A 241,459-nucleotide genomic window follows, 5' to 3' on the forward strand; every position below is an offset into this window, starting at 1 on the left:
AATTTCATTCTCATTTTTATTTTAATATTGTACTATATGGCAAATATATCAAATAATCCAAATGTGCCCAATGATGTGCTTCTCTTGCGCATAATTACACTGTTTGGGAAGAGTACCTCGCCCATTTCTCTCCCCCAAATATATGATATGTATCATCCTAAAATGATAATTATCTAGATTAGCTAGCATATGTGCTGCCAAAGCGAATACAATTATCTAGATTAGCTAGTCTGTTCTTTTGTACTGTCTGTATATCATCTTAAAATAATGTGTTCCATTTTTAAGACAATGTTGGTAGAAAAAATACTGTCTACATTAAGTACCTATAATTCCTTTAGTTTGGTCTCCATTTTCTAATTTTTAGTTTTTATGGGAAACACTTTCCCATTAGACAAAGAACTTGTATAGACATTCCTTTGAGGGAGATATACAAAAGGCCAATAAACCTATGAGAAGACACTTAGCGTCTTTAGCCATGAGAGAAATGCACATCAAAACCAAAATGAGATACTCAGTGAAACCTCTTAGAAGGGCTATAATCAAAGAGATAGATAATAATAAAGGTTGGAGATACGTGAAGAAGTTGGAATCTTCATGCATTGCTAGTGGGAATGCAAAATGGTATACCACTTTGGAAATCTGTCTGCAAGTTCCTCAAAGGATTAAACGTAAAGTTACCATATAAACCAGCAATTCTACTAGATATACAACAAAGAGGAATGAAAACATAGGTCTCCACAAAATGGTACATGAATGAATGGTCATAGTGGCATTACTCATGGTAGTCAAAAATAGAAACAACCCAGGTGTGCCTGACTAGCTCAGTCTGAAGAGCATGCAAATCTTAATCTTGGGATCATTAGTTATAGCCCCACATTGAGGGTAGAGATCCTTAAATGAATGAATGGATGGATAGATGGATGGATGGATGGACAAAAAACTTTAAAAAAATAATTAGAAACAACCAAAATGTCTATTAACAAATGAATGGTTGAATAAAATATGGTATATCCATACAATGGATATTATTTATCAATAAAAAGGAGTAAAGAACTACAATGGGGATAAACCTTGAAAAACACTATGCCTCTTAAAAGAAGCCAGTCACAAAAGACTAATTCCATTTATATGAAATGTCCAGAAAAGCAAATCTATAGAGACAGAAAATAGAGTAGTGATTGTCTAATTACTGAAGTTTGAAGGAAGAAGTTAGGAGGAAATAGGTTCTGATGGCTAATGGGTACAAGTATTCTCTATTGGAGTGATAAAATATTCTAAAATTGGCTGTGGTTATGTTTGCACAACTCTGAATATACTAAAAAAACAGTGAGCTATATAGTTTAAATGGGTGAATTGCATGGTATGTGATGTAAAGCTCAATAAAGCTGTTTTATAGTGTGTGTGTGTATGTGTGTGTGTGTGTGTCTGTGTGTGTCTGTGTGTGTAGAGAGAGAGAGAGAACTCCATTAAGCCAAGGGATCTATGGACATCTAAACCCAGTTTAGCCCAAGTACCACCCTAATCCCTCAGGGTATAGAATCAATTGTAATATAACATTTCATTAATCAGGTTGTGCCTAAAATGCTAAGGCAGAGCTCTCTAGTAAACAGAGCCAAGATAGAAGATTTAAGGTGCATTTTTTCCTTACCCTAAGCCCAAACTTGAATCTTGCAATTTTATCTCCCTGTGCTGGGTGTGATGATAAGAGAGCAATCAAAGCATCTGGGAAAATCCAAAAGAAGCAGCTGCCTGAACTTCAGTGCATGAAAGGGAAATGCCCTCCTAATACTGAGGCCCCCTCAAAGAAGGAACAGAAGAAAAGAGAGGGAAGGGAAGAGGGAGGGGAGAGGAGGGAAAAGGCAGGGAGGGGAGGGGATAGGGAAGGAGACATCTAGTGACTCTACTCACTTGTAAATGCGGCTCTATGCCTACAGAGTACTGACGGTCTCCTTTTGTAGAATAGGAAGGAGAGGATGAGAAAATGTGAATGGATGTTCCTCTTCAAGATGATCTTTAGTGGGAAGATTTCTAGCAGAGATACAGAGAGATGCAACTAGTGGAGAAGACAGGGTCAAAGCAAATCTGAGCAGAATGCCTTGGTGAATAACAATGCCTCACCGTTCCTTGCAAACCAAAGACCCATTAGAGGAAGCTGCTCATGTCAAGATTTCCGAGTAAAATTTTAACCCGGAAGGAAATTGCGGAATTATTAAAGCAATTTGTGTTTTATAGCAAGGTTACAATTGTTGGTATAAATGAAGTGTTTTGCAGATGTTATCAGATATTCTGTGCAGAGGAAGCCATCCATTTACATTCCTAGGGCTTTACTTTATTAGTGCTTTGCGGTTTTTTTGTTTTGTTTTGTTTTATTTTGTTTTTTCCCAAGCCTTCCCTTCTCTTCTTCATGCACTTTTAGTTAAGGTACACTAAGTTCTATTCATAAAGAAGAATAAGGATGGCAATGAACTTCATGATAATCTGGAAGAAACACAACCAAGTGACATGTTTTCTGGTGCATCGATTTGTAAAAGGGAAATGAACTATGGGGTGCCTTTGATAAAAACAGTCCTTTACCTTTCTGTAGCTCCCAGAAATGAACCAGTCTGCCTTTCAGTGCAATTAAGCAGCCCAAACCCCCAAGGGAGGATATAGGCAGTAGTTGGGGAGCAGTTATGGCTGAGGCAATGATTCTCTATGCAGACTTCTTGCACTCTGGTTTGGGGTTGGCACGTTCTCTTCATCCCTTCAAACTTTCTTTCTGACACTTTCTTATACTTGGCATCTCTGCTAAACTTACATGATTATGACCACCAACTCTCATCCTGGCTCACCCATCTTCTTTTTTTTTTTAAGGCTGTATGTCAGTCCCCCCCCTTTTTTTTAAGAAGGCAAATTTGTTTATTTATTTATTTATTAAAGGATTTTATTTATTTATTTGACAGACAGAGATCACAAGTAGGCAGAGAGGCAAGCAGAGAGAGAGAGGAGGAAGCAGGCTCCCTGGTGAGCAGAGAGCCCGATGTGGGACTCGATCCCAGGACCCTGGGATCATGACCTGAGCCAAAGGTGGAGGCTTTAACCTGCTGAGCCACCCAGGCACCCCCACCCATCTTCTTACCTCCAGAAAGTGTGGGCTTCCAGAGAGCATCACCTCTGGGTAACTCACATTTCTAATTCAGAACTACAATCAGAGTTTGTTTTGTTGTACAGAGAAGTGATTTGTTCATGATCCCCTTCTCTTTTGCAAATTCTAGTACATACAGAAAAGGAATCAGAACAGTATAATGAACATCCATTATCTATAACCTAGATCAAACAGTTGCTAGAATTGTGTCATATATTCTTCATTTTCCTCTTGCCTTTTTTTTCTGAAGTAATTCAAAACAAGCTATAGAAATATGTATTTCACCCTTAAATACTTCAACATTCATCTTTAAATAATAAGCACAACTTTGCTTGGTAAACTCAATTCTATTACCACACTTAATAAGATTCAGATAATTTTTCAATAGCAGTGAATACTCATACTCCCTACCTGTCCCCAAAATATCTTTTTAAAAAATGTGTGGGAAAATGTACATAATTTGAAATTTACCATTTTTTAAAAAAATTATTTATTTATTTTTAAAGTTTTGTTTTGTTTTTTAATTTATTTGACACACAGAAAGAGAGCACAAGTAGGCAGAGAGGCAGGCAGAGAGAGAGGGGGAAGCAGGTTCCCAGCTGAACAGAGAGCCTGATGTGGGGCTTGATCCCAGGACCCTGAGATCATGACCTGAGCCAAAGACAGAGGCTTAACCCACTGAGCCACCTGGGTGCCCTATTTATTTATTTTTTTTAATAAACATATAATATATTTTTATCCCCAGGGGTACAGGTCTGTGAATCGCCAGGTTTACACATTTCACAGCACTGAAATTTACCATTTTTAAGTGCACAATTCAGTGGCATTAAGTACATTCACAATGTTGTACTACCGCCACCACTACTTCCAGAGCTTTTTCATTATCATAAACAGATACTACGCCCTTAAGAACAACTCCCTGTTTCTCCCTCCCCCAAATGTCTCTTAAAGATGATGAATTCAAACAGGATCCACATATTTCATTTGGTTGTTATGTTTCTTACAGATCTGAATTCTAGAGCTGGCTCTTTGCAACCCACCCACACACATTTTATTTTCAAGACATCGACTTCTTAACAACTTTGCATTAATTATTCTACAGAATGTTCCATCTTCTGGATTTGTCTGATTGTTTTCTCATGGTGTTGTTAAACTTGTGCTTCTGTTCTCTGTTTTTTTGGGTTTTGGGGGGTTTTGGTTGTTGGTTGTTGGTTTTTGGTTGTTGTTGTTGTTGTTTTGTTTTTGTTTTTGTTTTTTGTAAGCTCAGAGTTGAATCTAAAGGTTTGATAAGATTCAGGTTAAACATTTTGGTAAGAATTCATCTTGGGTAATGCTGAGTACTTCCTTCTACAGCACTATTAGGTTGTACATAATGTCTGGGTGTCCCACTATTGTTAACCCTGATACTGATCACTAGGTCAGAGTGATGACACCTTACTAAAAAATGGGTTTTTAAAAATGGGACTTGACCACTTACGCTGTTTTAAAATGATTATCCCTACTTTGGAGGTTCAGATAAAGGGGCTCTGAGTTGTTGCCCAGCACCTAGGAGACAGCCTTTATCCTGTGTAAAGGATAAGAGGATTAAGACTGAGGCTTTATCCTCTTTATGGAGTAGACACAGGAGTTCAAGTTTATCTCTGAGGGTGGTCAATCAGAGCAGAAATTTCTGGAATATGAAGTCTAACAGAGACTACGTTTTCTCTGGGCCCAGAAGTTACTCTGAAATTGTTCATTAGCCAGAATCTAACCATCAACAAATAGATCCTTTTGCTAACATTAAAGAGAATCTAAACATTGGGAATTCAAATACAGAAGAATCTTTTTTTTTTCCCCAGAAGAATCTTTTTTGGCACTTTAAAATAACTCCTCCTCCTTCAGCCACTCCTCCCCAACCCCCCAAAGCCACTTTAGACTCAAGAATAAAAAATTAAGGAAGAGCATTTTTCTTTGGATGCAGAATAGACAGATCTTTAGATGTTTCTTGAGTACCGTTAGGCATCTGTTATCTTTGTTTGATGTTTACCTCTTGTCTTTTAGCTACTATAAACTAAATAACTGATCCACCGAGAATATAAGCAACTATATGAAAGGATTTCATGATTAAAACTAAGACTTTGGGTTTCTAAGGAAAATGAGTTATTTTTATTTTTAAAATCAACACTTTTATTTTTATGGCAATTAAATACCAAGTCAGTTAAACTGTGCTCAGGGTTGCTGTGCATTTCTGGATACCCAGAGGAGGTAATTTGCTTGTTATTGCTCATTTGTCTTTTGTGTTTGTTGGGTTTTTTTTTTTTTTCTTTTTTGGCCAGCACAAAGATTAAACTGTTGTGAACTTTCTGCATCGCAAGACAGAACTTAACCTGAAGGTACTGGACTAACAATTTTCCTTTTACAACTGGAATTAACAATATTCTTTCTCTCCATTTATTCTGTAATTTTTTAAGATTCCGGCTTCAGAGTTACCACTTGGGGAAGGGAAGTGGCAAAGTTTCCTTTGCAGAAATAGTTCTTCAACAGTAGCTTTCCCAGTGAACCTAGCAACACGTGCAGATAGCCTCCACTGGGGTTACTACACTTGGTAACGAAGATCACACCAAGTTTACAAGACCAAACAGTGTAAAGGATCATCCATCCTTTTCCTTTTCTCTCCTATTTTTTCCCTCTTTATATATACCCACCTTTTTTCTTGGTTTTCTTCCTTCTTCTGCCTCTCTCTTTGTCCCTTTCACTCCTAGCTCATTCTTTTCCTCCCCTTCTTTGACCACTCATTATCCTAGGCTGGTAGGCGTCAATGACTCCCCCTATTTCCACCAACTTTTGTGGGATCCGAAGGATTTCCTACCTCACATCAGCTTATGGTACATCACCGAATACTTGATAGAATCAAAGGAGTGGGAGAATCCTAGGTAAAGAGAATCCTAGAGAAGGAGGTCTGTGCCTGGATCTGTGTTCTGAACTCCTTCTGTCCAGTTTCCATTTGTTTGAACTGTAAGTTCCAGTTTCCAGTCTGGGTTCTGCAGGATCTCACAATTCTACAAGGATAGTAATGGAATTACTTGAACCATGCCCAGTTCTTCAAAAAAGTCCAAAAGACATTGTATATTTACTCTCAGTAAAGCTTGAACACGTTGACTAAATAATGGAAAGTTTCTTTCCTTTGGCGGTGGAGAGTGGAAGATGGGGGAATTATGCCACACTAACTCACTATAAAGAATGTATCTTCAGGGGCGCCTGGGTGGCTCAGGGGGTTAAAGCCTCTCTCTTCAGCTCAGGTCATGATCTCAGGGCCCTGTGATCAAGCCCCAAATTGTGCTCTCTGCTCAGCAAGGAGCCTGCCTCCTCCTCTCTCTCTGCCTGCCTCTCTGCCTACTTGTGATCTCTGTCAAATAAATAAATAAAATCTTTAAAAAAAAAAAAGAATGTATCTTCATATTAAGAAGTTTTGGTTGACTGCATGTGCTGTCTATAGAGTAGACAGAGTATATACTGGAAAGAATGTAGGTATAGATGTGAGGCCAGAATTTAATTTCTAGCAATAAGACTTGGGCTATGTTCTTAAGATCTCTGAACCTCAGTTTACTTATCTGTAAAATCAAGGATTTTAGATAACGGGTATAGAGCACTCATTAATACAATACCTAGTACCTAGTAAATACTTAATCTGGTTTCTTTATAAATGTGATTTATTTGGTAGATAAAAATCTTTCAAAGCAAATGGCTCTTAGGAAAAAAATGAATCTGATCATTGAGAAAAGAGATTGGGAAGAACTCATATAACATAGCTCTACACAGTTATATAAATCACCCCTTAAGAACTCATGCCAAGTTTTTTTGTGTGTGTTTTTGTTTTTTTGTTTTAAAGAGAGGGCATGGGGAGAGGGCAGAGGGACAAGGAGAGAGAGAGAATCTTAAGCAGACTCCACACTCAGCACAGAGCCTGATGGCTTGACCTTACAACCCTAAGATCACCACCTGAACGAAAAAGAGTTAGACGCTTAATTGACTGAGCCACTCAAGCACCCCGCTCATGTCAGGTCTTAAGGGCTCTAGCTAGGGGATATACAAGGAGGTGGCACATCCTCTGTGTTGATGAATGGGTCCTCAGTGGGGGGAATACTCAGTTCCCTAATTATACCTTAGCAACATTTCCTTAAGCTCACTTGTTCCTCTGTGGATTCCTATGTGATTTTGACATAGCTCTGGTGTGAGCTTCAAGAAGTACCAGGTCTGCTCCTGGCTATCTAATTGTTTATGGAGACTTGGGATTTTGGATGTGAGGAAAAAGGAATGAAGTGTCTTGGGAAAGGAAACAAAAGATGAAATTTGTAAAAGAGATGAGGAAAGTCCGAGGACCATCAAAGCTTAGATTGCACCCCTTGAAAATGGGGCAGTAGAATTTATTTCTGAAAAATACTGTCTCAAGCCTGCTTCTTCCATCTCAACCTCACAGGGACTCTTCTAAACAATGAGACTTTCTCCTAACTCTCTTATTTCTTCCTCCCAATAGGCCCTGGCTGTTTCCCAGCTCATGCTTTTCTCTAGGCGCCCCCAAGATAGAGACATCAGTTGCCCCCTTTCCATTAATAAGATCAAGTCCTCAACTACCAGCCAGAAGCTATCTAACATTTTTGAGAGGCCTTGTCCCAGGTCCCTGCTAAATTTCATTTGGTGGAGCGTCTTTACAGAGATGACCTACAGGATCCAGCTTTTAAGCTTGGTATTTCTGCTGAGCGGGCCAAATGGGCACAGAATATTCTGTTTTAAGCTGAATTAATACCTTGTTATTTTAAAGGCTGTAACAAGTTGTTTTCTAAATGTTTTCAATCAGCACATCTTTATTTATTGTCCTTAACACCCAGAGGCTACTTGAAAAAGGGTTTAGCCTTCAGAGTCTGCTAAGTAAACAAAAGTTTCCCAATAACTTCTTCAGGCAAGCACCCAGAGACCTCATTTTTGCCACCGCATTTAGCTCCCTGATAATTGTCCATTAGTACTATGCTCAACCCAACCTTGTATAATCATTTTAAAAATATACCTCCAAACACAAAGTTCCTTACCAACTTAGTTTTCTTCTCCTTAATCACTACGTTCAGCAAAACACAAAAGCAGAAGCAAGACGAGTCTTAATGTGGTATTATCTGACTAGACCCTATGTACTTTAAATTGAATAGCCTGTTTTTAGGGTTCATATGAACTGGTTTGGAGACAGTTATTCACTGTTCTCCCAAGAGAATGAAAGTGTCTTGAGGGGACTGGTCAGATAAGCAGAGGTTACCATGCATGGCTTCAGCTCTGTGGGGATTTCTAAGCCTTTAAAATTAACTCTGGAATCCCCTTCAGTGCAATATTCTCTGATGTTGAGCGTGGCCTTTGATACCTTCTTTTATCTCAATCCTCTGACACTCCAGAAATTTATGCTAGTATCTCTTACTACTTGCAACCAGGGGAAATGTTGGGAAATAGGCTTGTATTAATCAAGATAGACTATTACAAATGAGTTCAAAATCTCAATGGCTCGACCAAATTAAAATATATTGTTCTTGGGGTGCCTGGGTGGCTCAGGGGCTTAAGCCTCTGCTTTCAGCTCAGGTCATGGTCTCAGGGTCCTGGGATCGAGCCCCTCATCAGGCTCTCTGCTCAGCAGGGAGCCTGCTTCCCCTTCTCTCTCTCTGCCTGCCACTCTGCCTACTCGTGATCTCTCTCTCTGTCAAATAACTAAATAAAATCTTTTAAAATATATATTTGAAGATTTTATTTATTTCTTCTTTATTGATTTATTATTTATTAATTTATATAATATATAAATATAAATCTAAAGAGTTTATTTATATATTTTTAATTTTTATTTATTTTTTATATATTTATTTTATATATTTATATTTTACCTATAAAATATAAATATATAATATAATATAATTTCATATATATTTCATATATATATATATATATATATATATATATATATATATATATATAGTTCTCATCACAGTCCAATATGAAACGGCAGGGTAGAAGTGTGTGAAATGTTGCGGACAGTCCCCTGTGCGGTAATTCAGGGATTTAGGCTTCTTCCAGCTTATGGCTCTTTCTTCCTTAGGTTCTCAGAATTCTTTCCATTCAGCCAGTGGGTGGGAGAAGAACCTTCCATCACTGCACATGGCTTTTTACGGCCCAGACCTGGAAATGGCACCCATTATTTCAACCCAATTTCAGCTAGCCAAAAATTAGTCACCGGGTTCAGCCCAATTTCAAGAGAGGCTAAGAAATGGAGCAGTTATACCCAGCTCACAGCAGTTTCTGCCACAAGGGGAGACAGATAGCTCCTTGACGCAGGCTGATTGTTCTGTTCTTGTGTATCCTCAAAGGTATGCAAAATAAATGTACTGCCCTATTTTCAGGTCGCTTACTGCCTAGACCTTGTATTAATGTCTTGGTCAGTTTCTGGAAAAAGTCCATCGATCAACATCAGCATCAACCTCATTACCACCACAAATCAGTCCGTACTGTGAACTTACTTGTTTGTATTTAGGACTTTCCAAAGTTTCAAGACACCTGGACCAAGCCTTGCAGAGGCTCTGTTCTGGAAGCTGCCCATGCAACTTGTACTTTGTTCTTCTTGTGAGATGGTGCCCATGACAAAGCAAGCAAGTAGAGCACCAGAAACCATATGTAATATCTAAACCACACTTTGTGCCATGGCACCTGCGAGAAGAAAACAAATGTGTTATAAACATCTAAAGAACTATCTCATACATCTTCAAAAACTATGAAAAACATGTTTTTGCCTCTCCTCAGTCAATGTATTTTTCAGCAGTCAGAACTCTGTAACTGTCTGCAGTTTCCTTCCTACTTCTCTCATTAACCAATTTACGAAGGCTGTTTCATACTGCAAGCATCTTAGAAACATCCATTTGTCCTCATTTACTCACAGTCTATTATTCCCATTGAGATTTTAGTTTCCTGCCATGATGTTCCTTCATCTTCTTGTGTAAAGAGGATGATGACACGGACTGGACAAGCTAATGAAGGTAAGGTCCTGATGTGCACACTGCTCTGTTTTTCTAATTGTGGTGGTAAGTCTTCACTGCCCATCTACACTTTCCTCTTACAATCCAAGCCATGCATTTATTATATAGCTCATGGGATTAAAGGATCAGTCATCATTCATGTATTTATTCACTTATTTATCTATTCATTCATTCATTCTGAAATACTTACTGAGTACCTGCTATGTTCCAGAGAGTGTGCTAGGTGCTAGAGTCAGAGCAAAGAACAAACATAGAAGGTTCTTACCCTCATGGAATTTATGTGAGAAACAGAGTGTACGTATGCATGTATTGTATGTATGTGTTTATGTTAAGTATGCTTTATACCCAATGTGGGGCTTGAACTCATGACCCCGAGGTCAGGAGTTGCACACTCAATTTATTGAGCCAGTTAGGTGCCCCTTAGAATATTTGTTTGTTTATTGTAAGCTCTGTGAAAAACAGATCCTAAATAAATAACAATGTAAAATATTAATTTAATTGTAATATTTGTATTGGAAGTTTACTTTGTTTTTAGTGTTTGGATAAACCTGAGTCATTAATAGTTACTGTGCTTTGTTTCATTTTTAACTGAGGTCTTTGTTCCTCTGTAAAAACCAGCTGCTCGGGTAGAGTATGAAATTCCTTTTCTTTTTCCCCCCAGTACAAAAAGGTGGTTTTATAGAAGCACAGGGACAGGATTTGCAGGCAAAAAGAGCTGCCAAGCCTGAGATTCTTAATCTCAAGGTCATGCGTTTGAACCCCACTTTGGGCATGCAGCCTACTTAAAACAATTTAAAAAAACAAAACAACATTTTTCTTTAGGGTAACCATTCATTCATTTGTCAATTCACTGATAATATTCATTAATTCATTAAATATCCTTGTAAAACTACTATTTACCAGGCACTATGCTAAAATTTCCAAATACAAAAATGAAAAGACAAGATTCCTGCCCTTAAGAGTCACACTCCAGTTGGGTAGATTGGCATGCAAACCATCCAGTTAACTATGATAACTGTCATCATGGAGAAATATGCAAAGTGTGGTGAGGCACTGGAAAAGGAGGACCTACATCTGCCTCCCTAAGTCAAGGAAGACATCACAAAAAAGGTAGCACTTGAAATGAGGTTTGAATGGTGAACAAGCCTTTGCTAAGTAGACTAATCAAAGAAGGGGATAAGATGGCTGGTTGGCCACCAAAGACTTATGTTCTTCTTCACAGTATGAAATTTTTCTGGCAAGCAGCCCAACTAATTGCCAGTCCCCCATACATCTAAGTGGGGCCAAGTAACCAGTTCTCATTAACGGGGTGTGAGCAGAAGTGATCTGCACCATTTCTGAATTAGGGTAAGAAATAAGTGTGACTTTTCTTCCTTCTCTTTCCTAGCTGTTAACTCTGGAAGTAAAGGACTCTCAAGTATAGAGGATGGCAGAGATAACAAAGCAGAAGGCCCCTGGGTGGAAGGCTGCTTGCCACACTGAACTGTTACATGACTGTTGTGTTAATCTACTGATACTAATACTATATCATATAGCTTGTTAGAGGAGCAAGCTGTACCTTAATTAATACAAGGCAGTCCAAGCAAAATGAACAGTATGTACAAAGGATTACCAAGGTGAGTGTCTAGCAGGGTACATGCTCAATAAATATTTGGTATTGCAGTAAGAGTATTATGGAGGAATAGAAATAGTCCAATACTGCCACAGTATAAAATACACAATTGGTGGGAGTGAAGGAAGGTTGCACTGATAGGCATGGGCTGATCACAAAAGGCCTTGAATGCCACGCTGAAGAATTAAGGTTTATTCTTATGGAAGAAGGAAAGCCAATGAAGAATACTGAAAAGGTGAAATCACTGGGATAACAAGATCTTTGAGAAACACAACACCCAAGAACCTACTTTAATTTTCTTTAGATGTAAGATGCTAATCCAAAGATGAAAGATAGGATTTCAGAATCAGAAGGCATCATCTTCTAGTCAAACCTCATTTAGCAAATGAGGGGTGTGAGGCTCAGATAAGTTAAATACTTTTGCCAAGGTCACCTAGCTAAAACGTGGGCAAGTTGGGGACTAGAAGGCTAGTCTCTCTTGTTGCCAGCCAGCTCTTTCCACCGTACCATGGTGCTTCAAAGCAGCTGAGACCAGCTGGTGTGCCTGTGTTTTCATTTCCCTAATGAAGACATTGGGGATTTGGAGGCAGGGTATTTTCCATGGAAGGCTGTCTTCTCTGTAATTCCTCATCTGGTTTGAACCACTATTTTGGAAAAGGTCCATTTTTCAGCATCAGATTTCCCTGGAGGATGACCGAGAATGTGCTTAGTGGCCTGTGGGGTGCCCTTGTACTTTCTGAGCTTTTCTTGGGAAGATGAGAAGAAACTAGTAGTGGAGTTTTAGCTCCTGGAAATGCTGCTTGGTTCCTTGGCATCTGGGGAGTTGTTGGCCCTCTTAGTGACTGTGGTTCAGCCCGCCAGCCGACTATCCTTCACAGTCAGATCACAACAATTTTAGCTTGTCTGTTTAAAGGGCTGGCCCCTATGGCTGGCATTTAAATGTCATTTTCGGTTCATAAGTTTACGACCTCTGTTTTCATATACTATTCACAGATTCATTATTCATTATGATTATTTTTACTCTATCCAAGGCAATGTGATATACATTTGTTTTTTTAACAGCAAGTACAAACAAAGCGACAACTGTGTTGATGCCAGTCTCAGAGAAGCATGACATGTGGTCTGACTTAAGGAAGACCAGGTATTACTGAATTATTTTACAATGAGGGAAGTCAGAGCACAAGTTGGGGCACACGTCCAAGAGTCTCCAAGAAATTTTGGAAAAAACAAATATCTTGATGTTTTTCCATCTAGAGTTTTGCGACCACCTTGTTCCTTGTCCTTTGGTAGTATCGTCTTGCCTCCCCTGCATGTTGCTTAATTGCTAGCTCGGTTGGTTAGGATGAAGCATTAATGAAGATGAGATTGCTGCCTCAGTCCCTGAAGAGTCTCTTGGTAGCACCCAAAGACAGTGGAAAGTGCTTGGGCTTTGAAGTCCGAGAGACAACTGCCACTCACACTCATTAGCTGTGAGATCTTGGGCAAGTTTCTTAACTTTTCTGAGCCTTAGTTTCCTTATTATGTGGAAAGGGAAAATAATGTAAACTATTGGGGGTAGTTGTAGGAATCAAATACACTAACATAGGTAAAACTCCTCTCTTCATGCTGAGCCCAGAGTTGGCTCTTAACAAGTATTATTTTCTTTTCAGTTTTCTGAGAACTTCCCATTAATAGCATTCTTTTCCCCAATCCCCATCCTGGGTTCTGGTCAAGATGAGAAATGAGACAAAAGAGTGAGCAGAGGGAGACCAAAATATCACCTTGATTGCTGGTAAATGCTGTTTCTTGTGAGCAATAATGGAATACTAAGTGAGATTCAGAATTAGGTAGACTTATTCACCTAGTCACAAGGAACATTTGATCAGGACAGGAGTTCTCATGCTGAGGGTGGAAAGGATGGTAGGAAGGGGAAGGGACCCTGCCCCCAGAGGAGCAGAGCACGGTGATATCCTCATTGAGAGCAGGCAGACACCTAAGAAAAAGAAAAAAGCAGCTAATTGAGCTTGCCCTGTATTTCACTAGATTAAGCTCCTCCCCTAAGGAGGAGGGACAAGAGAAGGAGCAGACAGAGACCAGGAGTGTCAAACCTCCACAGGGAAGGAAACCTCTGAAGCATACCCTGCCTCCTGCTCCCCAATATTTCTTTCCTCTGGACCGCCCCCCCCCATTTTGTGCTTGTTACTTTTCAGCCACTTTGCTCAGTTGTCAGCACGTCATCGTGGGCAGCCTCAGAACACAAAATGTTGTGAGAAAGTTGTGAGAAAGGGAAGGAGAAGTTGAGTAGAGTCTCATTGGTAGAGAAGGAGGGTAGGCACCTGAATCCAGAAAGAGAATCCTAAATTCAGAGTCAGGGGTTAGAGGTCTGAAGGGAGGAACAGTGTTCAGAGACTTGTTCTAGACAGGAGGGCACTACAGGATCCTAATCAGTATTTCTAGGCATAGGGCAACATCCTATGACCAAATCCCAAGAGGATAGGAGGGAATCTAGAGTTACAACAGCGCTCAGATCTGACCTCTGAGTCAAGGAACTATGTCTCCTGGAGACGACTCTTGATCCTAGTATGATCCTAGCATATACCCTCTGGCCTAGTATTTTTCTTTAAAATATAAATATTATTTGTGATCATGAAACTAACACTTGCTCACTACGTAAAATTCAGAAATACATAGGTATAAAGAAAAAAAAACCCATAATCTCTCCACAATGAAAAATTAATGTTAACTCTGACTGTATTTCTATTCAGTCATTCTCCTTTGCATATCATTACACAAATATGATTCTATCTCTACATGTTAAATTTGCATGCTGAATTTTTTACTGAGTATTATAATCATTTCCCATGTTATTAAAAGTTCTCAGTAATTAAACATCATTTTAAATGACATTTTCCCTGGTTTTAAGCACATCTGGATCAATCTCTACCAATTTATGAAAATCCCAAGGGTCTAAAGAGATCTTCTTCTCTAAGTATTTACCTTTTGGGTTGGTGAACACAGCATCCTCAAAGGCCAGGGCCCTACAAGGCTTGTGAATGATAACTATTGCATAGTACTTGATCTTCCAGGAAGTTCACAAATATTTAAGTTTTTTATTTAAATTCAAGTTAGTTAACAGTATAATATTAGTTTCCATACAATACCTGGTGCTCATCACAAGCGCATTCCTTAATCCCATTACCTATTTAACAGCCCCCCAACCTACCTATCTCCCTTCTGATAACCATCAGTTTGTTCTCTATACTGAAGAGTCTGTTTCTCGGTTTGCCTCTCTCTCTCTCTTTTCTTTTTTCCCTTTGCTTGTTTGTTTTGTTTCTTAAATTCCACATATAAGCAAAATCAAATTGTATTTGTCTTTTTCTAACTGACTTATTTCACTTAGCATAATACTCTCTAGATCTATCCATGTTGTTGCAAATGGGAAAGTTTTTATATTTCTAATAGTTGATGACACGAGTGATCAGAAGGTGCCACGCATAGACTTTTTTTTTTTAGATTTTTATTTATTTATTTGACAGAGATCACAAGCAGGCAGAGAGGCAGAGAGAGAGAGAGAAGGAAGCAGGCTCCCTGCCGAGCAGAGAGCCCGACGTGGGACTCGATCCCAGCACCCTTGGAATCATGACCTGAGCCAAAGGCAGAGGCTTTAACCCACCGAGCCACCCAGGCACCCCTAGACCTTTTTTATATACCACATCATTGGTACATACTCAAAGGACCACTTAGTTTGCCGTGGCTGGCATAACAGAACACCACAGGCTAAGTGCCTTAAACAAGAGAGATTTGTTTTCTCAAGTGTTGGAGGCTAGAAGTCCAAGGTCAAGTTGTCTGGCTTCTCCTGAGTCCTCTCTCCTTAGCTTGCACATGGCTGTCTTCTTGTTATGTCCTCACATGGTCTTTTCTCTATGTATGCCCACCCAGCTCTGGCATCTCTGTGTGCATCCAAATTTCCTCTTATAAGACCACCAGTTGTATTGGATTAGGGCCCACCCTAAAGACCTCATTTTAATTTACTTACCTCTTTAAAGACCTTTTTACTAAATGTGTTCTTTTGTGAACAGCTTCTTTCACTTAGCATGTTTTCAATGTTCATTCATGTTGTAGCATGTATCAGCGTCTTGCTCTTTTTAATGACCGAAAGTAGTCCATTGAATGGACATGCCACATTTTGTGTATCCATTCACTGGTTTATGGACATAGGTTGTCTATACTTCTTAGCCATTTACAAATATGGCTGCTATAAACATTCATGGATAACTTCCTGTGTGGAGCTATTTCCATTTCTCTTGAGTATATGCCTAGGAATAAAATTGCTAAGTAACCTGATGACTCAATGGTTAGCATTTTGAGAAACTGCCGCACTGTGTTTCAAAGTGGCTACATCATTTTACATGCCTACTAGCAATATGCAAGCAATGTGTAACCAATTTCTCTATAGCCTCACCAACACTTGTTATTGTCGTTTTTATGAAAGCCATCTCATTGTTGGTTTTGACTTGTATATTCCCCTAATGATTAATGATGTTGAATATAATTTCTTGTACATATTGTCAATTTGTAGATACTTTTTGGAGGAATATTTATTCAAATTCCCTGTCCATGTTTTAACTGGGTATTTGTTATTTTATTACAAAGTAAGAATATGTTTTTATACATTCTAGAAACAAGTGACTTCTTAAATATATGATTTTCAAAGGTTTCCTCTGTTTCTGTGGATTGTCTTTACTTTCTTGATGGTGCTCTGTGAAACACTGAGGTTTTTCATTTTAAAGTCTAATTTATCTATTGTTACTTCTGCTTTTGGTGACATAGCTCAGAAACCATTGTCAAATCTAAGGTCATAAAGATTTACTTGTATGTTTTCCTTTATGAGTTTTATAGTTTTAACTCTAAGATTTAACTAAGTTTTAACTCTATGAAGCATTTTGAGTTAATTTATTTATATGCTGTGAAGTATAATCCTATTTCATTCTTTTGCATGTGGATATCCAGTTATCCTAGCACCATTTATTAAAAAAATTTTTTTCTTTCCATATTGAATTGTTTTGGCACCCTTATCAAAAAATCAATTGACCATAAACATGAGGGTTTATTTCTGGACACTCAGTTCTATTTCATTGATCTCTATGTTTATCTTTTTGCCTTAGGGCTTGATTATTATAGTTTTGTTGAGATTTTGAAATTAGGAAATGAGCACCTTTCAGGGCACCTGGGCGGCTCAGTCCATTAAGTGTCTGACCTCTGCTCAGGTCATGGTCCTGGGATTAAACTCATAGGTTGGTCAGCCTCCCTGCTCAGCAGGGAGTCTGCTTCTCCCTCTTCTTCTGCCCTTTCCTCTGCTTGTGCTCTCTCTCTCAAATAAATAAATAAAATCTTTAAAAAAAAAAAAAAGAAATTAGCATCTTTCAACTTTGTTCTTTTTCTTCCTCTTCAGGAATGTTTTGGCTCTTCAGGTGGCATTTCCATATGAATTGTAGGATCAGCTTGTCAAACTCTTCCAAAAAAAAAAAGAAAAAAAAAAAAGCTGGAATTTGGATAGGGATTGCATTGCATTTCATTGTCCGGTTGTTTACTACTAGTGCATAGAAACACAACTGATTTTCATACATTGATCTTGTATCTTGCCACACTTCAAAACTCATTTTATCTTTTTATTTTTAAGATTTTATTTATTTTTTTGACAGAGAGATCACAAGTAGGCAGAGAGGCACGCAGCGGCGGGGGTGGGGGGGGAGCCCCTGCTGAGCAGAGAGCCCATTGCGGGGCTCAATCCCAGGACCCTGAGATCACGACGTGAGCTGAAGGCAGAGGCTTAACCCACTGAGCCACCCAGGTGCCCCTCATTTTATCTTATATTCTTAATCATGATGCTTTATTGCTTATTCTGTTCAAGGCACTGTGACCATAGAAAATACAAAGATAAACAAGATATGGTCTCTATCCTGAAGAATTTATAGCCTAATTCAGGAAGTAAAGACATAATCCTATTGAGTAAATAATAGCCCATTACAGCAATGTAAAGGGAAGTACAGAACTGCTAAAGGAACACTACAGATAATTAGAGCTCTAGCAAAGTTCAAGGGATGGAGAAATAATTCAAGGCTGGAGAGACCTGGAAAAAAGAGAGTAGGAGAGACTTGGAGGCTTACTCAGTGCCTCTCTTCCTCCCTCCTTTCTCCCCTTCCTCCTTTAATTTTCTTGCTTTTTAAAAATCCCATCTCTCTCCCTCCTCAGCTTCTTTAAAAACATTAATAGAAAGTGACTATGATTAGTTATCATCGTTTCTCAAACCTGGGTGATCATAAGAATCTCTTGACACCCCTACTAAAAACAGAGATTCCAGGGTCTCACCTCGGAATTACTGCATCACATCGTATGGAAAACTGCATTAAAAATTTTGTCAGGAGGGGCCCCCTGGATGGCTCAATGGGTTAAGTATCCAACTCTTGATTTTGGCTCAGGTCATGATCTCAGGGTCATGGGACTGAGCCCCACATTGGGCACCATGCTCAGCATGGAATCTGCTTGTCTTTCCCCCTCTGCTCCTCCTCGGGCTCACTCACTTGCTCTCTCTCTCTCTAAAATGAATAAATAAATAAATAAATAAAATCTTAAAAAAATATATAATCGCATGAGTCTGATTTTCAGCTAAGTTTGAGAATCTCTAGTTAAGATTAAAATAATGATATCTACATGTGTAGAATGACCCAATTCATGCTGTTGCACTTCTGTCGAAGATGTTCACAAATCCAGGGAGTCACTTACCTGAGTAAGAGAGTGTGTAGGAATCTATGGAACAACTCCTCCATTAATGAGAAACATCTCAAGGTGCATATATTACTAAGAGGATTCAGTAGTTTCATACATATTTACGGGGATGGCTCATTCCCATAAACAAACTTTTATTTTCAGTATTTGAGAATCCTAAAAATCTCAAAAGATCCTTCTGCTATGGATGACCTCAGAGTCACCCGTGGGATCTACATTCACTATCCAGATTTAATAAATTATAACAGCTTGCCATATTTGCTTAAGATTAAAAAAAAGATTTTATTTATGTACTTGAGATAGAGAAAGAGAGAGAGAACAAGCACATGCATGTGAACTCCCAAGAACTGGCAGAGGGAGAGGGAGAAGCAGACTCCTGGATGAGTGGGGAGCCTGACTTGGGCTCTATCCCAGGACCCTGAGATCATGATCTGAGCCAAAGTTGGACACTTACCCAACTGAACCACCTAGGTGCCCCTTGCTTAAGATTGTTTCTAAAAGAAAGAAAAAGTAGTTGCAAAAGAATACCCTTACATCCCATCTCTTTCCAGATATAACCAATCTCTAGAAGGTTGTGGGAATCCTTCTCCAGTGTTTTTATATTTTTAGTACACAACATATAAGTTTTGGGTATTTAGACATGTATATAAATAGTGTACATATTTTTCTGAAACTTTTAAAAAATTATTTTATTAACATATAACGTATTATTTTTTGAAACTTGTTTTCCCAACATCATGTTTTTGAGATTTATCCATGTGATTCTTGTAGAGCCAGTCCATTCTTTATAATATAGCAATATTATACCGTATAGTACTGCGATATAGTCCTGTTGTAGACATATTTTAGGATCTATTATGAATGAATATTTGTCGAGTGTTTTGCTATTTCAAATCATGATGGAATTAATGTCTTTGCATATGCTTCCTTGGGTTCACATGTGAGAATTCTTCTAGGGAATATATCTAGAATGGAAATTACTAGAGAATAGAATATGCACATTGTCAATTTCACCAGACTGCTCTCAAGATTACTCTCCACAGTGGCTGAACTAATTTTTATTCTCATCAGGGATATGCAAGAATTTCTCTTTCCCCTGTGCTAACCAACCTTGTCAAGCCTTTAAAAAAGACACATATCTGGCCCATATTTTCCGATTCTGGCAGGATAGCTCTGCAGCATAGTTTGAAACGGGCCACAGATGACACCAAACCATAAGTATCAGCGAGACCCTCTGATCCATGTATGTATGTCTGTATGCACAGTGTAATATACTGGTAAGTGAATTGGCACAGTGAGAGCACTTACTGTTGTGTTGGTAACACCCGTCCTGCTACATTTAGATCCTTGAGGAGAGAGTAGAGAAGTACCGCTCTCCAGCATACTTTACATTTTGAATCAAATCTGGTTATGTTATTTAGCAGTCCACGGGGTAGTATTTAATCTAAAGTCCCACCTCTGCTGGAGTGGCTTATGGTGGCGGTGGGGGTTGCTTCATAGACGTTGTTCTGCCTCTCCCTAGGTGTACGGCTGCGTGTCAGTTGTCAAGGCATGGACTGGTGCCATTGCTTCGGGCCGGGTGCGTGTCAGCAATGTCTGCCAGCTCGCTGGGTGGTGTCACTGTGAGGATCGTTTGTGGCTTTTTCAAAGCCCTGAGGAATCTGAGAAGCAAGTGAGGGAATGATGCATGAAAACAAAAGGCAGTGGAAAGAGTGACCAGTCAGTAGGCTCCAGCAGCTAGAACGCTCTGTCCTTGTTATTACTGCTTCGTGAAAATGCCACCAGCGTCCTGGCAAAGTCTGGAAGGTAGAGGCTTTTTGAGAAAACAAAGACAAAGGGATGTACCCTTTGAGGCTAGAATCTGGTTCCCCAGCTTCCCTACTTTCCAGTGGGAGCTGCAGGGGGAGGACGGGAAATCCTCTGTCCCTTGGTGGGTTTAGGCTGGTCTTTCCCTGTTTCTTGGCTGCTTTCCCTGAGTTGAAGCAGCCAACTTTGGTCTCAGAGGCCTAGCAAGGCTGGCCTGGGAGGGACTTTGGGCGGTGCCCCAGACTCAGCTATTCCTCAAGAAGTGATGTGAAGGTCACCACCCTAGGGGAAGGAAAAGGGCTTCCGCCATATTTCCCATTCAAAGAAGTGCCTCCTCATGTCGGGCAATGAGACCAGGGGATGCTCTCATTCCTTGCCTACTTTCTTTTGAGAGCTTCATGTGCTGGAACCACACACTCAAAGGATAGCCTGCCTTGGTTCTCAGAGGTGAAGTAGAAGCTGAGGAAAGGTAAGAGAGTTTGTTAAGTTCAAGGGACGGCTATTTGGACTAATCATTATTGGACTTGTCTGCAGTGAACCTCTGCTTTCCCTCTGGATCATCTCCTTTCTTTGTCATACAAAGTACCTAGATGCAAAATAGGGAAGTACTCCGCTTTCTCTTCCTTTCTTAAAAAGTAGCTATGGGGATAATGAATAAAAATAGGTCTTTGTGAATACAATAGGGCAGAGCTGAGGGTGTGGTTTGCTTGGCAACAGCTCAGGCAAAGTTATTTTTCTCCTGGTCCCTGAATGCGCCTGACTTTGCCTCTGCCTGATGAAGTCCTAAAAGACCAGCTTGGCTGTGACTTTTTTTTTTGGTGAAACTCCCATCAATAGAATTTCATCATTCCCTTCTTTCTGGTTCCACAGCATTTACTTCTTATAAAAAAACATTCATCAGGGGCGGCTGGGTGGCTCAGTGGGTTAAAGCCTCTGCCTTCGGCTCAGGTTGTGATCCCAGGGTCCTGGGATCCAGCCCCACATTGGTCTCTCTTCTCAGACGGGAGCCTGCTTCCCCCTCTCTCTGTCTTGTCTCGGCCTGCCTTTCTGCCTACTTGTGATCTGTCAAATAAATAAAATCTTTTAAAAAAATTCATCAAATTGTGTGATAATTACTCACTTGAGATCATGCCTTATTCTTTGTGTATGTGTGTGTGTTTTCCCAGCATTTATGGACCCTACTTTAACGTAACAGAACTTTGATAAATATTGACTGGATGAACCAAAGTTTCTGAGAAAACACTAATACCAAGCTCTTATATTTTCTTAATTATCCTTTGTCTTTTCCTCCTTAGGGTAAAACTGTGTAAGTTTCAGCTCCACATAGAATGGAGGGCATCCTAAAACTAGATGTAATTTTTCTTTTCTTTTTCTTTTTTTTTTTTTTTTGCCTGAAGAATTGCTTCAGCAGGAAAGGGTGTTTCAGATACATCATTCAGTTACAGGTGCAGAAATTGTTTCTGGGAAACACTGCCATTATTATCTCTGAAAGGCAAGTCAGTGGAAATTTTTATTTTCCATTTACAGATGGACAAATGGAGGCTTTCTTTCTCATTTACCAATTACAGAATGTCTGTTCAAAAGTACTGTGCTAGGATTTTCATGGGATACAAACATGTACAAGACACAGTTTTTGTTCTAAAGGAGGTCATAATCTAGTTAGGATGAAAATCTATTAGTATGCAAGAGTAACAATAAACTTGGGAACATTTAATTTAAATAATATGAGTGGTCCAAAAAGAAATATCAAAGGGAATAGAGAGAGGGAGGCAAAATAATTTCCAGCCAAGGTCATCAGGGATATCATTGTGGTCACCCAGTATTTGAGATGAATACATTTTTGTGCTGGTTATTCTCCATTTACTCTCTAATAGTCGCTGTGACTGCCATAACAGACCACCACAGACTGGGTGGCTTAAAACAACAGAATTTTCGTTTCTCGCAGTTCTGGAGGCTAGAAGACAAAAATCAAGGTTTTGGCAAGGCTCCGCTCCCTCCCTGGGCTCCAGGGCAGAGTCTGTCCTTCAACTCCTCCAGCTTCTGAGGGCTCCAGACTTTCCTTGGCTTGTGGCCACATCACACCAATTTCTGATCCCGTGGTCACATTGCTACCACCTCTTCTTTCTCAAAACTCCCGCAACTTTTCTTTTATTAGGTCATCCATGATTGCATTTAGGGCCCATGCAAGTAATTCAGGATAAGCTCCTCCTCTCAGGATCCTAAATTTAGTAACATCTTGTGCCATATAATATAATATTCTCGGGGTCTGGGATCAGCATGTGAATGTATTTTTTGAAGGGGCCACTAGTCAGCCCCTGACAGCCCCCATCCTTCTCTGTCCTACTCTGCGCCCCCATGAGACTGTTATGGTGATATGATCTGGACTCCGCATCATGGTGGCTTGATGTTGGGTTTGGCCAATGGAAGGCCTTAGCAAGTATCAGAGGGCAGGGAGGAAAAGCGGTTGAGGTATTTCTTCTCATTTCCTCCCTGCTTTAGCACCATGGTCTGACAGCTATGGCCCCTTCAGAGCTGTAACCTCTTTTGGACTCCTATAACATTATTTAGGCCTGAGGTTCCAATCTTGCTGTCCTTAGGTGCCTCAATAGTCCTCCTAAATGCCCCCAACCCCACCTACATCCCTGTAAGTAGTGTCTTCATCAAATTATTTTCAAAACTCCAGCTGAGTGTACCTTCAGTTTCCTGCCACGACCTTGCCGGATACAGATATGGAGAGGCAACAATTTAATTTCCAGAACAGACAGACTCAGGGTGCTTCAATCTAAGTTTAAGTAATGACCAGTGGGAACTGGAAGGTGATTCAGCACACAACACGGCCATTGCAGCTGGGCTATCTTGCGGGCTCTTCCGCAGTAAATATCTGTTGCTCTGCACTCTAATTATTTATGACTGGGACTCTGCTTCTGCTGCCCTTGCTGCTAAGTACTTTCTATTCTTTTCTCTATCTCCCAGCTCCGATTGCATCATGGTTTCTGAGGCCATGTGACTTCAGTTTTCTTCCTTTCCTCTGTGGATCTTTTAGCTTCTGCCCATCGCTAACTGCTGACTCCCTCCCTGTATTTCATATTCAACTCCCCCAAAGGACCTGACTGGGTTGGCGGCTCACCACCAAGTACAGACTGTTGGGCAGAACCTTTCTTGGCAAGCCACCACATCAGCATAGGCTTATTGCCCTAGGTTGGATACCTGCTCCTGGAACCAGTGGGTTTGTTTGGAATGGCAGAGTAAGTTGATAAATAATTTGGTTTCCTATTAGACACCCCAAGGGGGTTCTAGATGGGGCAGGTATTCGGATGATTTTAGGCAGTTATCAAAATCCAGAGGAAATTCTGTTTTCCAGTGTAGGATGAAGGCTAGTTTTGAGTTATTTGTTCAGAGTCTTTTTATGACCAAGGATCCTTTTAAATATTTTTATTTTCTTTCAGATAAACTGCACCTTTTTGGAGGTAATACACAAATTCTATCAGTTACAGTGATAAGACTGAAATTTATTATCAGCTATGATTATCTTCTAGAATACACTCTTGGACTCTTGGACTCCTGGCTTTGAGCCAGGAGAATTTAGGAAGTGGTGGTTCCACTTGGAGAAATGGAGCCTGAAAACCTTAGCCTCTGTTTTACAGAAGATAGAACTCAAACCCAGAATTAACACTCATGTTTTATTTAGGAGATGCAATACCAGGGCAGTAAGAGTGAGAGAAAAAGGGAAGGGAGACAGAGAAAGACAGGAAGCACTGCAAGATGATGTCTGAAATATCTAAACTAGGACCTGGGTGTCTGTGCAGCATCCCTCCAGATGCTATGTGGTGAAACCATGCTCAGGTAGGTTCTTGGGAGGGAGAAAGGAAAAGGAGTCCATCTTTGTGGTTCCCTCCCATTTAACCACTGATCAAGATTCACCACACCAGGAGTTACGTTCCTCACACTTTTAGGTTATATAATATAATCCCACTGTTGGTCTCTCAGCAAGCCACATGCTCTCTAGTATGGCCTTTAATCCTGGTTGGGGAGTAGAGAGGGAAACCAGAAATTCGTGGTGTGACACTGGTGAGGCTGGTCACTCGGTGGCAGTCAAGGTGAGGATGAGGCTGGGAAAGTGGCAGATAAGTCCAGCTTTAGGTTTGGGGCCTACATGGGCCCAAGGAAAGCAGGTCAGTTGCAGCAGAGGCAGAGACAGAGTAAGCAAGGAAATGATGACAAGAGAATCTGATGAGGCACATAAGATGTATCTGATATACTCAACGTTACAAGGAAGGATATGGCTGAAACTTGCAGGTATGTCCAAAAGGCAGTTGGAAATTGAGAACTGGACTACCCCCAGAAAGACCATGTTTTGAGAGTTACAGAAGGAATAACCATAGAGAATTATATTCCCAGAGAGCATAGAATAAAGGAAGAGGAAATAGGCAGAGCTGTGCTTAAATTGCAGCTGTGTATGATCTCGGGCAAATTTTTTTTTTTAATTATTTATTTATTTGAGAGAGAGAGAGCAAAAGTGGGGGAAAGGGGCAGAGGGAGAGCGAGGGAGAAGCAGACTCCCCACTGAGCCCAGAGCCCAATAAGTGGCTTGATCCTAGGACCTTGAGATCATGACCTAAGCTAAAAGCAGATGCTTACTTGACTAAGCCACCCAGGCACCCTAATATTGGGCAATTTAACTTCATCTTTTAAAGCCTTAGTTTCTTTATCCATAACATGGGGATGATGATACTTTACAGTTCATGCTTCTGAAGCAGTTGGCACAGTGCTAGGCATACAGTAAATGCTAGATAAACTAGCAATTATGATCATTAATATCATTCCTGGGTGACTGTAACCTTCCCAGGTTTCTCTTCTCCAGACTGACTCTGTCAGCACTGATCCTAGGTGCTCCTAGAGTAGGGTTGGTGACTCATGCCTCAGTCCTTTAATTCCTCTCAAAGACACTGCAACTCTTGAAGTCATGGAGCCCCAGGGAAGGTGGGTGGCCCCTTACAGGGTGCTAAAATATTAAGCCCCAAGAAAGCAGCACCACTAACCCATCATTTTTTGTAAGAAATAGGACATATCTTAAAGAGCCCATTTGCTTCTATACACTTTTTTTCTCCCTTTGAAGTAGGAAAACAAAGTTTTTTGGTCAAAACTTTGCCCTGGTACCCCCCAAGAAAGCACAGCCAAATACATAGGTGTTGCTAGGTGTTTACAGTAAAGAGTTATCGTAAAGCTTTAGAACAGAAGACATTCCTCATAAACTCAAAATGGATAAAAGACCTCAACATGAGACAGGAATCCATCAGAATCCTAGAGGAGAACATAGGTAGTAATCTCTTTGATATCAGCCACAGCAACTTCTTTCAAGGTATGTCTCCAAAGGCAAAGGAAACAAAAGCGAAAATAAACTTTTGGGACTTCATCAAAATCAAAAGCTTCTGCACAGCAAAGGAAACAGTCAAAAAAACAAAGAGGCAACCCACGGAATGGGAGAAGATATTTGCAAATGACAGTACAGACAAAAGGTTGATATCCAGGATCTATAATGAACTCCTCAAACTCAACACACACAAAACAGACAAGCATATCAAAAAATGGGCAGAGGATATGAACAGATACTTCTCCAATCAAGACATACAAATGGCTATCAGACACATGAAAAAATGTTCATCATCACTAGCCATCAGGGAGATTCAAATTAAAACCACATTGAGATATCACCTTACACCAGTTAGAATGGCCAAAATTAACAAGACAGGAAACAACATGTGTTGGAGGGGATGTGGAGAAAGGGGAACCCTCTTACACTGTTGGTGGGAATGCAAGTTGGTGCAGCCTCTTTGGAGAACAGTGTGGAGATTCCTCAAGAAATTAAAAATAGAACTTCCCTATGACCCTGCAATTGCACTCCTGGGTATTTACCCCAAAGATACAGATGTCGTGAAAAGAAGGGCCATATGTACCCCAATGATTATAGCAGCAATGGCCACGGTCGCCAAACTGTGGAAAGAACCAAGATGCCCTTCAACAGACGAATGGATAAGGAAGATGTGGTCCATATACACTATGGAATATTATGCCTCCATCAGAAAGGACGAATACCCAACTTTTGTAGCAACATGGACGGGACTGGAAGAGATTATGCTGAGTGAAATCAGTCAAGCAGAGAGAGTCAATTATCATATGGTTTCACTTATTTGTGGAGCATAACAAATGGCATGGAGGACATGGGGAGTTAGAGAGGAGAAGGGAGTTGGGGGAAGTTGGAGGGGGAGGTGAACCATGAGAGACTATGGACTCTGAAAAACAATCTGAGGGGTTTGAATTGACGGGTGGGGGCGGTTGGGGTACCAGGTGGTGGGTATTTTAGAGGGCACGGATTGCATTGAGCACTGGGTGTGGTGAAAAAATAATGAATACTGTTATGCCGAAAATAAATTAAAAAAAAAATCTTTAAAAAAAAAAAAAGAAGAAGACATTCCTCTTTACACAAATGGTATTTGATGGGCTATCATCTCTGGATTCCACATATCAAGTTTTCTTTCTTTCCTCCTTTCTTTCTTTCTATCTTTCTTTCTTCCTTTTTAAAGATTTTATTTATTTATTCGACAGACAGAGATCACAAGTTCGCAGAAAAGCAGGCAGAGAGAGAGGAAGGGAAGCAGGCTTCCTGCTGAGTGGAGAGCCCGATTCGGGGCTCGATCCCAGGACCCTGGGATCATGACCTGAGCCGAAGGCAGAGGCTTTAACCCGCTGAGCCACCCAGGTGCCCCTCAAGTTTTCTTTTTTCCCAGAAGTTGAAATTCTTTTGCATTTGCATCAGCATAGGAAATGTCAGATACTTTAAATACTTAAAGTATGTAAATGATTTGGAAATTTCTGGAACAACAACAGAAACAAACACATATCACTGTTCTGTTCAAAATTCCTATCGCTCAGTACAAAATCCCAAATCCTTATCAATGGCTTCTGATGAACTATGGGAACCCTTTCCCTGTTACAGGACCTCATCTCTTACTGCTAGGAGGCAGGATGGCACCCTTTGGTGCTGCAAAGCCCCCAAAACCTCTAGAGATGGACTACTGAGCCCTACCAATGGTTACATTATTTGGGGGTGGTTAACCTTGTGCTTCGGTTTTATCATCTGGGAAAAGAAAACAATATCCACTTCACATAGTTGTTGGGAGGATTAGTTAATATTTTTAAGTGCTTTAAAATACTGCTACTAGCAAGGACTAGTTAAGTGTTTGTTAGATAAATAGCACACTTCCCCTCCTTCATGCACTCAGCTACACTGACCTCCCTGCTGTGCCTGCAGCAGGCAAAGCGCACTCCTGCCCAAGGGCCTTTGTATTTGTTCTTCTCTCAGACGGGCACCTGACCACTTTCCTCACCTCCTTTAAGTCTTCCTTCAGAAGTATCACCTTTTGAATGATGATAAGCCCTATTTCAAACTGAAGTCCCCTCCTGTACACCCCTACTTTCTTTCTTTTTCTCATTAGCATGTATCTACTTCTAATGCTAAATAAAATTTGCAGATTTATCTGTTTTTCACCTATCTCCCCCAACAAAAAGGTAAATAAAGGTAAGGCTATTGGGATTTTTTGTTTGTTTATTTTTTGTTTCTTGAGAGCAAGAGAGAGCAAGGATGAACGGGGTGGGGGAGGAGTGCAGAAAGAGAGGAAATCTTTTTTTTTTTTTTAAGATTTTATTCATTTATTTGACAGACAGAGATCACAAGTAGGCAGAGAAGCAGGCAGAGAGAGAGAGAGAGAGAGAGAGGGGGGAAAGCAGGCTCCCTGCCAAGCAGAGAGCCCGATGTGGGGCTCGATCCCAGGACCCTCGGATCATGGACCGAGCCGAAGGCAGAGGCTTTAACCCACTGAGCCACCCAGGTGCCCCAAGAGAGGAAATCTTAAGCAGGCTCCATGCCCAGGACAGAGCCCGATGTGGGGCTTGATTTCATAACCCGAGTTAAAATCAAGAGCTGGATCCTTAAGTGACTGAGCCACCCAGGGGCCCCAGGAATATTTGTATTATTCTTTGATGTATCCTGAGTGCCCAGAACATTACATGGGACATAGTAGGTGCTCAATACCATTTGTGGGATGAATGACTACACTGTTTTCAGATGAACAAATTGAGTCTATTTTAAAGTTTGATTTGTAAATTCCCTTCTTAATATGCATGGAAAATGCAAAAGATCTCCCCAAAAGTTGTTCTCTTAAGTTGAATAGATATGACTTCCTTCTCACGATATGGTGTAAGAAATGGATTAGGAAACTTTTTTTTCCCCAAAGATACTTAAAGGTAAATTTTAGCTAACACTTGGGTTGAGCTATCTCTAATTCCTAGGGAGCATACTCTGAATTAATGAAATTGATCAATGCCTAATTAATTGCTAGTGGACTCTGTGGCACTGTCACTTATCCAGCATGACCCAGAAGTTAGCAGGATATGGAAAGGGAGAACTAATGGACACTCTCTCTAGGTCAGGTAAGCAGCGGGGCTCAGACCTGTTAGGCAAGTATCCTCATCCGTATTGTACAGATAAACAAACCTATGCCTACAGAGACTCTCGATCACATACCTGATAGGTGATACAAGCCAAGATTCAAACCACCAGCTTACAAAATCCATACTCTTTCCAGTATCTCACTTTAAACCTCTGATTTCTCATTTGTAATATATAGTAACATCACTTAGGCACAGACTTATTATGACATTTCAAATAACATATGTAAAACAGTATACTCAATAAATGACAGAGTGGTTGGTTTATTATTAATATTATTATTATTATTACTTTTTTTAATGGCTGTACGTTAGGAACGATGATGAGACTTTTCCCCTGGGGAACAATCACATGGCCTCCCCAAGAGAAAATTTAAGCCCTGACTTATGGGAACAGCAGAAGTAGGTCCTATGGGATAGATTAGTGGGAGTAGTCATGTTACATATTAATAAGAAGAATTTTAAATTCAATGAAAGCTTAAATACTTATGGTACATTTTTCAGTAAGAGTTGACTTTAGGGACTCTTGCTAGTCAAATTTGAGACAATCTGATCACCTCAATTTTGTTTGTATGGTTGTATGAAAGTGATGGTTGTATATAAAGAAAAAGCCACACATTCAAAGTGACTAAAAAGAGGGGAGGAGAGAAGAGATGGGGTACAAAATAGGAAAACAAAACTTTCTTCTTTTCAGAAGAATGCCAGCTAATAAATGCTGAAGAAATGGTGAGGTTTAAGAAAAACACTGCTATGCAACCCCCAATGTAATAAACTCATTCAGTCACAGACTATATGTGGATGGATAAAACCTCTGGGTGAAGGGTTGATGAGTATTGTGGGTTGAATTGTGTTTCCCAAGAAAGGTGTGTTGAAGTGCTACCCCAGGACCCTAGAATGTGATCTTATTTGGAAATAGGGTCATTGCAGATGTAATTTGTTAAGAGATGAGGTAATCCTGGAATAGGATGGAACTCTAATCCAGTATGACTGGTGCCCTTCCAAGAAGATGGTCATGTGAAGACAGAGAGAAACAGGGAGGATGCCATGTGAATACGGAGGCTGAATTGAAATGCTACAGTTGCAAGCCAAGGAATGTCTGGGGCTGCCAGAAGCTAGAAGGGGCAAGGGAGAATTCTATCCTAAAAGTTTCAGAGAGAGCTCTGCCAACACATTGTTTTTATACTTCTCATCTTCAGAACTATGAGACAATACATTTCTGTTGTTTTAGCCACTCAGTTTGTGGGTACTTTGGTATGACATCCCTAGGAAACTAAAACAATGGCACACAGGGTGGCAGTGCACCAAAGCATCATCCCACATATCCAAAGCATGGATACTTCATCAAGGTATCGCAACTTAACATCACTAATAGTGGGACAACCTGACATTGTATTCCTTCTGATATGATGCTGTAAGAGGTACATGATATCACTTTGATAGACTGATTGCAATAGGCCCAGATTCTTTCCCTCCTTATGCACATTCCTTGCAATGTGTCTCCCATTAAGAGGTAGAGTTCATTTCTCTATCACTTGAATATAGGCTGGCTTTGTTATCTTTATCTGCCAATATAATGCAGTTAAAGTGAAAGAGTGCCAGTTCAAGCCTAGGCCTTGACAGATGTTACATACTTCCACTTTCTTTTGGACTCTACCTCTCCCATGAGAATAGGCCTGGGCTAGCCTGCTAAGTGTGAGAGATGAATGAAGCTGAGCCCAATTACCCCAGTTGACCTGGGATCCTAGACCAGCCTGCCCCCAGCCAACCTGCCACATGACTACAGATCCATTAATGAATCCAGCCAAAATCAGCTGAGCCCAGCTCAGATCAGCAGAACCTACCTCGTCAATGGTAGAATGCCTCTGAATTTGGGGGGTGAGTTGGTATGGAGTAATAGCTTATCATTACAATCATCTGTGTACTATTCTTGCCAAATATGTTCAAATGAAACTAATCATGAAAAAAATCAGAAAATCCTGGAGTGTGGAACATTCTATATTACAACCAGCTTGGGCATTACAAGTCCGTGTCATGAAAAACAACAACAAAAAAGTAAGGAGACTGTTCCAGATAGACTAGAACAAGGTTTTTCAATCTCAACACTAATTGACACATTGGGTTAGCTAATTCTTTGTTGTGGGGGGTTGTCTATGTATTGTGGGACACTTAGCAGGCATCCGTGGTCTCTAACCACTACACCTCAGTCATGACAATGAAAAGCTGAATGTTCACCCTGGGGCCCTGGACTAGAGACAAAATCAAATGCAATGTATGAACCTTGTTAAGACCTTAGATCCAACAAAAAAAGATGGCCATAAAAGACACTGAGGACAATTAGAGAAATTTAAATGTGGAATTAAAGATATCAAATCATTAATTTTCCTAGGTCTGAACATGGCATTGCAGTTATGTAGGAGAATGCCTTTATTCTTAGGAGATGTATGCTAAATTATTTTAGTGAGGATCATAAAGTATTCAACTTACTTTCAAATGCTTCAATGCATAAAAATGTGTATTTATAGAAAGAGATAGAGCAGAGATGATAAAATGCTAACAACTGATGAATCTAGGTGAAGCATGTAAGGGCATTCATTGTATCGTTCTTTTGACCTTTGTGGATTTGAAAGTGTTCAAAATAAAGAGTTGGGAGTAAAAAAAGAGTTAACCTCATCTCCATTTCCCGACTTCTTAATTAATTTAATGGGATACAAAGAGTAGGCTTGTTCTAAATGAATCTGGGTGCTCATTCTTCATTGCTTGGACAATGAGCTAGCTCAGACCAGGTGTGGGGGATTTGAGGCTAAGGGGGCTTCTCCCAGCCTTAGGAACTGTCCCCAAGCTCCACTTCCCATGGGACTGCTGGCTTCACTTGTGTAACATCCCAGGGGCCCAAAAGTCTAGATGTGTTTACAAGCTCATGCTGGTAAGTAGTTGGCACTAAAGTCCAGGCTGCCTGATGCCAAGACAGTCTGATTATTCCCCTCACTGATAAGGCTTACTCTCACACTGACTTGCTCTATATTTAAAAAAAAAAAAAAAAAAAAAAAATCAAAAGAGAGGCAGAGTTCCCTTCCTTGGAACACAAACCATGCTGTGGGACCAGCAGTTCAGCCAGGGACAATAAGAGAATCCTCCCTTCTTTTAAGGACTCTGACTTTATCAGTTTCCTCTTTTCATAGTAAAACCCAATTGTTTAACCTGTACTGTATGACATAGTGGAATTCAAATCAAACCCTGGTGCATTAAAGTGGCAACTGTAGCCAATCTCAAGTAATAGGTTCCTAAATTATCCACAACTTCTGTCTGACTTGGCTACAAATCAGAGGTTCCCATGACTTCCTACTGGCCTTTAGATTCAATTATTTGCTAAACAGCTCATAGAATTCAGGGAAACAATTATGTTTACCAGTTTATTACGTAATAAGGGATAATGTAAAGGATATAGATGAACAGCCAGATGAAGAGATATACAGGGCAAGGTCTGGGGCGGGGGGGGGGAGGGGTCCAAGTGCAGAATCTTCTGTCCCTAATAAATTGGGTGCCACCCTTCCGTTAGCTGGATGTGTTCACCAATCTGGAAGCTCTCTGAACCCCATACTATTGGGATTTTTATGGAGGTTTCATCACATGGGCATCATCAATTATTAACTCCATTTCCAGCCCTTCTCCTCTCTTTGGCAAATGAGGGATGGGGCTGAAAATTCCAAGCTTATAATCATGGCTTGGTCTTTCTGGGCACCAGCCCCTATTCAGGAGCCATCCAGGACCCCACCTCAGTAGAACAAAGGACACTGCTGGGAAATTCAAAGGGATTTAAGAACTTGTGTCAGGAAGTGGGATCAAAGACCAAATATTAGGACAAAAGATGCTCCTAGTGCTCTCATCACTTAAAAATTTAACTGAGGGCTTTGGGAGCTCTGTGCCAGGAATTGGGGGTTAGAAACCAATATATATTTTTTTTCTTTCTTTTTTTTTTTTTTTAAAGATTTTATTTATTTATTTGAAAGACAGAGATCACAAGTAGGCAGAGAGACAGACAAAAGGAGAGGAAGGGAAGCAGGCTCCCTGCTGAGCAGAGAGCCCGATGTGGGCCTTCATCCCAGGACTCTGGTATCATGACCTGAGCTAAAGGCAGAGAGGCTTTAACCCACTGAGCAACCCAGGCACCCCTTTTTCTTTTTTTTTTTAGAGAGTGGGAGCAGCAGGGGAGAGGGAGAGAGAGTCTTAAGCAGTCTCCATGCCCAGCACAGAGCCTGACGCAGAGCTCAATCTCAAAACTCGGAGACCATGACCTGAGCCAAAATCAAGAGTTGGATGCTTAACCAACTGAGTCAACCAGGCACCCCCTATATATATATATATATATATATATATATATATATATATATATAAATTTTTTCCCTATTATCTCATAACAGGGCACTATTATATGGTCTGCTTTGTGTAAAAATGGTGTGTATATATATATATATGCTTATGGGGAAAGAATACATAAATAGTTCATAGAAATTATAATAGTTAACTTTTTTGAAGTTCTGACGTTTGAATTTATTCTTATATTGCTGTGGTGTTTTACAATGAAATGAAGTACAAAGATTGTGCCTTGAAACATCTTTCAAAATGTCAGTCAGTATCCCTTCTGATAATTTAGTAGAAAAAAATATTTTAATTATTGAAACAGGATAAGGCTGTGTGTGGGAAACTCGATTTTAGCTGGGGATGCAACTATTCAAATAATATTGATCCATTACAACTAGTTGTATGATTTTTAGAACCTGGGAAGGCTGAATCAGAGCAGTTACTAACCTTCTTAAGTATTGGTCACTCACCCTTCTTAAATTGCTCAGGCCAAGTGTTCAGCAAGACTCCCACTGGAACGCAACAGTAGCCCAGCAAGGAAAACACAATGTGACAGGAAGCTTTTTTTTTTCTCCTCCTTCCTTCTTCCCTCTCTCTGGAGTTTCTTCAGGGACGTGGAATTGAAGACATACATCTGATCCAAAAGTACCAAGATACGAGAAAAGTTGCAAAGATGCATGGATAATTCTTGTTCTTTGTAAATGCACCATATCTGCGTCTGGCAGCTCCTCTTTAAAACACCCAAGGTACTCGTCTGAGAGGACAGCCTCTATCAGGGGAACATTTTCTGTTCCCAGTGAAGTGGCACATTCAGTTCTTGGTGCAGGCTCACTTAATTCCTATTAGTCATTTCACAGCTGTATCTTGGGAAGAGAAAATCTCAAATACTTTTGGCTGATTTCACTAACGTAAAAACAAGACCTTCCCCCCTTTTCTCATAGTTTCTGTTTGTTTACAAATTTCAAGTCAGTATAACGTGTCTATTTTTGTGGTATTTCTTCTATACGTTTTAGTTGTCTGCTGATCTATCTACCCTGTTTCTACTCTACTTGAGTAACTAGATTTGTGTCCATAACATAACATGGGAATACTGGCCCACCACCCGTCATTGAATTGATGGTGCAATTTTGTGTTTGTTGGCTTCTGAGTCTAAGATTACTCAGGGACACTGCTTAAAAACACAAATCAGGGGGCGCCTGGGTGGCTCAGTGGGTTAAGCCTCTGCCTTCAGCTCAGGTCGTAATCTCAGGGTCCTGGAATCGAGCCCCGCATGGGGCTCTCTGCTCGGCAGGGAGTCTGCTTCCCCCTCTCTCTCTGCCTGCCTCTCTGCCTAGTTGTTATCTCTCTGTCAAATAAATAAATAAAATCTTAAAACAAAACAAACAAACAAACAAAAACACAAGTCAGGGGTGCCTGCATGGCTCAGCGGGTTAAGCCTCTGTCTTCAGCTCAGGTCGTGATCTCTGGGTCCTGGGATCAAGCCCCACATCTGGCTCTCTGCTCGGTGGGGAGCCTGCTTCCCCCATCTCTCTCTGCCTACTTGTGATCTCTGCCAAATAAATAAATAAAATCTTTTTAAAAAATAAAAAAAATAAAAATAAAAACACGGGTCAGTTACCAAGTGAGACAATGGATTTGATCAAGGTTTATTATTTTTTAGGTTGCTTAAGGAAATTAGATGAATGCACAAATTTGTTACTGTAGCATTGCTATGCATACTGAAAATGCACATACGGGATTATTATTGTAGGTTGGTTTGTGACAGCTGGCCCTGATTTCCTTATTTCCTCAAGAAGATACTTTGAACAATTATTTAAATGCCTCCTCTCTGCAATTACAATAATAATGATAATGATGATTTTGCAACTGAATATGCAATTCAGGGTGTATACACTCTACTGTTTTTAGCTTGTTTCTCTTTTTATAGGGATGACAGCTACTGTTGTTGGGGTTACTGAAGAACAAACAACCATTTTTGGGTTGAGGGTCATCGAACTACATGAATAAAGTAACCTAAGGCCAATAAAGGAAGCTATAAGAAAAATAAATCTTATAGTAGTATTAATTTATTTTTTAAACGATTTTTTAAAAAAGATTTTATTTATTTATTTGAGAGAGAATGAGTGAGAGAGAGCATGAGAGAGGAGAAGGTCAGAGGGAGAAGCAGACTCCCCAAAGAGCTGGGAGACCCATGCGGTACTCTATCCCGGAAGTCCAGGATCATGACCTGAGCTGAAGGCAGTGGCTTAACCAACTGAGCCACCCAGGTCCCTTATAGTAGTATTTAAAGAAAGCTAACTACAAGCAAGTTCCCACACCCATCCCCCTTCGGATAGACAAATAGAGGATTTGTTCTTGAAAATTTGTTCTTTGAAAATACAGGATTTTCAGAACTTCATTGCTTTTATATTTATTTATTTAAAGTAATCTCTATGCCCAACAGCCTAACGTGGGGCTTGAACTCATGCCAGCCAGCACCCCAGAACTTAACTGCTTTTAAAGTTAACAACAAATACTCTATTTCATAATTAAAAATATCTGACAATGTTTTTGTTCTATGGTATAGTTCATTAAGGAAAAGCCAAGTGGGAAAGATGAAGGAGAGGAGACCATGTGTTGTGGGTTAGAGGGAGATGATAGAGTGAAAGAAGTCAAGTCAGATGCAGAAGGAATAGGGAGATGCAAAGGGGAATGAGAGAGGAACAAGGGGAAAGAGGAACAGGGCAGAAGACTGATAGTGTGGGAAAACAGCTGAAGGAGAAAGGAAGAGAGGGAGAGAGAAAAATGGGTAAACAAGGAGAGGAAAAGGACATAGTGCAGGGGATTTCTCTTTCTTAAAAAAAATATTTATTTGAGGAGCACCTAGGTGGCTCAGTGGGTTAAAGCCTCTGCCTTCTGCTCAGGTCATGATCTCAGGGTCCTGCGATCGAGCCCCGCATCGGGCTCTTTGCTCTGCGGGGAGCCTGCTTCCCTTCTTCTCTCTCTGCCTGCCTCTCTGCCTACTTGTGATCTCTGTCAAATAAATAAATAAAATCTTTAAAAAAATTATTTGAGAAAGAGAGCATGGGGGAGGGGCAGAAAGAGGGAGAGAGAGAGAGAATATCTCAAACAGACACCCCCCCAACACACTGAGCATGGAACCCAATGTGGGGCTCAATCCCACAGCCCTGAGATCATGACCCAAGCCAAAACCAAGTGGACACTCAACTGACTGAGCCCCCCAGACACCCCCACAATGTGGGGGATTTAAAGAAGCATTAGGATGAATGTGGGGTCTCTAGAGTGTGGCATTTACACCAGCATCACCTGTTACCAATTCTCTTTAAAATACCGATTAACTGTTGTTCATAACTTTAAGTACCCAAGTCATTTTAACTGACAAAGTGGGAGAGTCAAAATGGAAATCTTGCAATTAAGTGGATGTCCAAGCTAGCAGCCATCGCAGCATCTGGTTTCTTAATGATTACTTCTCAGGAGAAATTCCAAACAGAGGAGAGCTTAGCTGTCAGGTAGCAACAGCTTCTTGCTAAGACATAAGGGGGAAAACTTCCCAACCTCGGTGGAACATATAAAATCTTTTGAGGAACTAAAGTCCTGGCTGATGGAACCAGTCCCAGGTCAGCACCTTTGGTAAATAAACCCGCATCCATGATTTTAAGGGAAAGGGGAAAATAAAAGAACCCTTTCGAGAAATTCAAAATTAATATATCAATGCTTAGGTCCCACCCCTAATATGTAACTGTTTTGGGATGTGATATGGGGATTTTTACAAGTTTCCCATGGGATTCCAATAGGCAGCCAAGAATGAGAGCCACTGCTTAGAGGCACTTTTCTGAATGTGCTCACGAGAAAATCCCAGTATAATGCTGGTTATTTTGGGGGCTCTGAGAGCAGTGACCTGAGCATTAAATTGCATAAAATTAGACCAAAGGCCAGAGGTTCTCACACTTTGTGCTATATGTTTAGTAACTGACATTGCTGGAAATTGGTTGTAGAGGTGGGGGTAAAGGAGATAATTTTGAGCTTATATAGAAATATACAGGAAGATTGGGGCACCTGGGTGGCTCAGTGGGTTGAGCCTCTGCCTTCGACTAGTGTCCTGATCTTGGGGTCCTGGAATCAAGCCCCACGTAGGGCTCTCTGCTCAGCAGGCAGTTTGCTTCGCCCTCTCTGCCTGCCTCTCTGCCTACTTGTGATCTCTCTCTCTCTCTCTCTGTCAGATAAATAAATACAATATTAAAAAAAAAAAGAAATATACAGGAAGAAAATAAAATGATCAATATAAGAAAGGTTTTTATAAAAATTTGCATTTGAGACATTATTTGGCCCAATTCCAACAGTATGAGGATAACTGGTGTCTCTTTGAAGACAAACTTCAGTTGACCTCCTCAGATTGATTTGAGATGTTGGGGAACCAGGAGAACTGGTTTGCTTCCTCTGTTTGTTTGTTGTACTAGATAGCTGAGTCCCCTGTCCCATGACATCTCTGTTGCCTTACTCTCTGACCTGCTCTGCATGCTGGATCTGGTTCTTTTTTCTAGTGCAGAGCCGTCCAGAATTTGCCATCACTAGGTCTTCTGTCATTGTCTTTCAGTTCCCTCTGTTTCAGTTGACACTGAACCTTACTTAACCTGACCACCCCCATATTCTAATGCAGGAAACATAGAGGGAGAAGCTGTCCCCAGTCAGTGATCCTTTCAGGTCAGTTAATATATACATATTTCCATTTAAAGTGGCTTTCTGGAGTGTACATTTCCTACTCCAGGAAGGGATTCACCTATGACGACTTTCATGTGAAATAGGAAAGAAGGGTTGCCTTGTCAGACGGCAGGGGCCAATACCTGCAGGCCTAGTCTAGATGATTCTACTATATTCTGGGTATAGCTTTAAAGATATTATCTATTAAAGATAGAAAAGATCTTTGGCCTGTGGAGATATTGGCTCCTTATGGAACCAATGCTTCTGCTACCACTATAGCCACTATTGTTACTTCATATTTTATATTTATATGCTAATCCTTTCTGGCTACTTAGTATATTTAACACATTTAATACCCAACTAGGTGATTGTGAACTCCTTAATAGCTAGCTATATTCCCAGTATGTAGCACATGGTAAGTGACCAGTAAATATTTACTGAATGAATGGATGAACATTGCAGTCATTCAGGCAATGATGGTGAGAGCCAGCAGGATGAAGCAGGGAGGAAATGAGAGGAGCTCGTTCCATTTTCTCCTTCACAAAATCCAGGTTGAGCCCCTGAATGTGACAGTGGGACAGAAGCACTGACAGGTCCTGACTTAAGAACTCCCTAAACCCATGGGGCGCCTGGGTGGCTCAGTGGGTTAAAGCCTCTACCTTCAGCTCAGGTCATGATCTCGGGGTCCTGGGATCAAGCCCCGCATTGGGCTCTCTGCTTGGCGGGGAGCTTGCTTCCCCCCCACCCTCTATCTCTGCCTGCCTCTCTGCCTACTTGTGATCTCTGTCCGTCCAATAAATAAAATAAAATCTTAAAAAAAAAAAAAAAAGAATCCCCTAAACCCTAAACATTTCTACCCAGAGGGGTGGGATCATTTTTTCTGAGCCAATTTCACTTTTCCCAAAAGGACTTCTGGCTTCCAAATATACTAGGAGTCAGTGTTAATTGCTTTTAGGAATATTGTTTTGTCAGCCTCATTTAGATGTGGTCATTTGCAAAGCAAATCCCAGCAGTTGACAGTTCATCCCTAGCTGTGTGGTGTTCAGACGTCTCCTGGGATTCCTGCCCACCTTCCAGGAAGCTGGCAGTTTTTGCTGAACCAGGCTATGTGCTCACCTGGGATTAACTTGGATCCCGTAGCACTGGTTGTGTCTGGGATTTTTCAAAATTCTGAAAGGGCGAAGGCCCAATTTTACTTAATCCTGAAAATAAAAGTACGGTAACTCATAATTTAAGAATTAGCAGGCACTTTACATTGGAGTCCACACTAGGTCGAGGAGGAAATTGCAGCTCTGAGAGATTCCGGAACAAGGTCAGCTGATTGGTAGCTGGGAAGCTGGGTGGAGAATCTGTGTTTTCGGTGTGGCACCAAACTGTGAGCTGGGGTCCTCTGCATTTATGCCTGTGTGGATGGCAGTGTTTAAGTTGACCCTGGAACAACGTGGCTTTTAACTGTATGGGTCCACTTCTATGTGGATTTTTTTTTTTTAAAGAAATATAGTACAGTCCTGGGGCACCTGGGTGGCTGGGTGAATTAAGCCTCTGCCTTCAGCTCAAGTCATGATCTCGGGGTCATGGGATCCTCAGGCTCTCTGCTCAGCGGGGAGCCTGCTTCCCCCACCCCCCATCTCTGCCTGACTCTCTCTGCCTACTTGTCATCTCTGTCAAATAAATAAAATCCTAAAAAAAAAAAAAAAAGAAATACAGTACAGTCCTGTAAAGGTATTTTTCTCTTCCTTATGGTTTTAATAATGTTTTCTTTTTCTAGCTTACTTTAGCATAATACAGTATATAATACACATACAAAATATGGGTTAATTCACTGTTTATGTTATCAGTAAGGCTTCCAGTCAACAATGGGATATATGTATTTTAGTTTTTTAGGGAGTCCAGTTATACGTGGATTTTTGACTGCACAAGGGTGAGGAGGGAAGTTGGTGCCCCTAACCCGGCTTCCAGTTTCAACTCTATTTGTTTCTTTCTGAAGCTCTTTTCCCTGGCCAGAGACTTCCTGGTCCTCCTTCACACACGCTTCAAGGTCACAGTTTGGACTAAAGTGTTTACCAAAAACCAGGCACTTATGAGATGACGAATCATTGCCAGTTCCTCCACGGCCTGTGTCTCAGCTCCAACCAAGCTCAGCAAACCGGGGATAAAGCGGTCTCTAATACCGGGAATTTCTAGGCTTGGATGCCAATAGGCAAAAGGAGGAATTCTGTTATCTCCCGCAGGCTGAAGCTGTGGTGGCTGCTGCTGCCATCTCCTGGGAGCAGAAAGACCTGAGCTTCACACCTGAAACCAGTCTCAGCGTTCACCTGGGAAGGCACAGAGGCCCCACTGGGCCTAGCTGAAGTTCCTTTGTCCTAAAAAATAAAGGGGATATCCCCTTACTTACAAACTGCTGGCATTTGCTTTTCATCCACTCCTTCTGGCAGCTTTGTGCTCAAAGAAAGGATTCCAAACAACAGCAAAGTTGAAATGAGTTAACACAGCAACCGTGAGGAAAGTTAAGATGAAGGCAGAACCAGTAGTCTTAGGAATACATTGAAAGACCCGCGGATCCCCTTACCCAAGAATCCAACACTGCCATTGGATGCAATCAGCAAGAGGTTCTTTATTGTCACGCAGGTACCGGCGGGTGGTCGGTAGCTCCAGCTAACCGAGCACCCCGACTGGAGAGAAGCAGGGTCTTATATAGGAAGGTACAAACAAGTTTTGGGTGGGGCGCAACTGATTGGTTGACAATTTGAACTTTGAAAAAGGCATACTTGGAGTTTGCTGATTGGTTCTGAGGACCCGCGCGCGAAGGGAGAGGCGGGAAGGGGGAACAAGCTGATTGGTTCTGAGGGCCCGTGCGCGGGAGGAGAGGCGGGAAAGGGGAACAAGAAGGGGAAAGGTAGGAATGCCATCATGGCGTCTCTATTATTTCTATAAGCCAAGCAGTTACAGAAAGGCAAAAGAGCAATTAATAAGCAATTAATAACCCAATTAATAACCTAATCTATGCCTAAAAGCCAGCGGTTCACAGAAAAGCAAACAAGCGGTTAGTTATCCTATCTATCTTCTAGGGGAGGGGTCTTTCATTCCCCCCTTTTTCTTTATCATGGATAGAATCTTATATCCATTCGTCTTGTTCCTGCTCTAAGCTTGTCCGGGACTCTGATTGTTTTAAAAGTTGATATTGTTGTGTTAGTACCATTGTCTGAATTACGGACAAGCGGTCTTTAGTGAATTGGACAAGCCTATTTATGATGCAAGGGCCAATTGACAGAATCAGTAATAAGATGATAAGGGGCCCCATGAGGGTGGATATTAAGGTTGTGAACCAAGGGGAACGGGTGAACCAATTTTCAAACCAGCCCTGTTGGGATTCAAAATCTCTTTTTCTCTGGGCTAATCTCTCTCTTAGCTTGTCCATTGTTTCTCTGACCACCCCGGTATGGTCGGCATAAAAACAGCATTCTTCTTTTAAAGCTGCACATAACCCTCCTTCTTTTAAAAATAAAAGGTCTAGTCCTCTCCTGTTCTGTAGTACAACCTCTGATAAGGAAGTCAAGGATTTTTCTAGGGCTGTGATTGATTTCTCTATGGCCTCAAGATCAGCATTCATAGCAACTTGTAAGTGCCTGAGCTGATTACCTTGGATTAAAGTGGAAGCTCCTGTTCCAATACCTGCTGTTATTCCCCCGATGCCCAACAGCAAAGCTATAGTCAGAGTTATGGGCTCCCTCCGGTATCGAGACCTTTGCTTTTGCTCGAAGAAGTCAAGGACAAATCTCGAACTGTGGTAAGTTACCTTGGGCCAAAGTTGAACTAATATGCAATAGTCTGCAGTAACATCTAAAGTTTGGGCAGCAACACAAGGGGTCAAGCCGGTGCTACAAGCCCAGTATGTCCCGTTGGGTGCTGCTAGATAATAATTACCAGGAGGGATATTCCGGATGGTGGTGTTACATAGTGCCTGATGGGAAGTGGGCACGGGGCCTAAGCATAGTCCCTGGCCAGATACTTCAGAAAGGGTGAGTTTATGTCCCTGGGAGTTGCAAGCGATTGGGGGATTTGTGTGGTTGGTATAATTGGCGACAATGGCTATCCCCTCGTAGTAGGGGGGGCTTGAAACCAAACAGAGCCAACAGTCTTCAGTAAATTCAGGATTGGAATAATTGAGGGCCGTATATGTTCCTAAAATTAAATTGAAAAGCCGGTCCCCAGTTCCGACAAGCGGAGTTTCTGATTTTAGAGGTTTTTGGCTTGGGCTAGCAGCAGGGGGTTTGGAAGTCCCTTTAGAAGTGCCTATTTTATGCTTCGAGGCGGGAGTTGGATGGGGATGTATGGGAGGTTGGCGGGCGGGACCTGGCGGAGCTGGACAGCGCTGGGGTTTTAGAGGGTTTTTGGTCTGGCAGAACAAAATTTGGCCCTACGGGGTAAGTTTGGGGATTTTCTATTTTAAGATGGATTTTGAAGATGACGCCTTTATCTTCTCCTGGAAGATACCATCTAAGGCCCCATGTATACCCCTGTTGCCACTCTGTGAGTGGTCGGTTTTTGCCCTTGTCTGTGAAGCTGATTTTCAGTGGTAGTGACAAGGCTGGTTTCCAGCGACTATTTCCAGACCCGTCTCCCCCTCGTGGATGGTAGCAGGTCCGCCCGTCGGGATGGGCCTTGGTATAATTCCTGCTAACGGTAATTGAGTCCCAGGAAGACGTTGGGCGCCAATAGGCAGCTCCAGTGGTCTCGCAACCCCATTCATAACAAAAGTATACTTGATACCCTCCACACCTGTAGCCTGTCTCCCTATTTCTATTATCCTTGGGGCATACATAGAAATCAGATTGAGCTAGCCTGCATCTGGCAGTGGGGCTACTACAACCATGAGCAGTCATTTGTTGGGCTCTGGCCCCCATGTAGGATTGAAGATTTTGATGATCATGGGATGGGATATCCCAAGTTTCTAGCCCTGCCGCCAGCTGACAAAAATCAGGAGTGAGATTAGGCCACCAATTACCAGGCGTATGTAGGCCCGTTATGGACCAGACAACTTCTCCCGTCTGAGAGGAGACCTGCCAAGTTAATTGTTTGGGGAAATGTGGACTGGGACCCCCAAAGGAAAGGAAGGTGTAAACAAGGAGAAGGATTAGCGGCGCATGAGTCTTCTCTTTAGCGGATTTGAAGATCGCCGGATGGTCCATTCTGAGTCCTGAAGGGGTTCGGTCTGTTCTTCTGGGTGCGCGGCTTTCACGTGGGAGGCGTGGATCCAGGCTGCAATCCCGTCAACTTTCAGTGCTGTGGGTGTCGTCAGGAGCACTGTGTGGGGTCCCTTCCAACGGGGTTCAAGGTTTGTGGCCCGATGTCTGCGAACCCAGACGGTGTCCCCTATTCTGTGGGGATGTGGCCGCAGTGGGAAGTCAAGTTTCTCCTTGTAGGCGGCTGCCAGGGGTTTCCAGATTTCCTGCTGCACCAGCTGCAGAGCTTGCAGATGGGCCTGTATAGAGGGGGAAGGGGCATGAGCAGAGATATCGGGGGCAAAGAATGTGACAGCGGGGGGTGGAGCACCATAGAGAATCTCAAAGGGAGTTAGGCCATGAGGTCCTGGGGTGTTTCTAGCCCGATAGAGTGCTAGAGGTAGGAGCGATACCCAATCTTTAGAGCCAGTTTCAAGCAGTAATTTAGTTAAAGCCTCCTTAATAGTTCTATTCATTCTTTCTACCTGCCCTGAACTCTGGGGTCTGTAAGCACAATGTAGTTTCCAATCGATCCCCAGTAGCTTGGCCACCGACTGACTTACCTGGGAGACAAAGGCAGGCCTGTTGTCGGACCCTAGCACCTCAGGCATCAAGCCAGGATTTTATGTCCCTCTGAGGTTGGGGGGGCTCCTCATGTAGTCTATATTCTTCTTCCAATTGTAAGGTAAGGACATGTAGAGGAGTCCCATTGGGGCCGGTTACGGTGGCCCCTTGTGGTTCTTGTTAGCATTTCCCTTAGGCCTTTTCGGGCAGTTTTTGGCCCAATGTCCTCTCTCCTTGCAATAGGCACATTGGTCCCGGTCTATCCGGAGCCTCCTTATGTCTCCCTCCCTGTCTGACTTCCCTATCTCTAAGCCCTGACTGCCTTGCACTACGGCGGACAAGATTTTACTAAGTTCCTTGTTTCGTTTACGCTCTCGCTTTTCTTCCTTTTCCTCAGCTTCCTTCTTTAGTTTTTCCTCCTGCAACTTCCTAAGTCGTTCCTCTTTCTCCTCCTGAGTTTCTCTTTTATTAAAAATCTTTTCTGCCTCTTTTAATAAATCCTGCAAAGTAAAATCTTGTAGATTCTCCAAACACTGTAGCTTATTTCTAATATCTGGAGCCAACTGCCAAATGAATGCCATGGAGACATTTCCTCTCTGTTCGTTACTATCTGGGTCAAAAGGCATATACCTGCGGTAAGCTTCCTTAAGCCTTTCTAGGAAGGCGGTTGGAGATTCCTCCTTACCTTGAGTCACCTGTCTTACCTGGGCCAAATTAGTGGGGCGGCGCCCCGCATTATGGAGGCCTGCTATGAGTAACTGGCGGTAAAGACGTAGGTGGGTCCTACCTGCAGCCGTATTGAAGTCCCAGTCAGGGCGAGTCAGAGGGAAAGTTGCATCTATCACGTTAGGAAGTTGTGTGGGCCTTCCGTCGTCTCCTAAGACATTCTTTCTGGCCTCTAGAAAGACCTTTTGTCTCTCCTCTGTGGTGAGGAGAGCCTGCAAGAGCTGCTGGCAATCGTCCCAGGTAGGCTGATGTGTAACTAAAATGGATTCAATTAAGGCGGTTAGGGCCACGGGGTCCTGTGAAAAGGAAGGGTTATGAGACTTCCAATTATATAAATCGGATGCAGAGAAGGGCCAGTATTGGAGGCTCCCTGGTTCCCTCCCTTGACGCAAGGGTAAGAGTCTGGAAGTTTCCTCCTGTTCTGGTCTTTGTTGGCCTCTAACTCTGCCTGCGATTGGAGATGGTGAAGGGTCATTTCTTCCAAGATGATCTGGATCCCCCATGGGGTTTGGTGCCAATCTAGGAGGATGATAAGGTGGGGGGTCCTCGGTCAGGAGGTCTATCAAAGGAGATTCCTCAGGAGGGAGGACCTGTAATTGCCTGGGGCGTCGCAGAGAGGAGGCGTTGTTAGAAGAGGGAGGGTCAATAGGGACTACAGGATATAGGTTGGAAGAGGTGGGGGGTTTTGAGGGGTCAGTAGGAGTTGGTGTGGGGTGTGGAGCCGGCGCCGGTGGAGCGGAGGGAACTGGGTGAGGGGTAGGGTTTAAGGGAGGGCAAGGGGGAACAAAAGGAGAGACCCACGGAGGGGGCTCTTTGACCAGGCTTTCCCAGACCACGATGTAAGGTGCTTGGTCCGGATGACCTTGAGGTCCCTGATTGAAGATTCGTTCCTTGACCTGCAAGATAACATTGATGTTAAAGGTTCCCTCTGCAGGCCATTCGACCTTGAGGGTGGGCCATTCAGAGGTGCAGAGAGTCTGCCATTTTCTTCTTTTGATTTCCACCAATAAGTTGTTGGCTCGGATCTGAACATCTCTCCAGTGACCTAGAGTGAGGCTTAAAGGGGTCGTTAGTGTTTGACCCATTTTAGAATCAAAGAAAACACCAAGGACAACGAGTAGAACACACAAAACAATTAACAAAAAGGTCGCTGCGCGGTTTCGGTATACCACCGAAAGTACGGTTTCCACCGGCCCAGAGGAGCCTCGAGATCTCCCTGCGGTGGACAGATTCCGTCCAGAGGCCGAGGGGCCCTCTGGAACGGACAGACGGATATATCCCTCGGATACCTGTGGGGCCCCAAAAAAGCGGGCCCCTCTGATCCCTGGGGCGTCCCTCAGGGTGGCAGGGGAGAAGTCTGAGTTCGTCAACTCCTTCTCAAGCTGCCTACAGAATACAGAGCAACAACGCATGCTGTCGTACAGTCCTACACGCCAGGCGTATAGGCAGAACAAATATAGACATAGAACAGAAGACGAGAAGACGAAGAGACAGTTTTGTACTGGCCAGCTTACCTCCCGGTGGGAGTCAGTTGGATCCCTGGGCAGGAGTCCGATGGTCTCGGTGGGACCTCCAAATGAAAGACCCGAGGATCCCCTTACCCAAGAATCCAACACTGCCACTGGATGCAATCAGCAAGAGGTTCTTTATTGTCACGCAGGTACCGGCGGGTGGTCGGTAGCTCCAGCTAACCGAGCACCCCGACTGGAGAGAAGCAGGGTCTTATATAGGAAGGTACAAACAAGTTTTGGGTGGGGCGCAACTGATTGGTTTACAATTTGAACTTTGAAAAAGGCATACTTGGAGTTTGCTGATTGGTTCTGAGGACCCGCGCGCGAAGGGAGAGGCGGGAAGGGGGAACAAGCTGATTGGTTCTGAGGGCCCGTGCGCGGGAGGAGAGGCGGGAAAGGGGAACAAGAAGGGGAAAGGTAGGAATGCCATCATGGCGTCTCTATTATTTCTATAAGCCAAGCAGTTACAGAAAGGCAAAAGAGCAATTAATAAGCAATTAATAACCCAATTAATAACCTAATCTATGCCTAAAAGCCAGCGGTTCACAGAAAAGCAAACAAGCGGTTAGTTATCCTATCTATCTTCTAGGGGAGGGGTCTTTCAACATCACGTATTTCTCTTGGCCTTCTGAATCCTGAATGTATACATCTGAGAATTATGTAACAGGGCACATGTGAGTTTGGCAAATCTTGACCTCCAAGAGAGTGTACTTGCAGGGCTGCCATGAGGGTTCATGGAGATAATGCATGCATATTCCTGGTATGCAAGAAATTCTGAATGGGAATTATTTGGGGGCAAATTCCAATCCCCATGATGATTTTCTTCATTTACTAACCAAAAATGGATGGATAACCCCCATGTCTTTAATTCTTTCTAGTCTTCTGATCTATAAATGATCCCTAAACAAGCTCCTTTGATTTTTTAAACTATAATCATAAATTAGTGCTATGGACTGAAGGTTTGCGTTTTCTTCAAAATCATAGGTTGAAGCCCCTACCCCTTGATGTGATGGTTTTAGGAGGTGGGGCCTTTAGAAGCTGATTATATTTTGAGGAAGTCATGAAGGCGGAGCCTTCTGATGGGATTAGGGTCCTTACAAGGGAATGAGACCAGAACTCTTTTTTCTCTCAGCCACACAGCAAGAAGGCATCCATCTGCAAACCCGGAATAAGGGTGTAGACACCAATCTACCAGTACCTTGATTTTGGACTTCCAGCCGAAGTGTGAGAAATAAATGTTTGTTGTGTGAAAATTAGTGAAGGAAAACCTTACTAAAGTAGACAGAGGATAGATACACCACCCAATGTCAGTTATAGGAAGAACTATCAGTTATACTCTCTCACCAGAAGTGTCAATTACACTCCAACAGAAGAATCATCACCAGGAAAGAACCATCAGTTATAGGCCCCAAGAGGGAAAAGCTGTACATTGCATCTCCTACAAGACATTGACTTCCTCTGCAAATCAGCTAATGAGAAGTCATCACCCTGAACTCTTTGTTTTCTCCGATGGACTTTCATTCAAAACAACCCTTCCAACTTCTTCTTTTTCAACCAAATAACATCCCTCTCCTTTGCCTGCTGGACTTGTCTATGGTTTCGCTGTAGCTTGCCTGTCCTGAACCGTAATTTTCTGCTATTTCTGAATACATTTTTGCTGACAAAATAACTTTAATTATTAAGGTTAATAACTATTTAAGCCACGTAGTCTATTGCATTGCTGTTACAGTAGCCTAAGCTAATGAAGAAAAAAATGGTACACAGAAGTGGGCATGCTGCTGCAAAAAATACCTAAAAGTGTGGAAGCAGCTTTGGAAGTGGGTAATGAGTAGAGGCTGGAGTTTGGGGGGTACATGCTTGAAAAACTCATTATTGCTGTGAGGGGTTACCAAAGGTGATTCTGGCAAGAGCTCAGAGGGAAGAGAGCTGGAGAGAATGCTTTCCATTCTTTAGGAGAATACACAAATAGAATGTTGCTAGAGATATGGACAGGAAAGGCCATTCTGGTTTCAGACAGAAATGAGGAACATGTTACCAGAGACTGGAGGAAAGGTGATCTTTGTCTAAAGTGGTAAAGAATTTGTGTTCTTGTTCTTGTGTTCTGTGAAGGTACAACTTGCAAGTGATGAAATTGGTTATCTAGCTGAGATTTCTAAACAAAGTATTGAAGGAGTGGCTTGGTTACTCCTCACTGCTTATAGAACTGATGACGGAAGTGTTATGCAAAAAGGAATGAGAATTTAAAGATTTGGAAAATTCTAAGCCTGTCCACATTACAAGAAACGAGAAAGCAGGTTTGAAGAGAACACTGACGGTATGGCTGGCTGACCATTTGATAAGGAGATTAGTGCGGATGTGAACCACAGACCTAATCAGCCACTTCAGCAAGGATACCCCAGTGTGAACTGAAGGGGATGGACACAGATGGAATGAAGAAAGCCTGTTGGATGTCTTGGATTTTACAGGACCAGGACCACAGAGCTATGTGGTTGGAACATAAGCTATTCTTCAAGACAGGGAAAGAATGACCCTGAAAACAATTCAGAGATCAGGGGTGCCATCAGGTTTTCAAAGGAGGAGGCTATCAGCTCTGTTAAACAGACTTGCACTCACAGCCCTGGGGCTGGGCTACCCAGAGCCCTGCGGGTGTGACCAGCAGCAGGGAGGTTTCTGGAATGGCGGAATAGCAGTGGCAGGCAGGATCACCGTCCCAGGGAGCCAAAGAGGCAGTACTAAAAGCAGAGCAAGGAGCCAACAGGGATTATTCTCAGGCTTTAAGATCTCACTGAGTTTGCCTGGTAACTCATCCCTCCTTCCCTCTTCATTTCTTCCTTTTGGAACAGGAATGTCTATCTTTTTGCCTCTCCTACCGCTGTATTGTGGAAGCAACACCCTACCTGGTTTCACTGATTCATAGCTGGAGAGCAGTTCTGCCTCCAGAAGAGCCTCATCCATATCTGATTGCGATGATATTTGGAAAAAACTTTGGACTTTAGACATTATCCTGGAATGAGCTAAGACTTTTGGGGCTATTGGGATGAAATAAATGTATTTTGCATGTAAGAAGGACATGCATTTTAGGGGGCAAGAGGCAGAAGGTGGATGTCTGCAAATCAGGAGGAGGGCTTTCATCAGATCCTGAATCTACAAGCACCTTGATTTTGAACTTCCAAGCCTCCAGAGCTGCGAAAAATAAGTATTTGTCATTTAAGCCACAAAGTTTATGCTGTTTTTGTTATAGCAGACTTAACTGTCTAAGACAATTGGTGAGAAGAAACTCAGGAGGAACTAAGACATACAGTTCAGGCATAGCTGAGTATCTACTATGTGCTAGTTAAGGAGGATATAAAGAATAATGTAGGAGTAGTCCTAAAAAGTTCCCATTAATTAATGAGGAACAGGGTATTATGCTTAGCAAAATAAGTCAATCAGAGAAAGACAACTATCATAAGATATCCCTGATATGAGGAAGTGGAGATGCAACGTGGGTGCTTTGGGGTGTAGGAAAAGAATAAATGAAACAAGATGGGATCCGGAGGGAGACAAACTGTAAGAGACTCTAATGTCACAAAACAAACTGAGGGTTGCCGGGGGTGGGGGGGGGTGGTTAGGGAGAGGGTGGTTGGGTTATGGACATTGGGGAGGGTATGTGCTATGGTGAGTGCTGTGAAGTGTGTAAACCTGGCAATTCATAGACCAGTACCCTTGGGCCTAATAATACATTATGTATTTATAAAAAAATTTTTAAAAATTATGTGAGGAACAAAGGCACTGAGAATCAGGTACTTAGGTTATGGAGTCAGATCTGCAAAAGACCAGTTGTGTAAATGACCTTAGCACATCTAGCATATTTGAGTATTAGTTTCTTCATCTGTGGCCAAATATTGTAAAAGGGAATTCTTCCATTTACAGCAGAGCTTGCCGAGGAGATGGCACACTGAATGCTGTATTGTGCTTCTACTTTCCTCAACACCTAAAACTGTTTAAAAAAACCATAAACTTTACACAACCCCATGTCAGCTAAAATAAGACCCTTACAGGACTTTTCTGAAGATTTATTTTTTCCTGGCCACTGAAGTATAAGGCTTGTTTTAAATAATCATGTACAGAGCTGTTGATTTATTCCAGCTCATTTAGAGGGTATATTTTAATCTTTAGTGAACATAACAATCATGAAAACCCTTCCTTATAATTAAAAACACCTTCTGGGGAGCGCCTGGGTGGTTCAGTCGATAAGTGTCTGACTTCGGCTTGGGTCATGATCCCAGGGTGCTGGGATCGAGCCCCACTTCAGGCTCCCTGCCTGCCCAGGAAGCCTGCTTCTCACCTCTTTCACTCCCCCTGCTTGGGTTCTCTCTCTCGCTATGTCTCTGTCAAATAAATAAAATAAATAAAATCTTTAAAAAAATAAAAATAAAAAACTAAAAACACCTTCTTTTTCCCCCTTAGCCTGATGTGTTCCTTTGCCTAGAAATAAATAAATCAGCCAAATTTGTTTTGCCTTCTAACTCTCGGTGGTCTTTTTTTATTTGACAACATCTTATATCTGAATAGTACTTTATAGTTTACTCTGTCTCTTTCCACTTGAGACGAATGGGATGTAATCGAACAGGACCAGCTTTTGAACCAAAGAGATTCTGGCTCTGTCACTCACTAGCTAAACCTCCTTGGATAAGTTACTATATCAGTGAATGTCCCAGCTAGAAACAGATGGCATTCTCAAGTTGGGCAATGTAAGAGGTTTAATAAAGGGACTCTTTATAAAAGTGCAAGAACATACCAGGAAACAGCAGGAAGCAAGGGGTGGGAGTGGTTACTGGAACCCAGAACCAGAGAGCTGTGTGGAGAGACCACTTAGGAAGAGGACTTGTGACTTCTGGTCAAAAGGGCCAGTCAGTCCAAAGTGACCTTACAGGAAGGAAGTCAGGGGAAGGAATACCCCCACCTCCCTCTCTTCTGTCCCACACATGTGAAGAAGCAAACCCAAGACAAGTATTTAACTTTTCTGAGCCTTATTTTTCTGATTGTGAAAGGGTGATAAAAATATTTATATCTCAGGGCGCCTGGGTGGCTCAGTGGGTTAAAGCCTCTGCCTTCGGCTTGGGTCATGATCCCAGAGTCCTGGGATCAAGCCCTACGTCGGGCTCTCTGCTCCACAGGGAGTCTGCTTCCTCCTCTCTCTCTCTGCCCACCTTTCTGCCTACTTATGATCTCTGTCTGTCAAATAAATAAATAAAATCTTAAGAAAAAAAAAAGTTGTGCTTTTAAAAAAGAGTTTATATCTCTTATATCTCACAGTTTCTCTGAGGATTAAATGAGAACTTACATTATCTCATAGTAGGCAAGCTAGGTACTCAATAATTGTTCTCTTCCTTCACTTGATCTTCAAAACTCCTTTGTGAAGTAGACAGGATAGATTTGATTAAATTCATTTTATAAGGGTAGAAAATATTATAGGGGTTTCAATTTTCCACCAATATAAGTTATGTGACTTTCCCAAGTTCGCATGGCTAGAAATGTACCAGGCCTAGGAACAAAACTAAGATTTTCAAAACATACTCTTAAGTTTCTTTCCATAGACATTCTCTGAGCCCGTACATCCTCTTCTGCAGAAGGCTGCCACCGATGGTTTCTTCTATCTAGGCCTCTATACTTGGAGCTACAATGATTCTGCTATGCAGAGAAAATTTTACTGACTCAGGAATCAGTGCCTGAGGCAAAATAAGCAACCACTATAGGGTTAGATAAAAAGAAGGCCAAATGCCTATAAGGTGACTAGATGTAAGACTCTGACCAATATAGACTCTCCATATTACACCCTTAGCAATTCCATTTGGATATCTATTAGACATCCCCTGTATAACACTGATACCAGACTTCCCTTTTTTTTTTTTTTTTTTTCTTTTGTACCTCTTAATCCCTTCACCCATTTCACCCACCCCCTTACCAACCTTCCCTCTGGTCAGTTTGTTTTCTGTATTTAAGAGTGTTTGTTTTTTTGTTGGCTTGTTTGTTCATTTGTTTTGTATTTTGGATTTCACATATAAGTGAAATCATACGGTATTTGTCTTTCTCTGACTTATTTCACTTAGTATAATACCCTCTAGGTCCATTCATGTTGTTGCAAATGACAAGATTTCATTCTTTTGTATATGTATATACCATTTTTTAAAAAAGATTTTATTTATTTATTTGACAGAGATCACAAGTAGGCAGAGAGGCAGACAGAGCGAGAGGAAGGAAAGCAGGCTCCCTGCCAAGCAGAGAGCTGGGGTTCAATCCCAGGAGGCTGGGTTCATGACCTGAGCCGAAGGTGGAGGCTTTAACCCACTGAGCCACCCAGGTGCCCCTGTATATACCATATTTCTTTATTCCTCCATGTAGCAATGGACACTTGGGCTGCTTCCATTTCTTGGCTATGTAAATAATGTTGCAATAAACACAGGGGTGCCTATATCTTTTCTTTTTTTTTTTTTTTTAAAGTAAGCTCTATACCCAGTTTGGGGCTTGAACTCGTGACCCTGAGATTAAGAGTCACATGCTTTACCGACTAAGCCAGCTATGCACCCCATGTATCTTTTCAAATCAGTGTTTTCATTTTCTTTGGGCATATACCCAATGGTGAAATTACTGGATCATATGCTATTTCTATTTTTAATTTTCTGAGGAACATCCATACTGTTTCCTACAATGGTTGTACTGATTTACATTCCTACCAACCATGTACGAGGCTTTCCTTTCCTCCACAGTTTTGCCAACACGTGTTATTACTTGTTTTTTTGATACTAGTAATACTAACTGGTATGCAGGGATATCTCATTATGGTTTTGATTTACATTTATCTGATGACTAGTGGTGTTGAGTATCTTTTCATGTGTCCCTTGGCCATTTGAATGTCTGAACTCAAAATTCTTGATTCTTTCTACCTTGAAACTATTCTAACTCTAAATCTCCCCCTTTCAATAAGAGCATCACTATCTACCTAGTGATGCAAACACCAAACCCAGGGATTATCCTTGATTTTTTCCTTTTCTGCCTGCCTTCCCCCCACCCCCCACCAGCAAGTCTAGCTGGATTTACTTCTAAAATATGTCCCAATTCAACCTCTGTTCTCCATCTCCTCTGTTAGTCCAAGCCACCATCATTTCTTGCCTGGCTACTATAACAACCTCCTGTCAAGTCTTCTCACTTCAACTCTTCCCTCTCTCCAACCCATTTTCTGAGTGAACTTTATAAAATCTAAAATGGATAATGCTGCTCCTTGCCTTGAGTCCCTGCAGCAGGTCTCTCCATCATAGTTCTACATCATGGCTCCTTACCATACCCATTTTTCTGACTTCACTCTCCCCATCACTATGCTCCAGCCACACTTTCTATTCTTTGAATATACCAACTCCTTTCTTGTCTCAGGCTGATTGCACTCGTTTATTCTCTCTGCCTAGAATGTTCACATCCAGCCTTTGCACTTTCTTACCGTATAGGTTATTTGCTTAATTTAACTACTACCTTCTTAGAGAATTTTCTTTCACCATCCAATCTAAATATTACTTCAGTGTAGTCTTTTCTTAGTACTCAAATGCACAGACTAAAATGATCTGGTTGACTTATTTATTATATGTTACCATAACAGAATGGTATGGGCCCTTGTCTGACTCGTTTATCTCTGTCTTACTAGCATCTAGACAAAGCCTGGAACATCAAAGCCTCTTAATAAATCCCCCCCCACTTTTTTTTTTTAAATAGGAAAAGATAGTGAATGGTGACAAACCAAATACAATCAGTTACTTTTTCTGGTAAGTATGTACTATGAGAAGCATACCGAGAAGGCATCAGAGAGTAAAAGATGATTGCTTTCAAGGGGTGACAAGATGACTGGGTCACTGGAGCTGTTGATCTCGGAAAAATAATCATCTATTATCCAGTTCTCCATGAGGCTACCGGTTTGTCCCAATCTTTGAAGTGTGGGGAACCTAGAGGAATTAAATAGCTGCTGACAGTTTCCAGGCCTTCCCCATGTATCCTTACAATGAACCCTGTCACATAAGGCAATGCCCCAAAGGCAGAGGAAGATACTAAGTTTCATCTGAGCTACTAGTAGATTCTCACAGATTTTGAAATCTTTTAGTCTTCTATTTTATCTTTACATTTACATAAAATTTGAGTTCAGGATAGCACCATGTCTATATTTTGTTATCATATGAATACTTGAACTTATTGTACCATTTGTAAAGTCTTTGCGGCAGGAAAGCCACATTATCCTGGTCTTTACATTCTTCATGGCAATCACACCTCAGGAGATACATGTTTGCTGCCTAAGAAGTTCTGGCATTCTCTTTCCTTTGCAACCCAAATTCCCTTTAAGTGTAATTTATTCATTCTTCAATAAATATTTACTGAGCACTTACTATGTACTAGACATTCTCATAGAACTGAGGATACAACTGTGAACAGGATATGCATAACTCCTACCTATATGGGAGTTACAGTCTAGGAAGAGAGAATAGAAAAAAGAGGAAATTAAAATATATTGTGATATTTGCTAAGATAAGGAGGGAAATATAGAAAATGGCACCTAACCTCAAAATAGGTGATCAGGAACGATTTTCCAGCATGAAATGATCTGAAAAATGAGCAGGAGTTAGCCAGGTAAAGAATGGTGAAGAGTACTCCTGGTTTGGCTTCAACTAAGCCCTGGAGGCCAGAGAGAGCACAGAACTTACAGGAGCCAATTCAGTGTGTTAGTTTAGTTTGGCAGGAGTAAAGCTTGTAAGGGAGAAAGAAGAGAAAAGGCTGGAGAGGTAATCAAGGCAGGATATGAAAGGCCTCTGCTCAGGGATTTCCGTATTACTTAAATGGAATAGAAAGTCACAGAAAGTCATCTCAAGAAGAACTGGCTTGTATCTGTTTTTTAAAAAGGATCACTGGGGGCGCCTGGGTGGCTCAATTGGTTGAACATCTGACTCTTGATTAGGCTCAGATCATGATGTTGGGATCATGAGATCGAGCCCCATGACCAGCTATGCATTCAGCATGGAGTCTGCTTGAGAATGTCTCTCTCCCTCTCCTTCTGCCCCTCACCCCCCACTCTCTCTGTCAAATAAATAAACAAATAGACTCAATAAAAAAAAAATAAAAGGATCACTCAGAAACTGTAACTCTATGTCTGGAAAAGAACAAAGACTACTTACATTAGGGTAAGAGGTGAGGTTAGCGACTTCAGAGCCCTTAACTAACTAAACTGAGTCACCATCTTAAAATTTTTCCCTTCAAAGTATCTCTTTCTCCTAAAGTTAACCACTAAGCATCTTTGGGACCAACCTTCTCTGGCCTCTCCCCCATCTCTAGACTCCCAACTTGAGTCACTGAGATCACAGCATTCCCTCAAGGAACAAACACTTTTCCAACATGCTGCAACACCCAAAGCGCATGTGCTTTTAGAAGCTAACATACTGTGGCCTTCTTTGGGGCATTCTTTCTTTCCAAAATTTTAACTTTTTTTTTTTTTTTTTTTAAGGTAATCTCTATGCCCAATGCAGGGCTCGAACTCACAACCCCAAGATCAAGAGTGGAATATTCTACTGACTGAGCCAGCCAGACGCTCCTTTTTTGACATTCTTGATCTGATATTCCAGCAAAGGCCACTGCTAAGTTTTCCCCTACAGTAAGGGGAGGTCAGGAAAAGATCTGAGGAGCTTTGGGCAGCTTAATGATTGGTTGGGAAGAGAATACTGTTGAAGTGTTTCAACTCAGTTGGTCGTTCACTGAGAAAACTCCTTGCAGTTCTTCTGTGGGTCAGGTGGAGAGGAAGACACTGTCACGGCTTTTCCGCCTGGAAACTTTTCTTTAGGGAGTGACTAACTGCAGTGGCTAAGCCAAGAACTAAGCGTGTGTAACCTTGACAAACGGGTACCTGAGGGGGAGCATTATCTAAAGCTGCCAGATATTTGGAGCAAATGTTCCTTTTTTGATAAGAAGCTCACGTGATGCCCATATGGCATTCAGAGCACCTGGGCTGTTATTCCTTCTCTGGTCTCTCTCTGTCTCTGTCTCTCTCTCTTTTTTTTTTTTTTAGCAACTCTGTTCTGTCTCAACTTTTGGACGAAATTTCTGTGCGAGCTAAAAGCGGGCAGATTTAACAGCTGGAAAAAAAAAAAAAAAAAAAAAACGATGACACGCGGCTTCCTCAGCTCCTTAAGGTTTTTTTTGTTCTGTTTTTCCTGGTCTGTAGGTGAATACCAGGACTGAGCAAGCCGAGCGCACGGATTGGTGTGAGAGGGCACGCCACAAATGTTGACAAGGAAGGGCACCTCACAAACCGCAAACAGAACAGGGTGAGAGGACACCCGAGCATTTCCTTTTCCTGTCTCCATGTGACTCGGGAACGCGGGGCGAGACATTTAAAACCAGCACCGCGGCGGGAAAGGATGCTAGGTCTTCCGCGCCAGCTCCCTTTCGGTGCCGCGGCCTCAAAGGACGGATAACGCGGGAGAGGGCAGCGGTTTCCAAAGTCGCAAAGACGTCCCTGCTCCTAGGACGGTCTCTCAGTTTCCCGTCCCGGCTCCCAACTACAGTTTGTTTCTTTTTCTAACACTCTTGGTTTCTCCTTACCTCAGCTTGTAAGAAAAGTCCTTTGCGCCACTCCCCTCCAAGCCCAGGACAGCCCTCAGGTGCTCACAGTCCAGTCCCAGTTTGTGTCAGTCTACTAAGGAGCATTAGGCGATGGAAACTCTAGGAGAGAACCGAGGACCCGCGCGCGCCTCAGCAGTCCAGGAAGCGGGCGAGACCCGCGAACCGGAGAGCGCTCAGCCCGTCAGGCCGCGGCCCCTTTAAGAGCAGGCCACACCCCTCCCCTCCTCCCGGCGCGGCTGGCGGTCGGTGGCGGCCGGCTCGGTGCTGACAAGATGGCGGCTGGCGGGGCTGTCGCTGCGGCGCCCGAGTGCCGGCTTCTCCCCTACGCGCTACACAAGTGGAGCTCCTTCTCCTCCACTTACCTTCCCGAGTAAGTGCTGGGCCCTGAGCTCGTGCTGCCCTACTCTTCGGCATAAGCACGGCTGGGCCAGGGGGGCAGTGGAGGACAGTCGAGCCGAGAGGCCCAGGCAGGGCCTGGTAGGGGGACGCCTGGCCTCTCGAGTCTCAGTCCAGTCGCGGAGAGCTTTGCCTTCCCCACCCCCGGTCTCAAGGGGGGGGGGGGGAAGGGTTAGGGCCGGGAGAGCGGGTCGGGCGGGGGGAAGGGGTGAGGTGTGCGGCGGATCCCGAGCGCGTAGAACAACCGGGAGTCCCGTGATGCTGTGCCGGGGATCCGGGGGTTGAAGAGAGCCTGGGGAGCGGCTGGCTCGGGGAGGTGGGGCAGGAACAGGAGCTTTTGAGGTCCCGATGTCTGGCGAACTGGTGAAGACGTCTAAGGTCGTCGGAGCTGTCGGGAGACGGGGGGACGGCTCAGCCCAGAGTGTCAAGCTGAGCGGAGGAGTGATTGTCCCTGAGTGGGGACATTAGAAGTGATTACCTCCAAAGGAGTGGTAACAAGTCACGAAGGGCTGAAAAGTTGTGGGATCCATCTGAATCTTTGCAGGTGGGGAGGATTTGTAGGATTTGCGGAGGGTTGTCTTTTCCGGCTGGTAGTTCTGGAAAAGATAGGGAGCGGGCTGGGACATTACAGAAGAGTTCCCTTATATTATGGCTCAGAACAGGGATTTATAGAAATACAGACCAGTTTCCCAACCCAGAAACTCAAATACAGACAGAAAAGTCCGACTTGAATGAATTGGACTCCCAGCACTGCTTTGGTCTGAATTCTTGATCTGGGGTTAAAACCGGTTCCATTGCATTCATTTATTGATTTATTTTTAAACGAATTCCTTCTGAAATGCTGAAAGTACTTCCATCCAATATTTATTTATCTTTAGCTTATCTTTGAGGGAAGAGCACGTAACTCCCAGTGTTATATCCAGATAGAGAAACTGGCTTAGTGAAGTTTAAAGATCTGTGCAGACCCTCAAGAAAAGTGCTAGTTGTCCCCTGCCCCCCATCATTTCACAAGGCCAGGAATGATTTTGTAAACAAAACAAATTGCAAATAATATATATTTTATGTTTTTCAACAAATGAAGTAACTAGATCTGTGAGGCATACTCAGCATTTTTCATTTGTATTTCAAAAAGTCTTTACATTTTTTCAAATTTGATTTCTTCAATTAAATCAGTCAAGAATCTGAAAAAGGATCTGTGACTAGAAGAATCTATAACTTTCTTGACTGCTAGCCCATTGTCCTGTTCACCAGGGAAGGGTTGGCGGTCAGGCCTTCAGTACGGTTTGCTTCAGTGAAGGCTGCCAAGTGACTTGTGGTCCACCTGGCCTGTGTGGCTTATTGATGGCTACTGCATGACTGTCCCGGTTGATGTTGGACTACAACTTTTCATTTGAGAGTGAGCCAGGTAAACATTCCAGCCCTCAGCTGGAGTTGAAATGTGGCCCAGGTACTTCTGATTTTTGAAGCTAACAAATTCTTGAATCTGGAGACAATTAGCATTTTTCTGTACTCGGGTTAGGATCACAAGGCAGTAGGGAATTGGGGTGGCATCCTTTGATCTAATAGCTTCAAAGAAGTTTTATAATAACAGAAGTTTTTCTGGTCTTAAGTTGGGCTTCCAGGATTTCACTCCTAAAACATCTGGTGTAGGGGCAGGACTTTGATATTAGAAGTCCCATCTCAGTTATGAATAAAAAGGAAAGAGTGCATTTCAAGCAGGAAATCATTTAGTGGGATGGCAGCTTTACTCGGACTTACGTCTCATCCTGGCCCAAGATTTGAAGTGGACAGAGCACTAGTTCTGGTTAGAAGGCAGTTGTTTGAAATTGGAGAAATCTGTTGTTATAATTTTCTCAATTATGTTCATAAATTAGTATTTAGTGCATATTTAACTTTCAGACACTTTTATTTACAATGTCGTATTTAATCCTTATGATATTCTACTGTCCTATGCAGAAAAGTTTTTTTTTTTTTTTTAAGATTTTATTTATTTATTTGACAGAGAGAAATCACAAGTAGATGGAGAGGCAGGCAAAGAGAGAGAGGGAAGCAGGCTCTCTGCTGAGCAGAGAGCCCGATGCGGGACTTGATCCCAGGACTCTGAGATCATGACCTGAGCCGAAGGCAGCGGCTCAACCCATGAGCCATCCAGGCGCCCTGCAGAAAAGTTTTTATTTTGAAGTACTAAACTATTAAAATAGAAGAGTAATTGGAACTTTGTTCTTTGAAGGAATATAATTGAGTATAGTGGAGCTTGAGTTTGAGAATTTTTTGTCTGCTGGATTAGTGTATGCTATACCTAAATTGTAAAACTCTTTTGGTACTGAACTTCTATTAGCAAGTAAGGATGTTACAGCTTTGTACAATAGGAAGTGTAAGAAAGGGAATTGACTTTCCTTGGTTTTGCCCTAAAATCCTCTTTAATAGTGGTTGCTGTATCTTTACTGCTGTGACAGATGTGTTAGTTACTTCCTAAGTAGGTCTCATTTTAAGTAAAGCCGTTTGCTGGAATTGTTTACCGGGTAGCTAGTATTTATTGGTTTCAAGAGTCACAGATCAAGACATTTCAAGGGGGGAATAATAAAGCAATAATAATAGGAAATACTTACCTGCCTTCCATATGGTGGGCACTTTTATGAACACTTTAAGTGTATTAACTCATTTAATCCTAACAGTTGTGTGAAGAATTTCTTTTTTTCAGATGAGGAACTGGGCATGGCGGGATTAAAACATGCCTCAGGTCACACAGCTTTAGATGAAGTTAGGATTTGAACCTAGGCTGTCTCGCTTCACATTCCATAGTGTTAAAGGTGCTGTTCTGCTTCTGCATGAAGGCACAGACAGGAGTTCAGAGATTGGAAAAGAGTACTCATATTAAAGGCACTTAAATTTTAGTTGTGTATAAACATGTGAAGTCATGGAAAAAATGGTAAAATTCAGATATGTCTTTTCTTCCCAAGGACTAGAATTTTTTTCCTTCTAGTCCTTTTAGATTTATTTGGACCTTAATATTAAAGCAGATCTAGTTATAGATAGCACATTTTTATTTTGAAACTAACAAAGTGGTCTTTTGTTTTGCCGTGTGCTTAAAAAGTTTGCCGTATTATGATTTTTTTACAATTTATACTTAATTTGGGAATTAAGAAAAAAATATTTTTTTGAAAGATTTTATCTGTTTGTCAGAGAGAGAGAGAGAGAGAGACAGAGCACAAGCAGGCAGAGGGAGAAGCAGACTCCCTGCTTAGCAAGGAGCCCTGCTAAGTCAAGTCCTGGGGGACTTGATTCCAGGGACTCTGGGATCATGACCTGAGCCACCCGGACATTCCAGAGAAGTACATTTAAATAATGATTAATTGTTAAAATTACATGGGAGTTTATATGTAAAAATATTTTATAGCCTGCTAATCTCTATACTCCAGTGTTTCTTGATGTAACTAATAGTGATACCAACTACACTTTATTGAGCACCTATTACAAGCAGGATGATTTTTCTGTATAGTTTTACTTAATCCTTAGAACAAACCAGCAAGATGAGTTTTTGTTTTTTGTTTTTGCAGATGAGGAAACTGAGGTCTATAAAGGTTAAGTAACTAGTCATGTAGTTTTCAAATGGCTTGGCAAGTTCTGTGACTTAAAAGCTATTGCACGTGCCTCTAGTAGCAACTACCATTTATTAAGATCCTTCTGTTCTTTGGGCACTATGCTTAGCACTTAGCATGTATTTTTGGTTTTTTGTTTTTTAATTTAGTCTTCACAAACACTTGACAGTAAGTATTACTCTGTTTTACAGCTAGGGAAACTGAAGTTCAGAGAGAGAAATTAATCTGTCCAGGTCCAAGAGTTGAAAGGGTAGGAGATTGTATTCTGATATTTGGGCTTTCTGACTTAAATGTTATCACAGTTGATTCAATATTTTACATGTCTATAGTATGTGCCTAATTGTGACTATGGATAAGAAGTGCTTTAGGTTTAAGAGAAAGAGAACAATATTTAGATATATTTTGTCTTGACATTTGAGATTTTAATGTATTAATATAAAAACTGGGAGGACCTTTGAAAATTTTGTACACATTAGGTAATTTCACTGATATGGCATGATTGTAGTTTACATGTTACTGAAAGACTTAAATACTTTATTTTATTTTATTTATTTTATTTTATTTTTTTTAAGATTTTATTTATTTATTTGAGAGAGAGACAGTGAGAGAGAGCATGAGTGAGGAGAAGGTCAGAGGGAGAAGTAGACTCCCCATGGAGCTGGGAGCCCTATGTGAGACTCGATCCCAGGACTCTGGGATCATGACCTGAGTCGAAGGCAGTCGTCCAACCAACTGAGCCACCCAGGCGTCCCGAAAGACTTAAATACTTTAGATTGTACAATTTGGTACATTTTAAAGTGTGTTTATCTTTTTTCTTAGTCTTCTTTATTACTTAAAATCAAACCATTAAAATTGTATCTGTGTTAACATGTGATTCATAGTTCACAGTAAAAGTGATAAAATTTGACAACCAGGATAGGAGATGAACCTGTTTCAACTATTTTAAAATTTCACATTTAAAAATGAATACATATTTATTTCTGTTTGCAAAAAAAGTCTCCTAAGTCTGTTTTGGAGTATTTGCAAAATAATAGGCTGGAACAAAATATAAATTATCCTTTTTTTTTTTTTTTTTTAAAGATTTTATTTATTTGACAGAGAGAGATCACAAGTAGGCAGAGAGGCAGGCAGAGAGAGGAGGAAGCAGGCTCCCTGCTGAGCAGAGAGCCCGATGCGGGACTCGATCCCAGGACTCTGGGATCATGACCTGAGCCGAAGGCAGCGGCTTAACCCACTAAGCCACCCAGGCGCCCCAAAATTATCCTTAATACCACTATCCAAAGATAACCTATCATGTTTTGACATATATCATTCCAGATATTTTGTTGTAACTATATTTTTTATTTTGATTTTGTCCTCTGTTTGCTGTTATGTGTTCTTTTCCCACATTATTATATTAAATATTCCTCTGTATCATTTGTTAGTGATGCATTATAATCTTGGTAATGATTTTATGGTATTTTATTTAATTGGTCTCCTATTACTAAACATTTAGGGTTTCTGGGCTTTGTTTTGTTGTTCTTTGGCCATTTTGAGCGAGACTGCCTTAGAGAAACAAATTTTGAACTTATTTATGATGAGTTCCTGGATGTTGAATCGTTGTGTTTGAAGTGCCCATCTGTTTTTCTGCTGTTTTTGTAGGAAACTCAATCTATCCGGGGTTTATTTTGGCATTATTCTTAGCAATTTAGGATTAGGAATGGGGTTTTGATGAGATAGGTCCTTAGAGATGTCTGAACAATGCTTATATAAATCGAAAATAACATTGCTCCTAATAATTCCTTTTCATTCCTCCCTCTCCCTTCAGTTTTGGTCTTTAAATGAATTTTTATTTTATTAATCACAAATTTGAAAAATAGAACACATTTGTGAGGTTTATTATTTATTTGGTCCATAGACAGAATCATTGTGCATATGAATTTGAGAATTTGTTATAATCCCATAGACTCCTGCAAACCCATGAATTTGAATCACTAGTTTGGAGGTATTCCACTCCTTTGGACTGGGGACTGTCATGTTCTTCCTTACTCTCCTGTCCTCCTCTTGCCCTCAATTGAAGTTATACTGGCATGGCTTAGGAGCTTTACTGGCCACTGAAAGTTCTGATATTTTCAGTCTGATAATCTTAGAACTTTAGAAAAATGAAGATACCCAGGATAGATGAGAGGAATATGAGGTAGATGGAGGCCTTATGCAGAGCTAACTTCTAGAATTGGATCTTTATATGACTTTTAGCAAGTTATGATTTTTCCTCTGAGCATCATCAGTTTCCTTTTATGTAGAAATAGTTTTTATCTTTGATCAAATTCTAGGAGGTTTTATATTCTGTTATTTTTTTTTCCAGATAGTCATATGGCTCTATCATTTGCATTAATTTCTAGGTAAATATAGTAGGTTTTGAATAAATGATTTGGAGCCTGATACAGTGACTTTGTGATGTTTTACATATAGATAAGATACATATCAGCTGTTTGTGGCAGCCTGACCGCTGTATTTCAGTTTTTCAAAAATCATCTTCAGAAATATGAGGGATTTCTAGATTTTCATTTTAGAGATATAGATATTAACACCTAAGAATGGCTTTCTTTGTATTTACTCTGGTTTCTGACCCTTTGGGAATCTGTACCATGACTCTTCTTTTTATTTTATTTTATTTGTCAGAGAGAGAGAGAGAGATAGCCCGCGCGCGCACAGGCAGGCAGAGGCAGAAGCAGGCTCCCTGTCAAGAAAGGAGCCCTATGTGGGACTCGATCCCAGGACACTAGGATCATGACCTATGTTGAAGGCAGCCACTTAACTGACTGAGCAACCCAGGCATCCCATGTACCATGACTCTTTTCATCAGTTCTGGAAAAAAAAATTTTATATTCTTCAAATACTGTTACTGCCCCATTCTTTTTCTCCTTCCCTCTGTAAGTTCAACTAAATCTATTTTATAGCTTTTGTCATACCCCCCTATGTCCCTTGTGCTTTTTTGTGTCTTCTGTCATTTTTTTTTTTCTCCCCTTATTCCATTCTGGATAGGTTTTACTTACTTGTGTTCCAGTTTACCAATTCTCTATTCAGCTATGTCCAGTTTGCTTTTAACCCCATCTGTTTTTTTTTTTTTTCTTTTTAAAGGTTCTTATTTATTTATTTGACAGACAGAGAGGCAAATCTGTCCGACAGACAGAGATCACAAGTAGGCAGAGAGGCAGGCAGAGAGAAAAGGGGAGGGGCAGGCTCCCTGCTGAGCAGAGAGCCTGATGCGGGGCTGGATCCCAGGACCCTGGGATCATGACCTGAGCTGAAGGCAGAGAAGCCCAAGCAGACCCTATCCTGAGGCAGGGCTCCATCTCACAACCCTGGGACCACGACCTGAACTAAAAATCAAGAGTTGGTCATTTAATGCACTGAGCCCCCCAGATGTCCCTGTCATTCATTTTCTTGAACATATCAGTCAAGTAACTTTAAAGTCTGTGTCTGAAAACTATTATCTGGATTACCTGTATATCATTTCTGTTGTCTTTTTCCTTTTTCCTGAAGTATCCTGGTGTGTCTGGTAATAAAATGATAATTATATATGATTATATATAGTTGTATGTTATATAATGATAATTGTTATTACTACTGCTACTACTGTCACCACCATTGCAACCATTTTGGGGGATAATTCTTGGTTAAATGCCAGACATCATATGCAGAATTTTAGATACAAGTACAAATTATACTATCTTCTGGCAGGCAGATGAAATAGATCTTCGGTCAAGAATTGAACTGACTTGAAGCTGGGTTTGCAGTTTGTAAAGCTGTAGTTTGCCCACCTTTGGTAGCCCTCTGGGAACCTGGCTGAGAGACTTGGTTATTTCTAGGGTCTCCTGCTTTTGTCTCTCCAGCAGCATGAGAGTCTTTAAAACTCCTGTTTGCTTTTCAGTTGCTTTCTGCAGACTTTTTAGCCTCTGCTCTGTGTAGTTTAAGACTTACAGATGCCTTAAGGGGAAAATACACAGTGTCAGATTTGTTCTAACGTGCCTCCTTTCACTATGGGATCTTGACCCCTTAAGTCCTGGGTATCATGGCAAGACCCAACTACCAAGTTTTGTCCTCCTCGCCACATGATAACTGCCAAAAGTTCTGCTGATTTTTCTGGCTTTTAGTGACTGTCCTTTCCCAGTCTCTTTCCCTGTGCCATTAAAGAAATAGATGGACTGTCCTGTGTAGAATGTGGGGCTCCCTTTAATGAATTCTTTAGGATCTCAAGTCCTAGCTGCCTCAGAAAGTCGGTGATACCTTAAGAACTTTTGTTTTTTCTATTTTATAGAGCTTTTTTAGTTTTAATAGGGAATGTTTTTCTGCTACAGGCTATTATGTTACATTCAGAAGCAAAAATCATTGTGTAGTTCTTATGGATTAGATTATTGTATCTGGTAGGCTTATGAATTCCTCATGATTATATTAAAGTATTAACTAACCTTTGAGCTCAAGATTTTTTTCCCGAGAATTTTCTTTCATTTTGCCTTTTAACATCGTAACTGCTTATTCCTAATCCTTGATAGGAAAAATTATGAAATATAAATAATATTATTCTTTAGCAATTGTTAAAATACTTACTAAGAGTTAAAATGAGATTTTATTCTTGGTTTTGTTGGTGATTTAGAAGTTTCTTTTGAGACTTGTTTATGAAGTCCAGAAATTGAGGGTTTAATCTTTGTCATAAGTATATAGTTACTTTCCTTTCTTTAATGTGCTTTTTATATTATCTACCTTTTTATTAGAACTTTCATGGTGGGGGTGGCAAATGGGTGGCTCAGTTAGTTAAGGATCTTCCTTCGGCTCAGCTTATGATCCTGGGACCCTGGCACGGAGCCCCACATTGGGCTCCAGCCCCACATTGAGCTCCCTGCTCAGTGGGGAGTCGGCTTCACACTCTCCCTCTGCTGCTTTCCCTGCTTGTGCTTTCTCTCTCTGTCAGATAAATAAAGAAAATCTTTAAAAAAAAAGAAAAAGTTTATGGGAATGTTATGTTTATATGAAGACATTGTTTAGAGAGAAGGTACTATGGTCTAATGTAAATTTTTTGGTTTGTAAATATTGTTAGTATATAATACTTTTAAAATATCTCTGTGTTACTTTAGTATGACTGTTATTTATTGTTGTTATCAGCTATGTATTTGTTAAGGCATGATTTTTGTGTGAAAAGAGATGCTGACTTATTTTAGGTATCATTGGATAATGTCCCCTTTCCCCTTTCCCTTGTGATTTAAATAGTGTGAGCAGAAGGGCCATAAAACCTAACTCCTACTTACTCTGCAGCTGTCAGCTAAAATGTCACGTGTCTTAACTCTGTTCCCACCAATAAGTCTGGTACCCCTTCTTCTGCCCCAGTAGTTAAATGCTTTTATACAAATGTGTACCTTTCTTAAAAATCACTTTGTACAGTTGACAACTATGGGCTTATTTGTATGATTTCTTTCTCTTTCTCTTTTTTTTTTTTTTGAAGATTTAAAAAATTTATTTATTTGTCAGAGAGCGAGCAAGCAAGAGAGTGAGAGCACAAGCAGGGGAATGTCAGGCAGAGAGAGTAATAGGCTCCCCGCGAGTTGTGGGACTCCATCCCAGGACCCTGGGATCATGACCTTAGCCGAAGACAATTGTTTGAGCCACCCAGGCATCCCTATTTGTATGATTTCTTTATTAATAGCTATTCCCCCAAGTAGACCACAAGCTTCATAGGAACTATGGAATTTTTCCTCCCTCATCATTGTATTATATAGACATAATGTTTATCTTTTTAAATATTTTTTCATTTGAGGTAGAGAGAGCACAAGTCTCTCCCCACTGAGCTGGTAGCCTGGCAGTGGGACTTGGAGATCATGACCTGAGGCAAAATCAAGAGTCAGCCACTCAACTGACCAAACCACGCAGGCATCCCTGGGATAATGTTTTTTAAATGAATAAATGGCTGGATTAACTAGGTATTTTGGCTATTTTCTCTCTTTAATGCAATTTTGATCTGGAGCTAGAGTCATATTCTGGCCATGTTCAGAATACCAAATAATTAGTAATAACTAAATCTATGCTGTAAATTTTCATAGTTTTCAATAATTTCTGAGAATAAGTGAAATTGGTTACCTTTGGAAGGACTTCAACAATAGAAAACTTATCTATCTTGGGGTTTTAGAATTTTTGTTATGAAGTTATTTATAAATTTTTTTTAGAGACTTTGAGAGAGAGAGAGAGCATGAGCAGGGTGAGGGCAGAGGAAGAAGCACACTCCCCATTGGGCAGGGAGACTGATGCGGGCTTGATCCCAGGACTCTGGTTATGACCTGAACCAAAGGCAGATGCCTAACCTACTGAACCACCCAGGCGCCTTGTTAGTTGTAACTCTTACAGTCAGTATTTCTAATGAGACCTTGAGAACTTTAAAGCTTAGTTTATTACAAAATTTGATTTACCTAATTTATTTATGTACATATGTATTTATTTTTAAAGATTTTATTTACTTATGTGACAGAGAGTGCGCACAAGCAGGGGGAGCAGCAGGCAGAGGAGAGGGAGAAGCAGGCTTCCTGCTGAGCCGGGAGTCCTCACATAGGGCGTGATCCCAGGGCCCCGGGATCATGACCTGAGCTGAAAGCAGATGCTTAACTGACTGAGCCACCCAGGCGCCACAACCTAATAGTTGTTAATAGCGTTAGAGCACATTACCAATATTTTGATAAGTTTTAGGATGGAGTCATTTCCTTAAATTTCTTGAATGTAAGGATTTGTTAGTTGACCTTTTTATATAACTATGTTTTTGGTTTGGTAGTTCACATACCATACAGTTTGACTCTTTAAGTTGTATAATTTAGGGACACCTGGGTGGCTCAGTTGGTTAAGCACTGCCTTAGGCTCAGATCTCTCTCTCTGACAAATAAAGAAATAAAATCTTCAAAAAAAAAAGTGTATGATTTAATGGTTTTTACAGTGTTCACAGTTATGACCATTGCTGCATTCAATTTTAGAACATTTCTGTAGTCCCAAAAAGAAAACTACCTGTTAGCCATTATCTGCTTACTCTGCTATTTCTAGGCACTAATCTAATTTTTGTCTCTATAGATTTGCCTATTACAGGCATTTCATATAAACGAAATCATATATAGTCTTTTGTGATTGGCTTTTTTTACTTAGCATACAGTTTTGAAGGCTCATCCATTTTGTAGCATGTATCAGTACTACATCCTTTTTATGGCTGATAATACTCTGTTCTTTTTATACACCACATTTTGTTTACCCATTCATTAGTAGATGGACATTAGGGTTGTGTTCACTTTTTAGCTATTATGAGTAATGCTATAAACCTTTGTTTATAAGTTTTTGTGTAGGATGTTTTTATTTCTCTTGGATAGATGCCTAAGAATGGAATTTCTGGGTTATATGGTAACTATGTTTAACTGAAGAACTACCAGCTGTTGGCGATTCTTTTTTTCCTGTAAGATAGTATTAAGAAACTCATTAATGGATATGAATTGAATTCCTGTAAGGAATATGACCATCTGGACTCAGCAAATTGCTTGACTTCAAGTTTATTGCTCTGAGAACTTTCTGTGACAGTTTAGTCCTTTATCTTCCCTAATTTATTTGATTTTATTTTTAAAATTTCGATTCTAGTGTAATTAACATACAGTGTTATATTTGTTTCAGGTTTAATCATTGCAGTATAATGATTAAACAATTCCATATATTGAATGTTGATATATTCCATATATCAGTGCTCAAGATAGGTTGACTCTTAATCCCCTTAACTTGTTTCACCCCCATCAACCTCCCCTCTGGTAACCATCAGTTTGTTCTGTACAGTTAAGAGTCTGGTTTTTGTTGTTGTTGTTTTGGTTTGTCTCTCCCCCACTCTTTGTTCATTAGTTTTGTTTCTTAAATTCCATATATGGGTGAAATCATATGGTATTTGTTTTTGATTGACTTACTTAGCATTGTACTTTCTAGATCCATCCATGTTGTTAAAAGTGGCAAGATTTCATTCTTTTTACGGCTGAACAGTATATTCCATTGCATACATATACCACATCTTCTTTATCCATTCATCTGTTGATAGACACTTGAGCTGCTTCCATAATTTGGCTATTGTAAATAATGCTGCAGTAAACGTAGGGGTACAAGTATCCCTTTCAGTTAGTGTTTTCATATATTTTGGGTGAATACCCAGTATTTTGATTACTGGATTGTAGTTATTTTGCTTTTGTTTCCCTTGCTGCAGGATAGACATACCTAGAAAAATGTTGCTGCAGCCGATGTCAGAGAAATAACTTCCTGTATTCTCTACTAGGATTTTTATGTTTTCAGGTCTTTAATCCATTTTGAGTTTATTTTTAGGCCTTTAATCCATTTTGAGTTTATTTTTAATCTTTTTTTTTTAAAGATTTTATTTATTTATTTGACACAGAGAGAGATCACAGGTAGCCAGAGAGGCAGGCAGAGAGAGATTGGGGGAAGCAGGCTCCCCGCCAAGCAGAGAGTCCGATGCTGAGCTTGATCCCAGGACCTTGGGATCCTGACCTGAGTTGAAGACAGAGGATCTGAGCCACCCAGGCACCCCTTGAGTTTATTTTTGTGTGTGGTGTAAGAAAGTGGTCCAGTTTCATTCTTTTATATGTAGTTGTCTGTTTTCCCACTACTATTTGCTGGAGGGACTTTTTTTCCCATTGCATTTCATGCCTCTATGTTGAAGATTGACTGTATGATTGTGGGTTTATTTCTGGACTTTATCTTCTTTTCCATGGATTATCTTCCTTTATTACTGTTCATAATATATGTTATGGATTGGCTCCATGTCTTGATGTCTTAAGAAATCTGCCTGTCAGAAGCGCACATACTTATATGCTGAGTACTTAGTGGCAGGGATATGAGTTGAAGGTTGGTATTTTTTTCCTGAAATTTATATAGTTTGCGAACGTGTGAAATATTGAATGGGAGATACTTACGAAACTTTTTAAATGAAATTTTCCTTTAAACAAGTGGAGGCATAGATTTTAAAAGAGCTGAAAATAACTTTTATTGACAGAACAGTTCCTTCCAGAACATAGAGGGAATTTCAGGTGATTGGAAAATTCATACATCTAGGTCTAGGTTAAGGTCTGCAGGTTTAAGCTGTGACATCTTTCTCCATTTTCTACAACCAAAAATGCTACCGTAAATGATGAGGTAAAGAAAAACTTTGGTTTTTATTTACATTTTTTGCTACATCATGGTATTCAAGTTGCTATTAGAACTTTTCACATTTTTGTCTGTCTTTACCATAAATGAATTATTGGGTGCCTGTTAACCTTCTGGTAATAGCCAGACCTACTGGAAGGTATAAGAGAGTCTCTGGTGGTGAACTATCTATACATATAATAGTTTAAGAGATACATATTGAAGGGAACAAAAGCAAAGCTTAGATGTGTGATAAAAGTGAATGTGACAGAAATAGGAAGTGAAGCTGTTACTTTGGTCAAGGCTTGAGGAGAGACATTTTAGAAGAGGTTAATAAGCTATGCCTGCCTTTATGTAAAGATATAATTTAGTTTATTATCCTTCAAGCTTCTTGAATGCAGCAAGTTATCCTTACTCCTCTGTATATTTAAGAGCTTGTATTTGGGAAATTGAGTTAACATTTAGAATTTGGTTACTGTAGTGTATCAGAATGAGGGAAGTGTTTTTTTCCATATTTGTGCTATACAGGGTGTCCTTGATACTGGCCGGTCATTGGTCAAGTACTTCTTCCTTAGACATTACATATGTGGACTGCTGTCCTTGCCCGTATTTCTGTCCAAAGCCACCATCTTTTAATGCATTAAGCCTTTTAAATTTTTGTTCAGATTAATTTCATAGTTACAGTATTACAAGAGTCTATTTACTGAAGGCAGCTTGGCTAATAGTGCTCTGAATTCATTTGCCATCTTCCTCTCTTCATAGTTATCATTTTATCTATATTTGTCAGTGAACTGCCCTTTATTTATTTATACTTCCTATATGATTCTGTGTATTAGATATAAGCATACAAGTTTAAAAAAAGATTTTATTTATTTGTCAGAGAGAGCACAAGCAGGGGGAGTGGCAGACAGAGGGAGAAGCAGGCTCCCTGCTGAGCAAGGAGCCCAATGCAGGACTCATTCCCAGGACCCTGGAATTATGACCTGAGCAGAAGGCAGATGCTTAACTGGCTGAGCCAATCACATGTCCCATAAGCATGCACTTATTACAGATGCATTTAGGAGATGATGCAAAAAAATTTAGTGTAATGAAAACAAAACTCTGAATACTATTTCATTCTTTTAAGGATAGTAAGATAGTTTGAATTTTTTATGGTACTCTCACCTGCTTTCCCAGGGCATTTAGGCCAGCGCTTATTTTTATATTTATTAAAATATAATGCATGGATTGCAAATTAATCCTCTAACAAATATCTAATGATATTGATAGCGATGTGTTGCCCTGAGGTGTACTGGCTTTAATAGCACAGTTTTTTGAGGTGTCTTTGAATTATGATGAGCTCTTAGGATGCCAGTAAAGTATGTCTTAGAATATTTTTTAATGCTATAGAAAAAAATGCTTCAGATATAATGACATTTAAAAAACCCAGGACAAAAAACCCTCCTGATTAATGGGTTAATTCAATTTATCTTTAAAAATATGCACACGCACACACACACACACACACACACAGAATAAGTTTTATCTTATCTTTATATCTTTATCTTATCTGAAAGGATATTTGCCAGTCTTTTTTTTTTTTTTTAAGATTTTATTTATTTATTTGACAGACATAGATCACCAGTAGGCAGAGAAGCAGGCAGAGAGAGAGGAGGAAGCAGACTCCCTGCTGAGTGGAGAGCCCGATGCAGGGCTCGATCCCAGGACCCTGGGATCATGACCTGAGCCGAAGGCAGAGGCTTTAACCCACTGAGCCACCCTGGCGCCCCTATTTGCCAGTCTTAATAGTGATTATCTCTGGATTGTAGTAATTGGGTTGGTTTTTATTTTTTTAATGTTTTTTCTTTGGGCATTGTCCAGAGTTTTACATTTTTATTTAATTTTAGCAAATATATATTACATTTAAACAAGAAAAAATAGAGGTTGTTTGTATGTATGACTTGTTTTATTATAAACACAAGTTACAGAGGATCCTATATCCCATGTTAGTGTGTTGAAATTTATTTTTTGGAAAGTTAGGAGCCACCAAAAGAATTTAAGTGGAAAAGTGATGTGAATAAAGTCTATGGTTTATAATTTAAAATTTAAATATTTTTAAATTTTTATTTTATTTTAAGTATAATTTAAAAATATTTAACACTCAGGACCCAGCCACCTGGGTGGCACAGTTGGTTAAGCAACTGCCTTCAGCTCAGTCATGATCCCAGCATCCTGGGATCGAGTCCCACATCGGGCTCCTTGCTTGGCAGGGAGCCTGCTTCTCCCTCTGCCTCTGCCTGCCATTCTGTCTGCCTGTGCTCGCTCTCCCTCTCTCTCTCTGACAAATAAATAAATAAAGTCTTTTAAAAAATAAATAAAATAAATAAAAAGAGGACCTAATCTGTTTGTAGATCATAAAAAGTGGTATTTTAGTGATAGCTCATTATGTGAATTTTGGCATAAAACTTAGAAGGTGGTCAAAAAACTAACTAACAGTACTAGCATAAATTCCTTCTGTTCTCGTGTGTTTATTTATGTAACCAGGGTAGGATTTTTTTTTTTTTAAAGATTTTACTTATTTGAGAGTGAGAGAGCACAAGTGAGAGAGTATGAGCTGGGGAGAAAGGGAGAAGCAGGCTCCCCAGTGAGTAAGGAGCCCAATTTGGGGCTTGATCCCAGGACCCTGGGATCATGACCTGAGCCGAAGGCAGAGGCTTTAATCCACCCAGGTGCCCCCAGGAGAAATTTTTTAAAAATAGATTTTATTTATTTATTTGACAGAGAGACAGCAAGAGGTGGAACACAGGCAGGGCGAGTGGGAGAGGGAGAAGCAGGCTCCCTGCTGACCAGGGAGTCCTGTGTGGGGCTGGATCCCAGGCCCTGGGATCATGACCTAAGGGAAGATAAATAATTAATGACTGAGCCACCTAGGCGCCCCTGGAGGAGAGTTTTTAAAATTACTTAGAATCTCATGTTCAAAACCAAAAAAGCTTAATTTTAATTTACATCCTCTCTTCCCACCGAAGTCATAAAGACCCTAAGCCTAAAAGAATACTCCCTTAGTTAAAATTCTGTGGGGGAAGTTAAAGGAGAAACAGAATAATACAAATTTTAGACTATGTAAGAAGAGTCCAGACATTTTAAAAAATAGATGATGGTATTTTTATTCTGTTGATATTTTTAAAAACACATATAACAGCTTTATTAAAAATAACCATATTTAGTACATTAGAATTACAACTTATGCATTCATTATTAGTTACAAAGAATTTTGCTTGCCAATTAAAAAATGGTGAGGATATGAATAGATTGTCACAATTATTTTAGGGAGTATTTGAGCAAAAATGCTTCAGCACTGTTAACTTACAGCAGTAGAGCTCTGTCTTGTTTGCACATTCAAGTTTTTTGGTGAGCTTTTAAAAATCTGATGCCTCCTGGTCATAAAATCTACTCTTTTGGGCCTACGTCCAAAATACCAGACTTACTATGAAGCTCCCACAGAAATGATAGTTTTTCTGTAGCTTATGCCCATGTACATCTATGTTTTCTATAGTTACATAAATATATATTTAAAAGATCTGAAATCTAGAACAAAAAGATAAGGATAATACTAGTGAAAAGTTGAGATGTGAAAGGTACTCTTGATTCAGAAGGTCCACTTTCTCGTTTTCATGTCACATGGCTTCATGAGCAAATGATGCTTTTTGACCAGGATGCAGTATTTGGTAAGTGGGACGGACACAGGCTGGATTTCAGCTTTTATTCCTCAGTGGGATTTTCTCATGCGAAGTACAACCAGTGCAACATTACATAGCACTCCTGTACCTTCTCCCTGATGGTAGATATAGAAAGGTGTCAGAAAAAGTAGTGAAGGAAGACATATTTAAAAAGGAGGAAATTTTATTTGAGCTGAAGTAAGATTCAAGTCATTAGTTTGAAAAGGGCTGCTAAATGTCAAGACAAAAAAACACCCACTAGCAGTATCCATTCTGAGGGAGGAGCTTTATGCTAGAGAAGTTGTTCAGCTCACTCATGAGCTAGGCTTTGGAGAAGCCATGTGTGCTGTGGGAGCAGAATGCTGGAGAAGCATCTGTACTGCAAGATCTCAGAGCTGGAGAAGTTCTCTGTGCTTTGGGAGACTTCTGGCAATCATACTTGAATGAGGAAACAAAACACCCCTTACTTCCTGAAGAGGAAGTAAAAACACCACTTTACTTCCTCAGATGATGACTCTCCTGCCTCCTCTCCTGACAAAGCTTAACATTGTGCCTGCTGGCAGAGGAAAAATACTTAAAGGGCCCAAATTTATTTTCAGAGAGTAGGCAAAAAGGGTGAATTTAAAGGTGGGAGTGCGAGGCGCCTCGGTGGTTCAGTCATTAAGCAGCTGTGTCAGCTTAGTTCGTGATTCCAGGGTTCTGGGGTTGAGCCCTGCATCAGGCTCCCTGCCCAGCGGGGAGCCCACTTCTCCCTCTCCCTCTGCTGGCTGCTTCCGCTACTTGTGCACGAGTGCGTGTGTGCGCGCGCTCTCTCTCTCTCATAAATAAATAAATTCGGGAGTGAATAAATCCATAATTGGCACACTATACTTTAGCACTTGATGTGATCTTTTAACTGTTTTACCAGCATTTCATTTATGTTTAAGCTGGTTAGGCCCACTTAATATTTGAAGTTTTATTCTTGCTGATGCTCATTTTTATTTAGTGGAATTAATGTTACTAGTAGGCTTTAGTATTTTCATTTTCAATTCATCCTTATAAAACAATAGGAAATACAATAAAATGTCTTAAAAATTATAGAAATGGGCACTGAGCTATAAAGATGGCAGAGCTTGGGAAATGAAAGTTGGCTGGCATGTGGGGCTAGTTAGAATATGGCATGTTGGCTGGCGCAATAGCTTGAACTGCTGGTTTATCTGCTGATGACTGTTCTGAATTTGATAAAGGAAAGGCTGAGAACTCAAAGTGTATAGGCTACGTTAGTGTGAGTTGTCCGAAAAGTTGAACGAGGAAAAGTTGGTTATCTGTGATAAACTTGTTTTCAAAGTTGTATCATTAAGCTGCTTACATTCCATAGAATGTAATAATTAAAAAGTCAGAAAAGCACTTCAAATTAAAATTTTGTACCATAATGATCTATAATGTAACTTGCCATAGGACATATCTTAATCTTTGAGGAGAGTGTTAAAACCAAACAGTCCTGAGCCTTGTCTAACTACTAATTATGTTATTAGTTGTGAATTTATTTTTGATTTTACATGAACAGGCATAGGTAAAACAATTATTTTTTTTTTTCGGGAGAACTGAATTTTTTAAAAAACAGCATATAGTTCCAGTCATTGACATACTTTGAACAAAGTTCATACAGGTATTGAGATGTTGGGAGACATTTTACTCCAAATGTGGCACAAAAACAAGATAAGATTTTACGAAGGGTGATACCCATTGTGGTAATATTTGGTCTATAGTACTTTTGAATTTTTTAGTTTTAATAATAGCTAAACACATATTTGTAATGTTTGTAGATCCTCCGGAGTATGTGTGAGGGATGGAATTTGAAAAATACTATGTCTTGGTCTAAGATACCTTTTATGGGAAGGGGAAAAGGTCTCATAAAGTGAACAGATGTGGATTAATTAACATTGGTTTGATCGCTCACCATTAGTACAGTTGGAATTACAGTATTAAGCTAGGAAAAAGAGCTGCTACAAAGGAAAACATGAAGAAATCAAAACAGTATGATGTAGAGGGAATACTGAAGAAGGACAGAAGACTTGGGCTCTTATTCCAGTTTTGCCACCAATTAATTGGGAATTTTGTATTGGTCATTTCTCTAGCCTTTTATTTATTTTTGTACTAAATGAGAGTATTAAATGCTTAAGGTCTTTTTGGCCCAGGCTAGGAAAGAGTTGATATTACAAAATAGTTCTTAAGTAAGTGCCCCCCATCACGCTTTCAGTAACTCAAAGTGAGCTAAATCGTTGCCCAGCAAGATATTTTGAGAACTTGATTTAATCAGAAGATGATAGTGATTGTTCCTGTAGAATTATTTTCATGTAAATGAAGCCTTTGAGGGTGCTTGGAAACAGTTTGATATCCTAAATCTTTCCTGTCTGTGGATATATTGTTTCTTTGTCTAAGTTTTGAAGAATGTGCATAATTAAGCAGCAGCATAGAAAATTCATGTCTAATTTTAATGGTCTTTGCTTTAGGTAGAAGGGGCAGTTCTTAATTTTCAAATATATTCTGAAGAGCCAGTTGTTTAATTTTGGAAAAGATTGATGATTCAAGCATTCTGAGATGCTGAGCGAATGAGGACTATTTTTTTGTGTGAATTTTTAGTAGATTTTTCTGGGTTTTTGGAGATACCAAACCACTAGCTTTCCAGTTTGATTTTTGGCTAGTGAGTTTCCTGTTCTGCCACTCTTCTATATGAGAATGTTTATTTATTTTGTTGTCATTCTGTTTCCCAAGTGGTTGCTGTGCTTCATTTGTGTGGAGTGTGTGAGTAGGTATGTGTTCCCAAAGTGCTTTGAGTCCTTAAAAATAATTGCTACAGGCTCAAACATTTTGAAGTGCTTGGTAATAATAAGCTAGCTTGAATTTTGCTCTGGGTAATGGTAAGCAGATGGCCTGTTTGCTGGGCCATTGACATCCTGTAAATCCAAACAATAACTCTTTGAAGTGTAGGTATTAGTTTACAAATGCAAAAACGAAGCAAATAAAAGTATAATAGCTTAAGGTCTTTTATGAAGTTGGCATTGGAACTGAGTTTAGAATCTACATCTTAATAAATCCAGTCATATTTTCTGCATGACTAGAGTATATTAACAATGTACTTGACTTAAGGGCGCCTGGGTGGCTTAGTGGGTTAAGCCGCTGCCTTCGGCTCAGGTCATGATCTCAGGGTCCTGGGATCAAGTCCCGCGTTGGGCTCTCTGCTCAGCAGGGAGCCTGCTTCCCTCTCTCTCTCTCTCTCTGCCTGCCTCTCCATCTACTTGTGATTTCTCTCTGTCAAATAAATAAATAAAATCTTAAAAAAAAAAATTTTAGACTTAATATAGATTTAATATAAATAGACTTAATATAAATTTTTTTGTTAATGAGGTGATATATTGTATATGTTACACTTAGGCATTATGATATTTATCTGCATTTCATTTTTCTTTTTGTCACTTAAAATGGGAGAGATTATTTTAAATTTGTTCTTTCACTTATACTTTGGATCCTGTTCTGATTTTGTTCATTCAGTTACCTTTTCTTTCCTACATTATCAACTGCTTCGTTCCTACTTCTCTCCACCATTCAGAGCCCATAAGACCCACTTGCACTAGGGTTTAAAACCTTTGCCTTTTAGGGACACCTGGATGGCTCAGTGGGTTGAGTGTCTGCCTTCAGTTCAGGTCATGATCTTGGGGTCCTGGGATCTGGCCCCTCATCGGGCTCCCTGCTCAGTGGGGAATGGAACCTGCTTCGGATTCTCTTTCCCTCTGTACCACACCCTCTGCACTCATACTCTCTCTTAAAAACAAAAACAAAAACAAAAACAAAAACAAAAACAAGACAAAACAAAACTTTGCCTTTTACATCTCACATTATCTACTTCTCGAAAAGAGTTTTGTGTATTTGCTGTCACACTCATTTATTCTTTAAAAAAACCTTATAGTGAACATTTTCCAAGCATACCCAGCGGTAGAGTAAAATGAATACAAATGTTCCCACCTTCAACAACTATCAACATTTTGCCAGACTTTTTTTTTTCCTTCAGTCTGTTTGCATCCACCTTTTTTTCTTCCAGTGTATTTTATGGTAAATACAAGTTATGTCATTTCATTCTTAAATATTTCAGTTTGCATGAAGAAGAGGATATTGTGTTATTGATTGTTCCATATCAAATTACCACAGATTAGCAGCTTCAGACAATACACTTTTATTATTTCACAATTGATGAGGGTCAAGATTTTAGAAATAGCTTAGATATAGTCTCTGCTTCAGGTTTCTTACAATTCAAGGTGTGTTGGCCAGGGCTGGGGTTTCACGTGTAGTATTTCTTGGAGAAAAATCTGCTTCCAAGCTTGTGTGTTTGTTGGTAGGATTTAGTTTTGTGAAAGCTGTTGGCTAAGGTTGCCCTCAGTTCATTGCTACATGGGCCTCTCTATCATGGTGGTTTTGCTTCATCAAAGCTAGTCTTTTCAAGTTGGTGTTCCCAATTTCAGTGTTTGGAGGAGGGAGTCTGTGTCTTCCCCACCCCCTACTCCTCAACACCAGACAGTTCTCAAAGATAAGCAGGGTGTCCAAAAATTTAACTCAAAAAACAAAACAAAACAAAACAAATCACTTTAAAAAACCAAAACAAACCTAAAAGTTAAAAAAAACAACCAAAATATTTAAAGTCAATTGTCACACTGTCTGAATGTAGTATCAGTTTCCACAGGTTAATGATTCAGACCTACAAAACTGCCCCCTCTACCCCCCCCCCCCCCCCGCCTCTAACTTGAGAGGCCAGTCAGAAGCTCCAGGTTGTGTTTTGTTACCAATCAGCTGCAGAGAGAGGTCCCAGTGACTTCCTCCTTAGGTTCATTTGCTTTAGAGTGGATCATGTAACTCAGGGAAACACTTAATTTTTACCAGTTTATTAAAAGATAAGGTAGGGGCGCCTGGATGGCTCAGTGGGTTAAATCCTCTGCCTTTGGCTCAGGTCAAGATCCCAGGGTCCTGGGTTTTCTGCTCAGTGTGGGGGGCCTGTTCCCCCCTCCCCCCGTCTCTGCCTGCCTCTGCCTACTTGTGATCTTTCTTTCTGTCAATTAAATAAATAAATTTAAAAAAAAAGGATATGATAAAGGATGTGAATCAACAGCCAGATGAAGAGATAAATCAGGCAAAGTGTAGGGAAAGGGCAGGAAGCTCCCATGTCCCATTCAGATGAGCCATTCTCCCCAGTCTCCAGGCGTTTGCCAGCCTGGAAGCTCTGTGAACTAAGTCCTTTTGGTTTTTCACAGAGGCTTCATTTTATAGTTAGGGTGGATTAAGTCATTGGCCATTGGCTGATTCTACCCACCCCCCTACCTTCCCTGGATGAGTAGGGGTGTGGTAGCATTGGATGTTCAACCACACAGTCCTGTGGTTGGTGCTCCTGGCAACCAGCCACAGCCTTTCGGTGGGGTCCCAGAGTCACCTTCATTAAAATAGCAAAAGGCACTTTTCGCTCTCATCACTGAAAATTCTGAGTGTTGGGAGCTCTAAATGAAGACCACATAACATTTGGGAATATATTTTCATCATCTGAATGACCAAATGTATATTTCTTATAAATCACAATATCATAGCCAGCAAGGGAGAGAGTAGGGAGAGAATATGCTAGCAGGTAGAAGTCACAGTTCTTTGTAATTTTATGTAGCCTAGTTCCAGAAATTACATCCAGTTACCTTTACCAGATTAAGTTAGGTAAAAGCAAGTTACTAGGGATTACTAACTAGATCATTGGGATTATTTGAGACCATCTTTTTTTTTTTTTTCCAAAGATTTTTTTTTTTTTTTTTAACTTGAGGGAGAGGGAATCTCAAGCTGACTCCTCACTGAATGCAGAACCCATAGCAGGGCTTGATCTCAAAACTGTGAGAATGATGACCTGAGCCAAAATCAAGAGTTAAACACTTAAGAGTTGACTCAGCCACGCAGGTTCCTCAAGACCATCTTTTGAATTTCCCTGCCAGAGACTATAACTACAATGTCATTATTTTACCTAGTAAATTTATTGGTAATTCCTTAGTAATATCTCATACCTAGTCCATATTCCATTTTCTGTTTGTTTAAAATGTCTTCTATATGGTGCACCTGGGGGTGGCTCAGTGGGTTAAGCCTCTGCCTTCCATTCAGGTCATGATCTCAGGGTCCTGGGATTGAGCCCTGCACCCTGCTCTCTGCTCAGCGGGGAGCCTGCTTCCCCACCCCCCCACGCCTGCCTTGCCTTTCTGTGATGTCTTTTGTGATCTCTCTTTCTGTCAAATAAATAAAATCTTAAAAAAAAAAAGTCTTCTATTGTTTGTTTGAATAAGGATCTAAAAACTCATTGTATTTGTTGTGTTTCTTTAAAATTCTTTTTATCAAGAATAGTCTTCCAGGGGCACCTGGGTGGCTCCATGTGTTAAGCATCTGCCTTTGACTCAGGTCATGAACCTGGGGTCCTGGAATGGAGCCCTGTATCAGGCTCCCTGCTCAGTGGGGAGCTTGCTGCTTCTTCTCCCTCTGCAGCATCCTCTGCTTGTTCTCTCTCTCTCTCAAGTAAGTAAATAAATAAAATCTTAAAAAAAATTCTTTCAAATTCTCTTTGTAGTATTTTTTTCCACCAGATCTTTGGTGTTTCCTACATATGTAATCTTACTGTCTGCAAAAAGAGATAGTTTTTCGTTTTTTTTTCTTCCATCCTCCTGCCATTTTTCTTTCATCCACGGGTTTTTTGAATAACCTAGGTCATTGCCCTGAGGAGGCTACCATATTCTGAGTATGTCCATTTACTTTTTTGTAATGGCATTTGACTGATTCCTATCATAGATAGAGAATTAGATGGACTTCTGTAGATTTGGGATCAATTTTTTTTAAAGACTACTCCCTACGTGGTGCCATGTACTTTGTATTGTATCACTTCAGGAGACACAAAGTCTGGGCGTACCACCCTGATTCCTTAATTTCCTATCCACCTAAAATTTCCTACCACCTTTCATTAAGGGTTTCACTATCTGAAGATAGCCACTGTTAGAATAAGATATTTCATTAAATATGTCAAAATTGGAATTTTTTTAAAGGATTTTTTATTTATGTATTTGAGAGAGAAAGAGAGCACAAGTTGGGGTTGAGGGCAGAGGGAGGGGGAGCAGAAGAGGGAGAAGCAGACTCCCCACTGAGCAGGGAGCCCTATGCGGGACTCGATACCCAGACCCTGGGATCATGACCTGAGTCGGAGGCAGACGCTTAACTGACTGAGCCACCCAGGCATCCCCAAAATTGGAATTTTTAAGATTCTGTCATTCCTTTCACATTTATTAGCTGGAATATTTTGTATAGAATTCTCTGTCATCCATTATAGCTTTTCGGTTACTCTGAAATATAGTTTTCTTGGAAACGCAAGATAAATGCTTACTTATTTTCTTTTAATGACCAACTTTCAGAGTAATGAGTTGATATATACCTCTAGGTATCTAATTTTTTCATTTTTAAAAAGAAAAGCAAGAAAAGCATTTTTAAATTTTAGGCTTTTTATGCATTCATTGTTTTTTAAAAATGTCAGTAGTTCTTTTTGATGCCAGATTTTTCCATCTTTGGCAAGTGGAAACCCCTTCAAGCTTGCCTTTTGTGTTCCCTTGACGTGACCTCAATAGTCTTTATTTTCTTGCTTTTTTGGCACAGCAAGATGTCCTTTATCTGTCATGACTTGGTGAAGGAATGATGTTTATTGTTCACAGTTGGAAACTAGGAATGCCTATTGCTACTGGATTGTCATTTCTTTTAGACCCTTTTAGGGTACACAGCTAGGAATTTTTTTTTTTTTTAAGAAAAAATATCTCTAGTTCATACTGCTATTTCCAGTTCAAATTTTATTTATGGGATTTTAACTTTTATGATTTTGTGATTCTATTATTTTTTTCCTTAGGCCATCTTTACTGTCTTTAAATCTATGAACATGATATGTCTTTCCACTTATTTAGGTTGTCTTTGTTTTTTTGTGGGTTTTTTTTTGTGTGTGTAATTTTTAAGATAGCAATCTTCTTGTACATGTTTCGTTATGTTTATATTTATTTCATTTCTTTTGAGCCACTTATAACTGGTTTTGTGTTTTTAATTTTGGCTTCTACTCATTCATTGTATATAGTAGTGTGGTTGACTGTTGTGTGTTGATATTGTATCCTGCAACACAGCTGAACTCTTCACTAGTTCTAGGAGGCTTTTTGGGGGGTGGGAAGAGTGGTTTCTATGTCGTCAAATTATGCTGTCTGCAAATGGAAACTTTCATTTTTTGTTTTTGGAAGTTTTATTTAGTTAAAGGTGTTGGGTTTTCCTTTTTTCCTCTGGATTTTGAATTATATTTAAAGAGTGTATTCTCATTGTTTAGATGTAAAGCATTTTATATGTTTTCCTCTAGTACTTAATATGTTTTTATATTTAGTTTTCTAATCCACTTGGGATTTAACGTGGTAAAGAGTGTGAGGTACAAATGTAATTAATGTTGTTTCTAAATAGCTATGCCATTGTTGCAACATCATTTATGATAAATTTCATGTTTTCCTGTACTGTTTTGTGATGCTACCTTGATCATTTATTAAGTTTTATAAATTCTTATTTCAGTAATTTCTATTTTGTTTCCAAATCTCTGTTCATTTATAAATCCCCCACTGTGTTAATCATAGAGACTTCATAGTTTACTTTAACAACTGGTAGGGTCTAGTTCTCCCTTATTGCTCTCTTGCTTTTTTTTTTTTTTTTTGGTGTTTTTGAGCTGGTTTAGTTTTTTATGGAAATTTTATTACCTATGTGAATTATATCACCTTTAGTGTCTAGTTTCAAGAAAATACTTGTTCTTATTTTTGAGTGTAACTAACTTTATAAATTAACGTAGAGAATCTACATATAAATTAATGTAGAGAATCTAATCTTAATGATGATGAGTGTATGTAGGGACATGGTATGCCTTTGCATTTTTTTCAGGCTGGCTTATGTACCTTTTTTTGCCTTTTATTATTATTTACCTTCTCTGCTTGCTTTACCCATAAATTGCTCTTCTTTCTGTGGTTGCCAAGGGTGGAAGCTTGGGTGCTGGATTTTACATCTTTCTCTAATAGGTGCCTTCAGTGCCATAACTATCCTAAGTTTTGCTTTGGCTTCATCACACAAACTTTGATGATTTGTTTTTATTTTTATTTAGTTCATTATATTTAAAAATTTATATTGATACTTGACCCACATATTATTTTAGAAGTGTGTTGTTTACTCCAAATATTTTAGGACTTCCCACCTTTCTTTTGTCACGGATTTCTGATTTAATCCCATTGTGGTCTGAGAGCATTCTTTGTATGATTTTCTATTGTACATCTGTTAATATGTGTTTTATGTTTATCTTGGTGACTGGAAAATGTGTATTCTGTTGGATTGTATAAAATGTTCAGTGAATGTTCATTAGATCCAGTTGACTGAATGTACTCTTCAATTCAACTGTATCTATTGAGTTTCTGCCTCCTGGATTTGTTAGTTACTGATAGGGGGATGTTGATTTCTTAATTATAATATTGGATTTGTCTGTTTCTTTTTTGCCATTTTGTCAGTGTTTCCCTCAAGTATTTTGACACTCTTTTTTGGGGTTCTGACACATTAAAGATTGTTCTATCTTCTTGGAAAATTGAAACTTTTTTCATTATTTAATACCCTGCCTTATGTGTGAGAATTTTTCTTATTCTTTTTTCAAGCGTTAATATAGTGACTCTAGCTTTTTTTTTTTTTTTTGAAAGCATGTTACAGCTTTCTCTGTGTCTTTACTGTTCATCTATTTCATCTATGGTGTCCTTTGATTTATGGTGGCTTTTTTGTAGACAGTGTATTTGGGTCTTCTTTTTTTTTTTTTTTTTTAAACTCTGTGTCTTATAGTTGGTTTATTTAGACCATTTATATTTAAATCAGTTATTGATACAGCTTGATTGATATCTACTATATTTGTGTCTATTTTATACTTATTCCACATTTTCTTTGGTTCTTTTCTTAATTCCTCCTGTTTTCCTGCCGTCTCTGTTTGAAATGATTGGTCAGTGTGATTTCTTTTTCTTTTCTCTTAGTGTATCTATTATACTTCTTTTAAATATATTTTAAGTGGTTGTCCCAGAGTTTGCAGTACACATTTGCAGCTAATCAAATCTAGTTTTAAATGACAGTATAGTGTTTCACAGGTAGTTTAGGTACTTTATACCAAAGTATTTCTAATTCTTCCCTTCCATCCCTTATAACATTGTTCTCATTCATTTCTCTTTTTCATACGCTATAATCACCAGATACATTGTTGTCATTATTACTTTGAACAGTTTATTCAGTTAAGAATAAGAAGTACAGTTTTTTATTTTATCCTCATTTAATCATCCTCTGACCCTTTTTATTTAGATGAAAGTTTCTGACACATATCATTTTACTTCAAAGAACTTCTTTTCAGTTTTATGCAAGGCAGACCTACTGGTGACAGATTTCCTCAGGTTTTGTTTCAGGAAGTATTTATTTTTCCTTCACTTTTAAAGGATAGTTTTTCTGGGGATAGAATTTGGGGTTTTTGGTTTTATTCTTTCATTGCTTAGATGTATTTCATTCTACTCTTTTCTGAAGCTCAAACTAATTATCCTTGTTCTTGAATAGGTAAGGAGTTTTCCCCACAGGTTTCATTCAAGGTGATTTTCTTTTTTTCTTTGGTTTATGGCAGTTTGACTACAATAATTCATCCATATAGGTTTTTGGTTTTTGTTTGTTTTTTGGCTTGTTTGTTTTATGTATCCTACTTGGTTTTCTCTCTGCTTCCTGTATACGTGGTTTGGTGTCTGTCATTAGTTTTGGAAATTTTCCAGTCATTCTTACTTACTTCAGATATTTCTTCTACTCTTTGTTCTCTTTTCCTGTTATTGCTATTAAGCAAATGTTGTAGCTTTTGTAATTTTCTCACAGTTCTTTGATATTCTTTTCCTTTAAATTTTTATTTCCTTTTTCAGTTTGGGAACTTTCTGCTGACATATCTTTAAGCTCACTTATTCTTTTCTTAGTACATTATGCATCTACCTTGCATGTTGTCTGTTTTTTCCTTAAGATATTAATTGTGGTTATTTTAAAGTTCTCTGTTCAGTAATTCCAAAATTTGTGTCATGTTTGAACCTGATTCTGATGCTTCGTTTGTCTTTCTTTTTTAAAAACTTAATTAACTAATTTGTATTAGAGAGGGGAGAGGGGCAGAGAGAGAGAAAGAGAGCATTTTAAGCAGGCTCTGCCCCCAGTGAGGACCCTGACTTGGGGAATCAGTCTCATAACTCTGAGATTATGATCTGAGCCAAAATTAGGAGTCAGAAGATTAACCATCTGAGCCACCCAGGTCAATTAAATGTCTGCTTTTGGCTCAGGTCATGATCCCATGGTCCTGGGATCAAGTCCCATGTCAGGCTCCTTGATCAGTGGAGAGTCTGCTTCTCCCTCGGCCTGGCACTCCCCCTGCTAGTGCTCTTGCTTTCTCTCTGACAAATAGATTCAAAAAGAGAGAGAGAGAGAGAAAGCAAGTTGGCATGTCTGGGTGGTTTAATTGGTTAAGTGTCTGCTTCTTGATTTTTGCTCAGGTCGTGATCTCATGAGATCAGTCCCCAAGTCAGGCTCCACAATCAGTGCAGAGCCTGCTTGAGATTCTCTCCCTCTCCCTGTGTGCCCCTCCCCCTAATCTCCCTAAAATAAATAAATAAAATCTTTTTAAAAAATTAAAAAAGAAAGACTTTTCTTGCCCATTGCCATGCTTTTTAGTTTTTTGTTCGAAGCCAGCTAGAATATATTGTGTAATGGAAACTGTGGTAATTAGGCTTTCTAGTTTGAGATTTTGTGTTCTTCAGATTAGAATTTGCGCTCTCTTATGTTTATTGTAACTCTGAGTGCCAGAAGCATCATTTTCATTTAGTGTTGTTTCCCTCTCCACCTTTTTTTTTTGTTTTGTTTTAGTTTTTTGTTTTGTTTTTGCTTTTGTTTGAGTTCCCAAAAAATACTTTAATGGAGTAGTGTCCTGTATCTCTCTCAGTTGTAACTTATGCTGCTATACATTGCTCCTGTTGTGATGATTAAGTGAGGTTGGGGAACAGTTCTCTAATCTTACTATTAAATCCCAGTTTTAACTGGGACTGAGTCCCTAGACTCTTATTTTCAAGATGTTTCTTAGCCTTTCCCCCCTTCCCCTTATATGAGAAAGGAAGACTGGAGAGAGCTATGGTTATCTAATTGCCTAGATAGGGTAAGTGTTTGGTAAAGTAGTTGCATTTAGAAGCCTGGCTTCTGGGGTGCCTGGGTGGCTCAGTGGGTTAAAGCCTCTGCCTTCGGCTCAGGTCATGATCCCAGGGTCCTGGGATCGAGCCCCGCATCGGGCTCTCTGCTCAGCAGGGAGCCTGCTTCCTCCTCTCTCTCTGCCTGTCTCTCTGCCTCCTTGTGATCTCTGTCTGTCAAATAAATAAATAAAATCTTTAAAAGAAAAAAAAAAAAAAGCCTGGCTTCTGTTATGAAGAAAATCCTGGGAATATTTTTAAAAGATTTTGCTTTTTCCCTGCTTAAACCCTAAGACCGTGCCTCCAGTAGGTTCTAACTCTTAAGGTAGTCCACATTTAGTCTCCCAAGATTTGTCCAAGTGACATTTTAATTATTCCTATCAGTTATTGTCTCCAGTGGCTTCTGCTCTGGGTAAACTGATTTTACCTGTGATTCTGTCTTTACCTCTCTCTCCAGATTACATGGTTGTGGTTTCCTCAGTAACTTCAGCTCTTTGAAGGATCTAAGAAAAGTCCTTTTCTATTTTTAGTTCACCGCTTTTGTCTTGTCTAGTTGGAAGTGATAAACAGTTTTTACAGGTTTTGTATTTTGGGGCTGAATCTGGAAGTCCCTTTGCTTTCCCTATTAAAATTACATTGGCAGATACCTTCATTATAAGGTTAATAGTTGTGATAAAGGGCGCCTTTGTCCTTGATGTTGGCAGAAATGTTTCTAGTATGTAAATGTTTAAAAAGTGCTAGCTTTTGTTTCTATGTTTTATATATACATAAAATCAAGTTAAAGGTATATATGTAATTTTTGTAAGATTGAGTGCTTTTATCATAATTGAGTGTTGAATTTTATCAAATACTTTTTTGAGGCATCTGTGGAAATGATAATATAATCTTTTTTTAGATTTATTATTATGATATTATATTATGGGGGACCTAATAATGAAGCACCCTTACATTTTTGGAATAACGCATACTAGGTTTTGATTTTTAATGCTGTAGTTTTTTATTTTCTAGCACTTTTTATAGGATTTTCATAAGAGATTTTTTATATCATTATAACTGAAGTTCATAATTTACTGTATGTTTCTGTTAGTGGTCGTTATCAGGTTTGATGTCAGTCTTTATGCTAGCTTCATTAAGACATGCTTTTATCTCTTTACTGTGTTCTTGAATAGGTTATATTGGGTCTGTTCTTTTTCAGTGTTTTGATAGATTTCCTTCTAAAGCCATCTATACTTAATTGTTTTTTGATGGTTGCATTCTTAGCTTTCTTGCATGGAAATTTCTCTCTTGACTTTCTGTGTCTACTGGGGTCAGTGTTCATAGGTGTTTGATCTCAGTTCTACCCTAAGGTTTTGTGGCATATTTTATGCATACACATATGTATACACAAAATCTGTACATGTGTACACACAAAAAAGGCCAGCTTTTTTCTTTGGTCTTTTATTAAAATAAGTTTGATTTGGCATTTAGGATGGTTGTGCTTTTTTATTGTTTTGTTTTTGTTCTTGTTTTTGTTGTTTTTTTGTTCCCTTCAATTCAGTCTCTTTAATGTATCATTCTTGTTCTGTTTCTTGGTTGTTGTTGTTGTTTTAAGATTTTATTTATTTGAGGAGAGAGGTTGAGCAGGTGGAGGGACACAGGGAAACAGAGGGGGAGAAGCAGACTCCTTGCTAAGTGAGGAACCTGGCATGGGGCTTGATCCTAGGACCCTGAGATCAGGACCTGAGCTGAAGTCAGATGCCTAACGGCTTAACCAACTGAGCCACCCAGGTGCCTCTAATATAATTTTCTTAAAACTCCTTGAGGAAGTTTAGCTGGGGACCTCCTCTTCTCTCTCTCCCAGCATCTAATTTTAAGTGATGATCTTTTTTATTTTTCTCCCATTTTTGGACAGAGCTATCCTTTTTACTTTGTTAGAGAACATTTTTACATACTGTTATGTCAGTCTTCTCTTCCCGGTTGATTTTAGTTGTATAGTAAAGTGTCTTTAGTTCAAATGACCAGTCTATCCTGAAGATTTTCGAGTTATCTCTTGGATACATCTAGTTTGATCTTTAGTAGGTTTCTTAGGAAGGATTCAAGGAACTTTTTTACATGTTAGCTAATCTGTGCCTTTAAACTTAAAGGACAGTTCTAGTTACAACACACATTTGTGCTTTGATGTCTTAAAATTTTTGTTTCATTTTATCTGAGTATAAAACAGCTGTTGTGAAGTTTCTTGACAGTATAATTTTATTCTGCACGAGCGCACCAGCAGAGGGAGGAGCAGAGGGAGAGGGAGAAGCAGACTCTTTGCTGAGTGGGGAGCCTGGGTGTTGGCCTCCATCCCAGGACCCCGAGATCATGCACGACCCAAGCTGAAATCAGATGCTTATCCAACTGAGTCATCCAGGTGCCCCAATACTACAGTCTTCTTTTTCTTTTAAGTAACTTGGTCTTTTTACCTGGATGTGTAAATAACTTAAGAAAAAAAAATTTAAGTCTAGTAATTTGTATTAGAAATATACTGGGTTGAATTTCCCTAATATAGCGCTTTCTTTCAGTGTGTAGATTCAGGTCTTATTTTAGGAAGATTTGCTTGCAGCACAGTTTGAAATACCTGTCTGGTTCCAATTATATACTGATTGAATCACCTACTTACTGTTCCTTCCTTTTGTATCTGTTTCATTATGTTTACTCACTTTCTAATCTGTTTTTTCTTTATTAGGCTTTTTTTTTTTTTTTTTAAGCGGGGAGGGGAGAGGGAGTCTATTTTATTGTGTGGGGGTATTTTTAAGACTTTATTTATTTATTTGAGAGGGAGGGAGAGAAAGTGCTGGCCTGAGCTGTGGAGATCCGGGAAGGGACAGAGGAGGAGGGAGAGTGACAAGGACACTCAGTGATGAGCTCAGAACCCTATGCACCCACCCAGGGCTCAGTCTCACAACCCTGAGATCATGACTGGAGCCAAAATCAAGAGTTGGCTGCTCAACTGACTGTGCCACCCAGGTGCCCTATTGGGAATTTTTTGATTACTGATTCAATTTCATTGCTGATAATTTGTTCATGAGATTATACGTTTGTAAGAATTTATCTATTTCTTCTGGGTTGTCCAGTTTGTTAGCATATAATTTTCATAATGCTCTCTTACAGTCCTTTGTATTTCTCATGTGTCAGTTATTTTTCCTCTTTTATTTCTGATTTTATTTGTGTCCTCTTTTTGTCTGATGAGTCTGGCTAAAGGTTTATAAATTTTGTTGACTTTTTCAAAGAACCAGCTCCTAGTTTCATTGACCTTTTTTATTGTTGTTGTTTTTTCTTTTGGTTTGTTTTGTTTGCTCCTCCTCTAATCTTTATCATTTCTTTCTTCTGATTTTGGGTTTTCATTGGAAAGTCATAATAGTGCTTCCTATTTTCTAGTCATAATATTTCTGAGCTGTTGTAATTTTGACTTATTGTTCCTTATTAAACTTCAACTATTTTTAAAATTTCTGTTAGGTTATGTTGAAATAATAGTCATGTTTATCTTTTTTGTGGTTACATTTTTCTCACATTTTTATTATCTGTTAGAGTATTATTTGTTTCACATTTGATATTTTTCCTAAAATATATTATTGTAGGCTTTTATTTTAATTCCTAGTGTTTAAACAGGTTTGGTTTTCCGGTAGTTTTAGAAGGAAGAACTTCTATAGGCAGAAGGGATGTGGTTTTTGAGCTTTGTGAACTATTTAAAGAAATTTGGGCTTTGGAACTTTTTGCCTTTATAACTGTGTTTTCCAAGAGCCTGGAAACTATGAATTCTTGAAGAGTCACCTTTAAATGTATTTTCTGTTGTACTTTTGAGGTCTATGTGACTTAGATCTCTGCCCACGAAGAATCTGAATCTTCTCTCTCCTGGGGTTGACAATTTTTATGCTTTGCTTATTAATTAGTTCTCTCTTCTCTGTAGTTTCATTTCAGAGTCGGTCTCTGTTCTTCTAGAAGTGAGAGAATGTTTGTGGGATAGTTCTGAAATCCTCTTATAATCTAGAATCACCATTTTTTTTTTAATGTTTTTCAGCCCCTTACAGATTGCCTGCCTTTTTTTTTTTTTTTTTGCATTTATCTCATCTTGGAGCCTATGAGAACATTATCTGACTTCATCCAGTTCTCAGATTTCTTTGGTCAGATTATTTTCTCTTGCTAGAATTTTAAACTTGTTGGTTCCTCTTTTTTTTTGAAAAATTTGCTTATTTATTTTTGAGAGAAGAGAGGGCAAGAGGGAGCAAGTGCACATGAGGTGCGTAGACCTTTAAATTAGAATAGTTAGCACTTTTTCAGAGTTTTTTTTTTTTTTTAACCACCCCAAGTTAAAGAACTCCCCTGCTCTATGTCAGTTCCTTGTTTTTTTTTTTTTTTTTTAAGATTTTATTTATTTATTTGACAGAGAGAAATCACAAGTAGTTGGAGAGGCAGGCAGAGAGAGAGAGACGGAAGCAGGCTCCCTGCTGAGCAGAGAGCCCGATGCGGGACTCGATCCCAGGACCCTGAGATCATGACCTGAATCGAAGGCAGCGGCTTAACCCACTGAGCCACCCAGGCGCCCCCTTGTTTGTTTTTTTTTATAATGCTTTTTATAGTTTATAATCATCTTGTTTACAACTCTGTTTATTTTCAGGCACTTCTTTTTTTTTTTTTTTTTTTAAAGATTTTATTTATTTATTTGACAGAGAGAAATCACAAGTAGTTGGAGAGGCAGGCAGAGAGAGAGGAAGGGAAGCAGGCTCCCTGCTGAGCAGAGAGCCCGATAAGGGACTCGATCCCAGGATCCCGAGATCATGACCTGAGCCGAAGGCAGCAGCTTAACCCACTGAGCCACCCAGGCGCCCCTCAGGTGCTTCTTATTTGAACATTAGCATCACAATTGGGGATCCTGTCTTATCTTACGTCACTGTATTCCTAGCATATGTTTGGCATATAGAACTCAGTAAATGTTTGTTGAATTAAGTAACTTCAGTTTATAGCAGGCCCCCTCTCTACTACGGTTCTGTGTGAAAACTGGGAAGTATTTGGGAAGGGGTAAAACCTCTACAGTAGGTACAGATATAAGTGGTTTTTGGAGAAGCTATAATTTTCATTGTATGCTCTTTAGCTCTATAGCTGTGGATATTCAAAATTGATTTTAGTTGATTTCTATTTTTGCATTTGAATTACTTTTTTATTGAATAATTTTTTGTCTCTTAAGTTTTATGCTACCTCCATTTATTGTTTATTAAAAAATAGAACTTAATGTTTTTGGCCCCAGGTACCCATTCTTATACCATTATGGTGGTACCCCAGTAGTGTTCACACATAATGGAAGCTCTGTTACAATCAGTGGGCTGTGTGTTGTTACTGGTATGTAGGAAGAGGATTATGCATGATACCTTGAATAAAGGATGTAAAAGGCTTTTCTTAGGATTGTAGAGTGTTAGCATGGTCTCATGAGTGGTGGTTTCTAGAATTGTGCAATGCATCTGCTCTGATTAGAGCCAGAAGAAACTTGAGACCAAGGAATTTAACCTTTCCCTTTGCACTGAAGATGAAGGAATTAAAACCCCGAGAGATTATGTGACAAGTTTAACCCAACCAGTTAGTGGCCAACCTCCATAATCTTGTGATTCCTAGTCAAAGTTTTAATCTTTAGCTCCATTTTATCACATCATTTAACAAAAGGAGGCACAGGTTTTAGTATGGTGTTTTTTTAACTACAAAAAGGGAAATATTCCAGACTTGAATTCCTAAATACTCTGCTTGACTGACCTTTTCACATCAAAATTAGAGGTAGCTTTTGAGTATCTAAAACTCAATTTAAATTCGACTGGACTTACTGATAAGTATCCTGAGCATCCATTAGCAGAAAAAAAATGTTAAATGTTCCATTTTTTTGCCCAAGTGCTGCTTTTTATATTTATTTTAAGTGTTCTTAAGAGCAATGATTTAAAAGGTATTGCCAAGTAGGCTTAGGGTTTGAGCATATTTAATCAAAAAAAGATTTTTAATTTGCTTACTTGAACTCAAAATGTCTGGTAAATTATCTTCTCATGATGAATTTTAATAGATTGTTTCTGATGTTATTTGGCAGTATATATTTAGTACATTTAAAAATAGGCAAAATAGAGACATAACTTGGAAAAGCTAACATTGTATTTCATATTTCATTTGTCCATGTGTTTCACTGTAAATTTCTATAGTCCTAAGTGAAGAATTCAGTTACAGCTTTGTCTTTGTATCCTGTGTCTAAGAAGCTTAATGTGGTTCATTTTTTTTTTTAAAGATTTTATTTATTTATTTGACAGAGAACACAAGTAGGCAGAGAGGCAGGCAGAGAGAGAAGAGGAAGCAGGCTCCCTGCTGAGCAGAGAGCCCGATGTGGGACTCGATCCCAGGACCCTGAGATCATGACCTGAGCCGAAGACAGCGGCTTAACCCACTGAGCCACCCAGGCGCCCAATGTGGTTCATTTTTATTGTCTTTTGTTTTCATCCTGCATTGGTAGGAATGAAAATGTGTATTTTAAAATTAAAATGCACATTTTAGAAAAACTGGTCAAAATGGGAAATCATTTTAGTCCTCAACCTATCTTCCTTAACAGCTCCTCTTGACCAGTTCTCAGTTATTATTTGCATTTTATATTTTAAATATATTTTAGAATGGCAGGTACCTTCCCTTAGTAGATTAATTTTATTATTTGAGTCGTATAGTTTCTATACTGAATTGGGTCTTCTGTAACTTTTTTTCTTTGCTTGTCGTTTATTTTTTTGGACAATAGTCAGAATGTGAAAACTGGTCATTAAATATCTAGAAGGGTGTTGGGTCATGCATTTCTTTGGTTGGCAGAAACAGAGCCTCCTGGTAACTGGAACTTAAGCCATGTTGTTGCTACCTGGAGTCATTTCTTTTTTATGTCTGCTACGTTCTTATCTTACTACTAACTAGGTTATTCTTTCTCTTCTCCCTCTCATTCTTACTCTGTATATCTTTTTGCTGCTTCAGTGGTTCTGTTTACCTATACTTCTTTTTTTTTTTTTTGTCTTAAACTTTTCTTACTGGCCCATCGCCATTTCCTATCATTGGTCACTAGCCAGTCTAGATTAGCTGTCTTTAATAGTTGTTAGGGAAAGTCACAGGTGTAAAACATCACTATCTTTTCAGCAGAGGCTGTAGATGGGATAGTTCCCCTTTTAGAAACCAGAGATAGAGAACTGGTATTGTGCCTGACGTGTGTACTCTGAGAGGTCAATGTCTCTTGCTTAGTCCTGAGAATTCGAAGAAGGAAGACTATTATTATATCAGTAGTGGTGATGGGTGTTATAAGGTCTTTGGAAAGTACACCAGGAAAGATAGTGAAAAAGAACATGTTTTATAGAATTCGTCCATAGTGGCTCTGTTATTGTAGGTGAAGGGCTCTTATTAATTAATAGTCACTGCCCTGAACTAGTTTCTCATCTGCCTTAAAGGAACATCTGGGAGGGAGAATTAGAAACAATCTACAATCAACTTAAAGCTTTGGGAGATGATCTCTTTCTTAAAAATTTTAAGAGCCAGGGGCACCTGGGTGGTTTAGTTGGTTAAGCCTCTGCCTTCAGCTCAGGTCATGATCTCAGGGTCCTGGGATCGAGCCCCACAGTAGGCTCTCTGCTCAGCGGGGAGCCTGCTTCCCCCCCTCTCTCTGCCTGCCTCTCTGCCTACTTGTAATCACTCTCTCTCTGTCAAATAAATAAATAAAATCTTAAAAAAATTTTTTTAAGAGCCAATAAGCTCTTACTGTTTGCTTCTGCATCTCCTTTGTCTCTAAAAAGAAAGAAAAGTTGAGCCTGATTTTGATCATCTGATCTTAATGTAGTCAGTTTGCCACAAATAAGGAATGTTTGTCACCATCTCAACTGTAATATTTTTATGATAATTATTTTTACTGTTTATATAAATAATTTTATTACAAAAATCTGAACAATATGACAAATAGAAAATTAGTAAAATCCCTGAAAAATACTTGTGCTTCATCTTAGGGTTATTATATTTGTGCTTGCTTTATATTATTTGATATGAATTGGATCATACTATACATGCTTATAAATTATATATAGAGATATAAATAATAGGTCTTTTAAATAACAATAGAATCGTACGTGCTACTTTGTATGTTACAGAAATAACTTGCAGAAATTTCTCCAAGTTAGCTGACATAGAACTGAAATATTCTTTAATAGCAGTATGATGTTCCATGGTTTATATGTTCTATAATTTATTTAATCTTTTCTCTAGCGCTATAAAAAATGCATTAAACAGACTTATATATACTAGTCTTTCTATGTATTTCCTTATGTAGTGATGATTTCATTTTTTAAAAAAGATATTTATAAATATCTTTAAAAATATATAAAAATAAATACAAATATTTATTCATTTGACAGACAGAGATCACAAGTAGGCAGAGAGGCAGGCAGAGAGAAAGGAAGAGAAGCAGGCTCCCTGCTGAGCAGAGAGCCCGACGTGGGGCTCCATCCCAGGACCCTGAGATCATGACCTAAGCCTAAGGCAGAGGCTTTAACCCACTGAGCCACCCAGGCGCCCCTGATGATTTCATTTTTATGGGATGGATTCTGACATGAGAGTGCTAAACAAAAGAATATGTACATTGAAAATTTGTGGGGTTTTTAAAGTTTTTCATTTTTTTTTTAAAGATTTCATTTATTTATTAGACAGAGATCACAAGGAGGCAGAGAGGCAGGTGGGGGGGGCAGGAAGCAGGCTCCCCACTGAGCAGAGAGCCCGATGTGGGGCTCCATCCCAGGACCCTGGGATCATGACCTGAGCTGAAGGCAGAGGCTTTAACCCATTGAGCCACCCAGGCATCCTGAAAGTTTGTGGGTTTTTAGAAGGTTTTTTTTTCCCCCCCCCCGAGAGAGAGAGAGAAAGAGAGCGGGGGAAGGGGCTAAGGGAGAGGGAGAATGAGATCCCAAGCTGACTCCGCATCAGGCATGGAGCTCATTTAGGGTTCAGTCTCACAACCCCAAGAGCATGACCTGAGCGAAAACCAGGAGTTGGACACCCAACCAACTGAGCCACCCAGGCGCCCCTGTACATTAAAAGTCTAATAGATGCTGCACATTGACTTTCCATGTCCATCTTTTCTACCTGATTTCCTGATTGTAGGGATCTAATTTAACCAATTTGATGGGTGAAAATCTTATTCTTAATTTTTTTCCCTGCAAACAAAATACAGGGATTTAGAGAAATTTTTGTAACTGTTTATTGGCTATCTTAATGATTTCAATAACATGCATTCTGCTTACTTTTCATTGTATTTGTCTTATTTTCAATGTGAAACAATAGTTGTAAGCATTTTTTTTCTATTGTTTCTGGTTTTTCTTTAAGGTGTTTCACATAATTCAAAAGTTATCAAAAGTTTTTTATAATCTAATAGCTATCTTTTACATCTTCTGTATTTCTTGGCAAAAAGATCTTTCCAACACTTTTGGTTGTCTCTATTAGCCCCTAAATACTTTTCCTAATATTTATATATATATATATATATATGTATATTTAAATTATTAACTGGGATTAATTTCTTTTTTTTTTATTTTTTAAGTTATATATATATATATATATATATATTTATTTGAGAGAGAGAGAGACCACAAGTAGGCAGAGAGGCAGGCAGGGTTGGGGGGGCAGGCTCCCTGCCGAGCAGAGAGCCCGACTCGGGGCTCCATCCCAGGAGCCTGGGCCAAAGGCAGAGGCTTAACCCACCGAGCCCCCAAGCGCCCCAGCTGGGATTAATTTCATATAAGAGTTAACTTGTTTTCTCCCAACAGATAATTCAGTTGTATAAACATCATTTAACTAATAACTATTATTTCCCACTGAAATAAAATATCCCCTTAATCAAATAGTAAGTTCTAGTCTATACTGGGCTCAATTTCTAGGGTTTTTTTTTTTCCCTCTGAGCTAGGTCTGTACCTATGCCATTCCGTACTGTTTTTAATTATAGGGACTTGAAGGGTTTATAAAAACCGATAACGTGATTTTTCTCGCTCTTCTTTTTTATGTTTTCTTGGCTTTTTTGGTGCATTTATACTCCTATACAAACTATTGTATATTGTGTACTCTTTGGGTAAAACTTGCCATACCTCAGATAGTGGGTAGGCTGGAGGTCTTTTTCTATGTTGTTGGTTCTCTGTGGGTTACCAGGAGATCCTCTCAGTATCTGGATATCCTCAGCTAAGAGGGCAAGTACAGTCTCAGCTTCAGTGGTAAAGGGAACCAAGTCTACCAGGTTAGCTCTTTCTAAAGCTCTTTGTAGGCCAGGGAGACTTGCAGATTGTCCCAGAAATGCTCATGCTGTTGATACCTTTTTTATGGGAGAGAACTGTCTGTGGATCTCTTGGTTTTCCTATGGCCAAGCTTTTGTCGTGGTTCTAAAACTTCTGATTCTGGTGTCTTTCACCTGCTGAGCTCAGGAGAGGTACCTAATAGTTGACCTAGTGCTGGGACTGGAGGTTATCAGGAATATCTTCAAGCATCCATCTATCCAGATCCCCTCAGGCTAACCTCACTTTTTTTCTGGTTTATATTTTAGTTCTCATTTGTTTATTTAAAAAATACTTTTTTAAAGTAATCTCTCTAATCAACATAGGGCTTAAACTCACAACCCCAAGATCAAGTTGCACGCTCTACTGACTGAGCCAGCCAGGTGCCTAGTTTCTCATTTATTTTTATTTCAGTTTAGTATAAGCTTTAAGGTATAGGTAATAAGTACAAGTAATATATCTTATGCTTTGATGTATCTACTTTAATTTTTTTCTTTGTAGTGCTACCTGTTTGTTTATATCATTATTAAATATTTATTAAGCATTTTGTGTGTAGCAGCATTTAGCCTTGGAGTTAGGCATATGAGAATGAATACCCCCCAGTCCCTGTTTTCTCAGAAACATTTTACATGGTCTTTCACTTCTTTCCTTAAAGTATTTTCACTTGGCATACATACTTCCTGGGTTTCTGTTTTCTTCATCTTTGTCCCTTTTTAGTCTCCTTTTCTCAACTTTTCTTATATAGACCCCCAAAATGATTGAGACACCCCCCTCCCCCCAAGAGCTTACTAGCTCCATTTCATTCCTTAGGTCATCCCAATCAGTGTCATGACTTTTTAAATATTTTAGCTATGTTGTACTGGTATCCCTAAAGATACATGTTTTTTGGTTCTGGCATTTCCCTGAATTTTAGCTTCAGATACCCAACTGTTGAATCTCCAGAAGGTTGTTTAATAAGCATGTCAAAATTCACAAGACCACAACATATTGCAACTGTTTGCCCCCTTGACTTTGCATGTAGTGGTCCATCTGCTCACTTTTCACATTATGACTGGTTAGCTCCCTCATGTCATTTGTTAACATGAATGATTTTTGTGGTCCCACTGTATCATAGTTTAAATTTGTGAGATTTTCTTTCATGCTTTATAACATTCATGTCAAAGTGATTTTTTTAAAAATCCTAGCTTTTTAGCTTTAGCTTTTAATTATGGTATTTTCATGTAGGGTTGTCTTCATTTTGTGTTTTGTAATTTTTTTTTAAAGATTTTATTCATTTATTTGACAGAGAGAGATCACAAGTAGGCAGAGAGGCAGGCAGAGAGAGAGAGGAGGAAGCACGCTCCCCACCAAGCATAGTGCCCGATGTGGGACTCAATCCCAGGACCCTGAGATCATGACCTGAGCCAAAGGCATAGGCTTAACTCACTGAGCCACCCATGTGCCCTGTAATTCATTCTTTTTTTTTTTTTTTTTTAAGATTTTATTTATTTATTTGAGAGAGGGACAGTGAGAGAGAGCATGAGAGGGGAGAAGGTCAAAGGGAGAAGCAGACTCCCAATGGAGCTGGGAGCCACATGTGGGACTCGATCCCGACCAGGATCATGACCTGAGCAGAAGGCAGTTGCTTAACCAACTGAGCCACCCAGGCGCCCTTATTTATTATTGACAGAGATCACAAGTAGGCAGAGAGGCAGATAGAGAGAGAGGATCCCTGGAGGCTGGGATCAGGACCTGAGCGGAAGGCAGAGGCTTTAAACCCACTGAGCCACCCAGGCACCTCCCCTGTAATTCATTCTTAAAACACTTCTTTGAGGCACCTGGGTGGCTCAGTTGGTCGAGCGTCCAGCTTTTGTTTTCAGCTCACGTCATGATCTCAGGATTGTGAGATTGAGCCCTGTGTTGGGTTCTGTTGCTCAGCACGGCGTCTACTTGAGATTTTCTCTCCCTCTCCCCCTTCCCCTGCTATATAAATAAACAAATAAATAAATAAATAAAATCTTTGCGAAATCCGCCTTTTCTACTGATTATGAAAATTTGTTAATTTTAAAATGTGTTAATTTTAGAAAGCTAGAAATGTACAAAAGGGCAAAAAATTATCTCATTGAAAGTGGCATTGACAATTTAGTATATGCTCTTTGTCTTTCTCTCCATGCATGAATATTATTACTTACAACAATGATTCATCGTAAATATACTCTAAACTACTTTTTTCTCTTCAGTTACTGTGTAGTGAACAATTTTCAATTACATTTAAAGTTAGATTATAGAACATGAGTACAGGGTATTCTGTAACACAAGTATCTAATAATTTGTCTAATTAATTCCTGACTGTGACAGAATATGGTTGCTTGCAATTTGTTACTACAAACTGTGCTGTGATGAATGTGGATGATTTACATGCCCTGGATTATTTTTTAGGTTAAGTTCCAAGAAGTGGAAATAATTCTCAGGCTGTATAGTGTAGTAATTAAGAGCATTGGCTTTGGAGTCAGACTGCCTCAGAGTAAAATCCTCACTTCTAAGGTGTATGTATATTTAGGCAAGTTAATTTCTCTCTCTCATTTCTTAATCTGTATGTTGAAGATAATAATAGTTTAAGCACTTCTTAGGTGTATGTATATTTAGGCAAATGAATTTATCTCTCTCATTTCTTAATCTGTGCTCCAGGCTTATCTTTTGAATTACCTGCTCCAGTCCTAGAACCAGCAATTTCCCCTAGAATCCCTGTTTTCTTTTCTTAGGGGATGCTGGGTAGAAACCAAGACCTGGGTGCTGGGTGTGTTCACTGCTGCTGGGGTGTCACCACTTCTAGTCCCACTTAGTGAACAGAACTAACAAATACTATTTGTGTGTTGTTTGTGCATGCATGCACATACATATCTGTAATTATTTTCATATCTTTTTATCTGTGTCCATATTAAACTAAACATTAGTTCAAGTGATGTCCAGTCCACAGGGCTCATTCTAACCTTACTCCCTTTGCTTTTCTATAACTTTCCACACTGAAGTGAGAAGCTTAATTCCACTATCTGCCATCTATTTATTTGTTAAACCCCAGTATACATGTGAACTGATTGAGAATTAACCAGTATCTCTGTGAAAAACAACTTTACCAAATACAGTACAGTTTTTATATGTGGTTCCATTTTTCTTTAGCCTTATGGTTTCTGGTGAAAGCACCATCTTCCAAAGTTACTTATATCACTTCCTTTTTTCACCCACAGTTCTGCTTTTGACCTTGTGCTTTAAAGACTTCTTAATCTAGGGGCTCCTGGGTGACAGTCTGTTAAGCATCTGACTCTTGGTTTAGGCTCAGGTCATGATCTCTTAGTGTTGTGAGATTAAGCCCTGTGTCAGGCTCCATGTTCAATGTGGAGTCTGCTAAAGTTTCACTCTCTCTCTCTGTCCCTGCTCTCACCCATGCTCTTTCTTTCTCCCAAATAAATAAATCTTTTTTTTTTTTTTAAAAGCTTCTTGATCCAAAGATTGATTGTATGCATATACATATACATACATGATGTTGCATATAATACATAATATAACATACCTATATGTAGTATATAACAATATCATTGTGTGCAATATAATAATATATCTAATAAGTATAAGTGGAATTTATTTATTCTTAGGTATTTTATTTTATTTTCTTACCTTAAATTTCTAAACACACCTGTTCAATTTGGCACTTGGGTATTAAGTAGAAGTATATCTTTTCTTGCTTTTCTCCATTGTTTGAAATGCTGCCTTTATCATATTTTTTAGATCTTAGATATACTAGAATTTTTCTGTTTCTTATTCTGTTTAATTGTCTCTTTTTGTTCAAGTTCCAGACATTATATAACTTTTTGATAATTTCAGCATCTGGTAGATTATTCCTCTTTTTGCATATTCATATTCACTTATATTTTAATTATTTGTATAATTTTCTTTTCTTTATTTCAGAAACATTTTAGTGGATAAACCAAATGACCAATCTTCAAGGTGGTCTTCAGAGAGCAACTATCCTCCCCAGGTAAGAAGGTAGCTCCTGATACTATTTAGAATAGGCACTTAATTGACATCAGTTATGTGGAATTCATTAATAACTTATTCAGTCTTTGAAATTGTGAGATAGATTATTATTTCCTTTTTTTTGTTTATTTAAGTGTTGGAAGAGTTTTTATTTCGTAGTCAAATGCAGTGTGGAATTTGATGAAATACAGACTTTTTACTTCTGTCTGCTGGAACATTTCTTTATTTTTAAAGATTTTATTTATTTTAGAGAGAGAGGGCTCGTGAGCAGAGGGAGAGAGAGAGAGAGCTCGTGAGCAGAGGGAGAGAGAGAGAGAGAGAGAATCTCAAGCAGATTCTGTGCTAAACACAAAGTGCCTTGCAGGGCTCAGTTTCACAATCCTGAGATCCTGACGTGAGATGATTTAAGAACTGGGTGCTTAACTGACCGAACCACCCAGGTTCCCCTTTCTGCTGGAGCTTTAAAATGTAATATGTATTTTTTCCACATTACTAATGATGCAACATTAAGTTTCTTGATACCTTTTGAGGAAAATGTTAATGGAAAGAACTGGTTATGGTGCCATTGCTGTTTTGAGCAGTAACTGATCTGAGTGCCAGTATGAGCAGAGGTAATGACTTCTATTGTATTTAGACTCCAGTCATTTTGTAAATGTTTAAGGAAATGTTAGTAAGTTGAACTTTGACTCAGTAACTCAATGACTGCCTTTTAGGGAAAATAAACTTGATATAGTTTGTTATTTTATTAAAGTGGTATATTTAGGTGATGTCAAGACCATGAACTAAGTAACTTTCCTTGACAAGTAGTGTCTGAGGTCATTTCAATTTAAAAATAGTCATTCTTTCAGTTATATACTTTAAGCATTGAAACTTATTATGTCCATCTCCTTGAGGAAATGAGTGCTCTGATAGGTAAAGCAGATGGGTAAGTAAAACCTACTTTTTTATTCTAGTGTAATTTTTGGAAGCCTAACCTCTACACTTATTTTTCCTTTTACATATATCAATGCATATATAAATATGTATATATGCATTCCTTTTTTGGATCACGTGGTATTTAAATGTTCTATTGCAGGGGCACCTGGGTGGCTCAGTCAGTTAAGTGTCTGACTCTTGGTTTTGGTTCAGGTCATGATCTCAGTCAGGATCTTGAGATCAAGCCGAGTCGGGCTCTATGCTAAGCAGGGAGTCTGCCTCTCTCTCTCTCTTCCCTTCTTCTCCCACAGCACATGTGCGTGTGTACACGTGCTTGCTCACTCTCTCTCAAAGAAATAAATAAAATCTTTAAACAAGTAAATGTTCTAGTGTAAAGTATACATCCAAAGAATATATATTCATATTTTTTATGTATGTATAAGGAATAATATCTATTTATTCATTAACTTTCTTTAGAAATATAAGACATCCATGACCTTTTGAAACCTCTTGTGAGCTCCATCTTATATTTGTCCTCTGACTCCTCCCCAGTAACTATAATTTCATGCTTTGTTAAGCATTTTCTTACTGTATTATATATGTATGTTTATACATGTGTTCTGATTTAGGTTTTATTTAAGATTTAAGCTTTGACTTTATGTAAACCTAAATTGAATCACTCATTTTAAATCTTGATGTGCTTTTTTTTGCTTTACATATAATTGTACCTTCTTAATTTTCACTACTGTATAGTATTCCAGTATATTAGCATGCCAAAATGTGTTTATCCATTTTGTAGTTGATACAGGCTTTTCAGTTTTTTATCCTTTTTTGCCATTATGACTAGGCTGCTATGAACAATTCTGTATGTTGTTGTCTCCTGGTACACATGTACAAGATTTTCTTTAGGATATATGCCTTGGAGCACAGTTGTTAGATCATAGGATATATGTATGTTCAGATAATGCAAAACTTTTTTACAAAATGGCTATATGATTTACTCTCACTGACAGCTTATGAAAGTTACTGTGCATTGCATTCTCCCCTTCACTTCTATGGCTCATTTTTAGGTTTTACCAGTCTGTTAGATCTTTGATTATAACTCACTATGCTTTTTATTTGCATCTTCCTGTTTATATTCAAGCCTTTTTGCATATGATGGTGGGCTTACATTGTGTATGTTTTTGGTGCCTGACCCCCACCCACTGTACCCTGAGGTTGAATGCATTGTGTTTTTAATCATGCTTTTCTTATTCACATTTTCATTTTACTTAAATTGAGCCCTCAAATTTGGTGTGTGTTTGTTTTTACTCAGTTGTTTTTATGTTTTGCCAATGAATTTTATATAGCTTTTTTATTATTAGTGAAACTGTGGTAACCTCTTTACTGTGACGTTATCTTTATTTGTTGTGGAACAGTATTTTGAAGGCAGTAGTATTTAATGTGTTTTTACGTATTTATTTGCTTATTCATTCAAAACTTACTTAGTAAGCACCCATGAGGTACCAAACGTTGTAGCAGTGAACTATTGTCTTTCCTCTTAATGAGCCAAGAAATACCTTAAACCAATTAATATGCAGTGTGGTAAGTGCAAGAGTAGAAGTTACTTGAAGTTTTTATGATTTAAAAGAGACTAAGTTTCATGGAATTAGGTAACATGAATCTGTTTTTCTTCACTGTAATTATAAGTCATATGTAACTGGAGTTCCGTGTAGCCAGTCTCAAAGAACAACAGTCTTGCTAGAAAAATATAAGAGTAATTTCAGTTTTTACTTAGTTTTGTGAGGGCGCCTGGGTGGCTCAGTGGGTTGAGCCGCTGCCTTCGGCTCAGGTCATGAGCTCAGGGTCCTGGGATCGAGTCCCGCATCGGGCTCTCTGCTCAGCAGGGAGCCTGCTTCCTCCTCTCCCTCTCTCTCTCTGCCTGCCTCTCTGCCTACTTGTGATCTCTGTCTGTCAAATAAATAAATAAAATCTTAAAAAAAAAAAAAAAAGAAGATTCTGGTTTACTTAGTTTTGTGAGAAACTGCCATATGAGATGGAATGGGTATAGTTTTAATATGTAGATATGTAGCAAGTACTCTTGTTCTCCTAGTGAATGTGAGCTAGGTCTATAATACTAATTCCAGCCCTCCTCCTTTCTTTTCTTCCGAAACATATTCTGAAAATTACTAAAAGGGCTGAATTTTTAAAAGATGCCCACAAAAAGTTTATGAAAGCTAGACCTGAAATTGATTCATTCTCAGCATAATTATAAAACAGAATGAATCCCTACCTCTGGGGTTACTGTGGGAAGAGTTGCATTGGCAAATTACTAAAGGAGAAAGGGAAGAAAACCCATCCTTGAGAGGTTTCAGCCGTGTATTGTTGCTTATTTATATTTGGTAATCAGATTCTTAATACTTGGCTATTCAGGAGACCTTACTGTGTGATTTTAGTTTTAGGTGGTTCTGGATGTATAGCACTCTTTTAAGCTTCTCAATAGAAGCAGGTGCAGATCCTATCTGGAGATAGTTACCTTTTCCTGAGGCTTCAGGTAGTCTCCATAAATCATTACTCACAAACACAAAGATAAGCAAACGTACAAGGTACCTTTAGTAAGAAGTAGGAAGGAAGTATAGCAGAAACCTGCAAAAATGTTAGGTATAGGAATTAAAAGTACTAAAAAATACCAGAATTAAGAATTAACATAACTGTATTTAAAGAAATAAAAGATTGGGGCACCTGGGTGGCTCAGTGGTTTAGGCCTTTGCCTTTGGCTCAGGTCATGGTCTCAGGGTCCTGGGATGGAGCCACACATCAGGCTCTCTGCTCAGCAGGGAGCCTGCTTCCCTCTCTCTCTGCCTGCCTTTGCCTATTCTCTGTCAAATAAATAAATAAAATCTTAAAAAAAAATGAACTGACTGGAATGTTAATCATATCTATCATAATTCCTTCATTGCAGTCCCTGGATTAGTGTTCTACTGTCTGAGAGAAGGTTTGGTACACAAGGGACCAGAAATTATGCCTGCAGTACCTTCTCACCTTTTTGTCTGTAACTTTCATTCATTCAGTTCATTATGTACAAATTTAATGGCTGCTGTATCTCGGACTCTCTTCTAGGTATTCGACTAAGGAAAATCAGTGAGATATAAGTAGGACACAATCATATTTCTGGCCTCATAGAGCTTATTTTTTGAAGAGAGAGACAATATGCAAAATAAATAATGTGTTAAGAGGTGAAAAGTGCTATTGCAGTAATCCTGGCAATAATCCTGAAGCTTTTGACTAGGTGGTGGTTGCCCAGGTGAGGAAAGCTGACTGTAAAGGCACTTTGAAGAACGTGAGATCATATTATACATTTTTAAGCCTTTTGCTAATACGTAAGCAAATACAAAAGATGAATGTTGCCTCTCTTTTCTCTTCTGACTGGGTATTTGACAAGGAAGAAAAGGTAGGAGAGTTTTGCTTTTATATTTTCTCTTAACGTTTCATATGCCTTCTGTCTCTGTCACATACTGTTGTAAATCGTCTGCCATGGACTCTATGGAAACTAGGGTCAGAGAGTTCACCTCCTAGAATTGTGTTTCTTCATTCGTAAAAATAAGGCTTTAAGGTTATAGTGTACTCCTTAAGTGTTTTATTTCTGGATTTCTAAATTTTGTATTATGTGGAAGTTTTTTTCTGAAGGTGCTGGGTAAAGGGAAATATTACTCTATTACTAATTAACATCAAATCTTTTTTTTTTTTGATAGCAGAAATACTTGTTTTGTATCTATCATAGAGTCATAGGACTCCTTTCATTCTACTTTGTGTTATGGTTCGTTGTTAGTGTATGTTTTTCTCATTAGATTGTAAGATCCTTGAAAAAGTAGCATTCTGTTTTACTAATTTCCATATTTCCCTTTCAGTGGTGTCATAACAAAGCTGGGAATTTTGTGTTTGCTATGATTAAAAAAAAAAAGAAAAAGAAAAATAAGTATTAATTTAGAAAATCAGTGTGGTTAGGAATTAGATTTGAGTCTAATTTAGATGTTTGAATTGTTATGCAGTGTCCTAGCAGGCAGGCACACATATCACATTAGTAAGTAATTATATTTATCTAGGAATGAAATACAAGTATTTTTCTTTTAATTTATGTCTATTGTTTTTTTCAAATGGCTACTAAGTTGTCAGTACATAAATACTTACTAAGGTTTTTAGACCTAACTACTTAATAAATGGAACTGTTAATATTTATTTTGGCCTTGGATGCTGTATTATCTGTTGATGTGTGATAAATTACCCCAAACTTAGCAGTAAAAAACAAACATTTATTATTTCATTCTGTTACTGAGGGTCAGGGATCTGACAAGCGGCTTAGCCGGGTGGTTCTAGCTCAGGGTGTCCTTGAGGTCGCAGTCAAGGTGTTGGCCAGACTGCAGTTATCTCAAGGCTTGCCTGGGAGGCATTCACTTTCCTGGTTCTCCAGCTTGTAGATTGCATATGGTGGGGTTTCTCAGCCTCCATAATTATGTGAGCCAATTTCCACAATAAATCTCTTATATATCTATCTTATATATCTTTCTATATATCCTATTTCTGTTCTGTTTCTCTGGAGTATTTTAATATACCAACTGTCTTCCACTTCCATGGTTTCCCAACTTTTACTTTCCTGCTGCTTCTGGTGTGTCTACTCTGCTAGTGCACTTAGCGCCATATTAAAAGCTTTGGAGTGAGGACCTGCTTCACAGAGTTTTGGCTCCCCTTCTTTCTGTGAGCATGTACTTCCCACCAGAGTTTGCCTCTGTGCACTCAGGTATTCTGTATCTTCAGATATTTCCTTTTTAAAAAAATCATACCAAGGTTTGGGGTACCTGGGTGGCTCAGTGGGTTAGGCCTTTGCCTTCAGCTCAGGTCATGATCTCAGGGATCCTGGGATTGAGTCCCGCATCGGGCTCTCTGCTCGGCAGGGAGCCTGCTTCCTCCTCTCTTTCTCTCTCTCTCTCTCTGCTTGCCTCTCTACCTACTTGTGATCTCTCTGTGTCAAATAAATAAAATCTTTTAAAAAACCACCATCTCAAGGTTTTATTTTTTTTCTTTTTCAGCCAAGAGATTGTTTAAAATGTCTAACTTCTAGAGATACTTCAACAAACAATAACACTCATTGCTGCAGGGATTTGGGAAGAAGGGTACCTATACATTCTGAAATCTGAAATTAAAAATTAGAATTATTACAATCTTTTTGATTAATACCTGGCAAGGGCCATTGATATTGAGAGTACCTTTGTCCTACTCAGTCCTTCCCAGGACTCTGCCTCTTAGAAATAAGAGGATAAGTATGTTAAATGTACATAATTATTTAATACAGCAATTCTTGCATAATGTAGTTCTGGGGAGAAAAAGAATACCTATCTGTAGGGGAAGGCTAGAATGCATTTTTCGTGGGATATTGTTAAGCATTTAAATAAAATGATCTACTAGTTAACTTGGAGGGATTTCTACTGTAAAGTGGGAAAAGCATAATACAGAGAAACATCTACAATAAGATCCTATTGTTGTTACCTGAATAACAACTCTCTCTCACCAGTATGTATGTATGTAGCTAGGTAGGTCTACATGTGGCTATATATGTATAATTGTATTTGATGCAGTGAGCCCAGATAAAGATAGGAAAGGACACATATCTGATTGTTAGCATTGGTGAGAGTAAGAGATGAGGAAAGAAAAAGAGAAAACAAAATCAATTACTTAAATCGTTATGCTCATTAAAAATAGCATATATGATATTCCACTTATGTAAAGAATGTGTCTGTGTGAGTTTGTGCATAGAGTCTTAAACTGAATTAGTACCAAAATGGTGGTGGTGGTTATATCAGGATAGTGGATTTTTAATTTCTTTTAAATTTCATTCTTACACTTTTAAAATCTGTTTTTAAGTTTAAATTAAAGCCATTTTCATTGTGATTGGGCACACATATTTTGAGACCTAATGAGAAAACACTGCTTTTAATTTGGAATCATCTGTGCTGGTAGGAAGTAATTATAGCATGAATGAAAACCCCCTAAATACTTTAAGATAGTAATTGCACCCTTCTCCCTCACTCCCTCATCAGAATGTTTTGTTGTTGTTGTTTTAATTTTATTTATTTATTTATTTATTTGACAGAGAGAGAGAGAGAAATCACAAGTAGGCAGAGAGGCAGGCAGAGAGAGAGAGAGAGAGAGAGAGAGAGGGAAGTAGGCTCCCTGCCGAGCAGAGAGCCTGATGCGGGACTCAATCCCAGGATCCCTGAGATCATGACCTGAGCCGAAGGCAGGGGCTTAACCCACTGAGCCACCCAGGCACCCCCTCATCAGAATGTTTTATCAGAGTTACTAACCCTGCCATGGGAAACCTGTTTTTTCAGTGTCACTGGCAAATATCCTGGCATTGGTTAAAATGTATGTTTAGCAACATATGTCTTGATAATTCCTTTAAGAAAGATCAGATTATAACTCTTCTAAAATTATAAGCTTCTTCTGTGGTAGTTTGAGTAAAAGTATGATTTTAGGTAATAGCCCTTGCTTTCTGGGGCCAGAGAAGGCAGTTAAAATATTTAACAAACAACAAGTATTCTTTTTTTTTCTATAATCTAAATAGATCAGAGAAACTTTAGTGATTATTTAATACAGTTGGGGTGTGTGTGGTGGGTGGGTAGGTGTATGCTTTCATTTTTGTAGTATATTTAGGTTTTTCTTTCTCTGTTGAATCCTAACAAGGATACTATCAGGAAATCTTTTTGAATCTTTTTGATTAATACCTGGCATATACAAGGAAATACAAGAAAATATATGCATTTCAGTATAATTTCTAGGATACCAGTAAATTTATCAAGCCCAATGCGGGACTCGATCCCAGGACCCCGAGATCATGACCTGAGCTGAAGGCAGCAGCTTAACCCACTGAGCCACCCAGGCACCCGGGCGTAATACATTTTTAATCAATGTATTATTAAATGTAAATATAATTTACTTGGTCCTTAAGCATACAGTATTCATTTTGAAAAATGTACACATAAATGTAATTCATACCTCCATCAAGATATAAAATGTTTCTGTCCCCTCAGAAAGATCCTTTCCGTCTCTTAACAGTGAATCCCTGTCTCTCCCACCCTCCATCGAAAAGCACCGTCTGGATTCTTCTGGCATAGATTAGTTTTTACCAATTCTAAAATTTAATATAAACTGAGTTATAGAGTATATTTATACGTGGCTTTTTATGTGCAGAGTATTTTTCATGTTTATCCATGTTGTTGGCGTGTGTCAATATTATATTCTTTTCATTACAGAATACCATTCTCTTCTATGGATATACCATACTCTGGGGCTTTTTTGTTTTGTTTTGTTTTGTTTTAAGATTTATTTATTTATTAGAGAGAGAGCAAGAGTGGGAAAGGGGACGGAGGGAGAGAGAATATCCAAGCAGACTTCTGCTGAACATGGAGCCCAATGTTGGGCTGTATCTAATGAACCATGAAATCATGACCTAAGTTGAAACCGAAAGTCAGATGCTCCACTGACTAAGCCACCCAGGCACCATAATTTGTTTACCCATCCTGTTTATGAACATTTGCATTGTTTCAGTTTTTGGTGATTATAAATAAAGACTTTGTATGCATTCTTTTTGAAGACTGTACAACTAATAAGGATTTTTTTTATTCTTTTGGGTTTATATCTAGAGATAGAACTGTTGCATTGTAAGGTAGGGGTCTATTACTTTCTATGAAATCATCAGACTCCCAGTTGCTTCACAGCCTCACCAACATTTGGCATTGACAAACATTTTAATTTTAGTGATTATTGTTAGTGTGAAGTGGTTTTAATTTATAATTCTTTGATGACTAATGATTTAAGAACTTTTTCCATTTGCTTATTTGCTTCTCATTTATCTTTTTGTGAATCGTTTCTGTTTGATTTTCTTATCACTGAGTTGTAGGAATTTCTCACATTTTTTCTGGATATAAATTCTTAGTTATGTATTGCACATATTTTCTCTAAGTCTGTGGCTTGATTGTTCATTTTTTAAAGGATTTATTTATTTATGTATTTGAGAGAGAGAGAGAACGAACACATGTGCACAGAAGTGCCAAGTGAGGGGAGGGGCTGAGGGAGGGAGAATAATATCCAAGCAGACTCCTGCTGAGCATGGAGCCCAACAACTGGTGCTTGATTTTCAGGACACAGGAGATCATGACTTGAGTCTTTTTTTTTTTTTTTTGACAGAGAGAAATCACAAGTAGATGGAGAGGCAGGCAGAGAGAGAGAGAGAGGGAAGCAGGCTCCCTGCTGAGCAGAGAGCCCGATGCGGGACTCGATCCCAGGACCCCAAGATCATGACCCGAGCCGAAGGCAGCGGCCTAACCCACTGAGCCACCCAGGCGCCCCATGACTTGAGTCTTAACGTGGAGTTGGACATTTGACCAACTGAGCCACCCAGGCACCCCTTATTCATTTTCTTAATATTAACTTTTATAATTTTTAAAATAGCTATTAAGGTATAATTAATGTACAATAAACTTCACATTTTTGGGGTACGATTTGAAAACTTTTAATCCATATACCCTAAAAAATATCACTATACTTAAAATATTAGACATATCTACTACCCCAGAAGTTTCTTATATCTCCTTTTAATTTATCTCGCCTACCTCCGTCTCCATCTCTAGGCAACCACCGATCTGTATTCTTTCATTATTAATTGATTTACATTTTCTAGGATTTTATTTAAATGGAGAAACATTAGTATGTATTTCTTTTGTCTGATTTTACTCAAAGATATCTTGAAATTCATCTGTATTGTTTGTGTCAGTAATTCATCCATTTTTGTTCCTTAGCTGAATTCTCTTTTAATTACACATCAGTTTGTTTCTCCTATTACCTGTTGATGGACATTAGATTGTTTCTAGTTTTTGTTACAAATAAAAATGCGGTAAAAGTAATATACAAGTATTTATGGCTCTAATTTGCATCTTAAAAATGATTAGTGATATTGACTATCTTCTTGTATGCCTGTTTTGCCTTGCTTAAATGTTCTTTGGTGAAGTGGATATTCAAAGGTTTGTGCATTTTAAAATTTGGTTGTTTTCTTATTATTGAATCTTGAGTTTTTTTAAAGTTTTATGTATAAAATAATTATACATAATTATTTGATTTGCAAATTTTTTTTGAAGATTTTATTTATTTATTTGATAGAGATTACAAGTAGTCAGAGAGGCAGGCAGAGAGAGAGAGAAAGAGAGAGAGAGAGGAGGAAGCAGGCTCCCCGCTGAGCAGAGAGCCTGATGCGGGGCTCGATCCTAGGACCCTGAGACCATGACCTGAGCTGAAGGCAGAGGCTTTAGCCCACTGAGCCACCCAGGCGCCCCTGATTTGCAAATATTTTCTCATCTTCTATAATACCACCTCCCCACAGCTCCTACTTTCTTTCTCTCCTGTTATTGGGGGGAATCTTTATTAAGTATGATGCTGCCCATGGATATTTTATAGATGTCCTCTGTCCATTGAGAAAGTTGCCTTTTATATATAGTTTTCTGAGAGTTTCTAATCCTGAATGGGAATTGATTTTGTTGTTGTTGCTCCACACCTTAAAACCCTTTTGTGTTTCTCTACTCCACCTGGAGTAGAGTACAGATTTCATAATATTGTCAGATATTACAGCTCTTTTCCAGCAAGATGGGCTGTCTGTTCCCCTCACCTATAAATCCTGACTGGCCTTGTGACTTGGCTTTGACTACCAGGAAATTCTATGAAAATGTTATTGCAATTTCTGAGCAAGGCCTCAAGAGGCCTTATCGCTCTGCTGTCTCTTAGAACACCGAGAGCACAATGCCCTGAAGAAAGCCCACCTGACCTCCTTGAGAATACAGTCCTGTGTGGAGAGGCTCAATTATCCCAACAGGGTTCAGCTTCCTCAGTTCCACCTCATACAAGTTCACTTCTGCAGCCAGTCTGCCTGCCATATGACTGAGTCCTGGTGCTACCATTGGAAGAACTGTCCATTGAACTCATAGAATCTTAAAACCTCGTAAGTCACTGTTGTTTTCAGACACAGCCCAAGACATACATAGATATGGATCTGGACTTCTGTAGTTCTTATTTCCATCTTACCTGTTTCTTTGCCAGTCCTTTCGATGAGAGTAAATGATATTCCCAATTACTCAAATTAGAAGCTAAATCATCCTTGATGCCTGCCTCCCCTTCCTACACCCAACTATCGTTAAATTCCATTTATTCTGTCTCCAAAATACATCTCAGCTGTCTAATCCTCTTCATCTCCATACCTTTCTAGGCCAAATCTTCATCTCATCTCTTGCTTGAATTATTGTAACAACATCTAACTGGTCTGTCAGCTCCTCTGATTTATTCTCCACAAAGCACTCTGTGTGTGTGTGTGTGTGTGTGTAACATTAATGAGATCTTGGCTTCCCATTATATTTAATAGATCCCACTGTGTTTATAATTCAAACTCCTTATAATGGCATAGAATGCCCTGGTGACTGCCTACTTCTTCAGTCCCAACACATACCATTTGACCTCGCTGGTTCTGTGTAGTAGGTTGAGTAATGATCCTCTTGGAAAAATATATGGAATCCCAAAATATGATCTTAAGGTCTTAGCAGATGTAATTAAAGATCTCAAGGTGAGATCATCCTGGATCAAATAAGGCCCTAAATCCAATGAGGAGCATCTTTGTTCAACACAGAAAGATGCCAGGAAGAAGGCCATGTGAACATGGAGGCAGATAGCCACAAGCCAAGAACACCAGGAGCCCCTAGATACTGGAAGAGGAAAAGAAGGATCCTCTCCTAGAGCTTTCAGAGGGAAATGGTCCTGCCAGCACCTTGATTTCAGACTTCTGGGTTCCAGAACTGTGAGAGAATAAGTTTCTGTTGTTTTTTAAACCACCATTTGTGGTAATTTGTTATGGCAGTTTGAGGAAACTTACAACACCCTCTGTTTCATCCTTTAAGCATCCATGAAGCACTTTCATTGCTAAACCTATCTAAAGCTGTAAAGTAAGTCCTACTACCACTAGCTCCCCTATCCCATTTTCTTCCTTTATATCACCCTATTCCTTGTAAGTTGTAATTATTTATATGATTAAAAAGGATTTTAAAAATCACCTTTCTCACATTGAAAAAATATCTCAAGACTGAAATTGGGAACAAGTTTTGAATAGTAAAGTTTTTTATTGTTTGCTTAATTCTGTGGCTGAATTACAAACCATTGAGATAGTTCTTTGATTTCCTGTGTGTGCCTCCCGTTTTTGAAAAGAGATTGTGATGCATTATGTTTTATTTTTAAATTAATATATTGATACTTATATATTTAAAATTCAAAGGTTGATATATAGTGTCATGGAGGAAGACCTTCCTCGCACGGTGTTCCTTCTAGCTGGACTTAGGATCAAATTGCCGTGAGACAGATTAACAGGAGAAGAATCAAATTTAACCGGTGTACCTATGGGGAGTCCATGCAGACATGAAATTCCAAAGACAGTGAGGCAACAGGAAGGTTACATGAGCTAAGATAAAAGGTAGGTTCTAAGGATACGAAGGGGAGAAAGTTCAATAGCAAGAAGCTGAAAGGAGATGTTTCGAAAAACAAGGTTTCAGAGTTCTACAATTAAGTTCCTTAGGTAAAGGGGAGCCTCTGTTAATAGCTCTTTTCCTGGTTCAGGCTCTTATTACCAGCTTAGCAGTTGAGGGGGAGGCTGAGTTTTTCCTGCGTCTGCTGGGTTTTGATTACTTTTAACTTAAAGTAATCTTATGCCAAAGTGACCTGTCCCAGGGCAGCCTGCCCTTGACCCCCTATGATACGTTCTAAAATGGGTTTTCTAGAATGTTGGTTCTAATGAACTTTATTATTATTATTTTTTAAGCTTTTATTGCTGTACCTACAGAAGTTATTTCTCTAAATTAAAAAATAAAGAAAACCCATTTAATTATGGGACAACACTCTTTAATAATAGCAGTACCCAGCATTTATGCTCAAGAGTTGGAAAAATGGAAATGATAAAATTTATGAATAAAGTTAAAATGTGATTAAACATTAAAAATTTTTAAACCTTTTATTGCACGAGTATACCAGACTGGTTTACCAGAACCTTTAGGTTGTTTCATTTTTTTTTTTTTTTAAAGTAGGCTCCACACCCGGTTTGGGACTTACAACTCATGACCCTGAGATTAAGAGTCACCTGCTTACCAGTTGAGCCAGCCAGGTGTCCTGAACATTAAAATTTTTCCCTGAGGTGTGTTTGTATCAGACCATTGTGTTTTGTTTCACACTAGAGAGTTTACATTTTATTTGTATATATATATTTTTTTTAAACAGAGAGAATGCACATGAACAGGGAGGGGAGAGGCAGAGGGAGAGAGAGAATCTTAAGCAGACTCCACACTCAGTCAGGAGCCCACCACAGGGTTCGGTCTCCCAACCCCCGAGATCATGACCTGAGTTAAAGTAAGAGTTAGATGCTGAACTGACAAAGCCACCCAGGTGCCTTCCTATATAACTTTTTAATAACAAAACGTCTATTTGGTTATAAAATTATATATATACAAAAAATACTTCCTGTTGGATTTAGGGTATTGTATATAGAGTGATGGATGGTGCACAACAGATCGTATAAAAATCCATTTTTATTAGTTACAACACTTTACCTAACCAGTTGTCAGGTGAGGCTGACTTCTAAACTGAGACTTCAAAAGATAACTGGAGAAAGGAGGAAAAAGGAAGGAGTGTGGGTTAATGAGGAAGACAGAGCTGTCAGTACTCCCTTGCTTACTTGTATAGTCTGTTCTCTAACATACAGTTGTATTCCTAAGAAACTCTGAATTCCTCAAAAATCATATTACCATACCTATTACTTTGATATGGATAAAAAGGATCAATGATGTAAAGAATAGCAATCTTAGTTTTCTATGGAAGTTTTGATAATAAAGAAATTTTAATCACTGCTTAAGATGTATATAAGCCTGAACAGTTGCTGTGGTGTAGTGATTAAAGCCTTGGTCTGGCATCAGTGAGTCAATAGAGATGCTTTTAACTTCAAATAACAGAAGGTCCTATGACAGTGGGTTAAACAAATTGGGTCTCTCCTGCTTCCTTCTTCCTCCCCAGGAAAACTAGTTAGGCAACTTCTGCTGAAAGCCGAGTGGCTTTTCATTGGCTATCTCTGAGCTTCCCTTAATTTTTTTCTTCATGGTTACACAGTGGTTGTGGCAGTTGCTACTGTTCAAATAGCAAAGAGGTAGCATTTTTTTTGGAAAGCAGAGCTTACCTCTGCTTACATCTCAGCATTTTGTCCTTTGGATGGAAGGTGGCTAGGAAGGACTCGGTTGGAAATGGTGGTTGGGTCAGCTAACCAACAATAGCAGACAGACTGATTTTTAATGTCATGTAGGCCATTGATTCGCATTGTAACAGTGGTCAAATTAATTAGCCTTTCTAAGTCAAAATTCTGTCATCTGTATAGTCAGGATAAAGAGGATAATTATTATTAATATACTACTCCTATTTCTGACTTCTAATAAAATGAGAGAATGAATATAAAAATCCAGGCAATGTGCCAGACAAGGGAGTTAGTGCTCACAAAATATTAAGTCTGATTTCATCATCATCATCATCTTCATAATCTTTCATGTCAACATCAGCTTCATCCTCTTATTGAGGTAAAAGTCACATAACATAAAATTAACCATTTAAAATGTGCACGTCAGTGGCATTTGATACGTTCACGGTGTTGTGCAACTATCTTACCTAGTTCCAAAATGTCTTTAGTCACTCCATAAGAACCTGTGGTACCCATGAAGTAGTCTCTCCATTTCCCCTTAACACAGCTTTTGGCAATTACTAATCTGCTTTCGACCTCTATGGATTTACCTGTTCTGGATGTTCTGTATAAGTGGAATCATACAATACAGGATCTTTTAGTCTGATTTTTTTCACCAAGCATATTTTTGGGTTTGTCCATGTCATATCATGTATCAGTGCTCCATTCCTTTTTATGGCTGAATAGTATTCCGTTTTATAGAATTACTTCATTTTGTTCTTCCATTTATTAGTTGATGGGCTTTTGGGTTGTTTCTGCCTTTTGGCTGTTGTGAGTAGCCCTGCTCTGAACATTTGTTTACAAGTGTTTATTGACCACCTTTTTTTTTCTTTTTCTTTTTTTTTTTTACTTCTTGTGAGTATATATGTAGGAGTAGAACTTTAACTCCTTGAGGAACTGCCAAACATCAGCAATATCTAAGGGGGTTCCAGTTTCTCTATATCCTTGTCAACACTTGATATTTTGTTTGTTTTTCATTATAGCTGTCCTAGTGTGGGTGTGAAGTTATATTTTATTGTGATTTTTATTTGATTTCCCTGATGATAAGTGATACATCTTTTCATGTGCCTGTTAACCATTTGTTTATCTTTCTTGGAGAGGGGACTATTGAGGTCCTTTGCTGGTTTTAAATTAGCTTGTCTTTTTTTGTTGTTGAGTTATAAGAATTTTTTGTATTTTCTGGATACTAACCCCTTGTTAAGTTTATTATTTGCAAATATTTTCTCCCATTCAGTGGGTAATATTTTCACTTTCTTGATAGTAACCTTTGATGCACAAAATTTTTAATTTTTCCGAAGTGTAACTTATTTTAATTTTTGGAGTCATATCTAGGAAATCACTGCCAAATCCAGAGTCTCTTATTTACCCCTATTTTCATCTAAGAGTTTTAGAGTTTTAGCTCTTACATGTGGGTCTTTGGTCCTAAAGGATCGATTTTGGATCAGTTTTGGTCCACCTTCAGTTAATTTTCTTTGCATGTTATGAGGTAGGACCAACTACCAATTTTATTTTTATCCTACCTTTTTCATCTGTATTCCCCATTATTAGCGTGAAGCCACTGCAACAAAACTTCTGAATCATTTTTCTGAATAGCTTTTTCTCCATATACTCAACCAGTAGAAATTTCCTTTTTTATTTTTATAATTGAAACAGTCTACATAATGTAAAATGTGTGCCCTAATTAACAATCATTTTATCCAGTGTGTAACAGGAAATCTTGAGCTACATTAGACATACGTATTGTAGGTCCAGGTTTTGTTTTGTTTTGTTTTTTTAAGATCTTTTTTGTTTATTTGACAGAGAGAAAGACAGGGAGCAGGAACACAAGCAAGGGAAGTAGGAGAGGGAAAGCAGGCTTCTGAGCAGAGAGCCTGACACATAGTGGATTATAGGACCCGAGGATCATGACCTCAGCCAAGGCAAGGCAGACACTTAACGATTGAGCCACCCAGGCACCGTCAGGTTTTTTTTATTTTAAACTTGACAGGGTTGGTTAGTAAATCTCTAAGTTTGTTTTTAAGTTTAAAATTTTATCACTAATTTTGAACACTGAATTTGCTATCAAGAGTGTAGTTGCGGGTCCCTGGGTGGCTCAGTTGGTGAGTGACTGCCTTCGGCACAGGTCATGATCCTGGAGTCCTGGGATCGAGTCCCACATTGGGCTCCCAGCTCCATGGGACGTCTGCTTCTCCTTCTGACGTCCCCTCTCATGTGCTCTCACTCTGTCTCTCTCTCTTGCTCTCTCTCAAATAAATACAATCTTAAAAAAAAAAAAGTATAGTTGATGAGAATATGTGATTGCTGCTTTTATAATCTAATCTTGTTTTATTTGGTAATTCATAGTCTGTTTATATCTTTTATTGAATGGCATACCTTCATTAGAAGTCATCTGATTAGTCCTTTTCTCCCCCTTCATCTGAAGTTCAGGATGATGTAGTTTGCTGGGGAAAAGTGGTGGTGGTATGGCAGCCTACGAAGGGCTGTGTCATACTGTTATTTAGCATTAAAAACATAGTCTTCCAGTGTAGGATGGATAGGATGGATCTTACGCATTCTTCAGCTAACTCTTCTAAGTTTTAACTTTTAAAGTTGTTTGTTCTAAACAAAGGAGGATATAATTTGGTTGTTTCTTTTTTTAGTACCTGATTCTGAAACTTGAAAGGCCTGCTATAGTCCAGAACATCACATTTGGAAAATATGAGAAAACTCATGTCTGCAATTTGAAGAAATTTAAAGTCTTTGGTGGAATGAATGAAGAAAATATGACAGAGCTATTGTCCAGGTGAGTTATGATTATGGGGAGGAGAAAGTTGTCTTCTAAACAAGCTACAGTCTTATTTTATCTCTTCATGACTAAATCTGCATGGTTTGATCTTTCTTTCAAGGGAGAAACGAATATTTCTACTATTTCTACTATGGTATTTCTAGTGCCTTATTTTTTTTTTTTCAAAGATTTATTTATTTATTTGACAGAGAGAGATTACAAGTAGGCAGAGAGGCAGGCAGAGAGAGAGGGGAGGAAGCAGGCTCCCTGCTGAGCAGAGAGCCCAATGCGGTACTCAATCCCAGGACCCTGAGATCATGACCTGAGCCGAAGGCAGCGGCTTAACTCACTGAGCCACCCAGGCACCCTAGTGCCTTATTTTAATATTGTGTCTTGAGTTAACCTTTTTTTTTTTTTTAATATTTTATTTATTTATTTGACAGAGAGAGAGATCACAAGCAGGCAGAGAGGCAGGCAGAGAGAGAGGAGGAAGCAGGCTCCCTGCTGAGCAGAGAGCCCGATGCGGGGCTCGATCCCAGGACTCTGAGATCATGACCTGAGCCGAAGGCAGCGGCTTAACCCACTGAGCCACCCAGGCGCCCCTTGAGTTAACCTTTTTTTAACCATCAGCCACAATTTAATATTGTTACTAAAGAAGAAAATAAAACTTGGGTGTTTTTTTCCCTACTAATTTCTCAGTCTTATTTTTGAACTGTAAGTGACCTCAGAAATATTTTCAGCTTTAATAAAAATCTTTACTATAAAAATATAGACTCTAGGGAGGCCTGGGTGGCTCAGTCAGTTAAGCATCTGCCTTCTGCTCAGGTCATGATCCCAAGGTCCTGGGATTAAGTTCCGCATCGGAGGCCTCTTCTCCCTCTGCCTGCCACTTCCCTGGTTTTTGCTCTCTCTCTCTGACAATTAAATAAATAAAATCTTAAAAAACATATGTATAGACTCTGTCCAAAATATTAAGATCGATTGCCCTAATCCAGAAACAATATTTTGAGAATATAGTATAAATTGGAGACTAAAAAGAGAAAAAGTATGTGACTCTATCTACCACAGTACCTGCCACTTGGAAGGAGCTTAGTAAATTTGAGTTTTAAAGACTTAGACCATGAGGAATGAAAGTGTTAATTAATTTGCTCCCTAGATAATGAAAAATCAGACAGTCAGTAACATGGACAAGTAAAGCCATAGTGTTTTAGAATATCTTTATGATATAATATGTGCCATTAGCATAGTGTTTGATAAAAGTAAATATTACATCGATACTGCATTTAAGTCATGAAAGTATGTTAGGACACAAGACAACTGATATTCCTGTAAATACTTGTGTTTCAATCCTAGCTGTTTACGCAGAGAGGTGGTAAGGGTTTATTTTTATTTAGAATGAAGTGGGTGCTATTAAACTAATGGAGTAAAAGAACATTATTAACGTCTTAATTGGAATTTTTAAAAACTTAATTGTTTCACAGGCTCTAATACTTGGCTCTAAGTTGTCAGAATTGAACGTGAATTATTTTTTAATTTTTTTCTTACTGCTTATATATTTGATGTTATATTCAGTTATACACTAAAGACACTAGTTTCTATTGCACATTTCCATGCACTGTGGCCACATCCTGTAATTAACGCTGAACGTTTTTCATTAGCCCTCATATAGTTAGAACACAGTTATAATGCAGTTGATGTGAATGTGCAAGTTTTGACCTATATTCTCATTATTCTGATGTTTGACTACCGCCCCCCTCCTTTTTAAAGATTATTTATTTGTCAGAGAGAGCACAAGCAGGGGGAATGGCAGGCAGAGGGAGAAGCAGGCTGCCCGCTGACCAAGGGGCCGGATGCAGGACTCAGTCCCAGGACCTTGGGATCATGACCTGAGCTGAAGTCAGATGCTTAACCAACTGAGCCTCCCAGGCGTCCTTTCGATGACTCCTTTACATTTTCTTGATCATGTATTTTGTTTAACCTTAAGATCTGAGTATGATTTATGTTTTAGTGTGTTTACTAAATTATGAAGTCAAATTTGATAGCCTATTTTTTTTTCCCCACAGTGGCTTAAAGAATGATTATAACAAAGAAACATTCACCTTGAAGCATAAAATTGATGAACAGATGTTCCCTTGTCGATTCATTAAAATAGGTAAGGTTTTTAGCATTCTGAAATAGAAATAAATTCTTTATACCATCAGTCAGCAAATTACAGCCTGTGGTCTGAATCCTTTGGAACTCCTGTTTTTTATAATAGGATTTTATGGGAACACTGCCACACTCGTTATTCACTGGTTGTAATGTCTGTCTTGCATTTGCTGTACAAACGAGTTGCAAGAGACAAAATGTTTACTGTTTGGCCCTTTGCAGCAGAAGTTTTCTGTTGCCTGCTTTATAAATCTGTAAGTGACAGTTACTTCAAGTGGAACCTTTTCCAGATATTTTTTCGTTTGAAGGTTATCTTAGAAGGTTTAATGAGATAAGTGACTTAGTTCAGCTTTGATTGTTTTATGGAAAGTTTAACAAGTTATTATAGAGCTTAATATTCTAAACTAAATAGTGATGAATTCCTTGAGGAAGTATATTATGCTATTTTCTGTTTTTCTTTTTTTAACCCTCCCCCCAATTCTGTTTTTTCTTTTTCTTTTCTTTTTTTCTTTTCTTTTTTTTTAGTGAAATGTTGGGCAAACCCATTAAACTAATTTTGTGGCCCACTAATATGGTACAATGGAAGATTTGAAAAATACTACCTAAGGCGTGTATTTATTTAGCAAGTGTTTTAGCTTAAGACAGTATTGTAATGCCTCCTCAGCATTAGTATTTTTAGGGTTATTTTGCTTTTCTTCAGGATTTTTTCTTTAAGGTAGAAAAGTTGAAGACTTGACTCAATTTGCAGTCTGCATCTATGTTGCATAGCTCAAAGTATTATGTTAAAATTAAAGTGAATCAGATCCTTCAAAGAATATTAATAAAAGCCAGAATACCATGTTTTGATTTGGGAGAAAAAGTCCTCTTTTGGAACGAGCAGTGTACTTCGTACTCATTTTTTGCCAACGTATCAAGAGGTGGCCTGTTCATTTCATTGACTCAAATAGTTCTGTTGGGTAAAAAGAATATCTAAGGTCTTACTAAGGACTACTATAAAAGAAAAACTACTTTGATAATAGTTGGGCTATCCATTGTGTTACTTTTTTTAGACTATGGTTTCTATTGTTACAATAAATAATTGTAAATAAAAACCTGTTTGCTGTTTTCCTATGAGAATTTATGAACAAGCAAATTTTTTTACTAAGTTTAACTCTTGGTTGCTTTTTTTTTGTACTGAGTACTTCTTTCCTCAGTATGCAGACCACCCAGTTCCTACAGACCCTAGCGTAGCTTTAGTAGTTGTGCATTTGCATATTTCAGATCTAGAAGCAGTGAGATGTCTTATATTTTTCTGTAATAAATTTAGGTTCTATTAAATTTTAAAGTACTTATTCAACCTGTTTTGCTTCATCACACAAAGTGAAAATTCTCTTTCTCTTTTTATGTTCAGAATCTTTTATTCTATTTATTTTATTGTGCTTTTTTGCTTTTTTGCGCAGTACCTACAGTCATTGGTTTACTTTGAAGGAAACTACCTACTGCTACTGCTTCTGTAGTTCTCAGTCTTCTAGTATTATTCATTATAAGTGTGAGTAGATGTCTGTTTAGGGAAGTTGTGTGGTTTCTTCCCTTAAAAAATTATAAAATTATAAAATTATCTCTTCTGGAAAAGTTAGACATTCAGCTGCCTAAAGATAAGAAATTGGACCTCTTTCCAGCCTTTCTGTCAGCCTTCAATTACAGAGCATAATGATGTCTTTTACTTAACCCTGGGTTAGTTTTATGGTTTTCAGGCAAAATGTTAATTGGAGCTTTTCAAATAATTGTAGACACTTACTACTCATTTTATATCTAGGATATTAATATTTAGATAACTTCATATTTCTTCTCTGTTAAAAGATACTAATAGTGGTCTGCTGTGTGCTTGCTTTCTAGTCTTCTTAACATTTTTTTGATACATTTTCTTTGAAAATAATATAATGTGAAAATGTGAAACTCAAAGCCTTAATGTTAGGTTAGAATTTTTAGTTTATCACCATGTTTTCTTAAAAAAACAATCATTCTGAAAAAGTACTTGAGTGATGTGTAGCTCTCTCTTATTGGTGATTTAGCAGATATATGTTTACCTTCTTGGGATAAATTGTTAGAATGACTTAGATTTCTTTTTTTATTTTTATTTTTTAGATTATTTATTTATTTATTTATTTATCAGGGGGGCGGGGGGGGAGTGAGCACAGGCAGACAGAATGGCAGGCAGAGGCAGAGGGAGAAGCAGGCTCCCTGCTGAGCAAGGAGCCCGATGTGGGACTCGATCCCAGGACGCTGGGATCATGACCTGAGCCAAAGGCAGCTGCTCAACCAACTGAGCCACCCAGGCATCCCTAGAATGACTTAAATTTCTGTGGATTTTTTTTGATTTTTGCAGACTGGATGGTTGTGGGGGCTTTAGGGAGAAACTTCAGCTCTGGCTGGATTTGGCGTGCATTCTGGATCCTCAGAAGTATTTTGAAGTCTAGAATGAGTACTAAGTCTGGGAGGAGTGCCGTAATGGTGGCCCTTTATGCAGACAGATGGAAAGTTGATATTTAAAAAATATACCAAGAAGAGAAAAATTAATATAGTAGTAATAACTCATAATAATAGCTAATATTTATTGATCACTTACTATGTACCAGATACTGTGCTAAATGTTTTGTGTACTCACTAATTCTGTAGTAAAATAGATGTATCCTTTCGGAGTGCTTAGTCTTGAATTTTTAGGATCTTTCAGAACTTTGAAATTCCTAGCATCTTCTAATACCTGTTTCAACCATTTAGGATGGGAGTTTTCTTACTGCCAAAGAACACTGAATATGCCACAGAGGCATTTTTGTTGTGTTGAGATGTTGACTCTGCTTTGATCCTAGAGTATCAGGAGCCTGCAGCCTCATACCCATATTTGCCATAAAAATATTACCACTTTTGGGGTGCCTGGGTGGCTTAGTGGGTTAAAGCCTCTGCCTTCAGCTCAGGTCATGATCTTAGGGTCCTGGGATCGAGCCCCTTGTTGGGCTGTCTGCTCAGCAGGGAGCCTGCTTCATTTCCTCTCTCTGCCTGCCTCTGCCTACTTGTGATCTCTGTCTGTCAAATAAATAAATAAAATCTTTTAAAAAAATATTACTACTTTCTACACATGTCATTATGAAAAAGAAAGAGAGGCACTGATCCTGATCATACCTGTGTCTGATTGTCCAATGAGGAAAATTGGCAGTTGAATGTAGGATACAAACTCTTAGCTTTAGGATTTGTATTAAGAATTTTAAATCTTTATTTGAGGTGGGAACAAAGATCTCTTTCATCAGGAAGCAAAGAACATGTGCCTGGAGCTGCAGTTCACATTTAGATTTGACATATAATGCATAGTATGTCTATTTGCATTATTGAAGTTATTAATGTCACAGAGATCATTTGTAAAATTTGAAGTGGGTGTACATCACTCTGCTTATTCTGTATATATCCCTTCAATCTGCTAAAAATTAATTGTACATTTCATTCATCTTTAATATATGGTATTCTTGTGAGATGACTTCCTAATTAACCTCCCTCTCAACATTGTTCTTTGAAAGGCTTTAAGAATTACAATTAATATTATTTTAGAAATATTTCTGTTGGGCCATCCAGTATGTAGGCAGAATCTTTCTAAAAACACAGTTGCTAAAATAGTTTTTAATGAACATTTTTGAGTGCCTGGGTGGCTCAGCTGGTTAAGCAACTGCCTTCAGCTCAGGTCATGATCCCAGTGTCCTGGGATTGAGTCCTAGGTGGGGCTCCCCCTGCTCTGCGAGGAGCCTGCTTCTCCCTCTACCTCTACCTGCCACTCCCCCTGCTTGTGCTCTTTTTCTCTCTGTCAAATAAATAAATGAAATCTTAAAAAAAAAAAAAAGGATTTCATTTATTTATTTGACACAGAGAGAGAGATCACAAGTAGGCAGAGAGGCAGGCAGAGAGAGAGGGGGAAGCAGGCTCCCCGCTGAGTGGAGAGCCCAATATGGAACTCGAACCCAGGACCCTGAGATCATGACCTGAGCCGAAGGCAGCGGCTTAACCCACTGAGCCACCCAGGAACCCCAAATGAAGTCTTTTTTAAAAAAGTGAACATTTTACTGGGACTTGAATAAGATATAATAGGAGGAATTTTTTCTCCTAATCTTATTGAACATGGACCTGGAACTTGAAATTCCTAACTAATGTCTGGTTATACTTAGAGACTATGTTCTTTTGGCCTTGGGTTTAAAATCCTATGTTAGGGTTGATTGGGTGGCTCAGTCAGTTAAGCATCTGCCTTTGGCTCAAGTCATGATCCCAGGGTTCTGAGATGGAGCCCTGCATCAGGCTCCCTGCTCAGCCCCGAGTCTGTTTCTCCCTCTGCCTCTTTCCCACCTCACCCCGCCAGGGGCCCCATCCCAGCTTCTGCTTTCTCAATCACTCTCTCTCGAATAAATAAAAAAAAATTTTTTTAAGATAATTTAGTATTCATTCATAAAACTTTCTGAAAATTTTGTTGTTTGTACATGTAAACTAAGAGCCGTATTTATACATCCTGGAAGTCTGTCATATATGCTAATGGCTGGTTGCTACTGCCTGTGTGTATCTTCACTCACACAGATAGAAAATCATTTGACATAGTAACACTTTTGCTCCTCATGAATATGATATGCTAAAAGAGAACAGCAGACTTGGAAATCAGGTCTGATATCAGGTATGGTGGCTATTCTACTTTGATACTTAAAACTTGACAAGTGTCAGTTTTTAAAATGTAATTATAGTATTCGTTCTGAACCATATTAGCGTTATATTAAAATCCATTGGCGGGGCGCCTGTGTGGCACAATTGTTGAGTGTCCAACTCTTGGTTTTAGATCAGGTAATGATCTCAGGATGGTAGAATTGAGCCTACGTTGGGGTCTGCACTCAGCACAGAGTCTGCTTGAGATTCTCTCTCCTTCTCCCTCTGTCCCTCCCACTCTTGCTTGTGCTCAGTCCCTAAAATAAATAAATTTAAAAAAAAAATTCTTTGGCTTGTCTTGCACTTTTATCCATGTGTGGTTTTCTGACATCATTCATTATTCATTTAAGAATATGGCTCACTGAGTTATGCAGATCTTCCAGATGTTGAAACATTTTATTATGTAATATTTTTTGAAAACATACTCATTAATAGATCAGTACCAGTCTTACAGCAAAGTCTTAATTGCCTGGAAATAGTTAAATTTGCAACCTTGGATACCAGTTTTCGGGGGGGGGGGTATATTTTTTAAAGGTTTTATTTATTTATTTTTAATGAGAGGGTGGGGAGGGGCAGAGGAAAAAGGAGAGAGAGAATCTCAAGCAGACCCCCTGTAGAACACAGAGCCCAACAGGGGTCTCAGTCCCAAGACCACGAAATCGTGACCAGAGCTGAAATCAAGAGTCAGATGCTGAACTGACTGAGCCATCCAGGTGTCCCAATTCTCCAAAATCGTGATTTTTCCTTGAAAGCTTGAATTTTATTCTTTTCTTTTTTTTTTTAAAGGTTTATTTATTTATTTATTTGACAGAGATCACAAGTAGGCAGAGAGGCAGGCAGAGAGAGAGGGGGGAAGCAGGCTCCCCACTGAGCAGAGAGCCCAATGTGGTGCTTGATCCCAGGACCCCAGGATCACGACCTGAGTTGGCGGCAGAGGCTTTAACCCACTGAGCCACCCAGGTGCCCCTTGAATTTTATTTTTGGCAACAAATACTGTCTGTTGTTTTCTTTGAAATGACAGGTAAATATCTGGCCTATACTCCACATTAAATAATCATAAGTGATCTGTCAATTTTTCTTTTAAAAGGAAGTTGTATCCTGTTAGGGGTCTTGCACAGGGGAAGACAAATAGCTATTTTAGCTCGAACAGCTATGTAGATTCTTTTCCTTGAGATAACCATTATGCTTTGGTATGTAGCAAAAGTACTTTATGTGTACTTCCCACTGTGTCACACAGAATGTTAAAAAGATGTGTACCTAATGATTAGGATTTATTAAAATTTTTATTGCATCATTAAGGACATTCTTAAATGAATTGCCCCCCCCCCTTTTTAAAACTCCAAGTATATGATGGCAAGGAATACAACTTAATCTTTACTGTATTAAGAAATACTAGGGTGCCTGGGTGGCTCAGTAGATGAAGCAGCTGCCTTCAGCTCAGGTCATGATCCCAGGGTCCTGGGATCAAGTCCTGCATCAGGCTCCCTGCTAGGTGGGGAGTCTGGTTCTCCGTCTCCTTCTGTCTGCCACTCTGCCTATTTACGCTCTTTGTCAAAAAAAAACAAAGTCTTAAGAAAAAAAAAGAAATACTGATACATTTTCATGGTACTACTAAGATGCTAGAAGTTTTACTCACCATTGCTTTTTATAAAAAAGAAAAAATTGGATATATACCACTGAGACTTTTATTGAGATTCCATTAAATTTACAATTAATTTGAGGAGAACTGGCATGTTTACAACATTGAGTTTTCCCATTTAAGAATATTGTAAGGCCTTTCATTTATTCAGTTCTTAAGTAACATTTTCTGTTATCTTCAATAGATTCTGCTTGTATTAAAGTTTATTCTGAGATGTTGTAAGCTCTTGTGACTATTTTATTTTTTTAAAGATTTTATTTTATTTATTTGACAGAGAGACAGTGAGAGAGGGAATACAAGCAGGGACAGAGGGAGAGGGCCATTTTATTTTATTTTAAAGATTTTATTTATTTATTTGACAGAGAAAGAAAGAGAGCCCAAGCAGGGGGAGTGACAGGCAGAGGGAGAGGGAGAAGCAGACTCTACACAGAGCAGGGAGAGCTGATGCAGAACTTGATTGCACTATCCCTGATCAGGACTTGAGCCCTGAGCGGCAGACAGTCGCTTAACCAACCAAGCCACTTCGCGTCCTCTTGTGACCATTTTAAAGGGGACTTTTCATTAAATTTTCTAGTTGGTTATTACAAGAAAAGGGAAGACTGATTTTCATGTTTACCTTGAATACAATCTTAAGTTTTTCAGTTGAATCTCTTGAATTTCTTATGAAGATAGCTATATCATGTTCACTATTTTTTCTTAATTTGGTTTTTTATTTCCTTCATATTGCATTGGCTAAGATCTTCCATATAGTGTTGAATAAAAGAGATAATTGGGATTCTTTGTCCTGTTACGGACTTGAGCTGCAATACTTACTGTTTCTCGATTAGGTTTAATTTTTGAGGTCTTTGATATTTAACAAAAATTTTAGGTAAGGTAGTTTTCTTTTGTCTTCTATTTCTTTTTTTTTTTTTTAAAGATTTTATTTATTTATTTGGCAGAGAGATATCACAAGTAGGCAGAGAGGCAAGCAGACAGAGGGGGGAAGCAGGCTCCCTGTAGAGCAGAGAGCCCGACTCAGGACTTGATCCCAGGACCCTGAGATCATGATTCCAGCCGAAGTCAGAGGCTTAACCCACTGAACCACCCAGGCACCCCAAGAGGGTTTTTTTTTTTTTTTTTTTTTTTTTTTTTTTTTCTAATGAGTAGAAAATAAATTTTATTAATTTATTGTAAACACAAGTTGAGGTTATCAGACACATTTTCTTTTACTTGGTTAACATGGTGAATTACACTAATATGGCTTCTATTATTGAATCATCCTTCCATTCCTGGAATGGACTCTATATTTGATTATAGTAAAAACCTCGTAGAATTTTTTTGCAAGTTAAAAAAATTTTTTGAATATATACTTATAACTGAGATCAGCCTTAAATTATTTTTCTTCTGATTTTGTTTTCGGGGTTATGCCACTTGTTAAGAATTGAACTTTAATCTTTTGTGCTCTGATACAGTTTAATTTATATAGTAATAATTTGTTTCTTGTGGGTTTGATAAAATTTGACTGCTAAATAATCTAGCTCTGGTCCTGTTTTAAGAGGGGTAGGTAAATGAGCGCTTTGAATTTATTTTGTAGTGTTTTTATAAAGTAAACCCTGTGGCTCAATTGTTAAGCATCTGCCTTTGGCTCAGGACATGATCCCAGGGTCCTGGGATTGAGCCTAAGGCTCCCTGCTGGTCAGGAGGCCTGCTTCTCCCTCTCCCACTCTGCCTGCCTATGTTCCCTCTCTTACTGTGTCTCTCTCTGTCAAATAAGTAAAATCTTTTTTAATAAGTAAATTAATTAATTAAATTAAACCGCTTGATGGCATGGATCATATTTTCTTTTTTTTACTGTAGCCCCAGCACCTAATAATACAGTGTTAGCCTTTAAAAGAAAAATGTTCTGAAAATTTGTTGAATGAATTTAAATGGGCATGAGTAGTGATTTTAATCTGCTAAGGTTTTATTTGAACTATGTTAATTTTTTCCTCTTTCTTTCTTTCTCTCTCTCTCTCTCTCTTTCTTCACAAAGTTCCACTCTTATCCTGGGGACCCAGCTTTAACTTTAGCATCTGGTATGTTGAACTTAGTGGCATTGATGATCCCGACGTAGTACAACCCTGTCTCAACTGGTATAGCAAGGTAGGACTGTATTTTAAAATCCTGATTTTATGTTTCTGATGTCTATAAGGGGAGAAATGTGTCAAGCTTTTTCTTCATTTAGAAAAATTTAAAATACTGAGAATAATAATAACTATAATGATTAATCAACTAATATTTATTATTTATATTCTGCCAGCTGCTAAGCAGTCTTTATAACTTATTTAATCATTACCATTCTGTGAGATAGGTACAATTATTATCCCTCTTTTATAGATGATGAAATAGAGCATGGAGAGTTTGAGTATCTTGCTCAAGTCCCCACAGTTCACAATTAATTGTAAAGTGCCTAAGCTAGCATATAAACTCAGGCAGTCTAGTTCCAGAGTCTGCCATTTATATATATTATTAAACCTTTCTGATCCTGAATTTTGTTTTCAACCTATATTGATAGAAATTTTTAAACATAGTTTTTAGTGGGGACTGCTTTTATAACACATTACTCGATTGTGTTTGTTGAGTAAAATAGGAATATTTGCTTTTCCTTTAAATAATTTGAAATAGCTTCTGTAAGTATTATGATCTTATGCTTATAGGAAGTATAAAAATTATATTTAACAATTTTGTTCATAGATCATTTTATACTGTAGATACAGCTTGGAAAATGTCAGTTTAAGTTATTGAGAAGTAGGTCTTGTGGGGTTTTTGCATACCTTTTGTGCTTTGTTTTTTGCCTGTGACTCTCATAGCTTTTTTTCTTCTTTTTTTTTTTTTTTTAAATGGGGGGCTCACTCTTTCTTGTCAAGGAGATAAAGCTTCACTCTCTTCACTACTTCCTGTTACTTTTATTTGTGAGTAGGGGTGAACTGATCTACTCATAGGAGATTGGGAAACACTGTAAATTCTAAGGTTTTTCATATGGAATTTCAGCTCTTTTCTGGTTAGTTTAATTGAGGAACTCTGACTAATTTGTTTTTGGCATTTGATTATATTCAACTTAAAATAGAGGCTGAATTTTAGTATATTCTGTATTTTTCATATATTCTTGGATTTCCTGTAATACTGTAAGATCTTTCAGGGTAGAGATGATATTTTTACATGTTAAAAATTACCTTTACAGTGTTATGCACATAGTTGTATATACTTAGCATCTTCTAAATTCTTTTGGTTCTTTTAAAAAATAATGATTAAATTTCTCTGATACTTGAGTACAGTTTTCCCTTTAGCCTATGATATGTGTGTGTGTGTATTTTACTATACTCACACCAATCTCTTGATGTTGTAGGAAGTTGCAACAGTGTGGAGAGATTATATTTGAGAACATAAAATTGTTCAGTCTTACTCACTTTTTAAGTTCACTGCATTTATTATGAACCTCTAGCAATTAAAGTCTTCACCTCTTTGAGTTTCAATCTTTTTTTCAAAGTGTTGAAATACTATTATTTCATAAATTTTCTCCTATTGTATATCTATATGCAACCTGATAGAAAACTTAAGTTTTTATCTAAGCTCGCATTTTTGGCATTCATCCTAATAGGGGAGAGTTAGTACATTGAACATTCTTCTTTTTGGATTTTAGTTAATTGAGATTTTTGCTTTATAGCCATGTAAGAGATGAGGTAGCCCAGGCTTAGAAAAAAATACAAAATTTAGGTAGTTGTCTTCTGATCATTTTGAGGCATAAACTCTGTGGTTTTTGAAATACATAAAACACTTGATAATATTTGCTTTTCATATAGTAACTTCAACTAAGAACCAAGAATAAAAAGCATAATATAACTTATGTATGTTATTTAATGGTTTCTGTGCATTCAGTACCAACATTGTAATCTGATGAGTAAATGCCATGGAAGTTAGAATCTTTGCAATGTTAAGTGGTCTTTGATAAAGTTACTCTGCCCTTTTTTTTTTTTTTTTTTAAGTTCAGGCTCTAGAATTAGGTTTGGTTTCATCTTTTTATATCTTCCATCTTCATGAACTAATTCCTCTGGGCATATAGATATGTATATCTGTATATCTTCATGTCTTTTATATCTTTCTGCTATATACTTTTGTGACTTTTGGCAAGTAATTAGAGTTGACTAAGCTTCATCTTTGCCTTTCAAAGTGGAAATAATAACAAATAGTATAATGAATAATAATAATAATGAATAGTATAATGCTTAGTACATAGTAAATGCTCACTTTAGGTTAGTTGTCTCCTGTTGCCTACAGTAATAACTAAGCAAATCTCTTCTTTTCATACTTTCTCTTGTGTTCCAGTAGTACCGTGAACAGGAAGCTATTCGCCTTTGTCTAAAACACTTCAGACAACACAACTATACAGAGGCCTTTGAATCGCTACAAAAAAAAACGAAGATTGCCCTAGAACATCCCATGTTAACAGATCTACATGATAAACTGGTGTTAAAGGGTGATTTTGATGCTTGTGAAGAATTGATTGAAAAAGCTGTAAATGGTATGTTATAAACATGTAAACTTTGTTTTTTTAAGGTGATTTCAAATGTATACAGAAACAGTTTTTTGAAAATAATATAATCTTATGCCAATTATTAGTTTACTTTTTCCCCATTTTTACTCTATAAAGATTGTTAGCTTGTTGAATTATGTGCTTCTTTTATGTAAGATAGGTCCATAATGATACTTTAAAAAAAAGAAACATATTTGAACTCACATATCTAAATCTAAATTACCATCTTGGGAAACCACGGAAGCAGGCATTTGCATCTATGAACACTAACATTGACTAGCACTAAGCAATGTTACAAAAAGGCTTTAAATGTTGCCTTCCATTTTGGAGGCCTATTCCTTTATGTATTTTTATTGATAGAAAATTACCATTTTTAAGGGCAAAATTTGGCATAATGGGTAGTTGGATATGTTAAAAATGTTATTAATAGAAAGTTATAATGAATGAGGGTATTTGTACTGGAAACATCTGTGTGATATGGATACTACATAATTGCTAATTTTCTTGAATGGTTTATAATCTGGTTTTGAAAAAAATGTGAATATTAGAACATGATATAATCTCCAAAGATAATTGTTTTGGAGGATGACATCTATTTGAATATTTAAGGTCTGGTATGGTCTGGTATGTTTTGTTATTTTTAAAGTGTCTGTTCTTATTTTATAGAATGGTATTCTTTTAAAAAAATAATCTCTGCCAGTGACAAACAACAGAATAGGTGCTGTGGTATAATAGAAAAAAATATATAGGGGCACGTGGGTGGCTCAGCCAGTTAAGCATCTAGCTCTTGGTTTCAGCTCAGGTCATGATTTCAGGGTCTTGAGATTGAGTCTGGCTTTGGACTCCCTGCTCAGCAGGGAATTTGCTTAAGATTCTCTTCCTCTCTTTCTGCCCCTTGCCCCAGTCACATGGTGCATGGGTATGTGTGTGGGTGTGTACTCTCTCAAATAAATAAATCCTTTAAAAAATCTTTTTTAGGGGCACCTGGGTGGGTGGGTTAAGCCGCTGCCTTCGGCTCAGGTCATGATCTCAGGGTTCTGGGATCAAGCCCTGCATCGGGCTCTCTGCTCAGCAGGGAGCCTGCTTCCCCCTCTCTCTCTGCCTGCCTCTCTGCCTACTTGTGATCTCTCTCTCTGTCAAATAAATAAATAAATAAATAAATCTTATAAAATAAAAATATAAATATAAATTAAAAAAATCTTTTTTAATAGGGTGGCTGGGTGGCTCAGTTGGTTAAGTGTCTGCCTTTGGCTTAGGTCAGGATCCCACTTTGGGCTCCCTGCTCAGTGGGGAACCCTTGCTCATGTGTGCTTGCTCTTTCTCCCTCTCTCTAAAAAAATGAATAAAAATCTTCAAAAAATTGTTCTTGAATAAATACTTGGTCTTTGTCTCTTAAAACTCTTGGAATTTGGTGGAGGGACAAGAGTGTTTTTTGTATGCTGAGATGAGAGGTGGCTGAGAGCCCTAGATCGCTTCAGATTTCCAGAAAGATCAAACCCTGTGTGTAGAGGGCTGAAACTTTCAGCTCCACCACCCAACCAGGAAAGGGAAAGGGGTCAGAGATTGAGTCCGATCACCGGTGACCAGTATTTTAATCAGTTATGCCTAGGTAATAGAGACTCAAAAGAGAAAAGAAAAAGGCCCTAAACATTGAGGTGCCTAAAGAGGTAGAAAACACACCCACACACATACACACACCACCACCCCACTCACTCTGATGAGTTGCTAAACCTGAGGGGGAGCTGTGGGAACCCCAGATTTGTAGGTAATAAATAAGAAGTATAGGCCTGGGAGTCGGGGTTGGCATGTGAAGTGAGGATTGTCTCGTGGGATTGAACCCTTTAATTTACAGGGATCTGATGGTAACTTCAGGTAGATAGTGTCAGAATTGAATTGTTGGATCCCAGTTGGTGTCAGAAAATTGGAAAAATAGCTGGTGTGAGAAAAAAAAACCCTACACATTTGGTATTAGAAGCGTTGTGAGTGAAAACAGCTTAGCGCTCAGTATAAAACTTGTGGAATGGAGTTTGGTCATTTTTTTTTTTTTACTAGGAAGAAAGGACAATAGACTTTCTCCAATCTCTGCTTTCATGTATTTTAATCTTATCTCTGTTATCATCCATTATTATTATGTGCTCATTTATCAGATGGGTTGGATATTTTACAACTGAAGAAAATGGAACCAGTGCTCCCTTCCTTGAGTTTATAAATTTTAAGTTAACTTAAAACGAATTGCTTCTGGCTCCATTGCTTTGTAATAACAAACCTGCTTCTCAGCCTTGTACATTGTTACTGCTTATTTAATTGGTAATGATACTTGCAAATAAATGATTATTATGTTTGAAATAGAGTAGACTTTGGAGTATAAATAAATACAATATATATGATTATTAATATCTTCCCAAGCCATTAAAATACCACCAATGAAAGTATAAATCTATGTATGCCATTTCTAAGAATAAATGCTATATTTTTTTCACCTAAAGATGAAGAAGTCACAAGTATTTGTTAGTTTTGCTTCAAATCTTTATCCTAAGGCGTGTAATATTTTGTTAAGGTAGATCTCAGTGAGAACAACAAAAACCTCTGGCAGCTCTATGCTCTCACTAAGCTGGAAACAGTTAAATTTAAAAACTGTGTCTTTATCAATATACTCATTTTAAGAGAAACTGTTAAGATTGTGTGCAGCTTTGATACCATAGGGGCTTAACTTACCTTTCTAGCTCTAGGAAGGGCTCAAGTTTGAGGGAAAATTGGTAGTTATTCTTCCTGAGTTAGAACTAAGACATATTTTTTTGTACTCCTCAAATGGCTTGGAACAGTGTTTAGTTAATAAACATTCCTTCCAGGGTTGTTCAGTTTGCTGCTGACTTCACTGATGATGATTTGTTGGACAAATAAGGAAGTAAACACTGCAGAGTTTTTTGGCTTCTGCTCCACTAAAAACATAGCAGAGAAGGGCAAGAAGTTCCTGTTTGCTAAATAGCAAAGCCTAGGGAATCAAAAGCATCTTAAAATGGAGGAAACAAGAGCTTACGTTTAGTGTATCTTAGTATGTTCTTTAAATATGAGTATTTGAGATATTTGAGAGAAAGTGTTTCTAATAGACTTACTATTTGTTAGAAAATCCCCTACATTTATAGTTAATTTCATTGCAGGTCCAGTACCCCTGGACCAATTATTGCTACTTTCTCCCTAACAGTTCCTGAGGAAGAAGTAGAATCCAATGATGATGGACAGAAGTAATCACCTAGGAACAGGAAATAGTCAAAGAGAACCTAGCTTTCCTATGCAATGTTTATCTTATTTCCTCGTTAAATTACAGTTTGCTTTTGTGAGATAAAGAAGGGATAAAGTTTAATAAAGTGGTCCTAAAGTTTCAACTGGAGGTCTTTATCTCCTTCTCACTTTCCCTCCTCCTCTCTCCCTTTCTCTCTTTCATCTCTTTTAAAATTTCTTCTCACTCCATGGCTTACGAGGTGGTGGTTAGTTATGTGGCAGGCCTGTTTCCCTCTCAACATTCTTCGTTTTTTAAGTGAGATCTCAAGTCTTGTTGGAGTTATCTTTGTGGCAATGTTTTTAACTGCATATTTAATATTGTTAATGGCAACAGGGCTGTTCATATTCTGTATATCTTCTGATTGAGCATTGGTAGTTTGTGTCTTGTAAGGAATATTCCCATTTCATTGAAATTGGTGAATTTATTGGCATAAAGTTGTTTATATCTTTATGACATCTTTATGTCGTATCTTACTCTTGAAATTGGTGATGGTTTCTTTGTCTTTCTGTTTCTTTTTCTCCCATTTCATTGATTTCTACCTTTATTATTTCCTTTTTTCTACATAATTCAGTTTTAATATGCTCTTCTTTTTCTAGTTTCTTAAAAATGAAAGCTGAGGCCATTAATTTGAGATCCTTCTTAACTAACAAAGCTTTTGGTGCTAAAGAGTTACCCTTGAACTGTAACTGAGCCAACATGAGTTCACTCCTTGGTGAGTCAGAAACTGCACCAGGTTGAGTTGTTACACAAAGAAAACTTTTATTTGCAGCAAAGGAGATCACAGGAAATGGCTTTCAGAGCTGTGACTCCCTGAGAGAGAGTGAATGGGTTCCTTTTGTTTAGGGTTAGGATGAATATTTAGGTTGGGATTCCTTGTCATATGTAGATGCTAGCATAAGATCACACACATGCCTTAACATACATTGTATGTATGTGAATGAAGCTGAGGCTCCTCCTTGGTTGGAGATTTTAGTATTATAATGAGGTAAAGGTAGTTGTTGTTCATACCAGATGTCACTCCATGCTCCTGTGCAGGTGTAGGTTCAGGGTTTAGCTCAAGAGGTTTGGGTGGTCTGGGCCTGCGGGAGATCTTGTCAGGGCAGTCTCCATCACCTCAAGGGTGCTTTCCGGTTTCATTTACCTCAATTAAGAGCTAAACAGAAAAGAATAGCTTACGGAAAAATATAAGACAAAGTTTAGGGAGTACAAGCAGGTGGGCAGTGTTAGGTCTAGTTGGTGACTTAAACACTGCTAGCTGTGTAGCACAAATTGTGCTGTGTTTTTCATTTCTGTTCAGTTTACCATACACATGCATAATGACCAGCCCTATGCCTTATTTTCTTTTGTGCTTAATCTTTTGGCCAGGATATTTAGTACAAGGGTGAGATGACATAATGATAGTGGATATCCCTATATAGTTCATGATCTCAAAACAGATGCTTTCAACATTTCATTGTGAAGTATGTTGTTTGATCTGGGATTTTGGAGATCCTGTATTAGGTTACGAGTAACCTAATAGTAACCTATACGAGTAACCTATAACATAAACTCTTGCTAAGAGTTTATGTTATAAATGGGCATTGAATTTTACCACTTTTTCTCTTATCTCTTGTGATACCATTTTTTCCTCCTAAATTCTATTAATATGTGAAATCATAGTGATTGATTTTCTAATGTTAAAATTCAGATATACTTAACTTTGCATTTCTCAGATGAATCTAATTCAGATATACTTAACTTTGCATTTCTCAGATGAATCTATCTTTCTCTCTCTCCCTTTTTTTTTTTTTTTTTTTTTGGTCTGTTTTGGATTTAGGTGGACTTAACATTTTGTTAGAATTCTCCCAACTATATTTTCATTAATAAGATAGGCCTTGTAATTTTTCTTTATCTTACCTTTGTCTTCAGGTTTAGTATCCTTCTTACACTAATCCCACATGATGTGTTGAAGAGTTAGCCTTTTCTTTCTATAATCTGTATGTGTAAGATTTGAATTCTTTCTCATATGCTTGGTAGAATTTGTTATTATGCTATCTGTGCTTGGAAATTGCTTGGGGAAAGTATTTTTGTCTATCAGTTCAATTGATTTAAATGTTGTAAGACTATTCAGGGTTGTTTGGTTGGTTCAGTCTTTAACAAGATCCTTTTTTTGAGCAATTTGTCAGTTTTACTTAAAATTTCAACCTTGTGGGCATGAAAATATACCTAATATCCCCTTGTTTAATGTTTTCAGGATTTCTTAAAATATCTCTTTTCACTCCTTCTATTTCTCATTTATGAATTCTCCCCCCACCCCCATCACTATCATTGTCACCAGAAATTTATTAAGTTTATTGGTCTTTTGAGGAAACTAATTTCTGGTTTGTTGATTCTTTTATTTGTAATGTCTTTGTTACTCTAGTTGTCTTCTTTCTGTCTTTGGAAGTTGCCGTCTTTTTGTAACTAACTAAGATGGATGCTTGGCATATTAATTTCCAGACTTGTTATTTTCCCATATATACATTTAAGGATATAAATTCCCCTCTACTTATTTTCTAGTTGTGCTATGAAGTATTTTCATTTTATCCAGTTCAACAATTTCATTATGAAATAATATGGCTCTTTTGTAGTTTTGTTTTTAATTTCCAAATTAAATATCCAAATTCCAGATTTCTTTTCTTTTTTTTTTTTTTAATTGTTGTTAACTTATTTCTAGCATGAATGCATGGTGGTCAGATTACATATTCAATAGAATTCTAGTTCTTTGAAATTTGATGAGACTTACTGTACAGTCTAGTTTGTTTAATTTCTATAAACATATCATACATACTTGGACAGAGTATGAATTCTTTATTTATTGGGGTGGTTTTCTGTATATGCCTAATTGGTTCAGTTTGCCAACCATGTTCCACAAGTTTTCTTTACCAATAGTGATATTTTCTGTCAGATTCTCTCAGGTACTAAGAAAAATATGTTAACTCTTTCCACTGTGATTTTGGAATTGCCCATCTCTTAGGGGTTTGTGCAATTTTGCTTTATATATTTTGAAGCCATGTGTCTAGATATTTACACAATTTAAATTCTTTAATTTTGTTTCTCATTTATGAAATGTGTTTTATCTCTGGTAGTGTTTTTTAATTTTTTTGTTTTAAATTTAATTAATTAACATTAGTTTCAAAAATAGAGGTCAGTGTTTTATATAATACCCAGTGCTCATTATATCACGTGCCCACCTTAATGTCCATCAGCCCGTTAGCCCCCTCCCCTCCAACAACCCTCAGTTTGTTTCCTAGAGTTAAGAGACTCTTGTGGTTTGTCTTTCTCTGTGATTTCATCTTGTTGTATTTTTTCCTCTCTTCCCCTAGGATCCTCTGTTTTGTTTCATAAATTCCACATATAAGTGAGATCATATGATGATTATCTTTCTCTGAGTGAGTTATTTTTTTTTTAATATTTTATTTATTTGACAGAGAGAAATCACAACTAGGCAGAGAGAGAGGAGGAAGCAGGCTCCCTGCGGAGCAGAGAGCCTGATGTGGAGCTCGATCCCAGGACCCTGGGATCATGACCTAAGCCAAAGGCAGAGGCCCTAACGCACTGAGCCACCCAGGCACCCCTCTGAGTAACTTATTTAACTTGCATAATATCCTCTAGTTTCATTCCTGTCGTTGCAAATGGCAAGTTTTCAAATTTTTTGATGGCTGAGTAGTATCCACACACACACATACACACTACATCTTCTTATCTGTTGGGCTCTTTCCATACTTTGGCTATTGTCCTATTGTGGGCATTGCTGCTATAAACATTGGGGTGAAGGTGCCCCTTTGGATCACTACATTTTAAATCTTTGGAGTAAATACCCAGTAGTGCAACTGCTGGGTTGTAGGGTAGCTCTATTTTCAACTTTTTAAGGAACCTCCATACTGTTTTTCAGAGTGGCTCGCATTTTAACCAGCTTGCATTCCTACCAACAGTATAAGAGGGTTCCCCTTTCTCTGCATCCTTGCCAACATTTTTGGTTTCCTGACTTGTTAATTTTAGCCATTCTGACTGGTGTGAGGTGGTATCTCATTGTGCTGAGTGATACTGAGCTGTTTTTCATGTGTCTGTTGGGCATTTGTACTCCTTGGAGGAATGTCTGTTCATGTCTTCTGCCCATTTTTTTATTGGATTATCTTTTTTGGTGTGTTGAGTTTGTAGATTTTGGATACTAGCCCTTTATCTGATAAGACATTTGCAAATATCTTCTTCCATTCTATCAGTTGTCTTCCGGTTTTGTCAACTGTTTCCTTTGCTGTGCAAAAGCCTTTTATCTTGATGAAGGCCCAATAGTTCATTTTTGCCTTTGTTTCCCCTGCCCTTGGAGACCTGTCTAGCAAGAAGTTGCTGTGGCTGAGTTTAGTAGTGTTTTTGCTTCATGGTATAAATTGTTTTACATTAAGCTTTCATTTGGTAAGTATTTGCATAATGTTTCTTTTTTTACCTTTTATTTTCAACCATTCTGTATCCTTTTTTTTTTTAAAGAAGTGTCTCCTATAAATTTAGTTCAAAAAAATTTGCCTTCTTTTGATTTGAGCATTTATTTCATTTACATGATTGAATTGGTGGTAAATAAATAGATTTAATAATTACCATTTTATTTATTTATTTAAGATTTTATTTATTTATTTGACAGAGAGAGATCACAAGTAGGTAGAGAGGCAGGCAGAAACAGAGGGGGAAGCAGGCTCCCCGCTGAGCAGAGGGCCCGATGCAGGGCTTGATCCCAGGACACTGAGATCATGACCTGAGCCGAAGGCAGCGGCTTTAATCCACTGAGCCACCCAGGCGCCCCATTACCATTTTATTGTATATACTTTGTCATGTCCCTTTTTTTGGTTGCTAACTCTTAAAACTTTTTAATCTTCTTAGTTTTTTCTTTTTGTTTGGAAGGAACATACTTTGTTTATCTAGACTATATTAGTCAAGAAATTACAGCAAGTATGCATATTTAACAAAATTAATCAGTGCTTTTCCACTTTTCCCGTATTAGGACATAGTAGATTTTTCAACTCCCATCTGATCATTTTCCAACTCATAAGTTATTGTTCTTTATTTTGATACCACATTCAAAGACCCTATAAAATATTACTAGTCTTATTATTACTGTATTCAGTCAGTGTTCGGTAATTTTACCCAAATATGTACTGATTTTTTTGTTCTTCAGTAATATTTGAATCATTGATCTTGTATCTTTTTTTTTTTTAAGACTCTGTATTTGTGAGTATGAGGTGGGGGAAGGGGCAGAGGCACAGGCAGACTTCCTGCTGAGCAGGGAGCCTGCCATGAGACTTAATCCCAGGACTCTGAGATCATGACCTGAGCAGAAGGCAGACACTTAACTGACTGAGCCACCCAGGTGCCCCGATCTTGTATCTAGGATCATTTTTCTTCTGCCTTAAGCATATATACTTTAGGATTTCTCCTCCTCCTCCCTTTTTAAAGAGAGAAAGAGAAAGAGTGAGTATGCATGGGAGCAGGGTGGGGGGAGAGAGAGACTGTTAAGCAGGCTCCAAGAGCCTGGGAGGGGTGCTCTGTCTCACTACCCTGAGATCATAACTGGAGCAAAAATCAAGAGTTGGACACTTAATTGAGCCACCCAGGCACCCCTGTCATCAATTTGTTGATGAGAAATGTGTGATAGAGGGTGCCTGGCTAGCTCAGTCGTTAGGCATCTGCCTTTGGCATGGGTCATGATCCCAGGGTCCTAGGATCAAGAGTCCCACATCGGGCTTCCTGCTTGGCGGAAAGCTTGCTTCTCCCTCTCCCACTCCCCCTGCTTGTGTACCCTCTCTTGCTGTCTCTCTGTCAAATAAATAAATGAAATCTTTGGTGGGGGTGGGGGGAGAAAGAAGTGAGAACTTTGGGTATGGGTTGAAGTACTATTGTATATGCTTTTTTTTTTAACCTTGGATGAGGTTTGAACATTTTTTTTTCTCTCTTGGTAAAAACTTCGTAAGTTTCATTTTTTTTTTTTTTTCTAATGTACTTTTTAAGTGGGTATTCACTATTGGAGACAAGAACAGCTTGTACCTAGTTAGGACTGTATGAAATGTGTTTATTATAGTCTTAATCATAGGGGGAAAAATGAGGTGGTGTTGGGCCTGGAGACTTTAAATAGTTTGAAAATTGTTAGCAACTCAGTCTTAGCATGCTTTCTCCTAAGTGATACTTTCATTTCTTTTGTATAGTTTTACTTTTATCAGATCCTTCTGATTTCCTGCTGTAGATGTTTGTCAGAAAGAAATACTAGCAACTGCCTGACTTCCTCTTAAAGCATGGAAGTAATTTTTATACTTAGTTCACAGGAATGTTTAAATGCCTCACTTTTTATTTGTTTTTGAGATTTTCAAAACAGTAGAATGGGTGTTGTCATATTTTTGTAGATGAGAATGTCATTATTTCAACAGAGAGCCTAAATTTTTTTGCTGAATCATGTAAAATATCTACAAGTAGGAATACCAAAACAAAAGGCTTATTATTAGTAGCAAGATCTTTCAAGAATTAGAAATATAGGGAACATGGTGAAAGTTTGGGATGCAGAGGTGTCAACTTTCATTTATTTTTAGATCTTAAAAGGGAATTCTTTAAATTAAAACAAGATACTGAAAGCAGTGCATTTTGAAAAAAATCCTTATCCTTCTTTAATCTTTGTACCATTTTTATTGATTGTTTCTAGGGGTTTCAAGTTTATGACTGTTTTATTTCTAGAAATTAAACCTGTTCTGTTTAAAAATGAAGTTTCAGGATACCTGGGTGGCTCAGTTGGTTCAGCAGCCGACTCTTGGTTTCAGCTCAGGTCTTGCTCTCACAGTCATGGGATCAAGCCCTGTGTCGGGCTTCACACTCAGCACAGAGTCTGCTTGAGATTCTCTCCTGCTCCTTCTGCTCCTCCCCTAGCCACTCACACACACACACTCTCTCCTCTAAAATAAAATAAATAAAATCTATTAAAAAAATAAAGTTTCTGTAGCATGGACTATTACTATTTACCAAAGCCTTAAAAAGCATTTGCATTATTTGTATTTTCTTTTTACAGACATAAAGAAGATTCTTAAAGCATGTCATTTCATTGAAAGTTATTATATAGCCATGCCATCTAACCTACTCCAGATCCATCTGGACTGTTTATTGATAACCCACTTTCCCTGTCAAGAAACAATAATGCATAATAGAATAGATTAAATGAGAGTTGTCTTTAATTTATCATGTTTCTCTGTAAAATGCAGATACGTATTTTTTAAGTCATTGTAATTTTTTTGTTTGGAGTGTTAGATGACTTAATATTATAACATGAATCAGTGTCAATAAGCTAATAATAGAGTTGGATAGTTGGGAGTGTAGAAGGGATGTGAGAGGGCTGAAATTTATAGATTTCCAGCTTTTGTCTTATGTTAAGCCATAATTTCTTTCAAAAGAAGAGGTGTTCAGTTTGGTTTGGTTTGTTTGTTTGTTTTGTTTTTTTGGTAGAATAGCTAGCTTCTCAAAAAAACCATTGCTTTTTTGCACCACTTCCAACCAACAGAAATGCTTCAGTAAGTAAATAATCTAGAGTGGTGGTAAAACCAGCATTCCAGAAAAGAAATGAAACATAAAAAGTAAACTTTAGCCACAGGAGCAGTAGGTCTTCATTTAAGAGGAGATTACATTGCTTTCCTTGAAACATAAATAATTTTCTTCAACTCTTTTTGTTTTAATCTTTTAATATTGGATTTGTTTAATATGTAGTAGAATGATCTGGTATGGCACGTTTGCTTTTCCAAACAAATTCTTGGTTTTTTTCCATGTATTGTTGATTAGGTAAATTTTTCCAGGTCTGTCACAGTGTTTTATCTTAGATTTAAAAAAAAAAATTAATCTATTAAATGTGTGTTAATCCATTATAAATATATATAAGCTATCTTTGTATTTAGTCTGGAGAGTTGAAAAGATTTGAGACTTTGAAATTGAGCTTTATACCTTTTTGTTGGGAGTCCTTGGGCATGTTACTTAACTTCTTTGAACCTTAATTTTTTAACCTTTGCAGTAATTAATAATCACCATTGTATAGGTTTATTTTAAGGAGTAAATTAGTTTAACCTTTGTGGTGCCTTGCTCATAGTTGGTACTCAATAAAAGTCAGTTCTTTTTTCTATGGTAAGATCTTTTTAGAAAGGTTATTTCCAGATTTGATAATGCTATATCTGAATAATTTTCTTCGTGTTTCTTAAAGTCTCTGCAGAAGGGGAGGAGACATCAAAGAGAACTGTTGTCTTTTAGAATTGTGAAGACTAAAGGAATTCATTAGGGAGAGAGGGATACAAATCTTAAAGTTCCCTAATTTTTTTCAAATGTTTGCTTGGCTACAAAATGGTGTGCCTTGTTAGGGTGTCATTATATACTAGGAATATGCTTTATTGGAAGTAGAAGTTTTATGTGCAGTTTGTTTTAATGTAAGATACTTACTAACATTAAGGTGACTCTGAGGAACTGTCAATCACGTGACTAGGAAAGTTCCCCTGTTCCCTGCCTTTTTTCCCCCCCTACTCTAAGCTTTTATTTTATACTGAGCATATCTGATGTTGTGCTATTGACTGTCCATTATTCAGGAGAAGATTAATTTTATCTACCTAGAATAAGACTATCATAATTTCTAATATTTTAAATTTGGAGTAGCTGATATTTTAAATATTATGAGTAATATCCTCTGCAAGCCTGACTGTAAATAAACTTTGGACATATTTGGCTCTCTTTGTCCTTGTTAAAAACAAGCTAATGCTAACGTATAAAGCACTGATTGTAGAAATGTGGATGTGTCTAGTGGGTTGTGAAGAATGGACTCAGGGGTAACAAAGTCTATGAAAATGGCTTATGTCACAGTATGTTACAATAACTATGTTACAAAGTATCTTTTGAGGTTTGAAAATAATTCGTATATTAGTTGTTTTGTGGCTTCTCATAATTATAGTACTCAATGCAAAAAAAAAAAAAAGAATTAGGAAAACAATGAAGTTCAAAGAAATAAACCCCAATAAAAAAATCATCCTAATCCTGGGAACCAAAGAAAATCACTTAACTTTTTGACACATGGCAGTGTCTTACTTTTTTCCACTTGTGTGTCTGTGTGTGCATTTACAAATTATTTTACAGAAATTATGTAATGTTGGGGAGTTTGTTCTTTTTACTTTGAAAATTACTGACACTATATTTTCTTAGGACAGTTGTGTTTGATAAAGGAAAAATAATGTGAAGTTTTGATGGGTAGAGTATTTGTAAGCTTTTTAGGTTAGTAAGAGTGGGATTGGTTAAAAAAAGAGAATGATTGGTTGAGGAAACAATCAGAGATTTTAATTTTATTTGCAATATTCAGAAGGACTTGAAAGATCAAGGATGGGGTCCTTCATTTGAATAGAACTATTGATGTGATCACTCTTAAAAGAATTTTCCCCAGTGGATTATGAGTTCTCTTTCCGAATGGTGCTGTAAGGCTTAAGGGGAAAGAGGAGATGAAGGCCTATATATATATATACATAAAGTACATAATTCCAGTAAATATATTGATTATAACAGTGGTAGAATCTTAGTGTGCCAGAATTTGGAAGGAACCCCTGGCCCTATCCAACTCTTAAACACAAGTTTTACAGATAAGGAACTTATCAAAGTTGTATTGCTAATTATAACTAGAATCAGGGACTTAGGTAATATGGCAATTGGTTACTGTTAAAGAAATACAAAATGTATGACTTTTCTAATTTTCTGTATTTTTGCTTTCTATTTTTCATGTCTGCAGTTTCCTTGTCTTTCTTAGTTTTGTACTTGTCTCCGTATATTCATGTCTTTTACTTTATTCTTTCTCTTCAGGTAGCCATTATGTAGAATTAATGCATATTTTAAAATCATTGTCTTTATCAAATAATTGTATCTTCTGTTTTGTTTTTTTTTAAGAGGATTATTTAACTTTTATGTGTCTGTCTTAAAACTGAATAAAATTCAGTTACGTTTTATATCTATAGAATTCTAAACTTATGATTCATATTTTATTATCATCATTATTAACAGGAACCCCTGTTAATTTTATATGAGAAGAAGTTTTCCAGTTCTTGTAATGGGAGAGTATTGGTCGGAGTAAGCTGGATGAGCAAGAATTATCAGAAAAGCCCACAGGGGAGTAGATTATGAAACACTCTTAATAAAATAAGTTGCAAATCTACTTGTTCTCCTTACTATAACAATTAAAATACAAATGCTGCTGTCTGAGTGCTGACTTCAGAAGGAAAGAAGAATATTAGAACTTTCTTATTGCAAAAATTTTGAAGTCCTGAAGGAGGACTAGAGGAGTAGATGGGATGGAAGTTTTCAGTTAAAGCCATCTGAAAAGACTTGAAAGCTAACGGTTATGATTGCAGCTGAGCTTCGTAATTACCCAGAAAAGAGAAACATTAGGGAGATGTCTGTACGTTACACAGTCTGTGGCAAGTGTGTAAGTCCTGGTGAACAGACAGTTTTACTTACAAATTCTTTGGAAAAGTATTTACGTTCAGGGACTAAATGAAGAAGAAGGGAAACCCTTTTTTCAGATTGAGATCAGAGTCAGATGATAGACTTGATAGTAAATTCGTCTTTATAGATTATAATCTATATGGATTCCTGTAAAAGGAAACCCTTGTGAAAAAAGTAAGAATATGTTATTAAATAACATAACAAGTCCAGAGGTAGATTTCATGGTTGGTCACTTCAGTGTTCCAGTTTCTCCTGTGTCTGCTTTGTCGTCATTGTTGAATTGACTTCATCCTCATACTTGTACAGACTGGCTGTAGCACTTATGTACATTGCATACAGATAGGAAGATTTCCAGAAGAATAAAAGTAGATTTGTCTTCTTGGCATGTTTCTTTAGAAGCAAGAGAAATATTGGCTACATTAGCCAGAATTGGGGTCCACACCATTCTAAATTAATCTTTGTTGAGGGGCATGGGATTAGGGCTTGATAATTATTTGGGATGAAATGGGTATTATATGGGGAGTTCAGTCTCTGTAACCACTATGGCAGCTAGGGTAACAACTCCTCTTAAGAAGTAAACTAAGAATTTATTGATGAAATAATTTCAGAAGTAAATCAGAGTGAAACATGAGTCCCTGCCTACCACTTAAGAGCTGCTTGATTTTGGTTAAGTTCTCTAATATCCCTAAACACGCATTTCCCCATCTGTAATACCTAGTTCATAAAGTTGGTTTTTTTTAATTAAGTCATATTTAGTCTGTCTTAACTAAGAGTGAATTTTAACATTTCGTAAGTTTTCAGTAAATATGTTATTATACTGGTACTGCTACTTTTATCTCTGTAGTTTTGTACTCAAAGAAAATTTTGTCAAAATGTAATTTTCACTTTAAACAATTAGTTTTGTTTTTCCTGAAGATATACGGGCCTAGACCAAAGATCAAAGTTGTTGAGGCACTTGTTTTCTTTTTTCCTTTTTTTTGAATTTTTTATTATCATATAATGTATTATTTGCCCCAGGGGTACAGGTCTGTGAATCATCAGGCTTACACACTCACAGCACTCACCATAGCACATACCCTCCTCAATGTGCATAACTCAGCCACCTTATCCCTACCCTCCCCCCACCCCTCAGCAACCCTCAGTTTGTTTCAGGAGATTAAGAGTCTCTTAGGATTTGTCTCCCTCCTGATCCCATCTGGTTTCATTTTTTCCTTCCCTACCCCCCACGAACCCCCTCCCTGCCTCTCAATTCCTCATATCAGAGAGATTATATGATAATTATCTTTCTCTGGTTGACTTATTTCACTTAGCATAATACCCTCTAGTTCTACTCATGTTGTTGCAAATGGCACAATTCCATTTTTTATGGCTGCATAGTATTCCGTGTGTGTGTGTGCGCACATGTGTACATGTGTACACACACCACATCTTCTTTATTCATCTGTTGATGGACATCTAGGTTCTTTCCAGAGTTTGGCTATTATGGACATTGCTGCTATAAACATCAGGTGCACCCACCCCTTCAGATCACTACATTTGTATCTTTAAATACCCAGTAGGAGGCACTCATTTTCTTCTCTAGTTTTCTTGTATTTGTCGTGACAAAAATGGGGAAAACATAGTAAATTTAGTATGAGCTGCTACTAAAACAATTTGTTTACATGATTTTGTCAACTAATACTTTATGTATTTGAGATAGTGTGAAAACTGAGGTGATACATTTTCTGAAAATGTGCTGTTATTAGTGTATTAGTGACATATTAATAATTTCCCTTGTTAATACAGGCTTTTTTGTCTTTTTTGCTATAACAAAAGGTGAAAGCCAGTTAAGGTATAAATAATTGTCCCTCATTTGATATTTGCAGATGGTTTGTTCAATCAGTACATCAGCCAACAGGAATATAAGCCACGATGGAGTCAAATCATTCCCAAAAGCACCAAAGGTAAGTGTTGTTCTCTGGATTGTGAGTGGTTTTGCTTAATGGCTTAGTATCATTTTTCCCAGGGTAGCACAAGTTTTACAATACTTTGTTTGGGAAACACGAGTCTTTAACATAAGACATAGGTTCCTTAACTAGATGGCAGAATTAGTTTACTATATTAAACTTTTCTTTGAAACCTTTTTGTTTTTGGACAGTTTTTTACACAGAATACCCTCATAAACTGCTTTTATAGAGGTACTATAAATTTACAGGCTTAGTGCTGTAATGCCAGATGTGTCTGATAAACCCTCAGTTTTGCAGAATTGCTCTCTGAAGTGAACAGGGCTTATGAGGAAAGTAGAAATGGAGCATACTATTCTAAATCTGTGGAACTTTTTATGCAGATACGAATGAAAACTAGTGTAATAACCCTGATAAAAATAAATACTGATACAGGTAACTCTCTGAGGGATTTACATTGAGTACCACAGTGAGTTTGGAGCCTTAAACGCTGGGACTCATGCTTCCTTCTTTGAGCTGTCGACCTTAGAGGGTATTGATCAAAACTTAAAATCTGATCTAGCGCATAGTCTTCTCCATTGATCCATTTTTTTATACAGAGGAAAGTATTTGTCACTTCTTTTTTTTTTTTTTTTAAGATTTTATTTATTTATTTGACAGAGAGATCACAAGTAGGCAGAGATGCAGGCAGCGGGGGGGAAGCAGGCTTCCCTCTGAGCAGAGAGCCCGATGTGGGGCTCAATCCCAGGACCCTAGGATCATGACCTGAGCTGAAGGCAATGTCTTAACCCACTGAGCCACCCAGGCACCCCTTTTGTCACTTCTTGATCTTGACTCATTGCTTTGCCAGATGTTAATGTAGTGGAAAGTGTAGCGATTGTTTAGAGCAATTACTTGCATTAAGGGAAGGCAATTCTGTGGATGTTTAGCTTTTTTCTGACAGTCTTCATAAATTGCTAAGCACTTCTCTTAAATTGGGAGAAAGGTCTTCCCTGATATTGTTAAACATTAATATTCTAGAGAAAATTGCGTATGAACCTCCATCATTTCTGTTATTCAGACATCATTTCTCCTGCTTTCTCAGTCATTTTTGAGATTATTTTTGTCAGAGAAGCACATGCTGTAGCAGACAGATTATAATTGTGTATTTGAAAACTAATGGGTTAAATATATAAAATGTAAACTTCTTGACAGTAAATTTATTTTAGTTTCTTATTCTGTTCTTGAAAGTGGCAATGTGGGGGAAGAAGGAAGACAAAGATAAAACTTCAGTGATAACGAGCAATGAAATCTTAACTCTATTGGAACGGAGAATTTGCGGAGAACTTCTGAATGAGAAGTCTTTGAATACAGTAGTAATGGGTTGAGTGTTTCAGTTTGGCATGATATTTTCTCTATATAAGAACTGACATTTCAGGGGCACCTTGGTGGCTCAGTGGGTTAAAGCCTCTGCCTTAGGCTCAGGTCATGATCCCAGGGTCCTGGGATAGAGCCCTGCATCGGGCTCTCTGCTCAGCGGGGAGCTTTCTTCCCCCTCTCTCTGCCTGCCTCTCTGCATACTTGTGATCTCTGTCTGTCAAATAAATAAATAAATAAATAAATAAATCTTTAAAAGAGAGAGAGAGAGAACTGACATTTCAGTATTTTTCATAGTACTCCAGTGAAATTAGTAAAAACTTGGATGGTCCCTGTTTTACCTAGGAGAAAGCTGAGACATGGAAAATTATTAGCCAAAGAAATGTATTTCAGTTAATAGGGGAATAATAAAGAAAACCTTAGGTTTTCTGTTTTATATCAGGACAGACATTAGAATCCTGCAATTTGTTGAATCATTGAAATGAAGTTGTATCTTTGTTTATATTAAGATTTGGTATAAGGTAAGATTAAATACAAGTTGAACAGCAGTTCTACAGAAGTTTAAAAGTTTCCCTGATCATATTTCAAACTGCCTGTTAAGCTCCACCATGGAAATAGGAATCAAAAGGAAGTAAATCTTAAACTTCTTGCTCAAAAATGTGCTGTACTCAAAATAGTTGGTAAGTTATGTGATAATATAAATTAATACAAAACTTGATAACATGTTGGTTTTCGGTAGCTTAGTTGTATGAACTTTTTTTTAGTCTTTTTGTTTTGTTTTTCAAGATCTTTATTTATTTGACAGAAAGAGAGATCAGAGGTAGGCAGAGAGGCAAGCAGAGAGGGTGGGGGAAGCAGGTTCCCTCCTGAGCAAGGAGCCCAATGTGGGATTTGATCCCAGGACCCTGGGATCATGACCTGAGCCAAAAGCAGATGCTTAACCAACTGAATCACCCAGGCGTCCCAGTTGTATGAACTTTAAAACTGCTCATTATACTAGGTATAATTAGGTATGCTTGGAATATAGACCTGAGATCTAATTCTGTAACTGCTTTCCACCTTCACTTTGTCATGCCATTTGTTTTTTGTCTATGTTTTTGTGGAATATCCTACCTTCTTGCTGATATGGCACTGGTCATAAATATATTAAAAATAGCTCCCTGTTGCATTAATAGCCTGAAAGCATTGGAAAAAAGGGTAATTATTATAAACACAGTTATATTATTTCTTTTGAGTCTTTTTATTTGCTTTTAATGTTGAAAGAATAAATATTTGTTAGTTTTACTATGAATGCTGTTACTCTGGATTTCCAGTTATTCTGTGTTACTCTTTTTAAAGAACATATTTGTTTCTTCTTCAGGTGATGGAGAGGATAACCGACCAGGAATGAGAGGGGGCCATCAGATGGTTATTGATGTTCAAACAGGTAAGGAATATTTGCTGTGGAAACCAATACTTTTAAAAGTTATGCATTCTAAAATATCAGCTAAGCACAAAGATACTTCTTCCATTCATTGCAGAGGTGAAATGTTATCAGACATATAGCCAAGTAGCAAAGAAAATAGAAGATTAGTCATGGGTTTAACATAAACAAGGTAATAACACATGAGGGAAGGGAGGCTGCTGCACAATTGAAACTAAGTAACCTCAAAGAAATGTGCGGCCCTTTCTCTTTGTGAGTGTGTGTGGGTTTATATATGTTCGAATTTTTTAGTAAACTGTAGAGTACCTCTGGATTTTTCAGTGCACTTCTATCTTCATGCCATAATATGGGAATTACTGCAAGAGAATTAAGATATTTTTCAAGAGCGAATATCAAATTAAGTAGCTTAATTGTTGATAATTTCACTAATTGCTTAAGACTGTTCACAAACTTATAAATAATTTGTTATATCTACTTCTTTTCGCCTTTTAGACTTTATTCTGTATCTTGGTACAAAAAATTTTACTTAGGTTTCTACAGCCTCAGACAGCTTAGGTACCATTGTATTTAGAGGTTACTGCTAAAATTATAGTAGGCTTTAAGTTACTATCTGGAAAAGTGAATAATAAGAATTCAGTATAATTTTACTTTATTATTTGGTTTTAGAATACTTTATTTCAGGGAGTACCAATATCCATTCAAGTAATATTTTACTTTTACTTTTTTCTGTTACTGTGTTAATGCTGACTTATAGTGCCTCAGGAGTAATTTTTGTTGACTCACATCATGAAATAAGAATAAAAATTAATCACAATGCCGATAATAATCTTCTGGGCATTAATATATTTTCACAAATGTTTTGTAAGTAACAAGGAGAGAAGTCATGATATCTCTCTGAAAATTAACTGCTAAAATTTTATAGTAACCTGTGAGCTGGTTTAGGAGTATTACTAGTTTCTTTGTAGAAGAGACTCATTTAGGGTATCTGAACTTGCTCCCCTAATTAATGTTGGTCTATTTTCCCAAATCCTTTCCCTCCCACAAATACAGGTTCAACCATAGGCATCCTTTCTTCTTATTATTATTCTTTTTTGGGGGGGGGCATCCTTTCTTCTGAGAGTCCAATAAATACACATAGGCGTTAATTCTTTTTTTTTTTAAAGATTTTATTTATTTGAGAGAGAGCGAAAGTGAGCTCAAGCAGGGGAGGAGCAGAGGGAGAGGAAGAAGCTGACTCCCCTCTGAATAGAGAGCCCAACATGGGGTTGGCTCTTAGGACCCTGAGATCATGTCCTGAGCCGAAGGCAGACGCTTAACTAAGCCACCCAGACGCTCCATGTTGTTGGATGTATTCTAATATATTTAAAAATTTTTGATGATTCCACTTATTCTTTTCTGGTATATAGACTGTGTTTCTTTAAGGCCATAGTTGTCATTACCTTGGGATCAAGATAGAAAAGTTAAATGTTATAAGGAGTTTTGCATTCTTTTAGGCAACATTTGATGCTTTCCGAGTTTAATTTGCATGCAGAGCAGAATTTGGAGTATCTTCGGATTTGTTCTTTACAAATCTTTCTATTTCTATTATAAAACCATTAATAGCATCAGTTACCAAGGTTTTTTCATATACTTTATCATGTCTATACCAGAACCCTATTATAACTGCTATCATGAGGTTGATCTTGGTCATCTTCAGAGAGATCATATTCATTGTAAATCTTTGAGAGAACTTTTTCTAGTCCAGTCCTACTGACATAGCAATCAAATATAATGGTTGAGGGTTTAGTTTGTGAGAAGGGGGTGTATGTGTTAGACATACCTGGGTTTGAATCCTGACTTTACCACTCACTTTTTGATCATGAATGAGTTATTATGATGATAAAAAATGGGAAGAATAAGTTATTGGGAGAGTTAAATAATATATTTTGTATATAATGTGTATATTATTTATGTAATTGTATTTTTATGTGCAGTATTACTATACTGTATATACTGATGGGCTTTGTTGAGAGAGTTTTATGTAAGTCTAGAGACCTTTTTAATCCTTGGTTTCTGTTTTTGACAGACTCTCACAGTGGAAATAATTTAAAACAACTTGAAAAGTAGTGTTGAGGGGAAAAAATAACTGACCCATAATCCCACATTTTAACTAACCAGTGTTATTTTAATATATTTGCCTCATCTTTTATCTGTGTTGTCCTCACTGATATTTTAGAGAGGAAGGGAAACCATAAATATATTTGTAAGATTTGTGGGGGAAAAAAATTTAGAATTTTGCTGATAAGGATTAGGTGGAGTTAGTAGTAAAGAATGACTTTCCCCGAGTAGAATTTGAAGAACCTAGAAGTTTTATCTTTATAAAGCTGATGCCAGAGTAGTGAAACATAATAGAAAGACCCAGTCATTATTTTAAGTATTCGTTTTAAGGATTTCCAGAGCAAGGGCTCTTAATCTGGTAAAGTTATATACAAAATTTTGTTTGTGTGTACATTTTCCTAGGAAGAGAATCTATGAATTCAGATAATCAAAAGGAATCTTAACTCAAAAAGTTAAGAAGAACTTCACTAGTGTAAAACTTCATTTCATCTTTGAAGTGGCTTATATTTCAAAGCAATTGCTGCTTCTCGGTATTTCGTGTATCTTGTTTTCTTAAAAATATAATGGTAGCTGAATTCTCCCCCCCGCCTTTATAGTTTTTTCCATTTTGCTACAGCTCTAAAGGTAGAGTAACAATTTGGAAAAATACTTGATGGTATAAATTTTACTATTTAATTTCAGAGCTTTTTGTCATCCTAAGTGAATTCTATCATTTATACCATGTTAGAGAAGAAATGTAGTATTTTGTCCTATTCATGTGTTGGTCAGTTTTATTGAGTATAATCCCTATACCTGGCACCTCTCCACTTCAGTTCTTCAACTCTGGGTAAAATAAGGCAGATAGAAAGAAAGAAAAGGTATGTCTATTCTATTTCAGTGTGGAAGTCTGTTTAGATGAAAATTTACCAGGCAATTCTTTGTTGGGTGGTAACTCTCATTGAATTTTGAGAATCTGTAGTGCCACCTTTTTTCCTCTCTCAGGAAAGGTAGTAAGACTCAGGGAAAATCCCAGTATTTGGTATCTACAAAAGAAATTAAAGGAGTGTTGCTTGTCACTTGGTAGAGCCCTTATATGAAAATCTGAACCTTTGACTGTTCTGTACTCATTATATGAAAGTGCTTGCTTTCTTGCTTCTTTCTTCCTTTCTTCCTTTTTTTCCCTCCACAGTGCCATATATAGGTTTTCCTTAAATTCCTTAAACTTTTGAAGGAAATAGGTGAATATGGATTTTAGTTGTTAATTACAAACATATGCATTTGGCTGTTTCTTTAGCTACCAGTTATTGAATCTTTTTTCTTCCATATAGTTATCAGAAAGGAATTCTAGAAATACAGCCTTAATTAAGAATACAAAGAATAGGGGCACCTGGGTGGCTCCGTGGGTTAAGCCTCTGCCTTTGGCTCAGGTCATGATCTCAGGGTCCTGGGATCAAACCCCACGTGCCTCTCTGCTTGTTTGTGATCTGTCTGTGAAATAAATAAAATCTTTTAAAAAAATACAAAGTATATTGAAAAAAAAAAAGACATATGTATGATATATGATGTATATTGAATTCAACCAAAGGATCAGTCTCTAGATTTATAATCATAGCTTTATGTAAAAATACAGTTCTGTTTATTTATTATTTTTAAGATTTTTCTTTATTTATTCGACAGAGATCCCAAGTAGGCAGAGAGGCAGGTGGAGAGGGCGGGGGGAGCAGGCTCCCCGCTGTGCTGAGAGCCCGATGCGAGACTCAATCCCAGGACCCTGAGATCATAATCCAAGCCACCCAGGCGCCCCTGTAGTTCTGTTTAAAAAGGGAGACAGATGAATGTAGTTGATAACCTGCTGGGTCATAAGAGTTAGGGGAACGGCTGAAGAAGGTAAGGCTAAAGAACATGTAAAATAGCTTTTTTCATTCCTCTCTTCAAAATTCTCATGTCAGTTTAAGGTCTTACCAAATGTATTTTCAGAAGGACTAAACTCTTGAATATCAAATGTCCTGACAGGGTTTCATTTTTATCTTGAATATAAATTTGTGTCTCTTAAAACTTTTTTTCCATTTCATTTGTTTTTATCTAGGTGTGTGTATTAAACTAAGAATTAAGTTAACCTCCTTCAGTATCCTTTTAACTCTTCTCCTACCTTTTCTTTTTGACACATAAATTTTGTTTAACATTGGGTCCATGCTGTATGAGTGTATAGTATTTGTATTCTATACTGTTTGGAGGTGGAAACATGGATTTAATTATGAAAATAGTGTGCCATCTTGTGGAGGATTATTCAGTCAGCACAGTCTGATTTACCCATAAGAGTCAGAGTAGAAGGATAGATCTTACAGTTGGACTCATAAAATAAAAAGCCTACTTTTTTGTGCTGAATGGTATAAAGACACTGATGTGTTAATATTTCTACCTTATTCTTAGTATATATGAGATGTGTATTGCTGGTACCCAAAAGACTTGTACTAAAGAATGTGGTTGAAGTTTAGTTTTTGTGGCCTCAGAAATGACAGATTGACTCACTGGTTGATGATTGATTCATTAGTCTCAGAATGAAATTGGTTTGACATTTTGAACATAGGCTATTAACTGGTCACTTCATTTCCAGTCCCTCTATTTTGCTGGCTTCTCCTTCTCGGGCAAGTCCTATGATGCTGCAGGTTCAGAGCTGGCCTTGTTACAGCTTTCTGCTTGGGATCTTCTGAAGCTATTCCATGTCTGTAGAGTTGATTTCAAAGCCTTTATATTGTCATTTAACCCCTTCCACAGTCTGGCCACTACCTGTCTTTTTAACCTCATTACTACCTGGTACTTTCTGTGTTCTTTTAAATTGAACAGTGCATTTACTCATCACAGAGTTTTAACCGCTTTGCATGCATTATGTAATTTAATTCTCAGAGTAGCTTTATGAGCTAGGTGCTGTGGTGTGCCATTTTGGACATGAGGAAACCAGGGGTTAAGGAAAGCAGTGGTGGTTATGCAGCCATGGTGGTAGAACTACAGTTCTGTCAAGATCTGCCTGACTTTAGAGACCATGTGTTTTACAGCATTTTTCATGTGGGGTGCCTGGGTGGCTCAGCTGGTGAAGCGACTGCCTTCAGCTCCATCATGATTCCAGAGTACTGGCATGGAGCCCCGTGTCAGCTCCTTGCTCAGCAAGAAGCCTGCTTCTCCCTCTCCCTCTACCCCTCTGCTCCGGTTCTCTCTCTCACTCATGCTCAGTCTCTCTCAAATAAAATCTTTTAAAAAAATTATAAATAAAACATTTCTCATATGTTTTTCTGTCTTTGTGCCTTTGTTATACTTTTTACCATGCTTGAAATGTTCTGTCTCCCTTTCTGGCAACAGAACCACCTTCTCTCTCTCTCTCTCTCTTTCTGGCAACAGAACCACCTTGTCTCTCTCTCTCTCTCTCTTTTTTAAAGATTGATTTATTTATTCAGAGAGATAAAGAACATACATGTGAGTTGGGGGGGAGGGGCAGAGGGAGAGAATCTCAAGCAGACTCCCCACTGAGCATGGAGCCCTTCCGGAGACTCCCATCTCCTGACCCTGAGATCATGACCTGAGCCAAAATCAAGAGCCTGACACTTAACCAACTGAACCCCCACCCCAGGTGCCCCCAGAGCCACCTTCTGATGCATACATAGGTCAGATCCCTCCTTTCTTGAGTCCCGGTAGGTACACTCTCTTCCCTCTATTGAACTCAGATGGTGCTTTTTACCTTTCTTATGGCATTTAATCTGCCCTGCCTTGTGGTGATTTATGTACTTGTGTTACATTCTTGATTAGATTGTAAGCTCCTTGAAGATAGGGACTGTCTGCTTTCTTTTCTGTATAATACCTTGTCAGTTCAGACTAGTCCTGGGAAAACATTGACTGAACATTCCTCTGAGTGCTGGGGGAAATGGAGAGCCACAACAGCCTATGTGCCTTTAAGAAAAAAAATACGGAGAAAGGGCTGCTGCTTGAAGAGGACTGTACTGCCCAGGGATGTACGTGAATTGTTACATAACCGATAAGCATGAGAATGGACCCTGTTGCAAATAATGTTTTCTTTTTTCTCTTTTCCTTACTTTTTTCTTACTACAGTTCTCTCCAGTTATTTCTATAATCTTTAAAAGTTTTTGATATCCTTTATGCATTAAATTATACTTTCGCTTATGTTTATTTCTAGATAATATTTCATCTCTGAATGATTTAACTTAAATGATTAGATGATTTAATTAAAATTTTGTCATGCATTTTATTCAGGTATGTCAAAAGGTCCTGTTTCCATCCGACTCATTCAATTTTACTATTAAACTTCAACTGCAACTACAAAGCATTCAAAGACAAGAATGACATCTTGGATTAATTCCATTGGGATGCTTGCTCTCTGCCAGATTTTATTTTGCTCAGCTATCAATGAGGCTGTTGTGGAAATGTGGGTTTTCTTTGCTGTGAGAATTTATGCGTACAAAGAGACCTGCTTTTCAGAAAGAACATTGAGAACCCAGAGCCCAAGAGGAAGGGTTATTAAAGTTAATGAACCAGGGTAACCTTATCCAGAGGGTACCCAGAAACACTATAAAACAAAAGGTCAATTGCTATTGCTATTTTAGTTATATACCCTCCCTCTACTGAGTTAATTGCCATTATAGTGAGGCCTTGGCAAATAATTTTTAAGCCAGATGAAAATTCTTCAATTTTTTTTTTTTTTTTCCTGTAAAACTTGAAGTATCTGGTACTACTGCATGCCATTTGGGAGACAGAATGTTACTTAACTAATGGTAATGGATTATTTCATAGTTCTGAGATATGATAGTTTTTTAACAGTTTCAAATAATTGCCATTATTTTACCTATGTACAGAGCCCAGAAAGTTCTAGGTACTGAGTTAGTCATAGAATTGGATACAATAATTTTGTTTTTGTTGAGTCTGTGGCCCTTAGTAACTACAGAGTATTTTTTTATTTTTGTGCATGTTTTAGAGATAGAAATGCTGTCTGATAGCCTTCAGAATGTCTTAATGTAACTTACATCTGAAGAACACCACCACACTGAGTTTTGTAAGTGAAAAAACTAAGACCCAGGGGGCTTATGTGGCATGTATTTGATTTAATTACCCAGTTAACACTAGAACTCAATCCTGTTCCAATGGTATGTTCTGACCCAGAGGCATTGTTTTGATTTCCATAGCTTCTGGGCATAGAATAGCACATTTCGGGGGGCCTGGGTGGTTCAGTTGCTAAGTGTCTGCCTTCGGCTCAGGTCATGATCCTTAGGTCCTGGGACCAAGCCCCTCATCAGGCTCACTGCTCAGTGGGAAGCCTGCTTCTCCCTCTCCCATTCCCCCTGCTTGTGTTCCTCCCTCTCTCACTGTCTCCTTTTCTGTGTATAATAAATAAATAAAATCTTTTTTTTTTTAAAGCACATTTCACTTAGAAAATTCACTTAGAGTTTGAAATTCTATGAAAATATGACAAAAAGCTCTATGAATGGCAATAATTTTCTTAATGATGTTACAGTATTTCTAGGTGCACTTTGAATTGTTGCTGTTCATGGTGGGACCTAACTTAGATGACAGTCTCCACATAAATAGGCCTAGGTCATGCTGATTAGTGTGTAGCTTTACATAACTTTACAATGTTCCTGTATGTCTACTTAACCTTTTTTTAAAGAGGGGCACATGGCTGACTCAATTGTTAGAGCATATGACTCTTGATCTTGTAGTCATGACTTCAAACCCCATGTTGGGTACAGAATTTACTTTTAAAAAAGGAAAGAAAGAGGGGCACCTGGGTGGCTCAGTTGGTTAAGCATCTGTCCTCAGCTCAGGTCAAGATCTTAGGGTCTTGAGATCGAACCCCACAGTGGGCTCCCTGCTCAGCAGGAAGTCTGCTTCTCCCTCTGCTCCTCCCCACTGCTTGTGCTCTCTCTCTTTCTCAAATAAATAAAATCTTAAAAAAAAAAAAAAAGGGAATGTTGTAACTTTTAAAAAATAATTGGTGGGCTTGTGTAACTAGTAGACATAAGATATTTCAGTGGGGGGAAATATTTGAAGAAAGGAAAGGCACTATTATAAAGAAGGAGGTGGATGATAACCGCGTTATTACCCCACTATTCATGGGGCAAGAAATCAGTTTTGTTGCAATGAAGCAGTCCATGGATATAATAGACATTTCAGAGTTAGAAGAAACCAAATTTTCAAGATACCTAGGATGACTTAAATGTTGACTTCTGAGGGGTTAAGCCTACCATAGTGTATTTGGAAAAGATTTCCCCAGTTTTCCATGGGAATGCCAAGGCTGTACATCACCTTATTCTTCAGGTGTCTAGCTTTAACTCAAAGCTAGTGTTAACCATTGTTTTTGATATTTCAATAGAGGGAAAACAGTTTTAATGTGAAGTTTTTTTCAGAAATAGCTAGATGTCTTTATGTTCTATTGTAGACCTTATTGTCTTTTGGAATTTTTCTTTCTCTCTCTCTTTCTCTTTCTTTCGTCCTTTCTTAACCATCTGAAGCTGCATTGCTAAGAAGCTGCTGTATGTAAATTTTTTGTGGCCTAGCACAGAAATTCCTAAACTGGCAGCACATGCAGTTCACTCTGGACACTTGAAAAAATGCAGACTCTTTTTACCCACTCAAGACCTATGAAAGAATCTCGGGGAATGTCTCTGTGTTACTTGTATTTTTATAAATCTCTCAAAATAGTAGTCCTGCAGCAGCCTTTCATATACCCGTGTATAGGAGATACTAGCCTAGTATATATTTTCAAATATTACCCATTTACAAATTTCATTTTTAACCTTATTTAGATGTGCCTTAAGTGATCTTAAAAACAATGGCTACGTCTGGGTGCCTATATTTAAATTTTATCCTTAAGGGGTTTTTTATACATATTTTTCTAATTTTCATAGAGACCGTTTATTTGTTTGGTGGCTGGGATGGAACACAAGATCTTGCTGACTTCTGGGCGTACAGTGTGAAGGAGAACCAGTGGACATGTATCTCTAGAGACACTGAGAAAGAGGCAAGTTCTCAGACTTTTCATCCATCTGTATGACGATAGAGGTATGGGTGTACCCTTCTTTTTCTGGATGATTTGTATTCTTTTCTGTATCCATAGTAGAGGCAGAAGAATTTGTGGTAAACAAGTTTGGTTTAAGTATTCTTGAATTTCTCGCTTCTATAACTGGTTCTTCAACTACTGGTGCATGAAGGAATCTATTTCATAGAGAAAATAGAAATGGGTAACAAATATAACGGTAGTTTTTAACTACTTTAGTCTGGAAATGCAACTGTGTAATGATCTTTTTTTCTCATGTTCCTGTTACCTCTACTTTTATTCCGAGTGATCATCTTATTTTGATTTCCTCTGGGAGAAAATGTGCTTTTAATGGCCTTACCTTTTCACTATTTTGGTTCCTTACTATTTGACTATATATCAGTTTTCACAAATGATACATATTTTATTTTTGACTAAAATTGTATTCACATGTGTGTCTGTCAATACAAACATAAAGCATTTCCTTAGTGAATAAGGTGGCTTGGATTTATGGCTTTGGATTATGTAAGTGCACAATTATACACTACTATAAAGCAAATGTTAATACATTTATTTTTTCTAAATCTTTATAGAATTTTTTGTTGTACCTTCCATCTAAGCTGTTTCAGATTACAAGATGAAAAATAAATTTAACAAAATGATGGGGAGCTGAAAATGAAAAGTAAGGGAAAAGACCTAATTGAAAACCCACTGCTTTTAATGTAGAATGACCATTTCAGAAAGATCAGTGCTGTCTTTAATTGTAGGAAATTGGATTCTGCTTAGTCAGCATGTTCCCATGATTAATTTGGGTAGTTTTTATCTTTTCAAAGGTATCTTAAATTCTATTTGTTATCCCTGTGAAAATATGTAAAAATGCCCTTTGTCTTTCAGTATTAAAGTACTATTTTCTGAAGTGATTATTGGTATCTTCAACAAAAACAGAGATCTAAAAAAATTCCTTACTTATTTCTTTTAAACTATTATAAATCTAAGTTGATTGCATCTATAATTATTCTTGCAGTAAGTCTAGGATTTAACCTGAAATCCTCCTCCTTCATTGAATATGTCTAATTAGCGCATAAGTTCCAACAGTTCTAGCACCCAGTATTGCATTTCAGATTCTTTTCTGCTCTACTCCTTTTGGCACCAATTCCAACATTGTGGTTTCTTTCATAAACTTTTGCCTCCACTGTTAATCTGCTCTCTATTTTCTGTTCATTAAAAAACATATCTGGGGACGCCTGGGTGGCTCAGTTGGTTGAGCAGCTGCTTTTGGCTCAGGTCATGATCCCAGCATCCTGGGATCAAGTCCCACATCGGGCTCTTTGCTCGGCGGGGAGCCTGCTTCTCCCTCTGCCTCTGCCTGCCATTCTGTCTGCCTGTGCTCGCTCGCTCTCCCTCTCTCTCTCTGATAAATAAATAAAATCTTAAAAAAAAAAACATATCTGGCCATGAGACACTTGCTTAAACCTATGGTTAGCTTCGGTCCCTGTTTCACTTACTCTTACATTCCATCTATTCCAAGCACCCCCCAAACCTCAGTAGCATATAGCAGGCGGTGTTTATTTTGTTGAGGAGTCTACAGATTGGTGCGCCATTCTTTTGGTTTTGGCTTGACTCGTTCATGTGTCGCAGAGTCAGCTGGCTGTCAGCTAGCCTAGGATAGCTTCAAGCGGGGATTACTTGGCTCTGTTCTACATAGTTGCTCACCTTCCTGTTGGCGAGCTGGGGCTTGTTCTCATGTCAGGGTCCAGGCCTGCAAGGAGAAAAGGTAGACATGAGCACTCCACTAAATTTGGTATTGTCTCATAGGCCAAAGGAAGTCATATGGGCAAGACTAGAGTCACTGTATGGTGAGGGGCACTATCAAAGGGCATATATACAGGAAAGTATATACTTTCAGAAAGTATATACTAGCAGCAGTAATCATAATGATAAGGCAATTTATCAACCTTAGTTCCTTTGGCTTAGATTATAAATTTCAAATTTCTCATCATAATTTAGTCCCCGTTTACCTGTCTTGCCTCATCTCCTGAGTTTATGTGCCGGCCACACCTTTAGTTGCTGGAATTCAGCTTTCTCACCTGATGGTCCCTTGGCAATAATGTATTTTTCTGTTTGAAATTAAAAGAGGGCTCCTCTTCCCATGCACCCAGCTCTTAGAAACACTTATTCTTAAAACTCAGTTCAGACTTTCTTGGGGAAACCTTTCTTGACTTTTCCACATAGAATCAGAAGCTTCCTTTGGTGTGCCTTCACACCACTTACCTTTCAGTGGGTAACTAAAATGATTAGTTCACATTTCTGTTCCCTGACTTAGACTCTGAGCATGAATTATGTTTATTTGTTAGTGAGCAAATAGGTGAGCTAAATTAAATGAAAAGTTAATGCTGGAGAAAAGCATGGGAAGATAAATACAAAATCAGGAGAGTAGTTATTTTGGCAAGAGAGAAGGGTAGTTTACAGGGGAACTCTAAGGTCATATTAATGTTCTACTTATGAAATGTGGCGTGGGTTTATTTTTATATCACTTACATGTTACATTTAAGTAATGTTTGGAATGCAATTAATAATTATTTTAAAGTTGGGGTGCCTGGGTGGCTCAGTGGATTAAGCCTCTACCTTCAGCTCAGGTCATGATCTCAGGGTCCTAGGATCGAACCCCGCATCGTGCTCTCTGCTCAGCAGGGAGCCTGCTTCCTCCTCTCTCTCTCTCTCTGCCTGCCTCTCTGCCTACTTGTGATCTCTCTCTGTCAAATAAATAAATAAAATATTTTTAAAAAATAAATAATTATTTTAAAGTAGTACTGGAAAAATGTAGAAATTACTTTGATGAGAAGACTTTGTTTCTGTTATTTTGAAGTTCGTGGTGACTCAGTACTGGAGTTCAGATTCATTATGGCTTATTACTGCTTTCTTCCTATAGATGCCTAAAAACCTTTTGTTGATCTTTCTATGAAATATATGGTAATAGTGTATGGCTCTGGCATAAATATTCATTCCTTCCAAAATTGACAGTTAATATTTCATATATCTCGTTTTATTTTCTATACTAGTGAGTATAAGTTACTGTTTGATGATACCCCAGGGCCTGTGTTTCAAAACCATGATACAAAATTAAGAAGCAGTATTAGTTTAATTCACTTTAATTTATTTAAATATGTATCTAAAAGCACATTTAGGAGATAGATAGGTAATAGAATGACTCAGCTCTTAAAGAGAATAATTACTTTAAATATATATATATATATATATATATATGCAAGTAAGTTTTTATAAATGTTTTAAACAAATATATTTTTCTTTAGTTTGCATTTTTATAAATTTCTTTAATGTCAGGTTTTGTAGAGGACAGCTAGATTCTCCTCTCTGCTTCTGTGTTTAATTTCTTGTAACACGTTGCTTTCTGTGAAATATATGAAGAAAATTGGACCTCACATGGTTACGTTTTTTTGGAAAGGAGAGTATTTAATACCCTTTTCAGATATTTGCACATGGTCTATTTTGATCTCATATCCCAAATTGACAAGTGGTTCTTTCTTAAAGGTGATTGCATTATAGACTCTGAAACCATATTGGCTAATGTTTTATATTGTTACATTCAAATCCATTGTTGATCTTGGTTTTTGTTTTTTTTTGTTTTTTTTTTTTAGATTTTATTTATTTATTTGACAGAGAGAGATCACAGCAGGTAGAGAGGCAGGCAGAGAGAGAGAGGGAAGCAGGCTCCCCGCTGAGCAGAGAGCCCGATGTGGGACTCGATCCCAGGACCCTGAGATCATGACCTGAGCCGAAGGCAGCGGCTTAACCCACTGAGCCACCCAGGCGCCCCTGATCTTGGTTTTTGAATGGGTCTTTTACCCATGCATGGTTTTTTTTCACCCATGTGTTGGTCACTTGAAAACTACTGGTTTCCTGAGTTCTGCATATCTTCCAGTTGTTGACATTTTATATACACTATCAAAAACCCTATATTTGTTAATATTACTATCAGTTTCATTAGAAGAGTCTTCGTCAGAATCACAATAGCAGGTCGCAGTTTTAAAAATTCTAATTTTTGCTTAAAAACAAGTTTTAAATTTTAAAATTTGCTTTTATCATTGGCAACAAATTTTGTCAGTTGTTTTCCTTCAAAATGACATACTAACTTCATTCATTTTTCAGAGAATGTCTGTCATAACCATTATGTCTGAATAACTATACTTGGATTGTTAGTTTTCTTTCACATAAATATCATGTTCCATGGAAAAAGCAGCTAGGTCAGCATGTAACTCAGTCACATAGGTGCATTTCCTTGAAATAACCACCATACATCAAGTAGCACTGTTTTATATAAAGTTTTCTAAATCTTTTTAATGTTTGGCTTAATAGAAGGCAGCTGGATTTATATCTGCTTCTGTATCCAATCTGTTATTATATCAAAAGTCATGTTACCTCTGGAAAATTTCGTGTACACTCATAAGAGAGTAAGAATGGAGAGACAAATTTTTAGTGGTATTTTTTTAAAAAACCTGATTCTGTGGACTCTCCAAAGTATCTTGGAAATCCCAGACTCCCCCTGAGAACTGCTACTTTAATTTAATCCACAGACCCTTTTCGGCTATAGACACTTAACCATGTAATACCTCAGTAATGTCCTTTATAGGTGTCCCACTATCATTCCCAACCTCAATCCCTGACCAGGACTCAGTTCATGATCATGCATTGCATTTCAATGTCATGTGTCTTTAGTCCCCTTTAGTCTGGAATTGTTCTCACTCTTTTTCCTTATCCTTCTTGATCTTGACATTTTTGAAGAACACAGAGTAGTTATTTTGTAGACTATCACTCACTTGGATTTATTTTTTGTTTCCCTAGGATTGGATTTAGGTTGAGCATTTTTAGCACAAATGCCATGTGAATGACATTGGGTCCTCCTTAAAATATCGTATTAGGAGGCACATTATATCAGTTTGTCTGTGTTACCTTTGATCACATGGTTAAGGAGAGTACCCTCCAAATTTTTCCCTCTATAATTGATATATAGTTTGTGGGAGGACGTTTTGAGGTATGCTATTACTCATCAAACTTTCACCCTTGATCATCCATTGATAAAACTACTATAGCTTTTCCCAGAGTGATTGTATCATTTAATATTCCTACTAGAAATTTATGAGAGTTTTTTGCTCCCTGTCTTATTCCCTGTTGAATTGTTTTGGCACCTTTGTTAAAAACCAACTGATCATATAAGTCATGTCTCTTTTGGAATACCCTATCCTGCTCCATTATCTTTTGGTCTGTTCATATATCACTGTGACATTCCTTGAGGTCGGGTAATGTGAGACCTCTTTATTCTTCTTCCCAAAAATGCATTCTTTCTTCTACTTATTGTGATTTCTTTTTAAAAATTATAAATTTTAGAATCATACTGTCAATTTATAAAGCTGTTGGGATTATGATTGGGAATGTCTTAAATCTATAAATCAGTTTGGAGAGATTTGATGTCTTAATAATACTGTCTTCTAATCCATGAACATGGTTAAATCTCCATTTATTTCAGTCTTCATTCCTTGTCAGTAGTCTTGGAGTTTTTAGATAGAAGGTTTTAGATATTTTTATTAAATTAGTCCTAGTATATTTTGGGGTTTTTTTCCATGCTATTTTAAGTGGGACTTAAAAAATGGGGTGCCTGTGGGGCACCAGGGTGGCTCAGTGGGTTAAGCCTCTACCTTCAGATCAGGTCATGATCCCAGGGTCCTGGGATTGAGGCCCGCATCGGGCTCTCTGCTCAGTAGGTAGCCTGCTTCCCCTTTTCTCTCTCTGCCTGCCTCTCTGCCTACTTGTGATCTCTGTCTGTCAAGTAAATAAATAAAGTCTTTAAAAAAAAAATGGGGGCGCCTGGGTGGTTCAGTGGGTTAAGCCGCTGCCTTCGGCTCAGGTCATGATCTCAGGGTTCTGGGATGGAGCCACACATCAGGCTCTCTGCTCAGCAGGGAGCCTGCTTCCCTCTCTCTCTCTCTCTGCCTGCCTCTCCATCTACTTGTGATTTCTCTCTGTCAAATAAATAAATAAAATCTTTAAAAAAAAATGGGTGCCTGAATGGCTCATTCAGTTAAGTATTAAACTCTTGAATTAAACTCTTGATTTGGGCTCAGGTCAAAATTTCAGAGTCATGAGATCAAGTCCTGCATCAGGCTCTGTGCTAGGCCTGGTGCCTGCTTAAGATTCTCTCGCCCCCTACCCCACCCAAAAATATTATCTTTTCTTTACTTATTACTAATATAGAGAAGTAAATTGGGGTTTTAAAAAAATTTTTTTTTATAAATTGGGTTTTTAATACTGCTTTCATGTCATGGCACTTTTCTAAATTTACATACTATTTATAGTTATTTCTTTGTTGATTTCTGAGGATATTTTCAACAAATAGTCATGTCTTCTGTAAATAGAGAAAATTTTATGTCTTCCTTCCTTCTTTTTTTCTGTTATAAGCTTTTATTTTAATTTTTAATGCCTTATTGTGCTGACTTGGACTTCTAGTATAGTGTTAATTAGAAGTCGTGGGGGTGCCTGGGTGGTTCAGTCAGTTAAGCTTCCAACTCTTGATTTCATCTCAGGTCATGACCTCAGGGTTGTGAGATTGAGCCCTGAGTTAGGCTCCGCGCTCAGAGGGGAGTCCCCTTGAGATTCTCTCTCTCCCTCTGCCCCTCCCCCCATTTGTGCTTGTGCATTTGCATGCTCTTCATCAAATAAATTAATTTTTTTAATAACAAAAAGTGAAAATACACATCTTATCTTGTTACAGATCCTAGCAAGAAAGCATTGGGTATTTCACCATAAATGAAAATTTAGATTTAGGATTTTTATACATTCTTAACTACATTGAGGACATTCCTTTCTATTCCTCCTTTATTGTGAGTTTCCTCATGAATATGTGTTAAATTTTATCCCATGCTTTTTCTATATAAATAAGATTGTATTTTTTGGGGGTGCCTACATGGCTCAGTCGGTTGGGCATCTGCCTTAGGCTCAGGCCATAGTCCCAGAGTCCTGGGATCAAGCCCCACATCGGGCTCCCTGCTCAGCAGGGAGTCTGCTTCTCTTTCTTCCACTTGCCCTGCTCATGCTCTCTCTCGCTCTCTCTCTCACTCTCTCAAATAAATAAATAAAATCTTTTAAAAAAAAATAAGATTGTATTTTTTTCCTTTCTTTTAATGTGGTAAATTACCTTGATCAAAAATTTTATTTTATTTCAAAAATAAAATTAACTTTGTATTCCTGAGATAAACCCCCTTTCATTAATAAATACCCTTTTTATATATATTGCATTTTATTTAATAATATTTTGTTAAAGATTAGTTCTGTGTCTTTTCATGAAGTATACTGGTTGCTGATTGCTTATAAATTGGCTTCAGTGTTCTATTGTCTTCATAAAGTAAGTTAGGAATATTATTTCTTCCTTTTGTATCTTGATAAAATTTACCATTTATCTAGGAATGGAATTTTCTTTGTGGGAAGAAAATTTTAAATTATTAATTCAATTTTTCAATAGAGTGACTTCAGAATTTTCTCTCTCGCCTTGTGTCAGTTTTAGTAAATTTATAATTTTTCAAGGACTCCACATTGACAGGTTTTACCTGTGTTTTTCACAATAGTCCTTTTTTCTTTTTAACTTCTAGTGAGCCTCTAAGTGATGTTCCTGCTTTCATTTCTCATATTTAGCAATTTGTATTTTCTCTTCCTTTTTAAAAAATCAGTCTTGCTAATGGTTTACAATTCTATTAATTTTTCATAAAACCAGCTTTGTTAATTGTCTTGATTTTTTTTCTCTGTTTTCTATTCTCTTGGTTTCTTGTCTTCATTTCCTTTTTTCTTCTTAGGGTATAATTTGCTCATCATCATTTTAATAGCACTTCTGCTAAATTCAGCTAAAGCAAGAAGTTCTGTTACCTCCCCTGTTAACTTTCAAATTTAACATTTTAGGATATATGGCATAGATTTATTATATATTATCCTATCTTTGTTTTTGAGATTAATTGTGGAGGACATTCTTTCAAAAAATAGTATTTCTATCTTATCTGCTGGAAAATTTCCTTGACAAAATCTTGAAAAATAAGTCTTAAAATTGTAGTTAGTATGAATACTAAAGTACAGATACAAATCAGTTTAACATCTGGATTGATAACACTAATGTGAAATTATTCACTAATGTGAAATTATTCATCCTGTCTAATATATTTATTCATTTAATCTAAATAACAGTGCTAGAGTACACTTTTCATAATACTGCCTTTTTAATGTTCTGTTCTGCTCTAGAAACCCATGATAGCTCTTTATTGCCTGCAAGATTATACCCAGTCTCCTCTGTCAGTCATTGACCAGGTTTCTCTTTCTGCCTTACTCAACTTTCTGCAGTAGGAAATCTTCATTTCCGTCATAACCCCCATCGGATTAAGTCCATTTTTGCTTTTGTTTCACTTATCTTGTGAAAAAAACAGTCTGGAATAGTGGAAAGAACATAGTTTTTGGTTCTAGTTACCCTGGGGCTTAGATTTTCTGTCTTCCTAGTTTTGTTACTGTGGACAGATTACTTAGACTCTAAAATGGTAATATTTCCATATGTTATGTGGATTGAATGAAATATACATATGCATACAGTGTAATAATATGGATAGAATTTAGGAGATACTTAACAAATACTCTCTTTTCCACATTTCAGCTAATCAGATCCTTCCCAACTAAAGTTCTTTTTTTCCCCTCATGAACTCTATTTTTAGTTTATGCTTAACTACAGTATTTTTTTTTAACCTTTTATTCAGTCCAGGGATGTAAGTGATCTCAAATAATTAATTGTTGTTGATAATATAGTGTTCTTTATATTATTCCTTCATTGTATTATTTGTTTACTCAGGAGTGTCAGTTTTATGTAAGTAAAGGGTAGACAAAAAAATCAAATTTGGCATTTTTATTCTGGTGCTGTCACTAGTTTACTAGCTTTCAGGAGGGTACTTCCCCTCTTTGGGTTATATTTCCTCATCTTTAAAAGGAGATAATTGAACTAGAGATTTTTTTAAGGTTCCTTTCAGTTATGAAATGCGGCAGTTCTGTATATTTTTGGAGTATCTTTTGTGCTAGATTCTGATGAGAAATCCTAATGAGAAATATTTTTAAAGACCAATGGTGTCTTTAGCTTGACATGTACTAGAGAATCAAGCTCTGTGTACGAACGACTACAATGCAGTGGGTACATAATAGAAGCCATGTAAGTGTTCTAAACAGAGTGCCATAAGGTACACAGTAGTTCATCTCTTCTTTCCTGGTAGATTTTAAGCATTTCTGTGGTAAGATTTAAACCCTGTGTTAGACTTCTATTGCAAACCTTTTAATGAAAGTTGAAAAAGGAATTTAATTTTATTTTCCTGTTATTCTTTGAATTTTTTTGTTCTTTGTTCTCCACAGAATGGTCCTAGTGCCAGATCATGTCATAAAATGTGCATTGACATTCAACGAAGGCAAATCTACACATTGGGGCGTTATTTGGATTCCTCCGTGAGGAACAGCAAATCTCTGAAAAGTGACTTCTATCGTTATGACATTGACACAAACACATGGATGTTACTCAGTGAGGACACTGCTGCTGATGGAGGGCCGAAATTGGTGTTTGATCATCAGGTTTGGTGCACAGATAAATTTATGGTGGAATTAATTAGTGCTCAGTAACTCTTGTTCTTAGAGTCTATTTTACGTGTTATGCTGCATTGTCTATTGGTAACTTCCTACAAATACCTAGTACAGACAATAAAAATAAGTCTTACTTCAGTAGGTATAAAGTTAGCTTTAATTTTTTTTTTTTCTCGTATTTGGTGCATTGTAAAACACCAAGATCTTAGAACAACAAGCATTAATTTATAAAAATTTATAGAGAGTAGATGGAGAGTACATATTAGGAAAAACTATTTTATGATAAATGGTCATAACTCAACAGTAACAACTTACACTCTTAAAACATTTTACTCTACATTCCTGGGAGAAATTTAAAATTATTCTATAATGAGTTTGAGAATTTGAAATCTAGAGTTTCCAATTTGAGTGAAATATTTTTACTTTTGTGTATAATCATAAATTTGTTATATAAAGCAGATAGGAATGTGACATACACTAGGTGAAGTTAAGTTTGAACTGAACACCAAGAGAAATCACATAATGGTGCTATAGACAAGAAGACTACACATAGCAATTTATATGCCATTTTAATATTAATGCACATCTAGTTCTCATCATCCCCATAGATGTCATTATCATTGTTATGAGTCTTTGAATGTTTAGTCCACATCAGTTTAGTATAGGTCATACACAAAACAGTAACCACTGAATTCTGCAGGCAGTTTTATTTGGCTCAGCCTGTATCCAGAAGTTGTTTTTGTAGTATGGGGGAGAAAAAAGACTTAAAAAAAAAAAAATTTGTAACACTGTATTGATGAACCTAGCTTTCATTATCTAGTACTTGAGAAATGGTAAGTAATACTAAGATAATTACAGAATCTAGCTTGGGCCTAGGAATTAAAACACTGGTCTTTTAAAAAATTTATTGTTTCTTTGGAGATTTTTGTTAATTCTTTGCTTTTAAACTATACTACTGACATATTTATATTAACAAGTAGTTGTTATAGGAAAATGATAAGGAAAAGAGGATTGAGTTTTATGCCTATGAAGTGAGTGGTAGATGGAAAATCAAAAACATTAGTCTTCAAAGTATTCCTCAGATTGAATTAGAACTCCTTCTGGCTCTCCATAACTGAGCTTTGCACTTCCCTGCTGACATCCTCATTGTTGTTCATATGGAAAATAATAACTTCAAAAAAATGTTAGGCTGGTTCTGATCTTTTTTTTTTTTTTTTTTAAATAGAACGTCAGCAGATAACACTGTTAGGGAAACCATTTATTTTCTTCCACCTGGTTACAAATTTCTTTTACAAAAGATGCTTATGTCTTTATTTTTACAGATTGAAAAAAGAATACCTTAGGGGTAGCTTGAGTATAGCACATTAATGGTTCTTGTCTGTGACCCTTGTTTGTTTTGACTTTGATAAAATAGAATGTTCCTTGGAAGCTAGGTTCTGTTACATGATGCTTGATTTTCATCTGATTAGATGTAATAGAAGAACAGTGGGGGTGAAGAAACCAGGATATCGACAATTAATATAATCTTTATAAGTCCCCATTTTCTCTTCTAGTTCATATAAAAAAAGCTACTCCAAAAATTACTTAGGGTCATTCATGACACATTAAGACTTGACAATTACCATTCAAATTTGAGAAGAATGTTGAGAAAGCTAGAGGCATGAAGATGTGTTTAGAAGTTATTTTGCCATTTAAAATGTTAACATACTAAAAAAATTAAAGACTTTTAGATTTATTAAGATAGTTCTGAAGTTTTCCATGTTGCTTTGTATGATGTTCTTTGACAAGGAGAACCAAACAAAAAGATTAAAGAAAAACACCCCCATAAGTCACATATTCAGTAAAACCAGAAACCCACAATTCCCAATTCCTTTTAAGTTTACCCAGAAACAACTGAAATACCCAGAGCTAGTTTTGAAGCCCACACAGTTTAATAGGGCAGAACTCAAGGCATGAAATAGAAGCCCCCTAAACCAGGTGAAGTTCATAGTTAGAGAAGACATGACTTCACAGAAGTACCATATTTTGAAGAAGCCATTTAATTGAGTAGCAACAGGAGACATCCTTGAGCAAGAGCATCACCCTTGTATAGGAACCTTCTGTTATCTGGTCCAGGGAGATTAAACTCATTTAAATATGAAAAACTAGAAAGTGATAAACACCAAATCTTTAGAGACTTACTCTAAAGAAAAACAGTAAAAAGAAAAAGAAAAGCAAACCTTTTCTTCATCCAGTAGCAGGTGAGAAATTATATTCCAGTATTCTAACATGAATTAAATGGCTTAATGAAGCTTGAAAGCATAAATTCAAGAATGCAGATGAGATGGCTAAGTAACAGGTATAGGTAAAACTGGACCTGATGAAATTCAGGAACGGAACTAAAGAAAAACATATTACCACTTTCAGAAATGAAGGATAATCTAAAAGGAGTATAAAGAGTAGGTAAGGGTCATGTAGCATGGAAATAAGAAGAGTAGATGAAGAGAACAGAAATAAAGATGTAGAAAGGTTTAGCCAGAAAATTATAGCAAATACAGTCAGAAGAGAACCAACGTACACATAATTGGAGACATTAAAGAAGAAAACCAAAACAGTGGAGCAGAACAAATATTTATAAATAAAATTCAAGACTATTTATGTATCAAAAGGGCATGCTATTTAAAAAAGGGGGGGCATGCTATATTAAGGGAAAATCGACCAAGCAGGGACATATAATAGTAACTAATACTGAACTTCAAAGATAAAGATGCATTCTTGGGCATCTAGGCAAAATTATCAAATCACCTATAAGAGAAATAAAATGAGTCTGGTTTCAGATTCCTCTACAGTTGCATTCAACGCTAAGAGAGACAATAGAGCAACATCTAGAAAGTATTCAAGACAAGACATGTGAGCCAAGAGCTTTATATCTACCTGAATTATCCTTCAAGTAGAAACACTTTTTGAGGAAATTACTAGAAAATAGAATACAAGATAGCCAAGAAGTGACTGGAGAAACTTCAGTCAAAAAATTGGAGATCTCAGCTCATTGACGTTCTCCCTGTCTTCTTACCCCATAGACTATGAAATGCAGAAGAATACATTAATAGTAATGTTGAAAACAAGAAAGAATGTCCTTGGGGAGAATTCCTGTAAGGTAGACAGCAAATAGGTTCATATCCAAACAGAAGAAACTGAGTCCTTAAGATTGCAGCAACTAGAGTCAAAGTTTATTAAAAAAAAAAAAAAAAAATAGGGGCACCAGGGTGGCTCAGTTGTTAAGCAGCTGCCTTTGGCTCAGGTCATGTTCTGGGTTCCAGCCCCATATCGGGCTCCCTACTCAGCAGAGAGCCTGCTTCTTCCCTCTCCAGCTGACCCTGCTTGTGTTCCCTCTCTCACTCGCTCTGTCATAAATAAATAAAATCTTTTTTTTTTTAAGGTTTTATTTATTTATTTGACAGACAGAGATCACAAGTAGGCAGAGAGGCAGAGAGAGAGAGGAGGAAGCAGGCTCCCTGCTGAGCAGAGAGCCCGATGCGGGACTCGATCCCGGGGCCCCGAGATCATGACCTGAGCCGAAGGCAGCAGCTTAACCCACTGAGCCACCCAGGCGCCCCAATAAATAAAATCTTTTAAAAATTTTTTAAAAATAGAGTCTCTACTGTGATCTCTCTCTCTCTGTCAAATAAATAAATAAAATCCTAAAATAAATAAATAAATCTTTTGGGAAAATTAAAAATAAATAAATAAATAAAACTTCAATTGTTCACACCAAAAAAAGAGTCGAGTCTCAACGTTTATGTAGCTGGGGCAAACAGGTGATCAGTTGGTGACTGGACAGCTGGGCATTCTCCAGTTTGAGCAACACTTGGCTGAGGTAATTGTTCACAGGTCAGGTGTTGAGTGTGGACACGGGCTGGATGGATAGGGCAGTGCTCCCAAGAGGCACTGGAGAGCAGCTGTGGAGCCCTTGACAGCATCATATCTCATCTCTCCCTTCCAGTCCCTTGAAGCAGGCTGCTGTATATGAAGAGGCAGGTGAACAGGAATTCGCAGACAGAGGATTAGAACAACAATTCCCCCCACCCAAAAGAATCAAATATTTGAAAATAATGAATACCATGAGACAGGGGTAGTGAACTCAACAGATTAAGAATTAACAAAGAAAAACAGCTAGTTATATAGACTGAAGAAGCCTTTACGTTTAAGTGGTATTTTTAGAGCAATTCAGGAGGCTGTTCATTCATGAAAAAGAAATATCTCGAAAAACTATAAGTTAAAGATTTGATAGCCAAACTAAAAGTTTCAGTCAATTGATTAAAAAGCTCACATCTCTAAATATTACTAAATTAGTGAGCTGAAATTATGAGAGAAAAGTTAAGGAACAGAGAAAAGATCCTGAAGTTCTAATATCCATCTAATAGGAGTTCTAGAAAAAGAGAATGGACGCAAACTGAGAACAACATGCCTTAAGGTTAAAAAGGAAGAAGGGTCCCAGAACTGAAGATAGGTTTTAGGATTAAAGGAACGCCAGGGGCAGATTAGGATGAATGTTAAAGAATAACCTTACCTAGTTAGTTTCTTTTTTTTTTTTTTTCATTTTTTATTTAAATTCAGTTAACCAACTTAGAGTACATCATTAGTTTCAGATGTAGTGTTCAGTAGTTTACCAGTTGCCTGTAACACCCAGTGCTCAACACATCACATACCCTACCTACTTAATGCCTATCATCCAATGACCCCATCCCCCAACCCACCTCCCCTCCAGCAACCCTCAGTTTGTATAAACTGAGTTTACTATAGAAACTATAGTTTCTATATAGTAAAGAGTCTCTCATGGTTTTTCTCCCTCTCTGATGACTTCCCCTCCAGTTTTCCCTCCCTTAACCTATGGTCCTCTGCGCTGTTTCTAGATACTTTCTTAATGAAATTTTAGAACTATGGATTAAGAAAAAAATCCTGAAAGCCACAGAGAGGAATCTGGTTACTGTAAGTAAGCAAGGGCCAGATTGATATGAATCATTTTTTTGGAGGTTGATGTGTTGAGCAACACTAGTTAGAAAGCTTCAGAGTTTGTGAGGAGAAAAATTGTTCTGAACCCAGCCTAATCCTAAACAATCTGCATTCATGTGACAGAGCAAAATAAAGACTTTTGGATTTTAAAACATTGGGGTGGGAAATAAGTGGCTATCCACTATTTGTTTGATTTTAGGAACTAAATATCTAACACAATAGAGTAGATGAGTGAGTGGTCTTCAAGATATGACTTAAATGATCTCTTGAAGTCTTCAAGAGAAAAGATGTTAATATTAGCATATAGACTTTAATAAGTTACAAGCTTTTCAGAAATTTCTTTCAGAGATTAAAAATGAAAAGGAAATCCTAAACTGCTGAACAACATAAAGTTGCCTAGAGTGAGTAACACTTCTTGTTTGACAGTTGACCCTCATTGAAACTGCTTATCTTATCCAGGGAAGAACCAAGATAAAGGAATAAAATTAATTATATCTGTTTTATGTCCTGTTTGTTCTAAGGTATGGGAAAGAATACATGAAAGTACTATAGTTTCTCACTCTTTTTTTGTGTTGGTTTGGTCTGGCATAATGGAAAAAGCTACCAAGATAAAAATGTTTATGCTTCACCACTAATAACAAATGAGAATAGCCACATCAAAATTAAAGTTAAATATCCCCAGAAAGAAATAGAAACTCCTTTTGAAGTAGAACCATTGGAAATGGATATTAGCCAAAATTAGTATGAATCTGTAAATTTGTAAATATTTAAATAGGCTCCCATAATGTGGATTCCCTCCTTTTTCAGCATGATCCTGAAGTGTTTGGAGAGATCTGGGCCTTTGGTCCTTAGGACAGGGTAAAGTGACTCAGGTTCAGTGAAACCTCAGACGGTGATGTAGTAGATGAATGAGGTTATACTGAATCGTCTTCAGCAACTTATGGATCACATTTAATAATATGATCATTTAAGGTTAAAGAGTGGGAATACTTTCAACCATATTCACTAGATTTCACCCTTGAGTAATAGTAGAGTTTCATCTTAATTTATGGAAGGTTGTCAGAAATTTGGGAAATGGGAAGTGACTGGATCTTTTAGTGGTTAGGGGGAAATTGGGAGATGCTATAATCTTTTCAATATTAATTAAAAAGCCAAAATTTACAATTATGAAAATAGCTTTTTCCTGAAAACAGTACGAAAATAGATAAATAGCACAATTTGATGCGAGGAGAAAATTGAACATATAATGGCTAGTATTTGTGCTTTAACCAAAAAATAAATGTTTTGTATATGCAGTTTATTCTTTAAATATCAATGCCACTTGTGTTCAACATCTAATTCCCAGCTAGGACTTACATATTCTTTGAAATAGAATTTGATTTTTACTGTCTTGTGACAGATGGCTTTTTTTATCAGAGATATTTTTATGAAAAGCCATGATCTCCCTGACTGGAAAGAATGAAAGAATCAAGTTTGGCTTTTGAACATAAATTGTATAACATACCTCAAAGAAAATTAAATTATTTATAGTATTATGTTAAAGAAGGCAGATTCATTATTAGAGAAGTCAGTCTGGAGATGGCTGCAAACATTTCTTTGTTTTTCTGTATTGTAACAACACAATTGGAAGAGCTTTGCGAAATAAATGCAGAAAGATAAATTTAGTTATATCACTCTTACTGACATAGCTGCCCTCTGATTAAAGGGTAGTAAGATTAATAGGATGGATGCTTGCTTAGAATAGAAAGAAGGGAATTTTTCTAAGAAGGATGAGAAGGAGGTAAATCATACTCTATTTACCCATAGAGTATGATTAGCATTCACTCTTTGGTATAAATCAGCACCTCATATATTATTGATTGATGTGGTAAAAATAAAGTTTCAAGAAAACATAAAGGTCATCAGTGTATTTTGCTCTTCTGGGAAAAATGAAAACCCAAAAAAGTATGTAGAAGTGCATCCTGAGTCTTTGCCAGGTGGTGAGCATATTGTAGTAAGTGCACATGATAAACAGGGGTGGTATTTAGTGCTATTAAGACAAAGTTTAGTTTCTCAAGAATCTAAAACTGCACACATTGGTTTCATTTTAGCCCAAATGACAGGAACAATCTGTAACTATTCAATCTGTTGCCTTGTTCTGATAGATGTGTATGGACTCAGAAAAACATATGATCTACACCTTTGGTGGTAGAATTTTGACATGTAATGGCAGCGTAGACGACAGCAGAGCCAGTGAACCACAGTTCAGTGGGTTGTTTGCTTTCAACTGCCAATGTCAAACTTGGAAACTTCTTCGAGAGGACTCCTGTAATGCTGGGCCTGAGGACATCCAGTCTCGGATAGGACACTGCATGCTATTCCACTCAGTAAGAATATTCTATACATTGTATTGTTATTTTGTCGTGTATATTCTCAATAGGAAAAGAAGTAGTAAAATCCAGATCTTCAGAGAGCGATCAAAACTTTTCAAAAAATAAATGATTAGTGTTAGCAATGATAGACAAAAGTAAAATTTCCTCAGCAGTGAACTAGTTGCTAAGTATGAGAGTCTTTCATTAACGTAGTAATTCCTAAATAGTTATTACTTGAATGCTAATCTAGACACTTTTATGACTAACTACTTCTTATCTACTACAGATATCGTAGCTGTTTCCCTTTCTATACCTTTCTACTTACTGGTTTCTCTTAGCAACTAGAAGATCAATTATTTTATTTTACTTTCCTCTCTGCCACTCTTCATTAAGTATGAAGAATTAAGAATTGACTTTATAGGATTAGAATTTAAATATATCTGCAAAACCGATATGGAACCATTTTTTTAACCTCTTCAGATGTTATAGTGAAAAGTTGGGCTTCTTTCTGTTAACATAACCTTAAAAACATATTGTGGACTATTTTGAACATCTATCAAAGTAGAGAAAAGAATGTAATAAATTCCTGTGTACTTTATCTGTTTCGACAGTTATCAGTATACTGCTGTTCACTTTCCATATATCTGTTCCACTTAAATTTCATTTCTTCAGTGTTTTTCCAATTTTCAAGTTTATTCTGAAATTTTATTTTGCTGGGCAACTCCCAGCGTGTCATTACACCTATAAACACTGTGGTATATCTCTAACAGATAAGGATTTTTTAATAAACATAATAATGATACCACTGTAATATACACCCAGAGCATTATCAATATGGTTGGTTTATTCGAGTCAGACTCTGAAACGGGTCTGTGTATTATATTTAGTTGTTTTGTCTTTTAAATTTCTTTTAAGTGTGACAGTACTCCCTGCTCCTATTTCTTACACCCTCGTATTCCATTTATTTACTTGTTAAAGAGACTGAATCATATGTACTCTCAAATTTCCCATATTCTTGATTTTATCCTTGTGGCATTGTGATCATTTAGTCTCCATATTTCCTGTAAGCTGGTAGTTAGATCCAGAGGCTTGATTTTAGATTTTCTCTCTTTTTTTTTTAAGAAGAGTGGTAAATACAAAAGGAGAAGTGCAAGAATACTTCATCAAAGATGATCTGATTACAAAATATCAAGAGACATTTAATGTGTAGTTACCATACTTTTGGTGATTTGAAAATTATTTTATGGGTTTGGGTGTTAGCAGCCTGATTGATCAGTAGTAAAGGTTCTTGTCCACATTTTACCAAATGGCTTTTGCAGTCATTGATAATCATTGTGTAGGGTTTGTAAAACAGTGATTTTTCTAATTATGTTATTTATTCTGTATTTATTAACTGATTATTTTATTAAAAACATATCCTCATTAACTATTTGGCTACCCTAATACGCACACCACGCAGGATAGGTAATTTAAATGTTTGGTTTTTTTCTTTATTACTTTTCATATTAATGAGTTGAAGCTCCAAAATTAACCAATATATTTTTTACGCATTATAATGAACTTGTAGACTTTTATATATATTTGATGTTTTTAATCCAGTGTGTCATTATTCTTTTTGATGCCCAAATTTTTCTATGTCGAGTAGATGTGCCCCCTTCTCAGTATACTCATATAGCTATATACACACATATGTATATTATATAAATACATGTATCTTTTTTAGTAAGAAAAATTAAATCATTAGTTCATACTGACATCCGATTCAAATTAAGAATTATTGAGTTTTTAAATATATCCTTTTGATTTTGTATTTATGTATCATAAGGTTAAAATCCTACTTCCTAATGACAGTATTATATTACTCCTTATGTCTTTCTATAATACTTACAGAATCACAGAACTAAGAAAAATTACTGAATGTTTCAGGTTCCTTTCGTATTATTTTTCTGTTTAGGATATAGCTAGGGATGGGTGGTAAAAAATATTAATGACATGCTATTTTTTGAGCATGTCTCTTTGTGGTCATATCTTTATAGATATGTTTATTAGAGGTAGGTTTATTTCATTGTTTTTCGAATTTCAGGGATTGCTTTTTTTCTTTTGTGTTAATTAAGTAAAAGCAATATGGATAGTTCCAAAGGCAAAATAGAAAGTTAGTGTACTTTTGGAGAGATCTGGTTTCTATCTTCCTTGCTCTGTCCCTTCCCAAAAAGGTCTTTAATAAGCTTCTTTCAGAAAGAAAGAAAAAAACTACACACATTCCTTTTTTTCCTTTCTTATGCGAAGGCAGTGCCCTGAATTCATTATTCTATACCTTGCTTTTTTACTTTGATAAGGTATCCTAGAGATCACCTCTTAGTACATAGAGTGTCATCATTCCTCTTTATACCAATATAGTACTCCATTGCATGGGATCTGTCATAAAATTGCTTTTATAGAGGTTGAAATTTTAGAAGGATGATTTTGAATACTTCATGGAAGTGATTACTTTCTCCCTTCTTCGCCCTTTTTCCTTATTTTTCAGAAAAATCGTTGCCTATATGTATTTGGTGGCCAGCGATCGAAGACCTATTTGAATGATTTCTTTAGTTATGATGTGGACTCTGATCATGTAGACATAATATCAGATGGCACCAAGAAAGACTCTGGAATGGGTAAAGACATTTAGTGATTCTTCTCTCCTGTCTTAACTACTTTAAGTAGAAGAGTATATATAGTCCATTTTCTTTTCTTTGTAACCATTCTTCACCCTTTCCCCATGTCTTTAATTGAAGTAATTCTGAGTAAGAGGAAGAAAAATTTACCAACTGTATTATCCAGTTTTATGTGTTTAAAACATACAAGTTACTACATTATTTGAGCAGAAAGACTATATATAAATTTCCAAAGGCATTATTTATGTGTGTGTTTGCTTGGTGGGGGGTTTTGTAAGAATTAATATCTTAAAAACTGTCTTATTCTATGTTTGCTGTTCCTTTCCACCTTATGCTTTCATTGTAGTGACATATATTAGGCACTAACATGGTAGAGGTTGTCTTTGTTCTAAGAGAGGACTTCATGTAACTGGTAACGACTTTTAAGTTTACAAGCTCAGCATCCAAGTTATTTTTCTCGTAATAGGGTGACATGTTTGCCCGAGTTGGTCTCAGTGTTATGTATATTGCCCTGGCATAGTTATTAGTAGTACCCCTGATTCACTCTCAAGTATCTTATTTTAGATAATAATTTACATAGTTACCCTGCATAGTAGTCACTTTGCCTGTGATTATTATCCCTAGATAAATGGTATTTGTTTAAGATTCAGTGGTTTAAAATGCCTAATTTGAGAAATTAGATTAGTATGCTTTTTCTTTTAGCTACTATAAAAATGAATCTTTTTATTAAAATAGTTCATATTTATGAGAAAAAAAACTTTAAAAAACATTTTAACAGACAATAGTATCGTAATTAAAAAGTGCACATGAAGGGACCCTCAGGACACTTCTCCCATACTTCCTACTAGGCAAAGGCTAGAGCTTTATTTTCAGGGGGAAATAAGTACAGAGGTGTTTTTTCTACCATGCTTAAACTACTTCCCAGAATTTAAAAAAAAAAAAAAAAGTGGCAAAGAGTGATAGTAACAAAGACTCAGTACAACAATTCACTTTGGGTAAGCTTTAATGACTATCATTTGAAGATTTTAAAAAATGAGTTATTATTATAGAGTAATTCGCAAAATTGATCAATACAATGCTTTGTTAATGGTCATGGCTAGCTTTAGCACCAGTAAAGTGTGGTAATTTGATTATCAAAGTAATAATATGCTCATTTTAAAGCATTTGGAAAATATAGAAAGATGTAAAAAAGAAATTGTCAGGGCGCCTGGGTGGTTCATTGGGTTAAAGCCTCTGTCTTCAGCTCAGGTCATGATCCCAGGGTCCTGGGATTGAGCCCCACATGGGGCTCTCTGCTCAACAGGGAGCCTGCTTCCCTCTCTCTCTCTCTCTCTCTGCCTGCCTCTCTGCCTACTTGTATCTCTGTCAAATAAATAAATAAAATCTTTAAAAAAAAATTATCAAACCATCCAGATGTATCTATTATCATTTTGATGTATTTCCCTCTAGTTTTTAAAATTTATTTATTGTAGGGGCACCTGGATGGCTCAGTGGTTTGAGTATCCAACTCTTGATTTCAACTCAAATCATGATTCTCAGGGTCATGGGAGCCCCACATCAGTTTCCACACTGGCCATGGAGCCTCCTTGGGATTCTCTCTCTCCCTCTGCTCCTCCCCTATGATTCTCTCAAAAAAAGTTTTTCTTGTATAAAATTTAACACAATTTTATCTTCTGTTTTAAATACATATTAAATTGTGGTAATTTTTTTCACCATTATAGTTTTACTACCATGGAGTCCAGGTATTAGGAGAAGTGACAGGTGTGGATTCATTTCCTAATACTGCTATAGTCAACTCTTATAAAATCAGAATCACCAATTTTGCTATGTGTTTTTTAATTTTCAATTGATTTATGGTGAATTATTCCATGCAAACAAGTTTATTCATTAACTTAATAACATTTGTCAGACATCTGCTAGCACCTAAGCTTGACCCTCTCCCTTCCTCTCTCCCAACATATTTCAGTACCATCTATGTGCCATGTATATTTGAAGTGCTTGAGAGATAGCTGTAGGCCTAGAATAAAATCCGTCCTCTCAGAGGGCTCACATGCTAGTGGGGATACTTGCAGTGGCCATTAAATACTGTGAAGAAAAAACATTGGCTGCCATGAGATTAAGTGACACGGGAGGTCCCTTATAGATAGAGCAGGTTGGAAAGCCATCTCTGCAGGGATGATCATCTTCAAGATGTCAGATGAGAAGTAGAGAACTAAGAAGAACCATGTTAAGTGAGAGAAGAGCAAGTATAAAAGTCCCAAAGCAGGAAAGAACATAGTGTGTTCCAGAAAGAGTTGAGGGTGGGGAAGTTGGTATAAAATGAGGGTAGAAAAATGGTCCGAACTCTTGATTGTTCAGTGCCTTGTACAAATGCAAGAGGTTTGGATTTTTTTTTCCTAAATAAAATTGTAGTTCTTAAAAGGTGTATTGCCAGAGGCTTGATCTGATGAATTGAAATTTTGAAAATTTCACTCTTTTGAAAATTTCACATTTTCTAAGTGCTTGATTTTGACAGTATGCCTACAAGTTACAGTGTCCAGAGACTATATGGTGCTTTAATTGAGGTTTTTTATGGCAGAGTTGAACGTCTGGTTAGACTGCATACTTGCCTAAAACTGTTGTGGTTTTACTTGGAATTGTGGAACCTCAGTGGTTCTGTTGGCACAGTAGAGTGAAACTAAAATCACTTTCATTTTTCTGTCTTTTTTCCCCTCCATCTCCCTCCATCCTTTCTTCCTTCTTCTTCCTCCTTCTTGCCCTTCTCCCTCTCCTCCTTTCCCTCTTTCTCTCTTCCTTCCTATTCATCTCTTCTTTTCTACCCCCAGCCATGTGCCGTTGTCTCTCTCTTTGTCTGTCTCGCCCGGACCCCAGAGGTTTCTGATACCCATGTGGACACAGTTGAGAACCACTCTTTCAGCTCCAGAGCGTATCTCAGTCCTTAGTCAAGTAACCTTGATCAAGTTAACTTAATTTCTCAGTCTTAGCTTGTGTGTCTGTAAGTGACCAAAATTATATCGTGTCCCTGCTTGTGGCTGTTCTAAAAGTAGAGATGGATTGACCCTCTGGTTTTGGCTAGTGTTACTTAGTTTTCCCATGAGTATGCTAACGCTATCTGCAAGTTCACTGATCTAGTTAGTAATTAACTAATACCAGTTTTACCTCCATCTTCTATTTCCATCACTACTTCACTAGTTTGAGCTATCAGCACCTATTTGGCCTTTGTTCCTAATCTTCTTCCTCTTCTTATTTGTTTGTTGAGAGAGAGCGAGTAAGTGCGAGTGACCAGGGAGGGGAAGAGGAAAAGAGAGGATCTCAAGCAGGCTCCATGCTCAGTGCAGAGCCTGACGTTGAGCTTGACCTCATGACTCTTGAGATCATGACCTGAGCTGAAATCAAGAGTCAGACGCTTAACTGACCCAGCCATCCGTATTTATTTTTAAAAGATTTTCTTTTTTTTTTTTTTTTAAGTGGTCCCTGCATCCAGCTTGGGACTTAAACTCACAACCCTGAGATCAAGAGCCACGAGGTCCACTCACTGAGCCAGTCAGGTGCTCTCAAAACATACCTTGTTTACTCTGAAAAATGCCTGGGAAAAAAAAGGTCATTTTTTTCCCAAAGGGCTTTTCAAGTTCTTACGTTTACAGTAGTCATTTTGTGCTGAGAATACAGTTGGGAAATATTTATGTGATTATGCTTGGCTATAATAATTGGTCTTCTTCTTCTTGTGTATGCCACCTCTCCCCCCATCTCATACTCTGTACTGCAAGCAGAATACAGCAGTTTTGTGTTACCAGTGAAGTGCAAAAATGTGTGCTTGGATATTTATTCAATAGATACTTTTTGGTCACCTACTATGTTCCAGATAATAAGCTAAGTGCTAGAGATAAAATTGTGAATTAGGGCTCTATCTTCTAGAGCTTACAGTTGTGCATGGGGAAAACAAAGAAGTAGATTAACAACCTTACTTTTGGATTCATGCTAATAAGATAAAGTAATTTTAAACTATAAACTCTGGGTACCTGGGTGGCACAGTCAGTTAAGCCTCTGACTCTTGGTTTCTGCTCAGGTTATGATCTTAACTCTTGTGGGATCAAGCCCCATGTCTGGCTCTGTACTCAGTGCAGAGTCTGCTTAATTTTCTCTCTCCCTCTTTCTCTCTGCTCCCCTACTCACAGCTTTCCCTCTCTTTCTCTCGAGTAAATAAGTATTTTTTAAAATAATAAAATAGGGACACCTGGGTGGCTCAGTGCTGCCTTTGGCTCAGGTCATGATCTCAGGGTCCAGGGATCGAGCCCCACATTGGGCTCTCTGCTCAGCGGGGAGCCTGTCCCCCCCACCCTTCTTGCCTCTCTGCCTACTTATGATCTCTGTCTGTCAAATAAATAAATAAAATCTTTAAAAATAAAAAAATTAAAAAATATAAAATGTAAACATGATAGACCTTCCTTGATTAAAATTTTTTTGTTGTGTCCCTTTGCCCTGTAGATTAAATCTAAACTCCCCGACTCCTAGTTTCCTTTATATGCCTCACCTGAATTAGCTTTCCAGCCCCATCTTTAGTATCCAACTTCACCTTGCTACCAGTTCTTTGTTTCATGACCACTGAATATTAATTCTTTATAGATACACTTTTTCTTGCCTTTGGGTTTTTATCCGTGCTGTTCTCCCTACCTGAATCACTCTTCTGTCTGACCTCAAAGTGTAACTAACTTTTGCACATCTTTTCAGATCTTAGTTTACAGGTCATTGTCTCCTGAAATTCTCTAACTCCTCAAGCCCAGACTAGTAATTAAAGTATATGGTTCTAATCTTCATTGGTACCACAATTCTAGATACTCATCTAGTATAATCTTGACTCTGCTTTTCAGAATCTTTGTAAAGCTTAGCTGAAATACAGGATTTCTTAAAAAAACACTCAGTCTTTTCAGTACTCTAGATCTCCTAAAAAATCTTTCACTGAATTAAGTTAGACCAAACCGAAAACCTCATGTCAGAACTGTGGTATATTCAATTGTCTTCCCATGGGATTACTTTCACCTGATTTTTTAAAGTCCATTTAATTTTATTTTATCTTACTATGTTATTATTTATAAGCCATGAAAAGCCCTTCTAAGGACAAGGGAAAATACTATTTAAATTCCCACATTATTAAATACTAGAAAATACCGATTTGGGGGACACCTGGATGGCTCAATTGGTTGGGCTGTGACCCTTGATCTCAGCTCGGGTCATGATCTCAGGGTGGTGGGATTGAGCTGCGAATCAGGCTCTGTGCCCAGCGTCCCTTTCCTTCTGCTCCTCCCACTCACACGTGCATGCTCTCTTTCTCTCTCTCTTGGAAATAAATAAAATCTTATAAAAAAAAAAAGAAAAGAAAATAGCAATTTTATTCATTACATGGATGCTCTGTAGCTTATTTAAACATTCTGTTTATTAACTGTTCTAAAGCTTTTCTACTACAGTTAATTACTGTTATTTGAGATGGACTTAACATATAATTACTATGTTTATCTGTGATTCAGTAATGTGGGTTATTTGATTAAAACTGCATTTATGATGGGAATTTCAAATGCATTGTTTGAAATCATAGAAGAAATTTGAATTATTAAGATCATCAATTAGAAATGGCATATCTGGGTGGCTCAGTGTGTTGAGTGCCTTCGGCTGAGGTCATGATCCCTGGGTCCTGAAATCGATCGAGCCCCCGAGCTGGGCTCCCTGCTCATTTTCTTTCTCTCTCTCTCTCTCAAATAAATAAAATCTTTTAAAGAAAGAAAGAAATGGCATATCTAATTGTAAAATTGCTGCTGCTTTTTATAATTTTTTATTGTGTTAGATACTATAACATCTTAAATGGTTGCTCTTTATAATTATTTAAATGTATTATCTTAGATTTAACATCTCAAGATTTGAAGAAACTTCAACTCTTACTTTTTAACTAGAGTGTAACAATGTTATGCTCCCCTCAGAAAGAAATTACAATTTAAATCAGTGGATTGGCAGCTGCTTAGAAAGAAGGGATTTATTAGTATTGTGTCTAACACATACATAATTACATCAAAATTCAGCACATCTAAAATTTGGGTTTATTTCTGAATAACTTTTGGCAAGCACAGGGGGTTTAGCAGACTCCCCATATGTAAGCTCTGTATTTAACACTAATTGAAAATTATGTTTAGAAGATAGTCTGTCACACCACCAGAGCTTTATAGTTTGCTATAGAAACTCAGTTTATTGTAATAGGAATACTTTCTCATATGTGTATTATTAAAGGTAGCAAACATATATGAGTCTTCACCATTTGGCAGATGCTCAGTCAAACATTGGTGATACAGAGCTCTTTCAGCCTAGTTCCTGTTCTATAGTAGTTATGTGTTTACTTGTTTTGTTCCTTAACATCTGTTGACTGTATTTTCCCACATCTGTCACTGTTTATTCCATTCTGTTCTAACCATAGTGGCAGATTGGTATAATTGAAAGAATAGTGAATTGAGAATCAGAAGACTTGGTCTCTCTTCATCTGGATCTGCCACTCATCCCTCTGCAACTTTGGCAAAATTGTATACATAACTTTTCTGAGCCTGATTATTCATCCGAAAATGAGGTTGGACCAGTTGATCTTAGGGCCTCATGTAGCTCCAAAATTTTGACAGTTAAATTTCATTCCCTTCTGCTATCAGGCTGTGAAAGTAACATGAGGGCTATGTTAGTAGAGTCTGCAAGTCCTAATTTATCTATAAACATTTTTGTGAAAACCTTAAAAGCAAAGTCTTAAAAGATTTTTAGTTCAACTAACGGAATTGGTCAAACATTGATATTATTGACATTGTTTTTTAATAAATAAGTGTGTGTGTTTGTCTGTATGTAATTATATAGAATAAGTCCTTGTGAATTGGACCCTTTTAGACTTCTAACAATTAACTAAATCAGGCCAATTCAGCAGTTTAGAGAAGATTCTGAAGCTAATGATTTGCTGTCATTAACTAGATTAGTTACTAAGCTAGGAAATGGTAGTGTTTATTTTCCGTGTAACTGGGCTTCGTTGCTTTCCAGTTAGCATCTTTAATATCTGTTGTGCCATTATTCTGATAAAATGGTATTCTGTACTTTTTTCCCTCTCATCATTATTGTTAATAATAATTTTACATAATTTTTCCCCTTCTACTCTCCCAGGGGTGTTTTTACTTAGTTACAAGCTTGTATAAGTGTTGTGTATTTTTAATATAAAATTTAGGTCATTTGATAGTAAATATGAATTAAAGTTAACCAGCAAAAACAAACATGCAACAACAGTAAGATAGTTTTGAAAATGAAAAGTAATGTAGTATTAACACTACCAGATATTTATAAAGGTACAGTTTTGTACAGACTAATGGAATGGAACTGAACAGATAATATAAAAGGATGTAATGCTTAAAGCTGGTACTGTCAACTTTCAAAAAGAAAGCAAGGTCAAGAGAAGTGTAGCACCATGATTTGGTTAAATTGATGAAACAATCCTGGAGCTGCCCACTTGGAAAATTTTGATATATGAGCTCATTAATCAACTGTTATTCAGGTTTTCTGTTACTTGAAGCTGAAAATACCCTAACAAATAGAGAAATTTTAGAAAATTGTTTTTATTAAACTTATATTTCTGTAACAGTTCTGAAATTGTATTTTTTTTCCTGTGTCTTAACTAAAGTAACTAATAATATGTGCATTGGATTATGAAGCAAAAATAGAGTTGAGATTAGTTCATGAATTAATGCAATGATGTATCTTCCTCAGGAATTGAAATAACTTCAAAAATATCTCTGTTGTCTTTTTAGCTTCCCTGTAGGCTTTCCTTATGTTACAAATTCTGGTAATCTTCCCCTATTGGGTCAACGAAAGAAGAGGAAAAGAAAAATGTGATTTAGACTGTCAGATAAAATCATTTTTTAGCTGCCCTATTTCAAGTTTTAAAAAAGTTTAAAGAGGGGTGCCTGGGTGGCTCAGTGGGTTATGCCTCTGCCTTCGGCTCAGGTCATGATCTCCGGGTCCTGGGATCGAGCCCCACATTAGGATCTCAACTTGCTGGGGAGCCTGCTTTCCCCTCTCTCTCTCTGCCTGCTTCTGTGCCTACTTGTGATCTCTCTGTCAAATAAAGACTTTTAAAAAAATAAAAATTTAAAAAATAAAAGTGTTAAAAAATAGGAGAGTTGAAGAATGATCAATGTAATTTCCTGTAAAAACTAAAAACAAGTTGGGTATAATAGTTGTTGTGTTGTTCTTATCTTCTGATTCCTCAGACAAGTGTTCTTTCAAAATGTATTCGTGATTAACAAATGATCTTGTTTACTGATCTGTTTAATTTTTCTTTGTGAGTCAGTTTATAAAGACTAGTAAAGATTTATGCCATTCAGTTGAGCTTTTTGCCAGTTGAATCTGAAAGCTTTTAAAATATTGTATGGGGACGCCTGGGTGGCTCAGTTGGTTAAGCGGCTGCCTTCGGCTCAGGTCATGATCCCAGCGTCCTGGGATCAAGTCCCACATCGGGCTCCTTGCTCGGCAGGGAGCCTGCTTCTCCCTCTGCCTCTGCCTGCCTCTCTGTCTGCCTGTGCTTGTGCTCTGTATCTCTCTAACAAATAAATTTAAAAATCTTTTAAAAAATAAATAAATAAATAAATAAAATATTGTATGTTACAACTCTCCTATTCTTTTCCCCTCACCTCACAACTACCCATTAGAAACCATTAAATTTGTAAAAATAGCCTTTTTTTCTTCTTGGGAAGAAAATTAATACAGAAGACTGTTAATAGTTCTAACATATTAGAATGAAAACTTCTTCCTTGGTTTTGACCTTTAGAACTTTTTAGTTTTAGATAATGCTGTTTTTGTTCAACCAGTTTTTATTTCAATAAAATTACTATAGAAGTAATGCAGTGTGCATAATTCATAAAGCAGAATTCAAACAATATAGAATGAAAATTATTTCTGCCAGAGTTGCAAACTAACATAGTTCCCTTCCTAAGGGAACTTATTTATAAGGAAAAATTTTGACTCTTCCCAGACCCAAACCCCAGAAATAAGCCCTAGAAAAATAAAATGAGAGGCAACTAGCTTCCAGAAACTCTTTTAAATGAGATAGAATGCTGTCTGTCCCCTGAATTACCTTGAGTTAATTCTTGTTCCTTCACTATAGAAACTAGCTTGTACAACTAGTGCAGAATCCAAAGAACAACATTATGGCAGTGCATGAACCCTACTTGTGTTGAGAATTGGTGAAATTAGATGTGGCCTGACCATCTACTCTCAGTAATCCATTTCTCTTTCATCCTTTAAGTCCAGGAAAATTGCCTTCTACTTACCCCAAAGGGTCTAAAGCCGTGAAATCCTTACATAGGGGGATGATAGTAAGTAGAGTAATTAACTGGTTCTTTGTGAATAGGCTTCACTACTTAATGGCTCTTCCCCTCCATTTTCCTTAAATTCACTGGTGCTGATGCTACTTAAGGCCTGACCTTTGGTCCTCCCTGATATATCTTAAAAGAAAAAATAGCTGGTATGTTGAAAATACTACCTCACAGAGATATAACTAGACAGCTGAGGACTACAGATGTCTCAAAAGAAATCAATAAACTGACAACATATATGATCTAAAGCAGAATTATTACAGTTGTTGAACCAGGAGTTCAAAACAAGCATAATTAATATAAAGATACAAAGGGATGTACTAGTAATATGAAATAAAGTCTAAAAATTGTAAAAACAGAACCAAATGGAAATACTAGATATGAAAAATATATTTGAAATGAAGACTGCAACAAATATTATAAATAGAATGGCTGTGAATGAATTAATTAGTTGAAAAATGAGAATGAATATTCTTTAGGGAAAAAATAGGAAAGAAAAAAGATAAAGAGATAGAAAATACAAAAGAGGGGCACCAGGGTATCTCAGTTAGTTAAGCACCTGCCTTCAGCTCAGGTCATGATCTTGGGGTCCTGAGATCAAGTCCTGTGTCTGGTTCCCTGCTCATTGGAAAGTCTGCTTCTCCTTATACCCCTCTCCTCACTCAAGCTAGTTCTCTCTCAAATAAATAAAATTAAAAAAATATATATATATATATAAAAGAAACTAGAGGATATGGAAAGGAATTGTACAAGTGTGAACATCCTAACAGCAGTAAATAAAGAAAAATAAAATTTTAAGAGGGCAGAATAATTGAAAAAATAAGGGAGGTACATTTGCTAGAATTCGGAAGCAAAAGGCCTCAGATTGGTGAAAGGGCTTATAGTATACCTGACAGGAAGAATAAAGGGACACCTACCTAGATATATTAAAGTTTGCTTAAGAATATCAAAGACATAGGGAAGATTATGAAAGATTTCAGAGAGAAAGATGACATGCAAAAGGAAAGATGGATGAGTGGATGGATGGATGGATGGACATCAGATAGCTCAACAGCAGTAGTGGATGGAAGAAAACAGTACAGTTAAAAAGTGATCAAGGAGGGGCTCCTGGGTGGTTCAGTTGTTAAGCATCTGCCTTCGGCTCAGGTCATGATCCCAGGGTCCTGGGATTGAGCCCCACATTAGGCTCCATGCTCAGAGGGAAGCCTGCTTCTCCCTCTCCCACTCCTCCTGCTTGTGTTCCCTCTCTCATTGTCTCTGTCAAATAAATAAATAAAATCTTTTTTAAAAAAGTGATCAAGGAAAATGACCTTAAACCAAGAAATTTGTATTCTCCTTTCATATGTTAGTGTGAAATGAAATATTCATGGGTATATATGCCTAGGAGGGTTTGCTATATGAAGACTCATATTGGAAACCCATTTGCAAACAAGACTCACAAATTTAGGATATGTTAGAAGTATGTGTTAAGTGGTGATCAAGTTATCTTAAGAAAATTGATTGTTGCCAGAAGAAAAACATCAGGGCCAAAATTCTAAACAATGAAAGGGGTAGTGGGGTACCATATATAATTCAGGTATTGTGATTGGACTTACAGGTGTGAAAATACTATTAAAACTTTTTCATTCCAAATGTCTTATAAAGGCTCAAAATCTAATGGATCTTTATTTTCTTTGAAGCTTCCTTTTGCTTTCCTGTGTCATCTATGACTGCCACTGTTTCTTACATCCCATATCATTCCTTTTCTTGGATTCCTTTTTAGTTTTGTTGAAATAGCTCCTCAAAGAATTGTTTCATATGCAGTCATTGACATAACTTTTCATATTTCCACTAATCCAAAAATTCATTTATTTTGCCCTCCTTGTTGGAAATAGACTTTTAATTCCTTATCTTTTTATATTCCTCAGAATTTTACAGTTATTATTCCATTGTATTCTAACATTCATTGTTACAGATAAAAGGTCTAGTAAGTTTGACACTTACTATTCTTCTGTGTGTAAAAGACTGCTTTTTCCCCTCTGTAGAAGCTTTAAAAATTTTTCTTTTTATTCCTAGAGTTTTAAAGTTTCATTAGGAGATCTTTATCTCTCTCTCTCTCTCTTTTCTGTTTCTCCCTCTATTCAAAAATAGTGTTTCTGTGAAAACTTCTGTAAGCCAAACTGGCATAAAGCAAAGAAGCAATTACCACTTTATTTATAAGGAAAAAATTTGACTCTTCCCAGACCCAAAAAACAACCTCTCTCTCAGACTTTTCTGATACCTTAGGACACATCTTGCTAAGTGATGCACAAAATAAATTGAGATAAAGCACAGACACAGTTAACAACTGGGGCAGCTTGGTGCGGAGAGGCTGGTTGTAGTTCCTGGGGAGGGTGCGATCTGCCTCTCTAAGGGCTCACTGTGAAACAAACACATGCTGTTTTTGCTCTTCACCTTTTTTTTGTAAAGGTGAAAATTCATCCTCATTTCTTTCAGTTAGCTAAAACAAGTACTAATGTAGATCCTTCATAGAAGCAAAGTGTGTCATGAAAACTTTCAAAAAGGGAGGAACACCTGTATATAAAGTTTTGTGGTTTTTGTTGTTGTTTGTAAAACATGCTTAGCACGCAGGGCTCTTTCAAACAGGACCCCTGATTGTTTCTATCATTCAGGTAGATTTTCTTTCATTATTTTTTACCCCTACGTTGTTTCCCCTCTCCTGAGTGTTCTTCTCAGACAGATTTCTTACTTCAGTGGTTTTATCCTCTGTCCTGTAACTTTTCTGTCAATCATTTCTCTATCTTTTGCTATACTGGTAATACCATTTTTAGCCTATAGCCACTGACTGTCTTTCTAACTATTTTTTCATTTTGTCATCTGATTTTTTTGGTCCTAGATTTACTCTTTAATATCTTATTTTCTAGGGTGCCTGGGTGGCTCAGTGGGTTAAGCTGCTGCCTTTGGCTCAGGTCATGATCTCAGGGTCCTGGAATCGAGTCCCGCATCAGGCTCTCTGCTCAGCCTCCCTCTCTGCCTGCCTCTCTGTCTACTTGTGATCTTTCTCTTGTCAAATAAATAAATAAAATCTTTAAAAAAAAATCTTATTTTCTATTCCTTTTTATGGACGCCTGTTCTTGTTTTATATGTATAATATTCTTTTTATTTTTTACAAAGATAATGAGTTTGGGGTTTTTTTTTTTTAAGTTCTATTTCTTTCTGTGATTTATTTTTATCTTTATAGATAATTTTTTCTTATAAAGTGGTTGAAATTTTTCTCATATGTCTTGTGATTTCTATCTAAACATTAAAATCTATGAATAAAGGACTACATCAGTTAAGAATGGTAAACAAGGGGCCCCTGGTGACTCAGTCATTAAGCAGCTGCCATTGGCTCTTGTCATGATCCCGGGGTCCTGGAATGGAGCCCTGCTTTGGGCTCCCTGCTCAGTGGGTGGCCTTCTCCCTCTCGCACTCCTCCAGCTCGTGTTCCCTCTCTCTCTCTCTCTTTCTCAAATAAATAAATAAATGCATAAATCTCAGTTTTAAAAAAAAGGACTGGTAAACAACAGTAACTTCTGTGCCATAGGGTAGGCATCTTTCCCAGCCGGCTTCTCCCTTACATAAGACACTGACCAGCGATGGTGTATAGATGCATGGCACATCTCGTCCACCAGGCTGTCTTCCCTAATATCGGTGTGAAGTTTTGCAGTGACTTGAAACTCGGCTCTCCTTCTCATTCAGGCTCCTGCATCCTTAGTAGAAGCTCTCTCCACAGGAGCCCTCCTCACAGTGTACTCCTGCTTTTTGTATTTGATAACTTACTTGGAAATTTTTTATCTTTTACCCTGGTGAGTGGGCTCTCTTTTTCTTGACTGTCAGAGCCTCAAAATTTCTTACCTCTTGGTAACGTTCTTTCTTCTTCCTCCTACGGTTTCTCTTTCTTTTTGCCAGAACATCTTTCCTGCGAGTGTTGTGGGATGTTGGGAAAGAGAAATAATGTAGTTTGTGTTCAGTTTGCTATCTGAAACCAAGAGGCCCAAAGTTTAGATTTCATAAGCAGCTTCTGCTAGTAAAAATCCAAAAGTCTAAAAGGCTTATTAGTGAGTGCTAAGCGATAATTCTTATATGTATGTATGTATATATACATACCAAATTTTTTACTTTTTATTTAATAAGAACATTTAATCTCTGCATTTAAAATGAAAATAAGTTTTTTTCTTCTGTTTCCAAAGAGGTAACAAATGAGATTTAGAGTATTATAGAAATTGAGATTTTTAATAGCTTCCTAGAGAAAACTAGAGTGCCTTTGAAGGTGGATTTGGAAAACTTACAAATTTTTTTGTTAATGTTTTTGAATTGTTACTCATGTGGCATAGAGTGGAAGTAGGAATTAAGCTTAAGTGCACTTTGTAAAAATTAGGCAAGAGGCCATTAACATAGATATATTCAGTGTAAATTTGAATTAACTCCCTAATTGTTAGGAACTCCTCAGATACAAGTTTTCATTTTTATTTTTTAGGGAAAAAATAAAAAATACTTTAATTCAAATAAAGTGATGCCTAGTTTTAGTTTTGTAACTTCATACCAGCAAAATGGCTTAAAAATATTCATTTTAGTGCCAATAAAACTGTCTTTTGAAACCTGAATTCCCTTTCCATCTAAATAATAAGATTCCAAATATTAATGTAAAATTTTTTTCCTGACAAATATGGAAGGATGTGTCAGAGCTTTTCACTTACTACCAAAAGTCCCTGGTATATATGCCCTGATAGATATTTTTTGTATTTTGGTTTGGATTTTTCTTTTCCTTATAATTAATTATAAAAACAATATATACTGGAAAAATGCATATTATAGAACAAAAGTAAAAGTGTCCTAACTGCCCCACACATGATTATTGGTTATGGTTTGATGTATGTTCTTCCATATTTTTCTAATTACATACAAACATTTTATATGTAAACATTTTTCCTTGTCTGTAGTACATAATAAAGATTATATTTGTTAGAGTATGTGAACTTAAAGATTAATAGAAATCTTTCCCTGCCCTGAGAAATTTTTCCTTTGAGTATTCTTAGAGTAAAATATTGGATGCTTCCCCAAAAAATCAGTGAAACATTTTTACTCTTTTCTTCACACATTTATGCTGCTTCAAGCTTGGTCCCTATGGTGTCCGTCTAGTGGATTTTTGTGCTTAGGACATAATACCTATCCTCCTCCTGCTGATAACATCCATTTTGTGGAAATAATGCTTCTTTATTGATATTTCCTTACTTGTTACCATCATAACAGCCTCCTAAATGCTGTCTGTATCTCAGGATTCTCTCTTTGCCTGTCCACACTGCTCTCACCCTGCAGGATCTTAACAGAAATTTCAGCTTTGAAGAGACCTGGTATATAGCCCTACTTTCAATTTTTGGATAAGAAAACTTTAGAGTCTAAAAATGTTTCTTGCAAAGTGGTACCTGGCCAGCTCAGTCAGAAGAGCATGTGACTCTTAATCTGGGGTTCATGAGTTCAAGCCCCATATTCTGTGTAGAGATTACTAAAAACAAACAAACAAATAGACAAAAACTTGAAAAAATAGAGTAGGGGCACCTGGGTGGCTCCGTTTAGCATCTGCCTTCGACTCAGGTCATGATCTCAGGGTCCTGGAATAAAGCCCTGCAGCAGGCTCCCTGCTGAGCTGGCAGTCTTCTCCCTTTCCCTCTGTGCTCTGTCGTCCGCTCGCTCGCTCTCTCAAATAAATAAAATATCCTTTTAAAAAAGTAAAAAGTTTCTTTCATGAAATCACATAGTTAATTGAGAAGATCTAAAAGATTTTTCTACTTCTATTTTGTTTCGAATACTTACTGGTATTTAAGTTCCTAGGTTGGCTTTCAAAAACTTTTGGGACACGCATCTCATTTCTGTATTGTAAATGATCAAAAATTACATTGTGAGGATGATTCTATAGTGAATATACCAAAAAAATACCAAGCTGTACCCTATAAATGGGTGAATTGTATGGCATATGAATTATCTCTGTGTAAAGCTGTTTAAAAGTCACTAATAGACTTGAACGTATAACTGGAAAGTAAAATCAACATTATGCAGAGTAAGAAGTGCATGAGATACGGAAGATCAAAGAAATGGGAAATATGTGGTTCCTAGTATGCTTTGTAATCAAAGTAATGTTTTATAATACCTTATGGTATAGATTTTATAAGCATGATGTCCCTGAGTATTGTAAACCTGCCACTGCTTCTATTTTTGAGAAGTAATCCTTCTCATTTTTCTCTACTGCCCCCAAGCTGCTTCTGGGCAAAATGTGACAGTCCAGAAAGAGAAGCATGTAAAATTGGGTTTTGGCATTCTTCCACATTCTCACATGCTTCCACCACCACCACCACCCCCTGGCCAGTACTCCTTTGCATCCCTCTCTTTGATGACTCCACTTCCATTTTATAGAATTCAAAATTTCTTTCCCTCTCTGCTGGTTTCCAAAATTTCCATTTCTGTAGTGAGTCCTTACTTAGGGTAAGTGGCTTGTTGCATTAGTTTATAGTAAGTCATACATTTCTGATACTTTTAAAAGATTATAGAACAGGGATCAGCACACTTTTTATATGTGTGTAAATATTTTCAGTTTTGTGAGCCATACATACAGTATTGCAAGTGTTACCTTGCTTTCGTAGGATTGAAAACAGCCACAGAGAAAATGTAAATAATTATATGAGGAGGCCTGCTTTGACCCTAGGTAGGCCAGATCAAAACAGAGTTTGCCAACTAGTCTTAGGAAATTCCTTTTTTTTTTTTTTTAAAGATTTTATTTATTTATTTGTCAGAGAGGGAGAGAGCACAGGCAGGCAGAGTGGCAGGCAGAGGCAGAAGGAGAAGCAGGCTGCCTGCCGAGAAAGGATGCAGGACTCCATCCCAGGACCTGAGCCAAAGGGATCATGGCCTGAGCCAAAGGCAGCCACTTAACTGACTGAGCCACCCAGGCGTCCCGAGAATTCTTAATTTAAAGGCTCAGTATTAAGATGCAATGGAATGAAAAATTTAAATGCAATAAATTTTAAATACAGTACAGTTATGTATGTCCTCTACTTCTACCACTAACAAAAGTGATTTCATTTCTTTACTGTTTTATCTTTCTTCCAAGGTTATCTGAGGAACAGAGGGCAGAACCTTGGAACTTTAGAAAGCATCATTAGGAAAATACCAGACTTTACATAACCACTAAAGACCATGGCATGAGGGCTGAGATCATTACTAAGATTAGATCGATGTGCATATATGTGTATAAATACAAACATATTTGTGTTATATGTGTGTGCATTATTTTTAGCATGTTTATTGTGGAATGCATTGGATAGTCTATAAATCACTCCACCAACACGGGCACCGGGGTGGCTCAGTTGGTTGAGTGTCTGCTTCCAGCCCAGGTCATGATCCCAGGGTTTTGGAATTGGGCCAACATTGGGCTCTCTGGTCCAGAAGGAGCCTTCCTCTCCCTCTCTCAAATTATAAATAAAATCTTAAAAAAGAAATTTAAAATAGATAATAAAAAAATAAAATAGTCCACAAATGTATTGAATAGGAATGTGAAAGGGCACATTAATTTAGGTAAACTAGGAAAAAATAAATGCTGGATTATTTGACCCTGCTAAAGTAGATAAAGACAAATGAAGATCAATGTGGCTAGCATCTCCTGCCATAATATTCTGGATTGATTGAAATATTTTACTTTGTCTGATAATTATTTAGCATTTTGAGCATATGATGATTGTTCATGTATAAAAGAAATATAGTGTTGAAACAATGACATTGTATTAGATTCATGGCAATTATATCATGATCCACAAAATTACATTTCAACTAATATCTCCATATAACAGTGGTGAGAAAAATTTACATTTGTTGTGTCAGTGTTTCGCAAATCACTGGATAATGCAGAATGACAATCACTCATTTAGGGGATTTAGTGGATTTCTTAGAAAAATAAAATATTATTATCTCTAGGCAGTTTGAACTATTCAGGAAAACAAAAAGGCATATTATACACCAAAATGTTCTTATTTTTACTTGGAAATTATGTCATTTCATTGTGTGTCATAAAGGGATATTTTAAATGACTCTAGCCTTATTAAAGATGTGTTTCATTTTCTGTCAAATTTGTATTTTTCCAAGTCAACATTTGAATGTTTTACCTCTGCTATTAACGTTAGAGCTGAGATAAAAAATCAGTTAATAAAGCATTGACCTTTGTTCCCTCAATAAAAATGATTACATTGCATACCTCTTTCCTGCATTATAGCTCTCTTCTGGTAGTTAGCATTCATTTATTCTTTCAACAAATAGTTGAGTAACTACTTGCCAGGCATTAGGAACTACATAGTGAACCAAACTACCTCTGCCCTTGTACAGTTTACATTCTAGAGCAGGGAGAACATAATAAACCATTATTTGTTGTGTAATACAAAAGTTATGTAGTCTGTTGGATATATCTTTTATATAGTGGTTCCACTCTGTTATTTAACATGAATGTTGTCATCTTATTTTCTCTCTCAATTTATAGTTCCAATGACAGGATTCACACAGAGAGCAACCATTGATCCAGAACTGAATGAAATACATGTCTTATCTGGACTCAGCAAAGACAAGGAAAAGAGGGAGGAGAATGTCAGAAATTCATTCTGGATTTATGACATTGTGAGGAATAGTTGGTAAGGAGCTTTGGTCCGTGTCTCAATCCCAATGTAACATTTATTTGAGGATGTTAGTTTCTTCAAAAGACAGAAATAGAAAGACTTGTGTTAATTTGGGATGTCACACATTTGAATGTCAGTACAGGCATACCTCATTGTGCTTTGCTCTATTGCACTTTGTACATGTTTCAGTTTTTACAAGTTGAAGGTTTATAGCAACTTTGTGTTGAGCGTGTCTGTCAGCACCATTTTTCCAGCAGAATTTGCTCACTTTATGTCAGTATGTCACATTTTGATAATTCTCAAAGTATTTAAAGTCTTTTCATTGTTATTATATTTATTATGGTGATCAGTGATCTTTGATGGTATTGTTGTAATTGTTTTGGGAGCATCATGAACTGGGCCCATATGACATGGTGAGCTTAATTTATAAATATTATATGCGTTCTGACCATTCTACCAGCCAGCTGTTCCCTCATCTCTCTCCCTCTCCCTAGACCTCCTTATTCCCTGAGACATAACCATATTGAAATTAGGCCAATTCATAACCCTACAAAGGCCTCTAAGTGTTCAAGTAAAGGGAGAAAGCTAGTCCTTTTGTGCCAAGTTGTGAATGCAAGGGAAAAGTTCTTGAGGGAAATGAGAAGTGCTGTTTCAGTGAACACATGAATGTTAAAGCAAAACATCCTTATTGCTGATATGAAGAAAGTTTTAGTGTTTTGGATAGATCAAACCAGCCACAACATTCCCTTAAGCCAAAGCCTGCACCAGAGCAAGGCCCTTACTCTTCTATTTTGTGAAGATTGAGAGGGGTGAGGAAACTGCAAAAGGGAAGTTTGAAGCTAGCAGAGGTTGGTTCCTAAGGTTTAAAGAAAGAAGCTATCTTGATAACATCTAAGTGCTGATGTAGAAGCTACAAGTTAAATTAGATCTAACTATGATTATTAATGAAGGTGACTACGATAAACATCAAATTTTCATTGTAGATGAAATAGCCTCCTATTGGAATAGGATGCCATTGAGGACTTCCATAGCTAGAGAGGAGAAGTCAGTGCCAAGTCAGTGCTTCAAGGCTTCAGGGGACAGGCTAACAATCTTGTTAGGGGCTAATGCAGTTGGTAACTTTAAGTTGAAGACAGTGCTCAGTTATCATTTTGAAAATACTAGGACCCTTAAAAATTATGATAAATCTACGGTGCCTGTGCTCTGTAAATGGAACAACAAAGCCTAGAAGAAAGCACATCTGTTTATAGTATGGTTTACTGAATATTTTAAGCCTGCTGTTGAGACCCACTTCTCAAAAAAAGAGATTTATTTCAAAGTATTACTGCTCATTGAGGATGCACCTGGTTGTTCAAGAGCTCTAATGGAGATGTAGAATGGGATTAATGTTGTTTTCATGCCTGCTAACACAGCATTCGTTCTGTAGCCTATGGATCAATGAGTTGTTTCAACTTTGAAGTCTTCTTATTTAAGAAATACATTTCATAAGATTATGGCTAACATAGATTATGAATTCCTCTGATGGATCTGGGCAAAGAAAAATGAAAATCTTCTGGAAAGGATTCACCATTCTAGATGCCATGAAGAGCATTCAGATTTGTGGGAAGACGTAAAAAATACCAGCATGAACAGGAATTTGGAAGAAGCTGATTCCAGCACTCATCAATGACTTTGAGAGGTTCAAGACTTCAGTGGAAGAAGTAACTGCAGATGTGATGGAAAGCAAGAGAATAAGAATTAGAAGTGGAGCTTTAAGTCGTGACTGCATTGCTGTAATCTCTCATTGATAAAATGGTTTCTTGAGATGGAAATAGGATGGAAATAGGATGCCATAGTCTCCACTCCTGGTGGAGACTGAAGAGTGTAGAAATGACAACAAAGGATTTAGAATATTGCATAAGCTTAGTTAATAAAGCAGTGGCAGCCGGGACTGGAAGAGATTATGCTGAGTGAAGTAAGTCCAGCAGAGAGAGTCAGTTATCATATGGTTTCACTTACTTGTGGAGTATAAGGAATAACAAGATATTGAGAGATGGAGAGGAGAAGTGAGTTGGGGGAAATCGGAGGGGGAGACAAACCATGATAGACTGTGGACTCTGAGAAACAAACTGAGGGTTTTAGAGGGGAGGAAGGTGGGGGTTGGGTGAGCCTGGTGGTTATTATGGAGGGCATGTATTGCATGGAGCACTGGGTGTGGTGCATAAACAATGAATTTTGGAACACTGAAAAGGAAAATTTAAAAAAATGAATAAAGCAGTGGCAGGGTTTGAGAGGATTTACTCCAATTTTGAAAGAAGTTTACTCATGGGTAAAATGTTGTCAAACAGCATCCTATGCTAGAGAGAAGTAGTTCATGAAAGGGAGTCAGTTGATGCAGCTAATTTCATTACACTTGACCTTTGAACAACACGGGACTCAGGGGTGCCAACTATCATACAGTTGGAAATCCATGCATAATTTGACTCCCTAAAAACCCAACTTCTTGGGGCGCCTGGGTGGCTCAGTGAGTTAAGCCGCTGCCTTCAGCTCAGGTCATGATCTCAGGGTCCTGGGATCAAGTTCCACATCTGGCTCTCTGCTCAGCAGGGAGCCTGCTTCTCTCTCTTTCTCTCTCTCTCTCTCTCTGCCTGCCTCTCCGTCTACTTGTGATCTCTCTCTGTCAAATAAATAAATAAAATCTTAAAAAAAAAAACACGCAACTTCTAATAGCCTACTGTTGATCAGAAGCCTTGTGAATAACATAAACAGTTGACTAATATGTATTTTGTATGTTATATGTATTATGTACTGTAATCTTACAATAAGGTAAGATAGAGGAAAGAATGTTAAGAAAATCATGAGGAGAGAGAAAATACATTTACCACACCATACTGTAAAAAAATCTGCATTATAGTGGATCCCTGTAGTTCAAACCCATGTTGTTCAATGGTCAGCTGTTTAAGAAATTGCCACAGCTCCCCCAGCCTTCAGCAACCACCACTCTGATGAGTGAATAGCCATCAACATTGAGGTAAACCCCTCCACCACCAAAAAGACTGTGACTTGCTGAAAAATCAGGTTGGTTAGCATTTTTTAACAATAAAGTATTTTTTAAATAAGCTATATGCATTTTTTTAACATAATGCTGTTGTATACTTAATAGACTATTGTATAAACATAACTTTTGTATGCATTGGGAAACAATAGAATTCCTTTGACTGACTTAATTACAGTATTTGCTTTAGTGTGGTGGTCTGGAACTGAACCCACAACATCTGAGAGCTATGCCTGTGTTGGGAAAAGTCAATTTTGGTGCCTATGTATACAGTGATGTTCTGTGAATGGATTTTACCTCTGATTTCTTCAGTTAATGGATGATTCCTGATCTGGAAGTCAAGAGAATTGTATTGTAGTCTAGATTTTGCCACCAAGTCAGAGTGTAAAATTGAGAACAATGTTTTTTTTAATGTTCCCAGGTAGTCTTAATTTTGTTTTGTTTAATTTAAATTCAAATTAGTTAACATATGTGTAGTATTGGCTTCAGGAGTAGAATTTAGTGATTCATCACTTCCATATAATACCTAGTGCTCATCCTAACAAGTGCCCTCCTAATGCCCATCACCCATTTAGCTCATCCCCCCCAACCCACCTCTCCTCCAGTAAGGCTCAGTTTGTTCTCTATATTTAAGAGTCTCTTATGGTTTGCTTCCCTCTCTGTTTTTATCTTTTGTTTTTCCTTCCCTTCCCCTCCAGGTGGACTTAGTTTGGATAAATGAACTGATTTCAGTAGAGCAGGGTGGCAGGCATTATTTAGTGTTTTCAAACCAGGACCTTTTTGTCACAGAGCATCTCACAGAACTAGTACTGCACATTTTGCTTTGGAAAACAATGGCCCAGAGAATCCAGCTCTGACATTTCCGTGATTACTGCATAAGTGGATATTTTACAAAATAGGCGCTTCAGAGAGAACTTCCTCCATGCAGCAACTAAGGAATTTATTATTTCCTAAGTAGGACATCTATTTTAAGCAGTAAAACTGAAAGAAATCTGTGAGTTTTTGTATTGTGAATAAATAGATGAGATTATCTTGTCTTTTAGACTTTGGTTTGAGCTTTCTCATGTGCTGTTATGTTTCATAACATAAAATAGCTTCTTAAGTGAGGTTTGGGATGGACATTAAAAGAATGTAAGAAATTCGTTCTAGGGACACCTGGGTGGCTCTGTTGGTTGGGTGTCTGCTTTCCACTGAGGTCACTGTCCCAGGGTCTTGGGATCGAGTGCCACTTTGGGCTCCTTTTGCTCAGTGGAAAGCCTGTTCCTCCCTCTGCCTGCTGCTCCCTTGCTTGTGTTTACTCTCTCTGTCTGTCAAATAAATGAATAGTATTAAAAAGCAAACAAACAAACAAAAAAACCTTCATTCTTAACAGATTCATACTATTGTGTGAGCTTGACCAGGACTTTTCAGATTTGATATGAACAAATTTGTAAAAAAAATTTTTTTTAAAGATTTTATTTATTTACTTGTCAGAGAGAGAGCGAGCACAGGCAGAGTGGCAGGCAGAGTCAGAGGGAGAAGCAGGCTCCCTGCGGAGCAAGGAGCCCGATGTGGGACTCTATCCCATGACGCTGGGATGATGACCCGAGCTGAAGGCAGCTGCTCAACCAACTGAGCCACCCAGGCGTCCCCAAATTTGTAAAATTTTTGTTGGAAATAGACATAATTGGCTTGCTAAAGTTGTATTAACATTATGTATGCTGCTAATTTTTTAGGGTAGAATGCCTTAAAAAGCCATGTCTTGCAGGTCTTGCGTCTATAAGAATGATCAAGCTGCAAAGGATAATCCAAGTAAAAGTCTTCAGGAGGAAGAACCATGTCCAAGATTTGCCCATCAGCTTGTATATGATGAGTTACACAAGGTACCATCACTACATCAGTTTGTAAACTTTCCAAGACCTATAATCTGATAGAATCCCAAAATACATGTTTCTGCATATTTTTAAGTACATTTGAATAAAAAGTTATGATATAGCAGACACTCATAGAATATGTAGCAGACATTGAATATCCTTTCTCCCTATGTAGCATGACCTGTTGTTTCTATAATATCAGTATCCAACTAAAAAATGTACAGTTTTTATCACTAGGATACCTTGTCTCGTGATAGGAAAAAGTAAATGTAACTTCTGATTTTAGCTTTTCCTATTGTGTAAGAAGTCTTTTATCTTTATTTTTCCTATCTATGATTGATGTGTCTTTTCCATTGGCCTCACAAAAACAGTCCTGCATTCTCAAGTTTTAGTGTCGCTAAATGTTCAAGGTGGTTTCTTTAAACCATGTCTCCCTTAAACTTTTCATATAGGTTAGTGATTGGGCTCAGATTATATAATAACTTACTGACAAAGCTTGTATTTCTGTGTAGGCGATAGGTGATCATTTAAATTCCATATCATTTCAGACCTTTAGGTAAACAATACCATAGAACTGAATAAAAGTCATTTCTCTTAGAGTCTCCCAGATTAAATGGTAAATGAGTTTTGATCTATAGGATAAAAATATCACCATTGTTTAATGGTCTTGAACATACATGTTTTCAAAAACAGTTTAAGTGCAGAATATCACTAAAATTAAACCAATTAAATCATTATTGCATTCCTTTTTCTTTTCTTTTTTGGGGTATTATGTAATATTTAAAAAGCTATGCGGGGCACCTGGGTGGCTCAGTCGGTTAAGCGGCTGCCTTCGGCTCAGGTCATGATCCCAGCGTCCTGGGATCGAGTCCCACATCGGGCTCTCTGCTCTGCAGGGAGCCTGCTTCTCCCTCTGCCTCTGCCTGTCACTCTGCCTGTCTGTACTGTCTCTATTCCTCTGACAAATAAATAAATCTTAAAAAAAAAAAAAAAAAAAAAAAAGAAGCTAAATGTTCTTGATTACATGATTACATGTGGCTCAGTGGGTTAAAGCCTCTGCCTTCGGCTCAGGTCATGAACCCAGGGTTCTGGGATCGAGCCCCGCATCGGGCTCTCTGCTCAGCGGAGAGCCTGCTTCCTCCTTCTCTCTCTCTGCCTGCCTCTTGGCCTAATTGTGATCTCTGCCTGTCAAATAAATAAATAAAATCTTAAAAAAAAAAAAAGTTTAAAAAAAAATAAAAAAATAAAAAGCTATGCCACAAATTATATGTACCACTTAATATTTGGCAGTAAGCCTAAGGCAGAATTAAGATGCTAAAATTTAAAAAGTTTCTAGTTACTGTTGACCTTCAGTGATTCAACATGTGTGTCAGAGTTTTATTAAAGATCTTGTTTGTTATTATGACCAACACTTGGTTTACTTAATAATCCCCATTGTTTGTTTCCCTAAAGTAAACTCTGCATCGTGGATTAGCTTCTTACTATCATTGCTTTTGTTTCATGTCTTACATTGTCAGTATAATTGTGGTAATACAACTCATTTTAATCTAAAATGCAGCTTAAGGAAGTAGCCACAGTACTTTAAAGTAAAATGGAAGTGAGAAACATCAAAAGAAGCCTTTGGTAGAAATGCAATAATGTTTTAATTATTACTGTTACACATTCCTGTCAAAATGAAGAAATTAAAAAAAAAATGAAGAAATTTTACTTTCACTTGTGCGGTTTCCTCAGTATGTGTGCATCTTAAAATGTGGCTTGTTTTGTTTATTTTAGGTTCATTATTTATTTGGTGGGAATCCAGGAAAATCTTGCTCCCCAAAGATGAGATTAGATGACTTCTGGTCACTGAAGTTATGTAGGCCTTCAAAAGATTACTTACTGAGGCACTGCAAGTACCTGATAAGAAAACACAGGTATAAAAATACTTCACTGAAAACTTTTATTTAACATTATTAGCTGTTGGTTGGTGTTAGCTCGACTTTGGAGATGGGGCTTTGTCTTTGGAAATTTACTAAAACAACAGTATAAATACTATGAAGATCGTGACTCTTGTAAATGCCCTGTTACTTTCCTTATTTTTGCTTTCCTGTTTCAAAGGAAGCTGCAAAGTGAAAATACACACTGATGCTAAAATTTTCTAGATATAGAACAAGAAAATTTTGTGACTGTTAGTGGAAGAAATTTATATGAAGGTGATGAGCCTATCTTCCAGTAACAAGACCTACTCAGTACAAAGCAGATCAGTTCTATATTATTGCCATATGCCTAGCCAGTTGGTAACATTCTTAACAGTGAATGAGATGATATAGTTGACTAAATATCTTTCTAATCTGGTGTTTCAGAATAAAACTTCAAATATGATTTTGGTTTTACATCATTACCTTTGCCATTTAGTTGCAAAATCATGTAATCAAACATTTTCATATATATTTCCTGGATCATGTTTGCTTTTGAGCCCTAGCAGGTGATGAGCTACTGAAAAATGTAGGAAAGCGTATCTGTCCTTTCAGTTATTGGTAATGTTTGGCATTAAGAAAAATTTATGGTTTGAAAGGAGAAGGTTAGCCTTTAATGATGATAATAGTTACCATTTATTTTGCAATTTTTGTGCTAGATCTTGCATATTATTTCTACAGTAAGGCAATTGAGTAAGTGCTGTTCTTATCACTATTTTATAAAAGAAGAAATGAGGTATTTTTAAATGGGTTACATAATTCACCTAGAGTCACTCAGCCATTAGCGACACAGCCAGGATACGGTCCTGAGTATTTTGACCCCAGCGTTCATCACTTCACCACCGCCATCATCACTACACATGCGCTCGTGGATGTCTGTGTGTTTACACATACATGTTTATATGTGTCGTATATATTTATGTATTATATTTTATATATAATATAAATACATAAAAACCTCTGTGTGGTATAAATTATTAAACTGTTTTCCTTTATCATACCCCGTTTACTTATTGTTCATATCTCCACTCTCACAAGTTGTGCTTGAGAGATAATAACGGAAGCTAGTTATTTCTGTTACTTTGGCATTACGGTGACTAGTGTATTTCCTATCTCCGTATTCGGGAGAAAGGGTCTGAATCCTCTTGTTGACTGGATGACAAAAGATAAATTCTGTTTTATTAATAAGATTTAAGCTTCAGGCACCTTCAACTAAGGTTTACACTGATAAAATTTTATTCCTTTGTATTTTACTTAATGTTAAAGTTAGTTTTTCAAAGGATGAAACAAATTTAGGGAAATTAAACTATTCTTTTTCTACTTCAGATACAGCAGCTGGTAGTTGGATATTAAATTGACCTCTTTTGAAAAATTTCCTGACCAAAAGCCCGTTGGAGATTAGAGATTTTTTAGCGCTATATGTAAGAATTTGAATTCACTTATAAACACTTTCCTCTGGATTTTAATTTTAAAAAGTAATGGGTGGTTAATAAAAAAAAAAATAATAAGTCCTCTCAGCCTGCAAAATAATTGACTCATTCATCATCCTGTCATTGAGAAATAACAGCTTCCTGTTTTGGTATATATCCTTTATATGTGCACACATATATTTTTGCTTAACTGAAAAATGGGGATCATAATGCTTTGAATTTTATTTCTTTCAATGAATGGTATATTGCAAACATCTTATTACCATGTTAACAAATACAAATTATAATTCTAATGTCTGCATAGTGTTCTGTTTTATGTAATTTACCCGTTTACTTTTGTAAAATATATAGCTTATTTCCAGCGTATTTTCTATTATAAATTAATAGTAATGTGATATTATTATATGCTTCCATATGTACCCCTATCAAAATTCTGTAGGATATTGATAGAATTGGTTAATTATCATTTGCCTTACAGAAAGTTGACTTTCATTCCTTCCAGAAGTAAGTAGGATTATTCATTTTCTCATAATCATGCCATTCTGAGAAGTATTAATTTTTTTTTTTACCTTTGACAGTTTTTCTCTTTTGAAAATTTATCAGTGGGCAGGTGAAATGACAGTTTGTGAGAATCTGAAATATATATTATGGCATGTTTTAAGTTTTAAATACAAACATTGTTAGTGGCTTGTGCTGGTAAAAGGCATAAAGTAAGGAATGTCAGTGGATAAAGAATAAAAGACAGTAGTCAGTAACAAATCATTTAAATCTTTAAATATATGATGAAAGATTCTAGCAAATTTTGTGGGGGTGAGAATGGTTCATAAAACAGTGACCAAAGCTGAGAGGCAACAAGTGTGTATGATGGGGCAAAGAAGTAGCTTTTGAAATTTTCTACCATGGGAAAAGAAGTATAGGCTAGCTCATCTCAGAACTGAAACCAGAAAAGCCTTGAAAGGAGAATTTAAGAATAGTTAAAGACCCTATCCATTTATATAGAGAATTTTCAATTAGAGTAGTAACAGTAGAATAAAAATATGGAACACAGTATTCTTCTTTTCTAATTGTGATTACTTTTTGACTTAAGTTCTTAGAGCTAATGTCTTATATTGGAAGAAGTATCAGACCTGCACCTTGGATTGATCTTCAAGCCTTGTAACTTAATCTTTCTGGAGATCACTGTGCTCGTGTGTAAAATGGTCAGAGCAATTGCCTGCGGGTTTTTATAAACAGCAATGAAACTTCATTCATTTAAGAAATATTTATTGAGCACCTACTGAGTAGTTACTAAATATTATCCTAGGCTCTGTGGATATGTCAAAGAAGAAAATAAGCAAAAATTCCTATCTCTTGAGTTTCTGTCTTCTGAAGGAAGACTAGCAGTAAACATAATAAGGAATTTATATGTTAATAAGTACTATGAAAAAGAACTAAAAGAGGTTTAGAACTATTTTTGTGCAAGTGAGGGAGCTGGGTATGTGTTTTTTAAACAAGAATATTAGGATAGACCTCACTGCAAAGGTGACAACTGAGTAGTGACCTAAAGAACCCAAGGGAGGAGGGTTACCTCGGTGGCTCAGTCAGTTAAGTAACCGACTCAGGTCATGATGTCAGGGTTGTGAGATCAAGGTCGTGAGATCACATCAGGCTCCATGCTCAGTGCAGTCAGCTTGAGATTCTCCCTCTCCCTCTGCCCTTCCCCCAACTTCCTCTTATGTTTGCCCTCTCGCTTCCTCTCTGAAATAAATACATAAATGTTTTTTTAAAAAAATAAAGAATATGAGGGAATGAATCATGTAGAAATTTGAGAGGAAAAGTGTTCCAGGTAGGTAATAGACAAGGCTCTGAGGTTAAAAATATGCCTGGATTATTTGAGGAGTCAATTGAGGAGAACAGTGTGGTAGAAGCAGAGTAAGTGAGGTAATTGTGGTAGGAAATGAGGTCAGAGAGCTAAGAAGGGGACAGTTGGTGAAGGGTCTCTGGCTTTACTCTGAGTAAAAGGAGAGCATTAAAAGTTTTTACATTGAGGAATTTTACATTTTTACATTGAGGTATAACACACTCAGCTTTCCCAAAATAACTGAGTAAATTTGAGGTTGTGGCTGTGTTCACTCAGATGGGAAATTCTTCAGAAACAACAGGTTTGTGTGTTAGAAGGATGAACTCAGTTTGATATACTTCAGGTTTTAGAGACCACGTGTTAATATTTGAAGGAAAGGCATGGGCCAGTTATTATTACTTTTGTGAGTGATCAGTAAAGAAAAGGAGCTTGGTTAGAATGAGAAGAATAGAGAGATGTTGGCATTATTTGATGACCACCACCATTTGAGGGAAGGCAGAAGAAGAGATACTCCATGAAAGAGACCAAGAAAGCCCAGTAAGGTTCTGGGTAAACTTTGAAGATTGCACCAACAGAATTTCTTGGTGGATATGGGTATGAAAGGAGGGCAGTCAGAGCATCTTGAGACTCCTGTCTACAACTAATTTGAACTGATAGCAAAAGGCCCATTTTATTTATTTATTTTATATATTTTTATTTTTATTTATTTTTAAAGATTTTTTTTTAAGATTTTATGTTATTATTTATTTGACAGACAGAGATCACAAATAGAGAGGCAGGCAGAGAGAGAGGGAGGAGGAAGCAGGCTCCCTGCCAAGCAGAGAGGACCCTAGGATCATGACCTGAGCTGAAGGCAGAGGCTTTAACCCACTGAGCCACCCAGGCACCCCTGAAGGTTTTATTCTTAAGTAATCTCTACCCCTCAGTATGGGCTCAAACTCAAAACTCCAAGATCAAAGAGTCACATGCTCTACTGACTGAGCCAGCCAGGTACCCCGGCCCACTGTACATATTTGAAAAGACACAGACCTTTTTTCCTACCAATCTTTAGATGAATTCAAGAGTTTAAGGAACATTTCTGCATTGCAGGCAGAATAGATAGAAGTTGGTTTATATCAGTTGAATAGAGCATGAAAATTACCTTTCTTATTTAAATTTCACATTAAATTAGACACCTGGTATTTCATTCTGTGGGACCCTACCCTATGCTGCTGGGTTGGCTTGTTTATTTTCATTATTGTTCTTATGGAAAACAGTTATATATTCTATTTAGTTAAAATATAAATTTGTAGAGATAGAAATACACTATATGCCAAGAAACAAGTCTTTGTTCTTAATGGTACCACACAGTACAGTAAATAAAGTGCCACTATTATTTTTCCCTATAACATTCAAATTTATGCACTTACCAACAATTTAGGGTAGAAAGAGACAAAAGAAAAACTTTTTATTAGGATTAATTCCTGTTATTTTAGGTACAGGACACAGTTGTTGGCTGAAACAGAATTCTAGACTACAGACATAAATGCAGTGATGAGTTTTTGCAGGCCAAAGAAAGCTTAGAAAAAAAGAAGAGAGAAAACAAACCTTCTAGGAAAATGGATCTCTAGACTGGATTTAAAAGGATGGTAGGTGTGTTTGTTAAGTTATTTCAGGGACTAAAGGATAAAGACATTCTTAGGATATATCACTAAAAGAAAAGTTATGAGAATATCCAGACATTGCCTCAACCTTTGAACAGTGAGGCCTAATGAAGAATTGTTTAGGGTCTTGGAACAATTCTACTAGCAAGGAATCACTGTAGTAGCTTTCCTTGTAACTGAGCCTCTGTCTTTCTTCTTTTTACCCGTTTCTCCTATTCTACTCATTACTACAAATTCTGCTTTCCCTCAACCTCATAGCTTCCAAGGATAGACAGACAGATAGATAGGTACATATGGCTCTGTAAATGAGTAGGTAGATAAATAGGAAGAAAGGAAAGAAAAGAGGGATAGGAAGAGAAGGAATCTACCTACTATCTCATGTCTCTGTTTACTGACTTCTGTGTTTTGTGTGCCTTTTATGTCCTTGTGTATCTCACATTCAGATTATCTAAGAGAGTATCTTCTTAGAGAGGGCTCCCTGGGAAGAGTATCCCTATTGGGAATAATTCTGCCAGGCTACTTTATAAACTGCTGATCAAGCTCAAGAGGATTGCTTTTGTCTCAGGTACCTAACCCATTTTGGACAAGGTGGTAGAGTAACATGACCTCTGCCTAAGGAGTTCTCTCATCTGAGGGCTTGAAGACTAGCTGACAATCACGGTACTATTTGATACAATAGAGCTGTAATGTTTTGCTAGTCTTTGCCATGCTTAAAATACAGGTACTCTATCTCTGAGATTAGCTCTAAAGACAGGAAATTATTGATGCCATCAGCCTGAACACCATTGTGGAAGAAGGTTCATTATTTTCCTTCCCCAAATGAAACTAAATGTCCTCTTTTCTGTCTCTCTGTACAATATTTTGAAAAGCATACCAGCTTATTACAAATAAATCCGTGTATAATTATGCCATAACAAAAGATTTAAATAGATAAATAGTCTCAAACAGACTTTTTTCCTGATACGGAACTAATTCATTGTTTCAGCTTTGGAATCAGATGGATCTGCATTTGATTCTACTACTGCCACTTTTTAGCTCTTATCTTGGCCAAGTTCATTGTTTGAGCCTCCGTTTCTCATCTGTTTTTTTTTTTTTTAAGTGATGATAAAACTTACTGTCATCAGAGTGGGGGTAAATGAAGTGATATATGTAAAATACTCAATGCAGTGTCTACCACAAGACATGCTTGATAAGTGGTTGCTGCAGTTGTTATTCTTGACTGAGACAGGAAATAATATTATTAAAAATATTTAATCATTTTAAAATACATATATTTTCAATCACTGTTAGTGATACTCCGGAAAAGAAACTATACTCATTTCTGTTTCTGAGTACCCTGTTAGGCACCTCTGGTGGATTGTATAGTGCACAGATCAAACCAGGTGTTTTTATTTTAGCTCTACTTGTTTTTTATGAAACACATTTGGCTCTTTTGCAGTTTTGTTATGTAAAATATTTGACATGTTCACTATGTTTCATAGTAGTTTTAATCTTATTTTGTAGTTCTAAGAGAAGGGTAGGAAGTGCTCCTCCCCGGTCCCTAGCACCGTGACTGCCTGTGCCCACCTGGCATTACCAAGTATATCCCCGGGGACTCCGCAGCTACACCGTCTCCATGGCAGTGTTTGTCCTTCTGGAGTCCCAGACATGGGCTCTTGTTAGATATCCATGTGACTCCTCAGACACAGAGTATTCCATTCCAGGTCTAAGTGACATTTCTGTGTTTTCCCATAACTCCAGACAATTATTATTCTTGTTTGCATTTTCTAGGTTTGAAGAAAAGGCCCAAATGGATCCCCTTAGTGCTTTGAAGTATTTACAAAACGATCTTTATATAACCGTGGATCATTCAGACCCAGAAGAGACAAAAGAGGTAAAGGTGGTAATAAACTTCAGAAAGTGAGCGTTAAAAAAAAAAGTCTTTCTAACTTGCTGATTTTTCTCTTAGATGTTTAAAGGATGATGAAGAAAATATGACACTAATAATTTTTAAAGTAGCACAGAGCAGTTGAAATAAAAATTGAGTAGGCTTACTAAAGCCCTTAATCCATTAAGAAAAGGATTCTCAGGTTTAAGGTTTTAACTTAGACATTACTTTTGTGTATTGGGAAGGAAATAGAAATTTTTACTTCCATAGTCCCATGCTTCTCTCTCTTAAAGATTGCATAATGGCTCGATATAAACTTTCCTGTTGATACTTCAAAATCCTGTAAGAGAAAAAAGAAAACTCTCCTCTTTTGTAAGAAGAAAGTGAAGAGAGGTTAGTGAGAGTAGAATCCCTGCTGCCTTGATATTATATGATTGTTGTAGCAGGGTAGTTCAACTACAGGCTACTGACTTCTTTTATCGCGTGTCCCTAATCTTGAGAAATGAGTAGCAGATCATTACTTTTAAGGGTTTTAAGGAGATGTCATGTTTTAGGGCGTACCTGGTTATCTGCAGTGTGTGTGTGAACACACGTGCAGTGTTTCATGGTCTTACAGCTGGTCTTCCTAGTCACCGCTGAGATTTCCTTCTGTCACTTTTAACTTTCGCCAGACATCCTTGTTCATAGTTCATTTAGCAACATCTGGAACTGCAATCCATTTTACCTTCCACTCACAGAACTGGTGCTGATGATACCATCTTTTTCCCTGTTCTCAGTTGCTTTGCTTTGGCTTTTCAATAGCAACATCAAGCAGTGCTTTTTTCTTGTTCAGCAGTGACACAGGTTTCAGATTTAATGTTAGATCATTTTCAGGTACCAGGTTCATTATACTTTCAAGCAGTAGAGCCTGCATGCCCTTGGCCCCAAAACAAAGAGATTCTCTTTCATAGTTGCCTACTGTGAAAATAAGTTTGATTACTCTTTGTCAGTATTAGTTAAAACCCTTCTCTAGGCGAAGAATCAGAACATGCTCTAGAACCCCCCTGAAGGGGGCAGTTCATTGTCTCTCCTTGAGTCTTCAGTCAGTTCATGATACTCTCCGAAATGGGGGAATTATCAGAGTTCAGCCAAGTAGCAGAATATGTTTGGTTTCAGCTGTTACGGCTTATAACTAAAACATAATTGTGAAGAGTCTATAAATGACCATGCATTTGAAAGTTATAAATAGATTTCCTTGTGTTTTCTCCATAGTCTATCTAAAATGGCTGTCACCTGGGAACATTCATTTTTCTCTTATTTTTTAAAACTAAAACAAAACAAAATATTGCAAAGTAAATAAATTCAGCTGTGTGAACTGCAAGTAGGCCAAAGAAAACAGACAGTTTGTTCTTAAAGCTAAGCTAATGGGAAAAACCAGGCCAGGGAGGTATCTCAAGTTCAAAGGAGCCATTTTTAAAATTTTGGTAGCAGGTTTCTCCCTTTTCTCCTTTCTTCGGTAGTTTGAAATTGTGATTTTGTATGCCACAGACTTAACGTTTTTTAAAAGTGGAAAGCTTTTTAAAAGCTTTATCTGTTGGAGCTCCTGGGTGGCTCGGTGGGTTAAAGCCTCTGCCTTTGGCTCAGATCATAATCCCAGAGTCCTCAGATCGAGCCCCGCATCGGGCTCTCTGCTCTGCGGGGAGCCTGCTTCCTCCTCTCTCTCTCTCTCTCTGCCTGCCTCTCTGCCTAGTTGTGATCCCTGTCTGTCAAATAAATAAATAAAATCTTTAAAAAAAATAAAAATAAAAAAAAAATTAAAAAAAAAAAGCTTTATCTGTTAAGAGCTGTTTAACCCTAACAGAAGTTAGCTACAGTGGTGCTGTGCGTGTGTGTCATTGTCGGAATTGCTTCAGAGACTTTCTGAGGACAATACCCTTGCCCCCAGATTCTCCTTTCTGCTCTTATGGAACAGAATCCTCACTCCTGACATTGAGGATTACTGCTTCATAAGAGTATTATTTTGTTTAAAAATGTGTAAATGGATTTTGTTTTGAGAAAAGAAATCCTTTGGTGACAGTTCTAGGATACATACTTAGCATATTTCTCAGTAGTAAGGCATATAGAGCTTCACTTTCCTTATATCATTCCAAGTTTTTTGTGGAAGCTTGTTTTTGTTCTCTCTGTATATTTTTACAAATTTTTTTATTATGTTAGTGATTGTATCAGCAACTAGAAGTAGTTTTTAGATTTTTCTCTTTTTTGGGAGGCTGATGACGATCATCATTATGCCTGTTATTGGGAAAAATGATGGTGGACTACCAGCTTTATACCAAATAATGATTCTTTTCTTTCCTTCAGTCTTCAGAACATGGATTCTAAATTGGCAGTGAGCTGCTGATAAACCTTATGAAAATGGTATTTTTTTCTAGAAAAGGCCTGAGAGAAGGTTGCCTAACTTAATTCTGCTGTTTTCAAAGAAGATTCTATAATAGAGAAGGAATGAGAAAAACAAGTTTTGAGCCAGTATTGCACATTTTGTATTAATTACATTTCTGCTGAGCTTCCAAAGTACTGGTGTCATTCATTTAACAGATGTGTATTGAGTCCCTACAGTATGCCAGGCATTCTTCTAGGCACAGGAAATATTGGTGAACCAAGCAAAATACCTACCTGGGTGGTACTTAACTACTAGTGGTGAGAGATGATAAACTTAATAAATAAGCAAATTATAAAGTACATTAGTAATGATAGGTATTAAGGAAAAATTAGAGATAAAAAGGGTAAAGGAAGACCAGAATTAGAAGGGGTGAGAACTGGAGAGTTGCATTATTAAATAGGATGCTCTTAGTAGGTTCATTTAGAAATGAGATGTACACAGAGACTTGAAGGGTGTGAGGAAGTGAGGTAAGCAGATAATTTGGGGAAGATATTTCCTGGCAAAGGGAGGGTTAGAACAAAGACCTGAGGGTGGGAGCATCCTGGCTTTGTGTAGAAGAACAGCAAAGAGGCCACGGTAGCTGGAGTAGAGGTAAGAATGATGGCACTAGTCACAGATGAGGTCAGAGAGTTAAGAGCAAGGATCGGGAGATCAGATTGTGAATGACTTCATAAGTCAGTGTTAGGACTTTGGTTTTCACTCTGAATGAATAAGGAGCCAGGGTGGGGTATTGTGCAGAGGAGTGATGTGATCTGCTTTCTGTCTTACCTGACTTAAGATCACTAAGATCTAAGATCACTCTGACTACTGTATTGAGAACAGACTAGAGGAGAATAAGAATGGAGACAGAGAGACCTCTAAGGGAGATGGTAGAAATTGAAGCAAGGGATTATTGTAGTGCACACCAACGTATCAGCAGTAGAAATAGAGGCAAAGTAGACCATATTCTCAATAACGTATCAGCAGTAGAAATAGAGGCAAAGTAGACCATATTCTCAATATATATTAAAGGTGGATCCAACAGTGGGAATGCAAACTGGTGCAGCCCCTACAGAAAACAGTAGGGAGGTTCTTCAAAAAGTTAAAAATAGGGGCGCCTGGGTGGCTCAGTGGGTTAAACCGCTGCCTCCGGCTCAGGTCATGATCTCAGGGTCCTGGGATCAAGTCCCGCATTGGGCTCTCTGCTCAGCGGGGAGTCTGCTTCCTCCTCTCTCTCTGCCTGCCTCTCTGCCTACTTGTAATCTCTCTCTGTCAAATAAATAAATAAAATCTTTTAAAAAAAAAAAAAGTTTAAAAAAAAGTTAAAAATAGAACTACCACACAATCCAGCAATGGCACTACTAGATGTTTACCCAAAGAATCCAAAAACACCAATTCAAAAGGATAGGTGTATTTTGATGTTTATAGCAGCATTATCTACAATAGCCAAATTATGGAAATAGTCCAAGTAGCCATCAGTTCACTCACACACACACACACAATTGAATATTACTTAGCCATTAAAAAAGAATGAAATCTTGTCATTTGCTATGGTATGATGGAGCCAGAGAGCATTATGCTAAATGAAATAAGTCAGAGAAAGACAAATACCATATGTTTTCACTCATGTGTGGAATTTAAGAAACAAAACAAATGAGCAAAAAGGGGGAAAATAAGAGGCAAACCAAGAAACAGACTTTTGAAAGTATTCTCTACACCTAACGTGGGTCTCAAACCTGCAGCCCCAGCTCCAGAGTCACACACTCTACCCACTGAGCCAGCAGGTGCCCCAGCAGACTTAGCTATAGAGAACAAACGGATGGTTATCACGAGGTTGGGGGGAGAGGGGTTAAATAGGTGATGGGAATGAAGGAATGCACTTGTGATGAGTACTGGGTGGTGTATGGGAATGTGGAATTACTATATTGTACATCTGAAACTAATATTATACCGTGTGTTGACTAACTGGAATTTAAATTAAAACTTAAAAAAGTAAAACCAATGGAATTTTACGATCAGTTAGATGTAGGGTTTGAAAGAAAGGACTCCAGAGTTACTAGCATTAGTAAATGGAGTTAATATCAACTGAAAAGAGAAGCCTCTGGGTAGACCCAGGGCTCCTGATCGGGATCAGGAGTATAATGTTGGCTGCTATCTCCAGTTTGAGGTGCCTTGGAACAGCCAGCATTTTACACGTTGAGGTGATAGTTGGTTATTCATATCTGACTTGCTATCTCCAGTTTGAGGTGCCTTGGAACAGCCAGCATTTTACACGTTGAGGTGATAGTTGGTTATTCATATCTGACTTTATTCAGATTGTGTAATATCACTTAGTACCTATTAAAATCCTAGGCCTGTCAGAGAAAGGGGAACCCTCCTACGCTGTTGGTGGGAATGCAAGCTAGTGCAACCACTCTGGAAAACAGCATGGAGGTTCCTCAAAATGTTGAAAATAGAACTACCATATGACCCAGCAATTGCACTACTGGGTATTTACCCTAAAGATACAAACGTAGTGATCCAAAGGGGCACATGCACCCAAATGTTTATAGCAGCAATGTCTACAGTAGCTAAACTATGGAAAGAACCTAGATGTCCATCAACAGATGAATGGATAAAGAAGATGTGGTATACATACACAATGGAATACTATGCAGCCATCAAAAGAAATGAAATCTTGCCATTTGTGACGACGTGGTTGGAACTAGAGGGTATCATGCTTAGCGAAATAAGTCAGTCGGAGAAAGACAACTATCATATGATCTCCCTGATATGAGGAAGTGGAGATGCAACATGGGGGGTTAAGGGGGTAGGAGAAGAATAAATGAAACAAGATGGGATCAAGAGGAAGACAAACCATAAGTGACTCTTAATCTCACAAAACAAACTGAGGGTTGTTGGGGGGAGGGGGGTTGGAGTAGGGGTGAGGTTATGGACAATGGGGAGGGTATGTGCTATGGTGAGTGCTGTGAAGTGTGTAAACCTGGTGATTCACAGACCTGTACCCCTGGGGATAAAAAATATATGTTTATTAAAAAGAATTAATTAATTTTAAAAAATCCTAGGCCAGTACATAACAGTTCTGCTTAATAAGATCATTAAAATAATAGTTTTTGGCCTATCCTTTTTATGTAGAACCAATAGGTTTATCTTTCACCTTAGAGGTCAGAAAAGAAGGGGCATCTGGGTGGCCCAGTTGGTTAAGCAACTGCTCAAGTCAACTCAGGTCATAATCCTGGAGTCCTAGGATCAAGTCCCACACTGGGATCCCCACTCAGCGGGGCATCTGCTTCTCCCTCTGACCCTCCCCCCTCTCGTACTTCTCTATCTCATTCTCTCTCTGTTTCAGATAAATAAACGCAGTATTTAAAAAAAAAAAGTCCGAAAGCAGGAATAAATTAACCCTCAAATAAGTAGAAGATAGGAAATTAGTGAAATAGGAAACAGTAGAAAAACATTTAAAAAGTGAGAAGTTGGTTCTTTGAAAAGGTGAATAAAATAGCAAGTCTTACAAAGGAAAAAAAATAGTGAAAATAGTCAGCATCATTATGGACCCTATATACATAAAAAGGGAATAAGCTATTATGAACAGCTGTCAACAAATTCAGCAACTTGATGAAATGGACCAATTTCTTAGAAGACACAACAAAACAGACACAGGAAGAATCAGAAAATCTTAAGGAACTCCATATCAATTACAGACATAGATTGAATTTATAATTGAAAACTTTGTCACGGGGTGCCTGGGTGGCTCAGTGGGTTAAAGCCTCTGCCTTCAGCTCAGGTCATGATCTCAGGGTCCTGGGATTGAGCCTCGAATCGGGCTCTCTGCTCAGCGGGGATCCTGCTTCCCTTCCTCTGTTTGCCTGCCTCTCTGCCTACTTGTGATCTCTGTCAAATAAAATCTTAAAAAAAAAAAAGAAAAAGAAAAAATTTTGTCACAAAGGAAACTGTAGTTCTAAATGGCTTTCTCAGTAAATTCAGTCAATATTTAAGAAAGTAAAAATAACAACTCTTCATAGATTCTGAGAAACCAAAGGAAGATAGAACACTTTCTCAATTCTGTTATGAAGCAGATTGACTCTGATATTAAAAACCCAACAAAAACATTACAAGCAGAGATTATAGACTTCTTGTGAATGAAGATGCAAAATTCTTAATAAAATTTTAGCTAATTGAATTCAGCAATATATAAAAAGGTTAATGCACAATGACCAAGTGAGGGTTTATTCTAGGAATATAAGGTTGGTTTAACATTTGAAAATCAGTCATTCACCACCCTGACAGAATGGAGGAGGAAAACCACAGATCATCTCAGTAAGTGAAGAATAAGCATTTGGCATGATTCAAAACCCATTTATGATTAAAAAAAAAAAAATCTTAGCAAACTAGAAAGAAACTTCTTACATGTCATAAAGGGCATCTATGAAAAACATAACTAGTACTATACTTAATTGTGAAACATTTTCCCTAAAGATTATGACAAAGAGTGTCAGTAGACACCCTCTCTTCAGCATTGTGCTAGAAGTTGTAGCTAATGCAATAAAAAAAAAAAAAGAAAGAAATAGTATATGGAATGGAAAGGAGAAAGGAGAATTGTGTGTAGATCACATTATTGTGTCCATGGAAAACCCCATGCAATCTACAAAACAATAATACTAAGATAAGTGAAGTAAGCAAGATTACAGAATACAAGGTCAGTAGAAAAAAAAATTATATTAGCAGTGAACAATTTGAAAATGAAAATTTTAAACCTGTTTATATTAATGCCAGAATAAATATGTAGTAATAAGTCTAGTGTAAGAAATTAAAGAAGACCTAAATAAATGGAGAGGGATCACATTTATGGATTGAAAGATTAAGGATTATTAAATGCCCATCCTCTCCAGATTTTTTTTTTTTTTTAAGGTTTTATTTATTGGGACACGTGGGTGGCTCAGTGGGTTAAGCCTCTGCCTTTGGCTCAGGTGGTAGTCTCAGGGTCCTGGGATGGGGTCCCATATCAGGCCCTCTGCTCAGCAGGGAGCCTGCTTCCCCTTCTCTCTCTTCCTGTCTCTCTGCCTACTTGATATGATCTCTCTCTCTTTGTGTCAAATAAATAAATAAATAATCTTTCTAAAAATTTATTTATTTATTTATTTGACAGAAATCACAAGTAGGCAGAGAGGCAGGCAGAGAAGGGGAGGTGAAGCAGGCCTGCTGAGCAGAGAACCTGATGCGGGGCTCAGTCCCAGAACCCTGAGATCATGACCCACGCTGAAGGCAGAGGCTTAACCCACTGAGCCACCCAGGCGCTCCCCCCAGATTGGTTTTTACTTTAATGCAGTCCTTATCAATATTAAGGCAAGTTTGGATTTCTTTGTTGTTGTTGAAAAAAACAGGCAAACTGATTATAAAATTTATATAGAAAAGCAGAGGCCCTAGACTAGTCAAAACACTCCTGAAAACAGAAAAACAAAGTTAGAAGTTTCATACTACTTGATTTCAGAATTCTGTATAAGCTACAATTATCAAGACATTGTGGTACTGGCTTAAGGCTAGACAGATCAGTAGAACAGAACAGAGTTCAGAAGTAGAACCACATGGATGTAGTCAGGTTTGTTTGTTAGTTTGTTTGTTTGTTTTGGCCAGGATGCCAAGTCTATTGGGGACTTGGTAGTCTTTTTAACAAATGGTGCTGTTATCTCAACCCCTATCTTACTCTTTACACAAAAACTAATTTAAGATGGCCTAAATATAAAATGTAAAACAGTAAAACTTCAAGAAGTATAACCTTGGGATAGAGATTTCTTGGACATGACACAAAGGCAGTAACCATAAAAGAAAAAAAATACACGGTGCCTGGGTCAGAAGTCAGTGATGTGTCTTACTCATGATTTGAGCTCATGTCGTGATCTGAGGGTTGTGAGATTGATCCCTGGGTTTGGCTCTGCACTGGGCATGGAGCCTGCTAGGGATTCTCTCTCTTTGTCTCTCTTCCCCTTTCCTCCTGACTCTTACCCTGACACATGCAATATCTCTAAAATAAATAAATAAATCTTTAAAAAAAAAAGATCTTGATAAGTTCAGATTTCAACAGAAGTAAAATTTCATAAAAGACCTTTGAAAAATGGACAAGCCACAGACTAAAATAATACTTGCAGTAAATATATATGACAGAGGACTAATACCCAGAATATTTAAAAAACAACAACCAGAAACCCATGGATTTTACATTCTTCTTTTGTTCCCTCTTTTTAAGATTTTATTTATTTGACAGAGATCACAAGTAGGCAGAGAGGCAGGCAGAGAGGGAGGGGGAAGCAGGCTCCCTGCTGAGGCTCCCTCTTTTCCTAACTCTTGCTCAGATAATTCCTTTAGGAAGACCATTCACCAAGGCTTAACAAATACTAACCTGGGGCACCTGGGTGGCCCAACTGGTTAAGTGCCTGCCTTTGGCTCAGGTCCTGATCCCAGGGTCCTGGGATCAGGTCCTGCATCAGGCTCCTTGCTCAGCAGGGAGCCTGCTTCTCCCTCTGCCTGCTGCCTCCCCCCCCCCCCCGCTTGGGCTCTCTCTCTGGCAAATAAAACAATAAAATCTTTAAATTAAAAACAAAAACAAATATTAATGTGATTGATAACCTGAAATTTTAAAGGCTGGAAGCACAGGTATAAAATACATCTTGAGGAATCAGTGGTATCAACACTTAGGTCTTACAGAGCACTAAGTAATTCCATTGAGATTCTACTCATTGGTCTACTCTCTTCCTTTAATTTACCTGTTTTGCAGCATCCTCATTCAAGATAAAGATAAATAGTTCTCCAAATTAAGTACCATAGTTCTAAATACTCTCAATTTCAATTGATCTGTTGTTTGTTCACAGTACATTAATACATTTCAAAAATAAAATAATTCCAAGATTTGGTCCAGTATTTGGAAAGCAGTCCAGTAGAAAAATCAGCATATTCTTTAATCTAAATGTAGTGTTCTTGCTACTCTTTGGTGAATAGATTGGGGTAGCACATGTGCAGAGACATACAGTGGCTAGTAAATGGTGTTATTTTTCTCTAATGTGCTTAGCCAGCTAATTTGCTTCTATTTTTCTTCCACAGTTCCAGCTCCTAGCTTCAGCTCTGTTCAAATCTGGTTCAGACTTTACAGCTCTAGGTAAGTATTCCAGCATAGTTTATCCAGTTTAGATGCCCTTGCATTTGGGGAATTGGGTTTGAGTTGCTTTTAAATGAAACATCAGGTGAGATGTTCCCTAGAAAATGGTACAAGTTTCAAGGTAGCAAGCAGATTTTCTAATGACCTGCTACAAAGTTACTTTCCATGCATCAGTCACCAGTTCATGGGTTAGTTTGCAGTTCCTGTTACACCAGTTGCTGGGTTATTATGCAAACGGAAGGCAGTAGAAGCATGATCCAATTAAATAAACTTGTATAGCATTATTTTGGAATATAAGCTGTATATTACTGATACACTCACTATGAGGTAACACTTCTTGGTTGAATGACTTTTCCTCTCAGTTTGTCCTTTGTGGAATTGTATGAGATCAACAGATTGTTGATGGGGTAGGCAGTGAAAATATTGTTTTGAGATCTAAGAAAATACATTACCTCTTTACTGAAAATGGGAATTTATGAGTGTTGTTATCTTAATTGTTTAATAAATGTTCTACTTGAAACTCCAGTGTTTCTTAGACACCCCAGATAGGGGCATCAGTCTTCATTTAGGAGTATTCTCATTTGTTATTAATGAGAGTTATTAATAAAGTAAGCTAGACTGTAGTGAAGTGGGGAATCTGTAGAAGTTCCACAATCCAGAGCTTTATTCAGGTCAATTTTTAAGAATCTTTTCATTAGGATAAGTCATTATGATAGCTTTACTTTTTCAACAAGATTGTAGGCTTTTGAAGTATGGGAATTCCCAGCTTTCCCCTTGTCATCATAAAATACAGTCCCACAGTGAATGCTTATTAATTCCATTGATGCCACTGCTATTATTGTTTGCCTTAGAAGTGGGCAGTAATATCGAAATTTTCCAGTATATGTAATATAGATACTATTCTTTATCTCTGGAATAAAATAACATTTTGGAATATCAATTTAATTTTTTCATTGTTTGTCCTTTCGTCTCCTAAAGGTGAACCCTACCTCAAAGGAAAAAAAAATAGCATATATAATTCTGATGTTTTTCAGTGGGATGGGAAAGAATAGGAATTCTCCTTGGGGTTTTGCTCTTTCTTGCTCCATAACCAATAATTAAGGCTTCTCCACTGATCTAGGCAACTTTAGTCCTAATTCCAGAATACTTAGGATTCCACAGGGCAGGACTGAGCAGGCTGCTGTAAAACATAGGTTCTCTGAAAATTCAGATAATCATTTACCACCATTCCATACACGAAGATGTTTTGAGGCTAATAAAGATCTTAACCTTATGATGGAGAACCTACATATAAGTAAGCATTACTTTAGAAAGTCCTTACCCTTGTGAATCTCATCATTTGAAACAGATTTAGTGATACATGAATTAGGTCCCTGGCACATAGATATTCTGTTTGAATAAGCACATGCCTTGTTATGTGTAGATACCAAAGCCCAGAGCCATTATCTTTATTTTTTTGGTGGGCAGCACTAAAATCTCTCTGGCTGACTTATATTTAGCCTTCAGAACAAGAATTTCTTGGCAGTTATTTAAATATGTTAGGCTGGTGTCAGCAAATATTTTACCTTTAACTTAACTCTTTTCTTTGGTCTCTGTCCTGTTCACTGCCAGCTAATATATTTTATCAGGAACAGTTTGTTTTTCTTGGATTCCAAGCAAACCTCAGAGAACAATACAAACAATAGGAAAAAATACAAAAAGAAAATTCCTACAGGGTTTTATTTTCTACCTTGTCTGAAGGGAGGCAGTATCTTTCATAGTTAAGAGATGAGAGTGTAGGAGAGCAGTTAAGAATCAGAATCTATGTTCGGGTATCAGCTCTGCCGCTTGCTAATTTCAAAAGTGACTTGAGCAAGTCACCTTTCTAATAATTAATTTCTCCATCTATAAGATGGAGATAATAAGAATACTTACCTCAAGTTGTTGAAAGAATTAAATGAAATAATTACGGAAAACACTTAGCACGATAAAACAGCGTTCCATTCACAGTACTATTATTATCTCCCTTAAAAATGTAACCTTGGGGCACCTGGGTGGCTCAGTCAGTTAAGTGTCCAACTCTTCATTTTGGCTCAGGTCATGATCTCAGGTCATGAGCTTGAGCCCCACATGGGACTCTGTACTCACCAGGGAATCTGCTTCTCTCCCTCTACATCTGCCCCTCCCCCTCCTCCCCCACACCCCGCTAATGCATGTGCATGCTCACATGCTCGCTCTCTCTCTGAAATAAATAAAACAAATCTTTTTTTAAAAACTGAAACCAAATGGGTCATTTCATGTATATATGTATACATTTTTTTAAAGATGTTTTTATCTTTTTTTTTTTTTCAAGATTTTATTTATTTGACAAAGAGACAGAGAGAGAGGGCACACAAGCATGGGGAGAAGCAGGCTCCCTGCTAGGCAAGGAGCCCAATGTGAGGCTTGATCCCAGGACTCTGGGGTCATGACCTGAGCCGAAGGCAGTTGCTTAATGACTGAGCCACCCAAGTGCCCCTAAAGACTTTCATTTTTAAGTAATCTCTACACCCAGTGTGGGGCTTGAACTTACAACCCCAAGATTGAGAGTCACATGCTCTACTGACCGAGCCAGCCAAGTGTCCCTAAATGTATATATTTTTCATGTGCAGATAAACTAAATATTTCATTTTTTCTAAATTCACCAAAAATATTTGCCTCCACCAAACTTTATGACTGACTTCCTCCAGAATTGTTTATCTTAACTTATTATTGAGAATTAAATGAAAGTATTTATTAATGTCCTATGTAATTTAAAGAATTAGGGGCACCTGGGTGGCTCAGTCGGTTAGGTGACTGCCTTTAGTTCAGGTCATGTTCCTGGGATCCTGGCATTGACCTCCATTTGGGGCTCCTTGCTTAGTGGGGATCCTGCTTCTCCCTCTCCCTCTGCCTGCTGCCCCCCACTGCTTGTGTTCTTTCTCTCTGTGTTAAATAAATAAATAAAATCTTTTTTTAAAAAAGAATTAAAAAGATGGAAAGCATTTTACAAATAGCTGACATTATCTTAGTTTTGAAAAATGACTGACTTCAGAGAAAAGCAGCCTCTGGGGATCTTGAATTTAAAACTTCTGGTGGCTCTGGGTTTTAAACTTTTAAACTTGAACTCAGACATTTTGCCAGTTTATAGAGTTGTGTCTTATTTCCAGAAAGTATACACTGGAGCGATTTAAGCATATTTTCAGCAAAGTATGTGACAGGTAGGAAAAATCTAGTCTATAGAACATATTGCCTTTTTTGATCTTCACACCTCTTTTTAAAACTTTTAGAGTCCAAATATGATGTGCAAAATGCAAATTCAGAGAGACGTTTAAAACATTTGATGCCTAAAATAGTGCTTTTTATCATTGTGTTGACATTTGTGAATGAGGAGCCCTAAGAATTTTGCAGCATTTGCTATGTCCTTTTAGCCTTTATACTTTATATCCACTTCCTTTGGACTCTTGTCTGTAGCCCATATGTTTATAGGTACTTTTTGTATAACAGAAAGTTTATTATTAGCTATAGAAAGATCAACAAACTTGTATCCAGGAGAAAAATGAGAATTCTTGCTATTTCTTCTTAACTGTAAGTAGGAAACTTTACCTAGTCTGTATAAGATGTTAAGTTAAAAGTATATTCCTAGGGGCACCTGGGTGTACAGTCGGTTGAGTATCTACTACTCTTGGTTTTGCCTCAGGTGCTGATCTTAGGGTGAGATTGAGCCCGGTGTCAGGCTTCTTGCTCAGCGTGGGGTCTGCTGTAGATGCTCTCTCCCTCTTCCTCTGCCTCTCCTTATTCTCTCTCTCTCAAATAAATAAATCTTGGAGGAAATAAATAAATAAATAAAAGAAGGAGCGCCTGGGTGGCTCAGTTGGTGTCTGGGGATCCTGGGATAGAGCCCCACGTTGGGCTCCCTGCTCAGTGGAGAGTCTGCTTTTCCCTCTTCCTCTGCTGCTCCCCCCCAACTCATGCTCTCTGCTCTCTCTCATGCTCTCCCTCTCTCTAATAAATAAAATATTAAAATGTGTGTGTGTGTTCCTAATAGGTCACTTTTCTTTTTAGAGTTATCATTTCTGGTTGTGGTAGTAGTGATAAAGCGATAGCTGGTATTTACTGAGCACTTAACTATGGGACCAGGTACTATTTTAAGCACTGTACAGGTCTTAACTCATCTAATCTCTGTAATAATCCTATGAAGTAGTTAGTATTATGATCCCCTTTATATAGGAAGAAACAGGGACACAGAGAAGCTTAGGTAACTTGCCCAGGAATAATACTAATGAATGGCGAGACTAGGATACAGACTATAATCCTATGGCTTCAGAGCTCACACTCTAAACCAACTATACTACTTCTCACTGAGCTTTAACCAGTGTCTGCTACTCTGAGTGATTAGTTCCTCATTCCATTTTATGATGAAAATGAAGTGAGAGAAACACTGATGGAGGAGTATGAGATTTAGAATCTACATTACCGTTTTTTGTCCTAGCTCTGCCATTTAATTAGTCATGTTACTGTTGATGGGTTTCTTACTGCCTACCTCTTTTTAATGTATTTTTTTTTAACTTTTAAGTACAGATCCAGCTTAAAGTTCTCCTTGAACAGCTTTCTTCAATCTCTTTCTCTTCTCAAGTGTAATCGTTCGTATCTGGCAGATCTTTCCATACACACACAGCTACATACACAGACCTGCAAATACAGTGATTCTCTTTACTTACAGTAGTTATATTCTGCAAAGTCATAAGAATTACTGAATTAGTGAATACTAAACCATTTCTCCTATGGGACACAGAGTTAGGTTCTTTATATAATTGATTAATGTTGCACAACGCTTATCAAACACACGCATTTTCTCCATAAGGCACATCATGGCCTTAGGCACACTAGATAACACTTCAGCACTATGCTTGGGCACCTTTATAGTAAAGCAGTGAAGTAACAACAAAAAGCACAAAAACGTAAAAAATAAAAAGCCGGTAGATTTGAAAAGGACACTTGTTTATAGTGTGAGAGGTGGTAAAAGAACACAGAGCATGACCCAGTTTGCCCTTAGCTGACAGCATCTGCCTGTGCTCATTCAAATGTGTGCTGCTCTCCACATGTCCGTGAATGACCACATACTGCCACAAGTACTGATTTGGGGGTTACAGGTACGTTTTAGTGGGCAGGCAAATGCACAGATAAGGAATCTGCGTAATAAAGATGGACTGTACCTACACACAGACCTATACTTTTGTGTGTTCTGGTTTTATTTATTACACAGTGTAAAATACGTTTTCTACAACATAACATTTTAAAATTAATGATGTGGCTTGGAGATGTTTGCAAGAAACTATACTAGATCTATTGTATTCTTAATAAGTAATACATGGTATTCCATAATAAGATCTGCCACAATTTAAACATTCATCTAATAATAGTGTGAATTTCAATTTTCTCATTGGTAAATGGTAAATAAAAGTAAAACATATTCAGAGGTAACCACACTTAATCATGGGAAGCATTGAGTTATGTACAGATTTCTCAAGTCAAAATCAATATGTTATATAACTGAAAGTAATATAACACTGTATGTCAATTATATATACTCCAATAAGAGAAAAAAAATTAAGTAAAAAAATAAATTAATTAAACATGTTCTCTTAAGGAGTAAGTGAACTTGGCACACTGCCTACAATTTAAGCCCTTAGTGAATATTAGTTAATAAAAATAAATAAATGGGTTTTGGAGTCAGATAGACACAGGTTCACAATCTATTCTCTTCCTGCCCTAACTGTGAGGTCTTACAAAGACTGAATATCCCTAAGTTGTCTCATCTGAAAGGAGAGTTTATGATAACTTTATGATAACTTCTTCATTAGAATGAAATGCGGTCAGGGACACCTGGGTGGTTCAGTCGGTTAAGTATCTGCCTTCAGCTGGGGTCATGATCCCAGGATCCTGGGATCAAGTCCCACACTGGCCTCTTTGCTCAGCCAGGAGCCTTCTTCTTCCTGTGCCTGCCACTCCCCCCTGCTTCTGTGCTCACTCACTCTCTCTGACAAATAAATAAATCTTAAAAAAAAAGAATGAGGGGCACCTGGGTGGCTCAGTGGGTTAAGCCTCTGCCTTCGGCTCAGGTCATGATCCCAGGGTCCTGGGATCGAGCCCCACATCGGGCTCTCTGCTCTGCAAGGGAGCCTGCTTCCTCCTCTCTCTCTGCCTGCCTCTCTGCCTACTTGTGATCTCTGTCAGATAAATAAAGAAAAAATCTTTAAAAAAAAAAAATGAAATATCATATATAAAGTACCTGGGATAGAGTAGGAACTCAGTGCTTCCCTCCCTCTTAAATTATTTAATCTCATAAAAATACATTAATTTTGTTCGATGTTACTTCATTAGGATACATAGGTACTTTATTAGTAGCATATTAGTATTACATAGGTATTACTTCATTAGAGTAATACATCAAAATCAATATCTTCTCTTAAAAATAAAACCTATTATGACAATTTTACAAATATAGAAAGTAAAACAAGGGGGAAACCCCTAAAGTTGACTACAGTTGGTTATATTACCACACCGTAGGGGGAAAAAGAGAGAAACCTTTTCAGTACAATACTATAATGCTTAGACTATACTTTTGGATATATTCAAAGACAATAAAAGTAAAGAAATGTGTATAATTTTTTTGTTGGTCATAGTATGGGTATAGTAATTCTGGAACATGTTTTGTGTATTTTACGTTGAACAAATAAGTAAATATGATGGTGTAGAGATTAATTTTCCTAGTGGGAGAAAGGAGATACTATAAATAGGGAATGGGATTAAGGAGAGGAAGAATCCTGTCGAGTTCTAAAAAACACGGGAATCATCAGTGAAATCACGAATTCATAATCTGCTTTTAAAAAAGTTGTGTATAATATGTGTGCACATATATGTACAGGTCTAGAAACACCACCACCTTTGGCAATTAACGCAACTGATCTTAGTCCTAAATGTCACTCACCACTAAAAGGAATTAGGGCTCCTTAAAAAAAATGGCTGATTCCAGAGCTGTGTAAAGATGAGCTTGGATATCTTGCTCTGCCAGGAAATAAGGAAGTGCTCAAAAATTAATGGGAGCATTAAAAAAGACACAGAAACAAGCTCAAAAGAGCTCTTGCTCGCCAAAACTGGGACAGTGTGAGTATTAAAATGAATAATGATGGTAATAAATATGATATATTGAACAAGGAAAGGATCTGAGTACATAGTCGTGCAAACAAATAAAATGGAGGAAAAAAGAAAAGCTCTTTAGTGTCAGTCAACAAATGCAGAAGGAATTGTAGAGTTAGGAAAACACTATCAGTGTTTTGTTTTGTTTTGTTTTAGCAACATATCATTGTTTTAGCAAGAATCATCAGTGAAGGCAAATATTGTTGGGAAATTCACATAGTTTCAGGCTATTCTTATCAATATTTTACTAATTGCTGGGGTCGCCTGGGTGACTCAGTCCATGGAGCGTCTGACTCTCTTGATCACAGGTCTTAATCTCAGGGTTGTGAGGTAGAGCCACATGGTGGATAAGGAGCCTACTTTAAAAAAAATTTTTTAAGAAAGTATTTTACTAATTGCCGTGGTAGAAAACAACACCTTCACACCAGCGAAATCTGGCGGATACCAGTTTGATCAGGAGTTCACGGTTAACTGAGAGCCTGTGCCTCCTGACATGATGCAGTGGGAAGGACACGGTATCTCTTTGATAGTATTTTTGCCAGAACTGCATAAATTTAATCTGATTCAAGGAAGCAGTCAGACAACCCAAATTCAACACATTCTACAACTAAATAATTGCTCTGTACTTGTCAAGGGTATCAGTATCATAAAAAACAGAGGCTGAGGGACTATTCCAGGCCAAAGAAAACTAAATACTGGGTTGAGTTTTAGATGAATAGGGAAAATAACTATAAAAAAGATGATTGCGACAAAAATGTTAACTTTCCTAAATTTAATATATAGTGGTTATTTAAGTGATGTTCTTAGGTGAAATGAACTCAAGTATTTAGGGGTGAAAATGTGTACAATTTACTCCCAAATCATTCTACAAGAAAAGTATGTGTGGGGTGCAAACATACAAAGAGAGAGAATGAGAACACGTGACAAAATGTTCAACAGCTTGAGTAATCTAGGTAAGGGTGTATGAGTCTTCGTTGTACTATTCTTGAAATGCTTCTAGGAGTTTGAAATTTTTCAAAATTTTAGAAAACTCTGAAAGCATAAAATAGAAAAAAATAATCTCATCATTCAGAGATAACATTTGTTTACATTTTGGAGTATTTCCTTCCATTCATTTTCATATTTCTTTGTTAAATCTTTTTTTTTTTAATATACAGTTTCTTTTTTTTTTTTTTAAGGTTTTAGTTATTTTTTGTGAGAGAGATCATAGAGGAAGAGGGAGAAGCAGACTCACCAGTGAGCAGAGAGCCCAATGTGGGGCTTAATCCCATGACCCCAGACCATGACCTGAGCTGAAGGCAGACACTTAACCATCTGAGCCACCCAGGTGCCCCTCTTTGTTAAATCTTAAAGCTCCAAAGATGTAAACATTTGCCCTCAAACTTAAAATAATAGTAAAAGAATTTTTTTTTTAATTAAAAGGAATGTTCCTTTCTTGAAACATTGTTTATTTTCCTTCCAGGAAACTGGTATCCTTGGCAATGTTTTGTTCTGTTCATGTTCTTTACAAGAGTAAAAAAACAGAATGTACCTAAAACTATATTGTAAGTTGAGTGAACATTGGTCCAGTTTGAAATAATTTTCATTGGGTATCAAGGCATATATAACTTTCTGGCACTATATCTGTGTCTTAAGGTACTCAGTAGGGCTCTCATGTCTCAGCCATTTCATGAACAGGGAAATCAAAAGACTACTTTGTTTATTTTATTACTTTCCTACCTCATATGTACATAAGAAATTTAAAGCAGCTTAAATCAATATATACCAGCTGACTAAAGGAAGGAAGCATCTCACTGAATATTCCTTTGGCCGGAATAAACTTGAAAATTAAATGTTTAATAGAGGTTAAAGGAGGGGAAAAATCCTTTAGTTCATGGTCTCCACCTTTTAAGAATGTCCACTTTCTAATGTTTATCTGGATAAAAAGTAGGTCATTGTTCTGTTTCTCACATGATATGTGCCTGGCAGAGAGCCTGGTGCTTAGTACCATAAATGCATGTCATTTCCTATGTGCCAGGGATGTTCTACGTTACTGTACAGGTAATTCTTTCAGTTCTTTGATCCTACTTCCAGCTCTCAGGACCTTAATGATTTTAGACCACCTTCTAAAGAAAGTGATTTTAGTATGTTTTTCATTTTGATTTTATTCTACTTTTTAAGGACTTAATTTATTGGGGCACCTGGGTGGTTTAGTGGGTTAAAGCCTCTGCCTTTGGCTTGGGTCATGAGCCCAGGGTCCTGGGGTCAAGTCCCGCATTGGGCTCTCTGCTCAGCAGGGAGCCTGCCCCCCCCTTCTCTGCCTGCCTCTCTGCCTACTTGTGATCTCTGTCAAATAAATAAATAAAATCTTTTTTTTAAAAAAGATTTTCAGGGTGCCTGGGTGGCTCAGTGGGTTAAAGCCTCTGCCTCTGGCTCAGGTCATGATCTCAGGGTCCTAGGATCAAGCCCAGCCTCAGGCTCTCTGCTCAGCAGGGAGCCTGCTTCCCTTCCTCTCTCTCTGCCTGCCTCTCTGCCTACTTGTGATCTCTGTCTGTCAAATAAATAAATAAAATCTTAAAATATATATATATATTTTTTCTTTATTTATGAGTGAGAGCTGGGGGAGGGGCAGAGGTAGAGGGACAAGCTGACTCTGCGCTGAGCTCTGAGCTCAACGCAGAGCTTGACCCCAGGACCCGAGCCAAGACCAAGAGATAGACATTTAAATGACTGAGCCACCCAGGTACCCCTGATTTTATTGTATTTTTACTATCAAAAAAATTTTAGTGGCTCAGAAGCATTATAAAGTCAGAAAAAGGTGAAACTGCCTCAGTGGACTAGAAGAGAAAAATGTTTGTCAAGGAAAGAAGAGAAATCATTATAAGTTAGTTACTAATGATTAGTTAGCCAATCATTAGAACAGGGGCTTCTCACATAATTGCATTTACTATGCACAGTATCACCATGAAGTAAATAAGATTAACACAAATTTACCGCTGTGGAAACAGTTGCAGAAAGTCTGATTAACTTACCTAAGATCACACCACTGCCAGGTAGTAAAACTGGGTTCATAGCCCATGTCTATCTGCTTTTAAAATCAGATGAGTTTTTGGTTTTCCCCTTATACATTGCTGTTTTTCTCAACTAGCTTCTCTGTTAACATGTTTTAGACACAATGGATGAGTTTCTTTGTATCTCTCCCTTACCAGGCTTTTCCGATGTGGATCACACGTATGCTCAAAGAACTCAGCTCTTTGACACCTTAGTAAATTTCTTTCCTGACAGCATGACTCCTCCTAAAGGCAACCTGGTAGACCTCATCACACTGTAACTGAAGAGTCACTGGACAGCAATGGAGAACAGGAGTCTGCTTTCAGTATTGTGGAGTTCAACTCTGTTGACCGACAATTAGGCTGCAGTGATCAAGGACTGCACCAGAATTTTGAAGGGATCTTTACTGTCACAAGTTTTAACCCTCGTCCTTCATACCCAACCTCAGCCCCTTTCTCCTCATCCCATCCCGAATTAGGTTAATAAAGTGAAATTGGTATACTTTCCATTTAAATATATATATATTTTTTTCTTACTTTAACTTTTAAGAACGAATGAATATAAAAGAAGAAATAATCAGGCAGTTTACCCTTTTCTGATTTTTATTTCATTTTTATAAAATTGGGGCAAATAAGTACTATTAACAGACTCAGTACTCGAAGAATGGGGTTTTGTTGTTGTCGCCTGGTTTGGCCTCCCTTCTTTCTCCTCCTTTCCCACTTCACTTTGCCTCGCATCACACAACTGCTTGTAGCTGGTGTCAGTTGTTTACCTCTTCATTCTTAAAAGTATATAGTTCTGTAGGGCAAATGATGTATGTTAAAGTGGTATGTGTGTGTCTGTTGACTAGAGTCTTGTATTACATTAAACAATAGGAGGAACAGAGGGCTCAAATTTATGCTCCTTGTCATAGAACTAAGAAATGAAACCCAAGATTGATCCAGGTACTTATCTGAGATTGGTATATAGTATTTCTATAATAATATATTTTATAGTGGATATTCCAATAGCTTTGAGTCACAGAAACCTTAAACTGAGGAGAATATAGTGCAGAACCTTTAAGAGCCAATATAAAAATGACCAGCAAGAAGATTCCAGCAGTGATTAATATGTTTATTGATGTCTTTATAGCAAATTTTGGAAGAAAATGACTCTTGCCTCTGGTAGAGCTGTGATTCCATTTCTCCTCTGTGCTCTTTGTAGCATTTTCACTTGGGAGGGTGGGTTTTTCAGAGCTATACTCTTGTTTACTTCCATATACATTAGCTCCCTGCATCTGCTCCTGTGTACTGATATCTTAAAGAATAATGGCTTGAGGTTGCCTGATGGAATACAGCTGACAGGCATTTCACAGAGCACACATAGGCTTTTAAGTGGAGAAAAAAAATAACGGTGCGAGTATTTTTTCATTAAAAGAAAGGCAGATTGGCTTTCCCGCTGTTCACGTTTCAGTGGGGGAATGGAGGTATGTATCATTCCATGAGGTGCTGCAGGGTGCAGTGCAGGAATCCCACACCGAGCCAGTGCTTGCATTTGCTCAAAAACTGCACGCACCATGCCTAAAGCAGCCTCAGTATAGTCGATGTCCATCAGTCCAGTAGCTCTGAAAAGTGAAGGACTTTGTGGAATTGAGTATGTCCCTGAGTAGCAGGATTAGGCCTCACCAAAGAAAGAGAAGACTTTTTGAGTTGCACTTTTGAAAAGTCTCATGTATAGGAATGAGACTGAGCTCCCTCTTCACTCCGTCTTTATTGTTTGGTTTCACTGCTTTGGGGAAGGATCAGTAATCTATTTTCCTAGTTCTAGACTTGAATTTTGGGCTCCTTAGCTTTCTAAGCATCCCAAAGCTGTCCGTAGTGATTTATTAAACAGATTTGTATCTTACCTTGTGAAAGCTATAGTATGTAATTTCACGAAGTACCAAATTGCGCAGCTGCAGAATAACCGAGTGACTTTATAGGTGAGCAAATAGAATCTACCTGCATTCTCATACAGCTTCATAAAATGCCAGTCCCCCGACAGTCAAGAAATTAAATATTACCACTAATATTGTAGGCTATTGAATCTTGTTTTGTGGAAACAGGTACAAATCAGAGAGTTGATAGGAAGAACTTGATAGAGTTTCTAAATTTACAAGTTCTCGTTTAAATTCTGGCACTTTAAACATAGTAACCAAATGAAGTTCTGCTGCCTCCACCTTCTGTTTCTACAATGCTTTCTTTGTCGCTGTTTTCATGAGTTTCGTAATTTCCTTATATGGGAGAAACTCAGTTCTTGACCTCAGTGATTTTGTTTTTCCCTGACTCTCTACTAGTTGGTTTTTAACACAAGTTTGTTTTCATTTTATCTTTCCTCACTTTATTTAGGTGGAACTTTTACCCTTTTCTTCATTTCTGAATTTTTTTTCACTTACATATTTAAATGGGGCTGAATCATAGTGAGCATTTACACCATTGAGGAGCTTGTTGATTAGGTAGAGTTTGTGCCGTGGGGCTCTGAAAGAGCATTGCTGGCAAAGCTCGCAGGAGACCACAGGCCTCCACAGTACCTGTGACCAAGATGACACTCTGCTCACATTTCACACCAGAACCTGATTTGAAACTTGTTTATATATTCAGTGAAGAGCTTACATATATTTCCAAGAATTCCAGCAGTGTATTATAATTTAATCTAATTTGGTATTTAGATAGTGTTTAGGTAGGCCAAGTTATCTGGGCTTGATTCCTTGAAATGCTTTCATTCTAGCTTCCTGAGTCTCAGTTGAAACACCTGGCTGATGCTTAGATGCATTCGTTAGTAGGATACAACTTACTCAGTTTCATTATCTCCAGCTTCAACTTCATTCCCATTTCTCTCTTTCCTGGAGGAATATATTATTCCAAAAAGTAAACTAGATCTCTGACATTATTTTCAGTGCTTGCACTTGATGAGAAATTATCTGATTTGAAAGATACTTCTAAAATGCATTTGTATTCTGTGAAATAACAGAGACCTCATGTGGCCGATTTTATTAGTTCAAATATCTCAATCTCATTCAAGCAAAGGAATCCAGATTTGGGTGCCTGACTGCTCAAACTGACAGTCTTAGCTTTTCACAAGATTATCTTTTTAGACCTGGTTTTCAGTGATGCTAAAACTGACCTGTCCATGTCTAATAAGTAGATACTGATAGAAAGTTAATTTGGTGATTTATCACAGAAAGGTTTGTTAGGTTTCAAGCACAGTGATTTAAGATTATAAAACTGCATTCTTGGGTGAAGTATGTATTTTGAATATAAATGGTTTCCAGCTTATCCTTCTAGTGGATCTCTTCACATCTGCCTTAAAAGTGCTATTTAGAGGGGCACCTGGGTGGCTCAGTCGTTAAGCGGCTGCCTTCCACTCAGGTTATGATCCCACGGTCCTGGAATTGAGTCCTACATCAAGCTCCCTCCTCAACAGAAAGCCTGCTTCTCCCTCTCCCAATCCCCCTGCTTGTGTTCCCTCTCTCACTGCTTCTCTGTCAAGTAAATTAATAGAAATCTTAAAAAAGAAAAATAGTTCTATTTTAGAGGTACATTGACAGAATGTCATGTAATAAAAAAGTTGAAAAATATAACCTACAAACAAAAACTACATTATGATGATGTTCAGTGGATCAAAAAGCACTGGTTTTACTCTTTGAATTATAGCCGTTTCATGGTTATAACACAAAGTCATAATTATTCTTAACACCATATGGAATTCATTCGGTAATTATGGGTCATTTACTTATTTCCTGAGTGAATGTTGTATTAACTTTTTAGCTGGTTGAATGTTACCTGGCTGTTGAGAATTATGGTTTGAAGTGATTTATATGGGAGGGGGGCATGACCATGCGTACTCTAAACAAGGTCATCTAGCTATAAAAAACATAGTCTTCATAACCCTTCTTATAAAATCCACAGTCATCTGCAGTTTCATCCTTTTGTGTAAATTCTGGCCTGAGTTTTTACCAAGTTTCAAATTCTTAAAGTTGTCCTTGATCTGGGATTGCATGCTTCCTCAGAAAAAGTTTATAGTAATTGGAGAATGTCCCAAGGGTCTGCCTATCACAATACTTGTAGATTAGATCTCTGGGCTCTTTCACTCAAAGGTGTTTTTGTATTTCTTAGTAGTCAAGTAACATCATTCTTCTATGATTTTTTACCATAGCCTGTATCTCCCTGTGATTTGTATCAATGCCGAAATAATTTGACTACCCAAAATTTCTAGCATAGACGTATTTCGGTTGAAGGTGGACATTTCCCATATTTGTTGAAATGATTCATTAGGAGCCGACTAGATCAGCTGAATGATGTTGCCATTGTTTGTTTTGGCAGGAGGACTCATTACAATTTATTGATTTCTTCACCAGTTGCTCTTTTTTTTTTTTTTTTTTCTGGAAAAAAAAATGCTATGTTAGTATTTTATTTTACATAATTTCTTTACCTTGATTTCCTCCTGCTGACCAAATAGTGTGAAATGCACATCCATTATTTCCTTAGCTAACCTGACTTTACTCGTGGCTTTTTCAGCCCTAGATTTCCTAGGTTTTCTGTGGCATTCCTTATGAGTGTTGTACCATTTAAGAAGAAAGGCCAATATCATTTTGAGGCAAACATGTTCTTTTATTCTTGTTTATGACAACAAAACAATGAAATTCAAAATTGTCCGTTATTAAAGAATTAGTAATGTTCAGACATTGCTGTCAAAATCCTTGAGTCATTTTCATGTGGAGAACAGTAACATGGCTCTGGCAGCTTGAGTGGAGGAGCCACTGTTGGCTTCTTTTCTTGGCATTAGGAAGCCTAGTCATAAAACCGATGATCAGGTATAAGTTTCATAGCAGAGCTTATGGAATTCAGCGTCTCACCAGATTTCCATTTGCCTGTTGTCTTTTCCTTACAATTTTTTAGCCTTTTCCCCTCTATTCCTACTACCTCTGAGTAGCAGTGATGTTCTGCTGATGTTGGAATTTGTGTTAAGAATTGACTTTCAGGGGCGCCTGGGTGGCTCAGTGGGTTAAAGCCTCTGCCTTTGGCTCAGGTCATGATTCCAGGGTTCTGGGATCAAGCCCCGCATTGGGCTCTCTGCACAGCAGGGAGCCTGCTTCCTCTTCTCTCTCTCTCTCTCTCTCTGCCTGCTTCTCTGCCTACTTGTGATCTCTGTCTGTCAAATAAATAAATAAAATCTTTAAAAAAAAAAAAAAGAATTGACTTTCGGTTTCTGATGGAATTGTATCTTAGGAATAGCTTTGATTCCTATGAAATGATTGGCATTTGTTCATTTTTAAATTATCACTGATAGTTATGAAATAATTCACCTTCCTTTTTATCTGCCGCTCACACAGTTGCAATGAAACATATTTGTGCGCAGCATCCTATTGGCCTGTCCACGAGGCATTTACAGTTGGAGGTATTGAACCCCAGGAACAGGGCTGGAGAGGAGAATGCAGATATGTTAGAGAAAGGAAAATAAGAGCTTTTTGCTCATAGATGCAAAGGTCCACAAATCTAAACGAAAAAGAAAGCTCTCCATTTCTAACCCTAAATTCATTTTGCTCATGCAGTGCTGGGAAGAGGACTGTCAAAAGGAATCACAGCTCAGTTATTCTGTGTAGTCTTTGGAAAGCAGCATTCCCAGTTAATTTCTTTCCTCCTCTTCTCCCAAAGAGCTGCTAGAGGTCTTGGAACGGAAAACCCATCGTGACGGGCTTGAGATTTTAAACTAGCTGAGCAGTTTCTTATGTTCAACCAGTTTCTTGATAAGGATCCAGTGGGAAAACCAGCACTACAACATTCTAACATGCGGTTTGGGGGCTCCCATAGGACTTTTTTGTCAAGTTTAAGCTCTTGCTGCAGCACAGCTCTGTACCATCTGGGATGCTAGCATTCAAGCAGTTAGTGTAGCTCTCTGAGCTGTCTGCCACACCAGTACCAGCCTGAAGAGATCATCGTTCCTCAGTTTCACTCCGTGCTTAATGACTGCCAGATTAATTGGCAGGAAAGAAAAGCACTGTGTGATGTACTGAAGAGGCCTGTGTGCATGATTAAGGAGTTGCTCAAGTAGCCAGTTTTGAGCTTTATTTCTCTCTTGTTAACCAATCTCAAGAAAGAAAGCCTTTGTTACGGTTTAGCCAGTGTCATTTTGTTGGTGTTTATTTTCTAGCCTTTTAAAATAGGAAGAAAATTATTTCATGTTTAACTTATAATCCATACAGAATTTCACTTACATCAGTTGTTTCTGTACTTTAAAATTAATTATGCACAATCCCATGAGTTACTGTTTATCTACTTTGCCAAGAAATCCATGAGTTCTGGCATTAGAAGTATTTAGTAATTTTGGAGGCACCTGGGTGGCCCAGTCAGTTGAGCATCCAACTCGATCTCAGCTCAGGTCTTGATCTTGGGATTTTGAGTTCAAGCCCCACACTGGGCTCCATCTGGGCCTGGAGCCTACTTTGAATATATATATATATGGGAGATATATCTATATATCTATAGATATATATATATATATATGGGAGATATATATATATAGGCTCAGTTGGTTAAAACCTCTGCTTTTGACTGAGGTCATGATCACAGGGTTCTGAGATTGAGTCCTGCATTGGGCCTCTTGCTCAGTAGGGAGTCTGCTTCTCCCTCTGCCTGCTGCACCCCCTGCTTGCGTGCTCTCTCTCTCTCTCTCTCTGACAGATAAATAAAATCTTTTTTTTTAAAGTTTTTAATAAATTTGGTTTATTCTTTAGGTCCCTCCCATGTCTGGAAAGTGATTAATTAGAGAAGGTATCTAGAATAAGTCCACTTCCATTGCAGCTGGCATAGCTTTATAAATTCCTTTTGCAACAAAGACAGGCTCTTACACCATCAGGGCCGTGCCATCAGATGTCTGGGAGTGACCGTTTTAGCATCTTGCCTTGTAGTTGTTGTATTCACCTTCTTGAGATGAAAGGAAGCTGAAGACAGATGCATGGCGTTACCTTTTCTCAGTTGCCTACTTTGGAAGTCCTAGGATACCCCACCTTTGTAAAGGCTTAGTTTAAGCTTACATATACACACTAGCTATACTTTTGAGAGCACCAAATATAAACTAAATATGTACTAAAGTAATTGTCTGCCTGATCTCAGATCTGTTAGTAGGATATCAAACTCCAAAATTTAAATATGAATAGTCTTCTGTGGGGAAGATACACATTTTAAAACTTCTATACACTTGGTCTCCTTTTTGAGATTTTTTTTTTCCTCTCCCAGAAAAAATTATTTTGGTGACTGACCAGTGGTAAGTTGTTTTCTCCTTCAGTTGTAAACCACCCATTTAGAGAAATTAAAGTTGACTTCCTTTCTTAAGCGCTACATTCAGCCTGGTCAAGAGATGCTGTAATTCTTTTATTCTTTAAGCCACTTTGTGCTTTTGACTTGTGCAGAATGTCTTTTGAAATTAATATATTATGTGGTATAGTATTAAATTTTCCTTTATCCGTATCTCCAATAACCTGTTTTAAAAGCGATTCCTTCCGGGCACCTGGGTGGCTCAGTGGGTTAAGCCTCTGCCTTCGGCTCAGGTCATGGTCTCAGGGTCTTGGGATCGAGCCTCGCATCGGGCTCTCTGCTCAGCAGGACCCTGCTTCCCTCTCTATCTCTCTGCCTGCCTCTTTGCCTACTTGTGATCTCTATCTGTCAAATAAATAAATAAAATCTTTTAAAAAAAAGAGATTCCTTCCCTGTCACCACTTCAGACTCTATGTACAGCTGAGTCTGCACCCTCAGAAGAGTGAAGGACAGCTAAGGCGAGGACCTCCTTGTCTTGTCTTGGTAACAAACATTATTCCATGTTTCCAAAATGGTACATTCATACATAAGCAGCTTGGGAAAGATGTTACCATTTTTTTTTAAAGTCAGCTCTTTTACTTCTGTTATAAAGTACTATTCAGTGACCAGAAATTAAGATCCCTTCAAATTAGAGAGAGATCCTCAAAACTGAAGTTCAGCTGGAAATTAGATTGGAAATAAAGATACAGTTCCGTCCGTACCCAGGAGTCTTATCTTCCCAGGTTTGCTTCTTAACACTATGGACAGCTTCTTCTCTTTGTGAAACGGAAGCCACTGCTGGCTCATTTGAAAGTTGGAGAGTGTTAAATTTCTTTTATGGGACTTTTAAATAATAACACTTACTGATGTTTGTGATATAAAAAAAAAAGTTTATCATAGAAATTTAGGAAATTACTAAGGTTAAAGAAGGAAAACCACTGTTAATTAACTGATGAGACTTACTTGGTTTTTCCTGACTTTCTTCTTTTACCCCACATCATAAAACCCAGAAAAAGCTAAAAAAAAGGGGGCGGGGAGGGAATGCAGCCATTCTCATTATGTTTTACTACACGTGAGTGAAAGCAAGGGGTGCAAGTGTGTGTCCCTGCCCTTACTTAGATCCTTTTAAGCACTGCCCTTTCGCAAACCGAGAGTTTGAAAATAATTTTCTTGATCTGTATCTTTTAAGCCTCAACTATGAATATAAGTATTCCCCAGAAGCTATAGGGAGCTGCCTTGTTCAACTTCCTGGAAATACCATCTCTTAAACTCATTTGAATGTTTAAGCCCTTTATGCGCCATTTATTAAAGTAGCTTTTTATGATGTTTGAAGCATTTTCATACCCATGAAGAGCTTTCTGTTTAGGTGGACTTTTTAATGTGACCATAAGTAAACCCATGCCCAAAAAGAATTAGGTACTTTTCAAAGGCCAGAGGAAAAGCAGAGAAAAAATAAAGCAAAAACAAAACAGATGAACATAAATGTAAATAAGGAATCCTGGAAACAAGTTCCCTTACTATGCTTGAACAAATGTCTCCCCAAAAAATGTAATTCTCTGCTCACCAGCTAAGATTCAGTTTTATATTTCATATGAAACTCCTTTTCTTCGTGTGTGAAGCAGAAAACTGCAACTTTTGAGGTTCTACTCTTTCCTTACCCTCCTCTTCTGTGCCAACATGGCTTAGGGTTGTATCCTAAAGGCCCTATCTCAGAAATGGAAACCATGAGGGAACTCTGGAGTAGCAGGCGTGAGCTAGTTGGGAGCTTTTAAGCAGAAATGCTTTGGGGGCATCAGCCCTCTTCTCACATCATTGGTGTTGTAGGTCATTGTTGGACTGTGTTAGGTGTGTTTTGCAATTTTCCCCGTTCCTCTCATGATCTCTCTCATTTATCTTATTTTTGTCCAGTCTGTATGGACTTTTTAGGTTTTTCCTTTAATTTCTTTCCTTTCTTTTCTTTCTTCCTTTCTTTCTTTCTTCCTAGTACACGTAATTTTCTGATCCCAGGTTTGGTGAATGTGTTAACACTGCTTTGTGAATAAATAAACGAGTGATCCGCTGAACGATTGCAATTGTAGAATTATGTTGTATGTAATGTACATATGGAGAAAGAATGTTATTTTGTTCATTTTCTTAATAAAAAGTTATATATGGACACTAAATGATGTCTCTTATGTTTGCTGAAACTACTTTTGAAGACAACTTTTAAAATGTTTATATACTTTATACTTTGCATTTGTTGTATTTTTCCCTCAATTTTAGTATATGTGCTGCCGAAGCGAGCACGTATTTTTCCCTCAAAAAGGTGAGTTTTATTCAGGCTTCCAAAGGCAGAAAATGATATGTGCTGCAGAAGGGCCCTTTGGTGTTTTCCTTTGAGACAAGGCCGAAATAAAGAAGTTCTGATGGATCTCACAAAGTTTCCTGGACAAGTTTCCCTTTTTAAAGAACACTGGTAAATTATTTCATAAGATGGTGTCTTTTATCTACCACTGACATCCAGCCATATCTGATCTGTTTTGTAAATTTGGGCAGATGTTTCCCAGGTTTTCTTTAAGGGGGGACATACCTGTGTCAGTTAGGAACTAGAAGAAAATTAATTGTACAAAAGATAGTAAAGAGAGTTGGAGCTCGGGGCGCCTGGGTGGCTCAGTGGGTTAAAGCCTCTGCCTTCGGCTCAGGTCATAACCCCAGGGTTCTGGGATCAAGCCCCGAGGAGCCTGCTTCCTCCTCTCTCTCTGCCTGCTTCTCTGCCTACTTGTGATCTCCGTCTGTCAAATAAATAAATAAAATCTTAAAAAAAAAAAAAAAAAAAAGAGTTGGAGCTGTTGCAAAGTTTTGAAAAATTCTGGATCCTTGTGCCTAATAAAGGGAAAGAAGCTTTCAGGACTGAACCTTTGAAAAAAGAAACTCAGATATGCCAAGCACAGATCATGAGTTGTTAGGGGGGAGTGCTGGGAGTTTTCGTCAGACAGGCTGGACAGGACCTCCTCTTGACCCTTTTCATCTCCTGGCCTTGTTTACATGCTTAATAGCTTTGTGGTCCTGCATTCCACAGTTTGTCAACTGATTTTATTCAAAATGGGGATTATGTTTTCTCAATTTATAAATCAAATAATCCTCTTACTGTGTAGCTTTCATTTCTAGAGTGTGCTTTGAGCATGGCTCATAAGTAACATTTTTGTTTTCAAAACAGGAAAACATGATGTGCAGTGATAAGGTAAGAAATTGGCCTTTCCTTGGTTAATCTTCCAGAGAATTAATTCAAACTGATCAAAATGTGGGACACCACCTCTTCTCTCTTGATACATTTTGTCTTCTGACAGGAAGACAGCAAATAACCAAAGAGGGCTTTGTGTTGAACAGCTGAGATGACAGCTCCTCACATGCCGAGTGAGTATGGAGACCTTCAGGGGTTGAAGTGCTGCCTTCAGAGCCTCTTACCCAAGGAGGGAATCCAGCTCCGACAGGGAGATGGCTGTGATTGCCCATACTGCTATACTTAGAAAAGTCAACCATGAAGTCAGCGGAAATTGAAAAACAAATTTTTCCTGTTAATGAAGGCAGTATTTTTTTGTTAACCACTGTGAGTGGAAAGGCAAACTGATGGCCATCCTGAAGCCTATGTGAGTCCTGGCTCAGACGTAAATACGAGTTGGTTACGTTCCTTCTTTCCCTTAGCACCACAAATGCCACATCTTCTTTTGCTGTTGAGGGTCTTGGCAGAAGAAAAGGAAGAGAGATTTTGCTTTTTGTTGTATAGGGAAGGTGAGACACTAGAACGTGATGCCGGAAACATCCTATCATTCTCACTCTGAAACTTCTCTCGTGTTCATAGGGGACTCTGCCCGCCCCCGGACGCTCACCTTTGAAAAGCAAAGGCAGTTATATCCTTCCCAGAAATGTTCTTATCACAGGGGAGAGAGGAAAGCTCTACGTTGAGGCAGCCTGTCCACTGCCGTGCAAGGAAATTTTAATAGTTGGCAAACCCCAAGCAGGGAGATTAGGACACTGGGCGACATGTACAGCACACATTGTTACAGCCGCCGTCTGAACCTGGGCCAGAGGATGGGTGGCCCAGGGCAAAGGCAGGAACCCTAGGGTTATTTCCATATCCACCAGGGACTTCTGTGTAGCACTGGGCAGCCTCACTTTCTCCTTCTGACAAATACGTTGGCAGCAGATCCTGTTTGCTAGGATTGTGCTTTTTTTTTTTTTTTTTAATCTGTAAAATGCCAAGCTGTTTGAAAAATTCTATCTCAGTATTTATCACTTGTGTTAATTATAATAGCCAGGCCTCTTTTTTACGTTTTTCCCTTGGGCTACAGAAGAAATGCCTGGTTTGGGACTGAGCTTGCAGGATTCGGGAATGGTGAGTGACAGAGGCCTAACAAATTGGAAAGGACCACTGAGTGCTTCTTGGTTGGCAGGGCATGGAACAGGGTCAATGACCTATTCAGGAAAAGAATGGAGCCTCAGGTCTAATTGGTGGCCAGCAATAACTGTGAGGCATTCTCTTCTTAGAACAGTGTGCCTCAGGCATGGCCAAGAGGCTTGCCCAAGTTCCTGGTGCTTGTACTCTTTTCTGTATTCTTGGCACACTCTTGAAGTTAACCTCAAAACACCCCTGACCCAACTCTGGCCCACCATTAAGGGTGTTGACGATCTTTTAGAACTCCCATATAAAACGAAGATCCTATGGTTGGGGCGGGGGGGTTTTCTATTGTAACAGCGGTCACATTCTAGAAATGTACTTTGTTGTTGGAACTCTCGCATTAATGTGGTCTTGAGAAGAGAATGTTAAGACTGAAGAGAAACGATACAGCTTCTGTGCCTCACGCTGCCACTGAAATAACCCTTCCTCTCTGTACCTAATATCCCTGCTGCTAGAGAAGTGCCCATTCCTACACAAGATTATGTGTTTTGTGAACTGAAAGGTACCAGGCCGGCGGAAGAGATTGATGTGGAGCAGCTTGAACATGGCCCAGCTTCATCAGACAGTTTCCCTTCTGCAGTCTGCAAGTTGAGAGCGATAGTTTTCCCCTCCTAGTGAGGGAGACACGGAACTAATACCGCCCCTGGAAAAGGAAGAGAAGCAGAATCATTTGAGTGCATGCTTCCCTGAACCTCCTCCATCTTCACTCCTCTCCAGACAAGACACGGGTAGACACTTCTTAGGACGAGTAAACAGAGTCTTTTGTGAGCAGTAACAGGGCCAGAACAGAACCTCCTTGGTTTTTTTATATCTTTATTTGTTTTGTCCCTATACCAGTGTTTTCACACCTGACCGGGGCTCCAGCATCTTTAGTGGGAGGTGACTCATAATTGTATCTGAGGCAGACATGGAAGA

General features: G+C 37.8%; 2 protein-coding genes across 3 annotated transcripts; one reads left to right on the forward strand and one right to left on the reverse strand.

Annotated features, from left to right (window-relative positions):
- Window positions 1–43,392: 43,392 nt before the first annotated feature.
- Window positions 43,393–45,990, reverse strand: LOC106004536. Its single transcript, XM_045062994.1, has one exon. The coding sequence runs from the start codon at window positions 45,825–45,827 to the stop codon at window positions 43,845–43,847; it is 1,983 nt and encodes a 660-aa protein (XP_044918929.1). The 5' UTR covers window positions 45,828–45,990; the 3' UTR covers window positions 43,393–43,844.
- Window positions 45,991–56,198: 10,208 nt separating this feature from the next.
- On the forward strand, window positions 56,199–229,313 carry MKLN1 (muskelin 1). 2 transcript variants are annotated; one of them, XM_045062993.1, is made up of 18 exons: window positions 56,199–56,257; window positions 99,974–100,043; window positions 116,927–117,069; window positions 119,115–119,203; window positions 127,554–127,663; window positions 129,887–130,079; window positions 145,734–145,811; window positions 148,528–148,593; window positions 157,575–157,687; window positions 167,141–167,353; window positions 174,499–174,720; window positions 177,230–177,359; window positions 195,276–195,423; window positions 200,190–200,304; window positions 202,069–202,208; window positions 208,934–209,036; window positions 218,518–218,572; window positions 228,958–229,313. In XM_045062993.1, the coding sequence occupies exons 1-18, from the start codon at window positions 56,214–56,216 to the stop codon at window positions 229,077–229,079; spliced, it is 2,154 nt and encodes a 717-aa protein (XP_044918928.1). In that variant the 5' UTR covers window positions 56,199–56,213; the 3' UTR covers window positions 229,080–229,313. The 2 variants fall into 2 exon arrangements, with proteins under 2 accessions (XP_044918928.1, XP_004741796.1); XM_004741739.3 differs by lacking the exon at window positions 56,199–56,257 and adding an exon at window positions 56,775–56,925.
- Window positions 229,314–241,459: the final 12,146 nt, after the last annotated feature.

The sequence above is a fragment of the Mustela putorius genome, unplaced genomic scaffold (assembly GCF_011764305.1).
Source record: "Mustela putorius furo isolate JIRA1106 unplaced genomic scaffold, ASM1176430v1.1 tig00003845_pilon_pilon_pilon, whole genome shotgun sequence".
Classification (NCBI taxonomy): domain Eukaryota; kingdom Metazoa; phylum Chordata; class Mammalia; order Carnivora; family Mustelidae; genus Mustela; species Mustela putorius.

Coding starts and splice junctions, on each gene's coding strand:
- MKLN1 (XM_004741739.3), top strand. CDS start 56,828: ATGGCGGCTGGCGGGGCTGTCGCTGCGGCGCCCGAGTGCCGGCTTCTC. Junction 145,812..148,527: donor CATTCCCAAAAGCACCAAAG/GTAAGTGTTGTT, acceptor TTTCTTCTTCAG/GTGATGGAGAGGATAACCGA. Junction 174,721..177,229: donor ACTGCATGCTATTCCACTCA/GTAAGAATATTC, acceptor CTTATTTTTCAG/AAAAATCGTTGCCTATATGT.
- LOC106004536 (XM_045062994.1), bottom strand. CDS start 45,827: ATGCGTTGTTGCTCTGTATTCTGTAGGCAGCTTGAGAAGGAGTTGACG.